We start from the raw sequence: 287,009 nt of genomic DNA, 5'->3' as shown, positions 1-287,009 counted from the left end.
AAATAAAAAAAATCATAGGAAAAAACTTTTAAATATGTAATTTTGGTGATCAAAGATGAGTTTTAAGGGATACAATTATTGACCACTTACTCTTTATGTATTCTATTGATACTTTTTTAAGTAGAGTAAAAATTTTAGCAATGTGTTGATTTGTCCTCAAGGTGTCACTATTGGGTTAGAGATCACACCGGTTAGAAACAGCAAGGATTGCACGGCATTGGCTCACATAATCATTATCAAAACTGTTTACTATAACTACTGAAAAGTTCGGAAATGCTCACACTGATGATCCACTAACATAATTTTAGTGTCTTGCGTGGTTATAAGGCTTGTGCATCACTTTTAACTGTGTTTTTCAAATGCTCTTTTTATAAGATGCATGAAGAAGAGAAAGTGTTAATGAATTTATGTAAAATTGCATTATTTATTTTGAAACTTGTGTTATTTATTGCATTATTTATTTGATATGTTACATCATTATTATTTATTGTGGTTGGATATCGGTTGGGTAATTTCCCTGCTTGTCTTTGCCCTGACATGTCACTGCAAAGTTTTCCTTTCCAACAAGGTTAAAAACAACGTCACCCAACGTGACTGGCCACGCCTTGATATCTTAGACGGACGAATGAGAGTAGTCGACTTTTGTTAGTACAGACGCAACAGCCAATCAAAATAGATTTTGCTGATCTCTGATTTGCATGTGTCCAATAAGGATTATACTGCTCTCACTCATTTACAGCTCTCAGGGAAATTAAATCGAATGCAACGGCTCACAGCGTCAGATTTAACCGGTGACAGCCAGAGACAGAAGACCTACGAGAACTGTGGATTTTAAAAGGAAAGTTATTCAAGTCCGTGCTGGATTGTACGTGCAACATGACTTTTGAGGAATTTAATGGAGATTACTCTATTGAAAGGTAAAATTGACAATATGCATTCACTTGGCAATTCAGACATATAACATTATTATAGTAATTTACCAATAATTGAATAATGTACTTATAAATAAACATAAACTATGTGAAATGAACATGATGATTTGGAACATATAAAATAAATATATATCTCAAACACATGTACCGGGTGAACTGTCAGTCAGCGGCACGAGCTCAGCTCACGAGACTCGAGTCTCACGAGACTTTTCGCTTGTGATGTGCCGGATTTTGTAGATCTTTAAAATTTTGCTAAATTATTTTTGCTCATATTTTATGTGCTTGTATATGAAAACTCTCGGTAAATTACTCACTTACTCGATCAAACTAGCATATACTCGAATTATTAGTTTTCAACCGCCGCAGTCTTGCTGTAAACGGTGCACGAGCTGTTGCCATGCACAAATGTTCAATCGTCTCGACTTTACTAAAGTCGTATTACTTAATGATATATCCAAATTTTGTTTTTTACAGGATGGATTCTGTGATTAAAGCTCTAGAGGAGGTCCTGCGCTCCGCATTACCGCAGGGATCTATTACAGTTGGGGTGTACGAGGCTGCAAAGTCACTCAATGTGTAAGTTTATAGGCTTGTTCAGTGTTACTGGTTTTCAAAGTCATTGCAATTAGAGCAGTAGTTTAGTAAAGGCTAAATAACTAAAATCTCAACTCTTCTGCTCAGGGATCCTGATAACGTGGTGTTGTGCATCCTGGCCACTGACGACGACGATGTGAAAGATGTGGCGCTTCAGATTCACTTCACTCTCATTCAGGCTTTCTGCTGCGAGAACGACATCAACATCCTGCGCGTGAACAACACGCGCCGCCTCGCGCACATCCTCGGGGGCGCGGGCATGCACGGGAGCGAGCAGATGGATTTGCACTGCATTCTGGTCACTGTAAGTGTCAACAAATCATTGCATATGTTCTTAGAAATCTAAATAGTAAGCAAAAGCCACAATAGGACAGTAAACAGCACGTGAGCCACTCTTAGTAAGGATTTTTTTTTTTTTTTACTTGTCAGGACAGGTCCAGGTGTAACTGCCACTGCATCCACATGAACATCCTGCTCTGTACTCATTCATATGCAAATAGGAGTTTATTGACTTAATGTTCCAGGTTTCTATTTGAATTTTATTTTGAAATCAAATGAACAGCTGCCTCGGTATTCATCATTCTTATATTGCTTCAAAAGACTTCATAGGAAGCATTCAATAAGATTTGCATACTCCCAAAATCACTGGTCATTTGAATTGACTTTGATTCCTACACGAGATTTGTTTTGGGAGGTCAAGGGGTCAGACTCATTAATGGCCAATACTAAAATGCAGAGAGCAGGATGGCTGTGGTGGAAATATTGTTTTATATGTTCCACAAAAAAAAAAATTTTTTTACATTAAATGTGCGCTATCCATAGACAGTGCTGTCTGTAAGAAGAACTGGAAAGGACAATGCTTAGAAGTAGCAGGACATGTTCTAGCTGATACAGATTGTAATCCCATCTCTTCCTCTGATGTTCACAGGTTCCACATGCATCCACATGGAAAAACCCAGCTCTGGGAAAAGTGAACCACTTCTGCAGAGAGAGTCGCTGTATGGATCAATGGGTGCCCATTATCAACCTTCCAGAACGATGAGGACAGCTAAAACCAGGAGGGGGAAACATGGATAAAAATATCTAGTAAAAAAGATAAAAGATAAAAAAGGATGGTCTCAAAAAGGACTGATTGCCCAGACCGGCGGAACAAGGGGTTGACCTTTAGTATAAACTGGAGGAGGAGCACCTTTATGCAATCTGAGATGATTCAGCGCTTTTTGGCTTTGTGTGTGGGACTTTTTAAGGACGTCACATGAAGCTAATTGTGAATGGAAGCGAGCACCCGAGTATCTTGTGAGATAGTTTATTGGTGGGGTGTTAAAGCACTTCGGTTAAATACAGGATGAAATATTTCTCAGAGCAACACATGAGGCACTATTTTTCAAAGAGGCTGGCCTATTTTTGTATCTTTGCCATCGGTTTGGAACAGTTTACCATCAGTACTTGTTTATTAATGTTTGAAAATAAATCATTTTAAAAAGGAACTTGCTTCTAAACCACTGAGATGAAAACTATGCATTCACAGTATCCGGTGTGGTTTTTTTTGTACATAAGTTAATTGTTCTTTTGTGGTCTTTAAATTATTTCTATTCTATTAATTTAAAGAAGTATTTATGTAAAAACTTTTTATACTATTATATTCAAACGTGAAAATGAATTTTGTGTCGTAATAAAAGTATTTTTGAACACAACGTCGTAGTCATGTGGGTTACTCTGTTGGAGGTTTCTGGACTAGCAGAATTGACCCGACAACACCAGTGGGGATCAGCGGGGTCACGCTGGACTCGGTGGCCTTCGTGACTCCCTGTTACAGTCCGACAAAAGCCATCCAAGCCTTTCTTTTGTCCTGCTTTAGTTTGCGTGACCACTGCGTCTATTCATCAGAATCCTTTTTCAGCTGAAATGAATTGCTCAGGTTCAGCTTACTGTATCGCTTGCTCATGTCAAGGTCAAACTTGCTGTCATAAATCAGTTTGCTCTTAATTGTGCTACGCATTACAAACTGATACTACTCTGTAGGGCAAAAGTCAGTCACTGCGTAGCAAGTACGCAAGACATTACACAAGCCCATCTGGAGAACGGAAGCGCCTCAAAAGGTGTGGTTGTGATCACATGACTGGCACATATTGGGTCAGGTTTCCAGACAGCACTTACCAGTAAATCAGTTGTGTAACCCACCACTTCCTACACAGGTTATGAAGCAAGGTTTGACTGATGTTAGGCCGATGCAAGGCAGGTAAACCCCTGTCATGTGACATCAGAAAAACCGGATTTGCTCAAGGACAAAATAGCATTTCTCAAAGACAACTTGCATGCTAAACATGTCTCTGCAAATAGTAGATGAACCAAGCAATCCGGGTCAAAAGTCAGCTAGTGTCTCAACTTAAATAATGAATGCGCCTTAAGGCGTTAAGCAGTTTCAGTTTTTTGACGTCACTAAAAGGATTATTTTTAGATCGCAGGTACAAGGACCAGGTGATATGAGAGCTGTTTTGTCACAACTTACATCACTGCCCCACCACTCCTTGAGCTCAGAATAACACACAGCACACACCACATTAACTATCCTTTACTAACAATCATTTCTGTCACATCTTTGATGGCTAAGATGAATTTTAAACATCATCCAGAATATAGTATTTACTTTAAAAATGAAGCCGGAATGAATCAAGGGGAATGAATCAAAGTTTTCACAAAAAATATCAAGCAGCACACATTTGTTTGAGCGTCAAATCAGGATAAAAAAAGTTAAGTTCTGTTTCCTTTGTGTACAATAAAGGGATCATTCACCCATATGACTTTCTTTCTTTCTTTGAAACACAAATACAGATATTTAGCAGAATGTCTGAACTGCTCTTTTCCATACTATAAAAAGTGGCTGGAGTTACCATTCACTTTCAGGGTACGTCAAACTATCAGAGCCCGTCTACGGAGAGCCTGTCCACTCCCTATTAAGTCCTATTGTACCGAATTGTGGTTGTAGTTCCACCAGAGTTCCACTGGGGGCGATCGCCCATGAGTGCAAAATGAATGGGAGTCTATGGGGCTAGACGGCTAAATTTGTCTCTTTCACACGATTGCCGTTGAGGAATCTCAGATTTGATTGTAGGTTTTGCAAGTTCAACATGGGTTATAGGTCGAAATTTGAATGAACGAGTAATTATGTCCTTTCGATTTCTTACAGGTTGAGTTGTTGTTGCCCATAACACGCTAGCATTCTGCTAATGAGCGTTGATTGGTCAGTGAAGGACTGATTACGACCAGAGATACCGCTTGATGGCATCGTGTCATCCGAAGCGGGACCAGAAACAAAAAAGAAAAAAAACTCGTCTAGCATGTGTGTTTACCTGTGTCAACTGTGTTGTCGATGCCTCGAGAGAAAAGAAAGTGCAGAGCGCGAACGCACCAAAGTGACTGAAGGATTGTCGTAAAGCAGTATCTCTGGTCGTACGATGTGTATGACATCATTGACACTTTAAAAGACTTTTTAAAGCAAATAAGTGACTCTAAAAAATCTAAAACCCAGCAATGTGTAATTTCTTTGCATCTCCTTTCGAATGCAACATTCAAATTACTAGACAAAAAATTATATCCTGAGAAAAGTGGATTTTGAGGGGTATAGCGCCATAGACCTCCATTCATTCTGCACTCGTCCTGTGAGCGCCCTCATATGGAGCCAGAGTGGAACTGCAACCAGTTCAGAAGCCGGAAGTGTACTGAGAGTGAAACTCCTCGCCTTATTAGACATTCTCTGAAACTATTAAAACCGCTGTATTATTCATGCTAAGCCAGTAGATGGCGATGTCACTTAGTAAAGAAACATTAGCACCTGAACATGTGACATGCACATGTCGTCACCATTTTCACAAATTCTCATTTTTGTAGTTCACGACGATTACGGTATCGTTTTCAAAAACTTGCACTTTAAAATGAATGAATGTGTAAATGAACAGCCAAAACGCATACAAACTTTTCCGTTTTAGTTGAAAACGGTGTCGTCTAAACGGCCCCTCATTCTATGAAAAATAACCACATTTTCAAATGATTCACTAATATAGTAAAAACTGTTTAAACATTAAGACTCTGCAAGAACACACATGTATGCGATGCATTTTGTTTTACTAATTCACAATTTTAATAAAATCTTTCTTTCAAGGTACAGTACGTATAGCACATGTTATGAAGGCTTGCAAAAATACAGAAATTAGAAAAGAAAAAAAAAAACATAGAAACTATTTTCTTCACAGAGATACTGAGGTCACATGGATTTGGTCTCAAATCTCAAATACTGCATAACTTCTGATGTCTCTAAAATAATACAGACATATCCGCATCGATACATGGTTGCTCGGTCAATTCAAGGTGTGAATGTTAAAGTAACGTTTCATGGCTGCCCTGTTTGGAAAAATCCATCAAATTCATAGACAAGATCAAACAGTAGTGGTCTTCGTTTCAAAATTGTGTCTTGACAGAGGAAAGAAACGTTTAAAACAGAAGGAAAAGGCACTTTAAATCTAAAGAAACATCAGAATAGAAAAGTTACTCAGGGTCAACAGATAAAAAGTCTCATCTTTTCAGTCGTATACATCAACAAGTAAGGATTGCTTTGAAAGATCTAAGGCACATGTTTGAAAGTGCAGGGTAAAGGAATCGGCTCTCTTTTCACATAAAACACTCTAATAACTTTTCTCTAATGGCTTTGCACATAGTGGTACTGCCTTTCATTGAGAACAAATCAGTATTTGTGTGATGTGATATCGCTTACTATATTGTTTATTTACCCAGCATGCACTTGACCATTGGTGATTGCAGAAGCCACATCAGACACATTATCCAGTACGAAAAATGGATCTTTAAATTCCACTTATTTCAGTCAGTCCCTTTGCTATAATAACATTATTCATAGAAGCTACTAGAGGAATATTTAACCCACGTCTACTTATTAGACATTAAGAGGGATTTCATCAGTTAGTGTATATCTGCAAGCTCTTTATATAATAATGTGACGATGATATCTTTAAAAAGTGTAACTAAAGGCACCATTTGGTGGAAAGAGGAAATTAATCACAATTCAAGCAGTTTAGATGTTTTAAAACCGTGTTATTTCCTGGAATGACTTCAGTTTGGCCCAAACAACCAAACAGGCAACCAAAATGGCAACTAATTAGTACTGATTGGAGTTTATTTACAGTAATAAATACTGTAAGAGCTAAATATAGTTAAGACATGGCACAAAGTTATACTAAGGAGCTAAGGCAAAGTTGAGTAGAAGTAATTAAATAAGACGAGCGTACACTACAATATAGTGCAGGGCTTTCTGTCCTTGAAGGGGTTTTCTGAGGCAGGGATGCCCATGAGCAGGGGGTCGTATTTGGCGTTTTCTCCACAGTAACGCATGAGATCAGCAGAGGCCTTGGACACCTGGATGAGACAAGTCAGAATGTGAAAAATCTTCTTGCATGTTTTTTTAAATATTCATTTAACCATATAGTGCATGAATCATTAAATCACAAAGAAACTGTAAAAAGTGAACAGTTGGATCAACTTAAAAAAATTACTTCAATTGGTAACACCTAAAGAAATTGAGTTCTCAACTTAAATTATCACATTTTATCGTGAAAACTGTGATAATTTAAGTTGAGAAAACTTAATTTCTTTAGGTGTTACCAATTGAAGTAATTTTTTTAAGTTGATCCAACTGTTCACTTTTTACAGTGATATCTTATGGTTTATTTTTACTTCGAAACAAGAATTTATACTTCCGTTCAAAAGGTTTTTTTTATTCACCATTAATAAAAATAATTTGTTCACCAAGGCTGCATTTATTTGATCAAAAATACAATTAAAACAGTTATAATATGAAATATTATTACTATCTAAAATAACTGTTGTAATGTAATTTATTCCTGTGTTTTAAAGCTGAATTTTCAGCATCATTACTCCAGTCTTCAGTCTCAGATCCTTCAGAAATCACTCTAATATGATGATTTACTGCTCAAGCAACATATCGTTATTGGCCGACATATGGTCATTATTAATGATATCGTTATCAGCCCGATAAGAAAATTTTGCCGATATATTAAAGCCGATAAATAATGGATTATTTCTTTCAAATAATAATCCAAACATGTTCATCATGATGATTCTGAATTGCTTGAAATATGATTGGAATCACTTAAAAAAAAGTGCAACATGCAAAGCACTAGTCTGTCATACAGGCTACATAACATTTTTATGAGAACATTATGATTGTGTGCTTGGGACATGGCTTTTAATGGTGAGACTTTTGTTTTTGTAATAAGGCTCTCAAAAATCAGCCAATATATCGGTTATCGGCTTTCAAATATGAAGAATTAACGGTTATCGCTATCGGACAGAATTTTCATATCGGTGCATCCCTATTATCAATGTTGAAAATAGTTGACCTTCTGAAAACCATGATACATTTTTGAGTTTCTTCTTATTCTGACAAACACAAAGTTCAAAAGAACCTACATTTTTTTGGGAATATTTAATGTATAATTTCTGAATAAAAGTATAAAAAAAATGTTTTTTTTACCTTATCAACCCCAAACTTTTGAAGGGTATCATTACCATGACCTTTTTCAAAAATGATTTCCTATCTCTATAACAGCAACACAATCATGCACATAAATCCTTACTGTATTGTATATCACTATTTTAGCCAAATCGATTAGTCGCTATTAATCGCATTTAACATAAAACTTTGTGTTTACATAATATATATGTGTATATATATTATTAAATTTATATATCCTATACATCAGTGTGTCTGTGCATGTCTGTGTATATGTACATATACTGTATATGTGTGTATATACAGTATATATTATATATAAATTTAGTTATATATATATATATATATATATATATATATATATATATATATATATATATACACACACATATATTATGTAAACAAACTTATGTAAGATGTGATTATTCATGATTTTTTTTTTTTTAATAATGCATAATATTCATTAAAATATCTTTAAATGCATGGTGTTCAAAAGAGTAGGCAGATGTATTTGCAGTTTTACACAGTAAACCACACTCTTAAAAATAAAGGTTATTTATTGGCATTAATGGTTCTATGACGAACTTAACATCATTAAAAAATCATTAAAATATTCTTTAGTTTACATGAAGAAAAAAGTGGTTATTTTAAGAACTTTTGACTGAAAGGTTCTTTTAGGAAACCAACAAATTAATTAATAATGCCTGAATAAAAATGTTCATTATTTTTGATTCTATTAAAATGTACAGATCACCTGGAATAAAATATATTCTAGAGTTATTTGGCGTTTCAACCACTTTCGTCAGCCATGTTGTATTTATTTTGTTGTAAACAAAAAAAAGCACAAATCACACAAAAAAATCCATGCTGGTAAATAAAACAGCTTTAAAAGATCTGTTCACAGTAATGGACACCAGCATAAGAGTGTTAATTCACAACATAACATACCTTTATCCTCTCGATACTGGCCTCGACTTTCAGTTGCTGGACCATCCTCCTAGCATGTGTCAGGTTGTTTGAGCCCGCCATTTTAGAGGACATTTTTGAAACCATATAACTGCAACAAAACACACAAAACATGCAGTTACAGAATATATGTCATAAAACACTCACATGTTGTTATATGCCAGTGTCAGAGAATAGAAAGTCATGACAACATCGCATTAACAAATCCTTCCTCCAAACTTGTCAAATCAACACCCATACAGTAACAAATGAAATCTAGAGCAATTTCACAATAAAAAGGCACAAAATGGATGCAAACGAAAACAGTCTTCCTAATATGAAAACATCTGACTGTAGTGTCATCAGTTAACAGGGACGTTCACTATTGGAGTCTGTATTCGGCACATGCACTGCCCTCACCCACACAACTCAATACGCAATAGCTACTGACAGACACTCAAATGACGCTTAATTCTCTGCAAATAAAATGTCAAAACCTTCTCAGGAAGCAAGTAATACTGGTATTCAAGTGCTTGTACTGTGGAAATCAAATTATTCCCTGAGCTTTTAGAGGCTAATAGCACCCACAATTGAATTCATTATAATGTCAGTTCTGTTATATATGCATTTCTGTCATTCCTTGCTTTCATTTTTAAAAACATTGTATGTCTCTCATTACAACTCTAACCTGAAAGACTAGAATCTTTTAACAGGACAAACAGGATCAAATTAAAGAATAGAGCAGGGGTTGGTCATGATGGTCAACAAGTTGAGATTTCCTCTTATCTATTTTTTTATTTTTCATGTTTAACACTAAGATTATTTCAGTTTGTAAAAAATATATCTCTGCATTCTGTTCACAGTCAATTTTTAAATGCAAGAAGAAAGAAATGCATCTGTAATCAGGTCAGGTGAATTTAACCAGCATAATTACATAAATAATTCAAAAGTTCCTGTAATGTCTTACATAAATTCGGTTTCCAGTTTCCTGCATTCCCTAAAGACTGGAATACTTCCCTGAATGAAGCACAATGAGGTAGTCAACAGCATCTATACTTACAAAATACAAAAGGTTTAGGTTCTGGGTAAAGCAAGAGGAAATATTGCAGTTTTAGGTTACTAGTCCACAAAAACAAAACTTTTTTTTTTAATTTCAGATGGGACATGTCCTACTTTCCCTGGCTTGAGGAAGTTTGGCAGTGGCATGATGTCACACACTTACACAACCGGAACAGTGTTACAGTGCTCTCTATCGGGAAAGCTTACGTAATCACAAACGCTCCTCCAGAATATACTGACCCCGGTCGACAGACGAACTGCAGGAGACCGTGTCTCCACTACAACTGAACAGTTTAAGCTATTCAACTTAAGAAACTGATTCAACTATCATGAAAAATCACAGCTTTCCAATTATTATCTATATATGACATTGTCTACAAGGTCATTTCCCATTGATATTACCATGAAGTCAGAGAGGGACATTCCGAAATCATTTATTATGGTGTCTAAATAAAATCCTGGAACATTTAGGCTAAATATAGTAACTGAAGATACAAAGCATACACAATCTGCAGCACAGATAAGCGTGCGTCTCTTTGTCTGAGTCACAGAAAATGTGCTGATGGCTTTATGTTCTGCATATACGGGGGGTGTATGGATGCGTGTATGGGGTGGTACACTTTTGGAGAGAGCACAAAACATTTCCCTGTCTGAGTGGTGACCTATTAGCCCTGAGGTCATCAACAGCTGCCACTACACAGTTTATTCAGCAGATGTTATCAGCTGCTCCTGCTAACTGCTCGCAGCACACCCTGATCAACACACTGTAGAAATGCGACTCATTCTCACTCAGCATGTACTATTGTGACTATTCAGCACATTTAGACTTGCATCACCCGAAGGCAGCAAAATTGTTTTAGGTAAGCTCAGGTTTTATTTGAATGCATTGAATGAAGTTTATTTTACATTTCGAGGAAAAAAAAACAGGGCTGAAAATATCTACTAAACAAAGTTTGAATGGCTTTTGGCTGAATTATTTGCACATGTTTAAGGCTTTTCAAACTAGAGGCCCTTAGATGTCTTAAAGCTGGAATGCAATTAAAATTGAGATTTTCAAACAAAACAAAAATTAATAATTTTGATTTTCTTGTGAAATGCCAGACTTCTCTCTGGTGACGTATGCCAGACTTCTCCAATCATTTCGTACGCATAAACCCCGCCCTTTCTTACAGTTGACTGCAAGCTCGCATTCAGATCAGCCCCCGTCCAATCAACAACAAATGCAAAGTCCCCAACCTAATTTTTTATTTTTCGATATTCCTTTTCTCTCAGACGTACGTCACAATACGAAAGATATGAACTGTCACTATTTCCAAATAAACATGTTATGTTTCCTTTGAAGAAAAAAAAGACCCGCTGAGCAGAGTGAGTAACGAGTTTACGTAACAAATCTGCATCTGGAGAACATCTGTTGCATCGGGGTTTTACACTATGAAATGGTAATTTCATGATGAATGATTGACAGGCTGAGAGATGTGAATATCTCACAACCATCTCTCATTCTCAATGGAAATCTTCATAGGTAGGGCAGAGCCTTCTACAGAAAGCGATCTGTTAACCCCCAGGGTCCAGTTCTATAGAAACAGAGATCTGCATGCACAGTCAAATGTGAAGTGGTTTTGACAGCTGACAAAGAGAAGACAAAAACAGTTAGCCTATTCTACAGAACGCATCAGCATAGACCATTTTTCATATAATCACATTTATCAAAAGTACACTACAGACAGAAATTACTCCGAACTCTACCGAGGAATAAAAATATAATAAACGTTCAGTGCAGCAGAATTCAGAATTTGTCCAGAACGAGACTGTTTTGTGTAGTTAGAAAGAACTTTGCCTAAACATTGATGTTATACCTAATTGTAATCCTCTCTTCATTTAAGATATGGATATACTGAGTAAAATTCCGACCAATAACAATAAGCTCAATTATTGTCATGCTGTTGTCAAAAATCTGTATGTTTTGGTCTAAATACACTACTGCTTAAATGTTTGGGTCGATAAGACGTTTTAATGTTTTTGATGCTTAATTTACTTGATCAAAAATACAGTAAACAAATATTATTACAGGTTAATATAGCCTAACTATTATTTTAACATTTTAAAATGTGATTTATTGTGTGTGTGTGTGTGTGTGTGTGTGTGTGTGTGTGTGTGTGTGTGTGTGTGTGTGTGTGTGTGTGTGTGTGTGTGTGTGTGTGTGTGTGTGTGTGTGGTGATACTTTTTGGCCATTCTTTGATGAATATAAAGTTCAAAAGAACAGCCTTAATTTCAAATAGAAATATTTTGTAACATAAATAAATTATTTTCCTGTCACTTTTCATCAATTTAATGTGTTAATACTAAAGTATTAATAATTTCATAACAGGATTGGCTAAGTATTATATTTAACAGTGTTTTAAGTGTTTTTAAATATTAACTTTAAGTGAGCATTAGCAATATTTTAAATAATCTAAAAATAGAGAAAAATGAGCATGAACTCAATGTATTAACTACAATGATTGATACCAATAAATTAATAAATATATCAACCTATGTACAATATGGTCCCAATGTACTGTATGTGCATTCTTGGTGTAATGGAAAAACAAAACAAACATCATATTTAATAAAGGATCTCTGCTAGTGCTAACTAATTCAGGAGTTTTATAGACAAAAGCCGTAAACCATTAAAAGCATTGTAGCACAATCAATGTAGCCAGTTTGCTTTAGTATTTAACAACTATAATCTGATTTGCAACCAACAGTGTAAAGCACAAAGGTGGTGTCATGCACTTGCCCAAGCATCATTCAGTATTAATGACTAAGTCAAAAATAGACCGTGTGCAGTGACTCCCAGCAGATGGGAATATGTGAATAAATCCTCAAAAAAGAGCCAATCCACACTGAACAACACAGGGCCAGGGCTACATAATGGGCCATTATCAGTCAACACCTGGGGCCTAAACAAACACCAGCTCTTGGAGATAATGTCTCATCTACGTCAGCATGTGTGTGGGCCTGATAACCAGGAGCTGTGTGTAAAGGTTTCACCCATTGGAAAACAAATAGCTTTGTCGTGAGGGGATGAACTGGTGCAGAGGTAGTTCCCGAAGTCAAGCAACCCAGGAAAATTCTGGGGGAGGGAACAGTTGGAAAGCGAAATAATCATATTTCTGTTATTTTTTGTGGTTTAAGAGGAAATTACATGACCAGAGAGAGAGAGAGAGAGAGAGAGAGAGAGAGATGCAGCTGTGAACAAGAGGTTGTGCGTGTATTGTATGGGAATGATGCCAGATATGCTGGTGCAACAGAGGTGCAATAAAACTCCCGTCCATTGTGTTCTCTGCCTGCCACCCCCCTCTAAATGCCCCCATTCATCTCAGCAGCTGAGAAATGCACAACTATTCAACTTCGAACAACAAACTCACCCCAACAGAGCTCTGCGTTTAGACTACAGCCCTAAAACAAAGCAGTCTTTATGAAACCCCAGTCACTGGCAGCTCCACTGTGTATGAGTACATCAGATTATATACCGCTATCCGAGGCCAAAGGTCTGCGCTCGGCTCCTCCCAGTTAATATGCTGGATGGCTCAATAACAGGGAAAACACTGTAATGTCACACAGCAGTGACTGGTTTGGGTTTTTACAGGGAGGCTTTGTGCAGAGGGGCTCCACTATAGGAAAATTGAGACAAGAAAACAAGCAGAAATGTAGAACGAGAGAAAGAAAAACTTGCTGTGAGATTATGGAAAACAAGTGATCTTTAATAAGATAATCTTAAAGGGGTCGCTCACCCCATTTACTAACCATTAGATTGTTCCAAACCTGTGACTTTCTTCTGTGGAAAACAAAAAATGTATTTTGAATAAGATTTTTTTTGTTTCTACCCTAATACCCTAATGTTTCTTTATAATATTTTCTTTTGAGTTCAGCAGAAGAATAAAAGTAATATAGGTTTGGAACGACATGAAGACAAGCAAATTATGACAGAATTTCCTGTAATGAAAGTATCTAAATGACAATTTGTTAAAATTCATTCATGTATTGATACAAGTTGCAACTAGACTTATATTTCAGGTAGTTCAGAGTGTTGCTTTGCAGTTGCTTTATAAGGTGGTTTTTAGTTGTTATGCATTTGCAAGGGTGTTTCTTGGTGGTTTCCAGGGTGTTTTAGCAGTAGTTGATCGCCTCACCCCCATGTCTTTATGATATTCTGGTCCCTATAAGGCTCCAGTCCAGGGCTCCAGACTAGAAAAAAAATGAGTAGAGTCAATGGCTCCTAAAATAAAACATATAGGAGCCAAATTACAGATGCTTGTTCAACAGCATCAAAAAAATGCATGCACCACTTGATGGAAATACATGTTGTGATGGTATTTCCATCAAGAGGTGCAATCTGTAAAGTTTACTCCAGCACATCCCAAGGACTTTCAATGAATTTAAGGTCTGGGTGCCAATTCATGTGTGAAAATGATTCTTCATGCTCCCTCCCAAGCATTCTTTCACAATTTGAGCCCAATGAATATTGACATTGGCATCCTGGAATATGGTTGTTTAAGAAATGAAAAGCTACACACTCCATCATTTAGGGTTAGAATAAATGTTGCCAAACATATAACATGATAGAAACATAATAATCACTGCAATAATGATCCTATGATATATAGGCTCTAAAGCATTTGCCTATTTAAATCCATACAGTGACTTGTTTTTTTTTTTTAGGCCGGGCAGTTGTTTTGTAAGAATATTCATGCTTGATTGAAAAAAAGAGAGAAACTTTGTGTTCATTATGGTTCCAACAGGTCTACAAAGTGACAAAGTTACTCCATACAAGTTTCCCTTACAATCAATTCAATATTACAATTGGGCTTCACTATGCTCAACAATAAACAATAATATTTTTAGAGAAATATATTTAAATGGAAACACTTTTATTACAACACACTCTGATATTAATATTTGGTGACTGAACGATTATGATACAAACCTCACAATTAATAACCTTGAATGACCAGTTCATAAGAGTAATTAGTTCGCAACGGCTCGTGCAGATTTCAGTGGATCATCAGGAAAAACATGGTACACACTCTAAAGATGTAAGATAAGCCATCTCAAATGATGATATCGGAATAAACCGCAAATGAACGCACACAAAATTCTCAACTTCCACTAAAGAAGATTAAAACGTCTCTTCTCTCTCGTCTCTCCTTCAATGTAAGCATATGGGATTTTTGCATATTTTATAGTCACTAGGCTTAGAAAGGTAAATAATTTGAAGTAATATTTTGCAGGTTACTAGCCAAAATTTAATACTTGAGAGGTTAAGAGTAACGCCCCAGTCACAACAGTGGTCTCGTGACTCTACAGATGTCTGAACGGTGTAGCTTACAGGAGAGGGTTGTGTGTGAAATGTCAAATATTTCCATAAAGACCATGAAGAGAACATGGGGAATGAAGAGGAACATCAACGCAGTGTACAAGACAGAGCAGCTTAGGAACACACGAAACAAGCTAAGACTTGAAATGAGAAATTAATTGGGACCAAAAGAGTCTGACCTGCAAGGAAGCCTATGTTTTGCATATATTTGCATAAACCATTCTTTTTTAAATACACATGAACCTATACCAATGAGCACACTAACATTCACTTTTGTACAGCAAAGTGATTATACTTAGAAAGGAAAAAAATATTCTGATAATAGACAAAGCATGCTAAGGTTAAAATGTAACCCTGTCGAGCCAGCCTCCCTTTACAAAAAAAGGAAAGAATTCCACATATGAACGCCTCCAGAGTTTCTGCATGTCACATGAATGGATGTGTCATCATGGGATCAAAGATCATTTCCATGAACTCAAAAGCACATGATGACACCAATATGATATAGGCCTATTGCTCACATGGCTTCACAGCATCAAAGGTTTTCACTAATGGAATAAAGCCTACGGAGATTGTCAGGTTTGGGCATCGTGCCACTGATAAACGAGACCAAATATCAGCAATACTAAAATAGTGATGTTCGTCTCATTAACCACAAGCATAGCACTATATAGTAAAGGAGTGATGTTGCTGAAGGAACACGCTGGCTGATGGAAATGCATTTTCAAAATTGCACACTTTTTACTATTTCGCATTAACATTTTTAACATTTTCGAAACCAAAATTTGTACAAGATATTTTTGACTGGCTAAAGAGGAGACCAGAGGCACAGAAGACAATGGCTCATGTCTCTCAGAATCAGAATTGTGTGGTGGTTAAATATTTTAGACCAGGCAGAAGCTCAGAACATGATGACACAAAGGTGCACCTGACCTGACCGGCAAAACCGGGTACTTGGAAAAGGTCATGTCAGGGATCTGGGCCTTGTTTCTCTAGAATTTATCAAATAATTTCACCGCGATATTATTTGCACGTGTAACCATCTGATCTGGATTCAGGCATGACTCAAGAGGTCACAATCATTTTATGCCTTATATGATTAAGGGAAAAAGAATGTGGCCGAAACATACTTTGGTTCCAGGTAAGCAGAGTTAGTCAAGGACAAATGCACATGGAGCATGTGACTGGGGGAGCAGAAAACACACGGAAAGAGACTTCAGAGAAGAGAAAAAGAAAGTGTTTCTAAAGTGAAACTCAATGATGTGGAATGTAGTACCAAAAACTTCCAGCAAGGGGCATGACAAGAAAACTTCTCTTCACTTCTTAGGAAAACCCACAAAGAAATTCGGTTTATATCCGTTATGCCAAATTATCAATAAAAGTTATTTAGCAATTTGATAGGGATAGAGGACAAACATTAACTACAATGTTTAAAGGAGTTCCCCAAAACTCACACAATATGAAAGATTCCCTCACACTAGGCTAGAGAGAGTCCTGAAATGTCTTGGCTTTTTTCCCAAAAACCCATCTTGCCCAGTGTTTCCCTACAGGATTTCCCTACATTAATTACAAAAAAGATCTGTGGATGTTAACAAGTTCAGTCAGTAATGATACTGGCACAAAACTCATTTCATTTTGATATAAACACTGAAAATAAAAACATTCAGTTCAGTAAGTCAGTCAGATTCAGTAATTGCTCTGATGGATTCAATCCAGAAGGATTCATCATAAGGACTAGTCAGAGTAATTTGGGGCACGACTTTAAGACCAAGTGATCATTTTAAGACATATCTGTTAACCATGAGAACCCAAGGCATTCAGGAAGAAACAGACATTCTTGTCAATAATGGGTTTGTTTTCCTTGTCACTCTTGTTCCTGGTTATCAAACGCCTTTGAATCTAAAATGAAGACTAGCTTCAGTTCTAACATCAAGTCCAGTTGGGGCTCACAAGGCAGGAAGAGTAAGTGAGATAGTTTTCCGAACATAGAGGGCACTTGTATAGCTGCATGCCACCTGCACACTCCATTCTCCTCAAAGAAGAACAGCGGGACAAAACACTTTGGGGGCCCTACGGCCACCCCGAGCGTGAGCTTCTCCCACACAGAACCTCTCACAAAACTCCCTTCACAAGTCCCCCCAACAGGCCAACCTCACGTCTTTGAGGAAGCTTCCCAAACTTCTCATAATCCCTGCTTTGTTCCCCCTGACAGTGAACTTCCCCTTGGACTCTCACAGAGCTTTGTTTCCTCATCACAGCCACCTGAGGCTGCTCACAGCAATGGCCACTTTCTCAGTTTACAGCCAGCATGAAACACCTTGCTGGATCAATGGCTTCCATTCATCAGTTGCCTCATGGGAGCCACTTTCTTGAGTCTTGCCCATCTCTAATCTCGGGAGGAAAAAATGCTCTTGCCACCTTCCCAACAGGAAGATCATTTTGGCAGATTCCTGTGCAGAAGCGAAAATTATGCCCAAATAAGAATAGGTTTAACTCCCAGATGAAACAAGATTCCCAGAACGAGCATCTGGTAAATGCATACATTTAAAGAGGATTTAACCAGAATCATTAAGTTCTTTATGACTCCCATCCAGAAAAGACGTGCCTAGCACCTTTTTAGTACTCTCACAAACAATTGGGAAATCTATTATGCATTTAAAACTGTTGCTGTTAAATTCCTCAAATGTCATAAATGCAGTGACAACATTTTTATGCTGCTATATAAAGATAAACTGTCACTACCAAATAAAGCAGCACCTCAAAAAGGATAAGACCAAGTTATAGAGTAACAGAACCTTGTGTTGATATCTCTGACACATCTGTTATAACTCCATTTATGGTAAAATCCTGTGCTTTTGTAGTGATTAGCGGAAGAAAAAAACGATTACGTTGAATTTGGACTAGTTTCTAACGGTTGTAGTTAATGAACAAATATGAAACCTCAGATTTACTCTGTATTAATCACTCTTAACGTTGGTGTCAGACAGCAAGGAAAAGTCAACTTTGACCAACTGTTCTTGGTCAAGTTTAAAGGGGACGTATCTTTCTGACCATCTGTCAGTGTTAATGGGTGTTTATATGCTATGTCTCGCCATGGGTCTGACCCCTACCAAACTCTACAATGGAGAACTGTGTCAAAAGGCAGCATTTATTTTAAACTATGGCCTCAATGGATTTCATCCACAAAATCAAGAGTGCAGAATCAAGTGTGATCCGCTAACGCCACCTTTTGGAGACAAATGGTATAGGCTACAGGCCAAAATTTGAATATATAAATCCTTCCCAGATATACATTACCAGCAGATGGCATCCTAATATGTAGAGTTTGAGCTTGGTTTTAGCATACACATAATCTGAAACCTTTTGATTTAACAGTACAAATGTTCCAATATTCCATTTAGGAAAACAATGCATGTTCATAATAAATTACAAATTACTAACCTAATAATAACACACACAAAAATAAATAATAAATTAATAACGTTTTCACATTTGACATTAAAATGACAAACTATTGACTAAAATTACACATGATCTTGTAATGCTATTGCATAACTTTAATCTTCCAAAGTCTTTTGATTTAGTGTTCTGAAGTCATGTGCTTAACATTTGTTGCTAATGGAATCAGAGGATGAAAGTGACTGCATGATCTTGGCAAAGACATTTCTCTGTGAAATAGCAGGAGTGAGAAATCGGGGTATGACACAAGCTGACAAACCCACATCACCCGGGAAGGACACGACTCAAACCCATTCTATAAGTGCACAAAATTAAACATAATATAGTCTGATCATAGCATTATATAGCCAGTCTATAGAGACCATGTGCCAGTGTAATTTTAGTATAATTTATATACTATTATAGTATTTTCAGCTCAATTGTAGTAATTTTGCTATGTGATTTTGTCATTTTTATTAGTTTTTTATTATTTAGATTTAAACTTTAGTTTTACTAATTTTAGTACTTCAACTGAAAGTTTTATAATTTCAAACTTTTTGCACCTAATATTTATATTTTATTGTGTTTTATTAACAAAAATTATTTAGTTAACAATGCCACGTGCCATTTATGTCTACATCTAGTTCAAGAACATCTTTGGAAAGACATCTGGACATGATATTCAGATCTTTCCTTGTTCCATTCTACAGGGCATCTAGCTGTAATGTGAGAGTGGTGGTGACAGATAAATACAACTTATCTCAATGTGGCTTCTGGGGAAACCAGAATGGTGCAACACTCAAGTTTCTCAATCAAATTGAGAAAGGCCTAGGCCTATTGCAACAATTACGAACATTGGATAAAAGTTACAATGCCTTGTAGACAACTTTTATTTTATTTTATTAGTCTTACAGCCTAAAACAATAGTAACAGTGAATATATTATAACCAAAAACTAAACAAAAGAAAGAGAAACTAAGCTAAAACTGCAGTTTTCAGAGTGAGCAGGGCATTTACGTTTACTTGTAATGGGAAAACGCCAGTGTTTGCAGGTTTTGAAAGTCTTATAAGCCATATTGCAGCCAAATGTTTGAGGGCTTGTGGGTCTAAGGAAGTAGTACAACCTTGATTGTTTCTAAAAAAAAATTTTAAACAAATGTTGGTTGGGTCATGCACATGCAATGTAATTGTCTTGCCAGAATCAACCCAATACTGATGATTCATGTGTAATGATACCAAAGGTACAACATGTCACACAAAACGTTTAAGTTGAAGCAGAGGTTCTGGCACAGCTTGGTTTCCAGTAACATCCTCTGACTAACAGACAGAACATAAACATAGAGGACAGATTCGTACAGAAACAGTACTGTGGTTAATCACTGCAACGCTAATAGCCACCACCATCTCAAAGGGAAGTAAAGGAATTGTGTCTATTTTTTTATTCACAAGAGATCGTTTACTCAAAATTGAAAAATCTGTCATTATTTACTTCTTGTGTTGATCCATTATTAAAGTCGGTAAGAAAAGAAAATTAACCCGATCTATTTTCTAAATGCATGTTATATACATGTCATCCATGCATATGTTTAATGTTTAATGCATATGTTATATGTTTAATATTGTTTGTTTTGTTAGTTCTATTGTGTAATCAAAATGTCATAACTTAACTTTCTGGTGAAATGACAGACTTCTCTCTGGTAATGTATGTCGGACTTCTCCTTGATGGCATGATCGCATTCAGATCTGCCTCCAGCAAATCAACGAAACCAAGTACCATGCCTACATTTTTTATTTTCCAATAGTCTGTTTCACTCAGATGTACGTCACAACATGGAGGAAGAGATCTGTCGCTACTATAGTTTCAACACGACTTTACAGAATATTAACGCAGCTCTTAGCCTTTTCCATACAACAACCATTCATGGTGACCACCACATCTATCAAGCTTAAATCAAATCAGGACGTGAATTTAGAGATCCAGAAGGCTGATTCTCCATAGGTTCATTCGGTAAAGTGAAAAGTAGTTTTACAACACCAGTTTTTAATGTTCTTTGTGGCATCACCAAAAGAGAAATCCTGAGAGAACCCATGATTAAAGAATGCTAAGGATATTTTTATGTACATTCGACATCAATAACATTTGGTCACCAGAAACATTAGAACCACCGACGTTTGATGATTTCAAGTTGGACGTCAATGACATGTTGCTGACTGGAAAGCTACAGGGAAAATTAATTCATCACAAACACATCATATGGCTCTAGAAGAATTGGAATATAGCACTTGAGTCATATGGTCTGCTTTTATAGTTTTTCCTCTTTGCCCATTTTGGACTTTGATAGGCACAAACAACATGGTGGGGAGTAAAAAAAAATCTATTTTTGAGCAAAGTATTCTATTAAACAGAAACCTGAATCTGATTTAGTTGTATGTATGGGAGTTCAGTGACATCCTCCGGGCCATGAGTCCGCTTTCAAATGAGATCAGACTAGATTCAAGGCACTCTCCTCCCTATGAATACAACATTGATGTAACAAGGTAACATCAGACTGTTTCATTGCTCAAGGACTCAGTAGGACGGTCCTTGATAAGTGTTTAATGAAAGAGAGAAATGAAGGGCTCAAATGGATTCTGGGTCATTAACAGTGTAGTCATGCATGCATACCCCTTCAGAGGGACAAAACTTGGGGTTTAAACATACTGGACTACACGTTTCTTAGCCTGGATTTAATGAGCAGCACAATGGCAGGAGTTTCAATTTTTTTAAACGCCACTGACCCAAAAATATTCTCATTCTCATTTGAGGGTCCCCAATCCTAAAATTTAAAAGACAGCTATATATTGTCATGTATAAAGACCCAATTTATAAAATGCATATATTAGAAACGTGTCAAATTTCTGTAACTTAATTTGTTTTCTACTCACTATGAGTACTATATATATTTTTGTATTATTGAGTTATTTAAATCAACATGTTTAATACATTTTGAACAAAAAGCACTAAATATTTGATGTTTATATTGTTTTTATCCAAACTTTTGCACAGACCCCCTAGCACTCTCTTGAGGCCCCCTGAGGGACCCCGGACCCCAGTTTGAAAACCTTGCTCTGACTGTAAAGAAATACAATTCTATTATCTTAGTCTACTTAGTTTGATCTGAGGCAGTTTCATAGAAGTTGAGAAAGACTTAAAATTATTTCTGGTGTTTGTTAGTGTATTGTCATCTTAAAACAACCATTCCATAATAATGATGGCCTACTATAACAATGATATAATAGAGGAATTTCCCTCGCATACCAAAGGGTGGATACTAGGCATTCGTTCAACTTTAACTTTGTAGTTGAGTTTGATTTATTAATCCGTAAATAAATAGGCGTCTAACTGTCTGTATTTCACAGTGACTAATAGCCTACCTGTTGAATCGTGTGTGTTTGTTATCTGCTTCACAACTTGGTATAAACTCCAACTTAAAGGATTACCAGGCGACAACTTTCTATTTTCGACACACAAATATATCTAGGCCACAAAACTAAGCAATAGCGTTGCCACATCTCGTGTTATATATGAAGCACAAGTACATTAAATCCGTTACACACTCATCCGACGTCGACAGTTTCACTCTTACCTTTAAAAAAAATCTCCCAAGCGTGAGTCCTGATAAATCAGTGAAGAAACGGAAAATACGACCCCCGGATAGGTTTCACGTAAACTTCAAAAGGTCCGTGTGAAAAAAAAAATTGCCAGGGAAAAGGATCTCAACACTAATTCAAAGTTAAGTGCATTCTTTATCACTATTGTAAATGTATTCTTGTTACTTTGTGAATGACACCGTTTGTAGCACTTCCACCTACGCTGACCAATCACAGTCGGCGCACGGCATGACGTCATCACCGTCGACCTTTCGAAGCCGTCGAGCTGTGGAGAGAGAGGGACGCCGCAGATTGTTTTCCGCCTCTTTTCTCCCGGATTCTCCCAAATTCAGGCGCCCTCTTTCTGTGACCCTGGGAACAATCAATCCTTGCCTTGACAACATAACAGAAATGTTGTGGCATTGGCCATGTTACTTTGGTACTGTCAGGAATTTGTCGTTGTAATGATGGTTGTCTCTTTACAGTACGACACTGACACAGTCAAATATGAGATGTAGCCCATGTGTTGCACTGTTTCTGCTATTAGTTGTGAAAAATTACTACATTATCACCCACCACTTGTCCTCACATTGTAAATGTGCTTAAATATAGTAAGGTTTTCATTTTGTCAACACTAGTCACTCTTAATTTTTCCTCATTTTACTTGTTCACCATAATTATATTATTTTCTGTCTCAACCATTATGAAAACTCTGTTACACAAATAAAGACATTTAAGTTCAAGTCTCATTATGAGCTAGAAACACCATACAGAAGCAACAGCCACTGCATTACTAAATACTTGACCCATTATTTTATATCTGTTTATTTACTTTGAGTGGGACAGTGAGAAAATAGGTGAAGCAACATTAAAACAGGTGAATTCCTGTCATAATATAGAACAGATAAGGTACAGTACAAATAAATCCTTAACATGTAAACTTTTTTTCAGTTTTGTATCAATTAATGACAAATCTTCCTGCAGAATTAATAGGCTTTGCCCACTCTGAAGCAGAAAAAAAACCTATATCTTGCCCTATAGTGTATACTGTATGATAAATGTTAGATCTCTATTATTACACCAGTGGAGCACTAGATCGCACCTGGTCAAAGAACACAGCAGGAGATTGTTGAGGCTGAAATAAACTGAAAGGCTGCTGTGTTGCAGAGATGAGCGGCAGGAAGAGGACCACAGCATACTAAGCAATGAAATAGTGTTGGCAGGGTTTGCTATTTAATCCTAAATTCCAAAACAACTTTTTCTCAGAAATTTTTATAATTTTATGAATTTTTTTAATTTTATGAATTAGAATTTTTAGCAATTTTATGAACTTTTGTCTTTTTTTATTAGTGTATTTTTAAAAATATTTTTAAATAATTGTATTTTTATTTCAGTTATCACCATTTTTAGTTAGTTGCCGAATTAAATTAGGTTATTTAAGTAGCTTTTGTAAAAGTGCATTAGAAAAATCTTTTAACAATAGTTTTAGTTGGCCTACCTCAATCCTGTCTCACTAACAGTTGTATATATATATATATATATACCTGAATGAATATATATATACCTTGATTTTTATTTCAATTATTGTTCTTTATATATATTTTTTTCTTCTTTAAAGCACTTTGGATTAACTACAGATGTATAAAATTGTGCTCTATAAAATAAAGTGTGACTTGAGTTCAATGTTTGTGTCTCCATCACGACTGTATATAAACAAAAATTTAGGTCCAGGATGGTTTAAGTGAGTATTTTGATTGATACATTTGTATTTTGTCTCCCAGTAAGTAAAAGTATCATTTTGAGATTTATTTTTGTACTGCAAAACATCCTACAGTCCTGTTCACCAGTGATTTAATAAGCCAAGTCCCATTAACCAAACAAATCTACAATGTGTTTTATTTAAATTAGCATAAAAAGCATGAAAAAAACAAAACCCTAAATTTCCACTTGATACAATCGAAAAAAAACCTCAGATGCTCTTTTCCTTTTCTTTTTTTACAACACAGTGATACAATACAGCTACTAATGCTTTCATACAGATGAAAATAAGCACTTTATAAAAAATATATCTCTACATTGTAACATAGAACATAGTGTTTGCCATTCAGAGCATAAGGACCGATCTACACGTCACTTGACATCCACATCTTGTTCTGAGACCTTGGTTTTAACTCAGTTACTCAGGTTATGTGTTCCATGGGTGAGTTTTCATTTGGTGGGGAGTGTTTAAGGAAGTGAGATGAGGAAGGATCAACCGACAAAAACATACATAACTATACAGTATGCTAACAGTTTTTCTTCCTTGTTTTGTAATCACAAAATGAAAGGGGAAAACAATGATCTCAAAATATATCAATAGGAAACAATATCCTTGTTTCCCTTTCCTCCTGGTATTTAGGAGTACTTTATATTGGTCCTTGCAAACACCAGTGTCTTTGCCTATCCACAGTGCGAGATACATGCGATAATTTCTCCCAGCACCACAAGATGGTGTGCAACTCCACGTCTCTACAGCTCGGCACGAGCAGCAGTTCTTAAACGGAACCTCAGTGGAACGGAAAGTCAAACTGTGAAAAAGGGGCTTAATATTTGTGAGGCTGTGCGTGAAATGAGGAAAACCACACAAGACACCCAAAAGAGTATTGTTTGAACTTTTGAGACTCTGCTGGCTCTTGTTGGACTGGTTAAAGGTGACAGCTACTCTTGAGCTTCTTTCCCGGTCATTTTGTAGAGCTCTGTAGGCCCGTCCACGTGTGTGATGGTGGTGGTCAGCTGAATGTCCTCTCCACTGTTTCCACCTTGATCAGCTATCAAAGAAGAGAAGAGAGGAAAAATGTATCAGAGACTGATCAACACTTACACTAACAGATCATTACGACAGGGTAGGAACGGCAGGAAACATTTAAAATTTCAAGGCGATGATATTTTCTCTATGTGAAGAATCCAGCATAAACAAAATACCTCAAAATTGCTGTAGTAAAAAACAAGATCTTATACAAGTACATTTTTTGCAATCATATCTTAGGTAATTGTATTAATTTTGGTGAAATTTGACAATTCCCGACTCACAACAGTAACAAAAGAAGTCAAAACAGAAATGTTATTGATTTCATTTGAAGGAGGAAGTTTTACATCCAATCACAATAATTAGTTGTTAACAAGTAAATCAGACAATGCACTGGCAATTTAGTGATATCCTCGCAGCTGTGGTCTTGAAATAAAACCCAGAGTCCTCTTAGTCTAAACAGAGTACAAATTCTGTGAGACCAAGACAAGACCTTCAAAAAAAAAAAAAAAAAAAAAAAAAAAAAAAAAGTACAACACCACCAAAAAACAGTCTATACAGACCTAATGCCTCTAAAACGTTGAGCTCAAAGAGAAGAGAAAACATTACAGATAAAATCCGCATGGGCTGCTTTGGTAAGGACAAAGGCGTTCCCACTTATGTGATGAGGATTTCAAAATGAATGCAGGAAAAATGGAGCAGCATCATCTCGCTCTCCAAATAAGCGGCCTGTCGAGTCACAGCGCAGAACTCTTTCGTTACACAAGAAAACCTCCGCGATGGAGGAGACCGGTATATATTGTGATGTTCAGTGATGTAGTCACGGCCGGCTTCACTGTGACACTTTTTACCACTGGCTCAAGCACCTTAAAACTATTTTCTACCCATAAAAACGGCACACAAAATATTGAAGTAATTATTGAAAAACACAGAATGACTAATCTAATAACAACATATGCCCTTTGGGAGCAAAAAAAAAAACATGAAGAAAATTTCAAGCATGACATCAAGATATTGATGGTTTTCATTACACCAGCCCAAGTAGGAAGCCTGGCCTAGATTAGAGACACCCACTGCTGCCAAAGAGGCCCATTTCCCCAAAGGAAAAAAAAACACAAGCCCCACCTTTTCCTGGCATCAAGATGAGCTCGTCTTAAAACAAACCAAACACCAGCACTGTAAAACATGGTGCCAAGTGAATGCCTTCGCGGTACTGCAGGTACTGATTTCTTCAAGCTGCAGACATGAAACGGCACCGTCTGACTATCAAGAGACATCTTTTTAAATACTAAAATTGATTTAGACAACCCATCCATTTAGATACAGCACAATAAAAAAAAAACATTTTGGGGAGTATGACACATCTTTCTCAGGCTTCATGGGGCAAAAAAGTGGTTTTGGGTGGGTGTGCCTCAAAGTGTAGTCTTAGTTTGTCTGAAAACCAAATAAGTCTAATGTTAACATATTCAGGGTTGTATATGGGTAACATTTTTTTTTGCAACATTCTGAGCAAAACCACAAATCTGGCCTTCATTCATTATTTATAAGTCATTGTTGATAAGACAACTATCATTCAAATAACTTAAGTGATTCACTACGCGCACAAGGAAACCAGCCTTTGATATCTCCAGAAATAGAATAAAGATTTAGTTTTAACTGTCAGCAACAGGTCCATGTCAAAGCCCCTTAAGGCTAGTCATTTGACTCGGTGACCATCTTTGAAACACCTCTCTGGCAGCCATTTCAGTCAAGCAAGTACATCTATCTTTTAGAATGGGGAACATCAAATCATGGTAAACTCACACATTAGTTGTGATAAACTGAAGCTCAAGCATGTTTTATTGACGTGCGAAAACCTATGAGGTTCATTCTCGTGTTACGGAGCACGTTTGAGCTTCAGCAAGAACCAATGAGGTTCATTCTCATGTTACGCATCACTTTTGAGCTTCCTCAAGAACCAATGAGGTTCATTCTCGTGTTGCACAGCATGTTTGAACTTCAGCAAGAACCAATGAAGTTTGATCTAAGGGTCATCAGGGTTTGAAACGACATGATGTGAAAGGGAAGACTATTCCAGAGCCTAGGAGTAGCCACAGAAAATGACCTTTAGTTTTAAGATGTGAATGAGGGACTTTGAGGAGAAATTGATTTGATGACCGAAGAGATCTAGTAGTAGTAGTATGTGGAGTAAGGATATTACAAATATACTGGGGAGCACATCCATGAAGAACTTTAAGGGGTCACCGGATGCAAAATTCACTTTTATATGGCCTTTGCATATAAATGTGTCTTTGCAGTGTGTGGACAACCACCATACAATGAAAAAAATCCATTCACTCCTTTTTTTTTTAATCCTCAAAGTTTTAACACTCAATAATCAGGCCGTTTGGATTTTCTGAGCACTATGATGTCATAATGCTCATGCTCCACCCACGACCACTAACGGACTGTCCCATATTAGCATATTTCTGCCCTCAGCCATTCGACACCCCCTATGGAAAAGAGGGGTGGGATGAGCAGTTGCTGCTCATTATCATTTAAAGAGACATGCACCGAAACAGGTCACTGTGAACAAAGCTGTTTAAAAGCTGGTAAAAAGGGGGTTGTTTTACTCAACCATTGAGGAATTTTAACCAAAGTATATTATTACAAACTTTACATGAACACCCTAACGAATCATACCAACTTGTGGAAAATGGGCATCCGATGACCCATTTAAAAACAAAAAGCACATCCGATGACCCATTTAAAAACAAAAAGCACAATTTTAAAAATCAACACGGAACTTGACCGGTAACCAGTGTAGAGAGGCAAGTACAGGAGTGTGTGTATATGTGCAGGTTTTCTAGTGCCAGTCAATAATCTGATAGTGAATTACAGTAATCTAATTTTGATTTGATAAAAGCATGAATTTCGGTTTCAAGGTCCTACTTAGAAAGCATCCTCTTGATTCTGGCAATTGAACTACCTTTTACCACAGCACTGATCTGCTTATCAAACAACAACGTGGGATCAAAAATAACACCAAGGTTTTTAACCCAGTAGCACATATTAGAAGAGAGGGGACCAAGCTGATTAGCAATGCCAGAAGTAAGTTTTCCCCTACAGCTTTATCACTATTTAACTGTAAAAAAAGAAGAAGTGTCTATCCAGCATTTAATGTCTTGAAGACAGTCAAAAAGATTACAGAGAACAGGTGTTATTTTTAGCGGGAAGATAAAGCTGAGTGTCATCAGCATAGAAATTATACGATAAGTTGTTTCTGAATAATATAACCAAGTGGAAGCATATATAAAGCAAAAAGAAGAGAACCTAAAATAGAGCCTTGCGGAACACCAAAGAAGAGCATGAGATGAGAAACATTTCCCCAAGTTAACAGAAAAAGTTATATCCTTGAGGTAAGATGCAAACTACTCTAGCACAGATCCCTGAAACCCAGCTACATGATCAAGTCTTTGGAAAAGGATGTCATGATCTACTGTGTCAAATGCTGCACTTAAGTCAAGAAGAACTAAAAAACAGCAAGAACCAGAATCGAGAGAAAGTAAAATATCATTGGTAACCTTCAATAAAGCAGATTCAGTGCCATGAAATTCTCTAAAACCTGACTGGATTGTTTAAGAAAAAAATAAAATAATTAAAACCACTCAGGTACGATGAGATCTGAGAGTAGACAACTTTTCCAGGACTATTGGAATGAAGGATAATTTGGAAATAGGTCTGTAGTCATTCGAATAATGCTGATGATCAAGATTATGCTTTTTTAAAAATGGTTGGACTATGGCATGTTTAAATGTGGCTGGTACAACTCCACTAGCTAGGGAGCGATTGATAATAGCAGTAACAACTGGACTAAGAATAGGAAAAGCCTCTTTAAAAATATTAGAAGGCAAAACATCAGAAGGACAGAAAGATGGCTTCATATTAGAAACAATCTCGAAGAGCTGTGAAGATGACAGGTTGAAAAAGAGAAAGGGAGCTCTGATTTACTCGTTCTAAAAGAAGAGAGTTTTGGAGTGGTATGTTAGACCTAATGCACTCAACTTTATGGATAAAACTATTTAAAAACTCTTCACACCAATCAGTGGAGGTCTCCAATGGGGCACTAAGAGTAGAATTTAAAAAGGCATTAATTGTACTGAAAAGAACCTTCAGTCTCTGTGCATTTTGTACAATTAAATCAGACATATATTTCAACTGTGATTCGTTAACAGCTTTCTGTTAATGTTCAAGACAATCCCTGAAAATTTCATATGATATCTGAAGTTTGTCTGTCTTCCATCTGCGCTCAGCGCGCCTACAGCTACACTCCTGTCTGAGGGTGCAAGTAGACCTATTCAACCTATTCAATAATTATGATTACAATATCACTTCAATATATTGTTTATTTTGTCTTAATATACAAAAACATGCATACCAATAAAAACAACAGTAATGATAACAATTACATAGAATCTTTCAATTTAGTATATGATAACAATTCTAAATGATTCCAGGAGAAACCCCTTTAAAAATATATGTAAAATATATTTTTAAACATATTTTTAAAATATGTTTTAAAATTCTATTAAAATATGTTTTACACAAGAAATATTTACACAAAAATCACAAACTGGTTTCTCTTCCCCTTTCAATAAGACAATCATATATTGCTGGTCTTATTTTAAAATCTTGTTTCTTTAAAGAGTCCACTTTTCCTATTATGCTGATAATTATAGGATGTTGTTTTCAAAGACTCAAAGTGCTTGTAGGCAGGATTTAGAATCTGTGCAAATTTTTTAAAATGTTCATTTTCTATTTGTTCTAGAGCTAAAAGTAATGCACTTCAGCTGTGAAAAGTGAAAACTTACATTTTTCCAGGGATACACTTGCCAAAACGTTTTGGACCAATCACTACTGCAGCAGATACATGACTGTCTGACTTTGATCCATCAGTGTATAATGGTACATGAGATGGTAAGCTACATCTTATATCCAGAAATTTCTCCTGATAAACATTTGGATGATTTATCTTTTTTTTTTTAATACCGAGCCAGGTTCACGATGACAGTAAGGTTTTTAATATTCATTATTAAATATTCATGTATTTTAATATTTCATATAGGGCACAGATGTGTCGATGGTATATCTATATTAATGTCCGTATTCTCCTAATTGTTATTTTAGTAAAATTGGCAATGCAAACCGAAGGATTGTGATCAAACTTTACAATTAACGATTAAGTGTCCAAGTGTCCACATGTAGCTGGAGTCTCTCTGAATGTGGTTGGTAAAGGTTGTAATTTGTAATAACCTATTGTCGATATGCAGCTTTTCTGCATAAACGTTTTGCCATGAGAGATATAAAGGAGACACTGAGAATTCAAGTTGTCAGAACACAGGGCACGTCCTGATTTAGCAGAGTAAGATGCGTTCCAGTATTTTTCCTTGATCCTGGAACAACATTCCAGTCTGAAAATTTTCTCCAAACCCTATCCCTACGCCTAAATCTAACCCTACCCATTAGTTATTCCTAAAATCAGAGGGAAATGATAGGTAATTAACACTGATGTAGAAGCACCTGGTTGTAAGCCAAACATGACATAAACTGTAAACTTGTCGCTCAAATCTGATTGAAATGTTGTTCCAGAATAAACAAAGATGATGTTGTTCCAGGAACATGTCGCACTTGGTGAAATCAGGTTCTGCAAATCCAGGTGTCATACAAATTTTTTTCCTCTTCAGGAGTCTTACCGCTTGACTGCTCGTCCCCGTAGCGTTTGTGAGACGGCGCATAGAGGAACATAAGGGCAAACACATAGAGGTTCCACATGCCGTAGATCCCAGTGAAGAAGGCGCTGTTGACCTGAACCGTGTACCCGCCCCAGTGCCAGTGACCCTCATTCACCTGTTAACATATAACACGTACATAACAATGACCATCATCTGAATGAATCCATCCACCTATAATCTACAAATGAAATATCACGTAGAAACAGATTTAGAGGATAACTAATCTATACCTGGCTTATGATGAAGAAGATTACAGTCATGGCAGCACATGCCAGCGTGACCAACATCAGGAATTTGAAGCGGAAGATGAGGCCCTAAGATAATAAAATAAAATCATCATTAAAGAAACTCAAGCTATAAAAATGCTAAATGGTAAAATAAACACATGGAACTTTGAAATAAAAGTATTAAAAAACTTATAATTCATAAAACTATTATACATAATTGACATTAAAGCTGAATTCATACTACTACTCAATTTGGGGTCAGTAAGAATTTTCTTTTTGAAAACAATTGTACATTTTATTATACATTATATAGACGCATTAAACTGATGAAAAGTGATAGAGACATTTATAATGATACAAAAGTTTTCCATTTCAAATAACTGAAATTGAAATTTTCAACAAAGAATGCTTAATATTTTTGTGGAGCCTGTAATGTGTTTTTAAGCAACTGTTTTCATAATTGATAAGAAAATTCTCTTGAGCATCAAATCATCATATTAGAATGATTTCTAAAGGATCATCTGACATTGAAGACTGAAGTAATGATGCTGAATGTGTGGAAAATATAGTACAGAAAACAGTTACAATATTTCACAATTTCACAAGGAAATTTTAGATCAAATAAATGCAGCCTTGGTGAGCACAAAAATTTAGGACATAGTAATTCTCAACATATGATCACATCTGATCATAAGCTATTCACTAGTCATAAAAGCTAGCACTATCTAGGTTACACATTACCTCATAGTGCAGTCGACGAGCCTTCGTCATAGCAGGTAAGGACGACCTTTTCCCGCTGACGTTTCTGAACACTTGGAACACCATGAAGCACAGGAACAGGAAGTAGAGACATGCACAGATTCCTGCTACAATAATGAAGGCCATCTGCACCAACCTCAGTTAAAGTCATAACTTCACTATACTATTGTGCTGATTTCTGTACTTCTGTGATAGTGTTGTAGTATGCATGGTGTTAAGACATCTTCCTGGTGATCATCATTTAGTCTAGACGCCTTTACTACATGTTAAGCCTGAACAGATGTGGTATGCAAGGCAGTAGAAGATGCATGACCAGAATACAAGACTGAACACCACTGGGTTTAGACCATTAGCCACCATCATGAAGAATTTCTCTTCAATTAAGAAACATCTTTACAGACAGCCCACACTTTCAGAAGGATACAGCCAGCTCTGTCCCAACATCTGAGGCCCAGATACTGTAGAAAGGATTCTTCAGCTGTACTCCTCTAAAAAGTAAAGAAAAAACATTGTTTACCCAGCAGCACTAAGCACGAAAGAACTCGAGTTAGATGGGAACTAAAGAGTTACTTCATGCAAAGAATGCGGGAAGTTCAACGTTGGCTCACCTCTCACACATATCAAAGATGAAGAGGCAGAATGAGCCAAAAACAATGGGTCCAACCTGTTTCCAGTACACAGAAAAACGGTTTCTCTCAGTCTGGTCCTAGAACAAAACAACAAAAGAAAGCATTAAAGTAATACGTTTTGAATATGGAAAACAGGTCAAGTAACTCAATTAGAAGCTCAAATGCTTCCAAAAAGGAAAAATTGGCTCCAACCATGAGATGTTCTCCACAGAAGATGATCCAGAAGGATAGCAGCATGGCGTAGAAGATGCCCTGACGGATGTCACCAAAGAGCAGCATCCAGGTCCAGTCGAAACCCACTGAGAACCATTCCACTGGGATATTGATGAAGGTCATGGAGATTCCCAGAGCGAAGATAACCCTGAAAGAGAGCAAAGTGTACAGAGATAGGATCATTATCAATATACTAGCAAAGATCACTTTATTACCAACGAATATCTGGGAAGATATCAAAAGAGTAGAACCAAGAAAAAAACAAAAGAAGGTCAAACAAATTTGACTCCATCTTGCTCTTTATTCTCTAGTGTTCAAAAGCAGGCATGCTAGGACAAGCTAGAAGACCAATTGGTGAGACTGAGATGGGGTGTGACTTCAAACACATGAATCACATTCCAGGCTGCCCGATCGGGGCTGAAAGAGACCATATTGTGTTGGAATGCTGGGAATTTCCCATGAGTTCAACTCTGGTGAGGGTACGAACTACGAAGGTGCATTTGCTTTGCTGCCGATGTGAACAAAGCAGCTTTTCAGCTGTCGAAAAGTAAAACTTGATATTAAATGACAAGCGATCCTTTTTTAAAGAAAGAAGGCATTAAATTGATAATACTTTAAGACAGTTACAAAAGATTTCAATTACAAATAAATGTTGTTCATTCAAAGAATCCTGAATAAATGCATCAGAGTTTCCACAAAAAGATTAAGGAGCTCAACTGTTTTCAACATTGATAATAATAATAATAAATGTGTCTTGAGCAGCAAATCAGCATATTAGAATGATTTCAAAAACTAAAAGAACTACAGGGGAAAAAATAGGCATTTAGCTTCCTCTTAAACATCAAGGGCACAAAAAAAGCTAGCTGTGAAGTGCAAGAATGCAAGACAGCACACATCCATGACGTCAACTAAAAAAAAAGCTGTTCCCTGGAGACGTGTGTAACTCGCACACACACAGCGCGTCTGTCGGCTCCACTGGCATGAAGCAGCATTCTGGCATCATTCCAATAATAAGAAAATCAGCGGGGAGCTCATGTCACACATTCTTGGGCTTCTCTCTTTGAGATGTAAAAAGGGATTCTAGTCCATCTTGACACTTAAGTGGAACAGTATGCTGGTTGGCTCGGCAAAGCTTTTAAAACATGAAAGAATAATTATCCTGCCTGTGAGTCACACAAAGTATGACTGCTTGAGAGCTTTCGGTCTTCTGGGACTGCTATTGCCAAACCAGAGTGAGGGAGAAATGGATAGATTGTGCATGTGTTGTTTAGTTTGTAAAGAAGAAAGATGAAGTTAAAATTATGAAAAAGATTTCATCAGGAAATACTATTTCTAAAATAGTATCATATCAAACACTGTTCACAGAGTAATGCATTTTGTATTGAGTGCATTCATGTAGCTCAAACAGTTGAGCCAAGGTCATGATTCAATTGTCAGGGAATGCATGAATTGATAAAATGCATAACAAAAATGCAATGGAAGTTGCATACTATACGAATATAGTCAAATGAGAGGACTCATTTGACTCAGGCTAGTAAGCAGGCACCTAGCAACCACATAGCAACACTGTAAAAACAACACGTAACCCCTTTCAACCAAATAGCAATGCCCTGGCAACCTCCCCAGCCAGAAAATGTTAATAATAAAATGTTTCCTACAGTCACACCAGTGTGAAGATCTAAGTTATCTCATATTCCTTTATTCCATTGACCAGTAAACTAATAAAACCAGAAACATTCTAGTCCTATGTTAACATTTGACCTAGAAGCCAAGTTTAAGTGACAGAAACATAGCTTTACTTTTCCAGCAGGACGGGTGGCCTGGTCATCTGGGTGATTCTCTTCCAGTACCAGATCATGATAATGAGGATGCTGGGAGTGAGGAACGTCTTCATGGCAAACCAAACCTTGGTGAAGCCACCGTTTTGATGAATGCCCTGGAAAGTTACATTGAGAGGGACATTATAGTGACATCATGAGAAACACATTAAGGACACTTAATTGATGGGCATGGCTGTTTGCTGAGAGTCAAATAAGAAGAGCAAGGCAAACAAAAGTGAAGATTAAGAGGTGATGCAGTCCAGATGTCTTCAGTCCACTAACATTTGTATAACCATTGCCCTGTCCAGAAGTGTGTGCCAATTATAACAAGCCGAGACTGGGCCAAAATCCTCCCATGCAAACAATGCTCAAACAAAACCGTCTACACAACAGTGAGTTTTAAACATGCATCCTATGACTGTATTAATCAAAGTCACAGTCTGAAAACTCACCACAAGACGGATGTCTTTGATTTCTCCAATCCCAATGTTGACTTTTTTGCGTTCGTTGACAGGTAGCCGGATGTTGAGAAGATAGTACTTATGGGCCACACTACCAACCTCCATAAAGGGCAACAGGTCACAATCATAGTAACGGCCTTCATTCTCAGAAGTCTGAAGAAAGAAAAAAAAAGTGCTTACAGAGACTGAAGGGAACTAGTCATGTACAAGCTAGATTCATTTTGACAATTTGAGAATAAAATCGGCCAACGACAGCCTTTATAAGCTTGTAGAATGGACTTAACACGTCCAGTAAGGGGTGTGCTTGGATCTGGTATGGGTCAGAAATGACTAGTGTGCTTACCTTGGTTGCAGTGAAATTGCAGCTCAGTTTGCGATGTTCTATGGAGTGGGCCATCTCAGTCCACTCACTCAGGGTGCTGTCTCTGTAGGCCAGACCAACGTCCATGGTGACCAAAGCTCCATCATCTACACACCAACATCCAACACACTTACTTCAGTTTGAAATATCAGACCGATTCTGCACTTTAACCTGTCACAGTGGCTGCATTATAGAGTAATCAATTAATATAATTGAATATTAACCCATATAACTTCTTTTCTACTGTGCAACACAGAGGTGATTATTTTTAAAGAATATCCTGCCCACTCTTTTTCAAATTATGAAAGTAAACGAGGAGTCTCAATCTCCAAAAGCTAAATATAAGTATTTATATGACTAAAATGATATCCATATGACTTGTTTTCCAAGTTAAACCAAGTTACCTGAAAACATAAAATAGCAGCTAATAAAAAAAATAAAAAAAAATAAACTATTTATTGCCTGATAATCTTCCCCCGTTAACCGCTACAACTGGATCAGGGCCGGATTCACAAAACATTAAGAATAAAATTCTTCCTAATTGCAATTTTCATTTAATATGACAACTATGGTAATCTGAAGGTAGTGTAAAAAGAGCTGATTAGCGAGTCTTCGGCAAGAACCGCCATATTTGAAAACTTGAGAGTTTTTAAAATATTTAGACTTCAAGAATTGCACTCTTATAAAGAACTTAAATTTCAACAAAACATTTCTTAACTTCTTTATTAAGAATATTTCCGTGAATCCGGCCTCTGATTTGTAAATGAATAATTTAGGCCAATTTTGTCAACTAGATCAAATCGATTCATTGAAATGATCATATTTCTTAGTGAATGTTAAATTCAGTCACCTACTCAATCATTGTCTTAAAGGGCAAGAGTCGTATGAACTCTGCTTTTTCTGATCATTTTAGATTAACATCATTAGTCAGGATATAGCTCAAATTCACATTCTGTGTTCCAAAAAAACAAAAAAAAGTCAATGAGGACATGCAACAACATGAGGGTGAGTACATGACAGAATTTTAATTTGAGATAACTCTTATCTCTTCGAGACCTTCACATCTAAAAAAAAATGAAATGAGTGCCTGCTGACTGAAGAACAGCAGTGGACATTTACACACAAGGCCAAATGCAGACACGTGAAATGACAGATTCATGACAGCTCATACCATTCTCATGAATAAGCCCTGCCATTGTTGTGTGGCTAAAAGTAGCTCAAGGTAACCTGGGAGTCATTTAATCTACGGAGACCCTATTCAAGTCAATCATAACCTCACAGACTGCCATTTTCGTAAATATTCAAAACTTGGAGATTGTCAAAGTATTAGAGAGTCATGTGGTGTGATTCTCCTGAGCTTTGGGAAAGCAGGAGGTAGCTGGCAAAGGGGCCCGTGGTTTAGATCGCTTTGCACAGCCCTGTGTGTTCCACTTCACCTCTTTAAAGAGATCCTTGTTGTGTTATGAAACAAGCTGGAGAGCACTAAAGAGAATTCCTGGACGTGGAGGACTGAGCTTTATGGGGGGAGGGGCAGGAGGTAAAGAAAGGCAGAGAGCGGCAGACATTATTAGCCCGGTCCGCTCTCCTCCAGCGTGTCTGCAGTGGCCCCCACCTACGAGCGGCTGTGCCAAAGAGCTTTGAATGTCAGCTTAGCGCACACAAACATTCCGCCCGGGCGCAGCGCGCATCACCCCGGCGACCAAGCCATTTCAACAGCTGTGTTATTGCTGGAGACCGGCCAAACTGTGGCTGCTTGGGCCAGAGAGATGAGAAAGCGAGAACCAATGGCACTCCATGGAAAATGAAGCAGAGGGGCTGGTGACAGGGGCGTTGCTGGACCCTTTTTGAATAAAGTTTTGTTATGTGCACCTGTAGAATTTTCCTGATGAGTAGATATGTCTGAAAATAGGCTTTCCTATTCATTGAGCATAATTTATATAATTTGAAATACTTAAAACTTGAAATAACAAGCGAAAATATCCTGCGCATCCTCTTCAGTCACACACCTCGGCTCCGCCCTCTCGCTGTGCTCTTCCTCCTTCACTTTTCCCTGTGGAATACTCAACTTGCGGCCAGTCAGACGATTATAATACGACGTTGTAGTTGAGGAGAGGTAACTACCAGGCTAATGCTTATTGATGTGATGAGTAGTACCCTATTTGAATTTGTATTATTTAGTAGAATGAGGACATCCCGTTTTCCAGATTCAATTTACTCGGCACAGATTTTATCGTTAGCTTCTTAACTGCTAAACAAATGCTTGCTTATCTCTACTAATTTGGCATTGTTTGCTGCTTGATCATCAGGGAAAGCTTTTTGAAGTAATATGATTACAGAAAATGAATAAATAAGACTCCTAAAGTCACCAGAATTAAATGTTTTGGTGCGGTTTCTGCACCTTGGTGCGGGGGGGGGGGGGGTATGCCCCCTAAAATTTTGGCCTGTGCTCCAGTAATGATCAAACTCTAGAAACACCCCTCGTCCAATCCAATTTATATCTAAACTAATCAAATTCACATTACTATAATTAAAAATAAAATTTTCTGTTTAACCAGCATGAGGATTTCTTAGCCTCGTATCTAGATTCTGACAATTCTTTTGTATAAAATCAAACAAAATCAAAGCAACTGCAATCTGATGAGGACCTGTGAAGAGATGACACCAACCCCCGCAAGGACTTCAGATGATGGCAACTCTCAATCAACTTACCTAACCGCAAAATTTTCTATATATTGTAATTATTACAATAACAACTGCTGTAACAATTGCTTTAATGAGATTGTTTCTGCCTAAATTAATACATGACATTAGCTAACTGCATTATTTGTATTATCTTAGAACTGTGCATTTATGACATATGGACATTACTTTGACACAGTCACCTCTGATAACAGATTACTGCATTTTTCTGTAAAGCTGCTTTGAAACTATATGTAATATGATATGCTATAAAAGCGGTATAAAAATCTATTTGAACTGATTGAATGTCATGACGCAGCAGTGCAGCCAAACTTCGTCTCCAGGGTTTTGGTAACACAAAATGTGTTTAAGGAGTTGATTTGCATTGGTGTCTTTACCCATGTGCCATCTGTAATTTAGAAGCAGCAGTAACACGCCTCTCTCTTTTTCTTTCTCTGTACAATATGTTACTTTTTCAGAATGAATTGACTTTCCAAACATTGCACAGTACGCCTGTGTTGGGTGAATGCGGAGTGCCAAATGAATCCCTGCTAGGACCTTATTAGAGGAGACCGTTGACAGTCTGTGAGGTCTTGCTCAGAGAACAGGACACACACAGAGAGAAACAGCTCTGGCAGAAGATCACACAAGACTCATGGTAAACACATAACATCTGGCTGAGGAGGATCTTCTAGGAGAGAGCGCGTTCCAGATGGTGCTACAAAACCCTGAACAACAAAAATAGTTTCTTCAACTGCCAAATGCATAAAGAATAATGCAAAGATAGACATTTATAGTGAAAACATTGTGGCAAACAAGCGAAAATTTGTCTTATTTGCTGGTTTATGCACAAGCATGTGCTTCAGGGTGGAGTATATAACAGCAGGAGCATGGTGGCTTCCTTCCACACTAGCAGTTAACGTGTTAAGAAACCAAAAAGACTCCTCCTACATTTCTCAAGACATGAATAGCCAAAGGTTCTCCTGCTGCTAGAAGGAGCCGATGTTCCGCTCACTTTCCCAGACTGCTCTAGCTCAACAATGGCTCTTCATTAGTGGCCAGTGTTATCCGCTTAATCCCATCTTTGAAAGGGCAGACTTGGAGCCGTTCCAGATCCACACCCTCCCACAACCAGATGATTTTAAATGGCAACAGTACTATGCAAGTCTTCACGGCTGGAACCAGTCAGGTTCAAACAAAGACACAGTAATTTGACAAATCAAGAGAAACTGTCAAGAAGAACCTGATTTAAAAGAGAAATTGTGATGGAATGGAACCGTCTAATAAGCTCAGATATTAATAGACATTATTTAGTTTACACTAATCCAGGTACATTTGGAAAAAGCATCTTTCTCTCTACGTCTTTTTGTGCTGCAAAAACTGTGTATACATATTAAAAAGCCGTTTTCCTGTTGTAGTGTGGACTGTAAAAAATTAAGGTATTTGAAAATGATGACGCATGTTTAGTCATGTGATTATTGTACCAATAGATCTCTCTTTATAGTGGTATGTACCTGCTGTGTGCTATTCATTTTTCACATTGTTGCTAAAGATAAAGTTTCCTTCTTCATATTACACTCCTGCAAAGATGACAGAAAATGTACTCGCAATTGCTGTCCAGAGGAAAAACATGATGACTAGGGATGCACCGATATGAAAATGTTGGCCAATACCGATAACTCTTTATATTTGAAAGCCGATAATCGATATATTGGCCGATAAATCTAAATCCAAATTTTTTATAATTTTTTAAGAGCCTGATTACAAAAGCAAAAGTCTCACCATTAAAAGCCATGCCTAAAGCACCTTAACATGATTCAACCATATACAGTACAGTAGCCTATAGTGAACCGGTGTAAGATTCCTTAACTTTTAAAATGAATTTTACACTCAGATGGCCAAATTTCTCAAAAAAAAAAAAAAACTACTGCCTTACAATGAAATAAAACAATGCTTAAATTGGACTACACGTATAAAAAATAAAAATGCATGTGCCATGGATAAATAAAATGGAATAGTCTACTCAGACAATAATTCAATCATTTTAATTAGACCATTTTGTTTATGCAAATAATATGAGAAAAAACGCTAGTGTGGATGGAGAGCCTTTGAAACGAAAACGCTGATTTCATATGCATCTCTGGATTAATGTAGACAAAATCTTAATCTTCAAAAGTTGATTTTGTAGGTGTATCTTAATTCATGAAATGGCAATGAAACCAGATGGCAGGACTACATTCCTTTTATTATCCTCCAATTGTCTGTGTCAAAGCCTAGAGCATTTCCCCCCTACCTGCATGCTGACTAAATCCTTATTGAGGTCCCTCAGGCTCCAACTACAACAGTGAGAAAACAGACCATCCATCATTGTTAGTCCTCTCACAGCATGTGAGAAATCCAATCTACTTTTGGGTGAATAGAATGGGAAAATCCTCTGGGTGTTCATTTGTCCCCTCCTACACTTTCAGCAAAATAGCGATGTTCTCATAAGCTTAAAAACCATATGGTGATATCATGTTTTTGGAGGGTAGATGAGCAAAATATGACCTGCTCAAACACATACAATCACACATTTTCATCACTTACCAATCGGGTTTTGCCTTTTGAATGCAATGTCAAGCTGGAGGATAACCAACATGAACTGGAACCAGGCACTCATCTCTCTGTTGGGCAGAGGAATGTGGACAGCAAACACAATGTTATTGGCCTCGATTCTCTTGGCCGTGGCTTCATCAAAGTCTCTGATCTTGCTGCACTGGTCGGGGCCCCATGGCATGAACCATTTGGGGCCCTTATGGTGGGTCTTCACGGTGTCCACACACTTGGTGGCCAGGTAGTGGACGGCGGTGGTGGGGCTTGGAGCTGCAGAAAAAGATTTCAATTATTCATTATATGCAAGAGATAAGCAAAATCTCTCTGCATTTTACATAGAACCTTTTTGAATTGCAAGGAGCATTTATATATATTCATATTCTATCTATGCATTTTCTCATTATTGCTATTTGATTGTCGTGAGATGACCACTTCAATAAAAGCAATATATATTTATATAACATTTTATAAAATGTTATAAATGTGATAGTTTCATACATTTTTAATCAAATACCAAGTAAATTTTATTTTTAAAAATATATAAAACAAACAATGATTTAGTGTGAATGATTTGTAAATAATAATACATTTTAAATTCATACAGAAATCCATAAGTGCATATCAAGCTAAAACGATGCAGACTGAGAGAAAAGACCAGTGAATGTGTTAAATTAATACTTATATCCAGCAAGGATGCATTCAAAGTAACAGTAAAGACTTTTACATTGTTACAAAAAATATATTTCAAATAAATGCTGGTCTTTTGAACTTTCTATCAAAGTACCCTTAAAAAATGTATCACAGCTTCCACAAAAATATGAAGCTGCACAACCGGTTTCAACATGGATAAGATAACGTTACTTGAGCAGCAAATCAGCATATTAGAATAATATGTGAATGATCATGTGACTATGTAGACTGGAATAAATTACATTTTATTGTAAAATAGGCTATATTCAAATAGAAAACAGTTTATTACTGTAGATCAAATAAAAGCAGCCCAAAACTTACCACCCCCATATTTTGAACGGTAGTGTATAATGAAAAAAAGGCCCTAGACAATGAATACAAGACTTGTAAAGTGACTCTCTGATAAACTCTTGCTAAGAGGGAGTCATTAGCATGAGAAAGTACAGACAGGCTTCCTCCACCATTCAGGAGGCTGGTCCTGGTAGTTTGTTAAGTATGAGTCAATAGATCCCTTCCTGGGTCATTGAGGACATCTGAAGTGACCGGGAAGTGCGAGATAATGTGAACCAGCCTATGGCTTGAGGACACTGTTCAGGTTCAGTCTCGATTCCAAACAGTGAAAGCAAAGCAACGTTAAAATGTCCCCAATATTTTAAAAGCTAATGTGTGGGCTTATAAATTGCTCTGTTCCTGTTTTGAGGGGTACAAGCTACAACCCTGTTCCTGTGAAATATACTGAGCAAACTAAATTAGCTTCACTAAACCTCTTTCAGTTCAATTATTCATTGACCCACAATCCTGAGAACAAACCCTCTTCAAAATACCACCATAAAATAATGGTCGCCTTTCGGCCTGGTGACCTCATGCCGTGTTTAAGATGTCCAATAACAGGGGGAGCAGTGCGCCTTTCTACTCAATTACCCAGTCTGCCACCAGCCACCGAACAAACACAAAGGAATCCCGCTTCATTAAATCAATCGCAGGCAAGAATAGCCAAAGCAAGCTAATTTATCACCATTCATCCCACATTCTGCAGGAGACCAAGAAATGATTCCCTTCCTATCAAAACCAGAAGGAAGTCTGAGGTTGCGAAGGGGAAGTGTGGATGAAGACGAACCGTGTTCCCCAATGGTGCAAAACAGAACAAGCTACATGGAAAAGAATACTCAATCCTTAAGATAGAGGGGAATATTTGATCGCTGTACAGTCAAAAAGGGCGTAGAATAACATTGGTGAGGTTGATTGAAAATGCAGGCAGGAGCCTGTGGGAGCAGAGGGCTTGTCTGTTCAGATGTAGGATCAAAGAAAACTTCTAGAGATGCACCTCGTTTAACCCTTTATTGGCCCTTATTTATTAACCCTTTCACTGCAGAATAGAAACACAAGTTAATTCACTAAAATAAACATAACGTTTGTAATACACAATATACTTCACTGTTAAAGGAAATGTTAGCTAGCTTTGTCTATTGTTTGCACACAGAAAACTGTCTATAACATCATGCTTTTGTTTTGTTGCAAATATGTTTCTTAAACGTTGTACTAAGATTTCTCCTGAGTTGTATTAGTCTAACTGCTCTAACTTGAAGTTATACTGAACAGCTATTAAAAAGTTGTTTCAAATATAAAATGTGCGTTTATGATACACAAACCACGCGCAGGTATATAGCAAAAATCTCTTAATAATTATCAAGCTATTTTTAAACAGTACTGACCGACAAATACACTCTTTCACGGTCAAATATTCAAGCTCAAGTGGGTTTAAACAAGCAGAGTCTTTCTTCTCTGGCTAGTTCCTCAGGTAGGCTACCTGGGAAAAACAAGAAACTTCAGGGAGCAGAAGTAGCGAGTAAAACTAAATGTCGCGTCTATCGGCTCTCAAACTTCCAGGCGGAACGCTGGAAGCAGCAGCACAAAGACTGCAGCAGTCGACGGGTGAAAATAAGCGCCCATCTTTGACACTACTGTAACAAAGCCATTCCGCAACTTTTCACTCCTTGCCATTACGCAAGTAAGACTTATTTTTTGCTAGAAAAACACCGAATGTTGCACACCAGAACGAATGACTACACACTGTGCAGCAAAAAGAACTAAAATCTAGGCGGATTTGTAAAAGTAGCCACTCACCAATCAGTCCACCGACCATAAAGGAGAACGCCTGGAATAAAAGGAGAATTACTCCCACAATCACCAACTTTTTGGTGCTCATATTCTCAATAATTGCTCCAGCCATTTTCAAAGTGTCTCTTTCGCTAGGATTGAATGCAAAGAAACGAAAGTCACTGCATCCAGGTGGACCAGTGCGCTGTCCGAGATTAAGTGCGCGACACGGACTGTGTCTCAAACCCTCAGTGAACTGCCCGTGTTGCGCTCTTCATAGGGAACTGTATGGGAAAGGGGATGACCACGTGACCCACCCTGCATCAGGAACAGAGTGCACGTGACGTCATGCCAGACTCCTGGCCAGATGCACAAAACTCAAAGCTTTTCATTGGCCACAGTGTGCAAAACAGCAGTGGTTGATTTTATGCTTTCAACATTTTTAGTACGTAATCATTTTAATACAATAAAACATTTGTCATATTGTCATCTGTGATAATCTCTAGATTTCATTATGTTTATAATAATAATAATAATAAATTGTATTATTATTATTACTAGAACAATCTTTATTACATTTGTGATATTTTAAGTATAATAATAATGCAAAATAACACATATTTTCAGTATCTATAAGTATTTATCACAATTTTTCTTTTGTCAAATCAACTTGCATCATTTATGTGGTTCAGATAACACAATATTTTGAGTTTGTGATGATTAAACCAATCTCCTTCATTGTATTAACTCAAATTTTTAAATTCAATTAATTCACATTTTAAGGCAACCAGGTTACTTAGCCTACTTTTTTACGTTAAACCAACAATCATTTTTACAGTATAATAATAATAATGTATTAATAATGTATTATTATTATTAGGAATTAAGATCATTCTCATTTGAAAACTGAAAACAGTAAACAGAAAATGACACTATACAGGAAACACATTCACTGACAGTCTATGTGGCTAAAATTATGCTGTTCTATGAATTTTTCAGATTGTGCTGGAGGCAACTGAGAGCCTCCCCAGCTGCCATGCAAAACCTGACAATAGCACAGACCTGCTTCATTTTAGCCTTGTGTTGCTGCTCGGGTGGAAATATTAAACTCTGAGTGAGTAATAGATGATACAAACATATTTTACAACATTATATGGGTGTTATTTAACCGTTTCAAATTCAGACTACTCGTTTTTAATTGTGTTGCCCTTTCAGTTTTTCATAGAGCCTGAATCCTTAGCTGTCAGCATGTGAGAACGTAAAGGTAACATTTTAAAATCAAATGACAACCTCTGTAAAACGTTCTCAGGTCTTGAACATGACGGTTGATTGATCACCGTTTTCCACGATATTACTAAAGAAGAAGCTTGCATTGTTTTCTAGCACTGTCCAGTGCCAGCTCTGGGGTTTTTGGGTCAGCTGGCAGCAGCTATATGTTGAGTTAAGCGATGTATTATCTCTCCTGGCCACTACATGAACACATTTTCAAACGTGGATACAGAGAGAGCTGTAGATCTCAAGAGGATGACACAAGATAACTTCAGTTCAGGACAGTCATCATATATCCACCTATGATTCTTAGGACATCCCTCAGCTGCTGTAAAAATGTGTTCAAAACTTGCATGTGAATCATGATAGCGATTTCAGATAAGTTTGTGGCAAACATGGCTTTTTAGGGACGATAGGTTGTCTAGAGAAAACAGGTAGCCTAGTTACCCAGCTTCTTGGCAAAAGAGAACAGCGTCATTGAATAGTATGATCTAGACTAGACCAACGCCTATGACTCATGTGACTTAATGCTATGATCCTGTTTAAAGTCTAACTGAGGAGGAGTATAACAGATAAACACATAAGTCTGTCATTGTGATACAAATTGAAATGAATGTTGTAATAAAATGATATTGTGGTAAATCAATTATTCATAGACTACTATTTAAAACTTTTGGGGTAGGTAAGGTTTTTAAATATTTTAGAAAAAAGCCTCTTATTCTCATCAAGACTGCATTTATTTGATTGAAAATTCATTGAAAACAGTAATATTGTGAAATATTCTTAAAATAGAAAACAACTGTTCCTAACTAGGTATGGGTAGATTAGATTGTAAGCAAACAATAAGTTTTCATTATCAATGTGTTGGATGCAGGAGAAATGGGCAGGAATAAAAATTCCTGAGTGACTTTGACTAGGCCCAAATTGTTAAAGCAATGCAACTGGGTCAGAGTATGTCTGAAATGGCAAGGCTTGTGTGCTGCTCCCAGTCAGTAGTGGTGCCAATTTACAAACAGTGTCCGTGGAGGGACAAACCACAAACCAGCGATAGGGTGTTGGGCGCTCAAGGCTCATCCAGGTCATCCAATGCTCATCCAGGCTCAGACCAGACAGGATACAAGAGGGAAACAAAGTCTATCCCGTCTGGTCTGAGCCAACAGAAGGTTTAGTTTGACACAAGTTGCACAAAATTGTAATGATGGTTATGGGAGGAATGTGTCACAACATACTCTGCTGTGTATGATGACCCCTGTCCACCATTGAAAGCTCCTACAGTGGATGAACGTCAGAATTGGAGCAGTGGAGGAAGGTCGGCTGGTCCGATGAGTCCCTTTCTTTTACATCACGTGGACAGCCATGTATGTATGCACCGTTTACCAGAGGAAGTAATGGCACCAGGATGCACTGTGGGACGAGGACAAGCCGGTGGAGGGAGTGTGATGCTCTGGGCAATGTTCTGCTGGGAAACCCTGGATCTGGCCATTCATGTGGACGTTAATTTGACACGTGCCACTTACCTAAACATTGTTGCAGAACAGGTACACCCCTTCATGACAATGTTCCCTGGTGGAAGTGGTCTCTTTCAGCAGGATCATGCACACATTGTTCAGGAATGGTTTGAGGAACATGATGAAGAGTTCAAGGTGTTGCCCTGGCATCCAAATTCTCCAGATCTCAATCCATTTGAGCATCTCTAGGATTTGCTGGACCAACAAGTTTGATCCATGGCAGCTCCACCTCGCAACCTACAGGACTTAAAGATCTGCTGCTAATGTCTTGGTGTCAGATACCACAGGACAATTTCAGGGCTCTTGTAGGGTTCATGCTTTGGTGGGTCGGCTCTGTTTTGGCAGCACAAGGAGGACCAAGAGCATATTAGGCAGGTGGTCATAATGTTTTGGCTCATCAATGTATATTATGGTTATTAAAATGTTGAATTTGTATGTCCATGTCATATGCAGTAAATCTACAGTATAGCAAATTAATCTTCCCAAAATTTATTAAAGTTGAACTCAACAACAAAGAACAAGCTGAAAATATATCAATGGCTTTTGTGTAAAAAACAATTCAAAGAATTTTGCCACACATTTTTATAACATGTTGACACGTTAGGAGGTCATAATGGCAGTGTCAATCTGAAATAAATAGTCTAAAGACTTTCAACAAAAAATAACAAGGGTAAAATAGGGTAACTCTAATCCACTATTATGAGTGCTAATCGTTTTGGTGGGTTTCCTTCTTTTATGGCAGCTGGTTCTGGTTGAACATAGCTAAACATCCACTAAAACCATTTTACTAGACTAGGTTCAATAATACTAGATCTGTAACTCTGAAATCTGACAGTCTTAAAGGTGCACTAGGTAATTTTAACTGTAATTTTAAAGTGGTACTAAATAAGCTTTTTAATTTTACATGGATTGGGTTGCCTTATGAGAACAGACATGTTGAGATCACATGACCAGCCTTTTGCTCACTGAATAAATGAATTATGGCTGACTGTGATCAGAGCATTTCTACAATGGCATCTGTAACTAGAAACTAGTTACAGTCCAAGGCCACTGCTATGCTGGGTAACACAATGTAAACCAAACAAATTGCCAAGTGCACCTTTAAGTGAGATGGGCATTTTTACAGTCTTTAAATTTTGTAAAATCTGGGAAAGTTGCAATTCATGGCACAGGAACAGGAAGTGCTTGTATTAAAAAAAAGAGGAAACGGTTCTGGATTTAAAAGGAAGATCGGATTCTCTCCAGAGCGTCAGTGTCCCACATTTTAGCGTCCCAAGCCTGGAACCAGCCCGTGAAGGTTGGGGGCTCGGCCCCCTGCTTTATGGTTGTGATGGGCAGCCCACGACGTCCAGAAGGATCAGTGTCCACATAATCCTTAGCTATAGACAGAGAACATCATTTTAGGCTCAAAACTGGTTTAACAGAACATGGAGTGCTGCAGGAATCATGTCTTTTTTTAAAGCCAACCCAGAAGTCAGCATCATCCTGGTTCTCTCCATTGGCTTTTTTGATTATTGCAGAAAATAAGCTCTGTTATCAACAAAAGATTATCATTCTTAAAAGGTTTGTTCATTAAGGTAACTTAAACACTTTCATTTTCACAATAAGTAAAAGCTTAAAAAATTATAACCCGGTTTCACAGACAAAGCTTAAGACTAAAATGCATGTTTGAGCTGTTTTAACTGAAAGCTACTTGCACTGACATATCTTAAAATATGTCAGTGCCATTGTTTTGTCTCAAGATGCACATCGGTAATGTTTTTTCTAAGGCACGTTTATAAAAGAGACTTAAATGTCCTAATTAAACTAAGGCCTAATCCTGGCTTAATCTAAGACATGTCTGTGATGAGTGAGGTATTACAGCTGTATTTTATGCAGTAGAAAAAAAACGTGAAAATATGTTGAGCTTGTGTTCACCACAGACCTTATTTCAGATATTTAACCAAAATCTTATTTAAAAACAAAAACTGACTGACTTCAGGACAATGGAACCACAAGTTCAAACATGCTGACTTGTTTTTGGGTTTTGGAATCACTCCTGCATCACTCTATTAATAGAACACACTGATGAGTGGAACATGACTGGAATTCTGTGTTGAGCAATCAGCATCCAGGACCGGAAATATATGGTTTATGATGGAGGATAATGTGAGTGATTCTGCTCTAGCAAAGACAGAAGAGCGAAAACTCAATGTTTTATGAAAAATGATTTAGTAAACATGTCACTCACCTATTTTTGGTGACTCGGTTTTTTCGACCTCATTGGCTTCATTACCAATCCAAAGAAAGATCTAGAAAGAGCAGCAGTTCTTTAACATTACAGGCGTTAACTACATATTAAGACTTCAGATGCAAAAACCTTTAAGTCTGTTTGACATTTTTCTTGTAAATTAGCATTTTTCATTTTTATCATTTTTTAATTTTACTCTTATCAGTGCCATTTTTGAAAATAAGACATTTCAATAACTGACTAATAACCTTTTCATTGCCATTAAAGTGAAATTATTGAACCTAAAAATAGGAGCCTGACAAAAATTCTAATTCTAAAAAAAATATATATTTAACTCACAACTATGGTCATTTCTCAGCAATTTCTACTTAAAATATTTTAGAGGCTGACATAACTTAAAAAATATATATATTACAGAAATTTCATAACTTTTTAAGATGTTATTATTTTCTATGCCTTTTACATATCTAGAAATCACACTTCCCCACAAAAATCCCTTAAAGGCATTTACCCCACAAAATCCCCATTATATGCGTTAACTCACCTGATCCCAGGTGTCAAGCAACATGACATCATCGGTAGCCAAGTCTGACTGATTAAAGTCTCCAGGAACTTCCTCAACCTGAGAAAAAGCACAAGACAATCCATCCATGACATTATCATCACATTCACAAACTGTAGCTTTCCTCCAGCCAGCATGTGTGGTTCTGTGACTCTCACTTACCACAAGCCGGCCCGTCTTATTGGAGCATCCGAACAGACGTGGTGGTTTGACCATGTTTCTTAGAGTTGGAGATGTCTGGTATTCCTTCTTCCCGCCCAGAGCCGACCAGAATCCAGCTGGAGAGAGAGAAACATAAGAAAGGAGTTAAAGAGATAGTTCACCCAAAAATGTTAATTCTGTCATCATTTACTCACCCTCAAGTTGTTGAATGAGTTTCTTTCTTCTGTTAAATACAGAAGAAGACATTTTGAAGAATATGGACAACCAAACAGGCCCAAAGCCCCATTGACTCCCATAGTATGGGGGGGGGGGGGGGAATCAACTTTTTGGTTACCAACATTCTTTAAAATATATTTTGTGTTCAGCAGAAGAAATAAACTCATACAAGTTCGGAAAAACATGAGGGTGAGTAAATGATGACAAAATTTTCATTTTTGGGTGAACTGTCCCTTTAAGTGAAATCAACATGGCGGACTCACCTGGTTCTTTACCCTCGGCCACATCAGTGGATTTTTTGTCCAGCACACTCACGACATACTTAGCAGCGACCATTTCTTCATCGCTGGCACCTGCTCCTTTCCACACAAACACACAGTCTGGCGCTTTCAGCACAAACACGTCATTGGTGTTTAATTTGGATGCAGATGGTTCAACCTATAATGGAAGATAAATGCAGTGGTTAATGTGAAGCATATCATACTATATGTATGACAGTGTCCAGACTGTGACTGACCTCTACGGCGCGTGTGGCTCTAGAAGAGCTCTGTCGGATGTGGAAGAGGCGTGTGCTGCCTGCTTTGGTCTGGCCGTCCTTGCGGGACGTGCCTCCGCTGTGAATGATCATAGGTTTGCCTTTGAACAGACTCATCAGGTGAGGGGGTTCCTGACCCTGTGTCACTCGCACCTGAGCAATGTATTCAGATGGATAAAATCATTTCAGTATCTTTTTAATGATGGTACATGAGACTACAACTGATAAAAGTCACGACACACAAGAGTATTGTGGGATTACAAATTTGAGAATCTGTTTAAGATCTGCTGATCCTACATCCTTACACAACATCACAAGAAAAACTAAGGGGAAGTTCTTGTTCTTGTTCTCTCATTTATTGTAAGTCAAATGAGTCAGATTACCGAGACTCTCACATTTTGCCTTTAAACGCTCTTGGAGGCCCTGTCCCATCCTTTGAATAGTTATGCTGATTGGATAAGGACTGGTGACACACTAGAGTCTGGGGCGGGTTCCTATACCTGGATACTTCATTTGCATGCTTCGTTTAAGGTCGTCTCCCAGGTGCTTCATCTCCATTTCTAAGCACTGCCGACTAAAATTTATTTAAACTACGATGTATCATTGCCTTAGTTAGACTTGATGACTGCAGCAACCAACAGCTCGTGTTCTCAATAAAGAATCCTGCTGAAGATACAACCGAGTCTTTCCAACAGTATTATATTTAATGACTCTTCTGATTAAGATCGCACCCTGGTATTTACCATAAAAAATACAGCAAATAATTCCATGTTGGATTAGTATAGACCTTATTCACAGCAGCCATCTTTGATTGGGAATGAAAGCGAGGCTGTAAAGGATAGACTACACTACCGTTCAAAAGTTTTAGATCCAAATGATTTTTTAATGTTTTTAAAAGAAGTCTCTTCCGTTCACCAAGGCTGCATTCATTCGATCCGAAAACAATTCAAAACAAAAACATATAGCAAAAACAATTTAAAATAACTATTTTCAATATTTGAATATATTTTAAAATGTAATTTATTCCTGTGTTCAAAGCTGAATTTTCAGCATCATTACTCCGGTCTTCAGTGTCACATGATCATTCAGAAATGATTCTAATATGAGGATTTGCTCCTCAAGAAACATCGATTATTATTATCAATGTTGAAAACAGTAATGTACTGTAATGTTTTTCAGGATTTTTTGATGAATAGAATTTTTTTTTTTTTAAACAGCATTTATCAGAAAAAGAAAGCTACCGTCCTAAAATTTGGGATCAGTAAAAAAAAAAAAGAAAGGATGCCTTAAATTGACAATAAAGGCATTTAGAATAAACAGGTAAATGCTGTAAATAACTTTCTATTCATCAAAGAATCCAAAAAAAAAACCTAATTGTACATAACTGTTTTCAACATTGATAATAAAAATAAATATTTCTTCAGCAGCAAATCAGCATTAGAATGATTTCTGAAGGATCGTGTGACACTGAGGACTGGAGAAATTATCCTGAAAATTCAGCTCTGCCATCACAGGAATAAATTACATTTTAAAATATTAAAATAGAAAACAGTCATTTCAAACTGTAATGCTATTTTTCAATATACAATTTTTAAAATAAATGCAAATTAATCCTTTCTGAGCAAAAGAGACTTTCTTCAAAAACATCTTACCAACCCCTTTTAAACGAGAGTGTAGATCCTCAAGTAGGCCTGAATCTGATTGTATGGTTCTCTCTTATGTAGACTGCAGTGGAGACTATGCTGATCTAACATGTTAGCCAAAAACACTACTGTATCAGTGATAATAAGAATTGTTAGGGCATAATGTATTGGAACTCTTCACAATGCTGTTCTCTTCCACGAATGGATTATTCCCACCTGAACGGGAGCTCCTCCCATGGAGTCGTCCAGCTGGACAGTAAGGAAGGCAGAAGCTGCCAGCTCATCCTGAGTGCACTTCAGTCCCTGCCTGCAGCACAACGACACACACACACAATATGATGACACTTTGTTCATATGTCACAAACTATATAGATATTATAACACAAAACACTTTAAAGATGTTATGGACTGACCAGGTGTAGATGATATGCTGCTCTCTGCTTCCCTGTTTGTAAGTGTAGAGGATCAGGTAACAGTCTCCTCCAAAGAACTGACCGTAGGTAGAGGGTTCCACTGCGACACGGTCTCCTCCTTCCACACGCCAGATCTGATTCAGACAAACATGAGTGATTACAGAACATTGCCTTGAACTTGATCTCCCCTTTACACATATAATCAGCAACATTAAAACTCAAATGAAACTTGTCAAAACTTGTTTTTTTGTGACTAGCAAGGAACTTCAATATATAATATGGTTTAAATTGTATTATAAGAAGGATTACATCCTCACTGATGTAAGTGATGTGGAAAAGACAAAAAAATATAAATTCAAAATTATATGCATTTAAAATTGTATAAATTAAAATGCATATAATGGCTTGTAAGAAAAAAATATGGTTAGTAAATGTTTTAATAATTTATTAAAAAATGTAATTGGCCTGTGTACCAAAAAGTTAATTTGATACTATTTCAAATTAACAGCTTGCAAAGATCTTTGGGTGCCACTTTATTATTATTATAATTATTTAATTTTTTTTTGCTAGAATTTGTTCAAAGGTATGCCTATAGATCTAAAATTATAGCAGGCCTTAAACATATTGATTAACATTATTTAGACTATCATTCAAAAGATTGGGGTCGGAAAGATGTTTTCTATTATGCCTGACCAAGACTTTATTTGCATTTTATCAAAAACACAGTAAAACAGTAATATTGTGAAATATTAATACAATTTAAAAGAACTGTTTTCTATTTAAATATATTTTAAAATGTAATTTTTTTCATGTGATAAAAGCTGAATTTTCAGCATCATTACTCCAGTCTTCAGTCACATGATCTTTCAGAGATCATACTTATAATATTATGGAACCTGTGATACACTTTTTTTTTATTTTATTTTTTTTATGGAAATCTTTTCTAACTTTATAAATATATCTTTACTGTCACTTTTTAGCATTGTAATGCATCCTTGCTGAATAAAACTATTAATTATTTTAATTTTTTTAATCTTAACGACCCCAAACGTTTAAACATAAGTCAGTGTTAGAGAGTTTGATGACCAAAATGAAACTGACCTGGACTTTTCCAGAACCATCATCGACCATGTTGTGCTGGGCTGCCATGGCCTTGTTGCTATGGAGGCTGGAGGCATCGAAAGGAATCTGCTCCACACGGGCTATTTTGCCAATGGTGTAGGCCTTGGTAGGGCCAGTGGTTTGGTCCTTGTCCTTCCAGTTAGAGAAGAACTGCTTGAACAGGGTGGTCTCGCCCCCTGCAGGAAGCACCTGGATCTACAGCAGCAAGCATTAAAAGTACAGTATCAGTAATCCAAACATTAGCTCTTTAAATATACAGTACTAATGTAGTAAACATATCTTCAATCATATTTTATGCAAGATGTTATATGAAATCAGCAAACATATTAACCTTTGCGTATTCAGACATGTATTATTGTATCATATACATTGTTTCGAAATGCAAATTTTTACAAACCAGAAAATGTGTCAATATTAAAAGTGTTGGTAACACTTTACAATTAGGTTTCATTTGTTAATACTAGTTAACAACATTAGTTAACATGAGTGATACTTGTACAGTGTTTATAAATGTTAGTTAATGTTAAGTTCAAAATTTGCTAATACATTTTTTATGATCGAAATGTGTATCTGTCAACATTAGTTACTGCACCGTGAACTAACATGAACGTGAACACTTAAAAAGAATATATAAAAAGTAGGGCTGTGAAAAGATTAATCACGATTAATCGCATCCAAAATAAAGTTTGTGTTTACATAATATATGTGTTTGTACTTGGTATAATTATTTTGTATATATAAATACACACACATGCATGTATATATTTAAGAAATATTTGCATACATATACTGTATATATTTATATATAATTTATATTATATATAAGTATAATTTTTTATATATATAAATAACACAGTTTTTCTTAAATATATACATGCATGTGTGTGTATTTATATATACAAATTTAATTATACACAGTACACACACATATATTATTTAAACACAAACTTTTATTTTGGATGCGATTAATCGCGATTAATCTTTTCACAGCCCTAATAAAAAGTACACTCAACTTGGATGTTTAAGTCATTTCAACCTAAATTACATTCAACTGACTTAAAAAATAAGTTCAATCTCGTATAACTTTAAAAAAAAGTTGAAAATTGCGTAACTTATTTTTATGAGTTAAAGAAATGTAAAAAAAAAAATTCATAACTTATTGATCATATAATATTTTACAGTTTGACTATCAAAAGTAATAAATGCTGTAAAAAATATTTCTCATTGTTAGTTCATGTTAGTCAATGCAACTAATGTTAACAAATGAGACTTTACTGTAAAGTGTAACCAGTGTGTGTGTTTGTTTAAAATGCTCATTATGCATGTACCTGTGTTTTATTAGAGTAGTTCTTCTCTTTAACGAACTGCTCTGCTGATTTCATAGCCGCTTTGCGTTCAGATGTGTTTGCATTCGGTCCTGTCGGGAAAAGGAAGAACGAGTCATACGCTGAATGAAGCTCTGTTATCTTTATGAAAAATACGTGGCACATGTAAACAAAGGGCCCCTAGTGATCAGCAATGCATGCCAGAGTGGGGAAAACACACAAAGATGATATCAGTGTGACATATCTATAATAATACATAATAATGTTGGATAACATTAATTAATAGCCTGCATGGTCAGATGACATCAGATGAAAAGGAAAGTTGTTTCAGAGGCGGCTCAAGTTATTTCATTTGAATGAATTTGTTTTCTTTGGAACAATGTGCACCGAGGAATGATGCACAATAAGACTAGGAATGTGTATTAGAAAAGGAAAGAGGATCGAGTTGATTTTCAAGTTGTGCACATTGAGAGACACACCTTTCCATACAAACACATTCTTATCAACTCCGTTGTCCAGGATGTAGCACTCTTCGGGGGAGAGCATCTCCTGCTTGAACGGGCTGCTCTGAGCCACGACAGATGTTTTCATGGAGCCAGAGGCATCTGAGATCTACAATAACAATAGCAAACCACACGAACTGAGAAGAGATAAAGGTGTTGAACGCTTAAAAAACATAGCTAACGAGAAACGCAACGTTTTGTCCTTGCGCGAATGTTGTCGGAAGCATTTTAGGCTTTACAGCTGTCAGCCGTGTGACTGTAAAACGGTCCACATAAATAATTAAGAACTAAATACGTACCAATGAGCTCAAATATGAGTAGAGATAAGAGTCTTATAGTCTTACACTACACCCTAAAAGTATGTACTTTTTTTGTGAAGAAAAAGTACATGCTTTTGAGTGTGTGGCAGAAGAGTAGGCAAGCTTTGGCACTTATTTACATGCATCCTGTCACCGTTTAAACTGCCCTTTCAATCATATTCCACATTTCATTTCATTTGCTACTGTACTGAAGAGAAATGTAGTAGCACGTTGATCTGCCTGTTGTGGGTCTGTGTTAAAATAACGTTGCATTTTAAAAGTTAATGACCAAGCCTATCTTTATAAAAGTTCACAATGTTGTTCCAGATGAAATATAATGTGGATAACATTGAATAAATATGTTTTCCTCATACTGATTATTAATCACTCAAACCCCACTAGCTAAACTTCTCTACTCTACTTGTAGGGTACAACAACACTTCTTTAACACTTTTTAATTGTAGTTCTCATCATATCCTCGTCCAACACACAATGGGTTAATTCAGGTTAACACACTAATTCTAATTTCAAATACTATAGTTGCATGGATAGTATGCAAATTTGGACGCAGCATTTATTACCATGTACAATGCTCCCTTCTTCTTGTTGGAGGTGTCCACTTCCTCGTCGTCGGGAGTTGCAGGGGCGATGCTGGTTTTGGGCCCAAGAGCCTGCGGGAGGAAATACAGGATTAAAGCTCATATGGACACAGTGGGGCTTTATTTCTAACACTTATCTGATGCCAAGCGGACCCTATTCAACCCTGTGCTGAATGACCAGACAGCAGACTGAATATTTGGCATGCAAAACTCTTCCTTCTTCATTAAACACACGATGGATGCATTCTCATTAGCAAAATACACAAGCCAGAGCCAGAACACAAACAATCAAGCCATAGTGCCAAGTTTTACATCAGGCCTGGCTGATGGTGTCCATACCACAATATGTGGTCATTCAGCATCTATGGAAATTTAACAATGCATGAACTTAACCAGCAAACACAAACAAATCAAATGAGAACGATTTTGAAGTGGATTTCTACCCGTACTGTGGAGTAATTCAGATGGTGGTCAGGAAATTGTTACAGGAAAAGTTGAGTTGAAATCTTTCACTCACTTGAGTCAGAGCCTCTGGTTCAGCCCCGTCCTCCACCATGACCAGCTTGGCCCTGCCGTTCCTCTCATTGTCCCGGATATCGATGGCCAACTGGGAGGCCTTCAGACGCTCAAAACGATTGCAGCCACTCCCACACCACTGATAAATATCCTAGCAAAAAATGAGAGAAGTGTCTTAAAAATAACTCAAATCAACACTACCGTTCAAATGTTTGGGGGCAGTAAGATTTTATTTTTAAGACTGAAGACTGGAGTGTAGAATAAAATTACATTAAAAAAAATTCCAAATTGTAAACAGGTATTTTCAATTGTAAAATATTTCACCTGGGTGAGCATAAGATTTTTTTTTTCAACCCCAAAACTTTTGAACATTAGTGTACATAAAAAAAGCTAAATTATGTTTTTAACAATCCAATAACTATATTATTAGGGCTGTCACATAACTGTGACTGTCCTGTACATAAATTCCATATTTTCTCACCATCAGAGCAATACACAATTTGATAACAAAATGGAGTGACTGCGAGCCAGTAATAATAGTAATAGTTATAACTAGTGATAGTGAAAATAAAAATACAATATACCCCTATTATACTATTTTAAAGGATGTCTCCTACAATACGTTTAAAAAACAGTGTCTGAAACGGTTCAATCAATGATTCAGTCTCTCTAAACCCCTCCTTTCCATTAGCTACTCTGCTCTGATTGGTCAGATGGCTCAGTCTGTTGTGATTGGTTGACCGCTTACAGCACATGGGAAACTACATGCCTATTACCATATCTTCCTCAGAATCGATTCTTTCTTTTAGGAGTAACTTTTTTTGTTGTGAACTTTGATTTTTAAAACTTTTCAGACCTTTTACATTCACAAACAGCTAAATTACACATAGCATGAAAGATAATATTCAAAAAGTTTTTTTTTTCTTTGCAAAAATTGAGAAGTGAATTGCAGTTATGTTTTATTAATTACGAGCCATGTAATTAATTCCATTTGAATGTTTTCTATTGGCAGCTCTAATTGTTATAGGAAAGTATCTAAGTAAAATGAGTGGTCAGGTCAGGTTCGGATATCCATACCTTCCCCAGGTCTACAATAAAGCAGTCTCCTTGGTTGAAGCTGCTCCAGGACATCTCCACCTCAGTGGCTCTGATGGCCCTCCTGCCCTTGATGTGCAGCAGACGCTTCACATCCACATCATTGGTCAACACGTGATGGAAGCCGGACGCAACCCCACCTTGCTGAGGAGTCGAGAAAGACATCACATAAAACAACAATCAATCGATTGGACAACAATCAATCTGGTTTCAAAAGCGGACACTCAACTGAGACGGCCCTGCTCTCAGTAATTGAAGCTCTGAGACTGGCAAGAGCAGCCTCCAAATCCTCAGTTCTCATCCTGCTGGATCTGTCTGCTGCCTTTGACACAGTTAACCACCAGATCCTCCTGTCAATCCTAAAGACGAAGGGCATCTCGGGAACCGCACTCCAATGGTTCAAGTCATACCTCTCAGGTAGGTCCTTTAGGGTTTCGTGGAGGGGTGAGGTGTCTAAGACACAACATCTAGCTACTGGAGTGCCTCAGGGCTCAGTGCTTGGACCACTTCTCTTCTCCATCTACATGACATCACTAGGATCTGTGATTCAGAAACATGGTTTTTCCTATCACTGCTACGCTGATGACACACAACTCTACCTCTCATTCCAGCCCGACGATCCGACGGTAGCTGATCGTATCTCAGCCTGCCTGACAGACATTTCTGGCTGGATGAAGGACCACCACCTTCAACTAAACCTTGCGAAGACAGAGCTACTCGTGGTCCCGGCCAACCCAACACTTCACCACAACTTCACCATTCAGCTAGACTCGTCATCCATAACTCCATCTAGATCAGCCAGGAACCTTGGTGTGGTAATTGATGATCAATTGAACTTCACAGACCACATTGCAAGAACTGCCCGGTCATGTAGATTTGCCTTGTACAACATTAGGAGGATCAGACCCTTCCTATCAGAACATGCTACTCAACTCCTTGTCCAAGCGCTTGTTTTATCCAGACTTGACTATTGCAACGCTCTCCTGGCTGGTCTTCCAGCTTGCACAGTCAAACCTCTGCAACTGATCCAGAACGCCGCAGCTAGAGTGGTCTTTAACGAGCCGAAAAGGGCACATGTCACTCCTCTCCTCACAAAACTGCACTGGTTGCCAGTTGCCGCTCGCATCAAATTCAAGTCACTGACGTTTGCCTACAGAACAACCACTGGTTCTGCTCCCTTTTACTTTAACTCTTTACTTCAGACTTATGTGCCTTCCAGGAACTTGCGCTCTGCAAGTGAACGGCGTCTTGTGGTGCCATCTCAAAGAGGCACAAAATCTCTTTCTCGGACCTTTACCATGACTGTTCCCTGCTGGTGGAATGATCTGCCGAACTCAACCAGAGCGGCTGAGTCCATAGCCACTTTTAAGAAACGGCTGAAGACACTTCTTTTTCGACAGCACTTGATCCAGTAATACTAACACTTTCTCTCTACTACTCTATTCTGTTCTATTAAAAAAAAAAAAAAAAAAAAAAACAAAAAAAAATGCGTTTATTTAAACTGAGAAGGGTCATAGCACTTGCATTTTGTTGTCCTACTGCTAGTTTAACTGCTTCTATTGTTCTCATTTGTAAGTCGCTTTGGATAAAAGCGTCTGCTAAATGAATAAATGTAAATGTAAATGTAAATAAAACCGTACTAGTGGGATAACTGCCAAAACACAAGCAAAGAACTAAACGCAAACCACTCAGCAGAGTGCTTCTCAAAGAGCCAAGCAAACTTACTGAGCTCAACACATTGCTGAATATAATGGAAAGAATGTGGCATGACTAAACAGTAATGGATGTTTTAGAGCCATAATTGACTCAACCCTGGTGCTTCAACAAAGCAAAGCCAGCACTTTTGCACTCTCACTGCAAGTTAATGATGAACTCTGCTTCCGAGAAGGGCCATTTTCATTCATATAAAGCTGAGTTTACCTTATACTTGATGCCAGACTTGAAGTAGCCCAGGAAGGTGAGCGACTCGTTGTTTTGGACCTCGCGGAACTGAACGGGACCACCTCCGAGAAAGTCATCCAGCTGTGTGGAAAAGATAGCCGCAGCTCCACTTTCATCTTGAGAACACTCGTTCCCTGAAAGAGATGGGAATCATCACAGGAGAATTAGTGGAAGAGTTGTTAGTGCTTATTAATACAATCAAAAATACATTCAAATGCTAGTATTCACACATCCAATGACGTGAATACAATTTCTGTATTGAAATTCATTTTGATATTATTTGGGGGCAAATAATCCAAGACATTATAGGGTGATACAACTGTGCTGGTGTCATAATGAAGAGAAAATCCTCAATAAGAGAATGAAAGTTTTGAAAAGAAATACTTATAAAGTAGTTTTGCAAAATACAGTATATTATTCTAATTTGAATCTATTATTATTTATCAGAAAAAAATATTTTAACAAAACTGCTTCACTTATTAATATTTAAAACACTTTTGGTGCGACCAACAAACATGCAGAATGTGCAGGAAATAAGCATCATTTTGTCATTTTTGTTAGTTTTAGTTTTTTATTTACAGTTTTCTTACACTCATAGTTTAATATTTCTATTTGGTTTTATTTTTCAGTTTTATTTTTATTTTTAAAATTGTAAAATTTACAGTAAAATTTACTTTTTTAATTTTATTTTACTGCAGTTAGCTCCCATGGCAACATTTCTCATTTTCATTTAAGTTTTTCATTAGATATTTATATTTTATTTGAATTAATCTTTATTTTAATTTACTAGAACTCTGTCAACCCTGGTGTGTCAATAAGTCTTAAAATATTGAATAATTTGGCACCTTTTTGACAAGTCAAGGTTAGTTCAGGTTGTAAAATATCATGTGGTGCAGCTCCCAAAAAACGAATGACATTTATGAATTAATAATTCATGATATTTAAAAAAATGATTATTAATTTTTGACATTTATACATAGATTATTTTTGACATTTATTGAGTCATTAAATCATTAAATTAAGTTTTAAACTTAATTTAAACTTAATTTCTTCTGAACTTCTTTATCAAAAATATTATGATTCAACTCTGACCCAAAAGCAGCAAAAGACAGTGAAAACATGTTTCTAGGCCTCATTGGACGATTCTGTCAGTGAAAAAATGTTCTAAAACTTACAGGAACACTATAACTGCTCACTTACCAAGCAGCTCTAGCTATGTATCTGTTTTTGCTAAAATAAGAACCAAATGAAAACCCCAAAGAGGCCACATGGTGCACATTATGAGTTTTTCCACTCTGTGTCCTCGAATAAACCTTTTCTTCTCACACTAGATCAAGTCAAATGCCTGAGAACTTCTGTGGTTTGGAGCATGCCTTGAAAAAAACAACGGGTGCGTTTTTTCAAACCACTTCTTTTGAGTTTAAACCACTGGGCAGGACAAAAACTCACTGATCAGTCTGGAATTGAACAGTGTACCACATGAACCTAAGTGGGCTGAGCGCCAACTGCCAGACAAACAATTGAAGGCGCGTTGTAATCTGTGGAGGAGACTAAACCTCAAAGTGACTACCCTTCTAAGATATGACATCTGTACTTGTACAAATTTCTCCTCAGGGGTAGGAGGGATTGTCTAATGGGCAAAGCTCATGAGTCAGCATACTGCCTATGGGTTTTCATTTATAAGAACAATCTGAGCAGTTATTAGCTTTATTATAGCCTACTTAAAGGCAGGGTAGGTGATTTGTTCCAAAAACATTTCTTGTTGTGCTGGTTGAAAGTCTCTTCACATCCTGATTGCAATCACTCAGTTAAGTGGTCTAAATGTATTTATATGTATATCGTTTCAATGGTAACACTAAGCCAAAGCAGAATCAGCTTTTGTTTTAGTCAGAATCATTTGTTTAGAATCAGCAAGTGTTTTAGTGCTCCACTAAAAGTGTTTTTGAACAAACATTTTAGTAAATGATTTAATGACTCATTCATAAAGACAGTCATTGGGTCTCATTCACTCATACGTACGCACAAACATTTTCACAAACAAATCACAATTCACCAAAAACTTTTGCACTATACGAAAAAAATTAGAAAATGAAACCACATGAACGCAAAAAGCACTTGCTCTGTGACCTTATAATCATGTTTAGAAGTTATATTTCAGCTTAAACCGATTATATTATATTATATTGTATTATATTATTAATAAATAATAAAATTAATTTCATCTTAAATATATTTCATCATACTGTATACAGTGGAACATTAAGAAAAGCTGCGTTATAGCTTCGGCTGCAAGGTTTCTCTGAATAAAGCAGATTTGCGTGTATGTACAGCTGGCTAATGAGAGGTCTGTAATCTAGGTCGGGATAAAAAGTGTTTATTGTGTTTGAACTGGTTTTGAGTATGATACACTTGGCATTGCTTGAGGATCTGGAGGGAGCGCGTCTGAAGACAGCGGCATTTGTTTGAGAGTGTGATGAAAGGCTGTAAAGGAAAGGTTGGGCGAAAGGTATAAAGCCCTTATATGGAGATGTTTGAGCATGTTTTATGCAAATGAGTAACCTCGTGCACGCAGCCACTCATTTAGAAAACTCCGAATTTGTTGGCGCCGATAGCCTCGCGACATATAGCGCTGTTGCGCTTCGGGCGACCTGAGTTCGAATCACGGCTCGTGGACCTCTACCGATCCCTTCCCCTCTCTCTCCCACCTTGCTTCCTGTCCACTCTATATACTATCCTATCACAATAAAAAGTAAAAAATACTAATATTATATATATTTACATTAGAATAAGATTAAGAACAAATTCATGTGCGTACGAATGTGTTGTGAATTAGGCAGGAATTCTTTGTGAGAAGTTCTCCTGTGGGTACAAATACAAAATATTCCATGCAATTATTTATTAATGAAACCCATTGTTTCATTCCTGAATGAATCAGTGTTTTTAAGTTAACTGGTTGAATGAATGATTCAATGACTCATTCATAAAGACAGTCACTTGGTTCGTTTCTGCATGAATCAGTGTCGTTGAAACGACTGAATGAATGATTCAATGACTCATTAATAAAGACATTCACTTGCCGTCATCTGGCATACATGTACTGTCACATTAGCATGGAAAAAGGTCAAATTAGAAATGCATGAAGCTTAAACAGAAGTCACTTTCAAAATAAGCGACCTTCTATTGGTCAACGCCACAAATTCAGGTGACCAATTTGAATCCGTGGCGAAATCTGTGAAATCGCATTAAAAATTCCTAATCGCATCTCTGTTTCATTCCTATTGGAATGTATGGATTATTGTCTCAAAAATTCGCCAAGCAATGGTAAATGCATGTCACTGACAGAAATGATAAACAGCATTTCTTTGGAAAGACCGTCACACAACATACATTTCTAAAGAGCTAAACAAAGCAAACCAACACCCTCTTAAAAAATAAATTGAGACTAAAAAGATGACACACAAGCAACATCCTTCCCCATTTAAATCACCATGTGTGAGAAGATATATATTTTAATATAGTATATCCACTGGTAAAATGCATCAGCAACATTTGGCTCTGAGAAAATCCTGTTTCAGGAACCAATGATACTTCTAACTCGAACGCTAGGTGTGTCACTTACCCATCCACATGTGTATATAGTAGGAGGGGGCGGTGGTGGTGTACAGCAGGAGGTAGGCGTCACCCGTATAGAAGTTGCCATAGAGATTCTTAGGCACTGGCTTCAGGTCCATGTTCTCAATGCGCCATACCTGCAGACCAGGAGCCTTTCCTGCAGTCTCAAACTCCTTATGGGACACCATAGTGACTGGACAGGAAGCAAAAAATAAAAGGTTTGGGTCTCTTTTCAGAGCTTTACATCATACTGGGAAAATGAGAAACATCTAGTTTCACAACGGAGAGGAGAAGTAGACTTTAGAGAAATAAGAAGTATCTGTTCCCATGAGAAAGCCCTGGTTAGTGCCTGAGAACTATGTGAGGTCCAAATCTTCTTACATCTCTGATTCTGGAATCACCTCCCATAAAGCATGCAATCTGGCAAAGCATGGCGACTTTGTCTGCCTGCACAATTTATTAACATGCAAAAATGCAAAAGCAATAAACCATACATCACACCTCTGTGTCTGTGTGACAGGGTTGAGATAAGACCTTTGAAAAGAGGACCTTAGTCATTGTGTTGTTGACTACCTCAAACAGCTGATAAGGAAGAGAAATGCATGATCAAGGTGATAAACTTGACGTGGGTGCCAAGGAGGGAGGGAGTCAACATCCCTCAGCCAAACCAATCTAAACATTTAACAAGGTGTTTTGTATAATGGTGTAATCGGTAAATGATACATTCTGAATTCTTCAGTCAGATTGATTGCAAGTGGTTTTCATGCTAGTAGGCTATGAAATAAAACCCTCTATGCTAATGCAGGTCATTTACAGCTACCGCTAATGGGGTTTCTTTTGTCTCCATTTGAAAAAGTACACATTTAGGACATGATGATGAAGCACAAAAACCACAATACATGCAAATGTATGCTTTTACATATTCCCAATCCCTGCGGCTGATGTAAATGGTTCTCTCAGTAACTTCAATAGACCTTCTCCTTTCATTATTAGTTTGACCTGTTTTAATTATCAAATCAACATTTTTTTTTCTTATTCTCACCAAGACTGCATATTTGATCAAAAATACAGAAAACATTAATATTGGGAAATATTAGTACAATTTAAAATAACAATTTTCTATTTTAAAATGTAATTTATTCATGTGATGACAAAGCTGAATTTTCTGCATCATTACCCATTCTCACATGAATGGTACCGTGTCATTACTCCGTGTCACATGATCATTCATAAATCACTCAAATATGATGATTTGATGCTCAATAAATATTTCTGATTATTATCAATGTTGAAACAGTTCGTAATATTGTTGTGGAAACTGTGACAATTTGTTTTCTGGATTCTTTGATTAATAGAAAAAATAATTATGTATATTATTTATGCATTTTTATATATTATTATTTTGTAACATTATAAATGCATTTACTGAAGTGTAGCAGAACATGCATTTTAGATATTACAATGCAATATCATGTAGACATGTCATGACTTCAAATCCTGCAACTCTGCTGTACTTTACTGTATTCAAACAAAGCATGTCACTTTTCACAGACAAGAATCACTGTGCACTTTAACAAGCAACTACAGAAAACTGGACTTTGTCTCACAAAGGGGGAATCGTGACGTGCATTAAACCGCGTTCACATCTGGATAACATATTTCGCAAACTCCGAGTTACTAAGTGAATATGCACTGAGTAACATTTATGTATAATCAGCTGCATTGCCTGAGGGGGAGCAAATCACTATAGTCTTTATTATGCAGAAAGAGAGATATGACGTAAAAACAGAATAATGAAAACAACTTACGAGATTTGTGGCAGTCGCAGAAAGCTGTCAGTGCTCGAGAAAAGGCGATGTGTTGGTAGACAAAGTGTAGAATTTCTTTTTCCGAATCCGCGATTTAACTAGAGGGAGTGTCTGTGTGTAACAGGGGCGTGTTTGAATAGCCTACACGGGCAGGCTTCAGTTCCAACACAAGTGTCTTCAAACCTCATGTTAGGTGACTTACTAGACAGCATGTTTGGGCATTAGACTCTCGTGAATGCGCATATTAAAAAAATAATGCGTCTAAAAGGTATAACAAGCTCGCTAGGTTTTGACAAAGCCTACAAGCTCATTTTTCGTCTTTCAACATGTGATTCTAAAAACGTTTGTTTTGTGGAGATTTACTGACAAAAAGTAGTCATTATAGTATTTTTCAACACTGCCATTTACTAAAACAACTGTCAGTGCTTTTCCCCCATTTGCCACAAATTGTACCATTTTAGGTCAGGTAGGGCCTATATTATTTCCCCTGCATGCTACAGATAATAGCATTCACCTCCCTCAGGCTTTCACTGATCATCATTTCATCAAACTCAAGCCCAGCACAAACAGAACGTGGGTGTCACAAGTAGGCTATATGTTTGCCTAATGCAGGAAACATTAACCACACAAACAGGAAAGCAATGGCCACACAATACAAGAGCAACTGCAAGGACAAACACAGCTTACTCAAACACTATTAGCAAACTAAACACATTTACAGCTTCTGATACAGACTCCAGAAAATGTCTCTTAGACAAGGTCCTTGCAATTGGCAGACTAAAATCATATAATGTGAAATAAGAATCAGATGCTGCTTTTGTGGGTTGCCCATCACTGAAAAGGTGGAGTCTAGAAACTTAAAACTCCCCCACAAACATGTGCTTGCAATTAACCCCGAGACAGAAGAGGCCATTTAAAATGGCATCGGGTAGGCCTATATTACATATAAACTTGAGCGAGAGAAGAGCTGAAAATTACATTACAGAGGATGTAATTGTATTTTATACATTCTAAAGACATTTCATTGATTTCAACTCAAAGAAATCTGATTTACAGGCTCATATTTCTAGCTTTCTGAAGTAAAGCATGCATCTATAACACTGGTACTTGAACACAAATTTCTGTTTTTGCAAACAAAACAATGACAGCCAGCAAAATTACCATTTGGTGTTGAGACATAGTGTGGAAGTTTCACTGTTAACCTAATAACCACACAAAATGACAACTTTATTTGGTAACACGTTCTATGAAGCCTGTATTTATAATACGTTTTAAGTATATTCTAATAATGCCTTACAACCTTAATGAGTTGTACCATCTGATAAATAATCAAAACAACAGTTACAATACATTATAACACTTACCTATTTGTGGTTATAACTTCTAAGAGTACAATGCATTATAACACCAGATGAAGCCTGCATTTATAATGTATCATAAGAGTTTTCTAAATGTATTATTAAGCATACATAATGCCTTATAATGTGCTGTATCATCTCATGAATAATCATAATACTTACCTATTTAACTATTAATAGTGTATAGATGATTTATAACACATAATGAACAATTTTATCCACTTAAATTGTAATGGATTATATACCCCATATCTTGACATTAAGATCTTCACAGTATCATACTACATCTTATGAGTGGTCTTTTCTAAAAAGCTTTATAATGTGGTGCAAGCAGAGCTGAAGGAGAGCTTATGTTAAAGCCGAACTGTCAAGTTAAACAATCAACAGACTGATGGGGATCCAAAGAGCTCTCCGAACAGCAATGGATTTCCGGGATTAAACCGTAGCACAGTGTGATTAAACCACGCTGGAATGACAGTAACTCCTCAGCCTATGAAAATAAATGCGGTGGACATTTGGCCGAAATTGTGGGAGACAAATATGGTAATGTCAATAGTCAAACAAAGAGAGGGAATCACCAGAGACTGTTAGTGTCTCATGGAAACTGTTGCCATGACTGCCATTGGGGACCTCTCAATTGTGATGGTCACGTTAACAAGAGCAAAAGGCTGCAGAGAAGAGGTTTCAAAGACAAAGACAGTAATGACGGGCCCGTTATTGTAACTGGAACACTGGCATTGGCTGCCCTAACTGGACACCCATCAGACGGTCAGACTGTGGCCTAGTGGTTATTGCAAAGTCTCCGGAAAGAACAGTCCATGCTCACATGTTTGAGTCCGTAATTGTTATACATAAATGTAAGGTCTGTTTTAAAGTGGAAGAAGTGTTCAGGATGATAAAGCATGAAGAGCACAGCTTTGTTTGGAAAGTAAACTTTTCTACATCCTGTTTCTGATACAGTAGATATGTCTAATTCAATTATGACTCATATCCTCAAACACACTTTTATGAAGAAGTTAGCATGCTTTTAAAAAGAGTACTTGTTATGGAAATAATATACATTAAATGAAAAAGTAACTAATTACGTTACTTAGGAGTTTTTTTCATAGAAAGTATGTTACGTTACTTTTTCTCATCTGGGCTTGCTTGCTTGTTTTTGTAAAACAAACTGAGTGTACTTATTTAAAACATGATAAAAGTTTATTAAAATAGGATTTTAAATTTCAAGTAAAACTTTGGCAACACTTTATTTTAGTGTCCTGGTGTGATAACAGTAAATTGTACATAATTACAAGCAACTAACCTATTCCGAATCCTAACTTCACAGCAAGTACATGTTGTTCTGACTGTCAAACCTGTCGCGTGCCAAAAAACCAGATGCCCCGTTTTGAAAGAACTGAAAGTGTGTGTGGTTGCTGCTCTAAACACCACAGAAAGCTACATGCAACAAGATCAAAGTTTTATGCAGACAGAGGAACCAACTCCATCCTCTCTGTCTTTAAGATACACCTCGTACAGCCATTTAAACATTGTCATAACATTCTTTATAGATAAGACTACTAAATATGATGTTAAAGAAATTAGCTTAAGTATGAGGGGTTTACTGATGAGAGAGAATAGCGTGAGTGGACTGCTATAAATCACCAGTCTTTGACCACATCCTCTTCAAAGCTAACCAAAGTCTCTTGAATGTGTGCAAATGTTGCCTTCTCCAGCAAAATGAGAGAAAACAGAAGCGGCAATGCATTGCTAGTGTTCTCTTAGATACTTTTTTTTACCATGCTTTTGCATTTTTTATATTTTCAATATCTGCTGGGGATATCTGGTTTTAGTTTTGTAAGTTCCATTTTATTTGCAAGCATTATTGTTCATCTAGTTCTTGACTTCTTTCTAAAGTTAACAGAACAGACACAAAATACCTGTCAGACCTTCTCTGAGGAACAAATACATCACCTCCAGCACTCCCGACATTTACACACTTTACTGGTTATTGTGTCGTTAAACAATGGGCCTGTGTAAATACGTGCATGAGTGCACACATACAGTATGTAAATATACACACAGATGTATTATTAAAGGCCTGAGCTCATTTAAAAACTACCTCACTTCCTGTTGACACACTATAGTGGTCTAAGATTGAAACAAGATGATTAAAAAAAAGATTGGGTGTTTAAGCATGACAGTGAAGACTTTCAGAATATCTAAAAATTTATTACAAATCAACCATTCACATTAGTAATATTATAAATTAGCATTATAAAATCGAAAACTTTGTAACTAAAAAATATATAGCTACATACAAAAACACCACAGAAAGATCATTTCAAGTACAGAGTTGGGACAGGCGTGATCATGATACCGGAGAAGCTCTAGCTGAACAAAACTCATCCACTTCTGAACTGAGGTTAATGCAACATTAAAGCTTCATACAAAAATAATCTAGTAGGTCAGGGCAAAATGAATGAATCCGCATGTTTTGGATGTTTATGTAGTTATTCTGTAAAGACTTCAGGACAATGAATTGTTGGTCTGTTCTCCTGTAAGGACAGATGCAGTGTAGCGGCCCTCTCGTTACGTTCCTGTAGGAAAAGTAGAAGATTGTCATGAAAAAAATGTGAAATAAATATCTAATTAGTGGTGCTTGCACCTAGTCAAAGGTAGGACTTATTCAGACAAGATTAGTTACATGTCTGTGAATTTATTGTGAATTAATTGTCACTGGGGATGTGAACTGCAATGTTAATGCATATAATGAGAGTCAATGGGGTCCAAAACAACATTATACACTTTTCTGTTCTGCAAAATAAAGACATTTTGACAGAACTTTAATTTTTAAGGGTGAACTATGTAAAAAAACAAAAACATGCTTATATGCAGTTGTTACTTGCCTGTATCGTGGATGCTGGTGTCACAGAGGGATTGTTGCTCTTGAAGGGCCAGAGTCTGGTTCACAAACCTCAGCATACCTGACAGAGACTCTAGGTCTGGTTCCTCTGGGTCCAGCATGTACGTGAGTGGATTAAAGGACATGTCTGTAGTGGAGGTGGCCTCATGGGTGCTTAGACCCTGCCAGGCCTGGTCTGGGGAGGGGGGCGGGTGCAGTGCAGCCTGCACACTGGCTTTCAAACTGTCCGAAAGCTCCAGAGAGGCATCAGAGAAGGTGTTGTGCCAGGAGGAGAGGCTGGAACGTGCTGAAGAGATTCTGTGGGAGGGGGACGGGGAGCAGTGAAGAATCGAGTCTTTGAGAGGAGGAGAGAGGGGGGGAGGAGTGCTGGGTTTGTGACGAAGTGTGATATTGTGTAGTTCTGAGGCCCTTTCCAAGCTGGAGAGTTTGGCATGAAGACGCGTGATCTCAGACTCCTAAAAAAACAGAGAAAGGACAAGAAGAGTTACTGAAATTCATACATAGCTCTGTTCCAAAACCTAGTGGGACGCCTACCTGTTTTTTTTTTGTTTTTTTTCATTCTTAATGGTTTTCGAAAATCTTTTACAGTCAAATAAAATTAGTATAAAAAATACATATAGTAGAAAAACATTCTGTTTTATAGCCCTTGTTCTATTACAGTTTATTGTCGTTTGAATGTTTATATTTCACCAACAAACAGTACTGTTATTAAAAAGTTGACTTGTTCAAAACTACCTTATGTGTAATTAAAATGTTTTGTAAAACTCAGTTTTAGCTATTTGAGTGTTGATTATTAAATAGGTTTAATTAATTGATTATAATTACTTTATTCTTTGTTTAAGGCTTCGGTTTTCGGCCAAGTGCATCCTGAATTTTCGGTTTCGGCCTAGACTTTCATTTTGGTGCATCCCTAAAAACTGCAATTCCAAATCGTGCAGCCCTAGAGCTGCTTGTACATATACTTTCCTCACACTGTAACTATTGATATTAATTGTTTTTACAGGTAAAATGTTTGATTTGAGACTGGCCATCGATCCAGTTTGTTTCCCTGCCATCGGCCTGTGATGCTGGACAAACGGTTTGGAGAATGGATGGATGTGTAATATGGATGTAATATGAAAATGTTGTCTGTGGAGGTTTTGTAAACACCACACAGTGAGTCATGTACCTTGATAAGCAGGTTCTCATTAGCACTCTGCAGGAGCTGTTCTTTGCTGTGAAGCTCGGCGTGTAGGCGAGCAGAGGCAGATCTGGCCTCCTCGAGCTGGTCCCGGGCCTGTTGCAGCCACTGGCTCAGCTGCTCCTGAGAGTTTCTCAAGCTGCTGGAGATCTGATCCGACACCTTCAGCAGCTGCCCACGCGTCTGCTGCACATCTGAAAGCTGGGAGGCAAAGAGAGAGGGTCAGGTCCAGCAAACCAGCTCAACTGTCCTATGAGAATGAAGACAAACTTTCTGTTTCTCTGAACCTCTTTGTGATGCTCTTCCCTCTGCTGTTCAAGCTCCTGCTGCAGGGCAGTAATGGTGGCCTGGAGTCTGACCTCAGCCTGTGTAGAGCGCTTCTCCATCGCAGACATCTCATCTCGCAGTTGATGAACTTCACTCTCCTACAATAAACAACAACAACAACAAGCCAGTTAAAAACAGTTCTCTGAGAGAACTCAAGAATATGAGAGACGTGTCATGAAAAGGGAACTTTCACTTTATCCGCTCATCTAAACAATGTACTTTTTTCTGCAGTAAGGATGTTTTCCTGTAAGATATTACACATGCACACTTCAAAAAGATGATAGAATATAGGTAAAGTTGTTTACATGCAGAGCGAAATTGAGGTAATGGGCAAAAATCTGGCCGTCGATCGGTTTATTCTAAAAAGCCAACAAGAAAAGTAAATGGTTTTACAGGTCTACATGACAACATGCATTGTTGGTTTATTAAAGGGATAGTTCGGCCAAAAATTATATTAAACCCATGATTACTCACCCTCAAGCCATTCAAGATGCATATGTCAATCATTTTTCAGACAAACACATTTTCAGTTATTTTACGTTATTTTTCTACGTCATACACCGGCATCCATCTCCCATGAACGCGCGTCGACCGTTGCCGGAAGCCAGTTATTTTCATTTATAAAGTTTTAAATATGTATATTTTTACGACAAAACCGCACGGATTACCCTCAGAAGGCCTTCGTTTATCCCCCTGGAGCCGGATGGATTACTTTTGTGAAGGATGCATGCACTTTTTTGGGACTTGAAGGAGGTGGACCCCATAACTTCACATTATAAACACTGAAAGATCTAAGACATTTTCTAAAATAACTGAAAATGTGTTCGTCTGAAAAATGATTGACATATGCATCTCGAACGGCTTGAGGGTGAGTAAATCATGGGTTTAATATCATTTTTGGCCGAACTATCCCTTTAAGCATAATCAAATTAAGAATTTGCATGAAAACGAATGACAAAATAAACGGTGAAAGGTGAAAAAGCACATAAGGTCAGGAAGTGCCTCCTCGTCGATGCAATTGGCTGATCGCGCCGTCATTCCATCAATGCGAAAATGCCAACAACTGGTTTATAAATTGTACTGAAATTGTTCCACTCGCTTGGAAAACCCTAATGGTCACATCTGAATGGAAATGAACTTGAAATGAGTTTAAAGTTGCAGATGTTTCACCTTCTGACGTGCTTGCTGGGTGATTTGATCTATCTGTCTGTTCAGAGAGTCACAGCGTGTCTGTGCCCCCTGTAACTCCTGCACCGTCTTCTGGAGCTGCTCACGATACACACGCAGCTGCTGGCCATGCTCCAGAGCACCCTGATACACACACAATAAAAATGAGACTTGGAAGTCTTACTCATTAACCTTTCAGTGCTCTTTACATCATATAGCCTATACATCATATAGGCTTTTCATATATTAGATTACTTTCAGAAAAAAGTATCAGTTCTAGGATTGATAAAATAGATAAAACCCATGATAAAATAAGATGAAATAACTGATCTTGTTAGAGCTGTTTAACATTGTTAGTGTTACACAACTAAGTATTGTTTAATTTTCTGTATAGCAAGAGTTTAATGTAATGTTGTAATGTTGTAACTTTGTTACTTCTGTTTAACATTTCCTTATTCACATTTTCCCCCCACAGACTTGTGTGGCTCAGATGGGCTGCACACCATGATACAGGTATTCAGAGGGTTGAATTTCCCTTAGGAAACTTAATATTGTGATACTAAAGGTCAAATGGTCTTAAAATTGCACACCTGGAGAGAATAACTTACATTATTAAGGGCAGGACAGTATTCATTATTTATGCTTATATCAGGGTTTAAAAATGGAAAAAAAAAAAAATCAGTCGGTTCACTCTAAGCAGAATCAGTATTTTAACGTTTCTGTTAACATTCCTTCTGTAATCATTACAGTTTTTCTCGATTGCTTAAACACTATAACCAGGCTTTTGAACTAAAATTTCAAAAACATAACGCCATTTATCAAAAAGCACACCCATTTCACTAAACTATAAACACTATTCCCTGTTTTGACAAATGAGTCAGATTTGTTGAACTGTCACTGCAAAACTCTACACACAAATCCCTTCATTTCTCATTGCTTAGACCATGTTGTAATTTAGAAAGCACTAGCATTCAATATTGTTCACTCAAGTCAGCACAGCTTCAGCTCAGTTAGCACACAATTACCCAGGTGGAAACACTAAGAGTCAAAATTTAACACACATCAATCAGAACCTTCAATAAAAGGGCCCAAATCAGTTTATTGCGTTTTGGAACAATGGATCCAGAAAGATATGAAGGAAGAGGGATAAGAATGAGGAGGAGGAAGGGCAAGGACAAGAAGACAAGCAGTGTCAGATGAAATTCAAGCCACTCTAGTTGCCCATGTCTTTATCAATGGTATGATTATGAGGGAGGCTCGGCTACGAGTAAGGCCAAATTTGAGTCGCTTTACCGTCGCCTCGAGAACCTTCAGGGAGGTGTGATGGCAAACAAAATTCTATCACTGAATAAGAGACAAACATTTCCAATAGTCTTTGATGAGGTGTATTTTCTTGCAAAAAAAGGCCAGCAGTCATACAGTCACACAGAGTGACACAGAGTGTGACAGTCAAGGGAGGGCTTCCTTTCTCCTTTATAGTCTTGAGTAAAACAGGAAACTTTTGTGTCTTTTGTGTTCACCATGTGAAAAGGTTTGTGATGGGGGAACCACAAGCAACATAACTTACCAGTTTTGGAAATGTTGTTTTGAATTTATTGCACCAGTGTCTTAGACTATGTTGTAGTGTGTGTGATTTTGAGGGCTTGTGTGTCCTGTCTGAGGGCAAAGTTTGGTTTTTCAGCAAGAGTGAATGGGTTTGAGTGTAGAGCTTCATTTTGACCTGAAAATAGGATGTTTGGGGAATTGGGTGAGACGTTATGGATTTGTGTTTATAGTTTTGAGAATACGAGGCATAGTTTCAAGAAATGTGTTTAAGCAATCGAGACAAACTGTAATATTCCGAAAACGGTTTGATTACTTTATGCAAGAACTTCAATAAACAACCAAGTTAGTATTGTTTAATTCAAGAACTCGTAACTCCAGTGTATCCTCAAACTGTCTGCAAACCTCATACAGTAGCTCCACACGCCTCAATCGTGAATGAAGTCCTGCACGCATTTTGGAAACTTTCTCTACTTGTCTGAGTAAATAAAGAACTGGTTGTTTGAATAAGAACTGTGTTTTCTTTACTCCTGCAAAGGCTAATGTTTAATGTATTTGAGGAGCAAAAAGAGTCTTAAGGGCCGTTCACACCAAGAACGATATCTGTAAAGATAACTATATTAGCTTCCACACCAGCACAGTAAAATCTCCAGTGTTGAAACTTTTAGAGTAAAGTGTTAATTTTCTGGTGTTGAATTTCAAGGGATTAACACTGCTAGTGTAAACCACACCCTCTGGGTGGTGAAAATATGTGGAGTTAAATTGAGTTTAAATTAAATTCCACAAACTGCGAACCGACAATGCACGTGAAATTGTCACTTTATTTCCTTATTTGGAGGACCAATTTTCTTAAAATTGGTAAGTAATTCTTTCAGATTAAATATTTATGCAAAATGTATTTATCAGATTTACTTGTGGTTGATGTTTGGATATGCTTTCATGTTTAAATGTATTGATTTTGCTATTTGTGTTTGCTAGGAGCATTTCTATTATGCACTAAGTGGCTAAGGGTACCAAGCTGGGTGTTAGACTATACAGACTAGAACCTGGTGATGGTAAGATTTAACAGATAACATACATGAGAGAATCATGGGCACAAACATAAAAAAAAAAATCATAGCTTGGTTGCTATTTGGTATAACTAGATTTTCTGTGTTTCATAACACTCATTTTGAATTTGTCCAGTCAAATTATTTTACAAAAGTATATATATATATTTTTTTTTACTTAAAATGAGTTTCAAACCTTTTCATGATTTGACAGATATGTTTTCTTGCTGTTTAATTTTAGAATCAACTGACTGGGAAATCTCTGCCCATCACCTGCCCCCTACATCACAAAGCCACAACAACGGAGCAAAGATTCTTCCGGCAGCTGACGATTTAGTGAGATTTCTTAAGGTGTGTGTCTTAATTTATTCTTAAAGGGTTATTTCACCCACAAATGGAAATTCTGCCATTAATTACTCACCCTCATGTCGTTCCAAACATGTAAGACTTTCTTTCATCTTCACAACACAAATGAGGATATTTTTAATGAAGTCTGAGAGCTTCCTGTCCCTCCATTGACAGTCCACGCAACTACCACTTTTAAGCCCCAGAAAGGTAGAAAAGTACATCATTAAAGTACTCCATGCAACTCCAGTGGTTTAAAATACATTTTATTAAACTATGCAAGTGCTGTGTTTGCAGCAAAAAACATTTACCACTTAATTTATAAAATATTCATTTCCAACATGCATTCATGAGAACATTACAACTCGTGCATGTTGTTAATGCAAGAGCAGATGCTGTTGTGTGAACGTGCATTGAAGATTAATATTTTGTAAATAAAGTTGAGTTAAAATTGTCGTAAAATTGAGGTCAAACCACTGGAGTCACATGGATTACTTGTGATTTCTTTTATACCTTTCCGTGGCTTTGGAAGTGGTAGTTGAATAGGCTGTCGATGAAGGGACAGAAATCTCTTAGATTTCATTAAAAATATCATCATTAAGTGTTCTGAAGATGAGCAAAACTCTAACTGGTTTGGAACAACATAAGGGTGAATAATTAATGACAGGATACAAATTTTTGGATGAATAAAGTCTTTAATTTACTTGGAAATCAGTAAATTTCAAGTCTTAATCTAACCAAAATAGTTTCTTGTTTGAGTCACGAAAGTCTAAAATGATTGAACTTTTTCCACCATAAACCTGCTGTATTTATAAAACACAAATTGTATTGATTGTAATTGGTCTGGTTTTGTGTTGTCTAGGGAACCAGCACTCCAGGATTTTTTGAGAAAGTTGGATCTGCACAGCCTTTCCTTCTCTGTGAAACAACACCTATGCACAACTTTACTGTTAGCAACTGGACACAACTGATCCACTCATATTCTGCAACTGTTTTTCATCTGCTGAATGTTGTTAACTCATGCACTGCTGTACTGTTGCAAAGTCGAAGGTACTGAATCAACTTCACTGACACAGAACTTACATTCACTGACATGTACAGGACTTGAGGTTTTACAGCCCATTTGAATAAGCAGCTTTCATATAATTCTGGTGACAGAAAGGCATATATTGTGCCTTCATTTATTTTAAAAGTTAACCTATGATGTAAAGGGGCTTGTTAGATAATAAAAAACTAGTTCGTTAAAACAACTGTTTGCATTTTGCCTTTATTTTTAACCTTACAATGAACAGAATTCTACTATGATCCCAGACTGAGGTTACAATTTAACTTTCTGGATTGTTTTGAAATAAAGGTTTGAAAGAGTATTATAGAGTGATGTGTTTATTTCAAATTGAATTTATTCTGAGATTAAATTATTTGTGAGTTTATTTTACAGTTCTTTAAAGTGGCAGATGCAGAACACTAATAAGAAAAACTGGTAACTCCCTTAGTGTTTTTATTTGTAAAAATGTGTTTTATCAACACCAGGATGGTGTAATATTTGACTCCTATAAGGTTGAGAAGATTGTGATGTCCATTTTTTTAAAAGTGTTAGGTCAACACCAGAACAGTGTAGAATTTTGTAGAACTGCACCCAGCTCTGTAACAGTGTTGTTGTTATCTGCATTGGTGTTAATATTTTACTCTCTTAGTGTTCATATTGTAACACTGTGTCGGTGTTGCGAGAGGCTACACTTTTGAAAGTGTTGAACTAACACTTTGTGGGTGGTTCCCATATATACACTTTTAAAGTGTTGAAATTAACTCTATTGGTGTTGATTTCCGGATTTCAAATTTACTGTGAGCGGACGATATCGTTCTGTTTACTCTAAAGCGCGTGTTTGTCTATAACTTTAAATGCTCAAGCTTGTTATAGCAAGATGGATTCTGATTGGCTGTCAGTGTTATTATCATTCATCAGCTGGATAAAATCGTGCTGAAAGTGATTCCAAAGATATATCGTTTCTCTCTGTGTTGTTATATCTGTGGTGTGAACTCTGCTATTCTTTAATACTGAGATTGTTTTTTAGAACTATATCTTTATCGTCCTTGGTGTGAACGGGCCATCAGTCTAGTATTTGCCGTCTAGTCATAGTTAATACAGCGTGTGCATAGCACTTCATCTTTTGTAACACAAGAGTTTGGCCAAATGTATTAAGCGACAGGAAAAACTGAGCACCCACATTGCTACAAAAAACTTTGCAACCTGTAAGATGATCAAAACGTAACGCGATGCACTTATTACTGCCTCAGATGTGGCCGTTGGCGTCACATTTGCGTAGGCCGTACGAACGATAAAATAACATTATTAACGTAGTTTTATTGCGTAGAACGATAAAATAACATTATTAACCAGTTAAAGGTAATTTAAAATAAGCATTCTGTTCAGAACGATTAAACGTGTTTGAAATTTCGGTCGTTTCCAGAGCTCTGGCTTTTATCTTTGAAAATATGTATGTCCTAGCCATTATATAACTACTTCTAGGCCCTTGTCATTTAATTTTGGATGCTGAGAAAGGGGGCAGTGTGGAGGATGGGAAGTCAGTTAAAATATGTGTAAATTGTGTTCTTTGGAGATTTTCCTGTCATTTTTCATATTTTTTTTCAATATAATATGGTTAAAAAAAATGTATTGGACAATTGCTGCTGTGCCTTTGGGAAATACTACTATATCCTTCCTTTCACTTTCATTCAAGATAGAATAAACAAAATGAAAAAATAAAATGGCTGAACAAAAACATTTCAAGCTACAATAAAAAACAAAAACATACAAAATAAAATGATTATAAAATAAGAAAAAATATCTTGCATAAAGGAAATAATGCTTATTTTAGATTGTTTGCAAGGTAACAAATTTATTGACAATTAGATTATCCCCCAGAATTATTATCATCAAAATAATGTATCTGGACATTTTTTGGTAATTCTCATATTGTCATTGTCATTTTGTAATAGTATTTGTTTTACTATTTATAGTATAAAGAATGTATTTTAAATAAGCATAAATGAATGGCAGCACACTACGTGTTATATAATTTACATTTTAATTTAAATATGATTTAAATATGCATTACAGTAATGAAAATTGGGGATGGAGGTGCTTATTTGTCATGAAAATCAAATGCAATGCCTTAATCATCCTAAAATAAACCTCATTGTTTTTTAAGATTAAGCAAAATGAAATGTTCAGATATTGATTTTGGGGTAAAAAACAAACAAACAATGACCCAGACAGGATTTGTGAGATTTAACACTTTCCCTAAAATAATTCAAGCATGTGCTTGTGCCGTACCCTCTCAATGTCCTCCTTAACCTGCAGCTGTGATTTCAGCATCTCCATCCTCTCCGTCAGGAACTGCATCTGTCCAGAGAACAGTGGGACCTCATCAGTTCATTTTTTGTCCATTAATAAACCTTTCAACGGTCACTCTCAATGACTCACCTGCTGGTCTTTCTCCCTTAACTCATTCTGGCTCTTCTCCAGAGCTTCCTGTAAATACTCCACCTTCTTCTCCATCTCCAGCTTGTGCTCCTTAATGGCCACATCCAGCTGTCCCAACTCAAGAGAGAACACAGTGCTTTAGTATAGTGGAGATATGGCTGTAAGGGATATTTTGCTCATGTTTGTGTGTGGTACCAGCTGCGCTCTCTGCTGTAGCTCCCCCTGTCTCTCTTTCAGAGCAGTGTCCAGATCCAGCACCTCATTGTTCCTCTCCTCCAGCTCCCTCTGACTCTCTCTGGAAACACATCCAATGATGGAGAAAACGATTATTATTTTTTCATTTATTTTTTTGCATTATGATTAGAACATTTTTTTTTTCTAGGTTAACATACTTTTTCCTATCCCATAAATTATGCAAAGACTATAGCTATAACTATAAATATGCAAGTATCTGTTTGAGCATCATGTCTGGCCAGACAGGACTCACTGTTTATTTGCCTATTCGCTGATGGAGAGATTGTTTGACGAATCTGTATGTAAACGGTAATTTTATCAGTTGCTTTTGGTGTAGAAAACACTTTTAATAAAATGTATTTTGCATCCCTGTTAACAAACCAACAGTCACAGACACCGGAAACCACTGCTAATAGACCTTATTCAGACCAGCGCCATGACAGGTATGAGAGTGAGGCTGTAAGGGATAGACTTACTGTGTCTTCAATGGGATCCGCTGTAAAAAGCCGTATAAAGCTCCTAGATCACTTATAATTTTACAGAGATTATATTGTCTGAGTTTTTTGGTCTAATGGAATTTCTCAGAAACATATTTTTGCATTGTTTCGTCAGCAGAACAATCCACAAACACATTTAATAGAACCCATTGAAGAGATGCATGTCTATCCCTCACATCCTAGCTTTCATTGATTTTCATAAAAATCAAAGATGGCGCTGCTGTGAATAAGGTCTATGTAAACAGAATTTACGACGTGACTGAGTACACATTTAGTTCTGTTTTCAGTCAAATATGTAACATGGGGAACATAGGACAATACAGTTCATAAACGTATGACAAAAAAACAACAAAACCATGATCGTACAAAATCATATATGGTGCGAGTTGCAGGGATATTTCCTGTGCTTATTATATGTAAAGTTTTATATTTATATATATTTTATATAAAGAAACCACTTGATTTTTGTAGATTTTGTCTAAGCAGATGAGGTGTGTGGCACCTTTCAACAACATTAATATTCATGATGACAAATTCACAGTCACTACTGTTTTTCCTTCTATGGCTTGACTGAAAATGTTGGGGGTGGGGTCGAGTTGTGAATGTGTGTGTTTGTTATGATCATGATTTGATGAAAACCTTATCAGTGATCATTCTAAAACCAATGTCATTCTGAATAACGGAACAAGTGTTTGAGTTTTCTTCCTCTAGTTATTACAGACATATGCAGTCATGAGCAAAAAAAAAGAAAAGAAAAAAAACCAAGAGCAAAAATGTGTTACATGTCACGTACACTACCGTTCAAAAGTGTGGGGTCAGTACGTTTTATATGTTTTTGACAGAAGTCTCTTCTGCTCACCAAGGCTGCATTTATTTGATCAAAATACAGTAAAACAGAAATATTGTAAAATATCTGTCCATATCTTCTCCATTTCAATATATTTTAAAATATAATTTAATCCTGTAATGACAATTTTCAGCATCATTACTCCAGTCTTCAGTGTCACATGATCCTTCAGAAATCATTCTAATATGAGGATTTGCTGCTCTAGAAATATTTCTGATTATTATCAATGTTGAAAACAGTTGTGCTGCTTAATATTTTTGTGGAAAGTGATGAATGTTTTTCAGGATTCTAAAAAAAAAAAACTTTTTGAAAACCAAACTTTTGAATGGTAGTAAATAAAATATAATTTTACAAAGATTCACATTTAGAACAATTTTTACAAAGATTAAAGAAAAGCTAGAGAACTTGGTTAAATCTAAACCAATGAATGATGTTTATCACATTATAATACATAAATAACACTGATTGGTAAAAACAAAAACAATGAAATGTAAATTATAACAATGCTCATATTTACAATTGAAATAATAGAATTAGACAATTAATATATCAGTACCAAAATGTGGTTTGTATTTTTGTATTCAAAGTGCATGTATTAGATTTATACATATAAACATTTATGAAGTGTTGGAAATTGGGTTTAGGAAATAAAAGGAAACTGGAGTGACTTTATACGTCTCTACTGAGACAGATTAAAAATCAGGAAGGAAGAATGAAAGAAAAGCCACCAAAACCGGATGTAACCAGCAGCAGGTATTTACATATTTCTCCTTTTGTGCATCCAATATGGTATGCACAAAATGGTAGGAAGGTGATTATAAAACTTGTGTTTTGAGGCCTTTAGAGATCCATAATAATCTATTTCAGAGGCATTCAAGCAACAACAGAAAGTGCTCAATTCAGGTTGTCCTCAGCCAAACATGAGTAAGGGTGTAAGAAACCTCAGAGGTGCTCAGTATCCAGTGATGGACAAACTGCTGTGATTTCCCAGCAGTCAGAGCGAAGAGGTGGAGCAGCTCACCTGAGCTCAGCAGCCAGTTTATCAATGGCTGCTTGCCGCTGGTCTGACGACAGCTGTGTCCGCTGTAGCACGTCTCTCAGCTCCTGCAGGTGGTCCAGGGTGTCTGTCAGCTCTCCACGCACCTCCTGCAACTGTCCTTCCATCAACTGCGCCCGCTGCAGCGAGTTCCTCCTGTCCGTCTCACTGCGGTGGAGCTTCTCTTCAAGGTCCATAACTGGGACACATAGGCAAGAAAACATAAGACTATTATTCAACTATTATTCCAGTCATCTTCCTCAGAGTAGTATAGAATAGAATAAAACAGAACAGAATACAATAGAATAGAATTATGGATGCCCCTTTGTGGGGTTCAAACAGCAAACTTTGGGTGAGCATTTCTCAAAGTGAGGTCTGCAAAACCCCAGGTGTCCGTTGAGGGTCTGTTGACATGTGGACCGTACAAAAGAGACCAATCACTTTTGAAAGGCGCAGATAAACTCAAGCATAAAAGTTTATGCCTGTTATTTGTTGTTGGTCACTGGAGCTGCATACCCATTTCGCTCTTCTTATCCAGCAAGCCTCTGGTCTCCTTGAGCGTCTCCTCCATCTGATTGAGCTGAGACGCTTTCGTGTTGCTGTCTCTCCTCAGACGCAACAGCTCCAGCTCCATGTCTGACAGCTCCACTCGACACTTGCTCATCTCTGAACTCAGTTGCCTGAAAAACAAACACAGATTAACATTACTATCTTTTCCTCAGTGCTTTTACCATTGTCCAAATACTGTCAGGACAAAACTGGCCTTAGAAAGAATAGAAAATCAAGCAATACAAATCCTAGTGGTCTAGTTTAGTGGTCTTATGTGATAAGCCAATATGCGAAGGGCGTTCTTCCTCAGTGAAGATAGTTCACGGTTAGCAGTATATATACAGGAGGAGAGTGCAGCAGGAGTGTCTACAGACACAAAGGCTCTGAAGCCATAAAGCAGTCATAAGATCATCTCAAGGGACACCCTCGGGACAAGACACATGACCTACTTTTGTGGTGCCTAGAAAAAGCAATATCCTAATCAGAATGTCTCAGGATGTATTCTCAGATGACATTCCTGCACAGGATTTCATCACTCTGTCTACTAGAAGACTACTGTTTTACCATTTGAATGAGATTCGACATTGTTGCACATCAGGATATTATTGTTGCATCATCAATTTTTACTGGACATAAACACAGAGCTGAACAATTAATCAATAAATAGTTATATCGTAATTATTTAATCGATGTGCGCAGCTGACATGTTCAGGGTTAGACAACCTACGTGCCAGAGAAATTTTAGCTGATTATTTAAGAAATATTAATGTATCTCGCATCTGTACCCATTACCCATCAGCCTACTTCTTTGGCTGCCTACTTTATTTAGCTGTCCAACTATCAAAATCACAGACCTTTTCGGCACAATTTTGTCTGTTTTTGCTCTATTTCACCAAAAATAGTTCCAAACAAAGCCAGAGCAGAACCATTGTGCATCTCTGTTAAAGGTCCCGCTTTTCCTGTGTTTTTGAAGCTTTGATTGTGTTTACAGTGTGCAATATAACATGTGTTCATGTTTCGCGTGTAAAAAAACACAGTATTTTTCACACAATTTACTTATCTGTATACCGCTGTTTTCACTGTCCTAAAAACGGGCTGATGACTTTCTTGTTCTATGAAGTCCCTCTTTCAGAAATACGTAACGAGTTCTGATTGTGCCAGCAGTTCCTGTGATGTGATTCGACAGCAGCTTAGCGCACGTTGCCCGGAAAGGTCACGCCTCTTACCATAACGTGGAGATGCATGCGCTCAGTGTGATTTGACTCCGGGAAGAAATAACAGCGTCTCGACGACATGGCGACAAACACACTCTACAAACGCAACTCTTCCTCTTCTCCGTGGGAGCGCAACAAGACCACGCCCCCTTTTTTGTGTATTCCTGTGGGCGGAGGTTAGTCAAAAAACTGTTCTATTGACGTCATTAAAGCAGGAAGTAGAGGGATGTAGTCCAAACCGGCCGTTTGCTGTAGGCTTTGAAAGGGGACTTCTGTTAAATAAAATATCTCGCTTGGCATTGAACTTTGAGCTTTATAATTTTACAGGTATTATTTATGCTCTAACAGCAAGATTACACACTAACTAAAGTTTGAAAAATGGGATCACGAAGAACTGGACCTTTAAAACACACAGTGATGTTTTGTTAATGAAATGATTAATTGCCTTATTCATTAAAACAATGATTTGCACAACAGCCTATAGTGTCTCATTATTCTAACTAAATTTCTTGAATACATTTAAGAATTTGACAAAGGTTAATGCAAACATTGAAAAAAGAACTGAAAAGAGCTGCATGTATAAAAGGTAAAAATACCACTGGAAACCAATCAGGACTGCTGTGAACAAACCAGCACACAGAAAATTTAAAGAATATGAAAATCTTCGGGAGTCAGCTGCCCATGACAGGCCTAAATCAGGTAAATGAAGGAAGTGAATTGGCAGGTGGTCTCACGTTATGGAGCCGGAGAGCTCGGCAGCCTGCCTGTCCTTCTTCTGCACCTCCTGGGTGACCTCCTCCACTTCTCTCTCCCTTCTCCTCAGAGCCTGAGACAAGGCAGTGCGCTCCTTCTCCAAATCTTGTTCCAGCTGGGACACCTGTGGGTGATCAGTAATGTTATCCCACTATCTGCACAGATGAGTCTTTCAGGCAGTAAGGTCATGAGATTATTGTCTAAAATGTTTTTGCTTTTTCTAACTCTAGCTGAATTCTAGTTAACCGAGCCATGGCCTGTACCTGGGCAACAGTCCTGGGTTTGCAGAGATAGAACAGCGTTTATAGTGGGGAAGTGTATCATAATAGGGCAATTCTTCAACTGCTGTGGCAAATGGTGTTACCCTAATTTTCAACAGTTAAAGTAAACTTTAAAAACCAATAAATTATAAAATGTTTGCATATTTGTATTCTGTGGAAATGTTATATATATTTTTTAAATGAGCATGTTCCCGCCATACCTCAAAGAAGTAGATGTAAATGTAATTTTAAAAACAAATAAAATAGTTATATTGTGATTTAGACTTAAACAAGAACAATTTAATTAAATTTTTTAAAAATAATAAACATTTTGCTATATTTTAAGACAAAGTTGTGTCCCCCAACTTCATGTCTGTGGTGTTACTGTCCATTTAAGAAAAGAGGGAACTGTATTTGGACTATCCTGTGTGTAAAGGTCATTGCGGGTGGTGGTTGTTCAAAGGGGTACATGGTCAGTTGATTCTCTTATTCATTTTCATACATTTTGCTGACAGTTTCATGTGTCTGTGGTGTAACTCTACAAACTTACAGATTTTTACAATTTTAAAAAAAATAAATACAGTCTAATTAATATTTCTAAAATGTCCCCAGACATTGAAAACATCATGATGACAGCCTCCATTTTAGAAAAGATTCTAGATTTGTGCCAATTTGTCTGTGGTGTTACCGTCTTTCATAGCAACACCACAACTCCACAGACAATATACAACCAGAAATGTTCCATTTTTATAAAAAAAAAAAAATCATGGAATTTTCTTAAAGGAACACTCGACCGTTTTTTTAAAATAGGGCTTATTCACATTCTTTCCTACATTTAGATAGGTGGGTAAATGCATTTTTGTCTCAGTGCATGCATTGTTTTAGTTTGACAGGGTCGGCGCTAGCTTAGCTTAGCACAATGAATGGAATCCTTTGTTGCCAGCTAGCATGTCCTGAGTAAAAGTGATTAAAAAAAAAACAAACAAAAAAAACACGTAATTACTTCTTGCGGCCTGCGTATTCACAACGAGTACAAATAGCGATGCAGATTAACACTAGGTGATTTCCTAGGCAAATATTGACTTGGGACTATATTATGGAGAAGCACAGGCGAAGCACAGCTACTTAGGTGAAGCACTGCTACTTGGGCGCAGAGATATCACGCAACACATGAAATCCCACGACTTCCGTCAACATACCAGCGTGAATAGTAGCTGCCTGGCTATTTTGGCTATTGGGGGAGTATGCCGACTGAAATAGAGTGTTGGTGCTGTGGCGAGTGGGACAAGTTGCTGCCATCGATGACCAGGCTCAACGCGTCAGATCAAGATGAGCGTGCCCGCAGTTGTGTCACAGCTACCGAGGATTTCACGGCGCTGATCCATCCGGCAGTACTCGATTTTTTTTCCCCGGTGTGATAAAGTGAACTGGAAAAAACGCCCCACGCCGAATGGACCAAATGGACAGCTGTCCACAGAGTAAGTGATTATTTTAAACATGACACATGTATAGTAAACTGATTGTAGCCTTCTCCTCTCTAGTAGTTATACTAAAACTCCTGAGTCAAAAGAACCAGGCTAACTCGGTGAGAGAAATATAGTTAACTTGTTGACGGAAGTCGTGGGATTTCATGTGTTGCGTGATATCTCTGCGCCCAAGTAGCAGTGCTTCACCTAAGTAGCTGTGCTTCCCCCTAATATAGTCCCAAGTCAATATCTGCCTAGGAAATCACCTAGTGTTAATCTGCATCGCTATTTGTACTCGTTGTGAATACGCAGGCCACAAGAAGTAATTACGTGGGGTTTTTTTTGTTTTTTTTTATCACTTTTACTCAGGACATGCTAGCTGGCAACAAAGGATTCTATTCATTGTGCTAAGCTAAGCTAGCGCCGACCCTGTCAAACTAAAACAATGCATGCACTGAGACAAAAATGCATTTACCCACCAATCTAAATGTATGAAAGAATGTGAATAAGCCCTATTTCAAAAAACGGTGGAATGTTCCTTTAAGGACATTCCTTTATAGAAAACAGAGTTCTGGACCTTGTTTGTGTAAGTCTATGGTGTTATATTACGTCTGTGGTCAAAATGCATCTGCAATTTCTTTCTTTCAGAGCCATTTAATCTTTTAATTTAAAGTTGAGACCTTAAAGTGATTTTAAACCTTTAGAAGAAACATTATAAAAGGTACCAAAGACCATTTTCCATATCTTATCTAATATCTAAATACCAGAAAGAAGCAATAGCAAATGACAGTTTGCTAAATTAATTAAAAAAATAAAATAAATATATTATATATTTTAATGCAATATAGATAGATATATAATATACTGTTAAACATTATAAAGACCTGTGGGCTGTGAATGAGAAAAAGTTATTACATTTTGAGCTATATTTTTATTTTTACATTTGATGTGATTATAAAATGTTCAATGAATAGTTTATGAGACCAAAAACGTGTTTTAAAAAATGAGTCAACTTTGACTTTAAAGTTCAATTACTCATTTGAAGGTTCAGTACAAAGAGTTTTCTAATGGAAAAGAAGCTTGCTTTGTGCTGGAGAAGAACAACCCTGAGGCATAGCTACATATATCTTCACACACATGAAAGACTCCATTATTCATTGATCAGACATTAATAAGGACAACATTTAACAATCACACCGATCAGGACAATGAATACTAAATATGCAAAAATGATCAGACAGAAGTGAATATTATGTTTGATGTGAGTGATGGTATAGTTTCATGTTTCTCACAGTAAACAATGTCTGCTAGTCAGGCTATATGTGATGTCTGACCTAAATGTGAAGCCTATCAATGTGACCTAAATCTGAAGGGTTGTTGTGTGTAATATCAAATAGCTCACTCTCTATTTATTTCCTATGCAAAATGCAAACCCAGTCGTATGGATAGTCACACGTACTGTTACAAAATTAAAACATAAAACATGTAATAATTTAATAACAATAAATTAATAATTAATGATAAAATGTATTACTTATTACCCAAATTTGACAAAAAGTGAATCTAATTTGAAAAAATTAATCTAAACTGGACCAAAGCCTGATATGTGATGCATTAGGGTTAGTCAGTTCTAAGTAAACAGCTATATTGGAAAGCAATTGAACTATGGCAAAACTTTCTCAAGATAAGTGTGTATGTTTGTATACCTAATCAATTAACTTCAATGACTTTCACAGTCGTTTGTGATTACAGGATAAAAATGTAAAAATCATTCTTGTTTAGACCAACTTATTTACCATAAAGACCGAACTGTGAACTAGCTCATTAAGAACTGAAAACACTTGTCTCAAAAGAACAATTTGCACACAAATTAAACTCTCCCAAAGAGCAATATGTAGTTGATTAAATATTTCACAGGAGAGCATCATAAATGTATATATTTAAATATTTAAAAATATAGTTTTGAAATATATATTTTACAAATATTTACTACTGAGATTGCACTGACTTGACAAGCTGTCAAATTCTTCGCTGGGCTGTGATGTAAACAAAATGTTATTCGCTATTCTTTTAAAAGCGACAAGCTCTTAGATATGTCCTATCTAGGGATGTCCCGATCAGGTTTTTTTGCCCTCGAGTCCGAGTCCGAGTCATTTGATTTTGAGTATCTGCCGATACCGAGTCCCGATCCGATACTTAATACATAAAAAAAAGAATAAAGAAGAGCGAAAAAACAGATCCAGGATGTTCCTTATTTTTTATTTAATTCACCTTATTTTAACATTCAACAACTCTGTTAACAAACAGAGCACTTCTGTGAGGTAGCTTGAACAATCAAGTAATACATAAATTCTTCACTTTTGGACTTTAGTGCAACAGTAAATATAAAAAAGTCTAATATATAAACAAATAGCACCTCAACTTAAAATACCCGGCAGGCATGTAAACAAATAAAAAATAAAAGTGCTACAGTGTTTGCAAAGCCAGTAATGTGCTTTTAGGAACTGCACTCCTAACTCTTACGCGGTTTCACACTGCACTGTTAGCAGAGCGTGCAGTGCGTATTTTTTTTCGCCGCCATGTTACCAGATTAAACCAGGCTTTAGAGCATTCACACCGCGCGCAGAGGCGGCGCGGCAGTGTGTAGTAGCAGAGCAGAAGCAGCAGTGCCGCGATCGTTTCGGCCCCGAGTCTATTTTTGCTGCGCCGCTTTTGCTGAATTAAAGTGACAATACATTGATCATGGCCAAAATACACCGCAGTTTTATCCAAAAAGTGCATTGATGATATCTATTGTGTTTTAAACAGTCAATCAAATGACCAACAGCAATTTAAAAAGAAAACAAATGTCCAAAAACAAACTTGTTGCCATAACAATAAAATCAAAGATGAAACAAAAGTTATATAAATGAAATTATTAATAAAATAAGCTTCTTGACAAGTCTTTTCTCTTAAATGTATTTGAAAACGAAAAAAAGCAATGCCAACTTATCCATTATGGAGTACTCTGTCTGACTCTGTAGCCTACACAACCCGCGGTTCAGCCGCGCGTGACAAACGCTGCTAGTGTGAAAGCAAAACGCGCGTGTCCTGCCCCTGCTCACCATACGCACTGCTCCTGCGCTGCTTACTAACGCGTGCAATGTGAAACCGGCGTAACTCTGTGCCACCGCATAAATATTGATGTGTTAAAAAATAATGAGAATATATATATATCCGAGTCCTGATCGGGAGGTAACGTCCGATTCCGATCGAGTCTGAAAACACGTGATCGGGCCCGATTTCCGATCATGTGATCGGATCGGGACATCCCTAGTCCTATCCCAGACTTCTTGTTTCAATCAGATCTAAATCAAAGCATCGGAAAAAAACTGCGCTTGAACCACATAAAAAATTCCAAGATATTTCCGGGTTTTCCATAGCCATGCGAAGTAAACCCTGTTGGGTGTACCTGGCTCTGCAGCTGACTCTGGCTCTCCTCCAACTGTGCGATGCGTGACGTGCTCTCCTGCAGCATGGTGTGCTGGTTCTGCATGGAGTGCTGCAGCTGAAGGTTCTCCTCACTGGAGCTCTGATAAGCCACACATTTCCTCCTCAGCTCTTCCTGCAGCTGTGACAGCTGATAAACATACATCATGAAGTCATACATTAACCAACAAGCTTAGTGTCACTTAATGTCATTCAAATAAGGATCCCCAGGAGGACAGGAAGAGGAAGGACTGACCTCACTGTTCTTCAGCTCCAGCTGTTTCTCCTGATGTTTCTTCACCTCCTCCATCTGCTGGAGGTACTGACTCAGCACCTCTTTACAGGAGGACAGTTCTGTCTGCAGGCTCCTCACCTGGAAAGATCAAGACAGAAATGACCAGTGTCCTAACCAAGTCTGACGCAACAATCTCATTTTAATTAGTTTTTGTTCTATAAAATCCTCCTTAACATCTGCATGTTAAACATTAAGTATGTACTTGTCGGCTGCCACATAGTGGCAGCATTTTGCTTTCATTGAAGACAGAATGATTACTTCAGACAAGAAACTTGAGTAACACTTATATCACCCTGTAGCCCAAGACTGGTTGCCCACTGAAGCTAAGCAGGGCTGAGCCTGGCTAGTACCTGGATGGGAGACCTCCTGGGAAAACTAGGTTGCTGCTAGAGGTGTTAGTGAGGCCAGCAGGGGGTGCTCACCCTGTGGTCTGTGTGGGTCCTAACGCCCCAGTGTAGTGACAGGGAAACTATACTGTCCTGAATCTCTGTGGTCAACAAAAATCCCAGGATGTCTTTTGAAAGAGTAGGGGTTTAACCCCAGCATATCCAGGCCAAATTTGCCCACTGGCCTATGTCCATCATGGCCTTCTAATCATCCCCATACACTGATTGGCTTCATCTAGGTCTCCTCTCCACCAATAAGCTGGTGTGTGGTGGGCGCTCTGGCACACTATGGCTGCCATCGCATCATCCAGGTGCTGCTGCACATTGGTGGTGGTTGAGGAGATTTCCCCGTTGTAAAGTGTAAAGTGCTTTGAGTACTCAGAAAAGTGCTATATAAATGCAACGAATTATTATTATCATTATAAGTCCCATTAGTTAGTTATTAACTAACAATGAGCAATACATTTGTTACAGTATTTATTAATCTTGTTAATCTGTTTTAACATTGGTTAATACAAATATTACTGTTCATAATATTAACAGATCCAATTTTTAATTTTAATTATTAGTAAACATTGATATTAATATTAATTAAGGTTAATAAATGCTTTAGAAGTATTTTCCATTGTAATGTCAACTAATGCTGTAAACTAATGTTAACTAATGGAACCTTATTGTAAAGTATTACTGAAATTTGTCATTGTGGCGTATGAATTTCTTTACACCGGTGGTTCTCAACCAACATCCAAGGCAGCCACAGGGCTTAAAATGATTTAATTATATAAATAAAATAAAATAAATTTAATATTTTAACACTTCAGTTAATAATACATTTAGAAAATAAGTAGCTTTGTCATAATTACAATAGAAATACTAAAGGAAATATCTCTGAATATCATGCTGGACAATGGGGGCCTTTGAGTCTAAAACTTTGAGAACCCCTGCTTTAGACAAAGCAATGTAACAACAAACGACCTGTTCTGTTCATCACAGTGCTGAGCAGACAAGAAAACACAAAAATAGTCAGTCTCACTTTTGAAGCAGAGTCAGCAGCTTCCTCTTCAACATTTCTGAGTGTCTCTTCACTGCATTTAGATTTTGCTTCAAAATCCTGTCCAGGGAACAGAAAGATACTCAGTAAGAGATTTACACAAACTTGCATCATTTATAAAGTGATTCAGATGTGTCCAAAAGTCTGAGGAAAAGAAAATTGCTTATATTTTGTCTCTTTTACATTTAAAAAGGCCATATGAATCATAGTATATAACATGATGCTATTTGAAAAGGTCATTATTTTGTCTATTGGGTCTAGTAGAATAGGTTAACATAGGTTAATGTAAAAAAATAAATAAAAAACATTATATTTCAGATACTGTTAATTATTGCAGCACCTCTATTTCCAGTCTGTCTGAAATGCTCTTATTGAGTTGCGGTTTCTACAAAGCCCCTCCTTCTGAAAAGCCCAGAGTGCTCTGATTGGCCAGATGACCCAGTGCATTGTGATTGGCTAAACACCTCAAGCATGTGTCAGAAATGAAACGCCGCTTACCATAATCACAACAACGCTTTAATTCACTGAACCATCACTTCTTTCTTTGATTGGCATTATGCTAATACTTAATATTGTGACGTAGACGTTTGTGGAAGTGATATCTGGCGTTTGATCGAGGCACGGGTCTGGATCAGTGTTCTCCATTTGTGGGAGACAATGAGCTTTGTAACTTTGTAGATTGCATACATGCACAAACAGATACATTAAAGGAAAAGAAAATCATTTATAAGAATCATGTCATATCATATAATATTAATTTTTTTTTTTTTTTTTTACAAATTAATGTGACGTGTAAAACCTGATGATCATGTACTCCAGCATGATCTGAGAATGAGCCAAAGAACATATTGTGCTACACTGGAAGCAAAAACATCTGACTTTCTATACAAACAGTCACATGATCAATATCACAAAATGACTGATTATTGACCAAGAAATAGTGTAAAAAATAATAATAATAATAATCCATGTAAATGAAAAAAAAATCTCAATTTTCAATGTGGTCTCAGACTTTTGAAGCCCTCAGTACCAGCGGGATGAGTTGGCATGAAGGGTGAGTTCTGACCTCAGTGAGCTGATCTATAATGGTCTGAAGAAGACTGGCTCTCTGCTGTGACTCCTGTTTCTCTGAGTGAAAATTTTGTTCTAGCTCCTCAAGTTCAGTCTGTTTCTGAGCCAGAGACAACTGCAGCTGAAAAAGACACACATTTTATTACAATCACAGGATTTACACACGCAGAAGTGCAATATAATTAATAAACGCAAGAATTGCACACGTACCACCTCTATTCGATCCTCCAGTTCTCTGCATTTGTGTGAATGTGCATTCTTGATTTTCTCTATAGTCTGCTGATATTCCCTCTGTTTCTTGTTCAAGACTGACTGGTAGTGCTGAATACTGCTGGCCTTTTCCTAATTTAACACAGGTACAGAGAACAGGATAGATTATATCTTAAAAATCACTGTTTGTTTTATGTGTGATATTGCATGTGTGTATATGTTACCATGAGGTCTTGTTCAAGCTGGCCGGTCTTCATTACAGTCTGTGAATAAGCAGCACTCTTCTCCTGCAGCTGTTTCTCCAGGACAGTTATACGCGAACTCTTTTTTTTTAACTAATAAGCACAACTTTTGGTCAGTCAGTTAGAATAAGTTACCATACTTCTAGCATATTTAAAACAATCTGCAACCTTTCTGAAAGAAGTTTGTTATGCTCACCAAGGCTGCATTTATTTGATCGAAAATACAGTAATATTGTATTTAAAACTGTTTTATACTTTAATATTATTTGTATTTTATTTATATATAGTCGAAATTATTCAACCCCCATTGCAAAATTTACAGACTTTCAGCTGTTTGCAATGAACAAATCAAACAAAAGTAATTCAAATAGCTCAACACAACAAATGTTTCAAGTGGTTTCCCCAAATTTAACTGAAAATGCAACTTTTAATGACTTCTGCAGTTTAAAAATTATTCAACCCCCTGAATAGAATCCCTCACATCAGCACAAATCTGCAAAAAAAGGTGTTGTCAAGCACACCTGATGCAACTAATCAAGGGCTTCATTAGTTGCATCAGGTGTGCTTGAGCTAGAACACATGAAATATCTGAACTGGCTAGGTTTGTTGAGTGTCATGTTTGACTGCAAGTTAGAATGCATTGACATCGGTCCGAAGTCAAACTCCGACAGTTAATGTTATTCCCTATACCCCTTAATAACTTCAGGGGACGTAACATGCTTAAATGAAAATATTCTGACAGTGAGACTTGATAACCACAGACTACTCACTCCCACTGTATGAAAAAAAAAAGCCTAAACACAGGTTAAAAACTATACACACCTTCACAAAGAAACTGACATAATTTCATAACAAAAATGAATTATATACTGTATTCCTCTACCCATCTAATAAATCTAATGCAATATACATGACTATAACATATTCAATATAAATATTCCACATTTCTGCCCAAACCATGATAAATTACTACAGTACATTCATGGTAAATGTTTGTAAGGGTGGTGATTTAAAGTCTTCTAATTTTGTTCATGGCACACAGTGTTTCTGCCGCTTGTTGGGAATGTTGAGGCTGTTTCATCCGATTTAATACAAGTCAAATCATCAAGTGATTTGTTGTTTGTAACAGAGAGCTGTCTGTCGATTTGAAACGCTTCCCACTGGTTGCTGCAACGCTATTTAATAATAGTGTCCCGGACCGGGAGTAAACGCAACTCTGTGCTGGGCCGTGCTGAAACAACTAGTGAAACAACTGAAAACAGTGCTAATTGTTGTTATTGTACTGACCGAAAAAACGCTTCAGATGATTCAGTGACAGAGCGGTCCGAACGAATAGTTTAAGACCGCCATGCAAGCGCGTTTAGAAAGAATTATCGAACCAAAAGAATGATTAATTCACAAATGATTGGTATCGCTGTTCAGTCGACAGAAATACGGTACACACATCATAACTGCTGAAATATTTACACGTAAAACGTTTCTCAGGTCAATCGGACCACGTATCAAACTAAATTAGCCGCACCGCCAGGAAAATAGGAGGAGGAAGGTTGGTCTGTCTACAGTTAAGCATGGTGGTGCTTGGTGATGGTGTTTTGAATCTAGCACTGGAAACCTGCAGTGTGTGGAAGAGGCATGATGGATTTATTGAAGTATCAGGAAACCCTAGGAGAAAACGTCATGCCATCAGTGAGGAAGCTGAAGCTTGGACCTTCAACCAGGACAATGATCCCAAGCATACATTTCCACCAAGGCTTGGTTTCAGAAGAAGTCCTGGAAGATTCTACGGTGGCATCACAGTCACCTGGCTTGTACCCCATAGAAAATCTCTGGTGGGATTTGAAGAAGGTGGTTGCAGCACACAAACCCAGGAATATTACTGAACTGGAGGCCATTGCTCATAAGGAATGGGCTAAGATTCCTCAGAAACGCTGCCAGAAGCTGGTGTCTGGTAATACATGTCATCTGCAGCAGGTCATAACAACAAAAGAGTGTTCTACGAAGTACTAAAGATGCTTGCACTGAAGGGATTGAATAAATTTGAGACTGCAGAAGTCATTAAAAGTTGCATTTTGAATGACCGAATGACTCATTAAAATCATCCAAACTCAGGAGTTTATGATACTCTTTTCAGTGATTTATTAACAGTTTACTTTTTTATGTGTGCAGCCAGCAAAGACAATGCAGTAAAATTATGTTTTTCATGGTACCCGGCAGAATTCAGTTGATGTGATGCTTACCTCTTTCTCTAAGGAGGTGGCCTGAGTAGCCTTGTCCAAGAGCTGATTGTGGAGCTGCTGGTAGTGAGAAGATCTCTCTGTGATAGAGGTCTGGAGGGAGGAGATCTCCTCCTGGGCTCTAGTCAGTCTCTCCTGTAGCCCCTGAGCAGCACTGGCCTGCCGGGTCTTTTCCCTCTCAACCGTCTGAAGCACCGCCAACAGCTTCTGATAGCCCTCACCTACATGAACAGGGAGAGGTTAAAGCAACAGTTTGTCCAGGAAAATACTACAAAATACAAAAGAAGCTTGGGGCCATCCTTAAAAATATTCTTGTTTGCCGTAACCCGACCGACCCAGTCAATTTAGGTCCGACCCAATTATTATTTTTTTTTCCCTTTTAGTCCGACCGACTTGCCGATTGTAAACTTGCGTTAAGACCGACCGATTTTTTTTTACTCTTCAAACAACTAATACAAATGCAATAAAATGATATTAATTATATTTTATTGTGAATAAATAGGCCTACATATAGGCTACAAACGTAGGCTACGCTCTTTCTTTTAAATAAAAACCCGTGGCGTCATCTATGATTAAGGGCTGTGTAGGCTGTAGGCCTATGCGAAATGAAAGCGAAATCGTGACACTCAGATCCACGAAAAATATGTTTTAGTAGGCTAATTCTATGAATTACACTGCGCAAACCAAAAGTAGGCTATTATACCCACCGGATGAAGAGGGATTGGCTCTCCACAGAACATAATTTATAGCCTATTCATTTTATTTTATTTTTCGTGTTCGCATTTATGAGGAAGAAACAATGTTACGGACGTGACCGCTCTGAAAGCGGCAATTAAAACTTCACAGAGATCTCAAACAGGCATTTAAAACACCAAATATTAAGAATGGGCATATCAAGCAAAATAAAATTCGATGATTGATCGAAAATTGTATCTCTCCCCCCACATGCTCACCGGCAACGCTCCGACAGTAAATTTCTCTGTAGGCTACTGTCTAATAGGCCTGTGTTGTAGCCCACAGTCATTAAAAAACGATTTAGTTTCATATTCATGTTTAAATAAAATAATATTTATTTTTTAAATGTCATGTTGATTATATGAAAAGTGAATAGCATGAATAAGATAAGATGATCCCGAAAATATCGGAAGACAAATGGAGTAGGCAGACATGATTTTAACCACTTCATTAAGTTTGTTTTTGTAGAAAGTCTGTCTTTAAACTGAATTTCGTTTTGTATTAATTGTATCTTAATTTTGATCAATGTTTCATCAACCATTTTCATGTATTTAATAAATAAGAGGTAGGCTAAATAAGGCAATATAATCAGGACACGGAGTCGCCGGCGCGTGAACTGGAGCTGGTCTCTTAAATGAACCGAAACTCAAGCGTATAAGCTACTTGCCTCACAGACCTGAGACATATATATAGGCCTATATATAAAAAAGCATGAAATGTACACTTTTAAACAAAACAATTCAAAACGAAAGAAAACAGACTGCTCTCTGCTTATGTAATGAAATGTGCATTTCTCTCTGGCGCGTTCACTAGGCTACTGCGAAGATCGCGTCAGCATCGTCAACTTCATCTTTGACACAGAAAACACTTGTTTATTAATAAACAATTGAAATGTCTCCTTGATATATTTGACATACTAATAATCATCACTTTTCCCAATTCTGACAGCTTAGGTGCGTTATTGGCAGCGCTCCCGTTACATGAATAGGCCTATAGCCTAATATTACCGCTATAATATTATTCTTTGGTGCTCAGTTTATACAGGTTTTCTAATTGTTATTTAATATATATATATATAGCACGAAGTTCTGGAAAACTGTCAGTGAAGTCCCGATATGCAAATTTGACCAAAATTGTACTTTTTTTTTTTACATCGACTCTCGAAAAAAAAAATATAGACCGACCAACCGACCTTTTTTTTTTTTTTTTTTACTGTTACGGCAAACCAAGATATTTTTAAGGATGGCCTGGATAATTGAAGGATAAGTCTCAGGAAGGCAGCAGTATCCTGTTCTGAGTTAGATGCTCACCAGGTTTGTGTTTGAGAGATTCAGTGGTGCTTGTGTAAGACAGTGCAGACAGCAAACAAGGGTTCACACACAGTGCACCTTCCCGATTCTGAAACACAAGTCATTCCACAGCCAAGAAGATATTTTGAAGAATTGTTTTAACTGTTTCTATCCAAAAAATTAAAGTCAGTGGGGTCCAATGATGTTTTAGACCCTAATGACTTTCAATGCATGAACTATTTTTTTGTTCATTATCTTCTTTTGTGTACAAAAAGTCATAGAGGTTTGGAACAACATTATAAGAGTGAGTAAATGACAGGATTTACATTTTAGGGGAGCTATCCCTTTAAATGTGCACAATGACATTAAATTGTAAAGGTAATTCATTTTATTTAGAAGGTCTTTGTGGTTGTGTGTGCGACCTGGTAAACCCTACTTATGGGGACAAAATGTTCCCACAAAGATGGCAATATCGAAAACCTTGTCGGGACATTTTTGGTCCCTATGAGGAAAACAACTTATAAATTATACTAGTTTACACGACAACGATGTGCTAAAAATGGAAACATTTTTTCTTTGTACAGATGACAACGTTATCAAAATGATCCCAGTTCACACGGATCCAGGAAAACAACTAATAATGCTATATTATGCATGCCAGACAAGTAGTTGGCAATGTCACTTTGTAAAGAAAGACTACGCACCCGCGTACATAAACATTCTTTTACTACAGTGCACTCGAGCCGAACGCACATTCCTAAAGACACAAATTACATAATTTATATATTTTTGTGTCCAATTTTCATTCTAAGGATGTTATCTTTATAATACTTTATTATTACTTTGTCTTCTGGGTAAATTTCATCTTCACAAAGCCAGAAAACATTCACTGTAACCCCAATTTTAGAATGTTCTCCTCTGAAATAAAGTCCCATTTTACTTCCTTTAAGAAAATGTCAAAACCTTTGAACACAAAGGATTCAGAAACATTCATCATCATTGAGCCTGTTGTAAGGAACTTTTAATTTTTCATGATGACAAAATGTTATATTGTGTTGACTTTCTTATTCTTATATAACCACATGTGATGATGTCCGTATTCCTCCATTATTTCTTACTGTTAATATCTGTATCCTTTCATTCGAAAAAAAGCCAATAGACTAAACACGCAATAGCCTACGCATGCGCATGACGTCAGAGTTTTCACAGATTCACAGTTTTGTAGTTTACACGGAGATGATACGGGTTTCATTTTCAAAGACTTGCACTTTGAAACCCATTTCCAAAAGTTTGCGTTTTCAAGCCACCAAAATGCCGTTGTCATGTAAAAGAACAGCCAAAACACATAAAAAGTCTTCCATTTTTAGTTGAAAACGGTGTCGTGTTAACGGTCCCTAAGGTTTAGGGGTAGGTTTAGTTAAGTGGATAGAATATACAGTTTGTACAGTATAAAAATCAGTATGTCTATGGAAAGTCTTCATAAAACATGAAAACACAACGTACGTGTGTGTGTGCGTGTGTGTGTGTGTGTGTGTGTGTGTGCGTGTGCATTCCAGCACCTCTCTCAGATGTAATAAGTCCAGTACGTTCTCTAGGCTGGCCAGCTCAGCTCTGTCCTGTTCTCTCTCTCTGTGGGCCTGAGCCACCCTCTGCTCCTGACAGGCCGTGAGGAGCCGCAGGTCCTCGTTCTCTCTCTTCAGCCCCGCCACCTCCTGCAGCTGCACCTCCTTCTCAGCCAGCTCCCTCTGCAGCTGTTTCAGCTGATCTGAGAACTGCTGAACCTGAGACTGCAGCTGTAAACGCTCAGCGGAGAGAGACTCAGAGCGCCCGTGAACCTCCTTCAGCTCACTGATCAGAGAACAGAAACACCAGTTACAACTAACATGAGCAATTTACATTTTCCAATCATGCTAGAAGCTGATAACTCGTCAAGTGATCGGCTCTTTTGGCTGATGAACATATTAGATGATATGTGTATCGTTGCAAAATCTACTGATTGTCACATTAATAGAAAAATAATTGTTTTGTGAATTTTGTTTTAAAGGGATGGTTCGGAATGCACCATGACCCCGCATACTGCATACTGAGTTTTTTACACTGTTAAAGAGTTGGATTCCCATGCTAAACATGGACAAAGTTTCAAAAATTAAATTGTACGTTTGAAGGAGTATTTCTGTGCCAAAAATTGTCCTTCCGGTTTGTCACAAGTTTCGGAAAGTTTTTTTCGAGTATGGGCATGTGTGACGTCAGATGTAACGGAATTTCCTTATATGGGTCCTAAGGGCACTTCTCCGGTAAGATCGCGGGCGCGCGCGGACTCGTAGACCAGAGAGAGAGAGCGAAAGCAGTTCGCCATCAAAGCGCCCTGTCCGGCTTTTGGGAAGCTTTTGGGAAGCTTTTGGGAAGCCAATGTCACCAAAGAAGTGTGTTTTTGGTTGCCAGGGCAAGACAACCCTGCACAGATTCCCAAAGAACCCAGCGTTAAGGCACCAGTGGATGGAGTTTGTTTTTCCTGAGCATAAACGGAGTTGTGTAAGACTGTTTGTTCCCTGCATTTCGACGATGATTGTTTTATAAACAAAGCCCAGATCGACGGATTTGCAGATCGTCTAATGCTTAAGGATCGAGTAGTCACAATGATAAAGGTTCGGTGAGTAAAACTGCTTCTATTGTCTCTGCTCGGCGCGTTAGCACAGCTAAGATGAATGTTTTATAAACAAAGCCCAGATCGACAGATTCTCTCTATGGCTCTGGCTTCGCCCACACGGCCCGCCTCCAGCCGCTCGGTTTTTTCCGGAAAGACTCGGTACAGCCTATCTTTCTTTTATAAATATAATAAAACTAAAGACTTTTTGGAGATATGAAGGATGCAATACTACTCTATAGGTACTCAAGATTAACAGGAGATTGAGTGAAAATGAGCATTTCACCCCCCCTTTAAGCGTAAATGCAACAAAATTCTGGGAAAAATTAAATTGGGTACAAAAACATTCAACATATGTTCTTTGGGAAAATGAAATCTTAATATTCTTTGTTTTAACAGGTAAATTGTAAAAATATATATTAAAGATATTTATACTGGAAAACAAGATAAAAATATAATATATGTACATCTATATACATTTTGACCTTAAATATTGATTTACTTATTAAAATACTGAAATACTGATCTAAAAAAGTTCATATAGTCAATTACCTCAACAGAATACACTACTGTTTGTAAGTCTGGGCTCAGTAAGTATTTTTTTTATTTTATTTTATTTTTAAAGAAATGTATAGTTTTATTCAGCAAGGGTTCATTAAATTGATCAAAAGTAACAGCAAAAACATTTATAATGTTACAAAGGATTTCCAATTTATGTCATCAAAAAATTTAAATTAAATAAAATTAATAAAAATGTATTAAATATTTTCTTTCAAAAACATTTGAACCGATCTCAAACTTTTCAACTGTAGTGTGTATTATATTGGCATTAAATTAACCATCATATGAATGATCTTCATAGTCCACAACAACACAGATCAGTTTACGAAATCCTCTCTTACCAGATGTTGTGACGTAGACCCTCCTTCTCTCTCTCCAGCTCAGCACACTTCCTCTCCAGCTCCTCTCTCTCTCTGTCACACTCCATCAGACTGACCTTCAGCTGGCTCTCACTCTCCAACACCTTCAACAATGCAGAACATGCATGTCACATGAATGGAACAGAAAAGGAAGTGATATCAGATTTTTTCAGTTTTAGTCAGATTACCGTCCTGAGTTTTTCAGAAACATCATCTTTGTATTCTTTGAAGGTGACCGTGAGCTTCTCTGCATTTCGGAGCGCTTGGTTTCTCTGCTGCTCCGCACTTTGAAAGAGAATTTTCAGAGAATTTTAAGCTGCGGTGTTTGAAGAATCACAAAAAGACTTCTTGTACATGTGAAGTAATTCCAGCTTAAAGAGATTACTGCTCCCAAGATGAATTAGTCTGTGAAGTTTTCATTAGCATAACTAATCTCATACCGTTTCCCCAGACGCGTTCTTTCAGCTAACTCGGCTTTAACAACTCTCAGCTCATCTCTGAGCTTCTCCGCCAGCCTGCTACTCTGCATCACTGTCTGTTCGCTTTCTTCCAATTTCTGCTCTGCAGCCCTGAAGAAACAAGAGTATGCTGCTCCAGAAATCGGACAGAAAAAGCATCAGATTTTTTTTAAGAATATGTAAGTGGTAGAATAGATGCACCTACTCTAAAGCTTTGGTTTGGGTGTCCAGTTCTGCTTCTAGACCCAGAATCTGCTCCTTCATGAAAGACACACTGGAGGTCCTGGCTCCCACAGTGGATCCCAACATACGGATCTATACAACGAACGTCAGTTAATAAAATAAACATCAGATGCGAACAATACTTGAAGAGACCAGAGAGAAACCAGAGACACCAGAGAGAGATCAGTTGTTTCACCGGAAGATCGAGTTATGACACCAATGGATAAAAATGTTCAATTTTCATTTCATGCTGACATTAAGGTGTTTAAAGCTTGTTACTAAGCATGTTGCTAGGGAGTTCAGTTTAAAGGGTTCACCCCAAGATGAAAATTCTGTCATCATTTACTCGTCCCTCATGTAGTTCCAAACCCGTAAGACTTTCGTTCATCCTCAGAACACAAATGATATTTTTGATGAAATCTGAGTTTTCTGTCCCCCTATTGAAGGCTACGATACTGACACTTTGGCGCTTCAAAAACTTCATAAAGAGATCGTAAAACTAATCCATAGAATTGAGCAGTTTAGTACAAATTTTCTAAATAATATAAACATTAATCAGTGAACATAAACAGAAGCTCAACCGAACCTGCTTGACGCGCGAGAACAAACCTTATTGGTTCTTGCTGAAGCTCAAACATGATGCGTAACACGAGAATGAACCTCATTGGTTCTTGAGGGAGCTCAAACATGATGCGTAACACGAGAATGAATCTCATTGGTTCTTGCAGAAGATTTGTTGATTGGTTCTCATTGGAACCAGTTGTGTAGTGGTAGTGGTGGTTGCGTAACTGTCAATGGAGGGACAGAAAACTCTCAGATTTTATCAAAAATATCTTCATTTGTGTTCCGAAGATGAACGAAAGTCTTACGGGTTTGGAACGACATGAGGGTGAGTAATTAATGAAAGAATTTTCATTTTTGGGTGAACTATCCCTTTGAGGTTAACCACTGTGACTGAATCAGTGAATCATTAACAAACCATTCAGACCCATTTTGTGAAATGGTTCAATGGTTCACTGAAAAATCCAACAACAAAAAAATGTCTTTAATGAATAAGACATCACTACTTCTCATAAGCACATGCCAAGGACTGCTTAGGTCATGCTGGACAACTCTGACCCTGACCCCGAGGTCCACTTTCCTGCAAAGTTTGGCTCCAAACCTAATCAAACACAACATAACTTGAAGTGGTGCAGCACAGACTGATCAATGTATGACATCAAAGTAAGTTGAGAGCGATTGGAAAGCATACAGAGCCACCTGCTCTCTAATCGCTCTTAAGGTTATTTTATGTCACACACCGATCGCTCTGCGCAGCACTGCGTCAAGTCAAACATGCCTATTCTCTTCAAGATTACTAGAAAGCTACAGGAAGGTGAGTTTGATCAATGTTGGATCTCTAAAGGAAAGTGGATCTCAAGGGACAAATTACCCAGCCCTGGCTTAGGTGGATGACTGGATGTCTAGATCAGGGGTCTCCAATCCTGCTCCTGGAGGGCCACTGTCCTGCAGATTTTAGCTCCAACCCCAATTAAACATACCTGAACCAGCTAATCAAGATCTTACTGGACATACTAGAAACCAAAAGCATTGTAAGCCTAAGTAGATCGTAGAACCATTGGCACCAATGTTCTCTACGATAAACTTAGCTCACAATGCTTCTGGGAAACGCAGCCCAGGAAGGTGTGTTGAGGAAAGTAAACTCAGCAGGACAGTGGCCCTCCAGGACCGAGTTTGGACAGCCCTGCTCTAGATTTTCAAGTTTCGATCAGTTTTCAGCAAAAAATTATCAAATGGCTTCAGAAGACTTTTGAAATATAGTCCACAAATTGTATGGAATTCTACAATCATTTGTACTTAAAGTTTGTTCAAATCTCTTAACCCAAGTATGAGCAATAGTAATAGCTTGATATAGTAAACACCTATAATTTACTGTAAATAAATTATGTCGACTAAAAAATTTGGGATCAGTAAGAAATTAATACTTTTATTCGGCAAGGACACAAAAGATTTAAATTAGAAATTCTGTTCTTTTGAACTTTCTATTCATCAAAGAATCCAGAAGATTTTTAATTAGTGATGTGCCCGAAGCCTAAATCTGAATTCGGAAAAGCCCTGAAAAATGAATAACACATTCCACGGAGCCCCTAAATGGACATGGTTAGGCTCGCTGCGATAATCGGTTACATTACAGCAAATCAGATTTCATTTATCATGTGAAGAGTTTAAGGAGAGATGACTGACAGGACGATGTCGGAAGATTTGGTGTGCAACAGATCCAAACATTGACAAATATCTTATCTTGTAAAATGTGTGGTCACTGCTCCCTATACACAGAGTACGCATGATCGTGCATTCAAAAGCGATTTCAATACCCCGTATATTGATAGGCGGCTCCCTGACACCCGCAAATTATATACAATGTAATTACCCAACTATATAATTGCGGGAGAACACAAAAGCATTGAAAAAATTTTCCTCCCATCTCATATTTTTTGTATATGTCTCTTTAGGAGCTCCGCAGAATTTATTTTCCAAACATAGTATTTTATTGAGCACAAAATCAGCATATTTGAATGATTTCTGAAGAATCAGTTACTTACAAGACTTGAGTAATGACGCTAAAAATTCAGCTCTGCCATTACCGCAATAAATTACATCTTACAATATATTAAAATAGAAAACAGTTATTTGAAATTGCAATAATATTTCACAATATTACTGTTTTTACAGTATTTTTAATCCAATAAATGCAGCCTTGGTGAGCAAAAGAGACTTTTCAAAAACATCTTACCGACCCCAAACTGTTGAACAGTAGTGTACCTCTTATATAACTCCACTTAAACTCAACACAGTACCACAAACACTATAATAACCAATCGCTATGTGAAGAGCATTACCTTGGACCTTGAGCTGGCTAACTCAAGCTGAGCAGCTTCAATGTCACCGATGAGCTGCCTGTTCTCCATGACCAGAGAAGTGTTCTCCTGCCTGATGGTGTTGAGCTTCCTCCTGAGAACAGACGTCTCCATCTCCATTTCTCTGTCTGACTACAGATAAACACAAAAACACATGTCAAATAAGACAAAAACCTTTGAAATCTGTAGGTTTTCGGGTCTATTTTAAGAACAAGCATATAAAAGGTGACAATACTTAATTTATCTGCTGCATCTTGTGTCTTACCCTGCAGTCACATGCCCTCTGCTCTGGGTGTAAATATACTGGATCAGGCTTCTGAAGGTCTTCTAATGTAAGACGACCTGGGAATCCATCCACGAAACTCCTGTTATTATCCTCACCAATGGTGTCATTTCCTGATCGACTGAAATGAGTGAAATACTAACAATACAATGACAAGTGCAATAATACTTACATAATAATAACAGCAATAATAATAACAGTAGTGCTGTATCAAAAACATTATTAATATTAAAATATGTAAATATTTACAAAAAAATATCAAAACATACAACATTTTAAATTACATGGGCCAAGGCAACATAGCAAATTAAAATAAATGTACAAATTATTTATCACCCATAAAAAAATGTATCTATGGATCATTTATAATCAATCTCTTAACAAATTATATAATGAACTTTAAACAATTTGTTAAGAGATTGATTATGATTTATCCTTGTCTCTAAGTCTCTTTCCTTTTAAGAAACAATACATGCTATTATTTCTCTTTAAAAAAAAAAAAAAAAGCTTGTTTTGTATTACAATACAAAAATGCTATTATTTCTTTAATACTCTTAATAATTCGTACTACTTGGAGCATATGAGTCTGAGTAAAGCTCACAAATGAAATATATATTACTGGTGATTTAATAGTATGCATGTATATATTTAATATGTAAGTTATATCATTTATGTATTCATATGCAAGTTACTGTTCAGTACTTGAGTTTGTAAATTGAAATTGTTCACACAAACACACAGGCAACATGGCAAAGAGAATCTCAGAATCATATAACGTTATGCCTTTTTAATCATATCTGAAAAATCTATCATCATGTAAAACGCACAACAACTCTCAAGAGAAAAAAGCCTCACCTCAGTTGTTCCCCCACTGACTGTAGGTTTTTCTCAGTCAATCGCAGCTGATTCCTTAAGGAGAAAACATCCTCTACCAACCCCCTGTTGTCTTTGAACATTGGTGATTGTTATGAAGAACACTGTAAAAAAAAAATTATTATCCATGTTTAAATGGACTCAACTGAAAACAACGCTGCGCACGCACATTTGTTGTTGCTTCAAACTCAAATGATTTGACTTCATTTCATGTATTCAACAGGTTGTTGTCAAGGAGCAGACGGTCACTCTATTATCCATTTCTGCTCTCCGCTGCCTTTAGGCGGGCTAACTGACAAAATATTTCTATCCTAGTGAACAACTGCTTACCAGCATTTTCAAAACAGCAGTTTTGTGCAGAAGAAACACCTTATTTTCCAGTAGATTTAGCTTAGCATTCACTGTAGCGACATCTAAACACAAGGCGCGTCCGTTGATTGGCTGAGACGAAAAACCGTCTTCACCGTAGTGACGTAATGCTCACGTGGTATGGCCGCGAATGTTAGCGCGAATTTTACAGCGGTAAAGTTGTTCTGTTGCTCGGTTTTCGTACTGTTATTATTTACATGTGGACTGTATGTTGGTTAACAACAGCTGTTTTTGCTGTTTATTTGTTAGGGTTAAAGTTTGTCAAAAGATTTTAAGGTAAAATCTCTGGTTGTTTTAATATAAACAAATCTGGGCCATAAGATGTTAATTGCATGTTTAGAATAAAAACAAAATTTCTTGGTAGTGTCAATATGCATACAGTAAATAAATGTTAAAATAAATTAGATCCGTAATTAAGTCTGTATAAATTTGTGTCAAAATAGTGATTATTTTTGCCCCTGCAGGGTGTAAAATGTCTAAAACATAAAAATAAAAGTCCAGTTACACCAATAGGGTTTGAGATCTTTATTCTTTGGCTAAAGGAGCCTGCTCAAAGCCAGTAAAATACAAAGCAAGCTTTACTAACACTGGTACACCAACTGAATAATGCTTCATACACGTAACATAACAAGAGCTTAATATTCATAGGAATTTGTTCTCTCGAAATAAGGAGGTATTAATGTTTAAGTCCAAAGCTTGCCTGATACCAACACTACTTCCACCCTCAGCAAAGTGTAAGATAATATTATGGAGAACAGGGCATTCTCAGGCCAAAAAGGAAAAAAAGGTTTCCACCTAAATTTAAAAAAAACTCAAGGATTTTATAAATGTATGAAAATATAAAGCTGAGAATTGAAAATCTCATTTGGATGTCCTATCAAATCTTACAGCGAAGCTGTAAAGTATCCTGAGTGCTCTCGCAAATGGACAATTTGTTAGTGTATACCGTTTGAAAGCAATAAATAGCACCACAAAAAGCCTGAGTCAATTGTAACAAAACTATTGCTGCCGATTTCTGATTGTAATGAGAAGCTGAAGCTGCAAATAAAATATAATATAAAAAAAATACACAGATCTGTTTAATTCATTGCATAGTATAACAAAAAGTACAAATAAGTATCCCTGCCCCACAAAAATGAAAATTAGACATCGGATTTAAAATGAGGAAATTAAACTAAACTGATACTTAAGCTAAAAAAATCCCTCTTACTTTAGAACTTAAATTCCCATGGCAGATATCAACAGCTGAACAGTTTTTAGTTTTAAAGGGGGGGATATACGAAGACCTCTCAACGCTACAGCGCTCTGTCATATGCTTTAAAGATATACATATTTAAAAAAAAAAAAAAAAAAAGATAAAAAAGGAGACCCTCAGGAGACAAAAATCTTTCTATTAGCCACCTAGGAATTTGTGGAACATCCCAGAAAATACCAAGATCTGATGTAAATATTAATGCCAATCATATATTTCATTTTTGTTTTGTGGCATTAGAAGAATTAACCATTTTACATTGTTTTTTTTTAACATCATAATCTCATTTCATAACGAAAATCACAAGCTAGGCTGTTTAAACTGAGACGAGACAATACTGGATGTACAGAATGAGAGCTCATGTGCAATCAATTGAAATGTAAAATAAAAGTGCCCTACTGACAATAGCGCTCTCTCTCTTCTTGGCAATGTAAGCTATGAGAAAATATTTAACTGAATAAGTAGAAAAAAAGTCCTCAGTCTCCAGCAGCATATATTGTATCTGTTTCACAACCCCTTAAGGCACCTGCACATCAGAGACAAAAAGCGAGGACTCTGGTTATTTTCACATAGTAGTGAACTGATTATGTCTTTAACCTGAAACTACAGCCACCTTCAATGTGTGAATCCAGTCCATGTGAAGGCAGTCCGTTTAAATTTCCACAGAGATAGGTCACACACACAAAACTTTACAAAGTCCCATCTCTTCATCTCTATGGTAGTCCTGAGGCACCTCAATTACCTCAGTCATCCATGTACATTCACTTCCCTCCTTACTTGTCACAAAATATAGTACATTACTAGGGCCAAAGCGGACCGTACTTTCACCAGAAATACACCCGTATGAAGCTCAGGAGGCAGTGATGCCCTCCCATTCCACCAAGTACTGTACTTTTCCGTCGTCAGTGACGCGGCGAGCGAGTACACGGTACTTCTCCCCACAGGCCAGGCGACCCGCGGCTCCGAAGTAAGTGCTGATGGAGCTCTTGAGGTGGGTGAGCTGGGTGTCGGGGTCCAGGCCCTGCATGATGTCCATGCCGCCGTAGAGGCAGGAGGGGAGGGGGCTGGGCTCGGGTTGCGGCTCTGGGTTGCAGGGAGGAGAAATCTCTGGATTTGGGGGCTGCAGTGCTCGTCGCGGACGTCCCCGTCGCCTCTTTATTGGGGGCTGTGTGAAGGTGGGCCATAAGCATCCAGTGCGTGGTCCGCTCGGACTGCCCAAACTAGAGATGAACGGTACATGCATCACACTTTTGAACAATTAAGCATGAAGTTTATCATCAATGGTAGAGGTCAGGGAGAAAATCATTTTAAATGTTAATTTAATATTTTATTATACATTACATGCATTGCAATCCCACAAAAACACTAAATTAAAAATAATCATAAATGATCAAATGTACAGAAATAATTATAATTTATGAATTTTTAAATAATTTAATATACACTAGAGTTAAAAAGTTTGGCGTTGGTCAAATTTTCTTTAATGATTTTGAAAGAATTCTCACCATTACTGCATTTATTTGATCAAAAATACAATAAAGTATCAGTGTCAGTAATATTGTGAAATATTATATTTCAATTTTAAGATATTCTATTGTTTCCTATTTTAATATATTTTAAAATATAATTTCTTCATGAATTGTCAGCATCATTACTCCAGTCTTCATGTGTCACATGATCCGTCAGAAATCAATCTAATATGCTGATTTGATGCAGAAACATTTATTACTATTATTACCAGTGTTGAAAACAGTTGTGCTACTTAATATTTTTGTGGAAACAGTTTTTTTTTTTCCACGATTCTTTAATGAATAGAAAGTTGAAAAGAAAAACAGCATTCAATCAGAATAGAAATATTTTTACACTGTCATTTTTGGTCAATTTAATGCATCCTTTATGGGGGAAAAAAGCAATTGTACTGACCCCAAACTTTTGATTGGTAGTGTATATATTTTTTGTACATATTCACAGTACTGAGGGGAGAATAATTGTCACGAACATAATGTCACAAATTTAAAAATGAAATCCTTAAAATGAAAATTAAATCACCTGGACTGCCTTGAGAGGCTGGTTGAGGTAGTTTCACTTGTGCTGGCGGCACCAACGGATTCAACATCTGAGGTACTTGATGAAGGCAAAGATTTTTCACTTTTGGCACACAAAAAAAGGTGGGGAAAAATATTTTTGTAATTTAATAAATGTAATTTGGCCTCATTTCAAAAACTACAAGATTCATTTTGTGTTGATCTCTGTTTCACCTTTTTGAGGCCATCAGGTCTATTGAGTTATTGTCTAGAGTTGGAAACTTCCCATTATTCTTCATAGAAAAAAGGTTAAAAACAAAATGTTATGTCTACATGAAACTTTTTAGAATGGTCATTAAATAAAGCCAGCAACGTACGTAAAAAAAAAAATGAATGTCACTTATTTACCTGTGCCAACAGTTCACTTGATCTTCTTAATTTCGCCAACATCTCTAAAGAGTGTGTGTGATGCTTCCTCTTTCCTTTCTTCACTGCTCCATTAGTGACAATGCTAAAAAATGTAATGTAATATTTAATTTTCATAATGCAAATAATAATGTAATATAATTTAAGTTTACTTAAATTATATAAAATATTAAATTTACTTAAAATATTTAAAATGTTAAATTTACTTAGAATATTAAGGAAGAAACAAGTGATGACTAACCTGGATAAAAGAGGGGGTTTTGAGGCTTTTCTGCCTTTGATTTTGATCTCATGGGAAGCTTTTTCCGGCTCTCGGTCTGACAGGAACTCGGAGCTCTGGGGGGCCGGTGGGAAGCGAATTCGTAATCCAAACAGGTGCTTCTTCTTCTTTATCTCTTTCCCTGACATGAACCTAGATCCCAACAGGTCATAGACTATGTTCACACTGTCGATACAAATCTGGAAAATCTGGAATCTGGTCTACATGATTGACGGTCAACACTGTATCGCAACTGTTCAAATATGATTTTTGTGTCCAGTGGCTCTCTTTCGTATTTCAAAATATCTGTGTTGGTTTCCATGGCAATGATTGAAGACAGTGGACCAAAGAGATGTCTCCACTATATTATAATTTTCTGCGAGACCTGCACATTGACAGAAAAAACCCAACTTTGTTTCTGCAACGAGGTCTGACGTGTTTACTTGGTGTGAGAAAGTGACATAGGCAAGAAAAGCTATGTGAAATCCGATCAGAGCGGTCATGCTGAAACGAATTTATGGAAATGTGATTTGAATAGGATTTCAAACCACATTGTAAAAATAAGAGAACGCTTGCAAAATATGATCAGATTCCAATCAGAAATGCACAAAAATTGGATTTGGACTGACAGTCTTAAAGCTAAACTATATCTACTATATCAAGACAGCATGCCCATGTTGGGCAAATAGACAAACTCACATGTTGAGGTTGCTGTTAAGTGCTTCCAGAATGCATTCATATCGTTCTGCTCTTGGGGTATCTGCAAGCTGGAGGTACAAAGCCAGAAATTAAATAGAGCGACATACAGTAGTTGAACATTAGTGAAATTACAAAACACACAAAACAGACTGATACCTCGCCAAGCTGAAGCCTATCCCAGTTTTCATTGATGTAAGTCATCAGTTCGAGTTCTGAGTCAAAGTATTTCTTTTTATGAATTACACTCAGGTTATAGAGACTCAGGTGTGCAACGTCTTCCCTGTGAATGAACACAACACACATGATGGAACACAAAAATCCTCTGTGAAAATATTTAAAACAAAACATTTAGATAAATGTTTGGTCAATTATTTTTATGGTATGGCTGATTACTGATTTGGCCTATATTAAAGATCTCTACTACATGGTTTAAAATACACTTTCACACTGCAGCAATTGAACCAAGTGTGAAAACAGTCCAAAACTCACCATCTCAGAGGCAGGCGTTTGAGGTACTCTGGTCCACTATTACAAACGGAACAAATAAATAGATAGAACCTGAGGAAAAAAAGACAGAAGTTTTATTAAACATGACAAGACATCAATCATTGGGTTTCACTTTATTCGGATGATTCGAGAGCAGTACTTCACCTGTCTCCAAAGAGCATTGGCTTCTGAAAACACTGGATGCAGGCTTCATGAAACCACTGTTTACACTTATTACACTGCAACATCTTCAGATACCAACTGTGGGGGGAGAACATAAGTGTCATTATGATTCTACTTCCTGCAGTCGTTATTGTGTATCTACAATCTTCTGCAACTTATGATGGGGATTATCTTAAGAAGAACTATATCACACAAAGGTGTTTTTCAGTAATGGTGTCTGTGTGCTGCACTCACTCGCCAGGACCTCCACAGTAGCAGTAGCACTGCTGGATGTTGGTCTTGTGGCCCTGGTCCCACACTAAATCTTCAAGGGCGTATGGCAGAGACTGCTTCATTTCCTGTAGGGCTTTAGCATTTGGCCCCTTCTTAAGCGCACCGCCTCTCTATGATTTCAGAGATATAACCACAACAATTTATGTCACACAAACATGCCTCTAGCCTGCATATGGAGTCACTCAATTCTTAGGTGGAGTCAGAATTCTGGAGATTTATTCAAAACAGGGTTTACATATCCCTTCTAGTCATACCAGGAAAAAAAACATGAAGAGTGTCCTGGGATTTCTAAGGCGCTGACTGTATTTTATACTACCGTTCAAATGTTTGGGGTCAGTAAGGTTTTTTTAAGAAAGAAATTAATGTTTATTCAGCAAGGACGTTTATTCATGAAGGACGAAAGGGGTCATGAACTGAAAAAACTAATTTTCCTTCAGCTTTTGACAGAACCCAAAACTTCCTTGTTAGTCCAAAAACAGCTTATATTGTAACCAAGCCCAGAGAACGACTCGTCATGGAATGTGCCTATAGATAGGTCAAAGACCGTTTCGAAAGACGAGTGATACAGGATCACTGAACTAAAAATAACCTTTAAAATTACCTTCCAAAGGATCCTAATGCTAAGAATGTGATTATTTTCAACAATCTGAATGTCTCAGTTGAGCATTATATATTTGTATTCTGTACATTTCACTGTGGATTCTTTGGTACATCAGTCACAATTTCGGCGCTGGCTTTGCAAACAGACCTTTGTGGACCAATATGGACTCGACAGTAACGCGACAACATGTTAATTCTAATGCCTGATCTGTGACCAGTGATTTCTGATATGTTATGATTCATGTACAGTCAAATGTTTGTCAGATGTTCAAGGTTTCAGTAAATCAAACCAGTGGCTAAACGGTCAACTTCACATTGTTTCTCTTAGTAGGATAACAGAATAATCTGTTATTTAAACTGATTAAATTATAAATAGAAACTTAGATCAAAGAACGCTCCCTTTACAATCGCTGGAGCTGTCAATCAAACGGCGAGAGTTTATCAGTGACTGAGTTCTGGACTTGCGCCAAAACTCTCACAAATCTCTTATTTACATCATATTTGCAGAATAATTTCTGAAAGATCATGTGACACTATTACACTGGAGTAATAATGCTGAAAATTCAGCTTTGCATCACAGAAATAAATTACATTTTCAACTATATTAAAACAGAAAACCATTATTTTTAAATTGTAATGTTATTTCACAATATTACTGGGGTTTTTTTTATGTATTTTTGATCAAATAAATGCAGGCTTGATGAGTATTAGAGACTTCTTTCAAAAACATAAAAAATAGTAATGTTTCCAAACTTTTGACCGGTACTGTATATGTATACATATTATTTTTTCCCTCGATTCATCCACCAGGTGTGGAAAAGTATTTATATATTCCCACATCCACAACCCTCATAGAAGAATGAAAGTTATGGTGCACTTCTGTTGCGACAGTATCAGGAAAGAGCATTAAGGAATTAAAGACAGGTCATTTAATATGTAAAAACAATGGGTCAAGAGGAGTTTTTGACATGATTAAATAATGCAGCATCCTGTCTGCACATTAAAAACCCTGCAAATGATGAGAAGAGGGTCATAGGCTGCTGGACACCTTTAATTATTCCGTTAAGATATTGCTTAAAACAGGATTGAATGTGGCATCAACAAACCTTTGTTGTTGTGGCGAAAACGCACTGTCTGCAGAGCCATTTGTCATCAGAGGCAATGACACTGGGGTCAATTATGGGAGCATGGCATAGCTGATGGTATCCTGTGGAAGAGATGTTCAGCAGTGAAATCTCCAACTCAATCCCTAATGTGGTTGAGAGAAGTGACTCCGATTTACAAGAAGGATAGAGGCAGTCTACCTTGTCCACATTTGTCACAGATGACTATTTCATTGGGGGGCTCGGAGCTTTCATTCTGACAAATAGAGCAGAGCATTTCCCCTCCACTGTCCCCTAAAAGAAAAAACAAAAAGAAATGAACAAGTGTGCGGCTGTACATGACTGTCTTATCGGGGGGATTTCCAAAAGATTTCTGAACTTCTAATGGAAAATGTGAAAACCACTAAAGTTCACAAAAGGAAGAAAGATGTGCTATAGTTGACAATGATGGTGAACAAATACTTCACTGCAACTGCCACTTGAGACAAATATGAACTGAAGATAAAACTATGAGTAAGTTTCTTTTATGCGTATGCATGAACGCCTTTGTTGAATTGTTACCAAGAGATACAGCGACAGATGCCATAGGTACCTTCCCTATTCTCGCCTCCTGGCTCGATGTGGAACTTACAGTTTGTGTAAGCCTGGAGACTCTGAGGTCTGTCAACTGTCAGGGACAAATTAAGAGATAACTCAGGCTGAATGAAAGAGATGGGGGAAGAGAAACCAAACGGCAACAAACAACAAAACCACAAAGTCAGATAGCATGAAAGAAGCAGAATAACAGAAGAACGGACTTTTCTTCTATTGAAATGATCAAAAAGAGAGAAGGAATATGATGTGGAAATGAAAGTTAGGCCTAGAATCAGTCAGTGGATGGTGTGCTCATAAATCTAACTCAGGATGTTCATGACAAGATCTTCTCACTGAGCCCCAACCTCAGAGATGCCATCAAGACACAAAGATGGGTAACAGGGCATCAGTATTCTTCAAACACAATGAATGTAAAGCAGTTTGTATTTACCTGTCTGAATGTCCTTCCAGAGAACCCAGGATTTAGACTGATCTTCAAAAATCACAAAGCAGCGATGCTTATGTTTATCTATCTGTGGAAAGCATTAATCAAAAGAAGTTCTGATTACTCGAGATAGAAGCAAGCTTTTTGGTGATTATATTGTGATTATTGAGGGAAACAGTGCCTGCCCACTTTTTCAGCAGCCTTGACTCAGGGAGCATTTTTCCCATTCACTTTTCTTATAAAGATTTATTTTTAAAAAAAGACTACAAACTTTGATTTGAGGAAACAACAAAAAAGTAAAAAAAAATCAAATAAAAAAAAATCAGTAGACTGTATTTATTGACTTTAATGAGGGAAAAACTACAATCCCATGAAGCATTGCAAATGACAAATAAAAAAATAAACATTTACTTAAAGACGTTGATAACATATATACAAATGTATTTTACATGTATTATTACATTTAATTTAAATTGTACATTTATTATATATATTATATAGAATGGAGATATAACTACATTTGAAACCATTTTTTAGTTTACTTAGTTTTTTTTAGTTTAAGATTTTGTGGTTTGTACAATCAATTAACACTGTTTTGTGTCATTTTTTACAAGATGGAAAATTTTTTTACAAGATGGTCATTCGGTTTAACCACTGATTTGAAAGTTAAAAACTGATTTGACATTGATGTTGAGATAGTATATAGTGTGTACCACAGAAGAAATATTAAAACAAATTATCACTGATCTCATAAATGTAATCATTTATTGGACTACTCTAAACACTCCAACATATTCAAGTAAAACATTGCACAGGGAAAGGAGAAAAGGGGAAATGTAAAAAAAAGAGCCTTATCTGCTTTATATTTGTATTATTGTAGTTCCTTTAGTTATTAAAAACAATATTATTCCATTTAAATATTTTCTATATCGGTTTTACCGAATGACCTTTTGACACTTCAAAATCTTTAAAATACCTTTATATTATATGTAGTAAAATATAATTAAAACCTTTTGGATTCAATAAAAGAGATCAAGTTGTACTACCTTACACACTTTGGATGTGATATATTTGTTTTTTTATTATTATTAAGGCCTTTGGACAAAAAAAATGACCCGTCACGTCATTGACCCATATATATATGTGTGTGTGTGTGTGTGTGTGTATATATATGAGTATGTGTGTATATATGAGTAACATGACCTGTATAAGCAACCGTTGCCCCAGGACAACTGATTATTACCTACATAGCTTTGCTACTTTCATTACTTACATCTTTATGCTGTCAATTTCTTTTTATACAATTTACTATAAATTTACTATTTGTTAAATATATTTTGATATAATGAATTATCTGAATATTATCCCTTACACACCTTGGAGATAGTACCCAGGTAAAACAAGCCATCTGACCATCGGGCCAGGACGTCCTGCCCTTCTTCAAACTTGTTGGCGAGCCTGGCCGTGTCGCTCAGCCCATCTTTCAGGGGAAATTGTGACAAGGGCACCGGTGACTTGTGTTGGCAATTTGGAGGTGTCTTTTGATGGGCGGCCAGGTTATCTGCATTTGCGGAGTCTCTGTCAAATGAGCAAAAAAAAAACAGCTCATGAAAAATATTTTTCAACCAAATTTTTGCCTATACTAACACACACACAAAAAAAGCAGTTTGCACCTGGTCAAATAAACAATTAAGGCTGAAAATGTAGTATCAGACTATCCTTGAGCACATTTCAGAGACATTCACGTGTAAAAATCGCCGTGGGATCTTCTCCGGGACTGAGTGCACTTTGTATTGGCTGGTCAGTGAAGCGCCCATACAGAATGACAGTGAAAGCAAAAAAGCCTCTTTTGTTAGCAGCATAGCTGGAGAGAGCTAGCAGGATTTCCCATTCAAAACAATGTGCCAACAAATAAAAGCCACCCGTTCAAAATCCTGAACAAATTGTTTCACTGGCATCAGAAAACGCATGTTTAAAGCCAGTAATTTTAACCTGCTGGTAAAGTGAGAGATGAAAGCCCCCGCACACCCCCTTGTTGTATTGTAACAGACTAATGTCTGGGTCTCTCTTACCTCATTCGGCCACTTTCCCGGGTTACAATGTCGCACAAACACAAAGAACTACACCATAAACGGGCAGCAGGAGCTCCGCTTTGAATAGTTTTGATTCTGCTTTTGCGAGATGATTCAAACGCATGAAGTGTTTTACATTACGGTAAACGGCTGGTTTTGCTGGCTCGCTCTCGCCATTTTTGTTTCCCGCTGAGCGGCGAGTGCATTGTGGGACGCGCTCGCGCTCCGCACGGACTCACTTTCCCTCACAAAATTTGAAAAAGCGTTAGTGGGAGGATGTTTACCTCACTCACTCACACCGTCACTTAACTCTGCGCTTCTTTGCCCATTACACTTCCGCGTCACTGTTTTGTCTTTACAGCGACAGTCAGTCAAAACGTGTATTTTGGTCAATGACAAATCAGTCCGCGATTATAAAAAGCCATCTTATAAAAGTATAATTTAAAACACATGTTCCACAATTTTGTTGGTTTCATGCATTTAAAAAAAAAAACTTAAATACCAAAATTTAGACTTAATGACTTAAAAAGCACTAAAATAATTTGCTCACACACAGTGCAAGTAAATCTTTATGTCTATTTTATATTTTAAAAAAAGGTTTTATAAACATATTTTTTCAAGAACTTCATTAATTTTGAGCTACACTGTAAAACACGATATGATCAATAAGTTATGACAACAAAAGTTTTTACATTGCTTTAACTCATCAAAAAAAAGTTGAAATGACTTAAAAATCCAAGTTGATCGTATTAATCAGCATTTTTAATTTTTTTTACAATGTATGAATATTTAGAAGTTTTATTTGGGTGACGTCCCCTCTGTTTGGTTGTTTTCCAATAAAAGCATTTTAAAATAATTTCTTTAATAATATAAAAGATTATTTAAAACTACTACATTTTTGGATGTTAAAATAAACAAAAAAATAACATCATGTCAATGATCCTGAACAACTTCTAACTTAAAGTCCAGGAGCTTCACATTTCCTTTTTAATAACTCTATGAAAAGCTGCAGCTATTTGAATATCATTTAGTGTAAGAATTACCAACGTTTTTGTTTCTGTTTTAGCTGTAATATTGGCTTAGAGGCAATATTTAATTTGAATGTTATAAAACTCTGTCTAAAAAAAGGCTATACAGCTAACATGTAATGTAAATGCACATGGCACCAGCTCTCTTAAAAAACATGCATGGCAAACAGATGACAATTATTTATAATTTGCAAAGATATTACAGTATGGAGGGTGCAGGCTATGATTAATCAACAGCCTGGAGAGATGAAAGAAGATGAAAGAGGCATGGGGCTGCTTGAACTGAATTTGCACATTAGATTTTTATAAATATAAAAATATTCTGAGCTTTAAAGACAGTTCATAAACAACTTTTAATATGAACTTAAATATAGCACTATATCATTGTATGGAAGTGCTGTGCCTTACATTTATGCACCTCTATGGTGGCCTCACCAATGAGGCCAAACCTCGCATGCCAGGAATACAAATGCTGCATTGTAATAGCTGCATGCTACCATGCTTTTGATGAAAGTTATAAAAATAATCTTTACGTTGGACAGTTTTGAAGTTTTGTTTAGTATTTAAAAGCAGATAAATAATTAGCTTGTTTCTATTGTGCCTTTTCAATTTAAAATGATTCATTTAGTCATGTAGTATTATATTATTAATTGTAAAACATGAATTAAATAGGCAATTTTTTGTGATTTAAAAAGTGATTTATTAATTTATTTATGAATTATTTATCCCTTTATTTTATATTTAAGTGTCACCTGTAGTCCTCCCATGAACCAGCTATATGGTCAGAGTCTCTGAACAAATCTTTCTCAAGGCTTAAGCTTGTCAGGGCTGGCTATAAGGTCAAAGTCTGGATCATTAAATGGCACTGCACATTCTGTATGTTCCTTCAAACATTAATTGGCCTCTATATCAGTATTTCAGTATAATTAAGATTCTAGGATAGTTTTTATTCATATTTTTAACTAGTTTTATATTTTTAGTTTTAGATAAATTATTAGTCATTTTGTTGTGTTTTTGTCATTTTTTTACTTTTTTTTATTTCTGTTTTAGTTTTTTATGTCAAGTTAAAGTAAATGAAAATGAGAAATGTTGCCTTCATAACTAGCTGGAATAAAATAAGTGAATGTTTTACAATTTCATTTTCATTTCAGTAAACAGTTTATTTCATATTGACATGGAGGAGCACGATAAATCTCGAACAGAAAACGAAGGGAAAAAAAGCAAACAGAGAGTTTGTCGTCAAAGTGAGAATCACGAGTAAAAAGCTTGTAATAAAACGAGAATCAACAATGGATTTTCGGAGATGGTGAGAACTGAGGGATTTGAAATGTTGCAAAAGGATATTTTATTGAACAGATAATAAATTAATTATTAAGTTAAATAAATTATTATTAAGTTCAACAAATTATTGGACATTAAGTAAAGTTAACTAAAAAGTCTTAGTAAGAAGAACAACTGTTAGATTTTACAGAGCCAGCACAACCAAAACAATGTTCTTCCGCAAAATGCTTTTTTTTTTTAACCGCTAGAGGGCCATACATAGTGTTACATGGTGTACCTATAATCATAATAACCCTGCTCTATATACAAGCATGCATGAATCCTAACAAAACACAATTCAGTTTAAAACATTCAAGATAGCCTAACTTTTAGCACTGGGCAAAAATAAAACTGAAATAGTTTACAAAAATGTCCCCACAAAAATTAAAGCAAGCCAAATACTCTTTCCTTAAATAATACATACAATTAAAAATATAACTTTCGGGGTCATACTAACCTACATAATAACAACAAATGATATATACAGACGTGACAAATACATGTTTATGTATTGCAAGTTGCAACTATATTAGCATTTATGACTATTAGGTGTTTGAATTTGCATATGATACCACCAAAAATGTATTGTGCATGGTGTTCAATAGAGGGCGCCAGTAAACATGACGCACAATTTGCTCAAGAAAAAAAAGCACTAGCCCTACATTAGGTCGGCTGCAGAAATTGAATGTGTACGCCTGCGCCCTTGACATGCTGCTGTCTCGCTGCTTTATAACAGCTGTACTTGAAAGTGTTAGACGCTGGATACCAACCCTGACGAACCGAATAACATGAATTCTTAACACAACGCGTAAATCTACACAGTATCCTTCGGGGAGTCTAATAATATGTAAGGATATCGGCTGGCCGTGAGCACAGTACACGTCATGTGTCGCGCGAGCCGAATCACTTGAAGTTCGCTGAACATTATTTCATTTTCTTATTCGGCATATGGAGACTCTGCTCTAGATAGCTCACAGTCTTTTTGAGATGATCCATTTCTGCAATGGCGAGGGGTCTGTTTTCACGGGCCTGTCTGTCAAAGACTTACCACTTTCAGGTAATAATGCTTTTGAAAATGTATATGCAGCCTATTTTTATGCTGAAATGAAATGCTACTATCTCAGCGAATGCTTGGTGAGAATGAACGGAGCAATGTGAATGACCTTTAAAGCCGAGATAATTTTTTCTTATATTTAATTTATATTGTTTTTAACGAGTGCAGCTGCTGCTCTAATCTGCTTTGAATCTGTCAGCTCTGCTTGATCAGCGACCGTTGTTGTGTGACAGTAACTCTCCTAACTCTCGCTTTCGAACAGCAGTTCAGAATATGTTTTTACGTCAGAGGCAAATGGTTAGGGAATTCTTACTTATTATTTATGGAAATAAGTTCTCCATTTACCCTTGAGAGGACTGGGTTGCCATGGGCTTCTCTGCTGTGAGATTAATCCCCCTTCACTGGACGAAGTTAAACGGTCTCTCATGTCAGCCTGTGTATAACTCCACAACAGGACTATAAGGAGCTTAAACAGAAGCCAGGCTTACTGCACACATGAACAATGTTTGTTTAATTTGCAAATAAACGGTTGTGAATCATTGTTTATGGTTCATATGTAGCCTAAACTAGAGGTAACTTATTCATAAACATTAAAGTAGCAAACTATATGTGAAAGCAATTAGTTCACTTGGTCAATGGCTTTAAATGTGGAATTACAGATGAAAAGATTACTTGAAAAATACACTAGCAATTAGAGTTAAAATATTACCAAGTTTGATATTTTGAGGTTATTATTAGACATAGAATATATAATTACTATAAGTTCTTGTAGACTCAGGACCTTGTATTCTCCAAAAGCTCAGTGAGAATTTTTATGAAAAAGCAGTTAATCCGGTTCCAGTTTGTTTAGCAGGCTGGAATTTTTTAAACCATTGTACACACCTTTTTTGTATGGTATCATATTTCCTTATTTTTAATCTGTTCTTTGCAGATTTTGTGTTTTTGGTATAACATTAATCCTTTTGAAAGTGTCCTTAACCCTTAAATGCATGAATGTTTCGCCAATCATTATTAAGTATCTAACACAGATTGATCTCTACCTGTGGTGATAATATAAAATAATAAAATAAAGCATATTTTGTTACCTTTTGGCGATTGGAAGGGTTCAGTTTGAGCAGATGTTTAAAGGGGGGGTACAATGGTGTTTCATGTATTCAGAGTTGTTTACAGTGTTAAAGATATGGATTCTAATGCTTAACATGGCCAAAGTTTTTAAAAAATATTTTGGACGAATAACGGAGAATTTCTGTGCCGAAAATCTTACTTCCGGGTTGGTACAAGTTTCGGCTGTTTTTTTTTTCGACCGTGGATCTAATGACGTAGACCAGAGTGGAACTCCTTATATGAGCATTTCTCCCGGAAAAGCTCGCCCGCGCACACGTCGACCAGAGGAGAGCGAGACCGCGCACATCAACGCGCTTCAACAGGAAATCATCGGCAGCGCTGCATAGTGTCTCCAAAGTGTGTTTTTGGATGTGAGGGAAAGCTTACCAAAGAACCCAGCGTTAGGAACAGTGGATGCAGATTGTTGTGTAGTTGTGTAGACTGTTTGTTCCCTGCATTTCGACGATGAATGTTTTATAAACAGCCCAGATCGACGGCTCTGGCTTCGCCCACACGGCCCGCCTCCAGACGCTCGGGTTTTTCCGGAAAGACTCGGTACAGCCTATCTTTCTTTTATAAATATAATAAAACTAAAGACTTTTTGGAGATATGAAGGATGCTATACTACTCTATAGGTACTCAAGATTAACAGGAGATTGAGTGAAAATGAGCATTTCACCCCCCCTTTAATACCATCATCACTGGAAATGTAGGCTACTCATGTACAGTACTTTACAGTACATTCAGCATCTGGCTCATATTCGCCATCTCAAACTTATTCTCAAAACTATCATTTTCAACATCTTCAAAATCAATATTTTGATCGCTGACAGCTTTTTATCAGATCCACCATCAAGTGACAGTGACACTAATATTTGATTGCTTTCAGTACTTGCTCTGCAGTAAATCGTTGAGCCATTTCAAGTTTTGCTGATGAAACTTCCTATTCTTTTGTTTTCTGCCTGCTGTGAGTGAAACGCCACTTAAAGGCACACAATACAGTCTCCGTTTTTGTCAAACAGCGACCTCTAGAGTCGCTGTGGAGTACTTGTATTTAACGTTACTGTCGTAAATACCACTCACGCAGAGCCGGTTCCTCACGCGGTCAGTTTCTCGTTTTCTTTTCCTTGACTCTTCCAACCGCGTTTTCTTCGTCGACTCTGCCATGATTCACGTCTGAAACGCGTGCTAGTGTCTTCCATAGAGGCTGCTTCATATGTTGTTGATGTATGTGACGTCGTGCCGTAAAGCAATTGTGATTCTCGCGAGATTTGTCGGGGCGCCACCTCTCAAACCTGCATTGCTCATTAAAGAATAACTTATGTTTGAACGCGATCCCAACGTCTCCAGGTCTTCGATTCTGAGTTTCCAACACATCGAAATGACTTCGAAGCTGTTATATAAAGGTACAAATCTTGCATAGTGTGCCTTTAAGCATTTTGTATCAGACATTGACACCTTGTGGAATAATTGCACTTATTCAGTAACCAAAGATTCAATTATTGTTGTGCAGAAAAAAGATACTTACACTGTTATACACCTATACAATTTTTACAAAAAAATGAATGGGAGAGCAGGCATTCTTTTATAATTTTATTATTTTAATGAATTGATTGAGGAATACTAAGAAGTCTGATGTATAACTTTAAAAAATGAATGAGGAAGAGGGTAGTGAATGACGTCCCGGATCACTAAAGACCACCAGAGGTATGCGTTTCAGGGCTAAATAAAAAATAAAACCCTAAAACACTTTTTACAGTACAGATTGCACTGAAAGCAATAATATCCCTCATTATGTTTATTTCAAGTGACAACCTCCAATAAGTTTGTTTTCTTCAATTGCTGTCGTCTGCTGATTTCAGAATTACCAAATGTTTCTACTCAGACAGGCTTGAGGTTTGATTTACATTTTTAAGCAAAAACAAAGTTTTTCAGAAATGAAAGGCAGAAATGGCACCAAAAGTGGGGAAACAATGCCCCAAGTATGTAAAATATTGGGGCAAATTTGCTGAAATTAACTGTTGTTTTCTGTGTATATTTATATGCTAGGCCTAGAAGGTGATGTGGTTATTAGTCATATTAGTTATAGATTTGCTTTCTCAGAGCTAATATGACTTGAATTTTGATATAAAAAAGCTCTGACTAATAACTCCAAACAAAAGACATAATAACAATAATAATAATAAAGTATAGGCTATTAATAATAATACTATTAGTATTGTGATATGAATAAATATTGCTCAAAAACGACTGTTGAGATAGTATTCTCAATTGAACAGAGTAGAAGCTTGGAAGCTTGCGTCATGACTACAGATGTCAATTTACATAAATTCCCATAATCAATCATTGTTTAAATTAACGATTAATTTATTGATTATTCATTAACCTTAATCTCTTGAATCCGAAGCGGGGGTGCTACTAAGTTATCACATTACTTAACAACAACCCCTTGCTTAACCAACACAAAATAGGTGTTGTTTAGACCTTATAAGCTTGAAGAAGCCAGTTAGGGAATATGACCAACACTTAACAAGTGCTTTTAAATTTGCTGACATATTAGAAGTGCTCCATTTTCATAATGTGAAAAAGTAACTGTTTAGATGAAAATGTGATCCTTAAAATCATTGTACATAACAGATACACTTGTGTCATATATCATTGACAAAACTAGCAGAATACAACAAGCATATTTGTTTCAGTTAAAGACCAAACTATACCAAGTATTTGTATGAAAAATCTCTGCGATCCAAATGTAAACAGTATGCTTTCCACTACGTTTTTTGTTTGTAACTTCACGTAACATTAGTTAACTATAGTAGATCGCATTATCTTTATTTAGAGCATGTGGTCACGAACAAGCCCAAACACAATGCGTGGATCACAGTCACATGACACGCTGCTTTGCTAAAGCTATAGAACTTTCTAGAAAGCTATTAAATACTTATCGGCAATTAATCGATCACTGATTAATCATTAGCATCCCTAGTCACAACTTAACAAGTGGATTATTTCAAATGTATTCTAGCAGAGTGTTTATTGTATAATGATATCTTGAGCATTATATGTATTTGAGGTAGAGTTGATAATTGTTCAAACTGACAGTTTATTTCAATTGAAGTCCATGAACTGGAAGTATCAATTGACTTTACTTCAGTATTGTAACCAATTTGAAACAGAATATTTATTTAAGGGCATCTTAATTTTCAGATTCTGAAGACAATTTTTTTCTGTGGATTCATTTGCACAGATTAATTGTTCGCCACAAGACTGTGTGCTTACAAAGTAAATAGGGCCGAAGTGAAGTTCTTCTCTAAACAAGGTGAAGAATTTGACAAATAGACCATTTTTATATGGTTAGTAAAAATGTCCTCAAAATGAAAGTTAATTCCAGGGGTCATATCCTTAATAAAAAGTTTATTTCTGGCAGTACTTACAGTGATGAATGTTGTATCGCACATGAACTGAAGTGAAATGGTGTGGAAGTAGAGTTTCTCGTAACTCATGACACTTGCAAGGAAAAACAAGGAATTGAAGGTGTGTAGTCAAGTGAATCACATCAGAAGGAATCGGCAGCATGATGAATTGACTTGAGCTCCGTGCTGACAGTGCCAGAGCTGGTGCTTCCATGCAGGAATGCTGACTCTAGTCTGGAAAGCAGCAGGCCGTAGGAACAGGGAGCATGTGGCGTCAGATTCTTCTGGTGTTGATGGTGTGATGGACCACTGATTTGTGGAAAATAAAATGTAAGGCATCAGATGTTTTTATCCATTGTGAATTGATTAGATGGTGTTTTTTTAAGAGAATGAAACCAAGTCTAAATGCTTGTTTGAAGTCACTTATAGAGGACTATTTCCTCCTGAAACTCTGGAGGTACACAGTTAAATGTTCAAGCTCTTGAAAGTCGGATGGATTCTGATTGGCTGTCAGTGTTTATTGTTGGGAAAAAAATTTGCTCTGAATGTGATTCCAACACTATCATTCTACTATGCTGTTATCATCCTAGTTGTAAACAGGCCGCCATTGCACGAATAAAGTCGGCATGAAATGGATGTTGCGATAGTTTTTTCTTCCCTGTTGTGACGTATATCCGAGTGAAACGTCTTCTGAAATGAGAAAAAAATTAAGAAAGGAGTTGATATTGTTATTAAAAAAATAAGAATTGTCCATTTTGATTTCATAGTGACTTTAAAACTATCTGGCAACAGGTTGTCATTTGACAAGGAAAGTTGCTTCAGAGCAAGTTATTACATTTCAATGACAGATTTAACCTCAGTGATTTATTACATTGGCATTAGGGCTGCAGTATATTGGAAAAAAACATTGCGATATTTAGTTTTTCTGCTATATAGCCTATAATGCGATAATAAAACAATTTCACCAGATGACTCGTAAAGCTCTATTTGTAAAGAATTTCTAAGATGATTAGGGTGATTTTGTAGAAGAGTGCATCTGCAGAGAAAATAATAAACAAATTACAAGCATAGATAAATTTTTTTATATTCCACTGCATGTTTTAAACGCAAAAAGTACTCGGTGTGATTGGCGCCTTGGCCCTTTGTATTAAACTATGCATAAATACATGATGCTGTTTTGTTTATAATTGTTTGTGCAATTTACAAAATTATATTTGATTCATAAACGTAATTAGTTTTATTTTGGTCTAAAATTCTAATTTAATTTTTCAGCCATTTTGACATTCCTTAAGTACTCTTGGATTTCAATGCTAGCAATTATCTTTATCCTCACTATTTTAAATAGTCTAAGTGTAGAGTTGGACCCTGTAGTTTTGCAAATGTGAGCATAGATAGCATGAAGAAAGTCCATTTTGAAAACGCCTTAAATTGACAAGACAGAATGGTTTGTCTTAAAGTGTTCTCCTTAGCGTTGTGTCTGGCAGACTGGCTCTGTATAGGGCTGTCAGATTGATTTCTGAAAATGGACCCAGGGCTACATTTATGTGTGAAACAGCTTCTCCTTAGATAATTGTTCTGGGCTGAAGCTGCTTGTTAGCCAAAACAGTTAATTACGCCATTTCAGCAGCAAAACAGCAGTTTGCTGAACTCCTTTTTACGCTGAATAGTGCTTGCGAAGGTTGAGAGGAAACGTTATACATAGTAATGTGAAGGTTTGGGGTGGTTGATTTGCAGCTCTATACTTGGACACCACCCTAATGTGCTCCATAAAACACAGACTAGCGTGATTTGGCAGCAAGGAGCTTAGTCTGAAACAAGCTCCACTGAGACATTTGTACGGGGAAGCTGGCATTTTCCTCAGTTTATTGCCTCACATTCATCTCATGATCACACACATCTGGATGGAGTTTTTCTTGGACATTTTCCTGGACTTCTTTTGTTCAAGACAAGTTCATATGCTGGACAACATGATTGCTTCTTTTCAATAGGGTTTGAGTAGCAACTTCTTAAACTTTTCAGCCATGGAACAGGATGTTTGTAAAGTAATGTACAGTGTTGGTTGTTTGATACAAAGGACGGGGGGAAGGGAGGCTTCCAGTGTCTGAACTTCATAAGATGACAGACTTTTGCTGTTGACTCTCCTCATAAGCAGAAAACTTTTTTTGTGTGGTATTACAGTGGTGGTGTATTCCAGAAAGCAGGTTATGCAACATACCCAGGTAAGTTTACATACAAATATGGGGATAACCTCAATGGAATTAACTTTCAGGCTATACCTGAAATACCCCCCAGATATCAGAAATACCAAGTCCTGTCAGAGCCATAGGGTTCAGAGCATGTACTCTGAGTTTAGGTCGCTTATAATGTACATTTAGGAGGGCAACAGGTGCTAATCATCTTCCCAAACTTCCTTTTCTAGATTCCCATCTCCTATCCCCTATCCCTCTGTCCTCTGCTTCCTGTCTCAAACTGTTCTATCAAAATACTATCAACAATTTAAAGAGAAAAGAAAAGAAAAGTCAAGTCCTAGCTTAAAGTGATGCGAGGACTGTATTGTCTGGATCTCCAAAAATCATGTGAGAGTAATTATGAAAGGTTGAATGATATAGGAGTCACAAGGGAGAACATTTCCGACAAATCTAATTTGGACTTTTTAAAGACTGAGTCCTTCTGGGAAACTAACCTGTAATCATGTCTCAAGGAAACCAGTATTTATACCTACCAGCTTCATTGCACTTTTCTCCTATAAAGAGTGAATGGGATTTCTGAGTTATGGAAGGAAATAAAATCTGAGCTTGCTGTTGTATTACAGAAGCAGCACCTCAAGCCCACATAATGGGTCTTCTACTACTTTGATTCACATTCTTAAAGCTGAATTGTGTAATAATTTCCACTAGTAGCACCAAACAGAATTGCAAAAGTAATCACCAATGTTACACCATTGGTTGAGTCAGTGTTGCTGCTCTGGGCTGGTTCTCACATTTTAAACACATTTGTCTTATTTTAATAGCAGTATGTCAAGCACTTAGATCATGACTAGGTATTAACTGTAATTTTCTTTAATCATTTCACTGTAATTCCAGATGTTCTTTAGACTTAGACTTCCTTTATTAATCCCTGAGGGGAAATTAAGGTGTTACAGCAGCAACAGAAATCGAGACAACAAGCATAACAAAAATAGACAATACAATCAATCAATAATCTCAATAATCTGAATATCTAGTAATTACAAAATATCATACAACGACCTACTTTACATAACAAATTCAAAAACACCTCCAATTCCCTTACCCACATACACACTCAATACCCAAAAACAATGCCACTCAACCCCTAGTCCAAGCAAAAACATTCAATATAATATTTAAAACAAGTTATTACGGTAATATGGACTAAAATATTAAAATAGTAAATAGACTAAATAACTTCCATTCATGCATCTACGTAAGTACATATACGCAAGTACGCAAACCAAACATACCCGTATACATCCCTATGCATACGTACATACCTAAATATACCCATATACATATATACCTATACATGCACGCAAATACACACTTCGATCCATATAAATACATATACCCTCACTATTCTGCACATACTCTAAATCAGGGTGTGGTTGTACAGCCTAATCACAGCAGGAATAAAAGACCTAAAATATCTCTCCTTCTTACACCGAGGAGGAGTCAACCTCCTACTAAATGTACTCTCCTGTGCACCAACCATACCATTTAAAGGGTGAGCAGTTTCACACAAAATGACAGAGAGTTTGGCCAGAATTCTCCTCTCCATCACCACCTCCAGCGGGTCAAGGGTAGTCCCCAACACAGAGCTGGCTTTATCAGTTTATTCAGTCTGTTTGCATCGCTGATCCTGATTCCACGTCCCCAGCATACAACAGCAGAGAAAAATACTGTCGCCATAACCGACTCATAAAAGGAACGGAGCATTTCTCCCCGAACTCCAAAAGATCTCAATCTCCTCAAGAAATAGAGACGACTCTGTCCTTTTTTAAATCAATGTTAGTGGCCCAGCTCAATTTGTTGTCCAAGTGCAATCCCAGATATTTATAAGAAGTGACAGTCTGAATCTCTTCTTCACCATTAATTCTGATGGGAGGCACTGCATGTATAGATCTCCTAAAATCAATCACCATCCCCTTAGTTTGTGTTAAGCTGGAGATTGTTCTGCTTGCACCAGTCCACAAAGCTTTCCACCAGGCTCCTATACTCCTCTTCCTTTCCTTCACTTAAACATCCCATGACCACAGAGTCGTCTGAAGATTTCTGGAGATGGCATGCCCCAGTATCTACAGTAGTACTACTTGTACTACAGTAGCACCTGCTAGTAAAATCTCCAAACAGCAAATGCAAAGGCTGAGTTTAGACTTTACGCTGAGAATAGACGTCTTAGACATCTGAAGCGCAATTACTTATTTCTATCAAAAAGAACACATTAAGCTTTGTACCGCTTTATTTACATATGGACCTCAAGTATATACACCCACAGTTTGCATGTATACACCCACAGATATAGCAATTACTTTCACACAGGCCCGCCCCGTAGACAGGCATGAAAATTGCATATGTAGCACACGGCTTTAGTATGTAGCCCCGTACCTAACACAAATATGAAAATAGAGCCTATAAACACCTAGGCTACGCCAGTACCTTGCCATTTGCAACAAAGTGAAAGAAGCAGACACTTAGCCACATTATGCAGTTTGTATTCTAACAGTTTTAATGAACAAATAAAAGAACAACTAGTGTTGGTGTTTATTCTTCATACTTGACCTGAAGATTTCTAATGTTTTACAGCATTTGCCAAGTAATTAAATAATTGATTTAAGCCAGTGTTGTATATCCGGCTCTACTGTAATCTAATAATGTAAACACTACTGTTCAGATGTTTGGGGTCAGTAAGATTTATTTGTAATTTATATGTTTATTCAGCAAGGACTCAGTAAATTGATCAAAAGTAACTGAGAAAAGGTACCTTTTCTGATCCTTTCTCTCTCTCTCCCACTTTGCTTCCTGCTAGTTCTCTGTACTATCTCAGTAAAGCCACAAAGGCCAAAAAAAGAAAAAGCACAAATAGTCAGTGAAGAGAACTTCAAGTGGCTACAAAGCTACTACTCTACATTGTGATGCCCCCTGATGCCTTTCACTTTTAACTGCTGTGAAACTCGATGCCCAAAGTGACATGGTAAGGCTTTGGTGACCGCAGTAACCACAGCCTTTTTTAATTTCTGCATCATAAAGAGCTTCATGTCACGTCTTTTTGTAGTTCAAAGCCTTTGAACGTGTGCAAGAGAACCAACCCTCTAGTCTAGGGTGTCTGTCATAGGGACTTAATTAAAATGAGTTAATGTAGCAGATGAATATTGACCTTGCTTTAGTTAAGAATGATCAAATTGTGGCTGTACTCATTTCATGACCCATTGGCTGGTAGTTAGAAAATAAGTGGTTGACTTGATGTGGGTGTTTTTCTTTGGACTTGTTGTAGCAGGAAGTTTTCTGTTTGTGCTGTAACTTGCAGTATGACATACTGCTGTATATATGTATATACTTGCTGTATTAATGTGTGTATTCAGCCTCTTTTTTTTGTTTTTGAAATTTCACATGAGTCATGATTTACAAGTAAATATTAGACTTCTCGTGTTCAGTCAGGATTTGAGTTTACTTTTAGCATGGACTGTGTTAAAGTTCATGACCCAGGCTTGTTTACTTTCTGCTTCTTTCCCCTTAGGCTCGTCTGTCCTACACTCGAGTGAAGTATCTCTTTCTCACATGGCTTGCTGTATTTGTGGGTAGTTGGGTTGTGTATGTGCAATACTCTACTTACACTGAGCTGTGCAGAGGACGAGAGTGCAAGAGCATCATTGTGAGTACGACCCTCTCTGACAGTTGCATTCATTTCAGATTCACCTTGGCACACCTTGATCTAATTTTACATTTAGTTTACCTTTGCCATCTGACGCTCACTTAAAGTTAATCTTAAACACTAATAATTTAACACTGTTGTTAAATGTATTCTTTAGCAAATCTTTAGCAAATGATGTGATGCCTAAATTCACTTGTTGTATTTATTTTAGTTTCTCTTATCGATTATTGGCCAAAACATAGAATAATAATGATTTTAATATTGGTGCATCCCTAATAACAGTACAGTGACATTTAAAGGGAATAGTTCACTTAAAAAGAGAAATTAAAAGGAAAATTCACCCTCATGTTGTTCTAAATGCATATTTTCCCTTCTTCAATAGAAAGCAAAAAGACATTTAGTAGAATCTAATTAAGCCATATAATAGCTTTGTGTGAGGGCAGAAACTTAAAATGAATATTCACTTCATCAAAAATATCAAGAGAAGTTCATTGCTTGTCACATGACTGGTCATCATATTTGAATTTGTGCATGTGCATGAGATTTGAGAGCTATAGTGAAGGGCAAGTTTTTTTTTTAATCCGACACACACAAAGCTATTGTATGTCAGCATATGAACCCCTTTTGTGGTGCTTTTATGTCCTTTTTTTAAGCTTACCAGCCCCTGCTCAATATCCACTGCCACTGTATTGAAAAGAGCAGCTTAAAAATTCTGCAAAACATCTTTTGTGTTCTATGGAACAAAGAACGTCATATGGGTTTGATATAACATAAGGGTGAGTAAATTATGGCAACTTTGAATTTTGGGTGAACTATCCCTTTAAGACATAAATGAGATGAAACAAACATCCATGTACTACCTAACCCCCAGCCCCACCTATTGGTGATGTAGTGAAAATGTTTCTCCCTTATTTAAGCCATTACACAACATCTTATTGAAACGCTTCCACTTGTTCGACAGAATGTCACTTACATGCTCATTGAAATGGACCTTCCTTTTCCAACAGTGTGACAAATACAGCAAAGGTATTATTGATGGCTCTGCCTGTAGCAGCCTGTGTGAAGAAAGCTCACTATACTTTGGAAGGTGCCTCTCCACCAAGCCAAACAATCAGGTATGACACAATAAGGGTACGTCCAGATTAATCTGGATATGTAAAAAAAAGAAGAAAAAAAGGGTTCTTTCATTTAAAAACAAACTCTGTCCACACAAGCGTTTTTAAGCATTTTCTAAAAGTTTCTCATCCACACTGAAACATCTGAAAATTGCTTAAATCACTTTGCTGTGCATGCGTGAAACATCATAAAAGCTCACTGAATATTCTCATGCTTTTCTTCTGGCACGATCACTTTATTAGGTTGCACTCAATCGGCATTCCATATATGGTTTAAGGGTCGTTCATGTCGCGACTTTTGCATACTCAAGTTCGCTATTTTAATAGTAGATGTGTGACAAGTGTGCTTACAATAGAGAGCGTCGTTATTGTAACGCTATATATACGCTGCATTGTGACATGCTTGTTTATTCCAGGTGTGTTTACACCGCAGCGAGATGAAAAATCTCAACTTTTCAGAATGCTGCAAGGCAAGCACACCGCAAGTCATGTGACAAGAACCAACCAATCAGCTTCACCCTTTCCGTTTGAAATGAACATTGAAAGCTCTGCCAAGGTGGAGGAACAGCTGATCATTGCTGTACAATATGCTTCACATGGCTAAATATGCATCATCATTATCGAATCCCATCATTTCCGAATACCACACTACAACGTGAAAATGGCGTTTTCAAATTTATCGAGTTTGGAGAGATTCTTTAAAAATATAGATTTTCTGTGGACGAAAGGCCAAAACATTAATTTTCCAACAATAAATGGAATAATGTGGATGCCACACTCACCATAGTCCCTAAAATAGGGTGTCCGGTCCTGCTCCTGGAGGGCCACCTTCCAGCAGAGTCTAGCACTAATGCTGCCTTCACATGCTATCCGAATTATCGTAAATACGACTTTCCTAGTTAAAACATTGGACATGAATGCCCTCTCAAGTCATATTTACCACTGGGAAGCTCAGGGATAATTTTGATACCCGAGTTCTCAAGTTGGGCAGACAATAAACTTTAAACATGGCGGAGGCCAGAAAGATTGCTACTTTATTGGTTAATACCAAGTAATATTTATTAATTTACATTAGCCATGTCTTATCATTAAAGTAGTGTATATTTACATGTATGAATACTTTAGTGAAGCGTGTTGTGTCTTTTATATAAATAGCCTGTGTTTGACCAAAATTCCAGAATCGTAAGCAAGCTTTCTATATAGTGTGGTGAATGTTTATACAGTATGGTTGTCAATGAATGGTATGCTAAATATCATTTTGGCTTTAATCAGATATTCCCAATAAATAGGCAAGAATAAACCTGGTGTGCTCCATGATTCATGTTCTTTCTGACAATAAAGCATTGAATGCGACGATTACGAGCTCGTAAACACGACTTCAGAAGTGGGAAGCAGGAAAAGTCCCATAGTACGTGAAGGCAGCATAATTAAACGCACCAGAATCTTCAGGATCACTAGAGCAGGAGCAGGTTTGGACACCCCTGCCCTTAAACCACATGCATCTCAGTACTGTCATGTTGACATTGTGTGTTCATCCACTACTCTTAGGTTTATACAGGCAGCTGGGGTGACCTGGACGGCATCATTAAGTGTCAGCTGAGTGACGTCCTGCACTATGAGCTGGGAGAGGAACTGGAGCCAAAGAAAGAGATTGCACTCTTTGACAAACCCACTCGAGGAACCTCTGTAGAGAAGTTCAAAGAGATGGTTGCCAGTCATTTGAAGGTTTGGATACTTTTTTATTTGTTTTTTTAAAACAATGGGGGCTTTCGCATTAGGGGCTTTCGCACTGGTTAGTTCTAGGAACTAGCCACCAGGGTGGTTCCCAAAGAATGAATCTTCCCCTAGGAACTTTTTCCTGTTTGTGTTCACACCGCTAGTAGGAACTCTGAAGTGACGTAAGCCCCGCTTGTTGTTGTGACCTTTATTTTTATTTTGACACACAGTGCTCACAGTCTCCGTGTTCATTAGTGTACGATCTGTCTAACAGTCCTGTCTCTAATACATTATTAGATACTGTTATACAAAGAAAGTAGACAGTATATTAGAAGGTATTAGCGTTTGCCATGTGGTTGATGTCCAGTGTTGCTAGCTGAGCAGAAATACATAATCATGTTTCGCTTGGTCCCCTCAAAGTTGCGTTGGATGTTCTCCTTGGTGTAAAGGTTAAGAGGTCCATCTATCACTGTTTTCCATGTTCTTAGAGTTAGTTTGTGGAGTAAATACAGTGTGGAGAGCAAGTATTTGATACACTGCCGATTTTGCAGGTTTTCCCACTTACAAAGCATGTAGAAGTCTGTAATTTGTATCATAGGTACTCTTCAACTGTGAGTGACGGAATCTAAAACAAAAATCCAGAAAATCACATTGTATGATTTTTAAGTAATTAATTTGCATTTTATTGCATGACATAAGTATTTGATACATCAGAAAAGCAGAACTTAATATTTGGTACAAAAACCTTTGTTTGCAATTACAGAGATCATACGTTTCCTGTAGTTCTTGACCAGGTTTGCACACACTGCAGCAGGGATTTTGGCCCACTCCTCCATACAGACCTTCTCCAGATCCTTCAGGTTTCGGGGCTGTCGCTGGGCAATACGGACTTTCAGCTCCCTCCAAAGATTTTCTATTGGGTTCAGGTCTGGAGACTGGCTAGGCCACTCCAGGACCTTGAGATGCTTCTTATGGAGCCACTCCTTAGTTGCCCTGGCTGTGTATTTCAGGTCGTTGTCATGCTGGAAGACCCAGCCACGACCCATCTTCAATGCTCTTACGGAAGGAAGGAGGTTGTTGGCCAAGATCTCACGATACATGGCCCCATCCATCCACCCATCCAATGATGTTTCCACCTCCATGCTTCACGGTTGGGATGGTGTTCTTGGGGTTGTACTCATCCTTCTTCTTCCTCCAAACACGGCGAGTGGAGTTTAGACCAAAAAGCTCTATTTTTGTCTCATCAGACCACATGACCATCTCTCATTCCTCCTCTGCATCATCCAGATGGTCATTGGCAAACTTCAGACGGGCCTGGACATGCGCTGGCTTGAGCAGGGGGACCTTGCGTGCGCTGCAGGATTTTAATCCATGACGGCATAGTGTGTTACTAATGGTTTTCTTTGAGACTCTGGTCCCAGCTCTCTTCAGGTCATTGACCAGGTCCTGCCGTGTAGTTCTGAGCTGATCCCTCACCTTCCTCATGATCATTGATGCCCCACGAGGTGAGATCTTGCATGGTGCCCCAGACCGATAGCCTAAAAATTTAGACGCACCCTAGCGGCAGCAAAATTTATTTGACTTTCGGAGCTGTAAAAACCTAAATTGGGTCAGGCCAATCACATCGTGTATAGAGTAGGCGGGGCGGGCTTAACATAATGACGACAGAGTTGCGACGGTTCCCTGCTACTTGAAAACAAAGAAGAGCTGCTGCTGCTGGAAAACAGTCTTTCGAATTGGCTTTGGCCGCGACTCTGGAGGACTTGGAGTTAAGTTTTTCTTTGAGAAAAGAGCAAAGAACGGCACTTAAGTCATTCTTAAAAAAGGAAGATGTGTTCGTAGTTTTGCCGCCAGATTCAAAAGTTGAATCTATCAACTAACGTAAGCTCCGCTGTTGGGAAAACGCTCTGGTTGGTTGAAGCGCTGTCCTATTGCGTGCAGAGGGAATTTGAAAGACAGCTGTTTATCCTGCCCCTCGGATTGAGCCGTGTCTATGGTGAGTTGCCAGACCTAACATCTTGATGTAGCTACCAGACCGATGGAGATTGACCGTCATCTTGAACTTCTTCCATTTTCTAAAAATTGCGCCAACAGTTGTTGCCTTCTCACCAAGCTGCTTGCCTATTGTCCTGTAGCGCATCCTAGCCTTGTGCAGGTCTACAATTTTATCCCTGATGTCCTTACACAGCTCTCTGGTCTTGGCCATTGTGGAGAGGTTGGAGTCTGTTTGATTGAGTGTGTGGACAGGTGTCTTTTATACAGGTAACGAGTTCAAACAGGTGCAGTTAATACAGGTAATGAGTGGAGAACAGGAGGGCTTCTTAAAGAAAAACTAACAGGTCTGTGAGAGCCGGAATTCTTACTGGTTGGTAGGTGATCAAATACTGAAGTCATGCAATAAAATGCAAATTAATTATTTAAAATTTTCTGGATTTTTGTTTTAGATTCCGTCTCTCACAGTTGAAGTGTACCTATGATAAAAATGACAGACCTCTACATGCTTTGTAAGTAGGAAAACCTGCAAAATCGGCAGTGTATATACTTGTTCTCCCCACTGCACTTATATGCTATAATCTGTGTTTACACAGCTTTTTCAAAAATGGCGGGTGCTGGTCTTTCGCGTGCGTTTGGCCAATCAGCGTTCACTAACGTCACTATAGTTCCTATAGTGCTAGTTTAGACCCTACTCTGAAGTAGGAGCTAAATTAATTCCTCCAAAAGGAGTTCCTCGAACTCCTGCTCCAACAATGGGGCTTTCGCATCGGAGTTACCTTTTCATAGTTCCTAGAACTATTGGCGGAAGTACCCGGATTTTCGGTGCGAACACGTCAAAATCCAGGTACTTCCGTCAATAGTTCCTCCGATGCGAAAGCCCCTATTGTTGGAGCACTCAATTCTTTAAAGGAAAGCCACAATCAGGTTGAAGTTACTTAATGCACCTTTCATTTAAAGTCGCAATGTAATGAACGTAGCAACATATATTTTCTTTCATACTGTGACGTACATCCGAGTGTAATGGATTATCGAAAAAGAAAACATATTGGGCGAGGACTTGGTTCTATTCATCGTCTGTTTACTGGACGGAAGCAGATCTAAATGCGAGCTTGCAGTCAATTGAATAAAAAGGGGCAGTTTAAGTGGACTAAATGATTCAGTAGTACTATTGCGTTCATATTTGTAGACTCTATTCTAACTGTACCCCAGACCACCTTTTTAAAGTGGACTCTGATATGGACTGGGTTAAAGCACCCTTATAGATTTTGCCATTTCTTTTTTCACTGCAATTAGTTGAGTACAAAATCATAAAATCAGTCAATTCCTTGTTTTGTTCCTACAGGCAAAAGTTGGAGAGCAAGCCAACCTCTCCAGTTTGGTAAGCCTGATCCTTTCAGTGGCGGACAGCAATAAAGATGGCCTCATCTCTCTCCCCGAGGCCAAGTCTGTTTGGGCTTTGCTGCAGCTCAACGAGGTTCTGCTGGCCGTGGTGCTCCAAGACCGAGAGCACACACCTAGACTATTGGGCTTCTGCGGGGACCTGTACGTGGTGGAGCGGGTGCCTCACGCCCCCCTGTACGGCCTCAGTCTGCCGTGGCCCATTGAACTATGGATCCCTACGGGCATGCGGCAAAGCATGGACCAGTGGTTCACGCCTTCCTGGCCCCGCAAGGCCAAAATCTTTATCGGGTTGCTGGAACTTATAGAAGACATCTTCCACGGTACCTTTGGGAGCTTCTTAATGTGCGACATGAGAGCCAGTACTTTCGGTTACAACGATCGTCACGACCTCAGGCTGGTGGACGGGCGTCGTGTAGTTGCTGAGGAGGCCTTCAAACAGGCCATGATCCTTCAGCGCTGCGAGGACGATGAGGACTGCGTGTACGGCGTGGACTGTAGGACTTCGTGCGACCGCGCAGAACACCGGTGCATGGCCGAGGTGGCTCAGCCCAACCTGGCCAGGGCCTGCGGCGCAATGAAGGATTACCTCCTACGAGGAGCTCCGTACCATATACAGGAAGAGCTGGAGAAGCAGCTGTACGCCTGCATGGCTCTCAAAGGTTCAGCCGAGCAGATGGAAATGGAGCACTCGCTCATTCTCAACAACCTCAAGACCCTGCTGTGGAAACAGATCTCGCACACCAATGACTCCTGAAGGAAAAAGAAGATGCGCTGGTGACTACGTTCAGATTTTTGAATGTCTTCTGAAGCACTTCAGGTCATTGTGAATCTGGCTGGAATAACATGCTGATGGCAATATTCAGTGCTGCTTTGGTATTAAAGTTCTCTTTAGAAGGGGGTAGAATTAAATCCGTGAGGACTTTTTGCTCAGGCTCAACTTTAGAGTAACGTTCACGTCTGTCTCGTGTTTATGTCGTCATGCTTTGTCATACACGATTGATCAGTGATCATGTTAAATTTACAATTCCTTCAGGTGTTATGAAGGAGCAAATGACGCTAACTTTGCATCCATTGTTGGATGTTAACAGAAAATTAAGGAATGCACTCGCCACCGACTGTGGTTGTGTGTCTCGTATTGTAATATTTGTCACATGAGCACAGCAAAAAGTCATAAAAGAGCCATTTTGAAATGGACATAGTCCAATGCCTTGATGTGCATGTTGCCAGTGAGTGTGCGTTTGTTTTTAGTTCGATGCTTGTGTGTGAAAAAGGTAACACTTCACAATAAGGTTCAGTTTGATAACATTAGTAGCTAACATGAACTAATAATGAAGATATTGCTAAAGCATTTATTAATCTAGGTTTATGTTAAATTATAAATATACTAACACATTTCTAACATTTCAAGCTGTATAAGTTAACAATAATGCATTACAAACATGAATTACCATTGAGCAGTATTTATAAATTAAAATGAACCTAGATTTATAAATGATGTAAATGAATTTAATCTTATTGTAAAGTGTTACCGATCTAAATGTTTACAAGGAGTTTCGTGAATCATGCTAAAGGAAGGAAGCCTCTCAACTATGACATTTCACAGCAGTGATCATTACATTTCTAATCATTTTAGTTTGTTGGGTTCCCAATTTATACTCCTAAGGCATGTCTAGTGAAAATCATCTTGATATGGTAAAAATTTGATTTTAATCTAAAAAAATATGTAATGTCAATCATCAGAGTCATGATTCTTAATGTACTAATGAATGAAGAGCTAAAAAGTGCTGTTTTTTCATCAACCATTTTTCAGTGGGATGTTTCAGACTGTACATTGTCAGACTGCTTCAATTTTCTGTATTTATAAATCACACTGCTGCTGATAAAGAGTTAAATGGATTTTTATAAGATTTGATTGCATGACTTTGCACATTAAAAGTGTTTCAAATAATCTTCAGATTATGTCAATCTACATCTCATGTTCTAGTGTGCCAAAGACCACAAACACAATATTCTTTCCAAATGATTTATTTGGAAAAGGTGCACACTTTCTTTGGAGCAGTTGACAGTTCTTCTCTTCAGTCGTCTTCAACAGCCTCCTGAGCCCGAAGGAAACTGGCCTTTTTCTGGGCCACGCGATCCTTCCTCTGTGCCAGAGTGAGCTTGGCACGGTTCCACCTACAACACAATATCCATCAGTGATGAGAAAAGAAACATCTCATCTGCTCATAATAGAGTAGTAGATGGTAATGTAGGTAACAAAAAAATAACAGGAAATACAATCATCTGACATGCAACTTTAAGTATTATAGTACTATAATAAGTAGCAACTACAGTATTTTTGCATCACACTTGAGATCTTATGGCAAGATTAAAAACTCAACCCTTTATCTAAATCAACAGCACAAACATTCGTTTTTATAGCAACATGTCAAGCTGCAATGAACATTTATACAGATACTAATGAACAATGATGTTAATACTGTCCAACTTTATGGCAATCAATTTCATCCTAGGGCATCCCTAAGAAAAAAAAAAAATGATAAAGCATGTGAACGCACCTCTTCTTCTTGACCTCTTTCTTGGGCTTGTTCTCATGAACCGGGTTGTCACGGATGGAAGCATGAGCCTTTTTGTACATCTCGAGAACCTGCAGGAACCGGATAACAACACAATGAGACTGTGAAGGTGCAGGTAAAGCACAGGATTGACAATAAATGCTGAAAATGTTTTCAAATACTACACTGTAGCCAACACAACAAACAAGAATTACACTTCAAGAAATGAAAGAATGAGATTTAGCCACCAGCATCATGTCACAAATAGTGTTCATCTACCAATGATACATTATCTGATCAACATAATGACACTTTCCTGTATCCAATCTTAAAAAGCTTATCAATCTGCCCTGAGTAGTTAATTGAAAAGCAACAAGTGAACCTGAATCAACAAAATGTTTAAGTTATGTGACAATGCTTAAAGAGCTTTGAACTTGACGCACAACGTAATGACGAACGCGGTTGCCCAGCCCTGTTTGTTTGAACCACGAGAGGCGTCAAGGCTTACGCTAATCCTACATCCTACGTCATACATCGTCAAGTGTTACTCTTCTGGCGTAAGTTGACTTGCAGACGGCCATCAGCCAGAAGCCAGTTATTTTAGTCGCTTAAGTTTCAAATATGGATATTTTTCTTTCACGAACGCATCGCTTCATTTCAGAAGGCCTTTATTAACCCCCCAGAGCTGTGTCAAGCACTTTCATCATGGTTGGATGCGCTTTGATGGACTTCCAAAAAAATATACCCATTGACTCCCATTATAAAGCTTGGAAGAGCCAGGACATTTTTTAATATAACTCCGATTACGTTCGCCTGAAAGAAGAATATAATATACACCTAGGATGGCTTCAGGGTGATTTTTCATTTTTGGGTGAACTATCCCTTTAAAGGTATTGACTCCAACTGTGTGATCCATTCAAATCCAAAGGCAAACAAAAGTTAGCAGTAAAGTGATCCAGCAAAGTGCTTTCTTACAATTTCAGGTGTGACGCCGTTCTTGATGAAGCGGGAGAACTGCTTCTTGTACAGGTCCTCGTCCTCCTCCATCAGATAGCTCATGTACTCTGACACGTTCTGGCCCATGATGTGCTTCCTGTGAACCTCCGCATTAAACTCTTTACTTTCAGTGTCGTAGCCCGGGAACCGTTTAGTGCTGAGAAAGAAAGTTACAATGTCAATATACCCGTCAATAAAGACAGGACATACAACTTCACAGCATACTTCACAAAACTGGAACTTGTGACAATATGTGTGGCATCACTTAAAGCAAAGACAATCATCAGACACACTGCAAAAGTGGATTAATTCATGCGCTCAACATATATGTCTGTTATTGACTACAATGATCAACGCTTCAAAAACATGTTGTAAATAGACATCTTTGACGCTCTTCACTGAGCGCACAGATACACACATGAGCGTAAAGATATTTAGTGTAATACAAATGCATAGCAACTGCTATTGCTTAATAAATAATACTGTAATTATTAGGGATGTCCCGATAAAGTTTTTTTGTGCCACCAATCCGAGTCATTGAGTATCTGCCGATACCGAGTCCAGATCTGATACTTGAATTTTCCTAGTGCTTTGTGCACACTTCAAGTACATTAAAGTTTTTCAAATCAATCTAATGTATACAGGGATGTGCAGAGTGTTTCTCAGGGACTCAAATGTAAAAAAGGTGCATCTTTCACTATGGAGTAATTCCAAACATATGGGACTACTGATATAAACTTTGTATTTTATATTTACAATAAGCAGAATAACTGCAACAAAACGAAAAAAAAAAAAAAAGTAGAATAATTAAGTGATTTATTACAAAAGTGTGCATCAAATATGCTAAACACGGAAGCTGGACCATGCGTGTGACAGAACAGACCTCACAGACCTAAGCACATTGAGTTTCTTTTCTTGAATGTGCATACCGCCACCTACTGCATGACACCAGTATGACAATATCAAATTCGATATGAATATCCCACATTTCTGCCACAATCCCATGGTTTCAGTTAGTGTTACTACAGTAAATCATGGCAAATGTTGGCGACTAGTGGATTGAAAAGCCTTCTAACTGTATCATCGCTGCACAACGTTTCTCCTGTTTTGAATGTCAGCTGTTTCATCTGGCTTTACACTTAAACTCAGTTGATCTGTGGTTTGTATGGGAGCGCTCTGCACAGAACTGGAACCCTTTTCACTGGATCTCACAGCGCTGTTTAGTGGTCATGTGATCGAGACAGAAGAATTTGAGTAAACTTTCTTCAACTATGTGTTTCTCATTATTAAGGTGCGATCACTAGTCAATAGTGTAGTGATGCATGAAGCGCAGCCCACACAGGAATCACTTTAAAACCACGCAGCTTTCTGTTGATGAACACTGCAATCCCGTGAAAAAACGTGGAATCCCCCCACCCCCAAACCTCAGTGTTCATTATTGACTTCAGGCAATCCATACAGACAGTAGCTTATTTTTATGGAGAATATTTAATGTTTTCATAAAGACTTTTTGAAAGCACCCATGCATCCAAAAGTGCTGAATCAATGTCCATTGTCTAAGTTTGCAAAAAGATAAAAACAGCATGCACTGACCTGTGCGGGATAGACAGTCCTCCATCCACTGCTCCTTTGAGAGCTCCAAACACCTTATTCCCTGTGGTGGTTCTGGCGAGGCCAGCGTCCAGGTAGCATGTAAACGCCCCTGGCTGGCCATCAATGCTTTCCACATTAAACTCATCGCCAGTCACCTCAACCTGGCCTTCGTAGACCTTATCCAGTCCAAACTTATTCAGCAGCTGTAAGCAGAAAACAAATCTGAGTGAGAACATACTATGAGATTTGAACAATACTAGACATTCATGAATACTAAGGACATTTACCCTGCGTGCACACAGCAAACCGGTGCAGTAGGCGGCAGCGTAGTTTGTCAGTCCTACAGTAATGCCATACTTTGGCAACTCGTGAGAGTAAGCAGCGCAGACGATCGCGTCGCCTTCGATTTTGGCATATGCGATCTGACAGAGAGAAAGACACAAGACACTCAGTAACCCAACGGTAATTAGAAAGATTTCAAAAACTATGGCAAAGACGGCATGGAAGTAGTTCGTACCTGGCAAACAATATCCCTGTTGGAGAGTCGAACGATCATCCTGTACTTCGGTGTGTTGTACTTGTTCTTGTCTTGGATGACAAGGCGTTTGCGGGCAAAGTAGTCAGTTTTTCCCTCTGAAAAGGCAAAGTGTGTTAGACAACTGTTGAAAAATCATCAAGTCCTTAGGGGCCATTCATACAGAACATGTTTTTTTATTTCACTGCTTTTCCATTGATTTTCTATGTAAACACACTTGAACTGCGCTCGATACCTTGAGTTTTAACTGCGTGCTTCTCACTTTTTTCAAAGCAAAAACATGAAACGTGAATCGGCCCTCAGAGGAGTTTCAGTGGCCAAACAGAAAGTCCATGATTTCAAACTATAATGCTCTATATTTAGTAGGCCACTATGTTGTATTCATGTCATATTCATTGTGTGCAGTATGTAAAATGAGTTACACCTTGTCTTTATTTGAAAAAAATATTATTCCTAGTGCACACGGACTTGCCAGATTACCAAGTGCACTGGTGTTTACAGTTATTACTTCCTTTTTATTCACATAAAATGTATTCATTTTTTTCATTTTCAAATTATTTCTAATTTTGTAAATATTATTCAAAATAAATATTTCATTTCAGCAATTGTTATGCATGTTTTTACCATCTTTAAATTGAATATTGTGATGATGTTTCTCTGTTACATATATAAATATATAGCCTAGGCCACCCAGCTCTCTAAGACATTAGTTGACCACTAGTTTCAGCCACTTGAAACATCCTTGTTGACCATCTAAACCAGCTGACAGACCAGCATAGATTGTTTTCATGTTTTTTCCAGAAGGAACACATTCAGGCCCGTTCACGGTGACACCTGTAAACTTTCTTCCCCAAAGGTAAGGAAACACGTTGACATACCTCGCCTCCTCCTGAACTTGACCTGGTATCTCTTGAAATACGCCTTGTTCTTAACCACCTTAACGAAGCCCTGCAACAGACAGCTTTATTTGTAAGTTAAACTGTTGACAAGCAGGACAGTATAGATTTGAAGAGCAATAATCCTAATGACACTGTTGGCTGCCTCTGGTTATGATCAGATGATGCAGTGCGCGAAGTGACAGTAAACATGACAACGCAAAACCGAATAAAAGAACAGACTTTTAACCAGGGCAAACATACACTCACAAAAACTACTACCAAAGGGAGAAATTCTTATTTTTGCGTTTAGTGTCGAAAAAATAATAATTTTAGAGTTTCGAGGGAAATGTGCCACTGACGTTCACGCAGCGACTGGACTGACCGATTGAATCTAATACCATCCCGTCGCTTCATGAGTTCATCTTTCATGGAAATCGAGCTGAAATAGCTGGTGAGGGAATGTAATGAGTAGAACATTGTATTTTGGTGATTTACTGACCATTTTGTAATCGTTTGTTCTCCTTTAGGTTGGGAGACTGAAGTCTTCAGACTCCGATACTGCTCCCGCTGCACTGAGAAAAGGAAGTTCATGGTGCGCCGCGACCGGATAAACAAAACACGCGCAGGCAGGAGTGTGTGCGCTCCTAGCGTCCTGGAGGAAACACGGCAGGATAGTCAGGCCCGTTCACACCATAGGCTGTAAAAAATAGGTTCACACCAAGAATTATTACTATAAAGATAACTATATTAGCTCTGTTTATTCTAAGCGCGTGTTTTTCTGCCGCTTTAAATGCTCGAGTTCGTTGCAGAAAGTTGGATTCTGATTGGCTGTCAATGTTTTTAGCGTTCATCAGCTGGATACAATCCTTCTGAAAGTGATTTAAACGATTTCGTTTCTCTGTGTTGTTATCGTTATAGCTGTTGTGTGAACTCTGCTATTCTTTAATATTGGGAATGCTTTTTAGAACTATATCTTTATCGTTATCTTTATAGTTATCGTCCTCTGTGTGAACGGGCATGAAACTTCAACTTTTCAATCATAAAAAATATTACAATAGTGAATGAAGCTCTCAAACTTCTATGCTGGTAGGAAAGCAATTAAAGGGATAGTTCACCCAAAAATGAAAATGCTGTCATTTACTCACCCTCATGTTGTTCCAAACCTGTATGATTTCCTTTCTTCTGCTGAACACAAAAGAAGATATTTTAAAGAAGGTTGGTAATTAAACAGTTGCTGGTCCCCATTGACTTCCATAGTATTTTTTTTTTCCTACTATGGAAGTCAATGGGGTCCATCAGTCGTTTGGTTACCGACTTTCTTCAAAATATCTTCTTTTGTGTTCAGCAGAAGAAAGGAAATCATACAGGTTTGGAACAACATGAGGGTGAGTAAATGATGACAGCATTTTCATTTTTGGGTGAACTATCCCTTTAATTTGTTTTAATTTCTATAGATAAAAAATCCTAAATTAATTTCTATGTAGGATTCAACGATTTGAACAAATTAACAAAGCATTCCTAACGGGGTCAAATGAGAATCCTCTAAGAATCAAATACGTTTCTTATACATTTTAAAAATGAATCAGGTTCTGATGGGTAATCAAAAATTATTTCCCATTTGAATGAGCTCAAGTGATACAGAGGGACTTCCCTTGTGAAAAAGAAGTGTTGAAGAATTGTGTTGAATGTGCACTTAGGCCTACTTCAAATCTTAAAAGTAAAACACAGTACTTGCAATCATATAAATATGATAATTCATAATATAAATGAAATAAAAGGCTGCCTAAGTGTACTTAGATTCCACTTTCATGACTGTTTCTTAACAATTACAAAAGTCCCTTTAATGTCAAATTAAAAGTTTTACTTTAAAGTGCATTTTATATCATTGTTTTAATAATCAGTTGTTGTGTATACTAACAAGCGATTGTAATTTTAACTGTAGTGTGCTATATGATATTACATTTAAAGTTGATATATTTTAAATGTACTGAATTGCAAATGTGTAAGTTTCAATAGAAATTACATTATTTTAGTTTGCCATAAATGCTTGTCAGTACATTCGGCAGTACACATTAAATTTCAAAGATAATTATAAAATGAAAGATGTACTTAAGTCCCAACTACAATACATTTTCATTTAATTGCAATTAAAATATATTCTTCTAAAGTTATATCATTTCTGTAAGTACTCTTTTTAAAAGTATGCAAAAGTGTACTCTTTTTTTGAGTAGGACAGGAAAATGCACAAGAAATCATGGTGCAACTTATTCTTGGTATTCAAGAATAACAATATCAATAATCGACAATATACAATATCACAGACAGTAAATAAATACTTCTGAGGGGCTAAATACATATAGACTATACAAATGGACAATGACTCTTGAAAACATGCATTATCACAGTAAATGTCACAGTTCATATTGTGGTGTGAAAAAGGTTTAGGGTTGCAAACAAACCAATGTCACTTTATCGACTTCCTTAAAATAGGGTGGGGCTAAAAACAGAGATGTGTATCAACCTAGTGTCTGTCGACACAGAGCCCTCTGGACCCAAAAAGCCTTCCTTTTTGTTTCAGTAAATGATTTATGTTTATGCTGCATAAGGGAGCTTATCTGTCAAAGTTTCACAGAACTGGACAAGATTAACCATGCAGTTGCTTCTCTCTGCAGTCTAACCGGTTGAAGTCCCACAGGTGAATGTTATGGGGCCTGTTAAAAAGTATGAGAAGTTGTAAGAGGAAGTTGTTCACTCAGTCAGGTCACTTTAAAAACAAGCTCCTGAGTCACAGGCAGAACTGTTATTTTGAGGAACTTTGATCAGCCCGTGAGGCTCTGCTATAAAGCAGCATGTGATTCGTTTGCTGTGTGTTTTTCCCCCTCTGCGGTATGGAAGAAACAGGTGTGACGGACAGTGTCACTGGATTAAGTTTGACAGGAACCAGAGGAAAGATTTTGTGGAGACATTTGCACCCCCAAATTACCGGAATCTCACACACTGGTAAGAAATCCCAGTTCTATGCCAGTGATCAGTAAATGCCATAAAATATGATATGCAAGATGTGAAACTTACAGCATGTATGAAAAAAGCAATGTACTTTTATGATTAGATTCCATCAACTTCACACATAAACACACACATTTCCATAAGCGCATATTTGTATTTTTTGTTTTTGACATTTGTAAATGTTTTTTTTAGGTTTCAAGAGGTTTACAGATGGACTCTTTGAGTGCGGCATCTCTGTGTCCCTCAGCGGGGTCTCAGCTCAGTGCAGATGAGATGAAGTTACTTGCTAAACTTGAGGAACAGAACAGGTCACTTCTTCACACCCTGCCCTGTTTCCTAGAAGCAACAACCTAAACTAAAAAGTTACACATTACGTTAGTGACACGTCTCTGTTTCCACACTGTGACACCAAATTATGCTTTTTATAGGGTTAAGTTTAAAGAACATCATTTATTTAGGTATTTATTTATTTGTTTGTTTGTTTGTTTTTATCTTTTTGTTTAATTTTATTTCATTTTATTAACTTTCAGCATCAAACAAACATTATTAAATGTATTTCAAATACTGTATATATAATATATATCATACATAATATATATTAATGTCATCATACATCTCAAAACAGTACTTTTATATACATTTATTTATTTGTGTTTTTATTGACATTCAGCATCAAACTAACATTTCTATCAGATGTATTACAAATACTGTATGCACATTTAATATATTCATGTTTATTTATTTGTTTAATTCATTTTATTGACTTTCAGCATGAAACAAACATTTATTAGATATATTTAAATAGCTGTGTGTATATACAGTATATATATATATATATATATATATATATATATATCAATTCATGTCATCATCTCAAAACAGCACTTATCAAAAGTATATTCATTTCTATTGACATTCAGCATCAAAAAACTTTTCTATCAGATGTATTTTAAAGGCTATTTATATATAATATATTCAAGCTTATACATCTCGAAATTGTACTTATCAAAAGTGTTATTGTTTGTTTAATTTATTTTTTATTTACATTGGGCTTCAAACAAACATTATTAGATGTATTTAAATATATATAATACATTCATGTTTATCACACATCTCAAAATATTACTTATTAAAACTATGCTATTTATTTGTTTGTTTAAATGTTTTATTTACATTCAGCATAAAACAAACATTATTAGATGTATTTAAATATATATAATACATTCATGTTTATCACACATCTCAAAATACTACTTATTAAAAGTATGCTATTTATTTGTTTAAATATGTTTTATTTACATTCCGCATAAAACAAACATTATTAGATGTATTTTAAATAACTACTGTACGTACATAATGATATATTCAGGTTTATCATACATCTCAAATGTATTTATTTTTATTACATTTTTTGATTAATATTATTACATTTTTAATCTATACAAGTTATTTATATAATTTTACATAGCTTAAATTCTCCTTTTGTATTATTGTAAAGAATTAAGGGCTTTATTATGTAAAGGATTAAGTCATTACATTAGTCTCTACTAATTAATCACTCAGTTCTATTTGACGTTGACGAATACACATCATCTTATCTGCACTCCTAAACAGGCTGCTAGAGACAGACAGTAAGTCTCTTTACTCTGTAAGCGGGGTCCTGCAAAGTCCCACCTCGCCTAAAACCCTCTCTTATGAAGATGACATATGGGGTCATGTCATTAAAGAATGGGACGACTGGAGCAAGAGAAAAGTGGGACAGATCAAGGTAACCGACCGCTCGATCGGTCATGATTTCAATGTGGGTGTACAACCATCAGTGAGCAGTATCTCATTTGTGTGTCCCGTTCAGGTGCTGATCAGGAGGGGTGTCCCGGCTCACCTGCGGCCCGTGGTGTGGCAGCTGCTGTGTGACGCTCAGAACGTGGCCGTTTCACAGCACTACTCAGATCTGCTGAAGAGCTCCTGTCCCGCTGAGACGCTGATGCACAGAGACCTGTCCCGCATCCTCCCACAACACCAGCTCTTTCAGAAGCTCCGGGACACCACCTGCCAGGAGCCACTGCTTAACGTGCTGAAGGTTAGATGACCGAGAATATGATTATACTTCTGCATTTGAGGAGTATAGATACCACAATGTGGCTTTTATTACAGGCTTACTCAGTCTTAGACCGAGAGATTGGCTATTGCCAGGGAAGTGTGTTTATTGTAGGCCTGCTGCTCACACAGGTAATGAATTGTTTTTTGAATTATAGTTACATTTAATTAGTTAGTACTAGTCTATGAATTGAGTTGTTGATCTTTCAGATGGCTGAGGAGGAGGCCTTCTGCGTTTTTGTGAGGCTGATGAAGGACTTCAGAATGAGGGAGCTCTATAGATCCAGTATGGTTGAGCTTGGCTGCTGCATTTACCAGTTTGACTCTATGATTCAGGTAATTAAGTGTAATTCTGCTCTATTTAAAGGCACATTCATTATTTATAAAATGTTCCTTCCAAAAACCATGAGCTGAGTAAGCTACATAAAGCCTGTTACAAATAATCTGCTGAATATCTTTCCGATTTCTGAGAATTGCACATGACAAGAACTTCTGAGTCGTAGATGTCCAGATTTGGTGTTATAGGGGATAGTGGGGGTAAGCTGTGTCACTTTTTTTTTTTTTTTTTACCAATGCTGTCCTCTAAGCAATGAGAAATTAGTTAAATCTTAGATCTCAAATTATATTTTATTATATAATAAAATATAATAAATATATTAAAGAAATATATAAAAATGTATTAAAATAAACAAATGCATAAATAAATAGATGTACATTGTTTTATACATTGGTAATTCATCTAAATATTTATTAACTATTAAAAGTTTGGGGTTATTAAGATTTTTTAAATGTTTTTGAATGAAGTCTCTTATGCTCAACATGGCTGCATTTATTTAATACAAAAATACAGTAAACAGCAATATTGTGAAATATTATTACAATTGAACTGTTTTCTATTATATAATTTATTCCTGTGATCAAAGCTGAATTTTCAGCATCATTACTCCAGTCTTCAGTGTCACATGATCCTTCAGAAATCACTCTAATATGATGATTTACTGCTCAAGAAACATTTCTTATTATTATCAATGTTGAAAACAGTTGTGCTGCTTAATATTTTTGTGGAAACCGTGATACTCTTTTCCCAGGATGTTTTGATGAATAGAAATAAATATTTTGTAACATTATAAATGTCATAAATGTAATGTATTCTTAGTAACTGAATAAAAGTATTCAAATTCCTTAAAAAAAAAAGAAAATCACTGATCCCAACCATTTGAATTGAAAAACTGACTTTACAATATGGAAATAACAGGATTTGTATCATAAAAGTGCTTATCAGTGCATGGACACATGACAAAAATGGTACACAGTTTTTTTTTTTTTTTTAGAAAAAGGGTGTGACACATCTTACCCCACTCTCCGCTACAGTTGGTGGTCATCTGTTGTCTGAAGATATCTTTTTCTCTCTGATAGGAGCAGCTTCCTGAGCTTCATTCCCACTTCCAGACTCAGGGTTTTCACACCTCCATGTTCTCCTCATCCTGGTTTCTCAACATCCTCCTCTCATCTCTGCCTATCACAGCGGCCATGAGGACTTTTGATATCTTCATGTGTGAGGTACATTCAGTCACGTCACAACATCCCACCATAACCCATCACTTCACACTGAATGTCATATTTCTTATCTAAAGGAAATAGATAAGCTAAGATTTTTAGATAAGTATTTTATTATTATTTATATACTTTTAAAGTATTTGTTAATCTTCTGAATTAGCTTTTATTTGTCATTTTATTGTTTTATATTTTCATTTTAGTTTAAGTTTTAGTAATTTTGTTATGTGGTTTTATCATATTTATTAGTTTTATTTTTTTTTATTTGACTTGATTTTTTTCATCTTTAGTTTAATCGAATTTAGTACTTCAATTTAAACTTATTTAATTGCCTTTTTTCATCAAATTTTTATTTTAATTGAACTATTTCAATTACCTAAAAAGATTTTTATTTTAGTTAACAATAACAACACTGCCACTAGCATCTAAATATGCAGTTAAATGGACAATATGAGTGACGATATATACGCATGTGTCTGTAGGGTTTGGAGATCGTCTTCCGGGTTGGTTTGGCTGTGCTTCAAATGAAGCAGACAGAACTCATCAAGCTCGATATAGAGGGAATGATGAACGTAATGGAGCACTCCAAAGAAACACTGCTCTGAAATACTGTCTCTTTGAATTTCTTGGTCTTCAGAGTACCTCTGTTGTTTTCAGTGCTTGCAGAATCTAGAATCATGGGAATCAGATCCTGATGGGATGATTGAAGCAGCATATCAAATTAAATACAACTCCAGCAGAATGAAACAGTAAGCTCTTCCTTCAATTTTTGCCTAATTTTCCTTGTTCTTCTAGCCTGTTATCTGGTGTATTTCACTCATTTTAGACTGAGAAAAGAGTATACATCTATCAAGACTAAAGAGCTGGAGGATCAGGAGGAACTAAATGTGAGTGCTTGTTTCTTTCCCTTCACATAGGCGAATTCAGGTTGATTGGGACACTCCAAGTCATCTCAATGGCAAAAGTGTCCCAATCACCCTGAATTCACCCTAGTATTTCTCTTTAGGTTATGAATCGCCATTTTCAGCCACTGTTTGCAAATGCTCAGTTTTTCTCTTGCCTTTTCTTAAGGCACTTTCCTCAGAGAACGAACATTTAAAGCAGAGACTTGACATTCTGGAGAAGGTGAGTCTATTGCAATGCCTTTATGTTAAAGTTATGTTGATGCATATTTTCTAATGTTCATGTTCTTACCGTGCCGCCCTTCCAGAGGTGCTCTGAGCAACTGGTGTCGCAGATGAAGAAAGAGCTGGAGAAATCTCTGCTAAATGCAGCCAGGTCACAAAACACTTTAAAGGAGATGCAGACGAACACCTTGCAGATAGAAGAGGTCAAAGTCAAGTCAAATCTTTCATGCAAAATATTAGCCTGGGAAAACCCAGACAACTTCCAGCAAATTCAGATTTGCTCGAGAAGTAGTCTGGCAAAGAGCTCATTCAAGCCCATTTCCATGGCCTAGAAATCGCGGCACCAATCAGAAACGTTGAGGCGGGCTTTACACAATGACGATCGCTCTGATTGGTTTTAGGTCTATCCAATTGCGCCCAGAGGCATTTGAGCGACGTCCGTTCAACTTTTAAATGCATTATTATATTCAAATTGCAAACACGAGGACAGTCTCCATGAAAGACCCACTGGCAGATGAACGTGCTACTATTTCTCTCCGAAACAGTAGGAAATTAAATTAGATTTAATAGAGGATTTTAACTGTGACAAGATGATTGACAGGGCAGTTTACATGACAGGATGCACGCGACAGATCCGTCCGATAAAGATGACGAAGTAGTATGTCCCAAAGCTTGCCTACTTTTTTGCTACACGTTCAAAAGTAAATACCTTTTCTTCACAAAAAGAGTACATACTTTTATGGCGTAGTGTAACTTAGGCGAATTGGGACGCAGCATATGGCTTTACACGATGACGATCGCTCTGATTGGTTTTAGGTCTATCCAACTGCGCCCATTGGCATTTGAGCGACGTCCGTTGGTGACGCCCCTTTGGAAATGATTTGTCTATGGAGCTTTGCCAGACCATAACTCAGTTACTACTGAGAATGGTTTGGTTTTAACCAGGCTAGCAAAATATATCAATATATCAATATATAAAATATATCAATATCAAGTAATATCTTTCATAAACCAAATCTTTCAAGCAAAATATAAACCACTATATATATATACTATAGCCTATATATATATATATATCCCTGAGAGTTTGAGTAAGTGAAACTAACACTATAACACTAAACTATCACAGTGAAACAGAATAGTTTGCAAGAGCAAATGAGGCTGTGAAAGCAGACTATAAGTGAATCTGTTCGGCGTGATGATGTTTAATGTCCCATACAAGCTCTGTCACATTTAGACACTTGTTAGAAACCGACTTTTTCAAGACAAATTAAAATCTTTAAAAAAGGAGGTATTACTGATGTATTTTATGTCATGGAATAAAACAGACTTTATCTCACAGACTTTATCTCAGCCATTTAACCAAAAACCACATTCAAAAAACTCACTGACTTCAGGACGATTAAACCAGAAGTGCTAAAATGTTTGTTTCTGGGTTTTGGCCTACAAAAATGCATCATCCCTGCAGCACTCTATTATGTATAGTGAGCTAAAGAATATTAGATATCACTATTTGCTGATGTTTAGACAGACGTGGGTTTGCTTTAGTAATCATACATGTGTGTGTGTGTGTGTGTGTGTTGTAGAGCGGCAGCACTGTGCCTGATGAGAACAGTGTGATGTATCTGCAGAAGGAGCTGATCAGCTGTAGACTGCGGGAAGCAGAGGCACTTACAGGGCTCAAAGAGCTGAAACAGCACATTAAAGACCTGGTAAAGAAATGCCAGGTAACTTTAGATGGGGATAGAAAAAAAAAGAGGATATTCAGTGTTCAATATACCATAAGTAAGGTTCATCACAATGTCACTGTGTCTCTCTCAGTGGCAGCAGGTGCATTGTGGAGGTCAGCAGAAGGTCAGCAGTGCACAGAATGACCTGCAGGTTGAGCTGTTGAGCACAAGACTGAAGGAAGCGCTCACCCAGGCCGCGCTTAAAGAGAGCCGCCACAAACTGCTGCAGCTGCAGACAGAGGTTAAAACCCTCAGCTGATCATATCTGCTGGTTTACAGCTTGATGCACTGCGATATGAGGAACAATAGAGCGACCAAAGCTTAGTTCAGGTCGCTTACTCCTAGAACTGGTGTCAAGTCAAATGTGACACTACAATACACTTTGATATAAAGTCGGCACAAATCAGAAGTCGTGTTTTGCTCCCCTCTTTTGACGTATATTTGAGTGAAATGGCTTCTCGAACAAGAAAGACATTAAGGACGGGATTTGATTTTGTCCATCGTGAATTGATTGGCTGCGTTCAAAATCGCATACTCTCTTGTACTTATTTTGAATGAGTAATTACTTCTATATAGAATTAATTTGTGTTGTATGAATGTAATCTGGATGTACTGCATCCGCCATGATGTCATTATCATGTGACCTACCAGCGTCAGTTATGTTGCTTCACTGATATTCGCAAATCCTCATCCGTGGCCGTCGTATGCACACTTCAGAATCTCGCCGGAAGAAGCAGGTCATCCGGGTACTCTTTGCCTACTCGTTTATGAGTACTGTGAATTCAGACATACTTATTTTGTCACATACTGTTTTTCGCCTACTACATAGTAGGGAAGTATGAATTTTCAGATGCAGCCATTAGATGGTTGTGGTTTGCTTTGTGATGTCATGTGAGTGACAGGTTGTTGCTGCCTTTGTACAAGTAAACACGTCATCAGAGAAAGAGATGAGATGCTACAAGAGTGAGGGGAGGTAAAAAAAAAAGAAAACTGAAGTGATTTTGATTAAAGATTTAGGGCACATGAATTAAAAAATAATAATATTGATGTGAATCTATCATTTATAAAAATCATTTATAATAAATAGGCCTACTGTAATATCAAAAAAGAAGAACATTTTGGATCTCATGGTGACTTTAAGTGAATTTATTATAGTACAATGTATATTAATATACGATATTATAAAATATAGTCGGCAGCTATGGTATGCAGCAACTGGCACTCGCTATGCTGAGGGTTAAGCCTATTCAGATAAGATGAAAAGTGTCCCAAATGACGCACTATACACTATGCACTTATACAATGTGTACTCAACCATGTAATGTATGATGTAATTAAAGATGCAAAAGATGAGCCAACCTTCCACACTTCGGCTGCATCTGAAATCGCATACTTTTCCTCTTATAGGCTTATTGGTGAAAAACAGTATGTGACTAAAGAAGTATGTCCGAATTCACAGTAACGTTACGTTACTCATAAAAGAGTAGGCAAAAAGTATCTGGATGACCTATAGGTAACTTACTTCCGTCCAGATTCTGAATTTTGCATTTGATGGACACTTTACTATCCCATAAGGCCACGGGAGAGGATTTGTGAACAACAGTGAAGTCACACTGGTAGGTCACATGATAATAACAAAATGGCAAATGTAGTATGTCCAGATTACAATCATAGCCTAGCCTACTATATAGGCCTTGAACATAGCCTAAGTTACTTTTTTAACGGTCGGTTAAGCAACGTAGGCTAACTGACACTGGTAGGTCACATGATAATGACAGAATGGTGGATGTAGGCAACGTCCGAATTACATAATACATATTCATATAGAACATACTTATTTATCAATATTTATTTCAGTTAAGTGCATCATCCGGGTATTTAAAAGTGCACCTTTTCTATTCAGAATTTTCAGTGTCAACTCGTCACACAAGCCTAGGCTAGGCTAACGTTACTACAAAAGCATACAATACACAAGTACGCGAAGAATTGGGACGTCTCTCTCACCTATTTACTGAGCAACATTTTGAAATAATCCTTCTTCAGGAGCTATAAATGCCATTAAAGTGTGAAAATTAAACTGTGCTTATCAAAAGAAGCGCGCTGCTTCGACAAAGCATTCGTGCGAGCACTGCGCATCACGAGCCGCTGACAGCGACGCAGATCAAGGCGACAGCGCAGTGTGAATCGCGCAATCCGTTTCGCTTCAGTCGTTCTGCGTGATAGAATGGATGACAGATCACAGTTTGTTCTTGTTGTCTTTATCTAGAAACAAAAAGAAGTTTCCGCTATCAGTTTTTGAGATTTTCAAACTTGCTACGGTCAGGGTCCTAAACATATCACAATTAACGGAAATTCGTGAGCTACAACAACGAGGAAAAGATCGCGCGCAACACACACGCACGCACGCACACACACACACACACACACACACACACACACAAACATGTTTTCATGTTTTATGGGGACTTTCCATAGACATAATAATTTGTATACTGTACAAACTGTACATTCTATCACCAACCCTACCCATAAACAGGTACCCATCACAGAAAACTTTATGTATTTTTACATTTTCAAAAACATCACAGTATATTAAGCTGTTTTCCTCATTGGGACCACAAAAATGTCAGAGGGTTCAATGTGTCACGTTGGAAATGTGGTAATTTAAACCTGACAATGGATAAAAGCTTAGGTTTTTGAAAAGTTCAAAGAAATATGAAACAGTGAATCAAAAATGTTTTTAAAAAATTTGATGTTAGGCCTACTTACCAAACCAATCAAGTTTGAGATTGATCATTTTATACTGTTTGGGATACATGGACCGCATTAAGTGTGAAATTTGTCAATGAAATATTAGTTTTTTTATAAACTTTTAAATTATGCATAAATGCCTTTGTGGTGGGGATGGGGAAATGAATTAATCCCAGAGATTAACTAACTAGGAAAATTAAAAATGGCTCTGCATGACAAAAAGGTTATTATTTAGTTTTATAAAGTTAAACTAAAACTTTTTATTTCTTTACCTCATAATCATTTATTATAATAATTGCATTTGAATACAGTAAACTGAATATGGTTAGTCCGGTGCATTATAGCTGCATTTCAATATTTCAGTATTTGTCCTCTTTCCACTTTTTCAGATATAACCCAACAACTTTTTAGTTAGCCTATGTTAATTGTGTGTTTGTTTATTTTATTCAAATGTATAGGCCTATATATTTTCCAATTACCAATTTGTGAATTTAATTTGTCATTGCTATGCATCATGATGAAACATCCGGAGATGTCAAAATTATTCTTATCTCTGATTGGGAAACATTACAGTTTTGAAATGTCTAGGGGAGCATGAGACATGACTCCTCCTAAATCAGATTCTGACCAACTGAAATCTCTTACACAGTTAGTACTGCAAATCAATATGTCCTCACATTAAATGTGACTCGATTCAGTCCTCTAATTTGATCTGTTTTATTATATCACTACAGGACAAAATTCACAGCGACCAGCTAACGCGTACAGAAGCGCATATAAACAGTCAGCGAGATCATCTACGGGAGTTGACGTCACAGCACCAAGATCTGCGCAGCCAATTACAACAGAGCAGACAACAGTTTTCAGCTCTTCAATACAAGGTAACACCACACCTGACATCATCTGCTATTTGACAGTCTGGAGGTGTCTAATTACAGTGTCATTTACCCTCGCTGACTTCCTTCAGGCTAAATTAATCCTGGACCACGAGCATCATTAAACTTCTCTCACTCATCCCAGCTCTGTGTTCAAGGACTATTCTGGGTTCAGCGCGCGTTAACCTCAGTTGACGGGATTGAGGGGTGGGGCATAATGTTGATTACCACAAAAAATGATTTCCAATAAGTCCACACTTTTCTGGCTAACAGTAAGACACTTACAGTGGACATGAATGGGGCCCATCATAAACATTAAAATACACGATGTTTCAAACATAAAACCATTAAACGCAAACGATATGTGTAAAAATGAACCCGGAATAGTAGAGGAAATGAAAGCACCTCCCAACACACAAGCCTGTTACAAGCTAATCACCATCCACAAACAAAAACACAGCGTAAAGCTCAGATCAGCGACTGTTCCATTTATTCATCACACATGACTTCGTGCAAGAGTGGCCTGTCTGTTGATCACCCAAACGGCCTTGAGGGAAGCGGTATCTTCTGCTTTTCTAGAAGCAAAGCTATGATAACATCTTTCTCACTGTCTTGGCCGAGTCTTCAGATGCTAGCGTAGTTCACACACTCAGACCAGGCATAAACATCACACTTGTCTATCAGCTCTTTTATGCAGAAGTGATTTTGCAAGAAAATGCCAACACTGTATCTCACTTAACAGTAATCTGAAACAAATGCTTGCTTGCATTAATGTTGCACTGAAAGAGTTCTCTGCCGGATGGTCTAGTCTAGTGTGATGGTGGTAGACGAAAAGATTCAGATTACCTTAAATCTGATTTCAAAGCATTGAATGTTACTTCACTGCTGACATTGTTGCTTTTGTAGCCGCCTGTTTGCATCCTTTCCTGTGCTTCGGTGAAATTAAAGGGATAGAACACCCCAAAATTAAAATGTTATCATCATTTACTCACCCTCAAGTTGTTCCAAACATGTATGAGTTTCTTTTTTCTCTTGAACACAAACGAAGATTGAATTATGCTGGGAAGCAGACAGTTGACGGTAGCCATTGACTTCCATAGTAGGGTAAAAAAAATAGTCAATTGTCAACTGTCTGGTTTCCAGCATTCTTCAAAATATCTTCTTTTGTGTTCAGCAGAAGAAAGAAACTCATACAGGTTTGGAACAACATGAAGGTAAGTAAATGATGACAGAATTTTCATTTTTGTGTGAACTATCACTTTAAAGGTTTAAAGTCGCATTGAAATTGAGGAAGCGACACATCTTTTCTTGATGTACATCTGAGTGTAGAGGCCTAAGGACTAAGGATGTTAACTATAAGGATAACTATAAAGTTTTAATAATCTTTCCAATTCTCTGAGAATAGAAAAGTCCACACCGCAGCTATGACGATAATAACAAAGAAGAATATCATTGGATTCACTTGCAGAACTATTTTTTCCAGCTGATGAATGATAAAAACACTGACAGCCAATGCTTTAAAGAGCTAGAGCATTTATGGCAATGTGGCAGACAAAAAAAATAGCATGTGCATATAATAAACAGAACATTATCATACGTTGGTTCGAACGATAATCACAGTAGTTATCTTTATAGTTATCGTTCCTGGTGTGAACAGGGCCAAAACAGAGTTATGACATTTTGACTAAACATTACGAGTTAAAAAAAATAAAAATGTATATATATATATATATATATAAAAAGTCTGTCGTTTGCAATCATCAGATTTTGATTGTCACTTGCTAGCCACGTTTTACACATCTCGTCTAGCCGAGAATTAGTCCTCCAAATGAATCCTCCAATAAAACCACAGATTACAAATATACTCTGCTGTCAGTGTGTCAGAAGCCACACGGTTAAGCTAACAGACATGCTAACGCTAATTACTGCAGCACAACAAGACACAAAGAGACCAAAACGAAACCTCTGACTTAAAATAAAATTAGTCAAATACACGTGTCCCGATAAGCCGTCAGAGCCACGATCATGCACACATGCTGTGCAGCCAAACTTCTCCTTATTGAGAGAACATTTTCTCAAATAGCCACACAATGGCCAGGAAACTCTTAGCACCTCTCAACACGTCTGCCTTCATGTGATTTGTAGCACCCCACTGTTCAGTAGATTTACAACCAGAAACCCTGGCGTGCAGGTTCACGATGAGCATAGCTGATTACAAAGATAACGGAAGACCTCCTCCCATTGTAACCGGTTAACCGTGCGGCCTGGTTCATTATTGTCTTGCCACAAAGTATTGTAAGAAAGGTGCTAGTGAGATAAACTGCTGTTCACATGGTGCAACAAGAAGGGAATAAAGCCATCTGACAAACAAGCAGTCAGTATATATGGATGAATCATCTGTTCTGGAAACTTAGTTTGTGATTTCCTACAGAGTTAAAAAAAAAAAAGCCTATCTTTTGTCAGTATTATACTGGTTTGTAAATGCATAAAAAGCTGCAGCCTATTCTATTCTCGCATTCAGGGTCAGTTTTGACCCGGTGGAACATAAGCTTATATTTCAAAGTTGTGCATGTTATTACTAAATATTGTTATTCATTTTTTTTTAAATATCAAATAATATTTGATCTACAGAAAAACCAGTGTGATGCAAGAAAAAAAAAAAAAAAAAAAAAAAAATATATATATATTATATGTGTGTGTGTGAGTGTGCGTGCGTGTCTTTGTGGGTGTGTGTGTGTGTGTGTGTATATATATATGTACACACACACATGTACATATAAATATGCTAATTTGACAGCTTGACAGCCCAACATTTACCCTTTGCTCCACACTTCTTTTGGCTGCAGTTCATTTGATATTGTTTATTTTTTATGTCACTTACATTTGTTGTCTGTTTATAGTGTGTTTGTCTACGCATATTCATGTTCATCGACAAAATTCAGTCCTAAAATTGTTTGCTAGATATGGTAAAGAGGCTCAATGTATTTTAAAACTGTTTAAAAAAGGACCTGAATGCATTTTAAGGCTAAGAGCAGTTTCATGACAAATGACTATCACAACAGATAACACACACACACACACACACTTCTTTGGACATCTTTAAAAAACAACAACTTGTTTAATACCTATAGCTGGCTTTCATTTCCAATACTGTGAAGAAGTTTGATTTTTACCAAATTACCGAGAGGAACTCTCCAGTTGTTTTGATTCTGACGCATAAATTTGCCCTGAAGTTTCCTACTCTTTCCTATCTGAAGCGAACAGAAACATTGTCAGTAGTTTGAGGTCTGAAACTGCCGCTATCGGATAACCTGTAGGTGCGAGCGCCCCCTCAACACCTCCTGCTCTCTGACTGATTTTCTGTGGGTTTGGTGGTGGTAAGAGGAACCAGTCTGATTAAATTTGATTGATACTTATTTCTCATAATCTGTTTTATGCTGATACCACAGTGTTTGGCTCATAAACTTGTAGTTAAAACCTTTTTGTGTTAGTGGAAGATTTTGAATCAGTCCGTATCGATGCAGAAATATAACGCTGTTGAGTTTAAGACGCCTTCGCGTCTAATTCTCACATGCATGGTTTTGCATTGAGCGATGTGTGTGGCTATAATCAATGTCTCCTTTTTAAAAGAGCTGCTAAGCCATGTGCCATCTCTGATTGAGCTCTGGTTGAGCTGTAGTCTCAAATTCAGAAATAACATTGTGGTCGTGAAAGCTTGTATACATCTCAGTCTTTCTTCTCATAACTATCAGACAGAGTGAACAACGCTCTGAGAACCCAGAAACCTCAAACCATTATCACGGCTGCTTCATGCTATTTCAATCACGTACTCCCTAAAGAGACGCAGAAAGGCTCAGCCCTAAAAGAAAGACGAGAAAGAAATATAGACCTTAGTGTTTCTGAAGTTTTGACCTATGCTGCAGTCAAACTGTCTGTTCAAGTCTGTCTTTTGGTTTCCTGTTCTTGATGTGAAGAGGAGGAGGTTTGTCACGTTTACACACTGTGTGAAGAGAACTACACTGTGTCTGTGCTTTGACTTTGCTTCACATTTTCACTTTAAACTGCCATCAGCTTTAATCTAAAGGGGTTGAAGACAGAGGACTTTTCTTAGTAGACCACAGTGCCAGAATTATTCTTATCAATATTTGCAATTCATTTATGTGCAATTTCCTGCCTTTATAGAGTTTTTGAAAATATTCATATAAAATATTACAATGAAAATATTAATGATTAGTCATTCCATTATTATTATTATTATTCATCTATACTATAGAGGCACTATAGAGGCACTAAATCCATTACTATACAAACTTACAACAGAATATTAAGAATTATAGGCCTATCAGATGTAAGATAACAGAAACAGAAACAAAAAAATGGCTAAATATGTGAGACGTCTTTGTCACTTTCAGTGGCAACTGTGGTCAATTCTGGTTAATTCTGTATATGCATATCTATGTAGAAACATTAGTGCTGTGTACCTTAAAGTTTAAAGTGATAGTTCACCCAAAAATGTCACATTCTGTCATCATTTACTTACCACCATGTTGTTCCAAACCTGTATGAGTTTCTTACTTCTGCTGAGCACAAAAGAAGATATTTTGAAGAATATCAGTAACCAAACAGTTGACAGGCCCATATATATATATGAAAGTCAATGGGACCCATCAACTGTTTGGTTACCCATATTATTCAATTCAGCAGAAGAAAGAAACTCATACAGGTTTGGAACAACTTGAGGGTGAGTAAATGATGACAGACTTCATTTTTGGGTGAACTATCCCTTTAGGGTTAATATCATCAGCCCTTATTTGTCAGGTTTTGTGTAATGTTATGTAATTTTTGTATAATACGGGACTGTTCTTTACAGATTCAGATCCTCTCCAAGAGTACTACGTCATTTTCTCAAACCACGCTGAAGCCTTCCACATCCGCCTCTCTGGAGCACAATGACACCTAAAAATGGACAGCAGCCTTAACGTCCCGTCAACCTGTCTCCAGAAGCAGTGAAGATGTTCTATTAAGAGCTCGACCCACTGATGCAGTGTCCACTATGAGAGTCTTCACAGCTCCAGCTGTTCATCATGCTGCAACACATCAAGTGTCACGAGCAAAGACTCACTGTGACAGTTTTGCCATTAACACTTAAAAGTGACAAGAAGATTAGGCATTCTTACAAAAAAAAAAGGTTGTTACATTTCTTAGATCTTACATTCAAGTAACTGACACTGTAAAAGAGTTTTTTAGTCATTTTCACAGCAATAAACATCTTACTACTGGATAACGGTACTGAAAACCATACTGATTGAACAACAGTGATTTCAGTCAAATGAATCTGTATTTGAGTGTTTAGGCCCTGGGTTTTATCTCTTCTGTTTCAAACATATAGGGTTTATGAAAATTGTCACTGTAAGTAAATGAATTAGTACACAATAAATTGCACAAATGCATTATTATAAATCATATTTGACACTGTGATGAATGCTGTAGTAATATATATAGGCCTACTAAGAGAAATAATAATTTTAATGAGGCTTTTCTTTAATATTATTTTATATTTAATTAATATTACTTTATATACATTTCATTATTAATTATAAATAATTATATTGCATATATACATACAAATATTTAAACAAATATTTGTAAACACTTTATTTGTAGTTTCTATAGTAATTGTTATAAATCATGCTTAGTTACATGCAACTAACCCTAAACCACACCATAATCCTAACCCTAACCCTATAGTGATACATGTAGCTAATTATTATTACTCAGTACTTAAATGTATACTTGCACTGTAACACGGACACCTTAAAATAAAGTGAAACCAAATATTTTCATTTCAAATTAAATGTTCAAGTCATTGTATAGCCTATGAATTGCATTCTTTATGTATTTTTGAATATGCAATGACACCCAGCGTTGGCTGGGATGTTATTCCTGGAAGAGTAATTGCAGAAAACCACACCTGGGACAAATATAAAACCGCCCAACACAGACAAGCCTAAAATCCTAATGTGATTTAGATCACTTTGCGCGTCCAGCAGGCTAAATCGTATCATGCAGTTTATATTTTCAATTGAGATAAAAAATGCACGAGGTTAGGTAGCTGCAGGCACTTATGAGAATCGGGTGAAATATTAGTGACTGTGAGACATGATCAAACCCGGTCGCGTTCAGGAAGTTCGCGTGTGTATTTAAGGCGCGTGTTTGCGCTGCTGTTGCTGGAGACAGGCAGGTCGCGCGCAGCGGTCACATCATCTCTAGCGGAGGACAGCAGCGCAACAGGTGAGTCCTGTCCTGACTCACACCGCAGTCATAATCAGGTGTCCTCATAACTATTCAGTTATTCGCTTTGGATAAAGTGTACGTTATCTTGACGCACTGGCCGAGGTAAGCTTGAAACTTTTTTTTTTTTTTACTTCTGCACATACTTTTCTAGACCATTTTAACTGTACGGAAAACGTCCAGATAGTGTAGCGATAGATTCACGCGTCACAGCCGGTGCGCCACGGTTTTTCCCATGCACGTTCACTCCAACATCTGATCTGACTGCTGGACTCTTATGGTACAGCGTTAATAAAGCCGTGTCCGCTCAATTCATACAAACTTTTTGATTGCAGCTGCTGGCAGAACATTACGTTTCCTAATGCCAGAGAGCCCGCAAGGGGGTGTTAGGGGGGCTTGGGGAAACTTCAACGAAATTTTTTAACGAAATGGAAAAAGGTAACATTTGACAATATTACGGTTTCCTTCTGCTTTCTGAAATAATGAGATTTAACACCTGAATTGATTCAAGCCCTAGTTTTAACTATAGGCTAGCCTACTTTGTGAAAAATGCACTTCTTCTTTATTTATAATAATTATAGTAGCCTAATCGCTCTTTTCTTTTTCACATGCTTTAAAGATTAGTATTGTCTCGTTTGTTTTGCTAATTGCTTTAAGGCATAAAGCTGCATTGGAAGAATATTTGTATGAAAAGTGTTGATATCCGAATACATTCAAAATTAATAAAAAATGTTATATTGGTTTATACATAAAGCGAACCGAAAAATATACAATGTCAAAAAGTAGGCAAACATAGGCCTATTTTCCAGACAATATAATTTAATATTAATTTTGGATGTAGCTCACCAAATCTGTATTATGTTTCTCATGAATGCTGGACTCTTGCACTAATCAATTTGTCACGTTTTATAACAATTTTTGTTGTTTTCCAAAATAATTGCGCAAGCTGAAGACATACATGTACAGAGAGCATCGAGTTAAACAAATTCTTTTTAAATTATTATAATCGAATACGCATGAAAATATTGCGCGTGACACAGAGATGGCTAAACCGAATAGCCTATTATGTTGTCTCATTTTCTTCCTTATTGTTAGGGAAATAAATATACAGTGTTAAATGCAATAGCCTATATTATTTGAAACTAATTGTTTATTCCCTATGCTTGGAATTCGATGTTCTTTAAGTCTCGTCATGAGGTTATTAACGACCGAAACAAAACCTATTAGTTATTGGCAATAATACCCTGGGCCCCATTTGCAGTCTGTTACTTGGAAGTGACACGATGCTCATACATATTATGCGGACAGAGGATCAGTTTACTAAATAAGGCTTTGAGATCAAGTTGCCGAGAGGGAGCCTAATGACAAAGTGCGCCGTGCAGTGCCTCGACTTCAAATCGCTTTTGCTTTATTTGGGAGGTTTTGATTGCAAAAGGCTGCAGGATAGAGATTTGACACACACCTGCTGTTGCTGTACTGAGTTCTGTGAAGATCAGGTGCATTTTTTCACACCGGCCGAAATCCACTTTTCAGGCAGGATTGGAGAGCCGTGAGTGATTGGTGACCCTGAACCTGATAACGGAGAGTAAACATGCCGAGGTCATTTTTGGTGAAGAGCAAACGGGCGCACAGTTATCATCAACCCCGTTACCTGGACGACAACTGCATCCCGATTGAGAAACTTCTCACGTGCCAAGGTAGGCTACATTTATCAATATTAATTAAGCAATGAAAAGCGTTAATTAAAACAGCGACGGATAATGCATTGTGATTTTGATTGGGTTTAGAGAGTCAAACGGGGCAGATCCCCGAGAGCCCGGTGGATGTGGGTAATCATTCCCCTAAAGCCAGCATGGTGTGCACGGCGGATCACTCCTCTCAACAGTCCCCGCTGAGCTGCGAGGGCAGTGTGTGTGACCGCTCATCCGACTATGAGGACTTCTGGAGGCCCCTGTCATCCGGAACCTCTCCAGGTTGGCATGATATGATCAATACATTATGATCATATATGTTTTTACATTGCTTTAACTCATCAAAATAAATTAAGCAATATATTAACTTTTTTTGTAAGTTATACAAGATTCAACTCATGCTTTAAAGTCAGTTTAATGTAATTTAAGTTGAAATGACTTAGACATCCAAGTTGATTGAACTTAAAAATTTAAGGCAGCAACTTTATTTTTTAATTTAACATGGTCTATGCAAAATACTCATCACGCTTTCCTTTTGTAACATATCTCACTCTAGATCTGGATAAATGCCCGGTGTCTTCTCCAGACGACTCGCAGCCTTTTGACTTGTCTTTCCGTCCGTATGTTTGGGCCCATTCGACATCCGAGCTCAGACACCTCATTCAATCGTGCAACCGTGTGTCTGCGGATTCAGAGACATCAATGGGGGTGCATGAGGCCATGGACAGAAGGCCGGGTGCCCATCTTCTCATTGATCCAGCACAATCCGGCCGATTTTACCAGGACTATGGTTCTCTGAACACTAACCTGTTGGATAGTAGAGGCTTCTATGCAGACTTCAAGATTTCAACTAAAGTGGCAGAGATCGATTCGGAGTCTGATATTATGTCCACGCGACTTCAACTAAGTGGGTCGTTCAAATGCGTAAAATGCACTAAGGTAGGCCTCTAATAGGCTAAATCAACATTTCTGTTATTAAGCTATATAAATATATCTGTTTGTCCTTAAAAAAAAAAAAATATATATATTCGAAGCTGAAAATAAAACAAAGATTATTGGAATAGCCTACGTTTTAATATTAATTTTTAGTTTTTCTACTTAAAAAGTTCACGTTTAATTCAAATTGTTGCACTCTAAGAAATGCTGGATTGTTTCAACCCACGTTTGGGTCAAACAGGCCTATGGACAAACCCAACCATTGGTTTAACCCAACGGTTGGGGTTGTCCATATTTTACCCAAACAGGTTGAAACAACCCAGCTAAAATTGTGAAATTTACTTGCAATTTCAGAGTGAACATTTTTTCTACACCATTCTTTTTTATACTGTAATAGCTAACTGAATACTGACTCAATTTTAAATAACTCTTTATGTCAAAAAGGTTATATCTGCTATAAGGAGAAATTTCTTAAATTATTGCATATTACTTTTACGTTTTTAATTTCCCCCTAATGATTACGAGCCGTTTAATTCATAAAACTGTAGGCCTATTGCAATTAAAATTTAATTAACAATTAACTAAAACTAAATCAATAAAATGATTACATGATTGGAACCCCTGACTGAACCCATAAGGTTCTTAATGCAGAATGTGCTTAGAACACTCCAGCCTTTCGTCTTTAGACCAAAATACGTTTTAAGATCCCACGAAACTAAACTAAATCACGACTGTTTAGTCTTACTTCTTCTAAACGGTTATGCTTTTGTTTTTAACAGGTGTTTTCTACCCCTCATGGGTTGGAAGTTCACGTGCGGCGGTCTCACAGTGGCACGAGGCCCTTCGCGTGCGATATCTGCGGGAAAACCTTCGGCCACGCGGTCAGCCTGGAGCAACATAAAGCTGTCCATTCACAAGTATGCTTGCATTCCCACAACATTTATTAATTATTACATAATTATACGCCAGGGAAATCTTACTAATCACATTCTTTACCTACAGGAAAGGGTCTTCAGCTGCAAAATCTGCGACAAAAGTTTCAAGAGGTCGTCCACGCTGTCCACGCACCTCCTCATCCACTCGGACACCAGACCATATCCCTGTCAGTACTGCGGCAAACGATTCCACCAGAAATCAGATATGAAGAAACACACGTTCATTCATACAGGTGATTTGTATTTTGATAAAAACAAACTATCTTTTATATAGGGCTAATTACAGCAGGCTACATTGCGCACGCGTTTGCATACATATTGTGTAATGGAATAGCCTAACTATACGATTTATCCGTCAGTAAAAGTTTGTTACTTAAAACCCCTTCATATATTTTCCAGGTGAAAAGCCTCACAAGTGTCAGGTGTGTGGCAAAGCCTTCAGTCAGAGTTCAAACCTCATTACACACAGCAGAAAACACACAGGATTCAAGCCTTTCGGATGCGATCTGTGTGGCAAAGGATTTCAGCGCAAAGTAGATCTGAGGAGACACAAAGAAACGCAGCATGGACTAAAATAATGCACAAACAATTTTGTATTTGTTTTTTCCCTTACATCTGTTTGTTTGCACATGCATGTGACACTATGTAGAATTAGAAGGTAGGCTAATGTTGTGGTTTTATGGATTAAGAAAATAACGAATTCATTTGCTGATGTCAGAGAGATTTCCTACTCAATTCCAAGTAGGCTATTTTATAACAAGCTGTGATATTATGTTCCTGCAAAATATTTAATAAATGGACAAACAAAATGCTAGTTCTCAAATATTTTTTTTTTTACTTCGAAATACATAGGCCTTTTAAAGGTTTAGGATAAAAATGTTAAGTCATGTCAATAGGCTAAAGCGAATTTCGTCAATGTTAAATTCATATTCTTGTGAAAGTGTGATAGTTGCAGATATAGCGATTGTTAGCAACGTGCCTGTCAAACAACATATCAGCTTCAAATTCACGTTTGAGGTCATTTAAGACGAAAACATAAGAACAAATTAACCAACCACATATTCTTAATCTAAAAATAGATATTTGTTTGCACTGTAGGCTACAGCTACTGCATTTTAAGGTTAAAAAGATTTTGTTTAGAAAAGATGTTATTTTAGTCATACACAAATGCTGCATGCATTCATCGAGCTATATTAGGCCCACCATATGGCCCAAAATCCAACTGAAATTTCACCAAGAGCATTACCTTGCACTAGTATTATACAATCCTTCAGAAACTCTAAGAATGAAGCATTTTTTTTGTTTTGTTTTGTTCTGTGACAATCTGAACTTGATTCATCGTCAGTCAATTTTGAGCAAGTAAATAAGATATTAACTACATTAATATAATACTGACTAACGAAAATAAAAGGATGCATACAACCTTTGTATTAGGTAGGCTTTTATTATAAATTGTACATGTGTGTGCTGTACATTATGTTATTGGAGCAACACAGGGTTTGAAGAGCAGCACGAGGTTGTGTAGATCTTTGTCCTCTAGTTTCAGCTCGCTCATGAGAGAGGAGATGTACTCCAACGAAGACGGACTTGCCAGCGACTCTCTCAGCAATGGTGACACTTCTGTTAACCTGAGCAAACAAACAGCGTTTAGCACCAGGCATGTAAACAGAATCAAACTGAAGTTAGTGAGAATAAAAGATTATCTCTCTAGAGTACTTTAAACGCACATTAACACCTGCATTTATGCCACTTTCATGGAGTCATCCATCCCTAGCTCTCTCTCGAAGAGGAAAGGGGTTATTGCAACAGCTCGGATTCAACCTGTTCTACAGTTTCTGGAGCTTTATCTATTATTGAACTGCTCTGAACAAAAGCCCACAGGCCGGCGGCACACCTGACATAAGGCACAGAGTAATTTGGAAGAGGCTTCCAAATTATTCATGAAGGGAAAATAACAGGTCCTCTGCTGATAAACAGATTGAAAGCCTTAAATGGGTTCTGAACGTAATGAAGATGAGCAGTCAAAAAACACAGTCTGAAACACACTGATTAGTGAATATAAAGTTATAAAACATGCAACATGTTTAAAAAAAAAAAGCTTTCCCATCGATAAAGAAATAGTTTGTGTGCTGAAGATTACCATATTTTTCGCAACTTCTCTGGGCAAAATCTAAATATTTATTTCATGCATTATCAATGGATAATTGAATCTAATGTAGTCTAATTAATTGTTAATCATTGATCAATTTAATCCTGTATACTTGCATGACTGAAATAGCGGTCCGAGATGCATTTGAAAGATGGCCGCCAAGGGAAATGACTTGCAGGGTTTAATTCAGTTACTTGTCATTTCTGTGTAATTGTGAAATAACTAGCAATTTCGGAGTGAAAACTGTTTCTACACCAAACTGAAGTTATTATAAAACATACACTCACCTAAAGGATTATTAGGAACACCTGTTCAATTTCTCATTAATGCAATTATCTAATCAACCAATCACATGGCAGTTGCTTCAATGCATTTAGGGGTGTGGTCCTGGTCAAGACAATCTCCTGAACTACAAACTGAATGTCAGAATGGGAAAGAAAGGTGATTTAAGCAATTTTGAGCATGGCATGGTTGTTGGTGCCAGACGGGCCGGTCTGAGTATTTCACAATCTGCTCAGTTACTGGGATTTTCACGCACAACCATTTCTAGGGTTTACAAAGAATGGTGTGAAAAGGGAAAAACATCCAGTATGTGGCAGTCCTGTGGGCGAAAATGCCTTGTTGATGCTAGAGGTCAGAGGAGAATGGGCCGACTGATTCAAGCTGATAGAAGAGCAACTTTGACTGAAATAACCACTCGTTACAACCGAGGTATGCAGCAAAGCATTTGTGAAGCCACAACACGCACAACCTTGAGGCGGATGGGCTACAACAGCAGAAGACCCCACCGGGTACCACTCATCTCCACTACAAATAGGAAAAAGAGGCTACAATTTGCACGAGCTCACCAAAATTGGACAGTTGAAGACTGGAAAAATGTTGCCTGGTCTGATGAGTCTCGATTTCTGTTGAGACATTCAGATGGTAGAGTCAGAATTTGGCGTAAACAGAATGACAACATGGATCCATCATGCCTTGTTACCACTGTGCAGGCTGGTGGTGGTGGTGTAATGGTGTGGGGGATGTTTTCTTAGCACACTTTAGGCCCCTTAGTGCCAATTGGGCATTGTTTAAATGCTACGGCCTACCTGAGCATTGTTTCTGACCATGTCCATCCCTTTAAGACCATCATGTACCCATCCTCTGATGGCTACTTCCAGCAGGATAATGCACCATGTCACAAAGCTCGAATCATTTCAAATTGGTTTCTTGAACATGACAATGAGTTCACTGTACTAAAATGGCCCCCAAAGTCACCAGATCTCAACCCAATAGAGCATCTTTGGGATGTGGTGGAACGGGAGCTTCGTGCCCTGGATGTGCATCCCACAAATCTCCATCAACTGCAAGATGCTATCCTATCAATATGGGCCAACATTTCTAAAGAATGCTTTCAGCACCTTGTTGAATCAATGCCACGTAGAATTAAGGCAGTTCTGAAGGCGAAAGGGGGTCAAACACAGTATTAGTATGGTGTTCCTAATAATCCTTTAGGTGAGTGTATATAGGCCTAAATTTATTAATATTGGGTTAAGAAATCCTCCAGGCAGTCAATAATAAATCAGAGCCGTGTCTTTAGGACAGATCTTTAAATGGGGAGTGGTTTAAGTGGCTCTTCAGGTGGAATGTTTCTCATGCTGTTCCCGCAGCATCACGGATCCACGGCAATCAGGCCGTGATAAGAGACGGGCTCGTGTTGACACAGACAGGGAGCAGCACGGAACTCTCCTCAGAGTTAGTGGCTCTGAGGAAAGCCATACACACCACCTGCTACTGTACAAACATCACACTCACACTGACACCAAAAACTGGGCCCGTATTCATAAAAATCTTGATGCAAAGAGTAGCTCCTAGTGACAAAATTCTAAGAAAATTCTTAGAAATGTGGGCGTTTACTCTTAAAAGTCATTCAGAAAGCATTTTAACCCTTACAAGAGGTCTTGATAGGAGTACGGACGAGGACTTTTAAGAGGCTTAAGAGTTTCTTTAGCAAAGGAGAAAATGGCAGAAAGACGAAGAAGGAGAAGAAATGTGTTGCAGACAATGGATGACAGTGAGTTAATAAGATGTTATAGATTAGATCGTGCTGGGATCATGTTTGTGACTGATCTTATTAGAGACACGCTAACATCTCCGAAACAGCGCAGAAATGAAAGTAATCACTACATTAAGATATTTGGCAACTGGGAAAATGCAACAATGCAGCAGTGATGATTTGGGTGTGTCACAACCTTCTGTAAGCAGATTGATCACAAAAACAATTACAGCACTTTCAGAACCTCTTACTGTGTCGCAGTTCATTTAGTTTCCACTGGACATTCCCACCTTGCAGGCTCAAAAAACTGCATTTATGAACATAGCAGGCTTTCCTGGTGCTCACAATCAGGGGGAATGAACCGTTAATAATTTATTATTAACCGCTATAAGCTCCCATGTCTGCTTCTTGCCCCGTGCTGTGACACCCGGCCCCAATTTTCCTTTAAAGGTATAGCGGAGGATTTTCTTTTTCCGGGTGGATCATCAAGACTATTGGTCCTCCTAAGTGTCAATCATTCTGGTGATATGTTTACGTAAGGCCGTCGTACGTGCTCGTGCACACGATTCACACGATGGCGTGCGCTCAAAACACAGGTTGGGCTTCCCACTGATGCCTCAGTCGCGAAGTTTCTTGACAGGTAAAGTTTGGCATGCTATTTGGAGAAATCCATTTAAAATCACTGCTAGTAAAAGTTAATGTAAGCGATGATTAGCTCGTGCATGCTCTCTCGTGCACACGTTTAATAGGTGTTTCCTCTCGGGAGCAGGTAGAGTGTTGCGCATGTGCATTTTTTCAAAAAGTGGAGAGGGCGGTTCTTTTCTAAAATTCGGGAAAATCCTCCGCTATACCTTTAACTGGGCTAACAGTAAACACTGTTCCTCTGTCCACTCGGGCTTTCTCGTCCTTCTTGTTTTTGATTCCATGTTTGCTACATTAAAACCAACATTCAAACCACCACTTAAATAGACATGCCAGCAATCAGTGTAATTGGAAAGAGTGGAACACTTTTTATCATTCTAAGCCAATCAAATACCTTATAGGAAATTAACAGCATGGTAAATAAAAAAATACATACATACACATATATATATATATATAAAATGTGTGTGAGTAGACCCTATACTTAAAATCGCTCTTTTTTTTTTCTTCTTCTTCTTCCTGGACAACCAACCAATCACAGTCTTCAAAAGATTGTGTCATACGTAGCAAGGGGGTCAGCCCCGTCTCCTCACTAAGATTAAAGATTTTGTCTTTTCCTTACTCAGAGTTGGCCTCAGATCAGTCCTGAATCGCTCTTAAGCTAAGACTCCTACCTGGAAGGTTTTAAGCTAAATTAGGAGTTTTCTGAGAGGATTGTTAGCAACTTTAAAAATATGGGCCCTGATATTTTGAGACTTTTTGACCTTGACACAGTCATGAGTGACTGCAGGGATCCTCTCTATGATATTTTGATTTCCACTGAGTTTTATTTTTCTGTCTGTATGTTAGTCACATCATATGACAAGGATTTAGCATACAAACATTTGAAATCAACTAAGCATCAACTAAGATTAATAAAAACTTTAGAAATATTTTTCATTGTTAGTTTATGTTAACCAATATAGTTAACTAATGTTAACACATGTAATGGTCCTACATGTGCACATGTTTTACATTTTACTTACATATTTAAAAATACCTGTATGCAAAAGCAACATTCTTTTTTAATACAAGTAGTTAAAGACACCTAATATAAAGTGTGACCGATGTAAACTTATTGTAAAGTCTTACCACTACTTAAAATAATTTTTTTTTTTAGTTTTTTCTAGTTTTGCAACTCAAAGGAAAAGATCTCTCACAAATAGAAACTCCAGAATCAATCCTCAATAGAAGAACAAATCTTTATCAAGTAGACAAATATTAACTTGGAGCAAAAACAAATGCACACAAATCATACACGCACTCGCACGGACATAAATCACTTGCGTCTTATGACTTTACATAGTGTGTTCCCGAAGAGAAAACAATGCTCCCTGATTTCCTCAGTCCTGTTCCCGTCCGCTCTTGTTAAAGCCAGGCCCTCCAGCTGTTGATCCGTCTACCACATACTTTCACTGTCAGAGCACAGCAGGCCAGCGAGAAGCCATAAAGCCCCAATCAACAGCCATCATCAGATAAACCCACGGCATTATCTGCAGTTGCATTAATCTGAGCCTTTATATGAGCGCGGTCGTGCTGGACTCTCATGGCAAATACCAACACATGTGGCACTTTCCCATGCATGAGCAAAGCCAAGCGTTAGTAGATAATTAGCTTAAGCAATCTAAAAATCTGTTTGACATCTGAAAGATACCAAATATGTAAAGACCCGACTCTGTTTGGACGCAATCTGGACGATGGTATGATGAGCCAGAAACCACCCAGCAACTTCAGAAAATATTCAAATCTTAGTTTTAATGTATTGAATGTTTACTTAATACTTACACTGACAGAAGAACCACGGCGATTAAAGTCCATTCTGGGCTTTTGTGAATGATATTTGTGTTTGTAAACCTGGAACAAAAGGACAACGTTAGCAAAAGTGCACTTAAATGCCATCCAATTTTGAATGCGCATTGATGTCAGTTATAACGACATGTTAAAGTCAATTAAAGTCAAACTGTTTTAATGGGTGTCATGGTTTTGAAGCTGCTCAGATTTAGTGGCCCTCAACAGGAGAGACATAATTCCTGGAAGCAGGTTCAATCCAAGGGTCAAGTGACCCTTCAGAGGCATGCTAAATCATCTTCATAGTGTGACACACTACTTCCTGTTGACAACACCTCCATGGCCAATCACAATTTATGGGCCGTGAAACTCAAAATGTCATGACTCCGGTCAAAAAGGTCTACCGAGTGTCTGATAGACAGACATAAACACTGATTTGACCCTGTTGTACGCAATTTGTCTCTTATGCTCCATTTATTTGAACAAAAATACACTAAAAACAGTAATATTGTGCAATTTAAAATCATTTTCTATTTTAATATATTTTAAAATGTAATTTATTCCTGATGCAAAGTCTTCAGTGTCACATGATCCTTCAGAAATCATTCTAATATGATCTGATTTGATGCTCAATAAATAATTTTGACCATAAAAGAGTTATTAGAAATATTTTGCAACATTATAAAACTGTTACATCAATTTAATGTACGGAAGCCCTGAACCACATGGTGAAAAAAGTTATTTCAAGATATTAAGTTGTTATTCCAACATAATATCTCGTTATTTTGACACAATAACTCATTATTTCGACATAATATCCTGTTATTTTGACATAATATATTGTTATTTCGACATTATCTCATTATTTCGACATAAGGGGACATTGTAATATGCATTAAGCCACATTTTGCGTCCACATATTGGTTTTCTGAGGGAGGAAAATGCTTAATGTGAAATTAAACGTGTTGCGTTCATATTCTGGGCTCATCGAATTTTTTGTAGTATGCTTTATTATGATTTTTATCATAATGATTAATAAATGCATGCACAGTTATCTGTGAACTTGATAAATGTTGCAGATATGTTTTACTATCCACAAACAAAACGAAATGAGACCAGAAAAAAATCTGATGAGCCCAGAATATAAACTCAACGCGTTTAATTGCACGTTAAGCATTGCCGAATACACTCAAATGAGATTGACTCAGAAAAGACGTCAATAAATGCACGCGTCACCTGTACATCTTCTTTGTTGAATGCGCAAATTATGATCACTAATACAAAATAAAACATTTTATTCACAAAAATGCTTTTTGAATGAAAAATGCAAAAAAAAAAATTGCTGCACATTTGTTGAATTCTGAATTTTGCACACATAAGTTGAAAGCAATGTGTTTGTGGATAGTAAAACATATCTGCAACATTTATCAAGTTCACGGATAATTGTGCATGCATTTATTAATCATTATGACACTAAAATCATAATAAAATATACTACAAATAAAATCAGATGAGTCCAGAATATGTATAATTTCACGTTAAGCATTTTCCTCCCATAGAAAACCATTACAAGAACGCTAAATGTGGCTTAATGCATATTAGAATGTCCCCTTATTATGTCAAAATAACGACTTAATATCTCGAAATAACGAGATAAGTTTTCTATTTTTTTTTTTCACCATGCGGTTCAGGGCTTCCGTATTAATGCGTCCTTCATGAATTCGTACAGACAGTCTATCTGCTTGTTTGAAAACACATACAAAGTCTTCACTCTTCATCTAGTGTGCGATGCGACTTACCTGAATGTCCTGACAAGATTATTTATGTTATTGATGACATCACTTATTGTTAGACACAGGGGTCCCACAACATCTCTCAAGCTTTGGGAAGACACAAGAAGACAAGGTGTGTTTGACAGAAATGCAGGTCACCATTTATACCGATTACAAGCAGGTCAAATACATTATTAGGGCGACCAAATCAGCGAACACAGTTGTGTCAAAAGCTGCTGGAATGCTGAACACTGACCTCCGGCTGAGTTTCTCCACAACAATGCGTTTCTGAATCAGATGCTGTGCATGAGAATCAACCAAAGGCAGAGGAGGGTCCTTGTCCTTCCCATTGTCCTGGAGGCCCATAAGAAAAGGATTGCATGTCAATCAAGAATGCAACATGCAGAAATGAATGAGAGATGCTGCCAGGTGTCAGGAAGATTATGCTAGAATTAAGCACCCACAACAGGACAGTCAGAGTAACTGCAGTTCAGAGTTCAGAACGAGAGGCCATTCATGGATGCTTTAAGTATGACAAAAGTATTAATGCCATTGCTTTAGATATAAAATATGAAATCAAGTGGCATTTTAAAAGAAGAACACATAAATAAGATATGATGGAACTAGCTGAAATATGTTTAAGTTGAAGCATGAAATGTACTAACTGAATTAAACCTTAAAAAATATTTATTTTTTTTAAAACAAAAACTAATAAAAATAACAAAAGCACATAAATTACTAAAATTAAAACTTAGCCATTATATTGTATGTGCAAGTATGAGTCTAGAAGGGTAGCTTAAAAGAAAATTTGAAAGGCAAATCATTCAGTTCTCACCTGTGTATCTTCAGTCTCTTTGACTGCATCCGTCTTAAGCTCTTCAGGCAGAACGCACACTCCTTCATAAAACTCCCTCACTTTCAGCTCCAGCGACGCAGTCTCTTTCCACAGCGTCTCAATATCAGGAGCAGGAGCTCTGGGTGTGAAAGAACTTCCACTGTCCTGTCTCAAGCCCACCTCCACCTCAGCCTCATCCAGGTCATCTTCATCCAGTTCCTCAACCTCCTGTGCTGTAGACTCTGTTCCTGAAACATATTCAGGCCCATAAAGAAACTTCATAGTGTCCTCAGTTCTCCACTCCGTAAAGGTTTGTCGTAGACGCTCTAGCAGGCACAGATTGATGGCTGTGGGGGTTGTTTTAGCTCTGTTATGATCCTTCAACAATCCTTTGAGGCCTGCAGCTCCTCTCTTACTCATGCCCACCTGAGTGATGTTCAGAGCACCAGCGCCAGGGAGGGAGTTTACAATCTCAGGCTGTGAAGGGAGGTTAGTTTCCTCCTGGGTTGCAGCATCCTTCAGACTACACTGATTCAAAAGCTCCAGAGTGCCTTTAATATCAGATTCTGCAGATGTGGTTTTATCCAGTTTAGGTACACAGTCGGTTGGGTCTTTCTGTGGTTGAGGAGTTTGTGAAGATCCACTTTCATCATTATTTTCGATTTGTGAAGGTTCAGGATGCGCATATTGCTTAATTTCAGCAGTGGACTCATCCTCACTCGCTCCATCCCTCTTTGGCAGCTTTCCCCAGTGAACCCGTGCTTGTTTACTCTGTCTGGACACCACACTGGAGACAAAGTCTTGCTCAATGTCGCTGTTGTCACTCTGGCTGAAGGGAGGAGAGTCTTTGTAAGACTCAGGAATGTCTGTGACGGGATTCTCAATGTCGGCTTTTTTTAAGGGCTTGTCTACCAACTTTATCTCCTGTCCTGAGCTGCCTCTGTGCACAGGTGAGAGTAAACTTCCAGTCAATTTATACAACTATAAACTACTCATTCAGAAAGTTATTCCACTGCAAAACATCTACTAAACAATGGCATTTCTCTAAGACAAACAGCATGCGCATACCCGTCTCCTTCTTTCATCAGCTTAACCTCAGGAGGCCTTTTATGGAAAAGAAAAGAACATTGTTACATTATTTAAAAAACTATTAAAAGTACAGTTTCATTAAAATTATTATTGTTAAATAAACTACCGTTCAAAAGTTTGGGTATGACTTTTTAAATTAGAAGAGAGAAATATATTTATTCAGCAAGGACATATCATACTTATTTAAAATCATAATAATCTTTCACAATATTACTATTTTTCCTGTATTTTTAATCAAACAAATGCAGCCTTGACGAGCATAAGAGACTTCTTTCAAAAACTTAAATTCTTTCAGACCCCAAACTTTTGAATCGCCATAATAGGTTAAAAATGTAATATATAAAACAAAATAAATGATATCCTTTTTTATAACTGTATGATAAAGAATTCAGTTTTATGATTAAAATATTTGAATTACATGATTAAACACTTTGATTTTAATAATAAATTAAATATTTACTTGATTATAATGAACTGGATTGACATATATACTACCTCTCATCCTTTCTGAGCCAAAGTGGAGTTGTTGATATCTGGAACTCGAAACATTTGGAGGCTTTGTAGCAGAAATTACAACAAAAGCACTGAAAAATAAAGAACAAACAACAGAAAATTATGAAGAACTGGTCTGCTTAATCTCTAAATACATTTCAGGAGAGCGATGGAAAAAAATCATACCTTGCGCTCTGTAATATCATAGACTTTATTAGTTTTGGTGGATATTTTAAACTGTTGAGCGGGCACCTGAAATAAATAAACTCTTATTAACAGAAAGAAACAACACAATTTTGTCAAATAAAAAATAACTTGTGTAATTCCAAGAAGGGTTCTTACATTGGTTAGTTTATTTGGACACACAGGGTATCCACACAGTTTGGCAATGGACCGCTCTTCCACTGTGTCTTTGTAATTGGTAGAAGTGATGTACCATGCCTGAAGCAGAAGATGACAGGACATTCTTTTTGGAGCACAACTCACAACTATTTAATTCTCCAGCTAAACTGTATAAAGAGGCTAAACATGTAAGTTACACAGTCGATGAGGAACTGCTCTGTCACGCTGTCCTCTTCCACCAAGCGCTCGACCACATGCAGGGCTCTGCGCTCCAACTCCAGCTTCTGTCTGAGCGCATCTTTAATGGCTTCCCTCCTGCAAACAACACACTTTATATAACTCACGTCATTTTAATAGTTACTTAATATTGGTATTCAAAAATAGGGGTCAATATTCTAAACATATCACGATACTGAACTCACTATATGATGTTATTGCGATACTCCAAGACATATGGTAAAAGGTTTACAAAAAATATATATACTGTTGATTAAAATGCTAAATTTGGTATTACATTGGGGGTGTAAATGAATAGGATTGGACTTGGTGCTGGTAACCCAATGCACAGGACAATAGTGACACTATTTGATTATTTTTCGAATGTGCTTGGACTCTGTCGCTAACTAGATTTATTTAAAATAATGTTTTTTTACTGGTAATATAAGACATTTGGCATTATCAGGACCCACAAATATACCCCATTGCATTATTATACATTATTGTAGTTTAATACAGTACTGACACTAAAACTCTGTGAACTGTGAATTTTGTCTCTCACAGTAATTTTAATTTTGGGCGAACTATACACAAAACAAATAGTCACAGTCCACGATACATATTGTTGGATTTTTGTATTGCGATATATTGTGACACGACATATTGTTACACTCCTAGTCAAAAACATAGTTCAACTAAAGTAAACAAACACAAAAGCACCTTCTCGCCTCACGCGCTGCTGAAATCGCTTCGGCTCCCTTTCCACCTGAAATTCAAATGAAGCGGACAAATTAAGGTTTAAAAATAAAAACTTTGAGGGCAAATCCCATGTAGCTCCATATATCCACTAACCTTTCTTTTTGGATTTTGAGGAGCTACTCTTTCCTGTCACTTCACCGGCTTCCATGCTTGCTTTCCCAAAACAAAACTTTTTCCGCCTACGTCACAGACAGCACTACGGCAAGCCGCAAGTGACACGCTTTATTCCGCTTTCCAGTTTCCAAACATGCGGCGCTGCTTATTGAAAGTATAGCTGTAAGTGAGCGCGTATTTTCAGTTTGTATCTTTTTTTAGTAGATGTGTATCTTATAAGCAAATTAAAGCAGCAGCCGTACCTGTACAAAGCTACGCGAACGCATAATCTGATTACAGAGCTTATTTAGAGAACACCAGTCGAGATTTTAGCTATCTTGCTAATGACTACAACAATCGTTTTATATCCATACAGACTCTCTGACGAAGAGTGGGGTCTATTTATGAATATTTTCTGTTTTATATGGATATTTTCTGCTTTGTTTGCTGATGATAATAATTAGAGCTGTGTGTGACCACCAGCTGCTCTTTATAAAGCTGTCATGATTGATGACTACGTCAATGCTCTATTGTCTTTGCACCACATCATTATCATGCATAATATTAATATCATAATTAGTTTTTTCTATGCAGAAATCTTTGATGACAGAAGACGTTTCGGACCATCAAGATGGCTCTAGAACTGCTCAGTGATGTAGTCCAGAGATGTGTAAGTGTCTAGATATGTGCTACATTGTACATTGACGATGTGTCACTTACCATCGTGTATATTCACTTTTTCTTTAGCAAGCAATCAAGGATGAAAGCTACTCATCGCAGGACTATGATTTATTCCTCACCGCTGGAAGAACCTGTATAGAACAAGGCGACAGTGCTCAAGTTCTCAGCATCCTAGTCGATGAGAAGAACAAGGTGAGTTGGACGGCATCTAGTGCACTTTGTGATCCATCAATGAAGAAGGACAAATTCAGGAATGTTTTTCCTTGTTTTACTCAAGAGCATAGTGAGATGCATGGGCTGGAATCTGCTGGGACCTCTGGTACAGATGCTCCTGAAGAAGGAGGACAAAAACCTTCCCCACTGCCACGCCATCCTGTCGCATCTGCTGGAGGTTGTTAATGTCTTGTTCTTAAACCATGACCAGCTGTAAGTTTCCATGCTGCGTTCAATTGTTCATAGTGTTGTTTTGTGAAACAGGTGTGCAGTCCTAAAGAGCTGCTGGTGGGTTTGTTGGAGCAGGTGGAGGAGGCTGATTCTGCCTCCATTGCTGAGACGCTTACTCTTCTCCTCAAGCCTTTACAAACAGGTTCTTCTTCTCTTAGTCACTCAAGCGCTGAAATGTTGATGTATTGTTGACATCAGTGAACTGCTGACAGCCTAAACGTTTCTGCCACGAAAACCATCTCTGAGAAGTTTCAGATTTTAAGTTTTTAATCTACACTACTGTTCAAAATATGGGGCCAGTGCATTTTTAAATGTTTTGAAAGAAGTCTCTTATGCTCATCAAGGCTGTATTTATTTGACCAATACAGTAAAAACAGTAATATTGTGAAATATTAATCATATTTAAAATAACTAAATATATTTTAAAAAGGAATTTATTCTTGTGACGGCAAAGCTGAATTTTCAGCAGTCATTACTCATTATTGAAATAAGATATTTGATTTGATCAATTTAATGTAGATTTAATAAGATTATGCAATGCGACGATCTGCAACACGCATACACAGCATTATTTGCATAGTGCATAAACAATGTATCGAATATTTATTAAACTTTTTTTTAATTTTATAGGGGAAGGTTATATCATAATCATTGCTATTGTTTTATCCCAAAGCCTCGATTTAGCGTGTCCTTTCTGAATAAAAGTATTGAAAAAAAAACGTACGGACCCCAATCTTATGAACGGTACTGTAGGTAAACTCACTTCAACTGACTACTAAGTTGTTTTCCGACCATCCTGACTCATGCACACTGTATTCTGATGTACTCATAAGCAGAGCCGGACAGTAACGGAGTACATTTACTTGAGTACAGTACTTAAGTACAATTCTGAGGGATCTGTACTTTACTCGAGTATCATTTTTGGAGAGTACTCATGACTTTACTCAAATTTGAGAGGCAAATATTGTACTCTTTACTCCACTACATTTCTATCCATAACCGTGAGTACCCGTTACTTCTTCTAAAAAAAAAAAAAAAGGAAAAAAGAAAAATCTCGGAAACCCTCAATTTGTTGTTTCCCTCTCAAACGTGATTGGATTGCGCAGGCGCCACTGATTGGGACAGCCTATCAGCAATCACCTTCAGCTTTCCGCCAAAGTCAACTCCATGGTCAGATTTAAATAAGAGACGAAACCATGGACGAAATAATGGATGAAGACGCAGCAGGTCCATCCCGGGAATGTGCCAACCCGTGGCCCCACCTCGCCAGACTATTTCAGTTTTCTGAACAAGCTAATGATAGTTTTCGCTTCAAGTGTTTGCTGTGTTTACCAATGTAAGCACTGTGGCAGTAGTAATGCAATATTTAGAAAATGTACTCTTGTACTCTTGATACTCAAGTACTTTTAAAAACAAGTACTTCAGTACTTTTACTTAAGTAGACATCTGACTGTAGTACTTTTACTTGTACTTGAGTACAATTTAGCAAGGGGTATCTGTACTTTTACTCAAGTAATGAAGCTGTGTACTCTGTCCGCCTCTGCTCATAAGACTCTTCCATGTGAGTCTGATTGTGTTCTGAATGGATCCTAAATGAACCAGATCCTCTTTTTGCCCCTGATATGTCCTGAACCCGTCAGTGCTGCTGAGGCTGGGCACGAAGAAGGCCTCGTCTGTGGGCATGGCTCTCTCCACGCTGCTCGGCCAGGTGGCCAGACTGCCGGTGCCCGTCACCAAAGAGCAGGAGGAGGATGATGTTTTCGGCTTGTGCTGCTGCTGCACTGCTCTTCTGCAGTTTGTGAAGCCCTTTGTTGAAGAGATCAAGGAGATCATCAAGGACAACAACAGAATATCCAAGGACAATGAGCTCAGAGTGGAACTGCTCAAGTTGTAGGTTTTATAAGTGTAGCTTATTATTTTTACCCCAAATTAAGGATACATCGACATGATTTCAGTTATCGGTACTGGTCAGCATTGGATATTTAATTGCTCATACTCATTTCCTCGATTTTTACATTTAGATTACCTTTGCCGCTTTCTGGATTCTAAAGGCCCGTTCACACCAAGGACGATAACTATAAAGATAACGATAAAGATATAATTCTAAAAATCGTTCTCCATATTAAAGAATAACAGAATTCACACCACAACTATAACGATAAAGATATGAGGAACGATATCGTTGGGATCACTTTCAGAACGATTTTTTTCCAGCTGTCGAACGATAAAACACTGACAGCCAATCAGAATCCACTCTAATTTAAAGGTCTCGCGCATTTAAAATGGATCTGGATCATCCGGGCGCGCGCGTGCTTAGAATAAAAAGACCGTTATTGGTCGTTGGTGTGGACGCATATATAGTTATCTTTATCATTATCTTTATAGTTATCGTGCTTGGTGTGAACGGGCCTTAACACTTGATTAGTTCATCCTTAAAAACACTAATAATGTAATATAACTCTGTTAAATAAATGAAATCTTTAGCAAAATCTCAACGTTAGAGTTATAATAGTGTGATACGCAGATTTATTTAAAACAATTGATTTTTTTTTTAGGGTTTTAGTTCATACATTTTTAGACAATATAAGAAATTGTTTTAATATGGGCAATTTATGTATTATATTTTTTTCTTCAGCTGTATGAAGAGTTTAAGTGAGCCTCTGCTAGAGGTGCAGTTGAAAGATCCAGACACACTCCAGAAATCCCCTCTGAGAGACTTTGCTACTGAGATACTGGTATAATATTGCATGAACTTTCTCAATTATTGCATTCCTTTATTGCAAGTGTTTTGCAATAAAACTTACACTGTCATTCAAACGTTTGGGGTCAGTAAGAAATGTATTCTTTTTTAAATTGAAAGTAACAGTAAAGACATATAATGTTACAAAAAAAAAAGTATCACGGTTCCCACAAAAATATCAAGCAGTTTTCATAATTTGATTATAATAAGAAATATTTCTTGAGCATCAATTCATCATATTAGGATGATTTCTGAAAGATCATGTGACACTGAAGACTGGAGTAATGATGCTGAAAACATCACAGGAGTTAATTTAATTTGAACATATATTCAAATAGAAAACAGTTATTTTAAATTGTAAAAATATTTCACAATATTACTGCTTTTACTGTATTCTTAATCAAGTAAATGCAGCCTCAGTGAGCTTAAGTGACTCAATCTTACTGAAATCAAACTTTTGAATGATAGTCTAATAAAAATGCATCAAATAGCATAATATTAAATCTAGAGGCATCTGCTAATGTATTTCAAAACCACTGCCTTGATATACCTTTTCATACTTAATCTGCATTATGTTCCATGTTTACAGATCATTTTGTCAAATATTGGGGAGTCACTCCCTGATTTGTTGAGTCGTAATGTGCTGAAGAGAAGGGAGGTCCCAGGCTTTCTGGAAGAGGAGGTCAGATACCCGAAGGAGTCGCTGGCCTGCATGTGCCACCTGCTCTTTGTGAATCATATAGCTGTGGACATCTTTCCAGCGGTTCTCAGGTGAAGACAGAAGCTGCTGACCGTGATTTACCCACAGATAAACCCTCATGTCAATTTGTGCTGACATTTGTTTGCATGTTTCTTTTTTCAGTTCGGTTTTTGTTCTTCAGTGCAACATGGAATATATCGAGCTGCTGTTAAGCAGGTACTTATGAAGTTATGACTGTGAATCTGAATATTTGTATGAGAGTCTTCTGACACACAGGATTTCACTCTACTGTTTTGATCTCCATTTATAGAACTGAAGGATCCCGTCTGCAGAAAGGATTGGTAAGCGTGTTCATCACAACATTAAACCAGACCACATTGTATTAATATTATTTAACAACATGTACTTACTATTGGGTTAGGAATAGGATTTGAATTTGACTTTTTGAAATTGAAGTCCTGGAAATCCCTTGAAAACAGCCATATTTATGAAATATGAGTTATTGACAGACAATATATGTGAAATTAGTGTTTAATTTTATTGATAAAATGATCTTTTCACTCAAAATGAACACTGCAGCCCGTCTGATATAGATATAGAGCCATTTCGCATGGCTATGAGCATGATATTGCTCATATAAATATCCAAGTATATGATACAGCTTTCATTCTTCAGGTCGATCATATATTCATGAGGGGAAAAAATCAGTTTGAATAAAGGATATCTTTGTCATAGTATCCTTTCAAAGGTTAAAGTTTCCACAGTCATTGCGCTGCACTTGAATTGTACCATTTTGTTTTCTTAGTTTATTTTATACTTTTTAGAAGTTGAAAGATGATAAAGATATTGTTTGATAAGTGAGATCTCTATTGTCCTTGTAAACCAAAAAAGTAGTGCTTGAAAAGTTCTTGAAAGTCCTGGAATTACATTTTACAGTATCTGTATGAACCCTGGTAAGTACATGTGACACATGTAACAAGGACACTTTAAAATAAAGTGTTACCACCTATTTTAATATTCCTTGAATTCTTTCATCATAGGAACTGTATGAAAAAAGTCTTGTCAGAATTGAAGATAACAGTCTACCAGTAGATATTTTGGAGCTGAAGACATTTTTCAGTGTTCCACAGGTACAAATATTATAACTAATTATGCTGTAACAATAGTTTTGCGTGTGATTTAGGTGAGGTCTTGTTCTAAGACTTTTTGTTTTCTGTCTAGAATTTGGTTAAAGTTATGACGTTGTGTCCAGACCAGACTTTGGTAAGTGAGATGACCTGTTGTTTATATGTTAGTGTTGTATAATATGTGTTATCATTGTTCATTTTGATTTGTGTTCACCACAGAGAACTAAAGGCCTTAAAGTGTTTCAGCTGAGTATTGACAAATTCAGCACAGAGGCCAAATACAAGTTCTTCAGGTAAAACATATTTTGCTGGTTAACTATAGCATGATATTAGACATAAACATCTGAAATCACTACACAATAGTGTGTGAAATTGAGAAATAATTCACAGATTAATCAATTCTCAAAATCATCAGCAGTTGCCGCCCTAATAGCAACTTTATATTAAGTTTATATCTCACATTTCCACGTTAAATGTCACAATGTGCTTAATTGTAATTCATTTAGCAGATGCTTTTATCCAAATGATGAACACAACAAGCGATTCCTCTTAAAGAGGCTATAAACACAGAAATGCTAGTAATACATTTTCCTATTTTAGTCTTTATCTGGCATACACTGAGATATCTGAGGTGGAAACGGGTTCCATTGAAACAACAAAACATGTAGACAGCTTAGCTGGTGATATGAGTGTTATTAGACACTTTCATTTATGGCGTTCCTCCATTTTAGAGGCATGTTGAAAACAAGTCAACACGCGGGGGTGGAGGGATACATTATCAAGAATATCAAGAATCAGATTGACTTTTCCCTCAAGGTAAGATAAGTCATGATATCATGTCATTTGGTTCCATTTATTTTTTATTGCACCTCCATTTTTTTCTTTTCTTTAGCCATGTAATGGTAATGAGTGGTTCCTGGGTAAACATCTGCTGCCTCTGCTGCGGCTAGTGCTGTGTCTTCCGCATGGACCGGAAACAGACCTGCTGCAGAACTTAGACAGGTGAGAGCTCGGCCTCACTGCCACAACGCTTGCTTCAGTCACAGTCGTTTGACTTGACCAAACTGCTGTTCATATCATACAGGATCATGGAATCACTGAACCTCCTGAGATACATGCTCATCCGAGATAAAGAATGGGAGAATGAGGTAAGGGTGAACCATCTTCGCTTAAATTGAGGTAAAAAGATAAAACAAGCCTTAAAATAAGCTAAACCAACTAAACACTGACATTTGTATTTCTCAGTTTTATTCGTTCCCTCGACAACTGTAATTTTTTTTGTTTCACGCGGTCTTGGAAAACCTGGATTAATGCGGTTCCAGGTTTAATTAATGCGGAATTTTAAAAGTGGGATTTGTAGAACTGGAAAAGTGGTGGAAATTAATAAAATCTTTAAAAGTATTGGATTTTTTTTTGTTTTTTCTTATGTCAAGCTCTAAAATATTTTGAAGAAAAAAATATTATCAATAGTGCATTTGGTACTCAAAAAAACCAAAAACTAACTATGGGTGCTATAGAAAGGGTACAAGATACAAAAATATATATGGATATTTCCTCGCGAAAATGAGAGCATGCATCCACGTCCGGGCACTTGCACATATTTTATTTATAAAAAAAATATTTTAATATATTATTATTATTATTTAAATTATTACTCATTTTTTCATAGATGCAAGTTACTGGATGCTCTCTAAAATATTTTATTGGGTTGAAATTGCTGAGCATTGTTATTTTCTTATCACTGAGATTTTAGTTTTTATTATTTATTTATTTTTTTAATTTATATTATTTATTTATCTTTTAGGATAAATAATATATAAATAATAATGTTTTAGGAGTTTTGTTGTTTGTTTTTGTCATTTAATTAGATGTTTATTATGTCTTTATAGTTAAAATATAGTTTTAGTTTTTGCTATTTTAGTAAATCAGGTTAAATGAAAATGAGAAACGTTGGCAACTAGCTGAAATAAAGTTTTTTATATTTTATTATTATTATTATTTCAGTTAAAGTAATGATTTTTTAAAAATGGTTTTACTTAACTGCAATAACCCTGTTGCTATTTGTTTGTTTATAAAATTTAAATTAATTGGTAATGGAAAAAAAAATAGTAATTAGTAAATAGAAATATGATAAGAAAATTTAATTACTTTATTTCTAACATCAACAATAATAATTTATGATTCTTATTATTATTTTAATATATTGCCACTACTAGTTTCTGTAAATACAAAAGTAGCTTTTGTCTTTACTGTCTTTTTCAATGGGGGACCCACTGCTCTACATCCATAACAGACTCCCACATTATATATATATATATATATATATATATATATATATATATATATATATATATATATATATATATATATATATATATATATATAATTATTATTATTATTTATTTTTTATCTGTTTAGACAGGAATTTGGACGGAGCTTTATAAGATTGAGGACAACTACCTGAAGCCAATGCGGACCGGTCTGAACATGTCCAAAGCGCATTATGAGGCAGAACTGAAGAGCATGAAAGCGAATAAGATCACTTCTAAAGGTGCAATACTCATTCATAATCCCGAACTTAACATATTTATGCTGTGAATGTAGCTTGTCACTTGAATTCTCTGTAGTGAGGCTGCTAACCCTTTTTTGTTGCGTTCGACAGACTCTCAAGCATCAGTCTGCACATTAACCGTGGACAATGAGAAGCTGCCCAACATGACACCAGAAATGCAGATTCAGGTATATTATTTTGTGCACAAGTCCATATGGGTGCTCAATACAGTGGACACAGCTAACAGTGTTTGCATGCCGCTTCTGCAGGTTCTGCAGTCAGCCCTCTTCACATTTGACCTGATAGAGAGCGTCTTGGCAAGAATCGAGGAGATCACCGAGGCTAAAGAAAGACCCTTGTCATGATGTGAGAGCCTGTTTGAGTCTTTTAGCATCTTCTCTTTCGGTTAATGTAGTCAAAGCACCAGAACCAGCTTCCTTTAATGATTCGACAACTAATCGGAAGTGAGACTTTATTTTGCTGTACTTTATCGTGTCTGTGTCCACTCTGGTTGTAATCACTCTTTACTCTATTATTGTAGGCTATTGTCAGGGAGAAAATATTAAATGTTATTTGCAACTTTTTAGGATGGATTTTCATTGTTTTGGCTTCTGAACTGATTGCGCACATTTGTTTGACGTCAAGATACTAATGTAAAAAAGTAATGTTAGGTCACTTATAAATGTAAATGACAATATAATAAGTTATTGGATTATTACCTGCTGACAGGCTTTGTGTGTATCGATCACTAAAACAAACACTGAACTATGCAAAAATTGCACGAATTAAGATTCTTAGACCTTTTGTACCTGCATTTTTGCATCCTTCTTGTCTGTGAAAGTTTTTCTGTGGAGGAAATATTAAGTATATATTAAATATTAATGTTCTCCTCTACATTTTGCTACATGAAATGATCCCTCAGGCTTTGAATAAATACTATTGTTTTTCAGATGTAATTTTTCTTTTTCCACATAGTCCAATTCAATAACCGTTGCACAATTTCACGGACAAATTATGATTCACCAAAAACCTGCGTACTAAAAATGTATTCTAAATGTACAAATTTAGCAACTGAAACCCCGCACTTCTGGGTTAGATTACATTTTTATTGAATAAGTTGACTTCAAGCATGTGGTCATTCAATTAGAATAGTCTAAATTACAAATATAAAAGCACTCGTATTGTGACCTTTTTTGCGAGGTTATGTGCATACTGTATAAACAAAAATATCCATGCAATTATTAGTCAATGAGACCTTTTGTTTTTATTATTATTGGAAAACAAGTAGCAAAAACAGTCTGGTGGTTTCCAAAAGTTTAAAATTTATTTTATGCAAAAATATTTACGAGTGACAGAACCTTATATTCAGGGAGCATTCCCTTAAAATTAAACAATTAGGTTTGAACTTTTTATTCTCAAAAGTGAATCTATGAAACCCCCCAAAAATAAGACAAATAAATAAATCACTGTACAGCATGTAGTTAGAAAATAAATGCATTCATGTAGCCCTTTACAGAATAATGCAAAATTAGGAGGATACACAAAAATTAAACAGTCATATCTTTGAAGAGTGGATGCTGCAGTGCCATGGAGGCCGTTATCCTCGTTGCTGGGTTTAAATCTAACAGTTTATCCAGGAGGTCGTATACATCATCAGGCGCTTTGTCCCAGCCCATCTCCTGCAGCTCTGCAATGCTTCTGAGTGAGCCTGAGCTCATGCGTTTCCTAGCGGGACTCCCAGCATCCTGTTTGACTTCTGCTGGGTTACGTGAGGCTTGAAACTCAGCAGGAAGTGAGGCGTCATCCCATGATCGCAAACCTCTCAGGGTCTCACAGAGGATCCTCAGGTCCAGCCGAGGAAGTTCACGACTGCACACTATAGATTTACCTGCATTCAGAAACAAAATAATATTCAGTCAGCTGAAGGTGCGATGAAAATCAACATACAGCAGGACCCACAGACGCCTGTCCCCATACCAAACGTCTTAGCAGCCTCTTTCGTCTCTCTAGATCCTCGAATGGTCATGATCTGAGTAAGAGCGATCAGATCGTCACTGGCTTTGAAGAACGGATACCTCCCGCTCAGCAGGGACAGCAATATGACTCCAGCTGACCACATGTCAATCGCTGCATAGAGGTGTGCTTTTATTAGTCACAATTCATTACGGAAGGACAAAGTTTCACTGTGTAAACATAAGACAGTTGAACTAAACATGAAATGTACACCATACTAAATTTGTGTTCCATTCACAAGTCAGATGTGGGATATTCCTACTTCATATCTCTGTCTTCTGGCCATGAAACTTTTTGTTATCCAATGCTCAGATTATATTAGCACTGGGTATGAAATACAGATTTCCTGATTTGATTCAGTTCTGATGTATTTGGGTATATTGGCTTGATGTTGATTCAGTAGCCACTCCGATTCAATCAGTAACTCTTGAGTTTGTGAGTCATTAAAAGAGCTAACACACAAGAGTCATTTGTTGGTGAATCAGACTTCAGTGATCATGATGACAGTGTTTGTTGTGCAGGTGTACAATCATCAGTTTAAAGGGAGTAACATCAAGTGGCATTTTATTTTACTTTTCCAAGTAGGAAATTGAAAAATTTCCAAGTTGAATATAAACGAGCATTAATACTGAATCACATTCCAAATAACAATATGCACCAAATATTAATGTCGATGAGTAGCTTTACCTGTTCCCTGGTTGGGGCACTTGGTCAGAACCTCAGGAGCCCTAAAGCCTGGGGTCCCGGCCCGCGGAGCCACCTGCTGTTTCCTGTCAAAGCAGTTAAGTTCTTCACTGACCAATGAATGAAAGACTCGGAAGTAATTTTTTTTGACTGCATTATAATGATTTCTTAATTCAGAATATGATCAAGATTGCGTAGGTGGATGTTTTGGGGGAATTTGGCAGTAAAAAGTATAACATTTAAAGCCACTTAAAATTAACAAATTGACTCGAAAAAAGATTTGTTCATTTTGATGAACGAGATCGAACAAGAGAGTCAGTAAAATGATCCGAACTTCCCATCACTAGAACCTTTAGAACAGGGCTATCAAACTCAGCTCTGAGAGGGCCACAGTCCCACAGAAAATCTGTTTGCAATTCGCCCATACCTGTAGTTTTAAATAGGCCTGAAGAAATTGATTAGCAGGATCAGGTGCGTTTAATTAATGTTAAAGCTAAACTCTGCAGGACAGTGGCCCTCCAGGAACTGAGTTTGACACCCCTGCAGACAAAATCTTTTTTTTTTACATCTAAAAAAGAAAGTTTGCATTTATTAATGTGGGTGGACAAAACACAATGCAGTGTAATACAAAAGATGTACAAATAAACGTTCCTCAAAAGCCTGATGGATCATGTTTTTGATGCATTTTAACAAGATTTTCCCAAAAGAATGATGGACAAACTTGAAAGTAAACTTGAAATATTACTTCATTTTGAAATATTACTGACAATATAAAAGTTATTCTTACATTTACTTTATAAAAAAATATACTGTATATAAATATGACTTGATTAAGAGTGTGTACCTGGACAGGCAGATGTTGCAGACGCGGTCGGTCATGAAGCAGTTGCAGGTGAGCATCGGGCTGACGGCAGGGGCTTTGGGTTTCTGATTTAAAGGAGTTCTCACAGGGACTGAGCGGTGTTTTGAAGAAACAATCTTACGTGGAATTACCTCCTCTCTTTTTGTTTTTAAAAGCAATCCCTGAAATACAATCCGACAGGTAAAGAGCTGATAGTTATTCACGTGTCACATGCAACCAGTGTGAGAAAAGACGCTAACCTCAACTTTGTCAGTGCCAGGTTTATGAGAGTTTGTGCCGTTTATGTTTTTCTCCCCAAATACAGACCGTGGTGCCTTATCAAGTCCCAACAGTTCCTTTGAGAGGAAGGAAATAAGTTTTTGACATGAATACGTTTTCTAAAATAAAACAATATGAACATGGCAGAGCAAACCTGGAAGTACAGTGTCCCCCAATGTGACTCATAACCATCATCATATTAAAAACTTAATTCATCTATTTAACAAAGAGAGACAGTGCAGACACCTTGCTGTGTTTAATGCGTGAGGGCGGGCAGGGTCTTTTAGCTGGTGCTTTAGTGCTAGACAGAATGGCAGGGTTTCTGGTGTTGGGTGGTAAAGGCACTAGTTTCTGTTTCCCAAGTGATTCCTCCACCATTTTAGACGACCCTCCACCTTTATGAGCTTTTGCTTTCACCACCTTCAGAAGTTCTATCTGCGTATCAGGAGTGCCCTGCGCCAGGCCAAAGTCCACAAGAGAGTACCTGAGGAACGAGAAAGACGGGAATCAGCATGCTTCAGTTAACTTGGATCTATTCCAGTGGTTATCAGCCTTTTTGACTCCAAGGCCCCCCCCTTTGTCTTAGACAATGTTCAAAGATCCTCCAATCCTAATTATATAAATCTGTGTTAATAAAAATAAAGGCAAATCAGTTTAATGTTGTGCATTTTATAATTATTGAGTTATTTTTTTGTAGTATTGGGTCCCCTGGCCCCAAAAAGTTCAAGAAGATATAAGTAAATGTAATTCATATGAAACAAGCTGTTTAAGAGAATTAATAATCTCTTTATATGATGATGAACATATTTAATTTAGGATTTTTTTTTCCTTCACAAACAAACATTGATCAACACACATACATGGTCATAAAATATGATAAACAGAAGCTCAACCGTACTTGCTTGAAATGTGAGAACAAACCTCATTGGTTGTCGTGCGTCAAGCAAGTAGGTTTTTGAGCTGCCTTTTACCATATTGGATGAGCTCTATGTATGTTCTTTGATCAGTGAACTTTTTAAAGAGTCAAAGTCAAAGTTTTGGTGGAATGGACTTTCAATGGAGGGACAAAAATCTCAGGTTTCATTTAAAAAAATATCTTCATCTTCATGTTTCGAAGATGAATGAAAGTCTAACGGGTTTGGAACAGCATGACAGTGAGAGAAAAAAAAAAACCTGGTTTTCATTTTTTTACATCTATAAATTCCATTAGGAAAGCACAATATATTAGCACCAAATTGGCTATAAGATATTTTAAAGCTGATTTCCCTTTTTTTTTGTACATTACATAGCTATAATCTAACAATCATTTAGCCAGTTACAATTGTTACAATTATCTTACATAAGCAAGAAACTGGCAATTACATGTGTATCAGGCAGAGATACCAGACATGAACATTAGGTACATACTCTCTCCTTTGTTGATTGAACAGGAAATTGGTTGGTTTGATGTCTCGATGGATGATGCCAAACTTGTGAATGTGTCTCAAGGCTTTGAGCAGGTGGAAGATGTAATGCTTCACATCCTCAAAACTCAAGGAGCCAACAATATCCTACAAGGAATGAAGACTTTTGGGTGATATCTTGGGTATAGGCTAAACTAGGCTGCATTTACACTGGCACAACAAATCCGATCTTTTACTCACATCTGACACAGATGTTTGTTGCCCACGTGTAAACACAAAAATCCGCATGAGATCCGATTTTTTAGCATCCGATCTGAGCCACTTCCAAATGTGGTTTTAAATCAGATACATATCCGATGTCTGGACATCCGACCTACGTCTAAACACGCATATCTGATTCCGCTTTGAATTCCAAGCCACCACAAGGCGAGGACGACACGTTTATTCACAAAGATAGCTTTTTAATCTTGTACTTCACTGTAATTAAACCAACAAGCTTCACTTTTGGGTTACTCACTCGCGCGCGCTCGCTCTCTTTCTCTCTGGTTAATTCATTCGAATTCATTAAAAATATATATATATATTACAGGGCTACTTTATTTCACTTCAGAATTCTAGATCTGAGCTGTAGATAAACGAAACATTATTTCCAGACTATATTTCTGTTCCGTCAGATTTTGCGCTACAAAACATTCCTGACAGCTGTAATCTAGTCCATGCTGGCAAATAATCATGACCACCCGACATTATATAAATAATTTTAATAGCACAGCCATTCAAAACCAGGGTCTATCATGTGCATAGTAAAACGATCACCGAAAATCATTTTTGGTGGGCATTAATGTAAACACAGATATGGGATACCAGTCCTGTCTAAACTGAGTGTAAACAGTCAGGCCAAAAAATCGGATCTGGTCAAAAGATCGGATCTGTGCATTAAGACTTGCAGTGTAAATGCAGCCCTATTCATGGTGTATCATTATTTGGGTTAAAAGCACACATATGACAGGCATTTACCACAAATGTTTGATGCTCCATGTATGGCATGACAATGACCACGTGATGCTCTTTCCTGAAGCAGTACGTGACCCCCATCACATTTTCTGTTCCTCTGCAAAGGGAGATAAAATAGATAAAAATCCTGTAAAGTAACTCTGAAAACGAAGTTTGCTCATGGCATGAGCATATCTTACATGGCATGCATCACAGAAAACATGAAAACAAACGATGATAGGTTAAAATATGACACATTTTCATTACTCACCCAGCAACAGTCAGGCACTGGAGTTCAGCAGCTATTCGCACAGGATGACTGGTGGGGATCAGGTGTTTCAATGCAAACATCCTTCTTGAGCCGTCGGTCATCTGCGCCTCTGCCAAATACACTGTGCTGAAAGTGCCTGAAATCACAGGATGATGCAAAGGTTAAACTAAGGTTAATCAATCAGCAGAAAAAAAAAAAAGTATGATTTATGTGCATTCAAAGCTATTCCATCATTAAGTATAACCAGCAAGAAATGTAATGGCAAACCTTCTCCAATTTTATCTATAATACGAAAAATTCGAGACAGCTGTGGCAGAACTTCATACAGGTATGCAATGTCCGTCTCAACATCCCCTAAACAAAAGAGAATCACATAGCCTAGGTTTAATTATTTAGGTAAAATTACATAATGAAACAGAATTATCTAAAAAACTTTGCTAGACAAACAGACATTTCCTTTTGAAATAAAGTACATACTTTTAAATATTATTTAAATAATACACTGTAAAAGAATATACTTAAGTGTGAACTAAATGTAATGTTTTTAGACACTTAATTGCATGTTAAATGACAATGTATTATAGTTTAAATTTAAGTTAAATGCAATTAAGTGAACTTAAGAGTGCCCTTTTGACCCACTTAAGAACATCTTTATATGAAATTTCATAAATACTTCTACTGTCTTATACATAAAAGTTAATTGTAGGCTATTGCAAAAATGTACTACTAAGCAATTAAACTAAAATATACTTTAATGTCATTTCTGTTGAAACTTGTATGTCAAGTATTTAAATGTAATTACATGTTTGTCATGAGTAGTACATTTAAAACACTAACATTCATAGTGAAAAAGGCTCACTCACTGGGAATTTTGTGTCTGCTCCTGCCCTTTTCAACACTTTGATGAGAGCTTCTCTGCCCAGTCGGTGCTGCTTCCATTTAATCCCACAATAGCCAACAGATCCAATAATGTGGGAAAAACTGTTGGATGGCATTAGGCACTATTAATACTCCTAAACAGCTCGACTGGTATAATCTTGTTTAACTGAATCAAAATGAGACCAAAACACATTTTAACGTCGGAATTTATAATATAATGTAAAAATACAGTTTTAAAAACCTTTACCTGTTGTTTTTGCTCGAGTTTATGAGAAATACTGTACTTTACCAGTATACTGTGTCCGATGAACAGCTGCACGCACTGGCGTAAACACACAGCTACCGCACAAAGTTCATAAGTTATGATAAGGGCTTATTTTGATATTAAACAGTAAATTCATCGCCGTGTCAAACACGTTTATCGCGCATATAAAAGAAAACGCAAATGTTTTGATAAACACACAACTAGGTCTAGTTTGAGAGATGTCTTTCTCTTTCTTCCCGACGAACTCCAAGTTCCGCGCTAAAACTGAGACGCAGGTCACGTGACCACCACCCAGCTAATGCATAGCTTCCCTTTAGCAAAAGTATTAATTCAGTAATGGCTGACATTTTAAATGGAAGTTTCCCCGCAAACAAACTTAAAATAACACAATATACAAAATGCTCAATTAATAAATGGCATTCACAAAATAGCATCTCAAATGATGAATGCAATGTTAAATACAATTTAATTTGCTCATTTAATGAATCATAAACTTGAAGAAAAATAAAATGAAATACAGTTAATAATTTCATAATTTTAAGGCAACTCAACCATTCAATGAAGGCGTTTCACTTAGTATTGAATATTTTATTCACTAAAATATTGAAAGACAGCTCACGTTTTTTTAAATTTTTTTTTTTTTTTTATGTACAACTATTAATCATTTGTATTGTAAAATAATGTGTGTATTAGTGGATTGAAGATTTAATCGATGTTTTGTGTTTTTATATTGCCCATTTTAACGAGATAGAAGGCTTTTATTTTGAAAAACCTTTATCGCGCAGACGCGTATTCTCTTCCGGTGCGAATCAGAAAATTCAGTTTACCGCTTTGTGCCATACTGCTCTGTTCACTGATCTACAATGTAGTGACCTAAAAATAATAATAAGTGTAGCTAGAGCTGGAGTCAATAAACTCTTTAGAATCGTTAATATCAGGGTTTTAATCATGGATAAATTTGTTGTTCGTTTACCAAAAGGAGACAGGGTGAAACAGGAACCAAAACAAGAGAGAAATTACAAACAAGCAACATTAGAGTCCTTGCGGGTAAGTCATTGCTCATTTTACCCTGCCCGTCATTCTTCACCAGATGTGCTATATTATTAATGTCTACATTTATTTGTCTACATATTTGTTCCAGAGAGTGGTCGTGATTGAAGACATTGAAAGGTACAAGTCAATCCTTGAACTGCCTGGCCAAGCTAAAGAGAACATGATAGCAGCCTTAAAGGAGTTGGACAAGAAAGTGCCTTCCAAAGAAGTGCTAAAGACTACCAAAATTGGTAAAACTTGCTGATTCCTTTCTAGTTGCACCCCTGTCTTTTCAAATCAATCCCATCAAATCAAATACTAATTTCAGCCCCTAACGTTACCACTTTCATTTGTATCTCTTCAGGACACACAGTTAACAACCTTCGCAAACACTCAGAAGATCCTGAAATCAAGTCCCTCGCGGGGGAGGTGTATAAACACTGGAGGACCTTTATTGAGGAACATGCAAATAAACCTTCCATAGAAGTTCGCTGTGACAAACAGACAGAAACTTTAAGGAGCAATGCCAAGAAACTGCTCTCCGAAGCTATTGCGTTGAAGGTACTTATCCTAAATGACCATTACAATTTCTTAACCACACGGACAGTTATTATGCTTTCATTAGTTTCTTGCTTCATTTAAATTCTGGAATGGTATTATTAAATATAATCATGATACAGTTGTACTTCGCATGCATGTTGTGTGATTCTTTTCCTGCCTGTCCAGGTGGAGCATGGACTGGTGGAGAACATTGAGAGGGAGGTCTTCCACCAGAGCTCTCGGCTTGTTAGCGGAGCTTACAGAAGGACTGTGAGGGCTCTTGTCTTTGCTCTGAAACATAAGCCTGAGTTGAGAGCGCAGGTCAAGGACGGCAAATTACCAGTTAATATATTCGTCTGCAATCACAAAAAGAAACTGTAAAGAATCGAAGAATTCAGACTTGTGACCTAAAGAAAATATTGTTTACCCATTTCATTTTTAAAAAATATATTTATAATATGTTTTTTTTAACATACAGCTGTATGATTTACTCATTGACTTGTAAACTTTTTTAACTTTCAATCTTAAATACAACATTTGACTTTTTTACATCTCATTTGCCAGAATGTTTCTTTCCATTCACAGCTACACTGCTGGTCAAAAGTTTGGAAAAATTGAGATTTTTTTTTTTTTAATGTTTTAGATACAGTTATGTTGTGAAATAATATTACAACTTAAATAACTGTTTTCTATTTTAATATATGTAAAATATAATTTATTCCTGTGATGCAAAGCTGAATTTACAGCTTCATTACTCCAGTCTTCAGTGTCACATGATCCTTCAGAAATCATTCTAATATGATGATTTGCTGCTCAAGAAACATTTATTATTATTATTATCAATGTTTAAAACAGTTTTGCTGCTTATATTGTTGTGGTAAAGGTGACACACTACCATTTAAAAGTTTGGGGTAAGTACGATCATTTAAAAAAATAGAAATTAGTACTTTTGATTCAAGTGACAGTACAGACATTTATAATATTTAAAAAACATTTCTATTTCAAATAAATTGCTGTTCTTTTAACTTTCTATTCATTAAAGAATCCTGAAAAAAATTATCAGTTTTCACAAAAATATTAAGCAACAACACTGATAATAGTAAAAATCATTATTCATAACTGAGCACCAGTAATAATTAAGCATCAAATCATTATATTAGAGTGATTTCTGAAGGATCTTGTGACACTGAAGACTGGAGTAATGATGCTGAAAATTCAGCTTTGCATCACAGGATAAATTATATTAAAATAGAAATTTATTTAAAAATGTAATCATATTTCACAAAATTTGTATTGTATTTATACAAAATATTTTTGATCAAATACAAGCAACCTTAGTGAGCATAAGAGACTTCTTTCAAAAACACTAAAACAATCTTAATTTTTCCAAACTTTGGACCGCCAGTGTACATAAAAAAGTATAAAAATAGAGATATATCAAGTCCTTATGTATTCATTGTGTGACGCTCCAATAGACCTTTATAGTTGTTCAATCTTCCGGTTTGTATTTCCACAGCATGAAGGAATGATCTTACGGATTTATGAATGAACCGCTCCTTTTATAATCTTCCCATTCTACTGACATCTGCTTCAAACGTAACAATGCTCACGATAACTTTCGTTAATGCTACAATAAGTAAATCCACTTCACCAGCTAATTACTCTTCAACAGAGATGCCATAGAAATATACAGAGCTACTTCAAAAGGAAGTTCAAAGACAAAAGATGGCTGCACGCTTGTTTCTCTGGCGCATAAGGTCTATAGGAGCACCAACCACACAATAGCAATTAACATGAGGATGACAGCGAGAACACAGATACTGATGAAGATGATGTCACTGGTGTCATGCGGTTCACTTTCTTCTTCGACTTTCTTGTTGTTTGATTCCTGGGCCAGGCGGGCCAGTTCATTGAGCCGGATACGTTCCTCAACTGAGATAATGCTGGCCATGGCCACCTTCCTCTGGGCGTCACACTGCACCTCATATTCCTGAATATTCTGCTGCGGCCCATCAGAGAAGTCGATATAAAGCGAGTTGACCAGCATGGTGATGTTTTGACGTTTCTGCGGAAGATCAGATATGAGGATATGAGGCATCGTTAATGTTGATTTGAACAAAGCCATATTTAAAAGCTGCTATAAGAGATACTGTATCAGACATTTGTTAACATCTGAATTAGACCTAGGACTAAGTGAGTCACTGAGAACAGTGTAGGAAACTAGGGGTGTTTTAAGTGTGGTATCCCCAAAAAAAGAATCTGCGCTTGTCTCTTTATCTTATATACCTGTCCAGCAGTTCCACAGTTGACAAAACGGGCTAGAATTTTGTAGGATGTTTCTGTCAGCTGGGCCGAACAGGATGGATTGCCCAGGTAAATTTTTTCACGGTCCAGCTGAGGTAAAGCCTGTCTGGAGACCTGAATCTGAAACTCAGTTCGTGTGCAGCTTACATTGACTGGCACCACTGCAACACAAAAACAACAACAAAACATCAACTATTCAGGTTGAGGTCAGTGAATATGATATGGAATGCTGTGTTGGAAGAATTTGACAATTCTTTAAGTACTTGTTTTGAGGAATAAATATTTGGGGGAATAAATGCAGTTCTGTTACTAAGTAATGAGATAATCTCAGTAATAAATACATTTTACAATTCTTAATCAACTTTTTTTTTGAGTCATAAACTCTATTAGCCTACATACTCTATGTAACTTTTTGAAAAAAATAATAATTAATGAGATATTCCTTTTTAAACCCATCTTACAAACCATGTACCCAAATAATACACCTTTGATGGACCTATAATAATATTTTATAACTGTCGGGGCGGATTTGGCGGGAAATTGCGTACATTCTCTCTTTGCGTAGCCTAACGTCGTATAATCAAAAATTCAAATGTATAATTTTAGGGCTTCGGGTCATTTTGACCAGCGACGGAAGGATTTCTTACAAAGGGAGGAGATGATGGATAAAGTTTGTTAAGAAAAATGGACCATGGATAATTTAAAACGGTTGCAAAAAAACAAACAAACAAAAACGCTATTTATATTTCCATCCGGCTCTCTTAAGATGTCATATATCTGTGAACACTCGAACCACATTCATCATCCGCACGGAGGAGCAGAGCTGAAGCGCAACTAAAACAATTTTGCAGTATTTTTAACCACTTGATGGCCAAATACAAAGTGTAGCTCAAATATCAACAAATATGAGGTAACTCAGTCATTACCGGTATTATTTATAGCCTACACTCTTGATTGATGGTTCCATGAAGAACCTTTCACATCCATAAAACCTTTCCATTCCACAAAAGGTCCTTTATAGTCGAGAAAAGCTCTTCATATTTTTAAAATGTTCTACACAATAAGAAAAATAGTTCTTTTAAACACTGAAAGGTTCTTTGGAAGGGAACTATGGCATTGCCGTGAAGGGGTCAGCCCTATGTTCCCACAGCCCTATGTTCTCACATTTCTAAGAATTTTTTTTTTTTTTACGATTTGTCTAAACCCCAGTTACGGGTAGGTTTAGGGGTGGGGTCAGGCCATTTGTGGGAACATTGTCTAAACCCCAGTTACGGGTAGGTTTAGGGGTAGGGTCAGGGGAAGGCCATTTGTGGGAACATAGGGCTGTGGGAACATAGACATGCTCCCGCTGTGAAAAACCCCTTTTGGAACCTTTACTTTCAAGAGTGAACCACTGAAAATATGCGTATGTCATATGAACAACCAGTCAGTAGGCTATAACTAAAATACTTGCGTCTATTTGTATACTGAATGTGTTAAATTCTACTGGGCTGTATGTTTTTGATTCACTAAATAAACCGTAACGTAACATCATTTGGTTCCCAAAACTACTTTTAGAAGGATGAATTCAAACTGTGATAAGTGAGCACTCACCTCCTATGTAGGAGGCTGTGAAGCCCTTAAAGGCATTGTTACGGTCAGTATTGAGAACAACCAATAGTTTATTTCCCTTAGAGGTCAACGATGGAGGCTGTTCACTACCACACCACTGGCCCAACAGAGTGTCAGTCTCGCTGTCCCCATCGTACACAGTCACTGAGTCATAGTTGCACATGTCGGTCAGGCTGTTCCGACCCTCAAGCTCCAGAAGGGGAAAAAATAGCTTGACCCTGTATCCGGCCGCTAGAGTGATTGTCCAGTGGCAGTTGATGTTATTGGGGTAGATGTTTGGGAAGTGAGGGCTAGTAAAGTTCCCACTGATATGTTTGAGTATTTGCTGGCACTCTCCTTTAAAAAACAGCAAGATCAAGGAATTATACACTTGAAATGTTATTATGATTATGCATCTTGTATGACAACAAGTGTCTCACCTGAGTAGTAGTAGGCTTTAAAACCTCTCCCTCCGATGTTGAAGTCAGATTTGAAGACCACCAGCAGTTGGTTTGATGTGGTGACGGTGTTGGGAGGTCTCTCATTACCGCAGTAATTGCCCAGGTGCTGGTGTTTAACAGTGGGGCCGTCAAAGAGAGCCACATAGTCAAAGTTGCACCCCTCGTTGTTTTCCAACTGAAAGTCAAGAAACACCAGGCTGACTACACTCTGATTGGACACATGTACTGTCCAGGAGCAGTCGGCATTGTTGCTGTAGTCTTGTGGATGACCTGGGCTTGAGATGACTCCTGAAAGACCGGTCAAAACCCCACCGCACATATCTGTTTTAGAGAGAGAAACAAATTAACTGATGTATAAATTAATGTATACAATTACACACAGTGTGCTTGAAAGTGAAAGACTTTACTGGATGCATTTTGGGTTATTTGTGACCCAGAAACGATTTCTATTTAAAAAAACAAACATAATATAGTTTTAAGAATGGCAACCAAAGACCATTGAACCAGATATAACAACTGCATCATAAAAATTGATCAAGTGTTTATGCATGTAAAATGAATATATTTATGTGACTGTTTATATATTTGTGACTGTTTTTGAGGAGTCATGAGTTATAAGTTCAAAGGAATTTAATTAATTCCATTGATTTCAATGGAGTTAATACTGGTAATTATATGACGAATACATTCTTATAAATGTTTTATAAAAAATATTCGAAAACAAGTTCTCATAAATATTGAGTAAAAAATATAGCTTTTTCTTGTATTTCAGTGGTTCATTTAAATGACATTTTACAATTTTAATTAATAAAAAAGCGGCAAGTTTGTCATAACATGGTAATAACATGGTAATATGCAAAACTTTGAAATGTTTGCATATTCACTCATTAATGAGAAGATATCAGATACAATATGTTTTTTGATGGAAAATATAGGGTTCATCCAAAAATGAAGAAAATATCATTGCTCACCCTCATGTTGTTCCAAACCCGTAAGACATTGTTCATCTTCGAAACACAAATAAAGATATTTTAAATTAAATCTGAGAGATTTCTGTCCCATTGCCATCCGCTACTACCCCTTTGTCGCTTCAAAAAGATCATAAAGAGATCGTAAAACGAATCCATTTGAATTGAGCAGTTTAGTCAAAATTTTCTGAAGAGACTTGATCACTTTAAATGAGGAACAGATTGAATTTAGGCCTTTATTCACATATAAATATACATATAAGTTCACATATACGAAAGTCTTACAGGTTTGGAATGAGAGTGAGTAAATGATGACAGAATTTTAGTTTTTGGGTGAGCTAACCCTTTAAGTTATGACTGTTTTTATGCATTATAAGCATGACAGGAGTTGAAAGATGGGATATAACAAGGTTAGTAGCAATTTCATCACACTAGACTTCTGTTATCAAATATAATGTTGAAGTTTTCTGCCAATACTTCCAAAACAATGTGTATTCTAACCTTTGAATGACCTCCATTAAAAATGGATTATACAGGAAAATCAATATTTTTACAAACCGAGGAACAAATCATAATGTAAATTGTAATGAACTGCATATTGACTGATATTAAAGCAATGTTCAGTTGCACTCCTCACCTTTCCTGTAGCCCACAGAGAAACCCTTGCGTGCGACATGGCGGTCTGAATGGAAGATAATGGACATGACGTTCCAGGACGAGCTGAACTGAGGTGGAGACACATCTCCACAGAATTTCCCCAGGAGGTTGCCCTCATCCTCGGAGATGCCGTTGTATATCTTGATGTAGTCGTAAGCACAGTCTGTATGGTATTCCAGCTCGAAGTGTTGGAAGGTTAACAGTACGGAAGAGCCTTCTGAGACCACTATCAACCAGGTGCATTCAGTGTTATAAGGGTACAGGCCTGGAAAATTAGGACTTGACACATTGCCGCTGCTTGCAGAGAGGATTCCTCCACATTTAACACCTATTCAAATACAGTTGAATCAAAACCAAAGCAACTTACAATGCTTTCAAGATTTACATTTGATCAGTATGCGTTACCTAATCAATAACAACTATTGAATGTACTTGTGTTTAAGACAAAGATGCACAGGCAACATAATTAGGAAGCTGCCTTACAAGTTTAAGGAAGAACTGAGGTGTTTACAATGGTACAACATTCATAAGGCGTGCACTTTCACCCATGTGATAGGAAGCCGTCCTACCTTTCTTGGAGGTGACCTTTCCAGCAATGAACAAGACATGAATGAAGACATTTATCCTTAAAACCATGTTGTTTCTGTTAGTATGCAGCATTTAAGTTCTTCTGCACATGCTGTCCTGCAGGGTTCAGAGAACAGGAGTAATATTAAAGCTCCTCATTCTTTGGACTACTGTCATTCTGGGGAAATTGGATAGGTGGTCCACTCTTTGGCGCTCCAACTAAATTTTAATGAGGACTATCAAATGCACGCAGGTGGCTTGTCGATACACTGTTCGGAGAGAAAGCCATGAAATGTTAATGAGTGTATTGTGCACAGTTAAAGTTGATAAGAGGAAGGGACACGCAGATGACCACATGTATTACAAGCAGTCTTAATCCTGCGGATGTTTTAAAGTTTAGACACATAAAGTCTACACACACTATTATTATATGCAATTCTACAGGGCAAAGCTATGAAATAGACCACTGGATTTTAATAATGGGAATTATTATTATAAATGTTTTTTTTTAAAGTAGGGCCTATAGGTGTTAAAATGGGAGGTTTGGGTGTTATTATTCAAACAATACAAAAACAGGACTTAATTTTTTTAATATTAAAACAAGACGGTGATACAAGAACAATAATAAAGACACACACAAAAAAAGAATCTTTAAAAAATATTATACTTTATATTCTGTTACATGTTACATATTGATTTAAAAACCACCAAATGGCACAAAAAATGATATTATATAATACATTACATTATATTATATTAAAACAATCGAAGCAGACTTTCAAAAACATTTTATTTTACAAATATTTTTGTTACACATAAATTACATTTAAACACCACCAACACCAAGTCATTTTGGAATGGCAAGAAAATAGGTTTAGACAGATTTACATTATGAACACAGATCAGTGGCTTTGAGTCCGATGCCGCTTCAGACCTGAAAACCTGCACTGATCAATAGATGGCAGTGATGACGCGTAATCAACACGACATTCACTGACTCCAGAAGAAGACACTCACAGCGTGACGTCACACAATCATGGCCGCCTCCTGAGTGCAACGAGAAAATGTCATAGCGACGAGCATCATTGTATAGTTGTTTTTTGGCTAATATATACATTTTAGACATCTGTTGTATACTTTTGGTAAAATGTTTAACGCAACAGTGCAACGAATAAGGACACCGGTATTTAAAATAACTAAAAACTGCAAATCAAAAGACTGTGATAGTGTCCTCTACGTGATTCCTCATGGACGTCGCTTCTTGTCCACCAGCTCTTGTTTATATGGGAAGATTCTTCCGAGGAAAAAACCTCGGGTGGTCCACGAAATAGCCGGGCTGGAGCCGATCACTTATGCTGACAGGATGCACTTTGTACCTGGACTGGCAAAGCCTAGGTTTCCTCCCTGGGACCGTGGATGGAAAGACCCGAGTCACTATACGTCCCCTAAACTAGAAGACATGCCTCTGCATAAAGACAAACCCTGTTACATGTTTAATCAGAGGACGAATGTGCTGGAAGGTAGTGATAGTTTTTTCTGTGCGTTGTTGTGGGTGAAAATTGGGAAATTTAAGTTATTTAAAAAAAATTCTCTCACGATAACAGTGTATAGACACACACACAAACACACACACATATATATACAGGTGCTGGTCATATAATTAGAATATCATCAAAAAGTTGATTTATTTCAGTAATTCCGTTAAAAAAGTGAAACTTGTATATTATATAGACTCATTAGATGCAAAGTGAGATATTTCAAGCCTTTATTTGTTATAATTTTGATGATTATGGCTTACAGCTTGTGAAAACCACAAAATCAAAATCTTAGAAAATTAGAATATTACATGAAATCACACAGTAATTACACAGTAATCCCATGGTCATTGAACCAGGTTTTGGTTCTTTTGGCAGTGTGGGCCGGTGCAAATCCTGCTGGAAAATGAAGTCAGCGTCTCCATAAAGCTTGTCTGCTGAAGGAAGCATGAAGTGCTCTAGACATGTCCTGGTAGACGGCTGCGTTGAGTGGACAGCACAGTGGACCAACACCAGTCAATGACATGGCTCCCCAAACCAACACAGACTGTGGAAACTTCACACTGGACTTCAAGCATCTTGGATTGTGTGCCTCTCCATTCTTCCTCCAGACTCTGGGACCTTGGTTTCCAAATGAGATGCAAAATTTGCTCTCATTAGAAAAGAGGACTTTGGTCCACTGTGCTTTATTAAATCCAGAGTCAACGCAGCCGTCTACCAGGACATTTCCAGAGCACTTCATGCTTCCTTCATTTTCCAGCAGGATTTGCACCTGCTCACACTGCCAAAAGAACCAAAACCTGGTTCAATGACCATGGGATTACTGTGTAATTACTGTGTGATTTCATGTAATATTCTAATTTTCTGAGATTTTGATGTTGTGGTTTTCACAAGCTGTAAGCCATAATCATCAAAATTATAACAAATAAAGGCTTGAGATATCTCACTTTGTAATGAGTCTATATAATATACAAGTTCCACTTTTTTAACGGAATTACTGAAATAAATCAACTTTTTGATGATATTCTAATTATATGACCAGCACCTGTATATATATATATATACTTTTGGTTTGATATGTGTGTAACAGCGGATAATATATGATTGATATCTGTTTGTAGGTGTTCGACAAGCCCTCTGGCTCAGTAAGTCAGTCATCATTAAAGGTTTACCTGCTCAGATTCTCGCCCTGGCTGAAGATCCAGCCAATCAGATTGAGAATCAAGATGAGAGAGTACAGGACGCCATTAAAAACTCCAGGCTGTGGGACACTACAGAACCCCGGCCGCCCAGAGAGAGGTTCTGGTGGGTACCCTCTCCTCATTTCTGATCACACTTCTATAGTGTCTAGAAACAAGACTTCTTTAATAAAATGGTCTTGTCATAAATGCAACTCCTTAATTAGCAATTGATAATAAAATCGCTAGACACTAGCAGCTTTTCCATTAAACCAGAACACATTTACTCCACTGACCTTTTTTTATCAGTACATTTTTGTAGAGTTGTTGAGCTTGTATTATTGCTGAGAAGCCCAACAGCATTTTTTGTATTTTACATAATTTCTTACTGCTAATTTTTTAAGAATTTAAACAGCCCTTACTTGCTTCACACAAAAATGAAAAATAATTTACTCTAACAAAAGTGAGTTGAAACACAAAATAATATATTTTTAATATTCTTTCTTAAATTCTGTCCAACCAAAAATGTTCATTAAGACATTGTAATCCTTATGATTTGAGCAGTTTAATCCAAGTCTTCTGAAGAGGCATGATTGCTGTATATGGTGAATAGATTTAATTTGTTCACATATAAACATTGATCAGTGCACATCCAATATGGTAATAGGAAGCTCAAACATGCTTGTTTGGCGTGTGAGAACCAATCAGGTTTGTTCTCATGTGTAAAGCAAGAATGTTAATTAGCAAGTTACAGAAACAAAACCTAACAGTTATTTTTGTTTACTGTTAACAAAAATTAAATGATAGAAACTAGGGATGGGACATAATATCGATAGGGCAATATATCGTTGTCCTTCTCCGTGCGACACGAGAATCGATGCGTTAGCGCCACAAATCAATATTTTAATTAATAAAATAAGGCTCTCTAAATAGATTTCCCTGCTCCCAGTGTTGCTACTTCATGGCTCCTCAAGGTAGCGCTCAACACATGAATGAAGGAAACCTGAACATAAGTTAACTAGCCTGAGATAAAGAGGTTTTTAATGGGATGGCGGACAGCAGTGTGACTAAAACAATAGATGCCCCAGCCACTGCCCCCTACCATTTATGGGGACAAACATGTTGTAAATAGACATCTTTGACACTCTTCACCGAGCGCTTACACAGATACACACGGGACAGTTTTAAAGCAGGCGTCTATCAGTGGAAAGCCTGCTTTCAAACGCTCCCGTGTGTATCTGTGTAAGCGCTCAGAGCGTCAAAGATGTCTATTTACAACATGTTTTTGAAGCGTTGATCATTGTAGCCAATCAGAGACATAATGGCCAATCAGATGTTTAAGAATCCATTCAACAGTGCTCAAAATGCTAGGGAGAAATGCTGCTATCGTCACATTATTAACATTTTAAAATACCCAAGTTGGTACCTTTGACAACACCATTCTCAGGGTTTTTTTAAAGAAAGCTGGTAAACACTGAGATGTTCCCAGAGAGGTTGGTAAATTTTGAAATGTACCAGGTTTATATAAAACAAGTTGATAAGCAGGTAAATGTGTCAGTTAACACACAAAGAAAAATGTAAGCTTTTAAAAAGTACAAGCATTAAATGTGTAATTCACTTAAAATGTTACATTTAATTTACTTTTTGTGCTGTTTTCTAACAGTTTGGACTTTAATAAAGAGAGAGAACCTGCACTTTTCACGGGCATTTTGTTTTCATAGTTAGACAGCTATTGTGATGTATCATTATAGGATTGTCTAGCAATATATTGATTATCACAGAATTGCTGTATTGTGATAGTATCGTTATTGTGAGCCATGTATCGATTGGTGTATCGTGTCGTATCATGAGGTACCCTGTGATTCCAAACCCTAGTAGAAGCAGAAAATTACTTTCATTTCAAGATTGTCTGGTTGCTCTGATTTAAAGTGCCCCTATTATGCTTTTTCAGATATTACCCTTCATGCTGTGTGTAATATAGCTGTTTGTGAATATAAAAGGGCTGCAAAGTTTCAAAGATCAAAGTGCACAATAACTTTAGTTATTGTCTCCCTAAAGAAAGAAACCAATTCTGATCTGCCAAAACGAGTCGTCGGTAATTCCAGTCTTACTTCCAGCATGATCCTAGCCTGGTAATACCAGACTCTGCTACTTCACTTTGCTTCGTAGACAGAGTCTGGAATGGCATAACAGAGAAGTGTTTTCTCTCTTGCTAGGGGGCGCTTGTCTGAAGTTTAAAATCATTGGTTACCCGTAAGCCAATCACATAACGTTTGGTTATGGCGTGTGTTATGCGCATGCTCGGCCGCATTTAACTTTCACTGTAAACACATGTATGATGCGAAAACAAAACCATCGAGCGAAATACCGGAGTGAACATGGCTGTGAACGACTTTTGCAGGTTAAGTTAAGTAAATCTACGCATCCACGGTACAATCAGCGTGTACGTCACGGCTCTCAGCCCGCCCTCTGTTCGTTGATTGGCCCGGCTGTTTCCAGACCGGTGGCAAACAGAAAGCTCTGAAGCTGTCTCAGACTGAGTACAGAAGCGAAATGAAATTGAGCGGAAGTACGAAGTCTGACGTAGTCAGGCTAGCATGATCCTACGTAGGCTTGTAACACATTTGCATAATGTGTCTTCATTGGCTGCCCGTGAACAATGTGTACTTTGACCCTCAAACACTGTAGATGTAGCTGAGACTGGAAGAGTTTGGTTTGTGTTGTCCACGCTTTTTTTAAAAATCTCTTTTTTTAATTTGTTTAATTTCTGCATGCACTTCAAAAGGATGAGATTCGCGCTGGGATTGATACAGAAAAACTGACATCATCGTTAATGTTCATGTCACTGTGTATACAACCGCTGAGTAAGATCCACAGCTGAAATTCAGACGTTGTAAATGGCATTTGGTTTCCATAACAAGCTGTAAGTGGTAGACCAATCACAACAGACTGACTGAGCCATCTGACCAATCAGAGCAGAGCAGACTCTCCGACAAGTGGGGTTTAGAGAAGTGATGCTACAATGTATATAATGAGAAAATTAGTGTTTTTTACTTGAATGCATGTTAACATATTGAAGGAGACAAAAAATAGCATAATAATTCAAGTAACCTCCCAGATTTGATTTTTATTTTGTCTTTAAAAAAAAAAAAAAAACTTCAGTTAGACCGTAAATTAGCGTAAGCTCACTATGTAAACAACCACAGTTGCCCTTTTTGAATGTGGTGTTTAGGTGAGGGTAAATCTGCTATGTTATAGGCAGATGGAACAGTGTAAGGTGCAACTGAATAAACACTCGGCCTGCTGGGTTTCATTTAAAATAATGTAAGTGAATATATTATTATGAATATCATTTTATCTCAATTAAAATGCAAAAAACATACAATTCCAGTTTCGGTGAATAATATAATATTCTTGTTCTAGTTTAAGATAGGCATGTTTAATAGCGTTATATAGACAGACAGCCATATATCACAAATGTACCATGGAAGCATTGCTACCATAAACATGCAGCTCATTCTGTTCATCTCTGCACCATAAACAGACCCGCGGCTGAATGAAGCGCACACGGCAGCTACCGTCCCCTCTAACCCAGCGCTTCATAATTGGCTCAACAGCTTCAATATGGAAGGTGGCATTTGGCCCGGTCCGCGGCGCTCTGATGGAGTGTTGAATTTAATGACGGTCATTAAACACGGGCCGGTCTGCATTCCCAGCAGGCAGCGGCTCTGTAAAGCCTTTATTAATTAATACTGCTCCTGGGAGGTCTGCCATTCATAAGAGCCTCTTTGATATCTCTCATCTCCCCGGTTAAAGTCTGCCCTTTGGTGGCTGTTTTATCTCCCAACTACTGCTGGCCCTTAACATTTTCCTTCTCACAAAAACCCGTCACAGCACGAGCACGAAAAGGCCATATTGACATTGACACGAAGTGACATTACACTCGGGAACATACGTTTGGTGAATTGGGAATGTTCCCGTTCTGTTCTGCATGAAGCATCAAATGGGTAAAAGAAGGTGTTTTATGTGGTAAACAGTATTTTATTTTCCTCTGTAGTCCCTCGCTCTTGCACAGACTGCTTCACCTGTGTGGCGGCCTGCAGGTCACGCGTCCTGAGCTGGCCAAGAGGATTCTTGCTGAGAAATACAGTTTGGCAGCGACCTGGAGGAGAGGTGGGTGTATATTGGGCCGCATATGTCTTCTCTTCAGTCTGAGTCTAGATGTTTGAATTTAGGTGCATTTACGCACATCTTTTGCTATTAGTAGTATGTAGTCGACCAAATGTTGTTTTTGTTTTTTAAATGGCCAATAACACAGACTAACGTTCAGAAGTTTGGGAACGATAAGATTTTAAAATGTTGATTTAAAGTGTTTTATGCTCTCCAAGGCTGCATTTATTTGATGAAAAATACAGTAAAAATTGTGTAAATTGTTAAAACAAATTTTTAAGTAACTGTTCTGGTTTAATATATTTTAAAATGTAATTTATTCATGTGATCAAAGCTGAATTTTCAGCATCATTACTCCAGTCTTCAGTGTCACATGATCCTTCAGAAATCACTCTGATATAGTGATTTGATGCTCAAGAAACATTTCTGATTATCAATGATGAAAATATTAATAGTTTTGTAGACATATAGACAATATTTTAAGATAATTGTCTTTGTCTAAAAATGGATTTTTAACAGGTCTTTGCTAACAAAAATATTACGCTATAACATTTTGGTTTTAAAATGGCATACAGAAAATAATGATCGCAAATGAGATGTACACAAAATTGTGGGAATTTAATGCACATTTTACACAACGTTTACTCGTTTATAAAAATTACAATATTTTTTGAAAACAGAAAAACACTTTTTTTCACATTTTCACTGGGCACAATTTTGACATTGATACCATAGGGAAAAACTGCCATTTAGATATTTTTTAATATTATCTCATAATTTGGCAGCATGTATATTAGGCTGCTGTCATTTTAAGACCTGACTAACGGACCCATTATGCTGTTACGCATGTGTTTTCTTTCTCAAATGTTTACATTCACTTAAAACATAACCTGTGTTTATGTGAATACTCGCCAAGACCGACATTTTGTGTGTATTTGACTGTTTAAGTGCAATAAGCAGCGGGGAAAAAAAACCCTCAATTTAGTACTGAGAGGAGGTTTTATGTGCGCGCATTTCGGGTGTGAGCACAAAATCTGTGGGAATGAGTAAAATTATGCCACGCCGAAATTCCAAGCCCTGTAACACAAACAATGTTCATCCGGAGCAAATGAAATGAGTGAGTGAGCGGAGGCGGGTTTGTGTGTTAACTCGCTGTCTGAGAGATCATGAGAGGTATCGTGTGTCTATTCTGCCAAAAATTTGTATTGGAAGTGTTCTAGATATTTCAGTATCGATATAAAAACGATATCACTACATTGCACTTAGTTTATTATTTCAGATGCCTTTTCAAAAGACAATTGAAAAATGAATATATTATATATAAAATTCAACCTGCCAAAGTGGCTAGTAGGAGTGACTGCGTTACGCATTTGGTGGGTTTGTGGGTGTTAATGTCAGGCCATGCTTATTTTATTGAAAATGCTGTATGTACATCAAAACCGGGGAAGAGGCTACCACTTCTGTTACTTACTCTGCAAAACACCTCTGTTTCCAGGAGAGGACGTGTTCCAGGTCAGAGGTCAGAACGGGTTGCTGTTGAACTCCATGACCCCTGTACCTGTGTTGGCTGGAGAGGAGCAGATCCAGAGCACTGCTGATCAGGCTCTGGAGACCTTCTACCCCATCGCGCCCACCATCGACCTGCAGCGCACATACGTCTACCAGGAGAAGAACGACACAGGTCAGCCGCCGGCTTCATTCGCGCTCACTCACAGCGAGTTCCTGATACAAAGCAACTGGAACTCATTAATTACAGCTGTCAATCAGTCAGTGTTCCTGTGTTTAAATCATGCCTAGTTTGAGATCATGTCCACGTTATGGGATTAAGAAGTATTGGCGGTTCATTGCTTGTTTCCTTTCGCCAGGTTTCAGAGAGGGCTATCCGTACCCTCATGCCCACACTCTCTTCCTGATGGAGATGGGAAACACCCCAAAGCTCCTCCCTGAGCAGCTCCGTGCTAAGATGGTAATGTTCACCTTTGGAAACGCGCTGGCCCGAGCACAGGCCCTGTATGGGGTAAGATCCTTACATCTTTAAAAGATTCATTAGAACTATTGATTAGGGCTGGACAATATTTTGAGTGTTTACGATGTACACTACTGTTTTTTTATTTAGAATTTAGAATTACATATATATTTTTAAGTAAATACTATTATTCGGTTAGAATGCATTAAGCTGACCAAAAGTTACCAAGACTTTTACAGTTGTTACAAAATTGAAAAAAAAAAAAAAAGTAGGTTAAAGAAATGCTGTTCTTTTGTACTTTTTCATCAAAGAATCCTAAAAAAACACACACAAAAAAAAACAGAATCATACCACAGAGCCGTGTAATAATATTATATCATATTAATTGCAAGTTCAAACTGTTTCAATGAATTGATTGAAAACTGGTTCACCAAATAGTTTTCAACATTACTGAAATATGTTTTCAGAAATCTTCAAATGGCATTTTTATTAGTTAAAAATGCATGTAGTTAAATAGTGCCATTTGTTATTGTTTGGTTATATTGGTGCATAAATAAACATACTTCTAGATCACCCATCCTATTTTAGAGAAATATTTTTTATTACTTTTAATATTTAATATTTTTTCTCTAAACTTTATTTAGAGAAAAACATGTCAATGACGTTCCTTGATTGTTTACTGTACTTACTCCTTGCATTAATTGAAATGACTTGAGTTTGTCAATAATAACAAAGCAAAAAAGGAAGTTTACAGACAGATGTCCTCTGGTCTTCCTGCAGAAAGAGCCCAGAGTTCTGGAGAAGCCCATCGTGGTGCAGAGTGTGGCCACTAACGGCCGTCTCTTCCAGTTTGTGGTGTTTCAGCTCAACACCACTGACCTGCAGTCCGACAGCGGAGTGAAGAATCTGGTGTGGGTGGACGAGGACCAGCCTCTCTACGGGTTTGCCAAGGTCTGGCCTTTTATCAAGAAGAAAGTCGTCAAGGTAAAGAGTCGAGTTCCTTCAGATACATTTACTTTGTCCATCAAAATAGCATTATATGGACTTCCGACGGTAGAGAAAAATTGCCAAAGTTACAGTAGTGTTCATGAAGCCTCTGGAACCTGCCAGTTACGTTACATTTCCAACACATGCTCTAAGTCGTAGACCAATCACAACAGACTGGGGCCGGCTGACTAATCAGAGCAGACTGTGCTTTTCTAAAGGCGAGTTTAAAAAAACAAAAAAACTAAAACCATTTAGACAGAAGGTGAAAACAGGTGCTGCTTTTTTTCTTTTTTTTTTTGAACATTAAATCCTGTAAAGTTATTTTAGTAGATCCCCTGAGCAACGTTATGAACCTTTAAATGGGCAAAATAGGGGCCCTTTAATACTTTTATTCAGCAAGGATGCTGATTGTGACAGTAAAGACATTTACAGTGTTACAGAAGATTTCAAATAACTGCTATTCTTTTGAACTTTCTATTCATCAACTAATCCTGAAAAAAATGTGTCATGGTTTATACAAAAATATTAACCAGCAACACCACTGTTTTCAACATTGGTAATAATAATAATAAATGTTTCTTGAGCTGTAAATCAAGTGATTTCTGAAGGATCATGTGACTGAAGACTGGAGTAATGATGCTGAAAATGCAGCTTTGTCATCACAGGAATAAATTACATTTTAAAATATATTCAAATAGAAAACAGTTATTTTAAATTGCAATTTTATTAGTTCACAATATTACTGTTTTTACTGTATTTTGATCAAATAAATGCAGCCTTGGTGAGTAGAAGAGTCATCTGTCAGAAACTGTGTGGCCTCTCCATCAAATGTGAACTTAAAGCAGGGCTCAGTAGTTTCGGGATTTCTTCGCTGTATTCTCGCTTTTTGCTCGCAGGTTTCTCTCTAGAGCTCCCCCCACAGCTTCTGAATAGATATTTGACAACACTGTTGTAAAAACTCGTTGGTGATTCTCAGACACCAGAGGCTAGTACTAGTAGATCAACGACATCAAAGCAGATGGGACATTCTTTAAAACGTCTTCTTCATTCGGGTTCGAACAGCATGAGGGAGCGCAATAATGACAGCATTTTAGCAGATTTCTTTTGGCCGTAAAGCAATTGTTTACATCGCGAGACCTGATATCACGCGATACTTCCTGACGCGGCGGCCCGCCGGCTCAAAGTTGCAAGTGCGGATTTTCCGCTCACGGGCACCAGGGGAGTGCGAAACGACCACCATTTAACCCGAAATAAGTAATATAACCACTCCAATGACTCCGAAGCTGTTCAGTTAAGGTAAAAAAGTTACTTAGTTCACCTTTAAGTTAAAGGTATAGCGGAGGATTTTCTTTTTCCGGGTGGATCATCAAGACTATTGGTCCTCCTAAGTGTCAATCATTCTGGTGATATGTTTACGTAAGGCCGTCGTACGTGCTCGTGCACACGATTCACACGATGGCGTGCGCTCAAAACACAGGTTGGGCTTCCCACTGATGCCTCAGTCGCGAAGTTTCTTGACAGGTAAAGTTTGGCATGCTATTTGGAGAAATCCATTTAAAAACACTGCTAGTAAAAGTTAATATAAGCTATGATTAGCTCGTGCACACGTTTAATAGGCGTTTCCTCTCGTGAGCAGGTAGAGTGTTGCGAATGTGCATTTTTTCAAAAAGTGGAGAGGGCGGTTCTTTTCTAAAATTCGGGAAAATCCTCCGCTATACCTTTAATGCTAAGGTTCTTATTTTTGGTTAAACATTGAGTTATGTATTTGTTTTGACTGTCTTCGGCGAGTTGTGCTGTGCACTGCAGAAAGCCACCATTTATTTTGGTTTACAAAGAAACATTGCCTGCTTTGAAAGTCCTGACCAATACGTGGAATGCTGTGGTCAACAAATCAGAATTCCAGTAATTGAGTTGCGAAATATAAGAAGGTGGTGTGAAGTTTTCTGTTTTGTGTGACCTCAGTCGTTATTGTTGGTTTGCTGACTGAACATGTCGTGCTCTTCTTCATTTGTAGGTCCCTGCTGGTTTGTCAGGATATCAGCCTAACACTTTCAAGAAGTTCCTGGCGCTCTACCTACATGGAGCAGCGTGAACAGACCAAAGCACCTCTGCCAAAATCATCACCACACTTCAATATCTCATTAAAATCCCATAAATGGAAAATAATTAACTCTGAATAAAATGTTGGCTATTAAGTCTAATCATGACTGTTCCTTTGAATGTCTCATATCTAATACTGATGTATGTTTATTTGCAGAAGACATGAGACCGAAACAAGAGTGGTATGAACTGAAAAATAATTTAATCATAAAAATTACACAAGTCATTTTACTGCGTCTTCCAAAGAACATAATGTACATCGTAAAGGCTAAACAACATGGTGTAACAGGTCACGAGTGGCCATACAGCATCATGACAGACTAGAGAAAACTTTAAAAGATATATAGTTAAATAACTGTCCTTTGGGTGTTTGCCGCACGTCTTCAACTGTGCCTAAAAGCAAACAGCAATGGGTCAGAAACACAATATAACAGCACAGGGACAATGAGAACTAAGCCAGTGTGAAAAGATGCAGTGTTTTATGATAAAGTGTTGCGTTTGGCTGAACTGCCATCCAAAAATAATCTCACGTCATCTGAGGTTACCATTAAAAAGTGGAAAATGGCATGAATGTCTCATGTTAGGTGTCGAGCCAGTCTTATGGCTCATTACAAAAGGCTTCTGCAGTAAAATCTACTGTTATAAAACAACAAGACATGAAACCAAAGAAAACTAAATGTTAATTTTGCTAACAATCCATTGCATTCCCAAGTATGCGATGAAAGGAAGGACAGCAGATTTGCTTGCGATTCCCATTGGTGCATATCATCAAATCCGCTGTAGCCAAAGCCGTTCCTCTGAATTAAGTCATCTTCAAGGAAGCCATTACAGTGCGATGAACTTGTTGCGAAGCTTTTTAAGAGATCAGAGACTAGATCCTAAAATACTCTAATGGAATGTTACACAGACGCTGTAGAAGAAGCACATGGTATTCTGCACTACATCCACAGTGTGAATATTGTCACGGTCCCGACGGTTTGACGTCCGTCTAACGAAAAGAAGCAAATTTATCTCGGTCTTGGCTTCTATGTTAAAATGATACGAAAATATTAAAGTGGTTTAAAATGAGGGAGCTCCCATCTCAGACAGGTCCTTCCTGGAAGCAGATTTCATCTGTCCATGCCGAAATCAGGAGCATGCACCTCATCCAGAGCTGCGGTGGGATTTGGTTCTCATAGATGTGTGAGATTAGACTCACTCTGGTCCCTGGTCTTTGAGACACCTACATGTGGCGTCTTGGAGCTGAAGCTCGTCCTTCACACACTCATTGTCATTGTCGGTGAGTACTGAAGAGAGAGAGAACCATTGATTTAGACAGAAGCCCATAAATTCATCGTTATCATGTGTTCGTGTGTGCTGGCGCTCACGCTTTCATTTTGGAACGAGTGAAGGAAGCTTCCACCCAGTTCACTGTCGTCTCGTGGCGTTCCTGGCGGGTTACTCATGCCGCTCAGGTTATTAGGAGAGTTCTGAGATTGTAAAGAAAAAACACCAAGATGTCAGTCGGTGGTATCCGTCATTATAAAACAGATTGTTCCGATCCTTCATAATGATCAAAGCTGTTGTAAAACACTCTATAAACAAACACTTGTGACCTCATTACATCAGTATAACTGTTCTTTGTTTTGCTTGGCAACCATTCTGCCGTATGTCTTATAGATGGAATGTTTTTGTGATTTCTGAGGATAAAATGTGTAATTATAGGCATTTGACATTATATTTGAAAGCCATCATTACCGAGATTAAGTAGGCCTAAATGATGAGTCTTGAGTTTTATTTATCATTTTTTTGACAACTACATAGCACAAACAACCTGTAATTTATATAAACTTATAATAATCTTTACACAAAGAAAGAAAGAAGTCTATTATGCTCACTTTTTGAAAGAAGTCTATTATGCTCACCAACACGGCATAAAAAAAAAAAAAAAAAGTTTTTTATATATATATATATATATATATATTAGGGCTGTCAAACGATTAATCGCATCCAAAATAAAAGTTTGTTTTTACATAATATATGTGTGTTTACGGTGTATAATTATTTTCTATATATAAATACACACACATGCATGTATATATTTAAGAAATATTTGCATGTATATACTGTGTATATATATTTATATTATATATAATTTATATTATATATAAATATTTTATATATAAAGAACACATTTTTCTTAAATATATATGCATGTGTGTGTATTTATATAGAGAAAATAATTATACATACATACACATATATTACACACATATATAACTTTTATTTTGGATGCGATTAATCGCGATTAATCGTTTGACAGCCCTAATATATATATATATATATATATTAGTAAAATATTATTACAATTTAAAATATTTTATAATATTTATTTAAACATTTATTCCTGTGATGTCAAAGCTGAATTTTCAGCATCATTATTCCAGTCTTCAGTGTCACATGATCCTTCAGAAATCATTCTAATATGCTGATTTGCTGCTCAAGAAACATTTATTATTATTATTATTAATGTTAAAACAGTTGTGCTGCTTAATATTTTGGTGGAAACATCATTATGTCTTTACTGTCACTTTTAATCAATTTAATGAATCCTTGCTGAATAAAAGTATTAAATTCCCAAGACTTAATATTTTATAATATTCCCTGATTTTTTCAAGCCTAGAAATGACTAATTTAAAATGACCTGATATTTCCATGTTTTCCATAATAAAAAAATAAAAAAATAATATTAATATATGTAATAATAACACAGTTGATTTTTTTTGTAACTATTAAAAGACTTAAGCATTTTCATTTAAAGTGAAACAATTTGTTAAAACTAAAATAACTGTAACTATGTACTGTGTTTAGTTTAAAAATCCATTACAATACAATACTTGCATTGGAAGTTTTGAAATTCAGCCTCAGACATATTCTAACACGAACAGACATGCTGTGCTAGTTTTCAGATCATTTCGACAGAAATAATAGGTCTAAATAATAGGTTGAATAATACCTTAGGGAGTCCATCTATGTCACCCGAACCTGTGAGAAAAGTAAAAATGAATAATTTGCAGATCTTTAGATCACACGATGTTCACTGATCTAATTGGGAGGGCAACAAAAACAAGCAATGTTTTGAAAAATTGATGTAGTTGCCATGGTGAATCGTGTTTTACCTAATGAGCCGTTCATGTGATGCGGCTCCAGTCCTCCCATTGGGCCGTCTGACCCTGGACCCATAGGAAACTACAAACACAGACGAGAGAGCATTTACAGGGAGATCAAACACACGATCCATGCAGCACACAGGAACATCAGGAGCAGTGGAGTAACTCACACTAGATCGGTTTCCTCCTGGTGGGACTGAGTTTATCAACGTGTAGAGGTTTTCACCCGAGTTAGTGGAGTCTGTCAACACAGAGGGGGAAGTCACCATTAAACTGTTCTCACATCACGTGGCCAGGCAGCATTTGGGTCTTAAAGGGACAGTAATGTTGGCAGTAGACCGAGATGTGAATGTGATAAGCCATTACCTGCTGGACTTGGCATGATGGGTGTTCCCGGAGGACATCCACCGCCTCCTGCTCCTCCTGGAGGACCCTGTGAAAGCAGGACAGCAGAAACTGAAGCCTTCATGACAGACAATATCATAAAACAAGGAAAAAGAAACACTCAGTTACCACGTATGTTCCTGGGGATGATGAGGAATATGGGATCTGTGAAGCCAAAAGTTTATTGATCAGCCAGGTTTGCCAGATATCATCACTAATTCATTCTCTATAACATGAGCTGAAGTATCTCACCGTGTTTCCATTATTAGGATTAGGCCACAGTCTGCCTGCTCCTGCTCCCCTGTACAGAGACACACAGCAGTTTATATTGTGTAACGGTGATAAGAACATCAAATAAGTCTCTGGTGTGTATCAGACTGGGTGTACAAGTTGAAATAAAACTACAGAAAATAATCTCACTGATGATCTTTGCAGCTCTGTGCCACTAGAGTTCATGTTTGCATGTTTTCTATAAAGCTATTTATGACACTTCAAAATCAAAGGATTTGCCTCTAAAGTTCACAGTTGGACTGAACTGAAGCAACTTAGTTTTACATGATTTACCATACATCATTTTTTTGAAAAATCACTGAGTGTGGTGTGAGTATCAAATATGATACATTAGGCTTTTGAAGAATGTTTCTTTGTAAAATGTCTCAACCATCACTGTATTGCACTGCATTATATGTTTTGCCCCCACAATAAATACTACAGAGCTTTGATTATAAAACTAAGCATTTAAATATCATCTTACTAAGACATTATTGGGAGCTATATAGTGACAACTGATAAATGTATGTATTTTATGTAAGTTATTTACATTACAAGCTATCAGAATTTCATTTTCTGCTCAGTTTGGCCCTCTAGATAAAGTGTAGGTGTTTTCTGTTCCTCTTTGAATATGAGATCCATATTCTCACCAAATCATACTCTATGCGTATCGAATATGATCCTCGACAAAATGTGCAAATTTTTTTTTTAGATTTCGTTTTTGAAATATTTCGACTAAAGGTTCAATAAAATGTTCCATTTAAAAAAAAAAATATTTTCCAGACATTACAGGGTTAAATACTTCCTCCAATCCTAGTTTAATATGCAGAGACAACATAACAAAAGTCATCTTTATGTTAATCCTCCTTTAATGTTTTCTGTTTGTTTGAGCATCCTGACCAGTCCGACACAGAGACATACACATGAAATCCCACAAATGCGATAGACTGGGAAAGTCCTTACATGTTCACGCCTGGCATTCCAGGGCCCATGGAGTTTGGAGGCCTCATTCCTCCGCCATAGTTCTGTAATGATAACCAAGGATCAGACTACGATGCCCAGCACCCGAGAGGACACCACGAGAGAGGAGAGAACAAGGACACGGTTAGTTTAGAGGAAAACATGCTGAACATAACAAGGATTATGGCTGATATGAAAGAAGATTAATGCTGTAGTAGTAAAGACTGAACGTGTGGATGCCGTACAAACGCTGAACGAGGACTGACTCAAGATCAGAACACAAGAAATGCATTCAAATAATTGGTGTACGAGTAGGGTTGGGTTATGAATATTGGCAATATTTTCACAAATGATTTTGCTGCCAATTCTAGTTGTGTTCTGAATTGAAATTTAGGTAGCACTTTATTTTACAGTCCTGTCTTCCCCATGTACAGACTATGTACTTATTACAGCAATTACAATAACTAAGTACTAACCCTGAACTTACCCCTAAACCTAACCTTAACTCATGTAGTTGCCTTATATTAACCAGTACTTTCTTAGGCAAATACACATACTGTAAAATAAAGTGCAACCTAAATTTAAATCGAAAAAATGTTATTAGAGTTGGTAGGAAAGTGTTGATTACAATGAATCGATTCAAAACTCTTATTCAACAATGCACTTGCATCATTCCTCAAAAATATTATAACTATATTTAAACGTTTAGACACATAGGAAATAGAAATCATGCCTTGATTAATTTTTACTAAATTTTTACTGTATTTGACTGTTTTCAAAAACATTTAAAAGAAACTTACTGACCCTAAACTTTTGAACATTAGTACAGTCTATTATGTTCATCTAGGCTGCATTTATTTGATCAAATACAGTACAAACTGTAATATTGTGATATATTATTACAATTGAAAAGAGATCGGAATATATTATAAAATGTAATTTATTCATTACTGAATAAAAGTATTAATTTATATATATTATTTAACATTTAATAGTGAGGTAAAAAATATTGAGATATAGTTGTTTTAACTATATCACCCAGTCCTAGTGGTGAGCAACTCATTGATGGGGCCTAGGGCAACTATATTTAGGTTTTCGTGAATGGCAGCATAAGATCCAGACCTGTAGTCCCGGTCCCATTGGGCCCATTCCTCGAGGAACGTTCATTCTCTGCATGGTTGCCAAATTTGGATGGCCTGAGCAAATAATAACATCATTAAAAATTAAAAATTTAACAGACATGCACTTCGAAATCAAAAATCGATGAAATGACAATGCTGAATTTGCACTTGCAGAGAAGTTGCCCATCAACAAACACTGATCTCATTAGTCTCTTACCTGTTGGTCGTGTAGGGTCCATCATGTTTGGAGGCAAAGGCTGCCCACCGGGAGGCTAAAGAAACAGAGACAGTCAGGTGCCAAAAGAAGTCAGAGTAAATAAACTCTGTTGTTTGAAACATTTTTAATGCGACTTACCGGGTTACCCATTCTGATGGGCGGCCGAGGTCCTCCAGCATAGCGAGGAGACATAAAAGGCTGGAGAAACAGTGACATACAGTTTTAGCAATGTGACATATACAAAAGCTGACAGGGAGAAGGGGGGGAAACGTGTGCCTAACCGATATCAGCAGAGAGAACGTGTGTGCTGTTACCTGTCCGTGCGCCCCCATCATGTTAGAGTTTGGAGGTAGCTGAGCGTGAGGGGAGGCTTGGGAACCAGGTGGTCCCTGCAGAGAGGGCGGGTGGGGGGAGCAAGAGGAGGTTGCCATAGTGCCAGCAACGAAATGCCAAGAGAAAGACAGAGCAAAGTCAAAGACAGGACAGGTGAAAGCGACAGGTGCAGCAGATCCAGAGAACAGAGCCGAGGGTAAAGCTCAGGACTAGTTTGACGTGGAGCTGATATCAGTTTTGCTTTAAGACCCAATTATACTGGAAAGCAAGTGACGACCCCACAATAATCAAGTGGTTAATGCACATAAATGTGATTAAAATCAAATATATTTATTAATTGATGAATATTATAAAAATGATTCATGGTATTAATCAATTAATAAATGACAGTTTTTGACATCAACAACACAATGAATGGGAAGTACTTCCCTATAGACATTTATAATGTCACAAAAGATTTCTATTACAAATAAATGCTGTTCTTTTGAATTTTCTGTTCATCAAAAAATAGAAATTGAAAAAAATATCGGTTTCCACAAAAATATTAAGCAGCACAACCGTTTTTAAAATTGATAATAATTTCTTGAGCAGCAAATCAGTATATTAGAATGATTTCTGAAGGATCATGTGACACCGAAGACTGAAGTAATGACACTTTTTTAAAACTAAATTACTTGCAGCCTTCTTTCTAAACATAAAAAACCTACTATTCCCAAACTTTTGAATAAATATGCTTACACCACAGCATCGTTGAAATCATTCTTGATTCTGATTGGTTGACAGACATTGCAACGTGTTGATTAATTGTCTATAACTCATTTTCTATAGTGATTTTCTATAATAAAAATTACATAAAGAGAATATATTACGAAGTTTTTTTAAATTTAAAAGTCAATTTGCAATTGAGTTTTTTTTTCTTGAAGATAAAATTCAAGTCGTAATATGTTATGCAATGTTTTCGTAAATTTCTAATTTTTTTTTTTTTTTACAGAAAAACAAAAGAATAATGATAAAGAATATGTTTAATAGTGTAAAAATGATCATCAATGTCACCACTAGAGGGCAATGGGGTTTAAGGGTAGTCGAAACATCCTCAAAAGGCACTTAACTGTTTCTCAAGTTTTCCTGCATACCCACTGATGCATGTTTCAAGACTTGCATAAACCAGTTCTATGTTCTGCATTCTCAGTCTCTGAGAATCCGTTCCCTTAAAGCCCTCGAAGGGTCATGGCTCCATCTGGTCTGAGAAAGAGTTCTCCAAATGCTTCCTTCCATACGGTCATAATAAACATCATATCATCCATAAATCTTTTCCAAGAACTCATTAAGATATTTTGTCGAGTCACCCTCTCTGAAAACTCCCGAGTGATAAAGCGTTAACTCCGCTGCAACACATTTAGCAGGGCTACTCAGCAGGGCAACAGCGAGCCTGCTCTCAGAGTGGAGAATGAACATAACCCTGCCTTGCCATTAGCGGCTAATGGTCGCAATCAGACCGGTTCCCTGCAGACAGTGGGCTTGGCAGATGACCAGAGACCGTGGCATAATGGTTCCTCTGTGAACCGCCGGCACATGTCTGTGCACCTGAGGGCTGCTAGTTAGATGGTTACGGATGGATACGGATGGTTTATGGAGAAGGGCTGAGGAGGAGTGACCCACCTGAAAGAATCCGGGGGGCATGGGGCCACCTGGCATCCCGTCACCGGGGGGCATGTTGCCCAGGACTGGACTCGGTGCTGCAGCAGCGCTCTGTGATGACAGGAAGAAACACGTCACGTTTTTTATTTAAAGAAAATACTTTTATTCAGCGAGGATGCTGAATAGAGATCAAATGTGACAGTAAAAATGTTTTTATTTCAAATAAATGCTGTTCTTTTGAACTTTCTATTCAAAGAATCCTGGAAAAAAGGTTTCCACAAAAATATTAAGCACCATAACTTTTTTCAACATTGATGATAATAAGAAATGTTTCTTGAGCATCAAATCATCATATCAGAATGATTTCTGAAGGATCATGTGACACTGAAACTGGAGTAATGATGCTGAAAAATCAGCTTTGCAATCACAGGCATAGATTTCATGTTAAAACATTAAAATATAAAAAACAGTCATGTTTAATTGTAATAATATTTCACAATATTACTGTTTATACTGTAAACTTTTGTACGGCTGTGTAAATGGAATGCCAATGTGTACAATTCAATTCCGGAGAAACATCAGCTTCAGCATTTTAAAGTTAAAAACGTTTGAATGGAATGTATTCTGAACAATCACAGATACAGATTTGCTGATGTATTAGTAGGTCTGACATTTCAAAATCAGAGGTTCAGGTTTAGTTTTTCTAGTTCCTAATTGAGGTTTTATGGATGACATTACATAACTCAAACGTAGCTGCACAGATATCAACGAGTCATGGCATGATCTCAGAATTCCCCTTTAATCTAATTACAGTATTTAAAAAAATGTGAACTTCAGCCTAAACAGATTTATTTGAAGAAGAATCACTTTGAATGCATTTTAATGCCAAATTAGGCATAGTAATGTTTTTCACAAAACACATATTTAGGGAATATTCACCCCTGGAAACAGCTGTGGTGAATACTGTGTCATGCTATAATTTTCAAAGCAAACCTGTACTATACTACATTAAACATTCAAAAGTTTCAAAACAGTTCAAAAGTTTGGAGTCATTTATTTAAAAAAAACAAAAAAACACTTTTATTCAACAAGGAGGATGCATTAAATTGATCAAAATTGATCACAAATGATTTCTATTTCAAATAAAGGCTGTTCTTTTGAACTTTCTATTCATCAAAAATAAAAAATGGTATCACGGTTTCTGCAAAAATATTAAGCACCACTGTTTTCAACATTGATAACAATAATACATGTTTCTTGAGCATCAAATCATCATATTAGAAAGATTTCTGAAGGATCATGTGACACTGAAGACTGGAGAGTAATGATGCTGAAAATTCAGCTTTGCCACCACTGGAATAAATTATATTTTGCAATACATATTAAAATAGAAAACAGTTGTTTAAAATGGTAAATAATAATAATAATAATATTTTACAATATTACAGTTTACTCTGTTTTTGATCAAATAAATGCAGCCTTGGTGAGCTTAAGAAACTTTTCAAAAACATAAAAAAATCATACCGACCTCAAACTTTCGAATGATAGTCTGACATTATCTCTACATGATCTCTGTCTACTCATTTTGCACAATGTTGTCTGTTGATTTTTTGAAAGTGCCACCACTTTACTGCTTTATTATATGTGGTACATCTGATTTCACAGTTAGCCGCCCCTAAATGTCGTGTAAAACTGAGGTTGGCCACTTAAAGGAGACATATCATGCTTTTCAATCGTTCCTTTTTACACATAAATCATACATTTGTGGTCTATATAAAGCGGAACTGCAATGCTTGGGTCTGAATTCCTCATTATTATAGCTCCACAGGCCCCTTTTCTACCCCTTTTCTGATGTGCGTCTGAGAGCAACTCGTTTTGGTGTGGTCTCTTTAAATGCAAATGAGACACTTCATACCCTGCCCAGAGCCATAGAGAGAAGACTCTCTATGGCTCTGACCCCGCCCCCTCTCCAGGTTGTAGCGGTGACACTCGGTTCAACTCCACCCCGTTCGGCCATTTTTGTAGTTTGATAGCAGAGATACGATTATCTAGCGGCACAGAAACTTTTTATTCACACGTTATTAACAAAATGTCAACAACGGAAGACTTGTCCAGCCAGCCTTACATGTTCGAGCCAGAGTCGGAGCCGGAGCGAGATGAAAATGAAGACGACGAACCTGCAGAACAACGTCTTCATATGGATGTATCGCAATGGTGTGTTACTGTATTTACACATGAAACTTTGGTCTTCCGACCTTTTACCACCGTGTCGATTTATTTTGATTAATATGTGCGAGGGAGAGAGAGCAAGACAGCGTCTAGTTTGGAGACGGTGAAGTCTTGTTTACACTTTCGCCTGGCTCCGAAGAGAGAGAGTGCGTGCGCGCGACCGGGTCTCTCTCTCTCTGCTCGTTCTTTCAGTTAAACATGTGCCCTGTCACAAGCGCGGCAGTTCATCTACATTAGACGGTGTAATGAAGCATGTGGGTTACTACATCCAACAACCGAACATTTTAACTTACCCTCTCGTAACTTCTGCATCTTTTAGCTTGGACTACAAAATTGCGGCGAGAAATAAAAATGGCGGATTGCTCGAAGTGTTGGGCTGGAAGTCAATGTCCTTATTTGGCAGTTCCGCTGCAAATACTGTGACGTAATAGTTCACAAAACGTCATAGATAACAGAAAAATCGGAACAGGTTGAAAAATAAGGCCAAAACAGAATATAAAGATATCAACGAAGCACATGAAGAGAATAATTTCAACTTTTCTGTACTTATAAACACTCCAAATATACAACTAAATGCATTTAAGGGCTAAAAAAGTGGATTTAGCATGATATGTCCCCTTTAAGTCAATCAGACGGTTCTTTGTGGACTAGGCTTTATGTCGATTGTCAAAAGTCTGACTGATTGAGACTAAAGCAGAATCTGTCAAGAGCTGCATTAATGTGGCATTAACCCTGAGAAAGATGCATCATTGGCCATCACTCGCGGAGTTGGTCAATCTCACAAGTTCAGTCTTTTGCGCTGTTATAGCAGCTCTGGGTCAGCGGGTGAAAGCTGATTACAACAAAGGTCAGGACTTAAGAGACTTACGACAGGTGAGGCGACATCTTACACAGAAATCCCTCTAAGCAGATCATCTTGATACAGCTGCTCCGATTGGACAGTGAAGATAATGCCGAAACGCTTCAAAATAACAAACTCACATTGAATTATTCCTGCCTGAAACTGATCTTTACAGCACATCGAGCCTTCAAATCAACATCTATCGAGAGTCTAACAGTTACAACGGCCACCAACAGTATTTATTGAGACGCCTCATATATTACAATCATTTTCTGTGATGCAAACAGCTTATCAAGATCCTCTCAGCTCTGGGAGTACAGAAAGACAGACATCTCCCCACATCCTCACGTGGGACTCTCTAAACACTTACTCGGATTGCAGTCACAGTTTATCAACACTTCGCAATCCTCTCAGACCCCTGAATCAGGCCAGAGGGACAGAATTTAGGGCTTTTTCCTCAGCAGTCCAAACTAATCTCCTTTGTGAACAGTGTTGTCCTCTCTGTGACCAAATACCACAAACAGAGATTAACCGACGAGATAAACACACTCCAAAAGAGTCGAGTCCTAAAACGGCATCAGGTTGGACAAGTGAAGGATCTGTGGATCAATACCCAAATCCAGACAAACACGAGACAGAGAGTCTGATGTTTAGAAGTACATTTATTCCTTAAAAGACTGAAAATTCAATATTTAACCACAATCAAGTTCTGGAGAAAACTGCCTGAAAGAAAAGCATTTGCCAATGGATTCTGACAGAGAAAAAGAGATGTCTATGCAGAACAACCCAGCTAAACCAACACATGGTTTAAGGAATACACTGCAAGAAATTATAATTTTAACTTTTTGTGATTTCCAGTGCTATACAGAGAAAAACTGTAATAGATATAACATTTTGTGTAATTTTACAGTAAAATACTGTAAAAAGGAAAAAGAACAGTAAACTGTAAAGTGACATTCCCAGATTTCACTGTGTGATGCTTCACATTTGATGTTTTTTCTTTTTAACAATTATGTTTCTTCTTAGATTTTTGTTATGTGCTTTAGGGTTTTATGTTACATGTTATATTGTTAAATGCTTGTTTATTGCACTATTTTAGTGTTGTTACCATTATGGTGTTTTGTATCTGTGTGCATGACACTGTATGCAGTTTCTATATTAGTTTCTAATATATTAGTAGTATTAGTATTACTATATTATTTCCCTCAGATTGTGGAAAAGCTGCATTGATTCATCATGTGGTTTTCTCTTTACCAGCAGTGTTATTATGGTGTCTACAAAATAGACATTTAATGGCATCTTATGGGTTTAGTAATAAAATATGTGTTCTAAAGAGAGGGTGTTCTTTAATGCTTTAGTCTCACATGTCTATTGATATAGTTTTAATCAGTGTTGGGGAAAGTTACTTTTAAAGGTCCCATTCCATGGATTATTTTATTATTTTATAATGTTTCCTGGGGTGCCCTTATAATGTTAGTATGTTTTTTAGATCAAATTTTTTTATAATTTAGAAATAAAAGGCATTTTTCCTAGCCTGATTTCATCACCTGAATAGAACGCTCTGTTTGAAGGGGCGTGTCTGCTGTGAGACTTCAGTGTAAACGCCCTCTGCTGTGATTGGCTGACATGCTTGCATATGAAATATCTGGCATTACATGTGGAACTATCAGGAAAACTTTTACTATTACAGCTATTATACGTTTTTACTATTACAGCTATTGGGATTAACGAATCGTGAGAACTTTTTAAGTATTTAGATCTATTACCATCACATAAAAGGTTGCAGTGATGATGAGCATTAAGCAGATGACAGCCTGTTGATCGCGTGAAAAAAGATCTTATCATTGCAACGCAGTTTCTGCACTCTCACTAATGATTTCACCAATGCAAACATGAGGTATATAAATACAGTAAGAGATTCGTTGTGCAGTGTAACAGCGTCATTGATTTCATAACGAGTTTTGGCAAGTGTCCAGATAAACTCGCGCTGTGTGATTGACAGCTTGGGCGATTGGAAAGGGATTGTTCTTTGATCGCTTTCTGTATATTAATCACAGTTTAAGTAAGATTATTTTCATCCTACTAAGAGAAACGATGTGAAGTTGATCGCTACTTCCATAGTAAATCACTACTTACCACTTGCTGGAATATAGTTGAAATTGTCCCCTTCGTCAGTATGAAACGCTGAGAGAAGTCTGCTTGATATTGTCCCAGGTTAGAAAAACAGTCCGTGGTGAAATGGACAGAGCAAACTAACAACTTCGAATTAAACTTTTGCGGTATCCGATTATAGATAAACATCAACCACGTCTGTCGTTCGCCATCAATACGCCTGTATTCCTGTGGGCGGAGGTTAGTCAAAACACGGTTTTAATGACGTCATTAAAGAAGGAAGTAGAGGGGTGTAGTCCAATCCAGCCGTTTTTTGTAGGCGACTTCTGTTAAATAAAATATCTCGCTTGGCATTGAACTTTGAGCTTTATAATTTTACAGATATTATTTATACTCTAACAACAACATTACACACTAACTAAAGTTTGAAACATGGGATCACGAAGAACGGGACCTTTAAATGAAAAGTAATGTGTTACGTTACTTTTGTGTTACTTTTTCTCACCTGGGCTGGGCTTGCTTGTTTGTTTTTTAATAACAACAACAACCAAAATATCTATTTTTGGCAAATGTTAAGGCCTTTTAACACCATAATAAGTTTTCCCTATTGTGTCATATATTCAAGAGAAAAAATAAGTGGGCGGGACTTCTTTTTGTCCATGGGGAATTGATTTGGTGGTTGTGGTTTGTTTTTGCTGTGATGTCATGTGAGTGACAGGTTGTCTCTCCCTCACACTAGTAAACACATCATCAGAGAAGTCACTGGATCGGTTATTGTAATTAAAGATTGCAAAAAAAAAAAAAAAAAATAGGATGTGAACGGATAAAATTGCAGGTTTGAACTTGCAACATTTTTAGGTTAAATCATTCCTTGACCTTACTTTGCAGATCATCTGACTGACTATCACAGAGTTGACAATATTATCATTGATCATGGAAATAACAGACTGACAGACAGTAAAGAACTCGCACTGACTGCCAAGTAAACAACAAAACTAAATATGAAATTATTGATTTGTGCAGTTCGAATTGATCATTCATTTCAATTTAGGCTAGAAATGAAGACATTATGGATTTCAAAAAAGTTCCTAATGTAATATTTAAAAGTTGACTAAATGATATACAGTACAAGTCTTGATCACTGTTCTCCCCATGGCAGATAACTGACTTCCTGAGTCAATCTCACTTATCAGTCCATCACAAGCCCCAGTGGGGATCTCAGTACACGCCTATGGCAACACCCATCAGATTAAACCACCAGTCAACTGCCAAGCGTCCTCGCTTTCCTGCTTCTAGTCATTCTCACATGGATGTGATGCTCATAATATTGCCTTCTAATGTTCTGTCTAACTAAGCGTCTGATATGGGTGTGATAGACACACATTAGAATGGCACTTGAGACAGCAGGCCTGCACCACAGACAGGGAACACCGCTCTTCACATTCTGCCAGCATCATTACACGAAAATCCTGGTCTGGCTCTGACCTCAGTACACAAAAGATCCATCTGGCTAGATGATAGTGAAAGTTAATATATTCATGTGATCCCAGGCTAAGAAGTACTCGATCGCCTTGGTGGCACGTACGTAGGATATTTGAAAAGTTGAGTGAGCTCAAGTGGTAAAGCCCGAAGACTCTGTGACCTTGAAAAATATATCACAGAATAGCTATGGATTAATGATACAGCACTTGTATACTGTGTAACACAGGAAGCATACGTAAGATGTGGAAGCACTGGAAAGGTTCAGTGAACATGGAATGTGCCCATACCAGTTGCAATACCAGGAATACCACTTTCACAATCTCTTATTTCACCATTCGTATTACACATATTTGGGTGACAATATGTCTGTCTAATGATTAGATTAGCCTGATAATAGAAGCTCCTGCATATTTTGACCAAAAAATGCAATCATTTCACTCTTGAAGGTAAATGAGGAAAATATTTGTATGACTGGATGCAGTAAAATGCTGTGTGCACAAGGGTATGTGTACTTCATTATGGGGTAAACTGCATATATAGAGTATACAATTACAGGATACTTTATTTAGTCACATTATTTGACAGATGTAACTTCTTTAAAATAATGAAAATGAATTATTATTGAAATAATGTGTGAAACTTACATACTGTGCATTTGACACTAAAACTACTGAGCACACCAGGGTTGGTACAAGAAAAATGTCATTGGTTTTTAATACCTTTTCTGTTAAATTGCATGTAATTTATTACCAGGCACACCACATTTGAATTTGCCAAGTCAGCTTTTCAAATTATATGTATATGACATCCAACTGTGACAGGGCTGAAATAATATAGTGCTGTGTGGTTCGTATTAGGGAAATACTGATTAATAACTATTAGTATATACAAAGTAAATAGGTGCGAGGCCGTAAGCAGGATTAATAGTTAAAAGAACAATTTTAAGAATTACTGAATAATTCAGAGATTGAAAAAAACCCTGTATTTGTTGACAACAAATCTAAATATTGAATTTTTTTTTTTTTTTAAGAACAACCCAGTTAATACAGTAGGTCACTTCAAACACCTTTAGTATACTGGACTGTGATACTGATTCATGCTGTTAAGCAGTGAGTGTAATGCCACAAAGATACATTGTTTTGCACAGAATGCATGAAAAGAACCATTACATCTCACTCTAGTTACAGCATGAAATCGAGTAGATAGCTACTTTGCATCCAACTTATCACACAGCGCCCATTTAACAGTCAAAACACACTCATTGTGCTCCTACTGTCTGTCACTTGGTGGACAGGTGTTACTGGTTTGCTTATTCACACGTTTACTTTCCACATGGAGTGCTGGCCAGCTCTGAAGAGACACAGAGCGAGGAGATGAGTGCCATCTGCCTGGTAGCAAAGCCCCTTAATCTGACGCCATCCATACGTCTGACCTCATAAGACCCAGATAAGATCCAAGAGCCCAGGGGTTAAATGAATGATTATCAAATACTGAAAGAAGAGTGAAAGAAATCACACGAATCCTTTCTTGAATAAACTGAATCCATCTGAGAAAGTCATTATCTTCAGTCAGGTCTGATTGGAAATGAGCATGAACAGTTTAAAGTTCCTATAACGTGCTATTTTAGTATCACTGAGATACTATTCGAGTTTGTATTAATATTTTGAATCAGATTTCATTTTTATATTTTCCTATTCCTATTTATATTTTCCTATTTTTATATTTCTATTAGACATTTCATATCTAAAAGTAATTATAATAATTAATTTATAATTATATATTATTATTAATAATAATAATATATTATAATTATTAATAAAATGATAATAAAAACCATAAAATGAAAAAAGTAGCATTGCATATTTATTAATAAATTATTTTTTATATTTTTAATAATTTATAAATACAGTATTTTTATATTAAATAATATATTGATTTATTTATTTCATTCAAATATTGTATATATTTAATATTCATATATAAATAATAACATAAATCTAAAAATCCCCAAAATAATATAAATTATTAATATAAATTAAATATGAAAATATAAATGAATATATATACATATACATATTTTATGTTATTTTATGTAATTGCTAATTATTGGGACATTTGAACCAGTTGGGCATCTCCCAAAAAAAAAAAAACCAAAAAAACCTGGTGTACAGATCTGTTGTTTGATCTAGATGAATAACAGGGGGAGGGGAAGGAGAGAAGAATGAAAGAAGTAAAGTCAGTCCTCCTGACCACAGCCTGGGGCAACACCTCCTGTCTGATGTTAGCAGTTCCCCTGGAGATTCATTAATGATTACCAGACACACAATCACTGAGATTTTTTGTGATGCAAGAGTCCTAAAAGGGGGAGGTTACTTTAGGACATAAAGGGATCGTAAAAGACCAGATCTATAGAGCTGTGATACATGATACTGTAAGCTGTATAGATCTCTGCCTCTGATCTGAAGAACAGCATCCGAACTGCTAATAACGCATCATCTCTGCAATTTTCAAGCCATTCAGACAGAATCAACAAATAGATCAGTGATTTCTGCCCATGAGCATCAAGACCATTACGGTCAAGAACGACTCCATCAGGCCACTGTAATGCTGAAAGCCGATAGGCTTGCAGTTTAATGGCTATTGACAGCTGTTCCTTAGGGAGTCAGGGCTGGTGTACGGCATCAGGGAGCAGTCGACTTCAGGCAAGAAGCTCTCTCCATCTGCTACCATCTCCTGTAGCTTCTCTTTCTCAGTTCTTCTCCACCCACACTCCTCTCAGTTAAAAGGGCATCTGCTCAACCACGCTATACTTCCTCAATGTCCTCTTGGCTATGATTGGAATAGTAAATACCATTCTACTCATACTAGTTTTGCTGGTTTATGTTAGCTAAAAGGTTGAAAAATGAAAATTCTGTCATTAATTACTCACCCTTCATGTCGTTCCAAACCTTTCGGTCATCTTTGGAACACAAATGAAGATCTTTTTGATGAAATCTAAGAGATTTCAGTTCCTCCACTGACAGCAATGCAACCGAAACTTTAACGCTTCAAAAAGTTCATAAAGAGATCGTAAAACTAATCCATATGAATAGTGCGGTTTAGTTCAAGTTTTCTGAAGAGAGTCAATCGTTTTCAATGACAAACAGATTGAATTTAGGCTTTTATTCACATAACATTGATCAGTGAACATAAACAGAAGCTCAACCGAACCTGCTTGACGCGAGAGAACAAACCTCATTGGTTCTTGCAGAAGCTCAATTGCAATTGCAAAAGCATCATTGGTTTTCGCACCTCAAACAAACATGCTTGAGTTTTCGTGTACCACAACTGATGAATGTTAATTTGTGAATAAAAGCCTAAATTTAATCTGTTTATCATGAAAAGCGATCGTGTCTCTTCAGAAAATTTTGGATTAAACTGCTCAATTCATATGGATTCGTTTTTACGAACTTTATGAACAGTTTGAAGCGTCAAAGTGTCAGTTGCATAGCGGTCAATAGAGGGACAGAAACCTCTCAGATTACATCAAAAATGTCTTCATTTGTGTTCCGAAGACGAACGAAAGTCTTACGGGTTTGGAACGACATGAGAGTGACTAATAATTAACAGAATATTCATTTTTGGGTGAACTTGATCCCTTTAATTTGGCTTTTACTGTGCTGTGCTGTGCTTAACGTGGTAACAGTCAGCATAGTGAAACCTTCTCAGAGAAGTTAAAGTACCAGCCATTAACACACTGCTTCAATAATACATTTCAAGACAATCACTGTTGGGCATCAGATCTCCTGCTGTGAGCAATGTTCCTGTTATTATGCAGAAGTGGAAAGATAAAGGACAGTATTTTTCTGCTGATTCTTCAAGGATTGTTACTCGCTCTTGGGTGTCAGTCTGACAGATGATTAATTTAATTAATCGCTGCAGTAGGAAAAGTCTCAACAAACCGTCGGATGCTATGAAGTAGATGAAAAACTATTTTCATTTAATTGAAATGGGTGGAAACAAGGATATTACATCCTTTTGTGCTCAACAAAAGAAAGAAAGTCATATGGGTTCAGAACAACATGAGAGTGAATAAATTATGACATTTTCATCCTATAACATGCAAAGTAATCGGTTTACAGCTCCATATCGCTATAGAGATGCATGTTGTATCAGTACCACTGCATTTTCATTTACCTTTGCTTTCATCTTTAAATTTAAATTGATTTAACAGTTGATTTGATTCACACTCGAAATGTTAACTGGACTCTGATGCCGCTGTAAGCATGCCTCCTTTTATACTGCGTTCCTAAGGGAATCTGCAAGCAGCAGTAACAGGACATAAGTGGCAAACACACACTCTCTGGACTCCAGGGGTTTGCACTGATGCCTCGGTACTCCCATGGGTTTAGTTCGGCCAGAATGATGCAACTTACTTGACAATAATAGTAGCTGACAAACAATGTGGCCTAAAGATTATTGTGAGCAGCTAAGGGGTCTTTAGGAAACTCAACCCAGGTCCTCTGTCAAATCCATCCATACTCAAGTCATCCACTGCAATGTTTTCTTTGATAAGCTTGTAAACATTTTCCCTTCCCAATAAATTATTCAGAGACAGGGTTCTGTGGTTCATGCACAAATGTTTGACCTAAAGACTATTTTGAGCAATGGTTTGATAGGCAGAGAGACTCTAAAGAGCTCTAGAGGATGGGGTAATTAGCCAGGGAGAGCAGTTTATGGGCTCTCTGATGCCCTTGTCCAATTGACCTGCCTGATAAAAGTGCCATTACTGGCAATTAAGCAACAAGACGCAAAACAAGGGGCTCTAAGAGAAAGTGCTACGACTGAACCGTTGTGTACGAATCAACTGCCTTTATTCATGTAAACAAACAGCCGTCAGTTTACTGAACCACAAAATGAATGCAAAGGTGTGCTTTAGCATGTGAACCCAATGCGTTTATATTCAAGACACATTATAAGGATGGACATGAATTTATCCTGGAGGACAAAAAAAAAAAAAGAAGAAGAATACAATGTCGGTCCGTTTTTGAGTGTCGGCCGACTTAGTTTTTTGGTGTGTTCCGCACCGTTGGCTCTAGTCATACGCCATCGGGGTTTTTGGGCCGATTCAGCATGTTGAATCAGCGTCGGGCCGTCAGTGTGAGAGAGAACTCTGATTGGCTGTTCAACTTAGTGAATGAGTGCATGAGAATAATAGCAAAACAGCAGCAAAGAAGTCAAAACGGTACAGATAGATGGTTGATCTAATTTTACATCATCTTACCTGAGTGTTCTTGGGCGAATATTTTAATATTAACATGCACGGAATAAAGTGGAATAAAGAAAGTGATCAGCAGGATTGATATTCAAAACGGTAAGCACGCGCTGCTTTGTTTACGGTTTGTGTATCTGCAGCGTCGGTTTGCCTTTCTGAACGACGAATAGACTAATATATCTGCAGAAATACACAGTTTTCTCATTTACACACAGGCGCAGAACGCGCAAGCTAGCTGACAGTCGGCTAGTTCTCTCAACACGGTCGGCTTTCATCAGCGCTAGTTCTTTTGGCGTCCTTTGGCCTACCGTTATTCAATTATTATCCAAGATTAACTTTAAGTGAGCATTAGATTAAGACAAAGACAATCAAAATATAAAAATAGAGGACATGATCTGCACAAAGGACCATTCACACAAAACACGTTTTTGCTTTGCGTTTACATTTTTTTAAACTTGAACGCTGTGTTTAGAACAGCGCGTCATGCGCAAGATGCGGCAAAAGATGCGAGACTTGAGTGCGGGGGTAAAACACATCCATCAAGCGCAAGTTTACACAGAAAGACAATGGAAAAGTGGAATGGAAAAACGCGTTCTGTGTGAACCGGCCCTTAAATATCCAGTATCATAGAGACTTAGGCCATGTAGCAACCACCCATCAAACACCACTCACAAAAATCTCCTTATTTAAATATTAAAATTAAATTTTGATTAGCAGTCAAATTTTTCATGTTTCAGGGGTGTTCACTGGAAAACAAGAGAAAGACACTGAATAATAAAAATAATAGGTATTTTACCATTCTAGTAAAACTTGGCTTTCATATACAAAAAGTGCTAGAATAAGTTGTGATTGTTCCTGATTAGAGCCTCATTAATAATCATAAAGCAAACGCTGACAGTACTGTCAAATTTCTGTAATATACAGTGAGGAAAATAAGTATTTGAACACCCTGCTATTTTGCAAGTTCTCCCACTTGGAAATCATGGAGGGGTCTGAAATTGTCATCATAGGTGCATGTCCACTGTGAGAGACATAATCTAAAAAAGAAAATCCAGAAATCACAATGTATGATTTTTTAACTATTTATTTGTATGATACAGCTGCAAATAAGTATTTGAACACCTGTCTATCAGCTAGAATTCTGACCCTCAAAGACCTGTTAGTCTGCCTTTTAAAATGTCCACCTCCACTCCATTTATTATCCTAAATTAGATGCACCTGTTTGAGGTCGTTAGCTGCATAAAGACACCTGTCCACCCCATACAATCAGTAAGAATCCAACTACTAACATGGTCAAGACCAAAGAGCTGTCCAAAGACACTAGAGACAAAATTGTACACCTCCACAAGGCTGGAAAGGGCTACGGGGAAATTGCCAAGCAGCTTGGTGAAAAAAGGTCCACTGTTGGAGCAATCATTAGAAAATGGAAGAAGCTAAACATGACTGTCAATCTCCCTCGGACTGGGGCTCCATGCAAGATCTCACCTCGTGGGGTCTCAATGATCCTAAGAAAGGTGAGAAATCAGCCCAGAACTACACGGGAGGAGCTGGTCAATGACCTGAAAAGAGCTGGGACCACCGTTTCCAAGGTTACTGTTGGTAATACACTAAGACGTCATGGTTTGAAATCATGCATGGCACGGAAGGTTCCCCTGCTTAAACCAGCACATGTCAAGGCCCGTCTTAAGTTTGCCAATGACCATTTGGATGATCCAGAGGAGTCATGGGAGAAAGTCATGTGGTCAGATGAGACCAAAATAGAACTTTTTGGTCATAATTCCACTAAACGTGTTTGGAGGAAGAAGAATGATGAGTACCATCCCAAGAACACCATCCCTACTGTGAAGCATGGGGGTGGTAGCATCATGCTTTGGGGGTGTTTTTCTGTACATGGGACAGGGCGACTGCACTGTATTAAGGAGAGGATGACCGGGGCCATGTATTGCGAGATTTTGGGGAACAACCTCCTTCCCTCAGTTAGAGCATTGAAGATGGGTCGAGGCTGGGTCTTCCAACATGACAATGACCCGAAGCACACAGCCAGGATAACCAAGGAGTGGCTCTGTAAGAAGCATATCAAGGTTCTGGCGTGGCCTAGCCAGTCTCCAGACCTAAACCCAATAGAGAATCTTTGGAGGGAGCTCAAACTCTGTGTTTCTCAGCGACAGCCCAGAAACCTGACTGATCTAGAGAAGATCTGTGTGGAGGAGTGGGCCAAAATCCCTCCTGCAGTGTGTGCAAACCTGGTGAAAAACTACAGGAAACGTTTGACCTCTGTAATTGCAAACAAAGGCTACTGTACCAAATATTAACATTGATTTTCTCAGGTGTTCAAATACTTATTTGCAGCTGTATCATACAAATAAATAGTTAAAAAAATCATACATTGTGATTTCTGGATTTTTTTTTTTAGATTATGTCTCTCACAGTGGACATGCACCTACGCTGACAATTTCAGACCCCTCCATGATTTCTAAGTGGGAGAACTTGCAAAATAGCAGGGTGTTCAAATACTTATTTTCCTCACTGTTGGCACCTTCCCTTAGGCTGAACAAAGAGAACTGACAATACAGGCGAGTTATGTCTATGTGGAGATTCCCCAAACAAGCAATATGTAAAAGACCCCAGATTAGTTTAGGGCTTTGCCTTGAGCAGTTAAACAGCAGGAGCTGAAAAACAGTTTTTAGTGTTATATTCATAAAGGTATCTGCCTGTTCAGAGTAGGGGGAGGGGAGCGTCAGCAGTCAGACGCAGGCAGACACAGGCACAGTGTGTTCACTCGAGGCAGACCACCCAAGTCACCTGCCACCTGGGCAGTTGTTATGGCAACCATATCCTCTCCAAACAACCACATTCAGGTGAGACGATGGAGGGAGGTGAATGGGCAGAAACGCTTTACATGTCATGCTAATTAAGAGCTTGTGCTCAGTTCTGTGTTTTGTTACTCATATTGAAGTCCACACAGAACCTGCAGACATTTTCACAAGCTTTTTGTGCGTGTAAATCTGTAGAATTTAAACAAAAGAATGTGTCAGAGAACTGCACTCTTATTGGTTGCTGAAAGTAGTGATTTATACAACAGTTAGTTCTAGTCCTCAAATCTGATTGGACGAACAGCATTTCAAGAGTACATACAGTCCAACAGACTTTTCACTGTTTGTATCACTCATTTGTCTCTGTTTGTGCGTTTCCAACAGACTGTCACTCACTTAGTGGTGGGGATTTTTCAGTGACTCTTTCTGCATTTTACATCTTTACGCCAGTAGGTGGTGACGAGTGACTCTTTATGAGTGAATCATCGAGTCTTTCACTGAACCGATTCATTCAAAAACACTGATTCATTCAGGAATGAAACAAGTTAATATGCATATGTCCCTACTATATAGTAGATAAAAACAGTATGTGAAAAGTGTATATGTGCAAATTAACAGTGCAAAACACTTAAATGATTCTAATACTCATTTCCCACAGTATTGATGCACCGATACTCTTCTCTACAACGGCAAACTGACACACCTGTTGCATGGTGTTGGTGTGCGATGTTGCATGGTGTAGAGATGGGTGATTTGACCAAAATTTTATCTCACAATGAGTAATGCTATTTCACGATAACAATATATATCACACAATATTATTTTTGCTTTAAATACATTTTTTATGATATCAACATTTTTGATACCATTGAAATTTCATAAATCTCATCACCAATTTCAATATCACAAAAAAAACTGTCAAGCTCACTGACCAAAGATACAAATGAAACAGACCTTCCTGAAAAACTTCAAGCATTAGATAGGCCTATATATAAATGCTACATAAATTGCATAAAGCTATTAAATGTACAAAAACACTGCATAGTCTTCACTTTGTAAATTAAATATACATTTATTCTTCTTAAAGTTACAAAAGCGATTCAGTCAAGAGCAATGAGATTGTCTGATTAAATTAAATGGCACAGACAGCAGCAGGTTTATTAGGCTGCTGTCACTAAGACCGGATGCACTGATTTAATATAGCCTACTAATTCACATGCGTTTTCTTCCTCAACTGTTAAAGGAGAACTCCGGTCAATTTTAACATTGAGCTCATTTTTTTGTACATTTGGAGTGCTGTCAATACAGAGAACAACGACAAAAATCGGTGTTGCCTACACCGTGTTATCCTCTTTTTAAAATTTGCACCCTGTTGACTTCAATGGGGCAAGTTTTAAACCTGCTTTTAGCCTCTTAACATCCTTGATGTGTCCTTACAAGTGCACAGAAAATGTGAGTGATTCCTTCAGAGTGAACACGAGTGAGTCTGACTGCAGTAGATGTGAAAGAAATGTATAAAAATGATGTTATTTAAGCCAGCGCAAATACCTTTGTTTACATCCTGTTTTTCGGTTGAAGTCCAAAGTAGTCGATTGCCGAGTTCACGCGCGTGATCATAGGTATTAAACCTATGCGTGTGAACTCTGCAATCGACTACTTTGGACTTCAACCAAAAAACAGGATGTAAACAAAGGTATTTGCGCTGGCTTAAATAACATCATTTGTATACATTTCTTTCACATCTACTGCAGTCAGATTCACTCGTGTTCACTCAGAAGGAATCACTCACATTTTCTGTGCACATGTAATGACACATCAAGGATGTTAAGAGGCTAAAAGCAGGTTTAGTACTTGCCCCATTGAAGTCAACAGGGTGCAAATTTTAAAAATAGAATAACTCGGTGTAGGCAACACCGATTTTTGTCGTTGTTCTCTGTATTGACAGCACTCCAAATGTACAAAAAAATGAGCTCAATGTTAAAATTGACCGGAGTTCTCCTTTAATGTTCACAAATTTGTTTACAAGGATACTTGCAAAGATGGACATTTTGACACACAAGTGTGTATTTGACCGTTCAAGCCGAATAAAGCACCAAAAGCAACTCAGTTCAAGACTCACGTGCTGTATGAGCAGTGGCTTCATGTGCGCACGAAGAGTCTCTTAGACAGCGCACGCATATACCGACACGAGTCCTCTTTCGGTGCTTATTGCAATTGAATGATTTAAAGGATAATTAAAAGGCTTAAAACTCAGCCGGGATGCACCAAATTTTCGTCTGCCAAAAAAGGCATTTTCGCTTTTTGGCTGAAAGAGAAAAACGACTGAAAATATGTGCCAAAAATATATGCCGCCCCGCCCCTCAGTGTTCAGCGATCACTGCGTGTCCACTGTGGCGGAGCGAGTTGAGCAGAGCAGAGTAAATTTGACCATTTTTTCAGCTCATGTTTGGCTGATATGAGTTTTCAGATATCTTGTATATGTGATTCAGATGCAAGCATTTGGTTGCATGTAATCACAGTTGGTGAGTGTGTATTGCTTTCACAGTTCAATCAACAGATACCTTTTAATATTTAATAACTTGCATTTTAAAAATAATATTGTGGGTTAGTCTGTCTGTTTTTTGCCACCAACGAAAATAGTTCCAAATGAAGTCAAAGTAGAATCAACCATTGATTGAGCATCACGCAGGATCACACAGAGTGAATGAATGTTGTTCAACAAATAGGTAAGTAAATGATTCAATGACTTAAATAAAGGCTGCATCCAAAATCGCACACTCTAGGAGTAGGTTCTTCTGAAGATGAATCACTTAACTTGCAGCCTTTAAAAATTATGTTGTTTATAGTGGCAATGTTATCCAGACTAGTGTTGTCACGATACTGGAATTTCTAACTTCGATACGATACACACAACACAGGGAGGCTTTATTTGAAATTCGAAACTACTCCTAACCCTGTCCCTTAAACACTTTATTCCCACTATTAAATACCTGTTAGGCACTTTATTTCCACTTTTTGAATATTTTGTTCAGTTTTATTTAAAGGAGAACTCCGGTCAATACAGAGAACAACGACAAAAATCGGTGTTGCCTACACCGTGTTATCCTCTTTTTAAAATTTGCACCCTGTTGACTTCAATGGTCCACAGTAATCGATTGTCGAGTTCACGCGCATAGGTTTAGTTACCTATGATCACGTGCGTGAACTCGACAATCGATTACTGTGGACTTCGACCGAAAACAGGATGTAAATACAGGTATGTGCGCTGGCTGAATTACATCAATTTTATTCATATCTTTCACATCTACTGCAGTCAGATTCACCCGTGATCACTCTGAAGGAATCACTCACATGGCTGGGCACTTGTAATGACACATCAAGGATGTTAAGAGGCTAAAAGCAGGTTTAAAACTTGCCCCATTGAAGTCAACAGGGTGCAAATTTTAAAAAGAGGATAACACTGTGTAGGCAACACCGATTTTTGTCGTTGTTCTCTGTACTGACAGCACTCCAAATTTACCAAAAAATGAGCTCAATGTTAAAATTGACCGGAGTTCTCCTTTAAAATATACGCCTCTCTGAGCTGATATGCGATAGGAAAAGGGATAATAATGAGTTCGTAAAAAGAGTGATTCGAACTCTGGTCGGTCACGTCAAAAGCTAACGCCAACTGCCTTACTCTCCACACCACACTGATATTTTTTGTCTGATATAATTTTGATATAATTTTGGCTCAATCAGACAACAGTGAGCGGAGTTAGTGTAAATAGCCTCTGCCAACAAGCCAGGCTACAGGCACATGGCGTAAATAGATTCTGAAAACAAACTAGCCTATACCAAATAACATCAAGAATGTCTTTTCTTGCGGAACGAAGGCACAAACATTTTCACCCAGAGCTCCACAATATCATGAGGAATTCAATTCAGGCAGATCAGTGACTGCTGGTCTTAAGCCTGGCCTAAAGTACACAGCACTACATTCCGACCTCCTAAAAGACATACCCCCTACTCCACCTAGCCAGCAAGACAACAGTCAGGCAAAAAGAGAGAGAGAGATAGAGAGAAAGAAGGAAATTCCTGGAATAGCTCAGAAGTGGAGAGCCACATTAAACCACTCCTGTTGTAGCGTGTCCACACAACCTAGCCAAGAACAGGGGCTTTCTTATCAGTGAGCAAACTAATTAACCCACCCTCTCTCTCTTAAACACACACACAAACACACACACATAAAGAGAGAGATACGTGCTGCGGGCCCCGAACTCATATATGAAAACACAAATGCCGGCCCCTGAAGTTTCTCCTGGCCCTCATTTTGTTTTGTTTATCTGCAGCACACAGGAAAAAAGATGAGGATTGAGCCAAGGCCTGACCCAACACCCCTCCCCTGCCTGCACTCCCTCTCTCTCTCTCTGTCGTTCACTTCCTTCCTGTATTCTCCAGTCCCCTGCTGCTCCCTGGGCTGTAAACGCAGACAGTGGTGAAAACCTTCGAGTAACTGTACATTAACAAAAAAAAGGGTTTGCAAACATGTCCACGGTTTCAAAGACCTTCATGATGTTTATGGTGTAGAAACAAGTATTGTGAAATACAAGAACTAACATGGAGCCCTAAAACAACGGTTATTGTAGATTGGTGTGTCCCACGCTTGGTGTGTCTAGACAGACTAGTCCTGACAGGCTGACAAGAAAGTTTTTTTGGGGCTTTTTTCAGCAATTGTACATCCCTGATGCCAGTAAAAAATAAACAGACAAAGAAAGGAGAGAGGGGGGGAGGATATGTGTGTGGGTCAGGTTTTACCTAGACTACCAACCAAAAGCTTGGGGCCAGGTTAGATTTTTTTTTATGTTTCTGAAACAAACCTGTAATGCTGCATGTAAAATACAGTAAAAACAGTAATACTGTAAAATTTTATTACAAAGTAAAATAACTATTTTCTGTTTAAATATTGTGTTAATGTCAGGGTTTGTCCTGGGTCAAAAATGGTCTTGGGCTGTGGTGGATGAACACCGTCATCCACACACACAGTACAAAGTGCCCGCCCAGTACTGACATTAAATCCAAAATATTTTATGCAGAAACAGTTTGTAATATTAAAGGGGGGGTGAAATGCTCATTTTCACTCAATCTCCTGTTAATCTTGAGTACCTATAGAGTAGTATTGCATCCTTCATATCTCCAAAACGTCTTTAGTTTTATTATATTTAGAGGTGAAAGATTGGCTGTACCGAGTCTTTCCGGAAAAAACCGAGCGGCTGGGGGCGGGCCGTGTGGGCGGTGTGCTATAGCTGTGCTAACTGATCTAACAACAACACAGAGAGACATTTGAAGTAGTTTACTCACCGTGACTGCTCGATCCTTAAGCATTAGACGATCTGCAAATAAGTCGATCTGGGCTTTGTTTATAAAACAATCATCGTCGAAATGCAGGGAACAAAGAGTCGTGCACAACCTCCGTTGATGCTTCGAAAAAACAAACTCCATCCACTATTCCCTTAACGCTGCGTTCTTTGGGAATCTGTGCAGGGTTGTCTTGCCCTGCCAACCAAAAACCCACTTCTTTGGTGACATTGACTTCCCTAAAAGCCGAGCATAGCGCTTTGAGGTAACGTACTGCTTTCGCTCTCTTCTCTCTCTGGTCTGCGAGTGCGCGCGCGGCCGCGGAGAAGTGCCCTTAGGACCCATAAAAGGAAATTCCGCTCTATCTTACGTAAGACAGAGCCATACTAGAAAAAAACTTTCCGAAACTTGTGACAAACCGGAAGGAGTATTTTTGGAACAAAAATACTCCTTCAAACGTACAACTTAACTTTTGAAACTTTGTCCATGTTTAGCATGGGAATCCAACTCTTTAACAGTGTAAAAAACTCAGTATGCATGAAACAGCAATTCACCCCCCCTTTAACTTATCGTATTCATTCATGAAATAAAAAAGAATCACTGGCAGGACAGATCATAAGACAAAAGTTCTTAGAACTATTTTATATTTAAAAATCTGTCATTGGGTGAGTGATTTGAAAAGTTAGTAATAAAATGAACAACTTAGTAACACATTACATAGAAAAAGTGGCAGGTCTATTATTTTGCATTTACACTCCAATACTTAATGTACAGATAATTTGACATACAGTATCAGACTGTTTTGTTCTGTCCATTGCTATGGTTATCACTGTCAATCGGATTCAATCGTGCATTTAATAACAGTTGTCAATCCAGAAACTTTGCAAAGTGTAGTTAGCAGCATGAAAAATATATACTATATACAGAAAGCAAGCAAAGACCGCTGCCATTATAATCACTGAAGCTGTCAATTACTTCAGCTCAATGTGAGATACACAAACTCCTGTTTTAAACAATGAAGTTGTCTTGTCTATGCTGTGCAATGAATCTCTAATTGACATCGTGTTTATATTTTGTTGGTTATAATGAAAGGAATTGCGAGCATGCAGAACTCGTGCTAAACAAAAACTGCCATTTTGAGCAGTGTTGAATTACCTTAAACATCTGATTGGTCATTGCATTCACGCACTCAACAGATATGTCTGTGATTGGCTACAAATCTCAACGTTGCAAGAAACCTTTGACGCTCTTCACAGAGCATTTACACAAACACTATCGGGAGCGTTTTAAAGCAGACGGCAATCAGTGGTACCAGTACTGCAGAACAGCAGGTACATTGTCACATCTAATGATCAAATAAATCTGTGTAAGGACAAAAATTCACTTTTGCGTCCGCCAAATTTTTTGAAATGCAAGAAAACCCTGAATATATATTTTGATCCTGTGATTTGAAGCTGAATTTTCAGCAGCCATTACTAGAGACTTCATGATCCTTTGTTTTAATCGTTTCCATCATTTAGTTCAATTGTGGCCACCTTCTACTAATTTGTTTCCTTGTTTTAATACAAATGATTAAGTCGTTATTTACAAATTCTTAATTTGTCGTCACTATTGAGAGTCACCGATTTATTGAGCACCCCTAGAGAAAAGTCAAGTGAGGGTTACATTTACAGATAGGGTATTGATTTAGGGTAAATATCATTATTAGCTCAGTGTAAAAACAATAGAATTCAATGGAATGACCCCATCATGTGTTTGTGTACACGGCTGACGAGAGCCTCAGGAGACACAAGGACTGAGATCATAAGTGTGACCTTGCATTGGATTCTGTCAACCTCTGATTGATCAAAGCAATCACTGCATGTTAATATCATTACAGAATACACAGGGGACTGGAGGGTCTTCACACTTTCAATGGCCAACTAGTGAATGCTGATTGCCACACCACCTTCAAAGGTGTGAGGAAAATTGAGCAGTGAGAAGATTTGACAGTCAAATCAATGATTTCCAACAAACTCCTTTGCATTCAGCTGTTGCTCAAACCAACATTTAGCGTGCTCACTCAAAAAATCTGTCAAGTGTGACAAACCAAAGCACCTCCCCTTGACTGTCCGCTACATTCCTGTGACCGGAAAAATTACAAGTATTTAATTGCCATCCAAGTCAAATGACTGAATCACGTACTTCTACTAAGAGAGGTTTGTGTTGAGTCTAGTTTATTTTTTTCCCTGAAGGGAGGTGGGGCGGGTGCGACACATTTTCCTGCTGTGTCAGGGTTAAAAAGCTAAAAAGCTAGAGGAGACCTCACCATTATCAGATCTTGTAAGCTCCCCTCCCCCACCCCACCACAATCGACCACCATTTCAGGTTGTAAAGGGCCAGGTAATCCCATGAGAACTGCTTGCCATATTTTAATGGCACAATGACGGATGAAGACCTTCCACATTATACTGCATATCTTGAAAAAACAACAACAACAACCATGTAAAACTAACATGAACACTTAGGCTAGTTACGTGCTGGGGTTCAAAAGGCTAATTTTGGTAAGATTTTTTTGAATGTTTTTGGAAGAAGTCTCTTATTCAAAGCAAGGCTGCATGTATTTGATCAAAAATACAGTAAAAACAGTAATATTATTACAATTTAAAATGACTGTTTTCTATTTGAATATATTTTAGCATCATTATTCCAGTGTGTAGTGTCACATGATTTATGTTACATTTATTATTATCATCAAAGTCGAAAAACAGTTGTGTTGCTCGATATTTTTGTGGAAACTGTGATAATCTTTTCAGGATTCTTTGATGATTAGAAAGTTCAAAAGAAAACAGCATTAATTTGAAATAGAAATCTTTCATAACATAATTTTTTTTTTAGCCTATTTACTGTCACTTTTGATCAATTTAATGCATCCTTGCTTAATAAAAGCCTTAATTTCTTTCAAAATAAATTCATTACCAAACTTTTGAAGGATTGCAGTTTTTTTAAGAGTTTTCTATTTTTAATTGTAATTCTATTGCCATTGCACTAGAGTTAAAGTTATGCAACCTGCTAGAGTGTCTGTTGTGGAAGGGACCAAAGCTCCACAACTACAAAATAAATCCTCACAGCTTACTCAACTTAATCCAGCCTAAGAACATCTACAGCATTATAAAACTCTAGGATTTGGGGAGATTTGTGTAAGACTGGTCTCTGTTTCAAATAACATACGTTTTTCCATTCATGACGTCCAGTGCTAACCCAAAGCCATTATGGTCAATATCAAAGTACTCTAAAAGACCCTGAATGGTGGAGGACATTGACAATTACCTAAACAAAGAGCACTAAATGTCTAATAAGGTGATTTAACTGTGAGCATTCCATCAAACATCACAAGTTGAAGAGGCAAATGTCCAGCTTTCTTTTCAGGCCAGGTGTAGTAGACACATTTTGTGGACTCTAGTTTACCTGTAACACTTCCAGTAACCAAGAGTGATGCAACAAGCAATTTGTCTGAATGAGAAACTGCATCAGGACAATCAGGGCATATGTTCATTTTATAAGTATGTGCAGGTTTTTGTACCAATGACATTTCATGGTGAGTGCGGCTACGCTGCACGACACCACTGAAATACAAACCAAGCGTTCAACAAAACGTCTTTGTCAGGGTCACGGATGGTTATTTAGCCCAATAACTCAAGATTTACATGATAGAGATTTTATAACTCGTTACTTAACTGCATCATACCTGGTTTCAACATGGTGGAAGTCTAATTTTACATGTGCTTCATAAGCCCTTTTACGTTCTCATTCTAGGGCAGTGAGTACTGGTAGCATGTACACACAATCACTCAATGTACACTGTTATATAGCCTAATACTATCAATATTCTGACATTCAAGCCATATTCATTCAACAGTTTACCGATCCCCTAATTCCCAAGAATAATGTGAAGGAAATGCTTTCCTGTTCACAAGCTCACCCAAACTGGACACAGTCATGCACTAAATGTGCAATCAAATTCAAATCAAGTGCGCCAATCTGAAAAAAGGATATTCAATACCAATTTAACATTTAATGGAATGAGGATAAACAAAGCTGACCTGGAACTAAAACAATAAATAAGCCGCAATCTCATATTTGCAATCAATATTCTGCTTCACACCACAGAGTAACATTTCAGTGGTTTTATCTCATTGCGAAACAGCAGATCTCTTCTATTACGATGTGCTAGTGAGGGGTGAATTAAACACGCATCACTTACATAGTCATGGAAGGCCTTCGCTTCACTGGAGTGATCACATGTGTCCCGTCTCTCAGGTGCTGCACAGTACAGGTCCCAAAACACACTGCGTAATGACAGCATTGTTTGGAATGAGAAGATATTGCAGTGTCACAACGGTTACACTTATATTGATCATAACATTGATAAGGCAGTATTAAGACTATGGGCTATCTGTTGAGATTAACTTATTTTATGCTTAGTGTTGTATTGAACCCAAATATTTCAGGTAGCCTAAATCATAACAAAAGTAATTATTGATTTCCCTTCAGATTCTTTTAATATATTCCCCCAAACCAAGTCTAAGCCAAGTAGCCAGATATCATTGAATGTCACTGCCTGGTATCCATTCAATTCAATTATTCTAAAGTTTATAACATATTGTAAAGATTCCATATACAGCACAACACTGATCAACAACTGAATAGAGTTAATACACACCACCACCAAGAGTGCAGAAAGCCTGGAGGTTCTCCAAGGGTTATGTTCTTCTCCCATCTTATCTAAGCATAATAAAAACAGACAGCAGATGACTTTAACACACACACAATGAATGCATAACAAGATTGGTCAATGCACATGATCATTCACTGAAGTATAAATATGCATATGCACATACACACCTCTGATAAAAACGTCTGTGCGGATTTCTGAGCTCCCACGTGTAGCAAATATTCATAGACGTATAATGCCAACCTGTACAGTAAAACAGATGCTTCATTAAAAACTGATGCCATCCAATTAAACTGTCTGGTTTTTTTTCTACATGTTAATAACACACAGTCTTATTCTTGTCCAAGAGAATCATCATTGCAGTTTGCTTCCACCAACAACTGTTTGAGCCTAGTATGGGCTATACTGTATTTCCAAAACAATAATTGATACCACCATGGGCGTTTGCAAACTGGCTTGTTATGAAATAAATATTATGCTCTAATAAAACTAAAATAAAAAAAAACTAAAAAAAAAACGTACATTTATAGCAAATAAATAAAGACATTAAAACGAAACATTTATCAGTTTTCACTATAACATCACTGAAATATCTTGAACAAGACACTTGTTTTAGAAGACATAATGACATAACACAACATCAGCTGTGCGTGTAAAGACAGAGAGAGAGAGAGAGAGAGAGCAGCGCTTACTTTTCCCGAGCTTGCCCGTCCGATGGCACCGCGGTCCCTTTACCTTTCGCGAACATGTCTTGCGCTGAAGATAAACGCGTCTGCCAGCTTGACTGCGATGTTTCCTTATGCTCAATGCTCCAGCTGTCAACGTGTAGCCCGCCTCTGACCCCATCCGCTTCAACCGACCCTGCCACAGCCAGAGCATGAACTGTGTGTGGGCGGGAACCCGCGGTGCATGATTGACAGCTTCATAGACCAATCAAAATATTCGACCTCATGACCTCACGATCCCCCTCATCTGCATAAAAGTTAAAACAATAAAACCATCTTCTTCAAAAATCGACGGGTAGTGTATTGCAAATTGATTTGATCATGCGTTGTCTCTGTATATCTGAGTATTTCTTTTTTTTTTTTTAAATGATAATCATATTGAAGGTTATTTTGTTATTTTTAATAACATGTTTTTTCTGTCATTTGGTTTTATCGCGTGCATTGATGCTTTGGCAATATAATATATGTAAAACACATTTTTATTACATTAGTGAGTGATTTATTTATCCAATTAGTGATTTATTAAAGTACCTAAATTAATTCTCTCAATTATTTTATTGTATGATTTTATTTAAATACTAATCATTTAATTAAAATACATATTTCTGTAGGCTACTGTACGTGCTTTGGTACTGTTGTAAATGTTAACAATTATGCTATCAAAGCTTTGTTGATTCCTGACTCTAGTTGAAGCGCTATCCTCTGCTTTCAAAGACTTATTGCGCCACCTGTCGGACAGCAAAATAAGCGATAAACCGCAGGTGTCAACACATTCCGTGCTGAATGCAAACACGATTGTTTTCTTTTAAGTTTGTTATGGTTTTTGATGTGAGAGAGAACATACAATAAGGATCCTAAGGGCTTCGTGAACTTTACACAACACATGTAGCTGAACATGAGACACGGGGCGGGGTCTTAGTGAATAGTCTACTTGTTAGTGAACACTACACGCGCGCGACTGAAGAGGTTTTTGCTGAGCTCTCGTGCGCTTCCGTGAACACTCCGTGTCTGTCATTCACTGGAGTTGATTTTGCTGTGTTGAATTTAGCCAGACTCTCAAGGAAAATCGCGGTAAGGGCGTGAATGATACTTTATATCTATGCATCAAGCCACGTCTCGGCTAAAACATGTTTCGACGCCGTTCTGCATAGTCATTCAACAATTGCACGTCTATTCGCTCCTTTGTAAAGGCGCTGCGCAGAACACAATCACACATAACATCTATTCTTATGGTACAGTGAATTTGTTGACAAATCTTATTGGCATGGCACAGGAATGTACCTCAGTTTTACTCATTAAATGAAGGGTGTGAATGTGAGGAGTGTCACTTCAAAGGTTTATTGAGGGTTGCGCAATTATCAGTAGTAGGCTACCGAACTAGAAGTACAACACTGTGACCTGCAGTTAGTATTCGCCTATATGAAGTACTACTACTCATGATGTTTAGTATGCTGGCAAATGCATTTTTTTTTTTGTGTGTGTGTGAAAAAGGTCCAGTCTAGTCTGTTTTTTTTCCCTGTTTTTTTAAAACGGGTTCATGGACCCCAGGCCAGGGGGCTGCAGAGTTTTAGGGAGCTTATAGAAAAGTTTAGAGAAAAACGGCGTTAAAAAATATAAAAGTAAATAAATAAGGAAAAAGATAAGATTAAAATGAACAATTAAATGAGTAAATAAATAAAAAGGATAAAATAAATAAGTGAATGAAAAAATTAAAATAAATAAATAGGTACAGTATGTCCCGGGGCCGATTAAGCATTTTTTTAAATTCTTTATTACGTCATCTGTGACGCAGGTGTTGCAGCTTCAAGTGTGTTTGAAAATAAGAAGCGCAAATGCGCGTGCGTGCGTGGCGCGCAAGAACCAATGAGGTCTGTTCTAGCTTAAGTGTTTTTTTGGACATTTGATGTGCACTTTTGTAATTGGAACAAATCACTCGAAAGTCATTTATTTACGCAGAATATCTGAGACGTCGTTGCATTTTGACACCGCAAGCTTCATGCTTTCTAACCTTATCTCCATTTTTTCTCTTTTTGTTGCAATTATTAGCTATGCTTATTTTGTTTGTACAAATAAAATAGCCTACAACTGTTTATATTAGTAGTCTTATATTCATAACTGTGATTATGTCCCTTTATTTCTCTCATTAACAGATGTTTACATCTACCAATGTCTTTATACAGCTTTATACATACAGTAGCCTACACTTTTTTTGGGTGTAAAATTTACTTTTAGGTCTGAACTTAATAATTAGCATTACGCTAAAGTAATTAACAGTAATACCCAGTGTTTGTTAACATTAACATGTTTGAAATATATGAATGTCATTTCATTTATTATTATTATTTAAAAAGGCAGCACATATAACTTTATTTTTTTAATAAAAAATACATATAGGGATCAAAATAAGATGAAGATTGTTTGATCACTTTCTAGTTATCTTATTCAATGACCTTCACAGGTTTGGTTAAGTGTCCAAATACTTAATGGGATTGCTATTCAAAACTGTTACAAAACTCCAGTTTCTAATATTAACTTTGAACATTATTATTGTTCTTCTCAGCCGCCGGGCTTTCAGCTCATCAGCATGGCATCAGAGTCCGAGCTTAAGAACAAACTGCATGACCTTCATCTGGAGGATAAAGGGCAGCAGCATCGCAACCCTTCAGAGGTGAAGATGAGCCAGATAGTGCTGCCCTGCCATGCCAACCACTGCGGAGAACTGAGCATCGGACAGCTGCTCAAATGGATGGACTGCACAGCGTGTCTGTCTGGTGAGTTTGCACAATGAGTGATGTGAAGCACCTTTAACCTGCATTGTAAAGGCTCCAGAAATTCTCTATATAAGGATATGAGTGTAAGTATAATACTGAGGACTTGTTTGCAACGACTAAGCAAACCTAGAGCAAATAATCTAGATGTGCATGTGACTGCATCACTGGAAACCCTTCAATATGGGATCAATTATTAGGTAAATTTTTTCACCTGTCAGTCACGAACAGGTAAATCGGTTAAAATGCAGTGAGATTCATTAGTGTCAACATGACTTATTTAGATCTGCTTGTATTCCAGCGGAGAGACACGCTGGATGCCTCTGTGTGACAGCTTCTGTTGATGACATCTACTTCGAGCACACCATCGGGTACAGAAGAAATATCACTTATGTTTTAGATAATTAGAGCCACATTTCAGTGTCTTTTGAAAAATGTCCTAACCAGCATGTCATTTGCCTTAGGGAGTACTGGCAGTTCTGTCTGGTTTATTGTGCTATTAAACTGCTATTAGACAGAAGATTGTTAATTACTCTGCCAGCCTGTCAGACTGTGCTAATAAAACAACACCAATCAAACGAAACTTTGATTAGTGAGGAGAGTCTCAGAAATACAAGCCCAATGGAAAACAACCTCTAATATATCACTAATGAGACACTGTCATTATCACTCACGTATGTTTTTCAGCGTTGGACAAGTGGTCAACATTAAAGCCAAAGTCAACAGGGCTTTCAACTCAAGCATGGAGGTAACAGACACATTTTAATCAAATCACACTGTATATGTTTTTTAGAAAAAGTTACTCTAAGACCTACAAATGTCTTACTATTGTGTACACTTTAGACGTTTTCAAGCCAAGCACCCCTAAGTATGATAATCATGAAATATAAAAGGCACAGCTATTTACATATACTGTCTCAATATAAAAGTTTGTTTAAATAATATATGTGTGTGTATATACATTATTATATTTATATATATATATTATATATGTGTGTGTGTGTGTGTGTGTAAATACATACACACACATAGACACACACACGCGTAATATATATATATATATATATACACACACACACACACACATATATTATATAAACACAAACTTTTATTTAGATTCGATTTATCACGATTACTTTGTTTACTAGATATCTTTTTTCTACCCAGTATTACTATATTACTATTAGTGTACTGTAGATGATAAGAGAACCGTTTTGAATTTGATTCAAATTTATTTGTAGAATTTGTAAATATTTTCCAAAGATTAGTATTGAAATATATGTATTGAAATACAATTAGATATATTTTCACAAAACCATTTGAAGACCATATGAAACTATCTTTACTGTTAAAAACTGCCTTGTCAATGGAATAATCAAAAAATGATTAGATTGTAAATGGACTGTTGGTTATTTTAATCCAATTTGAAACAGTAATGACAAATTCAGTGTTAAAATAATTTGTTAAGCATATTTAAATAATGCCTTTAGTTAATATATGATATTTGACAGGCTTAAAAATACAGTCTGGAAGAAAAAAAAATCGATCAAAATGCAATTCTCTCAAATTTTCTGTGAACCCCCTAGCACGTTGTTCTAAAATATTGTTGTCTTAATATTGTTTAAGTAGAGTATTGTATAAGTAGAATGGTAATTATGACCATATGTATTGGTGTTTGTGTGTGAGGTGGGGATAGAAGTCATCTGTGAGGACCTGTACAGTGGCCGTCATTGGAGAGTGTGTCAGGCATTTGCCACATTCGTTGCCAGACGCACAGATGCAAACAAGGTATGAGAAAACAATGCAATAATAATGTGTCTAATGATCTTTATAAATATGCTAGGCCCACTTACATTTCAGTTAATGGGGAAAAACATATTTCATAAACTGATTAGGTTTACTTTTTTGTCATGGCTGTGGAATATTATCTTATGTAAGGACACGCTGCAAATGGCATGTAAATAAACTAGGGTGATACAATTGCATTCAGCACAGCATTTGAATGCACCTTTACTCTGCACTCATTTTTAAACCAGTTATTAACAATTTGGTAATATGTAGATAAGAAATGTTTCTGGGCTGTGATTGCAGGCGCAGCTGAAGCAGGTTGTGCCCTGCACACACCAAGAGCAGGTGGAGCACAGTTTAGCAGCTGAGAGGAGGAGGATGAGACTCATTCACCATGACACCATGCAGGACTTGCTCAACAACAAGACCTTCCAGAGAAGTATAAGTGAGGGTAAGTGTCGTAAGACACGGAGACACTTCCCTTTCGTTCAAGTCTCTGCCCAAACACGTCACAGACTGAACGCATAGGCACATGTGAAAATATGTCAGACAGAGTGAGTTACATGGCCTTAAAGGGATAGTTCATACAAAAAATAAGTCCTCATTTTCTCACCCTCATGTCATTCCAAACCTGTATGACTTTCTTTCTTCTGTGGAACATGAAATAAGATATTTAGAATCCCCATTGGAGTAAATTAGGGTGAGTAAATGATGACAGAATATACATTTTTAGAGCCAACTATATGCGCCTGCACATGATCTATTCTAGACAATCATTTAGTTTCCTCCAAGCATCTGTTTAGCGTCTTAAGGAGGTGTTTTATTGTTTGTGAGGCAGAGAACCGTGGTGAAGATGAGGCTGTGCCGACAGAAAAGACACGAGTGGAAAGTGTCGAGCTGGTTCTTCCTCCTCATGCCAATCACCAGGTCAACACATTCGGAGGCCAGATTATGGCCTGGATGGAAAATGTCGCTACTATTGCAGCCAGGTTTGTGCCCACACACTTGTAAAGTGCATTTTTATACAGCAGTTAATATTTAGCTTTAAACCCTCAACCTGCACTAGATCAGGGTTCAAGGTTTGTAATGTTGTCATAAACGTGCCGCAAAAGAGACTTCTGCAATGACAGGACACTGAAGCTTTAATTAAAACAAAGAGCATGAACTTCAGCTTATTTAAATACTCCATGACATCATAATTAAGATTTGTGCAATTTAGTTCATGCGTGTTGGATTTGAGGCCATCTGTTTGCTAGTTTAATCCTAAAAGTTGTCATTTGCTTTTAGAAGATATATAAATTATACGAAAAGTAAAATTAAAAACAAACAAACAAATAAACAGATATGACTTTACTATCCTAGTTGATTAATCACATTACATTAACACTGTTTTCTGAAATGTTGTTTAAGTATGCAAATGAGGAATTATCTAATTAAATATGTATGATACAGTGCTATGCATAAGTTTAGACACCCATGCTAAAGTTGACTAAAAAGAGGAATAAAAAATCATCTTTTGGAAATTGAACTTAATGCCTTAATTAAAAAAAATAGGAAAAATCCAACCTTTAAGGACACCAGTTTTCTTTGTGAATGAATAATGTATCGTAAATAAATAAATGTTCTTCCTTAAAATACAGGGTGCATAAGTTTGGACACCCCTATGTTAAATTCCCATAGAGGCAGGCAGATTTTTATTTTTAAAGGCCAGTTACTTCATGGATCCAGGATACTATGCATCCTGATAAAGTTCCCTTGGCCTTTGGAATTAAAATAGCCCCACATCATCACACACCCTTCACCATACCTAGAGATTGGCATGGGGTACTTTCCATAAGATCATCTCTCAATGCAAATCAAACTAGCTTTTAGGCTAACTGAAATAAAACCATGCACCCTGTATTTTAAGGAAGAACATTTATTTATTTACGATACATTATTCATTCACAAAGAAAACTGGTGTCCTTAAAGGTTGGATTTTTCCTATTTTTTTTAATTAAGGCATTAAGTTCAATTTCCAAAAGATGATTTTTTATTCCTCTTTTTAGTCAACTTTAGCATGGGTGTCTAAACTTATGCATAGCACTGTATATAATATATAATAAATGATAACTATTAAATTTATAATTTTAAATAATTTGCATACATTTCCAGAACAAAAATCGGAACATTTAATAAAGCGAGGTTCAAAAACCTGTTTAAAGTCACCATGAAATTTTTGGCTTTTAGTTTGAATATTATTATATATAAACAAACCCATCTGTAAAAACCTTAAGAATATAGATAAGAATAAAACTGGAAAGTTTGATGTGTTAGTGCAACCGAAGAGGAGATTTATGGCTCAGTGCATGTGAAAAACCCCCAAAAACAAATAGACAGCATTTAATAAAAAAATAAAATAAAAAAAAAACACTTAAATGTGCATTTTGGATGTTTTCTTCCTGGTAGTCTGAAAGAAGAAATGTTATGGAAGCAAAATAGCCCAAAATGTCAACATAGACCAATGCATGAAAAATCTATTTGTCTGACTCATCTTGCACTACACAGATGTCCGTCCAATCAGCTGCTCTCTACATTTACATTCAATCATGTAAAAACTGTCTCATGATGGTCTTATTATGAATCATTAAAAAACTCAAGATATACTGTATGGATTTCTCATTTTTTTAACAGTCGTTTATGCAATGCTCATCCTACTCTGAGGACCATAGACATGTTTCACTTCAGAGGCCCGTCCCAGGTTGGAGATCGTTTGGTTCTGAAAGCCATTGTGAATAACACATTCAAGAACAGGTGGGCGTGTGTAATGGGCATCCAAGAGCTGTATTTAGATTCTAATGACTACACTGTAATGATGTCAGTCAGCTGACTGGCAGTGTCTCTGGTTTTGCAGTATGGAGGTAGGCGTCTGTGCAGAAGCCTATCACGGAGAGGAACCTCTGAGGCACATTAACAGCGCCTTCATGACGTTTGAGGTGCTGGATGAGAAAGGAAGGCCACGTCCACTGCCTCCCATAAAACCTGAACCTCAGGTGAGGAGTCCAAATCTGAATCCAGATTGTGCTTATAGTGTGAACGGTCATGACAACAATCATTCGATTGTTTAAGTAAATTGGATATTGTCAAATCTGAATTTTGAGTGCTATTCTGAATGTTTTGACAGGAGGGACAGAGGAGATACCAGGAGGCTCTTGCCAGGAAGAAGATTCGACTTGATAGGTAGCAAACCTGGTGCTTATTTTTATTCTGATAACAAGAGCTCCAGCTTATAACCTCACAAAACTATGTAAGAAGAGCCGGCTAGAATGCAACATCCTCAGCTCACCCACAGATGGCGCTGTCACTGTGCATTACTGCTAAAAACTAGATCCATAAATATAATGCATACACTTTACTTTCTTAAACTTTAAGGTCAGGATTTGAATTGTTGTTTTTAACTATGCTCAGTTCTAATGTATTTTTTTGGCTTGGCTAGAAATATTATTTTCATTTAAATCTAAATGTCTAAAATCTATTTAAAAACTATTCAAATGATTAAAATAAACTTGAAATAATATGACATAATATAAAAATTTTCAGGAGCATCATTTAGCTGTATTGTCTCTTGTTCAGTTCTTCATGAGTTGGAGCTCATCTGGTTTTGTTTCTCCTCAGGAAGTACATCATCTCATGTAAGCAGACTGAAGTGCCACTGTCTGTCCCATGGGACCCTAGTAACCAGGTAACTTTCCCTGCTGCAGAAAATACCTGATTATATGAATATTTACCATTGAAAGGTCCAAACTTGTGGCACAAATTGGGCAGAAGTAAAAAAAGTAAAAAAAAAAAAAAAAGGATAGACATACAGGATAGACATACCAAATAAAGTCAATAAAAATGGACAAGAATTGCAGAATTATGTAAATATGACTTGACAATTTTCAAAAATACTTGTTTACTGCTCATAATAATATATGGTATTGTGTTACACCTTGCCAACATACAGTACGTTGACTAAAACATGTTAGTACTACATTAATCAAAGGTTTAATTTACTCACAGTGTGTATTTCCTTTCCCCTGTATTTACATAGTGCTGTTGTCTGGACAGACAGCATTGATGGCTTATTTGAGCTGAATTATTCTGATTTTCAGGTGTATCTGAGCTACAATAATGTGTCGGCCCTGAAAATGCTTGCAGCCAAAAACAACTGGGAACTCAGCTCAAAGAAGGGTCATGTAAGGGCTACTCTCCATACGTCAGTCTTACATTATAAAGTTCCCCCTGTAACATCAGATGCTCATTGTCTTGCTCTGAGCAGGTGAGTCTGTATACAGTGGAGGAGAGTCAGAGTCTGTGTTTCAGGGTGGAGTTTGAGATGGATGTCCCAGCACAAAGGGCCTTCACCCTCCTCTCGGATCTCAGCCGCAGACAGGAATGGGACGATCACTACACGTGAGACACTATACACACCACAGAACTATTAGCTACTTATTACAAATGAAAAAGGGAAGAATACGGATAAATGTAATACTTTTTTGTCGATTTATTCAGAAAATGTTTGGTACAAACACATAAGAAACTTTTGAAGTAGTGTCTTTTATAACATTGCAAATCCAAATGTCAGTTTAAAGTGATGATTAAATGTTTTTTTGTGTGTGTTGTTTTAATTGTGCAGTCTGTGTGAGCCGCTCATTAGGGTCAATGAGGATGATTTCATCTATAGAGTTGTTACTCCTTCGGTCAGTGAAGGAGGAAAAGTTCAGGACTTCATTTTACTGGCCTCTAGAAGACCGCCTTGTGATAGCGGGTGAGGATGTGGTATTCAAGTCTACATAAACAATATTTGCTACCTCTTTTAGTTCTGTGGCATTTCTGGGTGAACCAAGATTACAAAGAAGACAAAGATTACAAACACATTTGGATGTAAATAAGTACATAAGATCAGTTTGGATTTAATGTTGCCTTTAAGCGAGCTTCTCTAAAGATGTTCACGCCATGTCGGAAGTACCGTAATTACGAGATTCCAACTTGTAAAAAGCGTTCACATCTTTGTAGAACTTGTAATAATGACTTTGTAAAAACTTCACATAGTTTAATACATATTATGTCCCACTAAAATAAGTTTACCCATCTTTCCCTCGGGTCAAAAAATCATGTAAAAAAAAAAAAAAAAAGGAAAAGAAAAAAGGAGTGTTCATCGGAGGGGTCCAAGACCTTAGGACTTTTGTCGTACTTGAACCACGTATACATACATTTTTTTTTTACTGGATTCGAGGAGTTTATGTGGTTGTAATAAAAAAAGGACCAAATCCTTCCCATCCCTTAGGAATATGCGGAATGCTAGCTAAAGTATACATATGAAACCCTAAAAAATGCTCAAAATTAAACCTAAAAATGCTAAAACATTAACAAAAATGATTATATTATGTCTACATGTGTATCTGAATGCATACTGAAGAGATAAACTCAAGGACTGACTTTAGGACCCAGAGGAACAGCTCATTTGCTCCATATTGAGCTATAAGACCATCTAGTTGCAAGAGTCATGAAGTATCATGTTATATATTTTTTTTTCTGCAGAGACACCCAAATTGACCCAGTGTGAGATATTTTGAGCTGGTTATGCATGTATTGGAAAGTTATTTTGAATTTAAGTTGAAATAATTTGAGGAATGTGCTTAAAATTATATTATTTATTGATAAAATCTATTAATTTAATAGATTTTAGTAGATTTAATAGATTTAATCTATTAATTTAATTTACATAAAATAAAAAATATCCCCAAAATATTATTAAAAATTTAAAAAATATTATTAAAATGAAATAATGTAAAAACATTAGTATAATTTTAAGGCTTTGGGTCATTTTGGAGGAGAGGAGAGGATGAGGGTTAATACGGCATTTGGATGTCTTGATGTCTTATGGTTTTGTCTATTGATTACTCAAACTACAAAGATTTATTTAGGCATTAATAGTGTTCCCATAGAAAAACATAATTCCACGTCTGAGGATGTGAACAGCTCCGAGTAGAACGTCACGGGTTGTCACCTAGTAATTACAGTACATCGCGACGTGGCATGAATGCAGCAAAATGAATATCTGTAATACATGTATATGATGTATATTTGTTTTCTAGGGATCCGTATGTTATTGCCCTACGATCAGTCACTCTACCCACTCATTCACCCACAGAGGGGTTCAACAGGGGTGAGGTGGTCTGTGCTGGGTTCACCATTTATGAGGTGTCTAAAGGTGTCTCAAAGGTAAGAAAAAATAGTCCTTCATGATGCTCACTATGTACTTCCTCACTGAAGTGTGTGACATGTTTCTTGTTTTGCCCTCAGATTTCCTACTATAATCAGGCCAGTCCAGAAGTGATGCCGTACATCTCCACTGACATCGCAGGCCTCTCATCCAGTTTCTACTCAAATTTCTGTGCATGCAGCCAGTATCTGCTGGACAACATAGTCAGCACACCTGAATTCACCCCTTCTACATTATGACCTGCTGCTGCTGCTGCTGGGATCAACTCATCATGAAATGTGTATGCTTTTAAAGGGGCCAGATCCAATACTTTTGCAGCATTTTATTCTTAAGTCCATAATTAAGAACCGGTTCTTATTCAGTATTGATCCTTTTTTTTTATATATACTAGGGCTAAATGAAAAACAATGAATTGTGAGGTTGCAGTTTGAATTGAATGTGATGAGAGGGAAAGACTGTGGCGCAAACAATACAGTAAAAATGCATTTTCCTCACTGGTTGCTCACAACAAATATGAAGTGAAACGAGTTTGATTTGTGAACAAATGATTAATCTGAACAAATTCTTTTAATGAGTCACAGATAAGCCTAAAATTTAGGCGTTCTTTCTCAAGGGCTATTTTTTAAAATAAATGCATCACATGACTATTTTCTCTCCCTTTTCTGACGTTTGTAATTAAACAAGTTGTTATCTTCATTGACTAAGCTCTCTACAATTGAAAAATGTTTTTTGTCGGGTCCAGTAACAGCCATTTTGCAAAACCTCTGTTACATTGTGACAGGTTCCCATAACAGCAAATCATGCTGAAATAACTTTAAAAATAAACCTAATTTCTTACATTGGGACCCATCAGAATATTTACATAGTACATCCAACACTTACATGTCCCTTTAAAAAGAGAGAGATAATTTTAGAACATTAACATGTCTCTATTTGCTTTGTTTTTTCAGTAATATTTTTTGGTGCAGTGATGTTTATAAAATGACAATTGAATTGCGTCTGTTAACTGATTTAGTTTAGTTACTGAAAATTTTGTTTAAATATTTGTTAAAAGTCCTATTTCTATCGTATATGAAATAAAATGACAAAAAAGTAGTGTTAATAATTTAAACAATTTATTTTAAATATTAATCTCTCAAGTTTTCAATGAACATTTATGTACATTATCTTGTCAGTGGACTATCTAAACAGCATTATGGTTGACTTTGATTTCGCGATGTCTTTGTCAAAGATTTATGATCTTGATTTTCAGACAGACAGATTTGCTGCATGTTTTCTGAATATATTAGACATATTGTAGAAGCTCCGCTGTCTGTTTGCTGGTCGGATAGACATTAAGCTTTCAATCCCAGAATTGAGGCCTCTGACCTCTGCCCGCTGCTCTAGAGTCAGTGAGAAGCGTGATTGTGCATGGATAAGGCTCTTATATCCAGTCACAGTCCTGTCCAGAGCCTCGACCCTCAGCTGCAGTGAAACATCTTGCCAGGCCCCCTGAAAGAGCTGCACCATGTCCTCCACCAGTTCTGGTGTGTAGCCTTCATTGAGAACCTCTTTAGGCCAACCTGGAGCCAGAGTCACATATGGAAAGATTTGATCAATGGTTCTCAAGAACTCTTTTCCCATCACATAGCCTTGGATATTGAAAGCTCCGTGGGCTACGTCCATGTTAACCCAGGTGGGGTGGTGCAGCAGGTCTCTGTCATAGGCCCGACGAAGGAGCTCCAGCGAGGGGCTCAGATGATTCTGGGACTTTATCCTTAAGTAGAGTCCCCACGGCTTCTTAGAGGCAAGAATCAGCTCCAGACAGTCCTGAAGAGGAAGCTCAGGTTGGGAACCCTGAACGACAGGAATGTTTGGTTGACCTACCCTAGATAATACTGGGATCACCAGCATTCCTCCAGGGCTATCTGCAAAAAAACAAATAAATTCTTGCATTACCAATTTATAAAGATCTATGCATTTCCACAATATCTATCCATCTAAAGTAGTTAAATTCACACCTTCAAGCAAAGATAGCAAAGAATCTTTATCAGTCACTGTGTCCCACTGGATGTTGAGTCCATCACCATTCGCCGGCCTGAAATAGTCAACTATGTCTCCACCTGGATAGAATCTTCTGGGTCTGTTTTTCAGCTCTGAGAAATCAAGATTTCTGTTTTACTGATATACACAATTAGGGATGCACCATTATTACAATTATGGACAAAACTGAGAAGCGAGAAATATCAATAATAATAAGGAAATAAATATTATTACAATTATTTTCATGTTATGGGCTATAACCAATAAATCAATACAATTCTATACTATTCTGTCTAAATAAAAATAAAACACAAATAAAATCAATAATTTTAAATAGTAGACTCCAAGGAAATTTTGGCATCCAATCATTACAATGTACAATATTAAAACTTAATTTTCATTTTGGAATTTGCTAAAGATTTCATTTAGAAGTGTTTTTAAATGATTAGTGTTTCTAAAGATTAATTTTAGATGAGTATTCAGGCATGGTCACAACTGTGAAATTTCAGCGAAAGTTTTACTGCAAAAAAAATGATTTACTGTCAATAGTGTAAGGCTCACACAGAAGTCAATTTCAAACCAAGCAGCTTTCTGTCAACATGGCGAATTTTCATGAAAAACCCGAAGCAATGGTAACCAATGATTAATGTGACCTTTCACTTTTAAAGGGGTCCTATTATGCACTTTTACAAAGTCTTGATTTTGTTTTTGGGGTGTACTAGAGTATGCTTTCATGCTTGATTGTTAAAGAAAACACATTATTTTTCACATATTTTACATTATTACAGCCTCTCTATCCCCAGTCTGTCCCGAACGCGTTGTTTAATTCCGGTTTCGATGAAGCCTGTCCTTAAGAAATACGAAATGTGCTGTGATTGGTTAGCTGGACCAGTGTGTTGTGATTGGCAGCGCTTAGCGTGTGTTCGGGAAATGTCCCGCCCCTCCGTAACCGTGAGTTTTGCGTGAGAAAATGTAAAGAATGATGCCAATTTCAAACCTGATTCAGACCCTGACAATGTTAACCCTTTAGAACCTGAAGCTAAAATAGGTGTAACCTTTTTGTGTAATTGAAAGATTCCATGGATGATAACGGTTCTTCATGGAACCACAGATGCCAATAAAGGACTTTTATTTTTAAGAGAGTTACATGACGGCAAAGTTAATCTAATGTAAAAACAGCTCTAATATCGGCAGATAACCAATATGCTTCCCTATATTGTGCATCGCTATACACTATCTAAGGTGTAATATTCAAAACCATAAAGTCACTCACTTGCAGCTTCTTTGAACTGTGAGAGCACAGGCTCATAGATGTCATAATAGATGCGCTGAGGGTTGCTGTTGTCTCTGATGAAGAGAAGATCATTCACAGTGGGGTTCTCCTTTCCTTGCCACAGTGTTAAACTAAACCTGTATCAGAATCAAGACACAGTATAAACATCATAAACGTATAAACAACAGTATAAACGACTGAGTTACCTTGAAGATTGGCTGAGCAGCCAGCTCAGGTGTGGCCACCCATTCTTGGCCATCAAAGCATGGACAGGAAAGGTGATTTTCTGAGGGAGGTGTCTTACAGTAGAGTACATCTGCTCCACCATACTGCGCGTGTATGTCACATTGGGGAAGATGGAAAGATAAAGAACCTTCCATCCTGGAGAGATGGTGACGTCAGGAAATTTCAGCTGAATGAGCTCAAAAAACCTTGTAATAAAAGTAAAAAAAGGTCAGCAACTGAAAAACAACATTAAGCAATCAACAGGTCAGAGAATTAGTTATGATGTTCAGAATATCATTCCAAATAGTCAAAGTTGTTTTGCCACTCTTTGTATCACTCCACTTGCATGTGTTTGCAGGTTTCAGACTCAGTGGGGATTTTTCACCGACTCTTTCTGTATGTTATAGTCACGCCAGTAGATGGCCATAAGTGACTGTCTATATGAGTGAATTAAGCTGTTTATCAAACCCTTCATTCAACCAATTTGTTCCAATACACCGATTCATCCAGGAAGAAACAGCTGCCTGTTTTTATGAGTCATTGAATTATTCACTCATCCAAACTCATTCAAACACACTGTTTCATTCAGGAACAAAACACCATGCAAACAATTTCTGGTCCCCAGAATATTCTGGTAACACTCATTTTTTGGTTATAAAAATAAAACCTAAAAATAACCATTACAGAGGACCTGTCCCGGTAGTACCCACACTTGTAGTCTTTCTCTACTTACATGACGTATTTCCTGTATTTGGCCCAAGTGTTCAAGTGTGCTTGAAGACCGCAAGTGTGCATAGAACTATTTCGGATTACCCAATGGGACGTTCTTACAACATTGTGTTGAAAAAAATCCAAGTTTTACAGAGCTTTATGTAAACATTTTTATCATCAAATTGAGAGCCACTGGCCTAAATCACAAAGTAAACTGACCCGCATTCAAGTGTTACAAATGAAATTATATTTAATACATTCTTACTCAGAAGCATTGACCACTGGCCAGAAATCAGGAACATTAGGACCAGGAAGAATATCTGCATTTATCCACACTGGGCGGTTGATCCCCATTTGGCTTTTCTCTCTCAGCAGATCCAATGAGGGCTCCACAGCATTAATGCTCTTAAAATCCAGCTTTATCCCTAATGAAGGATGAACACAACAAAGCAATGCTCACCATGTCTTCTGTATATAAAATCAGATGCTAATGTTCCAGGTTGTTCACCTTTCTTTGATTTGAGTACAGCATCCAGCCACTCCTCCAGAGTGTTGTCACTGTATATGTCCGGTGGATGGGCCATGATGGGAATATTGGTTTCATTGGCTGTATTATGACCTTGTACATTTATATCAGCCTCCAGGATCAATACATCACCTGTAATGCACAAAGTTTTTAAGGTATTTCTTTACACCATGTCACCAGTTTGTTATCACTATCAGAGCTCTTAACATAGATTGTGTATATATCATATCTAACACCTACATTTCACAGAAAATATAATTTTATACATCTGAACAAATTTGAACAACGAACTAAACATTCATTGACAACAACAGTGGCCCAAATAAAAGAGATACAGAAATAGAATAAAGAAAATACATAATACACTATACAATAGTAAAATGAAATTTTACACAACAAGGAATAAGTAAAAGTTTCACACCGATCAGTTCACCCTCAATGCCTCAATTTATATATTAAAGGAGAACTCCGGTCAATTTTAACATTGAGCTCATTTTTTTGTACATTTGGAGTGCTGTCAATACAGAGAACAACGACAAAAATCGGTGTTGCCTACACCGAGTTATTCTATTTTTAAAATTTGCACCCTGTTGACTTCAATGGGGCAAGTACTAAACCTGCTTTTAGCCTCTTAACATCCTTGATGTGTCATTACAAGTGCACAGAAAATGTGAGTGATTCCTTCAGAGTGAACACGAGTGAATCTGACTGCAGTAGATGTGAAAGAAATGTATAAAAATGATGTTATTTAAGCCAGCGCAAATACCTTTGTTTACATCCTGTTTTTCGGTTGAAGTCCAAAGTAGTCGATTGCAGAGTTCACACGCATAGGTTTAATACCTATGATCAAGCGCGTGAACTCGGCAATCGACTACTTTGGACTTCAACCGAAAAACAGGATGTAAACAAAGGTATTTGCGCTGGCTTAAATAACATCATTTTTATACATTTCTTTCACATCTACTGCAGTCAGACTCACTCGTGTTCACTCAGAAGGAATCACTCACATTTTCTGTGCACTTGTAATGACACATCAAGGATGTTAAGAGGCTAAAAGCAGGTTTAGTACTTGCCCCATTGAAGTCAACAGGGTGCAAATTTTAAAAATAGAATAACTCGGTGTAGGCAACACCGATTTTTGTCGTTGTTCTCTGTATTGACAGCACTCCAAATGTACAAAAAAATGAGCTCAATGTTAAAATTGACCGGAGTTCTCCTTTAATAGGTGTCCACCTTTGTATGAAAATGTCCTGTTGCAGTTGGAGTTGGGCAGTCATATGTTCCATTTTGTAAATAGATATAAGTTTACAGAAATATGTTTCATTATTATTATTATTATTATTATTATGTAACTGATAACTGAATGGATAGAAGCGCAACCTTGAACAAAGGTGTTAAGATAAAACAGCAGATAACTCTTACTGTTCAAGGCCTTGTTCATCTCAGACTTATTGTTGGCTGAGTGATACCATGTTGCATAAAGACCATCTTTCTCCCGAATCTCTCCAGTTTGGAGAAGATAGTCAAGCATGTCTCCACCAGTTGGGAAAGGCTCCATGTCCACGTCGACTGAAGCATCTGAGATCATGCACAAGCAGTATCCACAAATTGAACAACATAGATAAATCAGTATTGTTTTCTCTCAATTTACTCTGAAATTCATAATGCATACCGTTTCATAATTATGTACCTGATAAATGTTGTTGCATATGGACACATTCTGAACTCTACATCAATCAATATTCAATGTTATGTACTATGAAGAGGCTTCATACCTGATCTCCTGATCACAAATACTGAAGTTAAAATAATGATGAGAAGAAGTGCAATCAGACCGACACCAATACATAACATGATGAACTGCTCTCTTGTAAAGATCCCCAGAATTTTTTTTGGTTCTGTTCTTTCAACCTCTTCATCCTCCTCCTCATTGTTGCAGTTCTTTTCTTCTTTGTCATCCATCGTTTTGCAGTATCAGATCTTTAAATGTTCACTCAACGTGCATAAGCTACACAATGACTCTCCAATGAGTGTCAAGTTTTCTTTTCTAAGGTCCAAACTGCCTTTTATCTGCAGACCATAAAATGGCGCACTTTGTATTCTTGTCATCTTGTTTGCAAGAAAATGACTGGAATGTTTTTCTTTTATTTTTTTACTTTCTTTGGTTAAACGAAGTGATCATTAACTCTATGCATACATTAAACAACAAACTCATACTTATTTTGTAACAGAAATCAAGGAGACTTTCTGTGGCATACTTGATTGTATGATACATACATAATAAAAAAAAATTTTAAGTTGTAAATAAAACTAATTATTGGAGTATGTTTTATAAGAAAATAATTTCACTTTAATTCAAAGCCATTTTTTTGTGGAATTTACTAGCATTTTCAGAGTGAAAATTATTCAAAAGTAAACAAGGATTGTCAAGGATACAACATTTTCAGTGTATAATAAAATAGAAATCATTTAAATAAAATAAGATTGCACATTATAAAAGTCAATATGTATATCAGTAATTTATAGCTACAATGAACTCAGCAGTGCATGTTATGTGCTACATTATCAGAAGAGAATAACGCTATCTGATTTTCTTATCTAGTGCCGTTTGTGGCCTGTTGGAGGTTTTTTCAGGTAGAATGAGTCTTAACTTCCTCTTTGGTGAGCCCTCGGCTGAAGACACATATTCTTGGATGACATGTGCGGCAGAGCTCATCAGGTCTGAATTATTGGACTGATCCACCACATCCTGTGAAGCAGCGGACTCACTCACAGGGAGTTCAGTGTTTGGATTGGATAGACGCTGAGTGTCAGCGGCATCCAGAACGCCAGTGTGTGATGGAGCCGTAAGGCTGTTGTGTTCATCTGGAAGAGTTAAACTGAGTGTTGATGCCATTTGAGCTTCAGATCTACCGCCGAGGACAGTCTCTAACAGAGTTTCCCCCTCAACAGGAATACAGCTTTGTTGTTCTTGTCCTCTTTCTTTAGTGACTTCATCTGTATCCTTAGACATGGACGTTGAATCCTCGTTTCCTTTTTTAGCGCGTTTCATTTTGGAGTTGTCTTCCTCTTCCTCATTTCCTGATCCTTTAACGTTATCTTTTGATTTTTTGTTAGTTTTGTCTTTTCTCTGGAGATCTTTTTTGTCCTTTTTGCTTCGCAGTTTTTCCTTCTTCGCCTTTTTGGACATCTTGTCTTCATTATTTTCTTCATCAATGGACTTTGGATGAACTCTGTTTTTTCGAAGGGGGTTTAAATTTAATTTAACTTTCAGTGTCCTCTTTGCTCGTCCTCTGGTTTTCTGGGTCTTTAATTGTCCTCGTGTGCTGCTCTTAGTCCTACCCAGCTTTCGGGGGATTTTCTGTGCAGATGTTTTAGAGCTCTTTATCCTACTCTCTTTTTTGTGTCTGTCAGCCATTGTGGGGAGGACACGTTCCTCGGGCCCAGCTAGATCAAAAGTGACGCTCCTTTGAGAAGCTAACTTAAACCCCAACTCACTAGCTCGACTCTCACCACGTCTCCCAGCGGTTGACTTGTCATAACCCAAGATGTCTCTGTATAGCATAGTGTCATACATTTGTGCTCCAGTGTTCTGCGAGTGATTTGTAAATGGAAAGTTCTGTTTGTTACCTCCAGCTTGTCTGTATTCATAAGTCTGGTGACAGTGCAGACAGCTGATGGTTTGGTAAATCGGCCGAGCGCCAACGCCCTCGGCCTGGTGTTTCAACAGTGAGTGATTTCCTTGAGTTACTTCATTGTGGATTTGGTCCGGGGGTCTGAATGTGCCTCTCTGGAGGGCTGAGAAATGATTACTGAGGGCCAGCTGGCGTATTCTGACAGCTGAGATGTCGTTTGAACCCCCACGACGTTGGGAAGAAGTTGGAACTCTTGACCTGCTCTCATTGTGTGCCCGTCCACTTGTGTCTGTGAATAAAACAGATAAATATTTTAAGACTTTTTAAAATTTGAGAATGAGTGTAGTGATATAAAAACTAAATAAACTAGATGCCCCCACTAAATAGTTGCCAAGGTGTTGCTATGCAGTTACTATGGGGTTGTTTAATGACCCGATTCAAAAGATATTTGGCCGGTGTCACAAACAAGGCTCAAACCTAGTCCCAGACTAAAATGCATGTTTTTAACTGAAAGCAACTTGCACTGACATATCTTAAAATATATCAGTGCCATTATTGTCTCAAGCTACACATCATGTTATTTTCTAAGGTACATTTATAAAAGCTACTTAAGTGCTGTAATTAAACTAAGGCCTAAACCTTGCTTAATCTAAGCCCTGTCTGTGAAACCGGGCCTTGGTATAGATTTATATACCTATGTGGATTTATATTTTATAATCATTTATGTAATTTACAACGGTCTAAATCCAAAGTTAAAATAAAACTGACATAAAATAAAATGTAATTATTAGATGAAAGAAACTTAGAATTGTTGAAACAAAGTAAGCTGAAGTTTAAGGACTAGAATGACTAAAACTGAAATAAAAGTAAGATATAAAAATAAACTAAAATTGAAATAAAGACAAAAGTGACAAAAAACAAAACAAAATTATAACAAATATTTAAATATATACTAAAATAAAAAAATAAAGACTAATTGAGTAGTTTTCTGGGTTTGTTTTGGTAATACTTGGTTAATAAATTGTGCACAAATTTGTAATATTTTCAATTCACAGTGTAAGTGGGTCTTTAAAAACATGAAACTATATAGCTGCATTATTTTTTAGGAAATATTAGCAAGGAGCTGATTATTTTATTGGGTCTGTTCCAAAGTGTCTGCTAAGGCAGAGGTTATTAAAAAACATTTCAAAAGAAATGGTGTGCTTGTCAGTTTACCTTTGCTCCTTTGTTGCAACACAGAATGTTGATCATTCCCTCTATGTTGGCGTTGATTCACCAGCTGTTCACCCACATGACTGGCTCCATGCAGGACAATCTCTCTGTTGTGCTTTCCTATGGCAAGGGCTGTGGAGCTGCACTTGTGGCAGGTGAAATGATTCTCCAGAGCGTCTGATCCCAGATAAGGAGAGTCTTCTCTCTCGCAGGGCTGATGGGATTTGTAGTTGCTGTTGTAGAGCGCATGGCTCATGGATAGAGTGTCCTTGCCTTCGCAGAAGTTCCACTGGGTTGTTTCCGGGCTGGACGTGTGCCTTTCTTCAGCTCTACACTCCTCCTGAGCAAGTTTCAATTTCTTACTGAGTTTGTGGTATGCAATGGCAATCATTCCCAGGGTGATCCCAACACCTCCTACAATTTAAAACAGAACCGATGAAGTGATTCCATGAAATAAATAAAAGGCAAAATATTTTATAGTTTTAAACACATGTACAAAGTTATTGTACTCTTTTTATTCATGTTAACTTAATAATTTATATATGTTTTTTATGTTTAATTAATAAATTGCAATGTATCAATCTATTATAAGTAAAAAAAAATGCACATTTCTTACAACGTGAATAAGTCTGAGATACAACTTTTAACTGATACAACTTTTGATCTTAAAAAATGTATTAGTAAATGTTGAGATTTACATTAATAAATGCTGTAGAAGTATTGTTCATTCATTAGTTTATGTATGTAGTTCACTAACGTTAACCAATTAAACCTTGTTGTAAATTGTAACTTAAATTGTTCGTTCATAAATATCATTACGTTTTAATAATAAAAATGATTCAATATTTAAGAGACTTATTAACCATGACACACAGTCACGAGGGTCTGTAATGGTCATCTCTATGATATAATTTCCTGTTTCCAACATTAATAATTAATCATCGTATTAGAATGATGTCTGAAGGATTATGTGACACTGAAGACTGGAGTAATGAAAATAATAAAATAAATGATATTTTAAAGTATATTAAAATACAAAAACATTATTTTAAAATGTAATAATATTTCACAAAATTATTTTCTTTCTATATTTTTTTCTGTATTTTTATCAAATAAATGCATGCAGCTTTGATGAGCATTAGAGACCTCTTTCAAAAACATTAAAAATAGTAATGTTTCCCAGTATTGTTTTTTTCTAAGAAGCAATAAATGCCAAAATGTTTTCTTTAAAAAATTTTTTTTTTTTTTTTTGCTTTATTTGCTTTATTTTGAATACATTAAGAGACCGGAATCAAATTAACAGAATAAATTAAATATGAAAATGTTTCGGTATCAAGCTTTAGATAGGCTACTCACCGAAAAATGAAAGCACAATGGCAATAGCAACATTTCTAATGTATTGCTGGGAAGTGTTATTACTTTTAGCCACAACAACCTCCACTGTGATATTCCTGCTTGGCGGGACACAGTTGGCGTCAGTCAGCTCCAGCACAGTCTGCACAGCTGGGTTATCTGTGTTCACACACACCATCCTCTGCCCATTGTACAACACTTTCTCAGGAGCCTGAATGTAGCTGTTGAGGAACGAGACCAGCTCTCTCAACTCACACGTACAGCTCCAGCGGTTCAGCTCGAGGTTCAGCACTGAGAGCCACGACAGGTGTGAGAAGGCATCCGGAGCGGTGCGCAGATGATTTCGGGACAGATCGAGGCTGTGGAGACGAGGAAGTCCTCGGAAGCTCTCGCTGCCTATGTACACGATGAGGTTGTCGGACAAGTCCAACGTTTCCAGGTTCCTCAGGTCCGCGTGGGCAAAGGTGGTGGAGTTCAAGACTGTAAAGAGGTTCCCCTCTAGCTGAAGAGTTTTTAAAGCACTAGAGTTTTGAAACCAGGAGCCGTCAATGTCTTTCAGGTTGTTGTTCCCAAGCTGGAGAGTCTCCAATCTGCGAAGCCAGGAGAACGTGGAGCCGTCCAGGGTTTGACTGGAGATGCGGTTGTGGTCCAGCGACAGTGTCGAAAGGAAAGTGAGGTTCTGAAACGCATTCTGCTTGATGCTGGAGATGGCATTGTTGCTGAGTGCCAGAACACTCATGTTGGATAAATCAGAGAGAACCAAGTTGTCCACAGAATCAATGAGTCCATCAGTGAGCATCAAAGCTTTAGTAGAGCCTGGTGCATCTGAACATGATGAAGAAAACAAAACTATATTAAAAAAAAATAATATTATCCAAACTCCATCCAAAGCTAAACCTGTAGAGCCTGACATATGAAAGTCAAAATCAATTTTGTTCAAATGGAACAGTTTATTGAACCTTTAGACAACATATATATTTGGATAAAATATAAAAAAGAAAGTTTTTATGTTGAGTATCATATTTGATTCATTCTTGTATGGCTCATATAGTATGATACTAGTATATAGTATGAATATGGAGCTCAAGCTCATAAAACATCAAGGCCCAAACCGAGCAAAAATATGCAATTTAGTGCAGTTGCTGATATTTATATGGACGAAAGTATGATGAAATCTAAAAGCTTAATCTTAAAGCTTAAAGATCTAATCAATTAGATCTTTATAGCAGACTACTTATGCATAAAATGCATATAAATATCAATTGTCACTCGATATATCAGATTAATATGTCATTATACTCATTGATTTTTCTAAAAAACGATGTATGGATAATCAAGTAAACCTAGTGTTTATTTCTGAAATATTACTAACAATATAAAATGTATTCTTACGTTTCTTACTTTATAAAAGTCAGTAAAGATTTCACAGCAAAAAGACCACGACCTGAAGGTTTTTATAGTTATACTAAAAGGCCATTTACTTTCTACAAAGTTATAAAATATCAATCAGATGACAGAAGGCATGTAGTAGATTGTGTACAACCATTTAGAGGCCATATAGGATTTTGCGTATCAAATATGATACAGTAGGCTTTAGGGTTAAAAATGTATTTCCATCTACCTTCGGTGTAATTAAATGATTATATACCCAAAACATTTTAATCTGTCATCATTTACTCACCCTCATAAGTATTTCAAGAGAAATTTTGAAGAACTGTTTTTGTTCATACAATGGGCTCCAAAAACACTATTGGTCCCCATTGACTTTCACTGTATGGACAAAAATACACTGGGACATTCTTTTGGGATATACCTTCTTTAATGTTACGCCGAAGAAAGAAAGCCAGGTTTGGAATGACGAGAGTAAATGATGACAGAATATTCATTTGTGGGTGAACTATCCCTTTAAATTAAGTACTCAGGTTCTTCAGCCACATAATAATTTACTTACCAATGATTCTTGAGAGTTTATGACAGATGATGACATCTTCAGTACACACCAAACAGGAATCGGGGCAGAGTGACGACAGCTGAACTCGAGTGATTGTCAGCATCAGTAGAAGGCAGATACCTGAGAGGAACCAAAGAGTTCACCTCATTTTTCCTGACCTTATTTTAATGGAGAAAACATGAAGAATCGTACTTGAAAGACTATGCACATACTTCTCATGATTTGCCATTGAAGTCAGATTGAAGCCAGTATTGGACTTCCAAAATGGGTTATGTGGTCCATGACCTTCGATCAGCTTGGTTCAGGCCACAACGTTTATCCTCAAAAACAAAGCAAAAAGCAATAGCCTGTCAACAAAAGCACACCAGAATCAGTCAAGATCTACATTCAGTCAGCCTTCCCGACTCATAATAGCACTCAGTCATAACTAGTCCTGTGTTTTGGATGCTGTGCTCCTCTGACCTCTGTTGCCTGGAGACGCTGACAGTCGGACAGATGAGGAAGGTGTAGTCATAAAACATGCATGATCTTCACCCGGTTTGCTTCTGTGCAGGTGATTCTGCTCTATATATAGTGTGTGAGAACACTAGAAACACCTGCCACATATTCTTTCTAACTGTACAATAAAATGTTTCCACATCCTCAAGGAAATGTCTTGCTTCACATCATATTTCGCAAAATACAGCCCTATAGAGCTGTTGTTCAGTGGCAAAATTGAATACAACATTTTTTTCAATTCATATTTAACATCAAAATGCATTAAAAAGTTTAGAGTTGGTAAGATTTTTGTTTAATGTTTTTAAAAGTATCTCTTTTGCTCAACAAGGCTGGATTTATTTAATCAAAAATACAAGAATAACTGTAATATTTGGAAATATTATTACAATTTCAAATACCTGTTTTCTACTATGGTAAAATGTAATTTGTTTCTGTGATGGTAAAGCTGAATTTTCAGCATCAATACTCCCGTCTTCAGTGTCACATGATCCTTCAGAAATCATTCTAATATGACGATTTGATGCTCAAGAAACATTATTATAAATATTATTATATATTATATAAACTTTATTATCAATGTTCAAAATTGTGCTGCTGGATAACAGCATTTTGTTTAAAAAAAACAACATTTGATTTTTGTAACATTATAAATGTCTTCTAACTGACCCCAAAAGTTAAAAAAAGGTAGTGTATATACAGTACCAATTCATAATATCATATACTGTATTATGTTCAGATATATCTACACAAGTCTATGTCAAATACTAACCTGGATTACATTCAGGCACATTCTAGCTGAGTTTTTGATAATTTTTATTGATAAATTGACTACATGCTCAGTATATACAAACACTCTGTGCTTACCACACTTGAGAAGGCAAAATGTCAAACGCTCATATCCATATCCCGAGTCCAAACAAGTTCATTTGCAAACCTCTCTTCAATATTAGTTCATCAGTGTTTCCACTGTCCTAGTCACGCTGTGTCTCAGAGATCTGCAGTGTGGTTGTGTATGGATACGTGTAAACGGAGCATGCGTTGAACCAGCGTGTCACCTGATCTCAGAAATGTGGTACAGTGTCCAACACTGATGCCCGATAGCCAAGAACACACACAGGTTCACCTTACACCGTTTCATCTGTCATATAGAGGCAGACTTCCAGCCAATCAGCAGTCAGATGGTTACTGTGTTGGTTTTCATCTACTAATCATTGTAAGAAATTGTAGTCTGCCTCGACCCAGATTCCACTCCAAAATATATTTTAGAATGAGCTCATCCCAAAAATGGCTTAATTATCATAGAGATGAAGGAAGTCAAGTTATATTGTTTCTTTACCATTTGGGTTGATCACATCCTGAACTAATGTTCAATTGTAGAATGGGAATGAGTGTGGGACACAGAGAACCATCTCAGACAATGAGGTGTCTCAACTTCATTAACATTCATACCACAGCTATTACAACAAGAGCAACTTCATTTACATTAAGAGTGGTAAACTGTAACAGGATAAAAGGTTTAAGATTTGGATGTTCTGGGTTCATTTTGACGCCGGTGAACCCAAGGTGCTTTGTGTAGCCTACTTTGCCACTGCTATGCTGTAATAAACTTCATTTTTGAGATCTTCAACGCCCACATAATTTTTTCTTACATTGATTAAAATCAGTAATGTGTACAATTTTAGGCCTGTTACTGTCTATTTGTGTAATATACCATTCATGTTATTTATAGTGATTCATTATTATCCATTTGTTCAATTTAATTAAATTTAATTTAATCCATTTGTTCAAAACATTTGCTGAACTAATGTTTTCAGTTGTGATGGTCTCTATAATTTGTTTCATATATGAACATTTCATATAGCAAATTTGGCAGTTAATGCTAAGACAGTTCAGGATTTCCACTTCCTGACTAATTTCACATGATCAAAATCATCTTTCCGCTGGCTCCAGAACTGCCAATGATGTCTTCGTGAGCCTGGGCCACTTTATCAAGTGAATATTGTGGACCAATGACAGGTTTCAACCAGCCTGCCTCCATTCCTGCGAAAAGAGCCGCAGTACACTCTGATGTTTCCGTCTGTGAAAAAACACAGATAAAGACAACAGTCTGGATCTTACCATGAAAAAGATTGATCAAAGGTGAGGAGTAAATTCATAATAAGTACAAACACCAGAAAGCAAGAAACTGCACAGGAAGCCCAGTGTACCTTGGTTGCATTGTACAAAGCCACACCAATGATGCTGGTCTCTTTCATCATGGTGTCTCTGGGGTTGATCTCAATAGGGCCTCTAGAGCCAACAATCTAAAAAGAAAGAACAATATCATAATTGGACAGTATGCACAAAAACACTTGCGAAACAAACACAAGGTACTTACCATAACTCTGCCACCAAAGCCAAGCAACTGAAGATCATTACTGAGGTTGACGTTGGACAACATCTCAATGATCACGTTCACGCCTTGTCCATTGGTAGCATCCTGAACACAGGAGACCAGCCATTATACAATCTTGTTTTTTTTATGTTCTATTCTGTGAAGGCTATTATATAGAAAGCATATTCCAGACATGAAGACAGAATTCATGATAAAGTTAGATTAGACTGTGCATTACGTGACTTAAAACTACCATTTAAATGTATAAAGTCTGCAAGTTTTTTATATGCTTAATATATACTTTATTAAGACTTCATTAATATTTCAATAGTTCACTTTAGACATTCTACTTTGCAACTGCATGTCAACTAACTCGCATTAGAGTTTTAGCAGACTGTCTGCTAAAGATATTCAACAGTAGAATATCTGTTGGGGAGCATCAAAATAAATAGTTAGCAGATATAACTACGTCAACTTATTCAATTAACCCGAACCCTAACCTAACAGTTTACAAATACTCTAATGAGAGTTAGCTGACGTGTAGTTGACAAGTTACCTTTAGTTAGTAGAACGTCTAAAGTGAACTATTGAAATAAAGTGTAACCTAGATAAATTTACTAAGAAATGTATCAAAAATGACAGTAAAAGACATTTATAAACTTTAACAAAGATTTCTATTTCAAATACATTACGTTCTTTTGAACTTCCTATTCATCAAAGAATCCTGAAAAAAATGTATCACTGTTTCCACAATTTAAGTAACACAACTGTTTTCAACATTGATAATAATAAGAAATGTTTCTTGAGCAGCAAATCATCATATTAGAATGATTTCTGAAGGATCATGTGACACTGAAGACTGGCAGAAGTCATTCAGCTTTGCATCACAGGAATAAATTGCATTTTTACAAGATATTCAAATAGAAAACAGTAATTTTAAATTGTAATAATATTTCACAATATTACTGTTTTTACTGTATCTTTTTTGATCAAACAAATGCAGCCTTGGTGGGCAGAAGAGACTTAAAAAAAAAACATTTAAAAAGCCTTACCAACCCCAAACAGTGTTCTGTATATATTGTGTACAACTTAAATAAGAGAGAACTAAACCTTAATTTTCTCCAGGTAGTCTTTTTCTCGGTGGTTGAATGCTAGATGAGCTCCATTGCTGAGCACCAGCTTCATCCCCTCGGATGTCCCAGCTGTTCCCAGAACTGTGAGGCCAAACGCTCGTGCCATCTGACACGCTGCAATGCCAACCTACAAATACAAGCTCAACTCATTCAAGACATCAGGCGAATACTGTACTTTACAAGTCGAATTCATCCAAATCATTTCTGAAATGTTAAGGTAAATTTTGAACTTACTCCACCACTGGCTCCGTGGATAAGAACCGTCTCTCCTGCTTTGGCATGAGCCCTGTTCAGAGCAAAAGAACATTTGTATGCCTTTTATGTTTACATAACTCCCAATGCAGTCTTTTACAGTCATTGATGATAACATCTTACTTGTGAACTAGCGCCCGGTACGCAGTGAAATATGGGACTCCGAGAGCTGCACCCTGTTTGTAGTCTAGGGAATCAGGCAGCTTGTGAACAGTGTCCTCTGAGGCCACAGTATATTCAGCGTATCCTCCCGTCACGGTTCCTGTGGCGAAGACTCTGTCACCTGCCTGTGAAAACAGAAAAGATTGCTATCCATGCAAAGCAAACAAGTAAACATGTGGTGAGTGTGCAAGATGGGTAACAAGTTGACCCGTAGGAGATGAACATCCTCCCCGACAGCTTCCACCACACCAGAGACATCTGATCCTGGAATATAGGGTAAGCTGGGTTTCCGAGCATAGGATCCAGAGCGGATGTACGTGTCCACTGGGTTTACGCCACACGCATGGACTCGAATCAGAACCTACAATTGCAGAAAGCGTTTACACAGATCTTTGGAAAAGACAACAATAATGGCTACTGATTAATTAAGTAAATGTATATAAATATTCATTGTGGAAAAAAGGTGAAACTGGGTTTTCTAGGTCATTCTCTAAACATGATGACCAACATGTCCTTTGAATTTTCAGTCATGAAACACACTTCAAATATTCAAGCAACATCATATAAAACACATTATTCAATGGCCTAACATAATGCGAAAAGATTTGACTCTTTTGGAGACACACAATCACTTAATTTGATGAACAGATTTAATCTAGGCTTTTATTCACAACATATAAACATTGACCAGTGTACATAGTCTAATGGGTTTGGATGGTACAGTTGTTTAATTTTTTCCTGGGTTAAGCATTAGTGCAAGGCCTAAAAAGTGTGCAAGAAGCAAAATAAGTAGTTTATAACATAAATCAATTCAAAATTAATGTTTGTCCCTTTATTATGGGATGTAATATGTGCTCCCAATATTGAAAGCTAGTATTTAGACCATGCAAAATGTTGTGGAAAAATTCCTTCAAGGTCAAGGTTCAGAGGAAGAAGCTGAACTGATCTCCCCATCACACTGAAACAGTTCATAATTTACATTTACTTTTTTTCCTGTGGTTATTTTACATGCGTCATCGCTAATACACGATTGTTTGTGTGAAAGAAGTTAAATAAAAATGATTAAAGCTGCAGTCTGTAGTTTTTCCTCTTTTCTGTTCGCCATCTCTGTTCGAAATCTGCAATTGCAGTTATTCGTGGAATTATCAACTTTACGTGGGTTGTGCCTCGGCACGGCACAAATGAAATCTCCACCTCCAACATCCTCACACGCAATATAGCCAACTAGTCGAGACACCATCTTTATGTGTACAAATGTGATGTAATGACGCAACATGCTTGAATTTCTCGCGGAAATCCACCAGTACCACTGGAATTAAAAACATTATTACAACAAGCTTACCGTTTTGAATCGAGCTAAGGCAAGCAGATCGTTTTGAACACTGGCTGGTTATGTACCTACTCAAAGATTTATTTTGGATAATTTTTAACCCAAAAAAGTTACGGACTGCAGCTTTAAATAGCATGATGTATTGATTTTAGCCAGAGAGGTGTGTGTTTTGAAAAGCGGTTGAGAAAATAATTCATAAAATAGAATAATACATTAAAAAACAAACCAAGTTGTCCGTTGAGATAATGAGTTAATTAATAATTCCCATCAGCTTTCATGGGAGAAAATTGAACTGAATTCAAAACATTCTGTAATAAGAAAAAAGTCAAAGTCAAGATTGTTTTGAGATGACCCACCTGTTTCTGGCGAGGACTTGGCACAGGCAGGTCTGTGCAGAGTTTTAAAACTGAAGGGGCTCCAAACTCTGACACCCTGATAGCCCTCATTAATTTAGATGTGGCCATAGTAGCCTCTGCAAAACAAATGGATTGGCAAAGCAGATTGAACTTTGGCTGGATACTGCACTGTTGAAAAAGAGCAAACAGTGAATTAGTACATCTGAATAGAAATGATCATATATTCCATATAGCACACATATCTCTGCACAGCGTCGCGAAAATAAACAAAACGGCACGCCATAAATTAAGACACATTATTACTCTGTTCACCTTCCACGCAGGTTGCAGCATGCAGCTTACTCGGCTTCCGTATGAAATGAAATTGGGCACATCCCGGCCACCGTACCCGACCGTGCACTCCGCACTCAAAACACAAACACATGCGGTACAGCAAATCTATAACAAACTAGATTAATAATTTAAAATCTGATGGCATTGCTTAATTATATTATTATAAAGGTCGGCAGAAGATAAAACGAATGAATCACTAGTCTTGAAACATGGAGGGCGATACATTTCAGCAATGGAAGAATCAGTGTCTTAATAAGTGTGATTTCAGTAAGAAGGGCAGTGTGGATGAGGACATCTCTCATATCGTGTCCTTTATTAACAGTCATGATCGGTACTTCACGACAAGCTCTTGCTCAGGAAGAATCATCCTTTTTGACGGGGTGAGCCTGGGAAACCTTTATTAACTGTTGTCTACACGGCAAAACAATGATTTTCTTACTTTTTTGACTTGCTTTCCAGTACAAATATCTAAACATTCTTAAACCAAGAATGCTTTACTTACTTGACTTAAAGGGATAGTTCACCCAAAATGTACAAATCTGTTACCATTTACTCACCCTCAAGTTGTTCCAAACCTGTATTAATTTAGTTATTCTGTTAAACACAAAAGAATATATTCTGAAGAATATGAGTAACCAAACAGTTGATGAACCCCATTGACATCCATAGTATTTCAATGGTACCCCACAATTGTTTGGTTACCCATATTCTGAAGAATATCTACCTTTTTAACCTATTGGCAGATATTTGATCTCTAACTAAATATCTTAATGGGATAGTCCACAAAAATGAAAATTCTGTCATTTACTCACCCTCAAGTTGTTTCTTTTTATCTGCTGAACACAAAGGAAAACTTAATTAAAGGGAAAATATGGGGGGTTTTTTTCTTACCTTTTTCGGCAGATCTTTTTTTCTTCTTCTTGTTTTAAGCAAAAACCCACTTATTTGTCTGGTGTATTATTTGTCAACCATATGGTTTTTATAAGACTCTGTGATTAAAGTTTTGGACACTCAGTTTTCACAGTTTAGAGTAAAATTAAAGTCACTCTGGCTATGAAGTAGCACAAACACGGCAGGCTACATTTATTTTGGTCTACAAAACTTTCAAGCATTTAAATCAAAATATTTTAAGATTATATGATAACTAGTATTGTCTATTGGTCACTTTGCGGGATGCTTTCATCTAAGGTGTCGGATTGCCCTGATGTGCAAAAGCGAAACTGTTCCTGGTTATTTGTCACCCATCAGAAGTGCCAAAGAGAAGATGTGGTGAGAAATACAGCATTAAAGACATTTGACAAACGTACAGTAATAAATGACCTCGATATTAAAGCTTCACGTGTTTTTGAAACAGGTCACAGGTCTGGAGAAGTCTGTTGGAGATGCCACTTTCAAGTTTGAGCCTTTTGTCCTTCACGTTCAGTGTAAAGAGCTTGGCGACGCACAACTACTGGTGAATGTCACACTGAATTAGATTGAGACATCCGGATGTTTAGAGGAGAACAAAATAATAACTTGCTTTTCATGGTTTGTTCCTTCCTCAGCACACCGTCGCAATAAACTCTGGCCTTAGGAATTCTGGTATAACTGTGGGAAAGAAAGGCAAGATCATCATGGTAAGATGCAAACTGTGCTTTGTGCTTTTTCAGAATTAAATACTACTGAAATGTGTTTGTTGTATAGGCGGTACGCAGCACACATTGTCTTGAGGTTCCTCTCAGCCACAAGGGGAACGTCCTCACCACTGACCAGTACCTTGATTTCCTCGTCGGAGTTGCGAACCAGAAGATGGATGAAAATCTTAAAAGAATAGAGAGGTATATAGTAAGCAGAGTTTCCTTCTGTGTTTGCACACTAGTTTTCTTATTTAAATTGATGTTATTTAATGCAATTTAGGTGTTTGAAATGAATAAATTATTAAATTATTGTCTTAAAGGGCACCTTGGTCTGTACCAGTGTTAATTTAGTATCATTGAGATGCTATTATATTTTTATTAATTATACTTTAAGATTTTGAATTAGTTACATTTACTTAAATTAGCGATAGTGACGTCAGAAACAAACTACGTTTGGTTCACCGCAGTTTCAAAGAGAAAATACTCAGCAATGGTGCTGACTTATGAATTTGCACATGGCTTGTCTTAAAGCATATTAAAAACACCACATAGACATATAAACAACATTAAAAAACTTGATTTTCACCACAGGGAGATTTAAGTATTTTAATATGATAGTAATGCTATATTTATATGTATTTTAAATAGATTTTATGAGTGCTTACAAGGTGCCCTACAACCTCAAGAACAGAGATGTAGTTTAAAGGAGGAGGCAGACAAGAAACCCATCTACAGACGGAGGAGGAAAAGGACGCAGGACGAGTCTGTGACAGACTGTTGCCAAAGCGTCAGACATAATGAAAACAGTGAAGAGGAAATGAACTGTGATCTACTGTTTTTATCTTAGGAAATCTTTCTTTTCATCATCTTGATCAGTGCACATTTATTCAATAAACACCCCTTTAGTGTGAAGTACCAGCTCATTAGACATACCTTAAATGAAACAGTCTCATACCCACTTCCTTTAGGAACTTTTTTGATAAGAGGCGTCTGCTTCCTGATTAACATTTGCCTCATTATTTTGCAGGAGCTTAGCGAATCTGTTTTAGTTTAACATGCCGTTACTTCAAAGCTTTTTGTGTGCGTAAACCTTAATTCTTTTGCTCGTCCAGAAGGAAGATGTTGTCCCTCACAGCAATGTATAAATCGAGCGTGTTATTCATTTCCAACAAGCAATCTGTCAGACGTCGTGGTGAAAACGCAGTGTGGTTTGGAGCACATTTCCTCTGGATTAGAAGGCATCACTGACGGGGCCTAGTTCTAGGTCTGCAACGCCTCATTTGGGAGACTTGGCTCATTAACAGTCCGCTCTCCGCCATGTGCATCTGCTTTCATGGTTTTAATAAAGGCAGGAACTACAATGTTGAAATAATTCACTTGTATTTATCAGTAAAGCATCTTCTAGCTCTAATAAAAGTATTTTTATTAAAAACATTGCTTTTCATATTGTTAAAAGATACCTCATTTGACCAAATAAAGGTTTAGCTGCATTTACACATGTGAAAACATCATTTCATGACACATACCTGTATGCGTCAGTCAGTTTAAATAGATTTTAAAAGATGTTTTTTTCTGAAGAAACTAATAATGAATGGGTTCTGTGGTCAAAGCCGTCAGACAAGACGGGGATCAGCATGACTGTGTACAGCAGTACACCAGTAGATGGGGTAAATGCACTTTTAAAGACACCAGTAACAGCTGTTCTTCAGTGATCAGCTGCTGCTTTAATGGTTCAGTTATCTCCACTAAATATAATGCCGGGTCCAGTTATTGACCCTGAAGAGAACAGTCGGCTTGCTTTAAAAGAACTTGGTATTCAGATATTAGTTTCAGATTTTAAATGAATATGTTGTTCCTGATAATTCTGTTTATTAATATTACTTAATTTAGGTCATAATTCATTACATCCAACCTCCAAATAGGTGCCTCAAAGATGATTTATTAGATTGATCACAATATATATATATATATATATATATATATATGTGCCTAGAAATTCAAAAGATTTGCACTGAATTGATCAAAAGTAAAACTTTTACATTGCTACATGTTCAAATAAATGCAGCATGTTCTTTTTGCTGTTCTTTCTATTCATCAAATAATCTTTCAACAAACATTAATGTTTTCAACATTGATAAATGTTTCTTGATCATCAAATCATCACATTAGAGTGATTTCTGAAGGATCATGTGACACTGAAGACTGGAGTAATGATGCTGAAAATTCAGCTTTGCATCACAGGAATAAATTACATTTTGAAATATATTCAAATACAAAACCTGTTATAATAAATTGTTATATTATTTCATAATATTTCTGTTTTCTTCAAATAAATGCAGCTTTGTTGAGCATAAGAGGTTTATGAAATAGAATAGAATTTTACACAATTTCAAAAAACTCAAACTTTTGAACGGTAATTTAAATATGCTGATCCATGCATTATGAAATTATTGAATTGTCACTAAATTGAAACAATATTCATTGATTTTCAGTCTTAAGCCACTAAGGATCCAGTGTACCTGTGGTCAGTTTCAGACACGTCTACTCATTGTTATACACTCCCATTGTTTCCCGCATTGACATTGAGATCCAGGTTAACCACAAATGCACCTTTCACCAACCAAAAGGACTTCTAATGATAATCTTAAAATAACATCAATTAGCCAGCTGAAAGACTAGGGAATGATTAGAAATCTCTCATAATTATTCCTAGACATTAAGAGTGAGGGGGGAGGAGGGGCGCTTGATTGGCAGGTTGAGCTGAAGGGGCATTAGAGTGAGTGAGAGGGAGTGCTGGGAAGGGCACAAGGACCGCCGCAATCAGAGCAGAATTGGGAGCTTTTGTGCCTGTGTGATTGTCAAGTGGGCCATTTCTGTCTCTGATTAGGACCCTCTCTCTGATTCGGCGGCTGTGTGTCCTCAGGACTCCCTGCGCAATCACACTGCCTCTTACTGTCACTCCAGGCCTGCTGATTTCTCAGAGAGAGCGAGAAAAAAAAAAAAAAAGAAGAAAAGAGACACACATGCCAACTCAACCCCTGTGTCCTTCACAACTAAACACTGACTCAGTTTTACTATAGGAAGGGTCACTTATTTTAATGAGTATTTAAATGAAGCTAACAGTTAGACAGAATATTAAATTTATAAATCCATTTATACTTGGCCACATAAATGTGTCCCCGCAAAACAAATATAAATCCGATCTTCAATTCCCACGCTATATGCAAATTAAGATGTGTGCTGCATTTTATTTATCATCAGCTAATTAACCCTTTTCACAGACTGTGTGATGACACGTTTTAACGGTCATCAGCATCATAAATCCTGCAATGTTTTTAAATTGTTCATTTAAAAAAAATGTATGTACATTTATAACACAAATATTATAATATTATATTACATTTTGCATCAAATTTTGAATGACGGTAAAGTTGACATCTTTCTCTCTTCTGACTGCCGTTTTCAAGCTCTATATTTTTTCTCTCTTTTTGAAAGTTGTGAAAACACTATTGTGGAGTTTTTCTTTCGCTATTTGAGCCAATTGGAACACAACAATATATATTGAATGTATTCTCTCATTCATCACTATAGAAGTTTACCCAACTATGATGATGTCAGCTTCTGATAAACCCGGGAATGTGAAAAGGGTCAATTTGAAGATCAAAGGCCGACAACAGGAGAGAGAGCAGCATCAGCACTGATATGATCATTTAGTCTCTGAACACAGAAGATATTTTGAAAAATGTCTGTAACCTAAAATTTGATGAGCCCCATAGACATCCATAGCATTTTTTTTTCCTACTATGGAAGTCAATGGGTTCCATCAACTGTTTGGTTACCGACATTCTTCAAAATATCTTCTTTGTTCAGCAGAAAAAATTTATTCATACAGGTTTGAAACAACTTGAGGGTGAGTAAATGACAGAATTTTCATTTTTAAGTTAACTATTTTTATTTTATACTTTTATTTATTACTTTAACGGTAGTAAAGTAGGCTAATAGAAATACCACTCTTATAAATCATCTAAATCAAATCAAGTCTAATTTTGATTTGGAAGCATTTCTACAAGTTATCACATTGTTTACCAAGAAACATCTTTTGTTTATCTCATAACAAAGGAACATCACTTCAAATCCAATTGATATGCAAAATTACATTTTAAAGGAGTCTTAAAGGTCCTATGACATGCTGCTTTTTGGATGCTTTTATATAGGCCTTAGTGGCCCCCTAATACTGTATCTGAAGTCTCTTTCCCGAAATTCAGCCTTGGTGCAGAATTACAGCCACTGCGAGCCAGTCCCACAATGAGCTTTCCTTAGGACGTGCCATTTCTGTGTATGTAGCTTTAAATGCCTTGACCAGCTTGCGGCCACGGTACCATGCGCTAATGTTTACAGTGGATGTATCGTAGACCCGAATGGAGAAGTTGCAACTCAGCGGCTACAGCAGGACGTCTCCGAATGGTTAGTTTAAAATATTGTGTCTGGATACGGTACTTTAGTTGGTTTGTTTATGTACGCTGTTACAGTTATTATCTTGTAGCTAATGCTAGCCTACGATGTTGGCTTTTCATGTTGCTCTGATTTGCTATCGTTCTAAAGCTGTATTAGCATCTACATCAGTAATCTTTGTAGTTTAGAGAAGACTGTACTCTGGCTCATTTTTTTAATGACAAAGTTCTCCATATTGAAGTCATGTTACACAACCCATGATATACTCCTGAAGATTTACCCCTACTTGTCCACTCTGTCATATATATATATATACTAACCAGCGGCACTATATTAGTCAGACCTCTGCCATTATTACATGAAGGAACCAAAAAACTGCCAAACTGAGCAACTGCCATGCTTCACTCGTTTGCAAGCCATGATGTCTCGAGGAAAAAACAATATCGCGCTCGCACGGTCGTTGCTCATTTTCTCATGGGCGGGCCAAATTCTCTGGGTGGGCAAAGTAGAGAAAGAGGAGGTAACCTTTCCCCGTATGACGACATAGGGAAGATTCCAGATTGGCCCATCTGAGCTTTCATTTTCTCAAAGGCAGAGCAGGAGACCCAGGGCTTGGTTTACACCGGTTTACACCTGTCGCCATTTCTAGCCACAGGGGGACAATAGGCAGGCTATAGGGGAACTCATATTAATGTTAAAAAAAAACTCATAAAGTTAAAATTTCATGCCATGGTACATTTAATATCTGAATGGAAATTCAGTCAACACTCAAAATTCAAGTCATTTCAATTATCAAATCAAGCTCTGTAAAAATTCTAATCTACTACATGAGTGTCACGTGTTGTGTGGGAGAAACTAAACACACAAAGATGAAGGTAACAGGCTGTAATTCCAACAGGTAAATCCAACAAGGTACATCCAAACACAACTACGAATAGACGAGACCAGACAAAGACAAACAGAACTGAACTTAAATAGCGAGAGGATAACGAGATGATTGATAGGTGCACAGCTGAAACTAATGAGTGTCCATGACAACAAACTAACTAAGGAAGAACGGTACTAATTGAAAACAAGAGTCCACGTGGTGTGAGAGTGTGATAGATCAATGCAGCTGAATAATCAAATACTTAACTGTAATTTCATGTATTTTGACTACTAATACAATAATGAAGAGAGTTGGCATTTAGTGTGTTTGGTCATATTTCCCCTATAAGCGAGTTTTACATTATATTATGTTTAATACACACATACATACATATATATATATATATATATACACACACACACACACACACACACATATATATATATATATATATATATATATATATATATATATATATATATATATATATATATATATATATATATATATATATATATATATATATATATTCTATACTTATTTTAAAATATTATTAAAATATACAGTAAGTTGCAAGCATTATATCATATGTGCAAACATGTGGTATTATTTGAGCAGATCGGGATCTGTATTTTGTAGGAGCCTTATTCCCGGTCTTATCTCTTATTTTTCTTAGCCAGGCGGTGTTGAGAGTAGTCTGATCTTTAGGTAATTTGACAAGGCCTCCATGTTTTGTTTTATCAGCTCTTAACTGCCGTCCCTTATTCTCTGATCCTTATCATTATGCAGACGTGTGGGCCAGACTCCCAGAAGAAGAACTGAAATTACCAATGTGTTTGCCTTGATGAATTGATCATGACATTCTGCAGAACAAATTTCCTTTTGCCTTTTTTTTGGTGCCATTTTTACAGAAAAGCAGAGACAAATTTTCTGGGGAGAAGGAGGATGAAAAGGATCAGGAAGTGCTGAGAGCCAGATTCAAACTCCCATTTCCCATATTATATGCACTATCCCAGCTAACAAGGAACATTTTCAGAACTTTGGCGAGATTCTGGCACAGGTTCTGTGTTTCGACTTGACACGGCACAGCACAGAGCGATCAGCGTATGACATCAAAAGACCGCGGTCATACACCGATCGGTCCGCGCAGCGCCGCTTCAAGTCGAACACACCTAAAGTTATGAGCAAAACATTTTCCCAGTAACGTTAATAGAATGTTTGTTCAAATGTTTGTTATCTGGTCTTTAATAATTTTCTGGTCTTTAATAAATGTTAGCACAAAAGCATTATTTATTCATCGTTCATGAATTTTTCCTGAAATGTTTTAGTTGGTCATGTCATGTTTTCCAAATGTTTCAGAAAGTTCAGAGAACATTCAAAAGTAACATTCCAATAATGTTTGCAAAATGATAAAACGGAATATTCCATTAACATTCACATAACCAAAAAAAAAAAAAAAACATTTTTAAACGGCTAAAAATACTGGACGATTTGAACATTAAGAGAACATTTTCATAACATCATGGGGACGTTAACAAAATGTTTGCTGGGATAGCTGGGATAGCTAATGTGTTAACCACTATAGGCCACAAATCCAACAATGGATCATATTTGATTAGATATTTAACTTTGGATCTGTGGAGATGAATGACATCAGCAAATGATGCCAAGAATCCTTGAGTTTTTAAACATTCTCGTGCAGTCTGATCCATACTTTTCCTGTAGGAAGTACGTCTCTCATTCTGGCTTAACAGCTGTGACATTCATGTATTGATTACATACGTAGACATGGTGGCCCTTTCCATCTCCCGACGTACAGCGCAACTGTCAGTGGTAAAGTACGTCTGAAAGATGAGGGCCCAACAGGCGGGGTCCCGTGAGAACTAGAATGATGAATTAGAACGCACAGATTTGGAAGATTAATTTGATTCTCTTTCATCTCAGGCGCTCGATTATGTTCCGAGAGCCTGGCTCCCTCCAAAAATTTCTGAGCATGCAACTAGTCTGTACCCCAACGGAAAGAAATATAAACAGTTGCACACAGGGTACTGTATCATTATCACAACAAAGACTGGAGGAGGGTGCTTCTGAAATCTGAGGATAGAAACATCTGGAGCGCGTTAATCAACCGGTGAATGACGGATGAGTTTTATTCCGCCTGGCGACAGATACGAGGCGGGCCTCCTAGTCGATTGTGACGCATGATTATGACATCATCTGACTAAAGTGGGCCATAATAGGGCCTCCGTACACATGTCTAGAGGTTTGTGCCATGTTCACTGAGCTCACTGATGTGGTGAAACAGGTTCCTGTTTTAATTCCCATGGAATCGTTCAGCTTGTTTTAAACAACTTTGGGATATAAAAAAGGATTTTTTAAAGGATCAGTAAATGATCCTACGGAATGTTTCCAAACAGTTTCTGTTTGAATTCCTGTGGAATTATTACTTATTGTAAACAGTATTTTACAGACACTATTAAACTAAAACCACAATCAAAATTGTGTTTTGAAGCCATCTATTGCTAGTGGTTGCAGTTTTAGAGGTCATCTATTTGAAGTTTTTTTTTCTTTGAAAAAAAGAGCAAAAATTGATGACTCATCCTGCACTACACACATTTTTGTCCAATCAGATGCTCTCTAGAATGAGAATGCCCCTCCCACTAGTATTGGCCATCTTTAAAAAACGTCCTGCCAAACTTTCTGTTTCAATAGGAAATATGTCAGAAAAGTGATTTCATGAGAACATGGCTACATCCAAAATTGCACACTTCCCTACTACTGTATATACTGAAAAACATGTTGAGACAAATCAAAGTGCAGAAACCTTGTGTGTATTGTAGTTCTAGACTAAATGTGAGCGTGCATTTACTCATCTCACTTGCACAAAAAAAGATTCAATATTCCTCAAAATGAACAAAATCCGTGAAATGCAGAATCAGAATATATGCAATAAAAACATAAATTTGTATGCATTTAATCTCACTTTATTGACCAATGTAATTGCTTCTGAACTTCAATGGGTCAGTTAAACTATAAGCAAAAATGACTATAGATTTTTTTTTTTTTTTTTTTTTTGGTAAAGTAAATGTTAAACTTTTCTCTCCCGCATCTGATTCTTCCGTTATCCAGAATGGCAGCACAGCTGAAAGGTTTGCTTGAGCTGCGCCTTCTACTGTACATGCTTGAATTTGCATTTCCTTCAGCCTGAGGCTTATTATTTCACTTTTGGTGTGAAAGGGTCATTACATTTGCCCAAAAATATAACTTTTTTGTTATAAATAAACAAGCCCAGCCCAGGTACAAAAAAAGGAACACAAAAGTAACGTAATGCATTACTTTTCTAAAAAAGTAACTACTGTAAGTAACGCAA

General features: G+C 37.2%; 22 protein-coding genes across 35 annotated transcripts; 9 read left to right on the top strand and 13 right to left on the bottom strand.

Annotated features, from left to right (window-relative positions):
- Positions 1 to 744: 744 nt before the first annotated feature.
- Positions 745 to 3,219, top strand: gadd45aa (growth arrest and DNA-damage-inducible, alpha, a). Its single transcript, XM_079876457.1, has 4 exons — positions 745 to 917; positions 1,407 to 1,508; positions 1,614 to 1,830; positions 2,455 to 3,219. Exons 1-4 carry the CDS (start codon positions 877 to 879, stop codon positions 2,566 to 2,568), a joined length of 474 nt encoding a protein of 157 aa, XP_079732583.1. The 5' UTR covers positions 745 to 876; the 3' UTR covers positions 2,569 to 3,219.
- A 2,421-nt stretch (positions 3,220 to 5,640) lies between these two features.
- Positions 5,641 to 22,781, bottom strand: gng12a (guanine nucleotide binding protein (G protein), gamma 12a). 3 transcript variants are annotated; one of them, XM_079876292.1, is made up of 3 exons: positions 22,495 to 22,781; positions 9,016 to 9,124; positions 5,641 to 6,950 (listed from the first exon to the last, which is right to left on the bottom strand). In XM_079876292.1, exons 2-3 carry the CDS (start codon positions 9,118 to 9,120, stop codon positions 6,825 to 6,827), a joined length of 231 nt encoding a protein of 76 aa, XP_079732418.1. In that variant the 5' UTR covers positions 9,121 to 9,124; positions 22,495 to 22,781; the 3' UTR covers positions 5,641 to 6,824. The 3 variants fall into 3 exon arrangements, with proteins under 3 accessions (XP_079732418.1, XP_079732419.1, XP_079732417.1); XM_079876293.1 differs by lacking the exon at positions 22,495 to 22,781 and adding an exon at positions 13,588 to 13,606; XM_079876291.1 differs by lacking the exon at positions 22,495 to 22,781 and adding an exon at positions 9,980 to 10,178.
- Positions 22,782 to 24,367: 1,586 nt separating this feature from the next.
- On the bottom strand, positions 24,368 to 43,880 carry wls (Wnt ligand secretion mediator). The gene is made up of 12 exons (XM_079876683.1): positions 43,610 to 43,880; positions 40,790 to 41,065; positions 35,507 to 35,631; positions 35,155 to 35,316; positions 34,682 to 34,818; positions 32,862 to 33,030; positions 32,649 to 32,746; positions 32,465 to 32,528; positions 32,023 to 32,166; positions 31,285 to 31,368; positions 31,016 to 31,169; positions 24,368 to 25,305 (listed from the first exon to the last, which is right to left on the bottom strand). Exons 1-12 carry the CDS (start codon positions 43,713 to 43,715, stop codon positions 25,196 to 25,198), a joined length of 1,629 nt encoding a protein of 542 aa, XP_079732809.1. The 5' UTR covers positions 43,716 to 43,880; the 3' UTR covers positions 24,368 to 25,195.
- Positions 43,881 to 47,020: 3,140 nt separating this feature from the next.
- Positions 47,021 to 65,046, bottom strand: scinlb (scinderin like b). Its single transcript, XM_079876395.1, has 17 exons — positions 64,941 to 65,046; positions 63,140 to 63,325; positions 59,500 to 59,654; positions 57,562 to 57,723; positions 56,486 to 56,635; positions 55,951 to 56,040; positions 55,047 to 55,179; positions 54,571 to 54,659; positions 53,222 to 53,437; positions 52,121 to 52,254; positions 51,924 to 52,014; positions 50,047 to 50,217; positions 49,793 to 49,967; positions 49,314 to 49,429; positions 49,134 to 49,211; positions 48,590 to 48,650; positions 47,021 to 47,738 (listed from the first exon to the last, which is right to left on the bottom strand). Exons 2-17 carry the CDS (start codon positions 63,318 to 63,320, stop codon positions 47,578 to 47,580), a joined length of 2,163 nt encoding a protein of 720 aa, XP_079732521.1. The 5' UTR covers positions 63,321 to 63,325; positions 64,941 to 65,046; the 3' UTR covers positions 47,021 to 47,577.
- A 3,447-nt stretch (positions 65,047 to 68,493) lies between these two features.
- ccdc18 (coiled-coil domain containing 18) lies at positions 68,494 to 104,914 on the bottom strand. The gene is made up of 28 exons (XM_079875236.1): positions 104,783 to 104,914; positions 104,435 to 104,556; positions 103,562 to 103,700; positions 103,279 to 103,428; positions 100,362 to 100,471; positions 100,139 to 100,267; positions 99,887 to 99,983; positions 99,681 to 99,802; positions 97,694 to 97,982; positions 96,156 to 96,243; positions 94,114 to 94,331; positions 91,859 to 91,969; positions 91,635 to 91,766; positions 91,420 to 91,545; positions 90,336 to 90,413; positions 88,878 to 88,994; positions 88,605 to 88,772; positions 83,409 to 83,551; positions 81,428 to 81,591; positions 80,897 to 81,110; positions 78,493 to 78,592; positions 78,298 to 78,414; positions 78,148 to 78,216; positions 71,881 to 72,021; positions 70,671 to 70,808; positions 70,372 to 70,584; positions 69,187 to 69,658; positions 68,494 to 68,877 (listed from the first exon to the last, which is right to left on the bottom strand). Exons 2-28 carry the CDS (start codon positions 104,533 to 104,535, stop codon positions 68,870 to 68,872), a joined length of 3,954 nt encoding a protein of 1,317 aa, XP_079731362.1. The 5' UTR covers positions 104,536 to 104,556; positions 104,783 to 104,914; the 3' UTR covers positions 68,494 to 68,869.
- A 1,418-nt stretch (positions 104,915 to 106,332) lies between these two features.
- Positions 106,333 to 115,486, bottom strand: mtf2 (metal response element binding transcription factor 2). Of its 2 annotated transcripts, XM_079876154.1 has the most exons (16): positions 115,217 to 115,486; positions 114,521 to 114,722; positions 113,151 to 113,232; positions 112,719 to 112,793; positions 112,328 to 112,420; positions 112,130 to 112,230; positions 110,385 to 110,533; positions 110,133 to 110,228; positions 109,971 to 110,039; positions 109,638 to 109,761; positions 109,482 to 109,549; positions 108,765 to 108,935; positions 108,506 to 108,608; positions 108,332 to 108,390; positions 108,123 to 108,221; positions 106,333 to 107,293 (listed from the first exon to the last, which is right to left on the bottom strand). In XM_079876154.1, exons 1-16 carry the CDS (start codon positions 115,219 to 115,221, stop codon positions 106,924 to 106,926), a joined length of 1,866 nt encoding a protein of 621 aa, XP_079732280.1. In that variant the 5' UTR covers positions 115,222 to 115,486; the 3' UTR covers positions 106,333 to 106,923. The 2 variants fall into 2 exon arrangements, with proteins under 2 accessions (XP_079732280.1, XP_079732281.1); XM_079876155.1 differs by lacking the exon at positions 112,719 to 112,793.
- Positions 115,487 to 118,186: 2,700 nt separating this feature from the next.
- dipk1aa (divergent protein kinase domain 1Aa) lies at positions 118,187 to 137,380 on the top strand. Its single transcript, XM_079876152.1, has 5 exons — positions 118,187 to 118,621; positions 128,887 to 129,021; positions 130,029 to 130,136; positions 131,685 to 131,861; positions 135,190 to 137,380. The coding sequence occupies exons 1-5, from the start codon at positions 118,568 to 118,570 to the stop codon at positions 136,000 to 136,002; spliced, it is 1,287 nt and encodes a 428-aa protein (XP_079732278.1). The 5' UTR covers positions 118,187 to 118,567; the 3' UTR covers positions 136,003 to 137,380.
- On the bottom strand, positions 137,258 to 142,394 carry rpl5a (ribosomal protein L5a). The gene is made up of 8 exons (XM_079876153.1): positions 142,305 to 142,394; positions 141,806 to 141,875; positions 140,910 to 141,025; positions 140,680 to 140,814; positions 140,393 to 140,595; positions 138,779 to 138,956; positions 137,807 to 137,895; positions 137,258 to 137,423 (listed from the first exon to the last, which is right to left on the bottom strand). The coding sequence occupies exons 1-8, from the start codon at positions 142,305 to 142,307 to the stop codon at positions 137,324 to 137,326; spliced, it is 894 nt and encodes a 297-aa protein (XP_079732279.1). The 5' UTR covers positions 142,308 to 142,394; the 3' UTR covers positions 137,258 to 137,323.
- Positions 142,395 to 144,436: 2,042 nt separating this feature from the next.
- Positions 144,437 to 160,407, top strand: evi5a (ecotropic viral integration site 5a). The gene is made up of 17 exons (XM_079875634.1): positions 144,437 to 144,500; positions 144,707 to 144,805; positions 145,004 to 145,119; positions 146,426 to 146,579; positions 146,664 to 146,891; positions 146,966 to 147,040; positions 147,119 to 147,244; positions 148,325 to 148,468; positions 148,945 to 149,034; positions 149,120 to 149,211; positions 149,289 to 149,349; positions 149,534 to 149,587; positions 149,673 to 149,792; positions 151,176 to 151,316; positions 151,411 to 151,560; positions 154,805 to 154,951; positions 159,816 to 160,407. Exons 3-17 carry the CDS (start codon positions 145,022 to 145,024, stop codon positions 159,903 to 159,905), a joined length of 1,770 nt encoding a protein of 589 aa, XP_079731760.1. The 5' UTR covers positions 144,437 to 144,500; positions 144,707 to 144,805; positions 145,004 to 145,021; the 3' UTR covers positions 159,906 to 160,407.
- Positions 160,408 to 161,167: 760 nt separating this feature from the next.
- On the top strand, positions 161,168 to 165,599 carry gfi1aa (growth factor independent 1A transcription repressor a). 2 transcript variants are annotated; one of them, XM_079875638.1, is made up of 7 exons: positions 161,168 to 161,236; positions 162,770 to 162,933; positions 163,024 to 163,209; positions 163,484 to 163,866; positions 164,643 to 164,780; positions 164,866 to 165,031; positions 165,198 to 165,599. In XM_079875638.1, the coding sequence occupies exons 2-7, from the start codon at positions 162,828 to 162,830 to the stop codon at positions 165,374 to 165,376; spliced, it is 1,158 nt and encodes a 385-aa protein (XP_079731764.1). In that variant the 5' UTR covers positions 161,168 to 161,236; positions 162,770 to 162,827; the 3' UTR covers positions 165,377 to 165,599. The 2 variants fall into 2 exon arrangements, with proteins under 2 accessions (XP_079731764.1, XP_079731765.1); XM_079875639.1 differs by having other exon boundaries at positions 161,175 to 161,341.
- A 615-nt stretch (positions 165,600 to 166,214) lies between these two features.
- Positions 166,215 to 177,182, bottom strand: rpap2 (RNA polymerase II associated protein 2). Of its 2 annotated transcripts, none has more exons than XM_079875631.1 (12): positions 177,050 to 177,182; positions 176,918 to 176,963; positions 176,179 to 176,296; positions 175,982 to 176,080; positions 175,826 to 175,891; positions 175,643 to 175,731; positions 175,127 to 175,162; positions 174,059 to 174,998; positions 173,480 to 173,577; positions 173,251 to 173,331; positions 171,449 to 171,517; positions 166,215 to 166,426 (listed from the first exon to the last, which is right to left on the bottom strand). In XM_079875631.1, the coding sequence occupies exons 1-12, from the start codon at positions 177,102 to 177,104 to the stop codon at positions 166,273 to 166,275; spliced, it is 1,851 nt and encodes a 616-aa protein (XP_079731757.1). In that variant the 5' UTR covers positions 177,105 to 177,182; the 3' UTR covers positions 166,215 to 166,272. The 2 variants fall into 2 exon arrangements, with proteins under 2 accessions (XP_079731757.1, XP_079731758.1); XM_079875632.1 differs by lacking the exon at positions 166,215 to 166,426 and adding an exon at positions 170,976 to 171,078.
- Positions 177,143 to 186,241, top strand: glmna (glomulin, FKBP associated protein a). Its single transcript, XM_079875633.1, has 19 exons — positions 177,143 to 177,232; positions 177,644 to 177,719; positions 177,797 to 177,922; positions 178,008 to 178,121; positions 178,208 to 178,316; positions 179,815 to 180,064; positions 180,810 to 180,909; positions 181,504 to 181,685; positions 181,777 to 181,830; positions 181,925 to 181,955; positions 182,655 to 182,744; positions 182,836 to 182,877; positions 182,961 to 183,034; positions 183,473 to 183,557; positions 183,634 to 183,743; positions 183,826 to 183,889; positions 185,160 to 185,292; positions 185,404 to 185,480; positions 185,562 to 186,241. Exons 2-19 carry the CDS (start codon positions 177,681 to 177,683, stop codon positions 185,655 to 185,657), a joined length of 1,776 nt encoding a protein of 591 aa, XP_079731759.1. The 5' UTR covers positions 177,143 to 177,232; positions 177,644 to 177,680; the 3' UTR covers positions 185,658 to 186,241.
- A 294-nt stretch (positions 186,242 to 186,535) lies between these two features.
- Positions 186,536 to 193,202, bottom strand: cdc7 (cell division cycle 7 homolog). Of its 3 annotated transcripts, none has more exons than XM_079875635.1 (12): positions 192,903 to 193,202; positions 192,640 to 192,757; positions 192,044 to 192,130; positions 191,777 to 191,912; positions 191,530 to 191,623; positions 190,517 to 190,659; positions 189,356 to 189,593; positions 189,091 to 189,186; positions 188,834 to 189,012; positions 187,993 to 188,075; positions 187,270 to 187,419; positions 186,536 to 187,180 (listed from the first exon to the last, which is right to left on the bottom strand). In XM_079875635.1, exons 2-12 carry the CDS (start codon positions 192,713 to 192,715, stop codon positions 186,840 to 186,842), a joined length of 1,623 nt encoding a protein of 540 aa, XP_079731761.1. In that variant the 5' UTR covers positions 192,716 to 192,757; positions 192,903 to 193,202; the 3' UTR covers positions 186,536 to 186,839. The 3 variants fall into 3 exon arrangements, with proteins under 3 accessions (XP_079731761.1, XP_079731762.1, XP_079731763.1); XM_079875636.1 differs by having other exon boundaries at positions 186,593 to 187,180; positions 189,530 to 189,593; positions 192,903 to 193,180; XM_079875637.1 differs by lacking the exon at positions 189,091 to 189,186 and having other exon boundaries at positions 186,593 to 187,180; positions 189,530 to 189,593; positions 192,903 to 193,180.
- Positions 193,203 to 193,702: 500 nt separating this feature from the next.
- On the top strand, positions 193,703 to 195,043 carry tceanc2 (transcription elongation factor A (SII) N-terminal and central domain containing 2). The gene is made up of 4 exons (XM_079877638.1): positions 193,703 to 193,967; positions 194,062 to 194,203; positions 194,317 to 194,513; positions 194,679 to 195,043. The coding sequence occupies exons 1-4, from the start codon at positions 193,869 to 193,871 to the stop codon at positions 194,871 to 194,873; spliced, it is 633 nt and encodes a 210-aa protein (XP_079733764.1). The 5' UTR covers positions 193,703 to 193,868; the 3' UTR covers positions 194,874 to 195,043.
- Positions 195,044 to 196,191: 1,148 nt separating this feature from the next.
- Positions 196,192 to 201,161, bottom strand: cdcp2 (CUB domain containing protein 2). Its single transcript, XM_079877166.1, has 6 exons — positions 201,042 to 201,161; positions 200,453 to 200,800; positions 198,827 to 199,168; positions 198,390 to 198,743; positions 196,779 to 196,957; positions 196,192 to 196,557 (listed from the first exon to the last, which is right to left on the bottom strand). Exons 1-6 carry the CDS (start codon positions 201,130 to 201,132, stop codon positions 196,252 to 196,254), a joined length of 1,620 nt encoding a protein of 539 aa, XP_079733292.1. The 5' UTR covers positions 201,133 to 201,161; the 3' UTR covers positions 196,192 to 196,251.
- Positions 201,162 to 202,050: 889 nt separating this feature from the next.
- mrpl37 (mitochondrial ribosomal protein L37) lies at positions 202,051 to 213,087 on the top strand. Its single transcript, XM_079875627.1, has 7 exons — positions 202,051 to 202,559; positions 203,696 to 203,879; positions 207,810 to 207,925; positions 209,418 to 209,603; positions 209,788 to 209,939; positions 210,669 to 210,872; positions 212,890 to 213,087. Exons 1-7 carry the CDS (start codon positions 202,187 to 202,189, stop codon positions 212,965 to 212,967), a joined length of 1,293 nt encoding a protein of 430 aa, XP_079731753.1. The 5' UTR covers positions 202,051 to 202,186; the 3' UTR covers positions 212,968 to 213,087.
- A 69-nt stretch (positions 213,088 to 213,156) lies between these two features.
- Positions 213,157 to 246,714, bottom strand: ssbp3a (single stranded DNA binding protein 3a). 4 transcript variants are annotated; one of them, XM_079875621.1, is made up of 18 exons: positions 246,522 to 246,714; positions 246,000 to 246,072; positions 245,818 to 245,879; positions 245,359 to 245,443; positions 221,069 to 221,158; positions 219,391 to 219,465; positions 219,215 to 219,274; positions 219,077 to 219,131; positions 218,861 to 218,934; positions 217,742 to 217,827; positions 216,761 to 216,809; positions 216,638 to 216,673; positions 216,491 to 216,557; positions 216,295 to 216,365; positions 216,134 to 216,203; positions 215,971 to 215,999; positions 214,343 to 214,444; positions 213,157 to 214,261 (listed from the first exon to the last, which is right to left on the bottom strand). In XM_079875621.1, exons 1-18 carry the CDS (start codon positions 246,575 to 246,577, stop codon positions 214,232 to 214,234), a joined length of 1,170 nt encoding a protein of 389 aa, XP_079731747.1. In that variant the 5' UTR covers positions 246,578 to 246,714; the 3' UTR covers positions 213,157 to 214,231. The 4 variants fall into 4 exon arrangements, with proteins under 4 accessions (XP_079731747.1, XP_079731748.1, XP_079731749.1 ...); XM_079875622.1 differs by having other exon boundaries at positions 217,742 to 217,803; XM_079875623.1 differs by lacking the exon at positions 219,391 to 219,465.
- Positions 246,715 to 247,287: 573 nt separating this feature from the next.
- Positions 247,288 to 259,296, top strand: acot11a (acyl-CoA thioesterase 11a). The gene is made up of 16 exons (XM_079875619.1): positions 247,288 to 247,625; positions 249,115 to 249,325; positions 249,624 to 249,693; positions 250,010 to 250,070; positions 251,009 to 251,110; positions 251,414 to 251,561; positions 251,949 to 252,099; positions 253,784 to 253,903; positions 254,004 to 254,142; positions 254,274 to 254,329; positions 254,765 to 254,831; positions 255,244 to 255,327; positions 255,411 to 255,544; positions 255,768 to 255,899; positions 257,230 to 257,356; positions 257,438 to 259,296. The coding sequence occupies exons 2-16, from the start codon at positions 249,139 to 249,141 to the stop codon at positions 257,594 to 257,596; spliced, it is 1,737 nt and encodes a 578-aa protein (XP_079731745.1). The 5' UTR covers positions 247,288 to 247,625; positions 249,115 to 249,138; the 3' UTR covers positions 257,597 to 259,296.
- Positions 258,606 to 263,742, bottom strand: fam151a (family with sequence similarity 151 member A; the record flags this gene model as incomplete). The annotated part of the gene is made up of 7 exons (XM_079875620.1): positions 263,537 to 263,742; positions 262,097 to 262,246; positions 261,854 to 262,013; positions 260,859 to 261,083; positions 260,653 to 260,789; positions 259,358 to 259,492; positions 258,606 to 259,264 (listed from the first exon to the last, which is right to left on the bottom strand). Exons 1-7 carry the CDS (start codon positions 263,700 to 263,702, stop codon positions 258,606 to 258,608), a joined length of 1,632 nt encoding a protein of 543 aa, XP_079731746.1. The 5' UTR covers positions 263,703 to 263,742.
- Positions 263,743 to 264,283: 541 nt separating this feature from the next.
- Positions 264,284 to 270,510, bottom strand: lrrc53 (leucine rich repeat containing 53). Its single transcript, XM_079875613.1, has 5 exons — positions 270,478 to 270,510; positions 270,266 to 270,385; positions 268,318 to 269,139; positions 266,965 to 267,375; positions 264,284 to 266,038 (listed from the first exon to the last, which is right to left on the bottom strand). The coding sequence occupies exons 1-5, from the start codon at positions 270,482 to 270,484 to the stop codon at positions 264,696 to 264,698; spliced, it is 2,703 nt and encodes a 900-aa protein (XP_079731739.1). The 5' UTR covers positions 270,485 to 270,510; the 3' UTR covers positions 264,284 to 264,695.
- A 1,046-nt stretch (positions 270,511 to 271,556) lies between these two features.
- cryz (crystallin, zeta (quinone reductase)) lies at positions 271,557 to 276,794 on the bottom strand (the record flags this gene model as incomplete). 2 transcript variants are annotated; one of them, XM_079875615.1, is made up of 9 exons in its annotated part: positions 271,557 to 272,840; positions 272,971 to 273,066; positions 273,141 to 273,242; positions 274,248 to 274,397; positions 274,505 to 274,556; positions 274,646 to 274,809; positions 274,893 to 275,045; positions 276,371 to 276,538; positions 276,683 to 276,768. In XM_079875615.1, the coding sequence occupies 9 exons, from the start codon at positions 276,701 to 276,703 to the stop codon at positions 272,679 to 272,681; spliced, it is 1,068 nt and encodes a 355-aa protein (XP_079731741.1). In that variant the 3' UTR covers positions 271,557 to 272,678. The 2 variants fall into 2 exon arrangements, with proteins under 2 accessions (XP_079731741.1, XP_079731740.1); XM_079875614.1 differs by having other exon boundaries at positions 271,566 to 272,840; positions 276,371 to 276,486; positions 276,683 to 276,794.
- Positions 276,755 to 279,433, top strand: tyw3 (tRNA-yW synthesizing protein 3 homolog; the record flags this gene model as incomplete). 3 transcript variants are annotated; one of them, XM_079875618.1, is made up of 6 exons in its annotated part: positions 276,761 to 277,280; positions 277,523 to 277,972; positions 278,058 to 278,156; positions 278,248 to 278,319; positions 278,387 to 278,520; positions 278,968 to 279,433. In XM_079875618.1, 5 exons carry the CDS (start codon positions 277,841 to 277,843, stop codon positions 279,164 to 279,166), a joined length of 636 nt encoding a protein of 211 aa, XP_079731744.1. In that variant the 3' UTR covers positions 279,167 to 279,433. The 3 variants fall into 3 exon arrangements, with proteins under 3 accessions (XP_079731743.1, XP_079731744.1, XP_079731742.1); XM_079875616.1 differs by having other exon boundaries at positions 276,913 to 277,083; positions 277,892 to 277,972; XM_079875617.1 differs by lacking the exon at positions 277,523 to 277,972 and having other exon boundaries at positions 276,755 to 277,083.
- Between the last annotated feature and the right edge of the window lie 7,576 nt (positions 279,434 to 287,009).

The sequence above is a fragment of the Squalius cephalus genome (genome assembly GCF_949319135.1).
Source record: "Squalius cephalus genome assembly, chromosome: 7".
Classification (NCBI taxonomy): Eukaryota; Metazoa; Chordata; class Actinopteri; order Cypriniformes; family Leuciscidae; genus Squalius; species Squalius cephalus.
Note: the sequence above shows the minus strand (reverse complement) of the source record. Positions and strands in the feature narration are given on the sequence as shown.

Coding starts and splice junctions, on each gene's coding strand:
- gadd45aa (XM_079876457.1), top strand. CDS start 877: ATGACTTTTGAGGAATTTAATGGAGATTACTCTATTGAAAG. Junction 1,509..1,613: donor GCTGCAAAGTCACTCAATGT/GTAAGTTTATAG, acceptor TCTTCTGCTCAG/GGATCCTGATAACGTGGTGT. Junction 1,831..2,454: donor TGCACTGCATTCTGGTCACT/GTAAGTGTCAAC, acceptor TGATGTTCACAG/GTTCCACATGCATCCACATG.
- gng12a (XM_079876291.1), bottom strand. CDS start 10,062: ATGCTGTTGACTACCTCATTGTGCTTCATTCAGGGAAGTATTCCAGTC. Junction 9,125..9,979: donor AAACTGGAAACCGAATTTAT/GTAAGACATTAC, acceptor GTTTTGTTGCAG/TTATATGGTTTCAAAAATGT. Junction 6,951..9,015: donor CCAGTATCGAGAGGATAAAG/GTATGTTATGTT, acceptor TGTCTCATCCAG/GTGTCCAAGGCCTCTGCTGA.
- wls (XM_079876683.1), bottom strand. CDS start 43,715: ATGGCTGGAGCAATTATTGAGAATATGAGCACCAAAAAGTTGGTGATT. Junction 34,819..35,154: donor TCAAAGACATCCGTCTTGTG/GTGAGTTTTCAG, acceptor GTAACTTTCCAG/GGCATTCATCAAAACGGTGG. Junction 31,369..32,022: donor CTCGTCGACTGCACTATGAG/GTAATGTGTAAC, acceptor TTATTATCTTAG/GGCCTCATCTTCCGCTTCAA.
- scinlb (XM_079876395.1), bottom strand. CDS start 63,320: ATGGTGTCCCATAAGGAGTTTGAGACTGCAGGAAAGGCTCCTGGTCTG. Junction 49,430..49,792: donor GGCCGAGGGTAAAGAACCAG/GTGAGTCCGCCA, acceptor CTCTCTCTCCAG/CTGGATTCTGGTCGGCTCTG. Junction 47,739..48,589: donor AACCGAGTCACCAAAAATAG/GTGAGTGACATG, acceptor CTCTGTCTATAG/CTAAGGATTATGTGGACACT.
- ccdc18 (XM_079875236.1), bottom strand. CDS start 104,535: ATGTTCAAAGACAACAGGGGGTTGGTAGAGGATGTTTTCTCCTTAAGG. Junction 100,472..103,278: donor TAGCCAGCTCAAGGTCCAAG/GTAATGCTCTTC, acceptor TTCGTTGTATAG/ATCCGTATGTTGGGATCCAC. Junction 78,593..80,896: donor AAACTGGCTGCTGAGCTCAG/GTGAGCTGCTCC, acceptor ATGTGTTTCCAG/AGAGAGTCAGAGGGAGCTGG.
- mtf2 (XM_079876154.1), bottom strand. Junction 112,231..112,327: donor CTGTGACAAATGTGGACAAG/GTAGACTGCCTC, acceptor TCTCTTCCACAG/GATACCATCAGCTATGCCAT. Junction 108,222..108,331: donor GACCTGATGGCCTCAAAAAG/GTGAAACAGAGA, acceptor GTGTGCCAAAAG/TGAAAAATCTTTGCCTTCAT.
- dipk1aa (XM_079876152.1), top strand. CDS start 118,568: ATGGCGAGGGGTCTGTTTTCACGGGCCTGTCTGTCAAAGACTTACCAC. Junction 129,022..130,028: donor GAGAGTGCAAGAGCATCATT/GTGAGTACGACC, acceptor CTTTTCCAACAG/TGTGACAAATACAGCAAAGG. Junction 130,137..131,684: donor CCACCAAGCCAAACAATCAG/GTATGACACAAT, acceptor CACTACTCTTAG/GTTTATACAGGCAGCTGGGG.
- rpl5a (XM_079876153.1), bottom strand. Junction 140,815..140,909: donor ACAGGGATATTGTTTGCCAG/GTACGAACTACT, acceptor TCTCTCTGTCAG/ATCGCATATGCCAAAATCGA. Junction 137,424..137,806: donor AAAGAGGTCAAGAAGAAGAG/GTGCGTTCACAT, acceptor ATTGTGTTGTAG/GTGGAACCGTGCCAAGCTCA.
- evi5a (XM_079875634.1), top strand. CDS start 145,022: ATGGACTCTTTGAGTGCGGCATCTCTGTGTCCCTCAGCGGGGTCTCAG. Junction 149,212..149,288: donor AACTCCAGCAGAATGAAACA/GTAAGCTCTTCC, acceptor CACTCATTTTAG/ACTGAGAAAAGAGTATACAT. Junction 154,952..159,815: donor TTTCAGCTCTTCAATACAAG/GTAACACCACAC, acceptor TGTTCTTTACAG/ATTCAGATCCTCTCCAAGAG.
- gfi1aa (XM_079875638.1), top strand. CDS start 162,828: ATGCCGAGGTCATTTTTGGTGAAGAGCAAACGGGCGCACAGTTATCAT. Junction 163,210..163,483: donor GTCATCCGGAACCTCTCCAG/GTTGGCATGATA, acceptor ATCTCACTCTAG/ATCTGGATAAATGCCCGGTG. Junction 165,032..165,197: donor ACACACGTTCATTCATACAG/GTGATTTGTATT, acceptor TATATTTTCCAG/GTGAAAAGCCTCACAAGTGT.
- rpap2 (XM_079875631.1), bottom strand. CDS start 177,104: ATGGAAGCCGGTGAAGTGACAGGAAAGAGTAGCTCCTCAAAATCCAAA. Junction 176,081..176,178: donor AGCAGTTCCTCATCGACTGT/GTAACTTACATG, acceptor CTTCTGCTTCAG/GCATGGTACATCACTTCTAC. Junction 171,518..173,250: donor AATCTTGTCAGGACATTCAG/GTAAGTCGCATC, acceptor CTTTTGTTCCAG/GTTTACAAACACAAATATCA.
- glmna (XM_079875633.1), top strand. CDS start 177,681: ATGGCTCTAGAACTGCTCAGTGATGTAGTCCAGAGATGT. Junction 181,956..182,654: donor CCCGTCTGCAGAAAGGATTG/GTAAGCGTGTTC, acceptor CTTTCATCATAG/GAACTGTATGAAAAAAGTCT. Junction 185,293..185,403: donor GAATAAGATCACTTCTAAAG/GTGCAATACTCA, acceptor TGCGTTCGACAG/ACTCTCAAGCATCAGTCTGC.
- cdc7 (XM_079875635.1), bottom strand. CDS start 192,715: ATGGAAGCAGCACCGACTGGGCAGAGAAGCTCTCATCAAAGTGTTGAA. Junction 192,131..192,639: donor GAGCAGACACAAAATTCCCA/GTGAGTGAGCCT, acceptor TCTTTTGTTTAG/GGGATGTTGAGACGGACATT. Junction 191,913..192,043: donor TATAGATAAAATTGGAGAAG/GTTTGCCATTAC, acceptor CTGTGATTTCAG/GCACTTTCAGCACAGTGTAT.
- tceanc2 (XM_079877638.1), top strand. CDS start 193,869: ATGGATAAATTTGTTGTTCGTTTACCAAAAGGAGACAGGGTGAAACAG. Junction 193,968..194,061: donor CAACATTAGAGTCCTTGCGG/GTAAGTCATTGC, acceptor TATTTGTTCCAG/AGAGTGGTCGTGATTGAAGA. Junction 194,514..194,678: donor CCGAAGCTATTGCGTTGAAG/GTACTTATCCTA, acceptor CTGCCTGTCCAG/GTGGAGCATGGACTGGTGGA.
- cdcp2 (XM_079877166.1), bottom strand. CDS start 201,132: ATGCTGCATACTAACAGAAACAACATGGTTTTAAGGATAAATGTCTTC. Junction 199,169..200,452: donor CTCTGTGGGCTACAGGAAAG/GTGAGGAGTGCA, acceptor TCTCTAAAACAG/ATATGTGCGGTGGGGTTTTG. Junction 198,744..198,826: donor TAAAGCCTACTACTACTCAG/GTGAGACACTTG, acceptor TGTTTTTTAAAG/GAGAGTGCCAGCAAATACTC.
- mrpl37 (XM_079875627.1), top strand. CDS start 202,187: ATGTTTAACGCAACAGTGCAACGAATAAGGACACCGGTATTTAAAATA. Junction 209,940..210,668: donor GAGCACAGGCCCTGTATGGG/GTAAGATCCTTA, acceptor GTCTTCCTGCAG/AAAGAGCCCAGAGTTCTGGA. Junction 210,873..212,889: donor TCAAGAAGAAAGTCGTCAAG/GTAAAGAGTCGA, acceptor CTTCATTTGTAG/GTCCCTGCTGGTTTGTCAGG.
- ssbp3a (XM_079875621.1), bottom strand. CDS start 246,577: ATGTTCGCGAAAGGTAAAGGGACCGCGGTGCCATCGGACGGGCAAGCT. Junction 219,466..221,068: donor TGCCCCCCGGATTCTTTCAG/GTGGGTCACTCC, acceptor CCCTCTCTGCAG/GGACCACCTGGTTCCCAAGC. Junction 216,366..216,490: donor CATCATGCCAAGTCCAGCAG/GTAATGGCTTAT, acceptor CTGTGTTGACAG/ACTCCACTAACTCGGGTGAA.
- acot11a (XM_079875619.1), top strand. CDS start 249,139: ATGGCATCAGAGTCCGAGCTTAAGAACAAACTGCATGACCTTCATCTG. Junction 253,904..254,003: donor AATAACACATTCAAGAACAG/GTGGGCGTGTGT, acceptor CTGGTTTTGCAG/TATGGAGGTAGGCGTCTGTG. Junction 254,330..254,764: donor AAGAAGATTCGACTTGATAG/GTAGCAAACCTG, acceptor GTTTCTCCTCAG/GAAGTACATCATCTCATGTA.
- lrrc53 (XM_079875613.1), bottom strand. Junction 269,140..270,265: donor TAAACTCTCAAGAATCATTG/GTAAGTAAATTA, acceptor CATCATGTTCAG/ATGCACCAGGCTCTACTAAA. Junction 267,376..268,317: donor CATTGTGCTTTCATTTTTCG/GTGAGTAGCCTA, acceptor TTTAAATTGTAG/GAGGTGTTGGGATCACCCTG.